A 239835-nucleotide genomic window follows, 5' to 3' on the forward strand; every position below is an offset into this window, starting at 1 on the left:
GCTATTTTCCTTTTCTTTCCCTGCCTAATCACCTATTCCAGAGACAGCCTGAAAGGGCTTTTCTGTTCCTTTTGACCTAGACTTGCAATCTCATCCCAGAACTGCCAGAGGGTAGTGCTGCATGCTGTCTGGTTCTCCTTTCTCGCACTTGAGGCTCAGTGCTCCGCTAGACAGAGAACCGACTAAAGCCCTGCAGCTCTCTGAGCCATTTTATCCTGACAAGCTGTAAGCACAACTCCCAAGTCCTCCCATCCTTTCAAAGCCTGTGAAAACATTTGCAACATGAAAAAATACTAGGGTACCAAAAGAGAAATTGCAAAAATCAAATTCATTTCAAAACAACCATAAAAATCATCTCAAAATGTTATAGCAAAATAAAATTACTACTTAATGTGGAATTTTTAGCTCATTTTAATATATTTGATATAATGGAGGTTAGGACTTCCAAAGATCTTAAACCCATCCTGGGTTCCTTCAATTACACAGCCTTTTTCAGGTATCCTTTTCCCTCCTCTGGTTTCTTGATAGTCTCTTTGGGAAGAAATACAACTGTGTCCTCCCCTCTGGCAGCAAGGACTATGAGGGTATCTGAAGATCTACTCAGCCTAGACCTGGAGGACCCCCAGAGACAGCATGGATTTGTTAGAAGCTCTAAACACATGTGTTCTGTGCCCATGACCATGTCTTTCCTTTCTCGGTCCCTTGCAGCCCTGTGAGATGTTTGGCTTTCTCCCATTTTCCTGACCTTCTGCAGCTCCCTTTCCTGCAAGCCTGAGTCTCTTCCCCTGGTCAGTTGGTCCCTGCGGGAATGGGCTGCAGCCCAGTGCTGGAAGCAGGCTATGGCTGGGCCTCTGGTCAGTCAGCAGGAAGGACCACCTTATCCTGAAATACACCCAGGGGGTTGCTCTGACGGTTTTTCTTTGTTGTGTGAGTACTCCCTGTACCACGCTTAATACTCAGATACATCGGAGGATGTTCCAAAGCAACACAGTAATGAAGCTCCAGCCCTGCCTTGCAGAGGCCACTTCACATTCCGGAGGCGCCAGCAGGGAGATTCCCTTCTCCGACACTGCCATCCCGTCAGGCAGGGCCACCACACCTACTCGTTCAGGCCTCCCGCAGGCCATCCCACCTCATCCTCATTAAAGCCTGTGATGAAAGGAGCAGAGTTGTTTTTCAGACTCACAGTGAGTTATTGATCAACACTGATAATGCAAGAAGCTTGATCTCACCCTGAACTGGCAGAGATTAATTAGCTTGATTCACAAGCATAATCCCAATTAGGCGCAAAGAAGAAAGGAGAGAAAACACAAAGGAACTATTCTTGCCCAAGAACCACCGACCTTCTGTCCAGGGGTGGAGAGGGAGGAGGAGCAGGAAACCAAGGAAGAAATAGGTAAACATGTTCCAGCACCTGAGAGCTTCCTGCCCAGTCCATGCTCAGGGCAACCAGCCCATGAGCACAAATGTGAGGAGGGGTGCCTTCCTGCCAGGATCACCTATGATAATGTGCGTTTATTTTCTCAGCTTTGCTAGCTGCCTAATGGTGCACAGGAAGGCACAATTAAGCAGGAGGTACCTGCTTAATGTAAAGTACCAGCTCTAGGCTTACTCAGCTTCAGGGGTGAGGGTGCCAGCAGTGGAAAACTCCGCTCCATCAGGCTGGGCGAGAAAGGTTGGATGGGGAGTCGGTAATTACCCTGAAACCTCAGTAGAACTAGTGAAAGGAACCATTTTCTGCACCTGGGAAGCGGGAGCTATCTTGTTCTATGTCATTTTCTAGAACTTTCCAGCCAGGATTGACAGCCCAAATGGCTCTTTCCTGGTGTTGGGGAGAGCAACAGTAGGCAGGCGTGACCTATGCTGTAGCAGCCTTGAGATACAACTAACCAACCTAACGACTCTGAGCTTCAGTTTCCTCTCCTGTAAAATGGGGATAATTAATAATCACACTATGAGATCTGAGGAATTCGGAGGTGCATGGCACATAGCAGGCACTTCCTAACCCCATAAGGAAGGCAAGGCAAGGGAGCAGCAAATCAAAAACTGATGACTGGTGCCCTGACCTGGGTGGCTCAGTTGGTTGGACATTGTCCTGCAAAGCGAAGGGTTGCTGGTTCAATTCCCAGTCAGGGCACATGCCTGGGTTGCAGGTTTGGTTTCTGGTCAAGGCACATAGGGGAGATGGCCAATGCATGTTTCTCTTTCATATCAATGCTTCTCTGCCTCTCTCTAAAAGTAAATAAATAAAATAAAAATTTTAAAAAACCTGATGACTGGCACACTAACTTAAAAGGCCTGACAGTGTGTTGGGCACACTCGGACCCCACCATCACTGAGATCGCAGTGGTGTGGGAAGACAGACAAGTAGCAGGAGCAGACAGTGTGACCAGGGAAACACAGTGGACTCCATCACCAAAAGACAAGGGCCCTGGCCAGGGCTGACAGCCACGGAGGGGGTTGCAAAGAAGGCTGCCTGGAAGGGGTGCCACGCCCCTGAGTCTGACCAGGAAATGAGGCAAGAACTCAAGGGTGAGCTAGGTGCTGATGAGCACAGGACGGTTGGTAATGATGAGCTCAGGATGTTAGGGACAAAAGGCAGTCCGCATCACAGTGGGCAGAGCAGGAACAGAGAAAATGCCCTGCCCCTCCCCATCAACCACCCCACACCTGCACCGAAATGTGGCCCCTCAAGTCTTCCTACTCGGTGGGCTGACCTGTGTTTGTATCTTGGTTCAAGCCAACCGACTACAAAAGTGGAGCTGTGGGCCACTTTGGGAAGCTTGAACATTGACTGGACACTTGATGCTATCAAGAAAATAAGTGTCAGCCCTGGCTGGTGTAGTTCAGTGGATTGAGCGGGGGCTGGGAACCAAAGTGTCCCAGGTTCGATTCCCAGCCAGGGTACATGCCTGGGTTGCAGGCCATAGGCCATAACCCCCAGCAACCGCACATTGATGTTTATCTCTCTATCTCCCTCCCTTCCCTCTCTAAAAATAAATAAATAAAATCTAAAAAAAAAAAGAAAAGAAGTGTTTATGCCTTTAGATGTGATACAGTGGTTGTTTTCTCCCAGTCCTCATCTCTTAGGGAGGCACACTGAAGTGTTCACAGAGGGAGTGATAGGAGGTCTGGAATTAGCTCCAGTATAATCCGGTGACGGCCAGTGCGGGTGGAGAGGGTAAGGGGTTTACACGAAACCAGGCAGGGAGTTGATAGTTGTCAGTGCTGGGTGACATGTATATGGGGGTTCATTGTACTCTTTACTGTAGAAGTTGGACATTTTTCGTGATAAAACATTGAAAGAAAGAAGTAGAAAGGCATGCAGGCAGGAAGGAAAGAAGGCAGAGAGGGAAGGAGAGGAAGAAACAGATTATGCTCCATTGTCCCTTGTGAAACCTTCCTCGAGCCCCATGTTGGCAGCAGGAGAGCAGGCTATTTCCTGTGGCCAGAGCACTGAGGGCCCTGAGGAGACGGGGCACATCCAGGGCGTAGCCCCAAGCCCACACCATGGAGACAGCCAGCAGGACAGGCCGTGCACATGACATCAGGTGGTGCAGGTGGGACCAGAAGGGAGGCACTGGAAAGGAGGATGTTGAAAGCCGTCAAGGAGGAGGCAAGGTGAGCCAACCTCCCTTCCTAAGGAAAGGATGGTGGGACCGTCGAGGTTGGTGGTGGGGAGGATGCTCCAGGATCAGAGCAATTTTTTTTCTTTTGAAGGAGAAGGAAAAGCCCCAGCTACCAAGCCAGTGGGATCTGGAGAGACACAGGCCACTCAGGGCAGTCTGTGCTCTGACAACTGAAATGTCTGTTCCCACACCAGCTGGCAGATGGCTCTGTTCTAGGTGCTGGGCCTGGCACCACGGGGACAAAGCTTCACCCGCAGGCCTGCCCTCCCCAGCCCCCAGTCATTGCCTGCCTCCCGTTTCCCTGAGGCTTCTCTGAGGTGCCTGTAGCACTGAGACCCCAACTGCACAGACCAACCATCTCCCAGAGGAAGGGCTACATCCCAGCACAGCCTGCAGGGGCGGGTAACGTGTCCAGATCTGCCCAGGGAGGCTGCTAAGGGGAGGGAGAGTCTGCTAACCAGTTTGGGGAAAAGTGGATTTTGCAACAACCTGGATGATGTTAAGTGCTTGGGGGGCCTGGGAAGACCAAATATTTAATATTTGGAAAAGAGGCTGTCTAAACAAAGTAATTAGGAGGCTCCTTTGTAGTGATATGAAAGAGATGAATTGGGTTTATCCGACATCAAAGGACAAGGAGATACAGTGGGGAGGAGGCCGCTGGGCAGTGTGGTAGGCCTGCAGTGGAGACTGCCGCAGTCTCGGGGGCGGGGAAGGAGTGTTCCCCTAGTGCGTTTTGAGGTAGGCTTTGCAGGAGCCCCAGTAAAACTTCATCCCACTCATTCAACACGCTTCCCAAAACCTAGCTCTCAGATTCAGGTTTAACATCCCCAAAGCCACCCTTTCACAGCGCCACGTACCACCACCCAGGAGAGTGCCAGGGGCCTGCCCTGCACTGTGTGCCACCGGGAAGCGGGTGCTCATGGGCTGCTCCTTCTTGAGGATAAACCAAGGACTTCAGGCAGCAGGCGGGGCAGTCCAGCAAGCTGGGGCTTCGAAGTTGGAGAAGCTGGGTGAGCGTTCTGCTCTGCTTCCACAGACTGGCAACCCTGGGCAAGGCCTTCAGCCTCTCTGAGCTGAGGTCCCCAACCTTCTTGGCACCAGGGACCAGTTTAGTGGAAGACTATTTTTCCACGGACCAGGGCAGTGGTGGGAGGGAGGGGTCTCCAGATGATTCAAGCACATTAAATTCAAGCTCACCTCCTGCTGTGAGACCTGGCTCCTAACAGGACCTGCTGGTACTGGTCCTGGGCCCCAGAGGTTGGGGACCCCTCTCTCTGAGCATGAATGGCCTTGTTTGTAAAATGGAAACAGTAACCCCTAAATGGTGGGGTGTGGTGCAGTGTTAAAGGGAAGTTGGAGAAAAGGAAGCCAGAGGGTCCTTTGGATGGATCATGTTGGGCACAGGAAGAACTGCACCAATCACCCCAGGGCACTTTCCCCAAGACGCCGGCAGAGCTGACTGCAGGGCCCACCGTGCGCTCCGCACCGTCTGTGCCACACTGTCCCCAGGCTGTGCACGTGGGGCAGGCCTGCCAGCCCCAACTGGCCTGCTGGAACATGATGACTTTTGAGGTTCATTAAACTGCAATGCTCTTATATCTCAGCCTTACATTTTGGGGTGTTTTATTTTAAAATATTCTAGCAAAAACAATGTACAGAGTAGATGGAACAAGAATGTCAGAATATTGATGATTCTTGAAATTGGATAAAGATGCACGAACACTTACTGTTTTATTCTCCCCTACACTTGTGTGTTTTGACATTTTTCATAAGGAAAAGTTAAAGTCACAAAAAGAAATTTTAGACTCGTGGCGCTCCAGTTCCCTAGCAGGTGGAGCTGGAGCTGAGTCGATGGGGCTCCCTGCCTTGCCCTCCTTCCAACGTTTGGGGGTACCATGTGCAATGCTGCAAGAGACAGAGAAATGACCAACGCAGCCCAGCAGGAGAGGCCGAGAAATTGCACATGGTCCCCAGGGCACAGACCCAGGGCTCTGGGACCCGAGGAGGGGGGCAGTTAACTCAGATGGCGGGAGGGAGAGCGGGGTGGAGAGGAGAGGGAGGGAGTCAGGGATGTCCAAGCACGTGGCAATCAAACAGATGGGCCGCCGCCGCAGCAGCAAACCTTGGCTGGGGGATGGGGATGGCTCCTGAGTGTCCCTCACTTACAGGCCGGCAGGCCCCGGACCGGACAGCAGGGGCTGCTGAGCACGCTGCTGTCCACAGCTATTCCGGAGTGGGGACATGTTTCCAGCAAACTGGAAGGTCTGAGGAAAAACATGCCCTTATTTGTGCCTGCACCTGGGACAGCTCTCCACCTCTCTTTTGACTGAGAAGCAGGACAGTCTCCCACTCAGTTGACAGCAGGAGAAAGACAATGTACCATCCCAAGCACACGTCTGGGTAAAGGACAGAGTGTCAGTGTGTGAGTGTGTGAGCATGGTGTGTGTGTGCCCATGCGGCGCTAACATTTGAACCTGGGAATGAGGACTGTTACTCCTACTAAAAAGGCTCCATCTCTTGAAGGGCTTATCATCTACAAGAGGAGAAAAACAAGGAAAATGCCTGCAAACAAGGAATGACCTACTTTTGGGAGAACTTACATAAAAGTACCTAAAGCACAACACTCAGTAAACAGCAGGTAAGATTATTTGAAGACACAGCCAAGGAGGGAGTTAAGATCCAAGCCTTTAGAAAGAGGTCTCGATTTGAATCCTGACTTGGCCTTTCCCTGGGGCATAATCTTTTTTTATTTAACTCTTTCTTTTCAACAATTGTAAGTAAATGTACAGCAGAGTTGCAAACATAGTGCAGACGTTTCCCTGAGATCCTTTACCTTGCTTCCTCTAATGTTGATATCCTACATAACCAGGGGACATTAATAAAGCTGAGAAATTAACAGTGGTACATTATTAGTAATTAAGTGACAGACTTTACTCAGGTGTCACTGCTTCCTCCCCCCCCCCCCCCCACAGATGTCCTTTTTCTGTTCCAGGATCTGGTCCATGATACCACATTGCATTTTACTATGTGTTCCATCTGCAACCATCTCTCAGTCTTTCCTTACTTTCACGTGACTTGGACATGCTGACGAGGACTGAGAATGCATTTCATAGAATGTATCTCAATTTGGATTTTCCCGGCTTCTCCTCATAATTAGTCCGGGGTATCGGGTTTGGGGGAAGAACAGCACAGAGGTGAAGCACCCTTATCATCACCACGTGAGGGGTGCAGGCTGTCAGCTGACCGTCACCAGTGACGTGAAGGCAGCATCTGTGGGCTTCTCCACGACACAGTTACCATTTTCCCTTTCCACGCTCCATTCCTGGGAAGCCAGTCACTAACTAAGTCCAGGCCATTTTCTTGAAGGAAGGAGTATTCTCATTTCTATTTGAAATTTTCCTGTAAGGAAGAGTTGTCCCTTTTCCCTTATTCTACTTGATCCTTTTAGATCTCAGTTTCTCATCTGCGAAATGGAGATAATAGCCCCACTGAGCCGAGATGGTTGCTGGAAGGTTTAAATAATAGAGTAGGTGGAAAGCACTTAGCTTTAGCAGAGGCTAAACCCTGTGGTCGGGAGTGACCCAAAGACACCGCACACTGATGCTGGTGGCAGTAACGCCAGGCTGGTTCTGCAGCAGGCAGGGTATTGGTTCCCCCAGATCCATTCTGCGAGGGGCCCTGCAGGCGGGGCTGCTGCTGGCCTCCAGCTGTGCCTGCTGAGAAGTGACTCTGGAGACCGAGTGTCCCAAGTTCCCTGAAGGCACAGCCCTGCAGGCAGAAAGGGAACAAGCAGGTCAGGTCGAGAGAAGCACAGAGGAGCTGGGCTGTGATGTGGTGTGAGGATGAGATTTGGGTGAGAGACGATACAAAGGCCAGTGAGAACCAAACCCCCGAGAAGCCACGCTGGAGACAAGATTGAGCAGAGCCTACCTAACACATAGTGAGTGCTCCACACTTACTCTTTGGTTGAATGGCTCAATGAACAGCTAAACGAAGGACACTGGACTGGGAGTCCACTTATTTGGAACTTGTATTCCAGATTGTTTTGCTAACTTGCTGTGTAACCCTGAGCAAATTACTTCAGTTGTCTGGGCCTCATATTCCTTCTGTGTGAACTGTGAGCATGTTGGGGAGAGACAGGGAGTAAGCAAGTCCAGGCTCTAAAGGCAAGGCACTGACGCCTGCTTCTCCCTCTGTCACCCCACTTGCTGTGACCCAGCCTAGCTGAGGCGCTCCTCTCCAAGCCATCAAAGCACAGGCCGCAACAGAGCTTATCAGAGAGCCGGTGTTGTTAGAAGCTTATCAGCATGTGCAATACGGGCTGTTGCAATACTTGTTCTATCTGGCTTTGCTCTGGGCTTCCTACACATGCTGCCTTTGTTTCTCTTCTTCTCCCCCTGACTGTTCTCACTCCTGTTTGTCCTCACTGCTGAAAGAGCTACACTTGTTTTAACTACAAATAGAATCACTGAGTGGGGTCCTTAGAGTGGGGGTCCTCAGAGGTGGCCTTGCTAGCTTCCTTCTGAAGGGTGGGTCTACCCTTGTCTTTCCTCTGTGCTTATTTTCACACAAAGACAAGTAAGTGATGGAGGGGCTCTGTGGATCACAGCCTCCGGGGGGACGGTCAGGGTGGGTGTTCACCCTCACCAGTCACAACGTGACCGTGTGTGTCACTGGGCTGGGGTAGAGCAGCTCCCTGCGCCCTTCAGAGAGGAAGCGTGGAGTCTGGGGAGGGATGTCTCCAGGCAGGAAGGGCTTTTCAGAGGTGGGGCTGGGTGAGACAGAATGATGAATTATTTTTAACATTTGATTTATTTTTCTACCTGGACCTCTCCTTGCTAGGAGTCTTTCTGGATATGAGCTGCCTCTGCAGACTGCTGCCTTAGCTCATGGTGTATCCAGCCCTGAGTCTTTGAGTCCTCAGGCCTTCCACCACCGCCCCCCCAGCCCCCCAACTCCCCCCTCCCTGCACCCCTGCCACATTCCTTGTCACCCAGGCCCAGAGCTCTGTGCACCTGGCCCAGCTGACCTCTACCGTCCAGCGCTGGGGCACTCCCTGCTGCCTGAAATTGTTGTGACTGTTGGGCAGAGGTTCCGTCTGGGGGTGGCTGGGTTCTCATCCCGTGGACCACAAACTTCATGGCAAGCAATCAATCAACAAGAACTTCTTAGATGTCCCCAGGCCAGCCCTCTGCTGAGTGCTGTGGAGGACACGGTACGATGCAGGCCATGTCTGCTGGGCTACAGTGGCCGGCGCACCCCTGCCTGCCTCCTGCCAGGATGCTCTGCGCCCGTCCCCAGGCCACCTCCCCATGGTTCAGCCGGACCCCAGGCTCTGGGCCACCCTTGCCCCCCTGAAGGGAGATTCCAAGATCCCTGGGCGAGGAGGGCAAGAGAAGGGCAAGCAAGGCAGCTTCTCAGTGCGACCACTGTGGGTCCCACACCTCCCCCTTCCAGTTCTCACTGACTCTGGGGGCCAAGCAACGGCCTCGTCCTGGGCATTGGGCTTTTCCCCGTGGGCCTTACTCTCCCATTTCTCTAAGACCTGAGTCTGGTTTCCATCTTCCACAGGCCAGGGCCCATTCTCCTCAAGCTCGCCGCCTAGCCTGTGAGGCCGCTGGGACCCCGACACCAGGCCCAGGGCTGGCGCACCTGGGAGGCCCGGGAGGCTCAGTGCGCAGGCCGCACCCCCCCCCCCCGCCCCGTGGGAGCCGTGGGAATCTATCAATTTCTTTTAAAATCAGAAGAGAGAAATACACTTTTAGGTTGAAAAGTTTTAATATGCAATATTAACATGTTCATCTTTACACCCACACGGTCATAAAGTATAAGCTTAACGTATTTTCTGGTGGAGAAAAGGGGCCCACCAGGGCTTAACGCGCGCGGCACACGCCCCCCGCCGCGGTCTGAGGGCTGCGGGGCCGAAGGGCAGCCCAGGCGGGTTCCTCGGACCAGCCAGCGGTAGGATTCTCTGTAGAGAGCCACGTGAGTAGTCACGTTTTATTTTCCTTCTTAATAAAAATGTGTAATGTTTACATTGTCAGAGAACAAACAGAACCTTGGCTTGTGTTTCACATGGAAATGGGTCTCGTGTAATTTTGGCTGTTCCTTTGTGTTCCTGGCAGTCGGAGGTTCAGCCCCCTTTGGAACGCAGGGAGGGTGTGTCAGGATGCTGGGGCGGGGAGGGCAGGCACTCCCCTCCGCTGGTCTCTCTGGAATCCCTGCTTTGCCTTCCAGCTGGTCTTCCTCCCTCCCAGATCTGCCCCAGGCAGGCCACCAACAACCCGTTCCACCCCCAGGGGCCCTCCTGCTGTCCTCAGCCCCGGCCTCCTCAAGGGTTCTCTGGCAACTTCTTTATCTACTTTGTTACCTCCCCTGTTTCAGTCCCCTCGGTTGCCGCAACAAAGTACCACAGACCAGGGGACTAAACGGCAGAAATTTATTCTCCACAACCCTGGAGGCTAAAAATCTAAAACCCTGGTGCTGGCAGGCGGGTTTCTCTCTGGCTTGTAGATGGCTGTTTTCTCCCTGTGTTCACACACGGTCTTCCCTCTGTGCGTGCCTGGGTCTAGTCTCTTCTACAAGAATGCCGGTCATTGGTTGGATTAGGGTCCACCCCGAGGACTCATTGTAACTTAACTATCTCATTAAAGACCCTATGTCCACATAAAGTCACATTCTGTGGTTCAGGTATTAGGAATTCAGTATATGAAGAAAGGGTTGAGGGGGGAGGTCAATTCAGTGCATAACACACCACCACCTCCACCTCCAAGCACAGGAATGGTGGCCAGAACTACACAACCTGAGCTTTGAGGGCTGCAGGCCAGGGCACTGGGAACACGGAATGCAGCTGCTGACTAAAGCGCTGCTGCTCAGCGTTGAGGCCTGGAGAGGCCACGGTGCTTAGGGCAGAGCGGGGCGCTCCATGGGTAGGGCCACCTGGCCAGCCCTTAAGAAGACTGCCTCTTGAGGTTTGTAAAATAGTGATCAGCAATGGGAAGGATGCCCTCTGCTCTAAATGTATGAGCATTCTTTTTACTCCAGGCTTACAGTAGAAACCAGCAGTACCCCTTCCCCAGGTCTTCCTAGCCCACATGCCTCCACCTAAACATGCTCTGTCTTTTTAAACCAAAAGTCTGATCCTTGTTCTAATAATTACTCAACCACAATAGCTCCAAACTCATGAATCAAGTTTATGAAGAAGCCCCTGGAGGATTCTTTTTGATAGGAGGATCTTTCACAAACCTAATCTGCACTTACCCGGTCGCTGGGTACCACACTCTCGGAAAGATGCTGACTTCAGAAGGGCCCCTGCATGACACCCCAGTGCGCTCGTCCCACCCACCTGACTGGTGCATACTCAAAGGGGTCAAGTTCATTCAAAGAGCTAAGGAGGAACAAAGTGGGGAAGATTAATCTTTTTTTAAAAGAATTATTCCCTATATTCCAAAGCCAGATGCAAATTTAAAAAACATATTTTTGAAGATAAAATGCTGTTGGGTGTTTTCCAAGCTGGGGCTCTTCTCCCTTCCATGGCCCCAGGTCTCTGCTCTGAGCCCATCAACTCTCCTGCCCGTAAAATAAGAAATAGCGGGTGGATCACTTTTTAATCTTACCCATTTTGGCAGGGCTTCTTTCTGGCCCTCCCTCCACCCTGCCCGCATTCTGCCCTGGGGAAGACGCTACTGCAGCTGTCTCGTCTCCTTCAAAGCGGACCTCTCTGCTTAGGTCTCCAGATGCTGACCGGGTTTCAAAGGAACACCAAATCCAGTCCTGACTGCCACCCAGCCCGGAGCCGCTCGTGCAGAGTAACAATGCCCCACCTCTGAAACCCAGAGTGCACACCTTGCTTGCTGCCTTGCCTTTGCTCACAAAATGAGCCACAGGCTCCTCTACTGCTTGCCCTCTCCCCAAGGAGGAGCCTGGGACAAACCGGAAGCCTTTCTGTGAATCTCTGTAGGACATTCTCAAGAGAGTCTGCATCCGTGTCACTTCCCCTACAGTCTCACTGACGTGCCCCTAATCTCCCCCTTACCTAACCCAATACAATCCAGGCAAACTCACACCCAGAGAGTGGCACTGGCGTAAATTCTAACATTCCACGGGCTCATCCCATGTTCCTCTGCCTGACCCAGGACCTCCGACGCTCCCCATAAATATCTCCCAGCCCTTCCGGGAGCGTCCGGACACTGTCTCAGGTGAGTACGGTAATAGTCCCTGCACCAGAGCTGCTGGGTGCTGTCCCCACTCCACCATGGCCCCTGCGAGGTACTGCCAAGGGCTGACACCCCTTAACAGCAAACCCCTTGAGTAGCCAAAATGCTGCTGGGCCTCCTTGAGTGCCCCAGGCTGGGGCCACACTGTGCTAGGAAAGCTCCCCTCCCAGTTGGTGTCTCGCCCTCTCACCCTGACCCTGGAGCCTCCACTTGTGCTCTGTGCAGAGCACAGAGCCCCTTGGGAAAACCTCACGGGAGCAAGACTCAGTTCCTGGGGCAGGCGGTTGTTCCCAGGCGCTTCACCCAAAACACACTCCTTATTGCTTCCTCCCTCCCTCACACAAAACGGCGAATGGTACAAAGTCCCAGAGGCCAAGCCCAGCCCAAGATTCATTGCATGTAACTGTGCCTGGAACCCAGGGGTACGCTGAGCAGGGCTCCCCCAGCTGCGATTCTGCCTGGAGACCCTTCCCATCTCGTTCCTCGTTCCTGACAAAGAGCCAGGCGCAGTACCTGTGGGCACGGACTGACACGTGGGCAACATCCCAGAGCCTGGCTCTCCAACTAGATGGCCAAGGGCACAGGGCCCACTGTGGATGGCATTTCACTGCCATGCTGACCCAGCCCCTTATCTGAAATGATGTCACTTATATTATTTTAAAACTATCAATGTATTCTTATTTTCAATAATCGGTTCAGTGTTTCACCAACTACTGTCTCACCTAAGTGGGGGGAGGCTCACCACAATAGTAACATGAAATCTGAATTACATCTTTTAAACTAAACAGCTTTATTGCTTCAAGTGAGTGTAGAAGTTAAAGTGAGATAAAGATCCTTTGGGATCTTTAATGAAGACAGGAAAACGGTGTATCATCAGCTTATCAGTTACTACATGGAAATGGAAGGTTTTGCAGTCCTGGAAAAGCCTGCTCATTCTCTACACACTGACATCTGTTTACAACATCATTCGCTCAGCTGACTTCACCCTCATAATTTCCACCAAAGTGACCATCAGCCCTGATTCTGCAAAATATCACATATTTTGAATTGCTGCAGTTAAGTAAATTCTTGATCTATTACTCTGCTTTATTCCAGCCTCTTAAAATGCTTTTTCAAAGAAACCTGCTTGGATCTGTGGAAATAGGCTGTTCTGATATTTTCTTTTTGAAGATAAGTCACGGAAATGTTGGGGTGGTGACTTCATTACCTGCCTGAGTCCCCAGGGCCCGGGCTCCCTACCTGCCCTGTCTGCCTGCAGCTTGAAGGAAAGGCCGCGGTGGAGGCCGGGCTGCTCCGGACGCCGCCGCAGCCCTGAGTGATTAGAGCCCTAACACACCTGTCCGGTGACTGCCGCCTGGCATGTGACCCCTCATCTGGGTCGGATGACGTTCCCAGAGTGTGTCTGACCATATGGGTCACTGGCCAAGGGGAAAAACAGGGACTTGTTTCCCTCATGTATCTCAAGGCTGCTCTCCAGCTCGACCGCGGCCACAGAAGCACGGAACCACCCGGCTTCTTGGCAATTAAATGGTTTTCACACTTCTATTTTTAAAAGCCTTGGAAACGAGTAACCTGGGGGATCAGAGCAGTGGGATGGTTGTCTTTCCAAAGCTGCCCGGTCAGAGGCCCTGTCCTGGCAGGGGTCCCAAAGCAACTGTGAAACCAAAATGCCACGGCAGGGCCGGCTCTGCCAACCTGCTCCTCAGACGATATAAACAGAAACACCCGCACCACCCGGACCCTCGCAATCTGTTCTATGTGATGATGAGGAGTACATTCTGGCCTCGGGTCCCCAGGGGCTCAAGATTATTGTCCACTGCTTTGCGTGGGTACTAAAGCCTTCACGTACCAGATTCTATTGCAGTGCGTCCCGGAAAGCCGGCTCAGAGACGGAGGTCAGCACACAGGGCGCTCTTCAGGGGGAATGCTCGGCATCCACACCTGGGAAGAGAAGGGAAGTGGCGAGAAGGGAGCAGGCGTGGGCAGAGGGAGGAGTGAGCTGTGGTGCAGTCTCAGAGGACCTCTGGGCGCTCTGCAGCTGGGTGACCCCTCTGAGCTGCAAAGGGGCAGAGGGGTCAGGCCTTCTTAGCCCCCAGCCAGTCAGGCATTGGGAGGGGCGGGACACGGGTGAGGGGCTGGCAACTCAGGCCTGAGCAGAGCCCCAGCTGCTGGGGGAGAAAGTGAGACCTCACTGCATCATAGCATTGTGACAGCATTTCTTTTCTGTTTAAAAAAATTTTTATTTATTTTTAGAGAGATTGGAAGGGAGGGAGAAAGAGTGAAAGAGAGACAGCAATATGCAAGAGATACATTAGCTGGTTGCCTCTCACACGACCACAGCTGGGGACCTGGCCTGCAACCCAGGCATGTGCCCTGATGGGGAATCAAACCGGTGACATTTCTGTTCACAAGCCAGCACTCACACCACTGAGCCATACCAGCCAGGGCTCTTTTCTTTTTTAAAAATATTTTATTTATTTATTTTTAGAGATAGGGGAAGGGAAGGAGAAAGAGAGGGAGAGAAACATCAATGTATGGTTGCCTCTCTTGCATCCCCCTCCTGGGGACCTGGCCCGCAACCCAGGCATGTGCCCTGACTGGGAATCAAACCGGTGACCTGTGGTTCTCAGGCCAGCACTCAGTCCACTGAGCCACAGCAGCTAGGGCTCATTTCTTTTCTTTCAGCTGAAAACTTTTAAAACAATTGAGGTGAACTTCACATAACACAAAATCATAAAATTAACCATTACAAAGTATACTAAAAACTTAGTGGCATGTAGTGAATTCACAATATTATGCAACAACCACCTATATCCAACCTCAACATACTTTCATCCCCCCAAAATGAAAACCCCAAAGCTGTTAAACAGTCGCTTCCACTCCCTCTCTTCCCAGCCTCTGGCTTTTTTTTCTCTATGGATTCACCTATTCTAGCACCTCATAAAAATGGAAAAGTGTGTGTAAACTTCTGTGTCAGCCTTATTTCACATAGCTTAACAATTTCGATTCGTCCACACTGGAGCATGTTAGTGGCTGAATAATATTCTGTTGTATAAATGTCCTTAGTTTGGTTTCTGCATCCTCCCCTCGATGGACACTTGAATTGTAGCATGTCGTTTTTTTTAAAGAAGGAGCTTAGGGTCCATGTGGAAGCTCCTGATCATCGAAGATATGACTTCAGCTATTTGGAAGCAGGAAAGCTCTCCAGGCTCACTGTGTGGGTGGGACCTATCCCCAATTTACATCCCACAGGAGGCTCTGCTCAGCTGAAAGTCCAAAACCCCCAGCCTTCCTGGGTCTGACAGTGCTACCACAAGCTTATGCCACCCTCCTGCCACCATACCCCTGCCCGGGGGTCTCAGGCCTGCCTTGCCTTACTCAAGCCACACTACAGCATTCCTGGGGTGCTGCCTCTCTGCCCCGAAGAACAGAGTGGGGTTTGGGGCTTTTTGCCCCAGCCCTTGGCTCAGCGCCCTTTCCTTTCTTTCTTTCTTTTCTTTTTTTTTTTTAAGATTTTATTTATTTGTCCTGGCTGATGTGGCTCAGTGGATTGAGCACTGGCCTGCGAACCTCAAGGCTGGTGGTTCAATTCCTAGTCAGGGCACGTGCCTGGGTTGCAGGCCATGACCCTGGTTGGGAGCATGCAAGAGGCAACCACACATTGATGTTTCTCTCCCTCTCTTTCTCCCTCCCTTCTCCTCTTTCTAAAAATAAATTTTAAAAACCTTTAAAAAACAAGAAGATTTTATAAAAAGATTTTACTTATTTTTAGAGACAGGGGAAGGAGGGAAAAAGGGAAAGAAACATCGATGTGTGGGAGAAACATGAGTCAGTTGCCTCTTGCATGCCCCCACAACTGGGGACCCAGGCATGTGCCCTGACCAGAAATCAAACCCGAAACCTTTTGATTTGCAGGATGACACCCAGCCCACTGAGCCACGCCAGTCAGGGCTCTCTCTCTTCCTCCCTATCTCTCTTTTTTAATTTTGTTCTCATCCAACCATTGATTTGAGATAGAAACACTGATGTGAGAGAGAAACATCGATTGGTTGCCTCCCATATGCATCCCAATGGGGGATCAAACTGCAAGTTAAGTATGTGCCCTGACCAGAAACCAAACCTGTGACATTCCAGTCTACGAGAAGACACTCCAACCAACTGAACCACACTGGCTAGGGCTCAGCCTCCTTTTCTATCTCTCTGGGTTGCTGAGAGAGAGTGTTTCCTGTTTCCCCTCTAAGCCTTGGGCCACCCTCCTTGGCTTGAGGTCGCAGCTACCATCGTGGCAGACATAGAAGCAGTGCCCACGACCTGTCAAGCTCAGCTCGTTAGTAACTCTCTGCAAAGCCCTTCTACGTCTGTTCCCACCCTGTTTCAGGGCTGAGGCGGTATGGCCCTGCTGCAGTTGCCTGGTGCCTGGACGGGGGCAGATGCTGACTGAGCAGCCACATCCCTGCTTCCCCGTCTGGCCCCTCTGGATTCTGTTGCCTAGCTCAAGCCCAACCATTTCTGCTCACCTCTTCCCCCTGCCCCTCCGTCCTTGCTCCCTGTTCTCAGGCACTCAGAGGATCCCCAGCATCCAGCACAGAGCTGCTCAAAATATGTTTGACTAGCCCTGGCCAGGTGGCTCAGCTGGTTGGAGCACTGTCCTGTATATCAAAAGGTTGCAGGTTCAATCCCTGGCCAGGGTACATACAGGACACAACTGATGGATGCTTCTTCCCCCCTCCCTTCCTCTTTCTCTGAAAAATCAATAAACGTATCCTCTGGGACCCCAGGAGCGGGCAAACCCAGCCCCCAGGTGAAGTACCTGGCTGTGTGTGAGGGTCTTTCCTGGGGGAGAGGAAAGTAGGTGGTAGGTGCTCCCCATCCCCCATCTTGGGCTGTGAGAGGGAAGCCTGAGAGGTGGGAATTGGGGCCAGGGAGGCCACACTCCAAACAGCATCATCTTGTCTTTCCACTGAGTCACATTTTTATTTTATTTTAGTTATTTATATTTAGAGAGGGGGAAGGGAAGGAGAAAGAGAGGGAGAGAAACATCAATGTGTGTTTGCCTCTCTCATGCCCCCTACAGGAGACCTGGCCCACAACCCAGGCAGGTGCCCTGACTGGGAATTGAACCAGGGACGTTTTGGTTTGCAGGCCCATGCTCAGTCCACCGAGCTACACCAGCCAGGGCTGAGTCGAATTTTTAATGCAAAGCTAAAGCAAAGGGGGTGTGACTGGTGCAAGGGGAGGGCAGAGAAGGGTCTGGAGTCCTGGACACGGGGAGTAGGGCAGGTGTGGATGGGGCCCCTAGGTGGATGGTGCAGACACAAAGGGCAGCTTAAGGCTCTGAGTCAAATAGGAGAAGGAGGGAAGCAGGAAAGGGGGGAGGGAAGAGAGAGAGAGAGGGAGAGAGAGAGAAGCATCCTGGGACCCAGGAGGCAGGGGAGAGCCCAGGCCCTGACGAAGCACCCCGGTCTCCAGCTGGGTGAGGCCTTCCATTCCCCAGCCTTTTGCCCCTCTGTGCCTTGGGCGTCCAGGGTGGGCCTGGGGGTGGGCAAGGTGTTGATAGTCCCCATGTCAGAAGGGAAAGCTCACCTCGGTCACTTGCCCGACAGGGGTCCTGTAGATGTCCCCAAAGCTATAAGCTGTCAATAAGCACTTGTTTCAGTTCATTCCAGTAGAAGCCCCTGTGAATGGGGAGGAGGTGTGAGCGGCCCGGAGGTGGGAGGTGGGGCACCGCACAGGACAGAGACAGAGTGTTCTTCAAGGAAGCTGGGAGTTTCCAGGCAGTCCCCCCTGTGGTGGGAGCCACGTGCACACTTACTTCCTGGGGGAGGGGGGTACACAGTGGGGTGTCTGGCCTGGTCTCCTCCCAGTGAAATTAGTGTTAGAGGGGGTTTGTCTAATTCCTTTCCCATTCCTTCCAGGAGGGAAGGGGGTGCTTTCCAACACAAGGGAGAAAAGGGAGGGGAAAGGAGGAAGGAGGGGGAAAGAGGTCTCCCCAGAGCAGCTTGGGAAGAGGCCTGGGCCGAAGCCAAGGCAGCCCCTGCTCGAGGACGCCAGATGGCGTGGGCTCTCCTGCCAGCAAACCTCCAAAATGGCCCAACCCTTCTCTGCACTCCCCACATTTCTTCAGAAGGCCATGAGTTTGGCACTTACACTGATACCCCTGCCCTGCTTCCTGTTTCCTTTTCGAAGTTGCCTGGTAGCTTCTACCTCAGCTGAAACCTGAAGATTAGGTCGATTTCCTTGTCTTCCAGACCCATGGAAGCGGGAGTCCTCAGACCCTCAGAAGATGCTCAGAATTGTCACTGCACTTCCTTCTAAAGGTTCTGGGGACATAAAATGGTTGCTATGGAGATTCCTTCCTGTAGAGTAATAGTTTTCAGGAAAAAAATGATTCACAAGTTCTTTCAGGAGGAACCGAGTCAGTCCTTGGGGACGACGTGACGTAACAGGGTTTAAAAGGGGGCGGATGGCTGCCTTTGGTTTGTGTGCTTGTCCCGCTCTGATTTTCGCGCATGCTCGGAGCAGGGAGTGGGGGGCCCAGCTGCTCCTCCGTGCCTCCCTCTGCACACACAGCTTTCGGTGACACCTGGTGCCTCCACTTGCCTCCTTGCAACGTCTGTGGGAAGGTGTTAAAAACAATGTTAGAAATACCCAGCTGGGTTCATGGCCGGCTGAAATCCCCACCCTGAGGGTGCCTCGGGCCTTCAGGCGTTCATTTGCACTATGACTGACAGGCAGAGAGCTTGCCCTTCACTGGCTCTTTGGGGAGAGACTGGCGTTAGCAGTGCAAACTAGAAGCTGAGGTCCACAGAGAGGAGGAGCTGACCCAAGGCCCCACTGTGCGTAAGGCCGGAGTGGGGCACAGAATCCAGGCCACCGAAGCAGCGGTGGCCCCCAGAACAGGAACGAAGAGGAACACTTTTATGAACAAACGTATTCCCCAATAACAGGCACATAAAAGGGGGTTGACTGCTGGGGACAACAGAAAGAAAGAATAATGAGAGGTTAAAATTTGATGGACACCTGATTGAGACGATCCTTCTTTTCTTTCGGAAAGAACACTGTTCTGGGAGTCAGCTGTGTGACCTTGGAGAAGTCACTCTCCCTCTCGGGAACTGAGCATTTGCACCTGTCGAGTGCAGGGGCTGGGCTTGAATGAGCTCTGGTCCCTTTCAGTGCAGACCTGCTCCCATATTGCACTAAAGCTGGAAATGCTAGTGAGGGCCCCTCCAGGCTAAAATTAGTGTTGAAGGGTTCCCTGTGGCCCACAGCACCAAGCACAAGGCTCCGAGTGATGTGGCGGCAGCCCATTTTTCCAGTCTTACCTCCCATGTGCTACTTCCTGTGGACTACGTATTGCTCCACCCACCCTGCCTGCACACCCTCTACCCACAGAGCGTGCCCACTCTCACCCCAGGGCCCTGGCCTCACAGAGTCCGGTTAGTCCTTTGGCTCTTAGCTCAGAGGCTGCTTCCTTCAGGAACCCTTTCTGGAACCTGAGTCTGGGGTCATGATCTTCCCAACCTTCTATCCACCGTCACTGCCTTCGTCTGAATGCATGTTGTAATTAGCTAGTCATTCAATTCCACCAATATGGCTGAGTAGTTAGCATGTGCTGTGACAACGACAAATTCTGACACAGTTCTGCCTTCATAGGGGGAGAAGGAGACACCCATCAAATAATCACGTTCGCGAATGTGAAACTGCAGACTGAGAGGTGTGCATGCAGAAGGAAGAGGAACAACTCCCCGAGAGCTCGTCTGATATCTGGGAAGGAGGAGAGGGTGGGTGGGAAGGGAGCTGTTCCCAGCAGGGGACAGCCTGTGTGTGGCTCTGATGCGGGGAGCGTGAAGGAGGAGAGGGCCGGAGGGAGGCCAGGGCGAGGGGAGGGCTCCCAGAGAAGGAGAGGGTGAGGGGGAGCTGCTGAGTGGGTGTGCAGGGGCTGGCCCTGGGGTGGGGGTTGGGGGGATGTCTTGGTCAGAGGAGCCATCTGGAGAGCCTTTGACAGGTTTTAAGGAGGAGACTGACAGATCAAATTTGTGTTTCAGAACGATTGTGTTGGCTGCTGGGCAGAGAATGGCCTGCAGCCACGGTTTGCAGCCTCAGATGCGTTGCTCTGGAGTCTGAGATGGACCCAGAGCTCGGCTCCACCCCGCCGGAGGCCCGTGTTCAGCTGGTCAGGCGGGGGAAGAACGGCCTGTGGGGGGTCTTTAGGAGATGAGATTGACAGGATTTGGCAACTAGTTCCCAAGGGGTGAAGGAGAAAGAGGTGTCAAGGTTGAGCCCCGAGTTTCTGGCTTGTGCAAGTAGACAGAAGAGGTGGCATGCACGGAGACCGAGAGCGTGGGGCCGACAGGATGTCGGGGGCCAGGGAGCAGATCACAGGGAACAGGACCCTGGGAATGCAGTCCGTGTCCTCCAGTGCTCCGCCTCCGCCTGGCTGGGGAGACTGGGCTTTCCCGGGGGCCTTCCCTGCCCCTTGGAGCTCACCCCCAGAGGCCCGGCCAATGGCCCTACCCCTAGCTGCGTGCCTCAGGTGGAGGTGTGAGGGAGGCCCAGAGGTAGGGTGCACCCAGGCCAGCAGAGACCAGCCCGGGCACCAGACAGCCCAGCATGTGGAAAAGGCAGAACACGGCTAGTTTGGACACAGCCATTTCTGAAGCACAGAGTCACAGCACTACGTGATGGAGACTTTCACCTGTCCCCGAATCAGCGGGCACCTCCGAGCAGGAAAATGAACACTGGGCTCCACAGCCAGCTGCCCTGTAATGGGGCACCCTGGACTGGCCTTCCCGGACAGGGCGGGCAGACAAGCACAGCACTCGGCTCGCTGGGATTCCCTCAGCAGGGATCCCAGAGCCGTCAAAACCTGTCCACCTTACCCGGTGCAGGGCAGAAAGACTCCACTTGGGGTAGTTTTGCTCCCTGAACAATAAACATATCATGAAAGTCCCTCTGCGTGAGTAGATAGAGAATGAGATAAGAATGAGATCTTACTCATTCTTTTTCGTGGTGTGTAATACTCGGTGGCGTGGACTTAACAGAGCACTCCTACACAGCCAAGAGATTTTTCCCCCGTGGTAAAATAGAAATAGATATCTGTTTAATGCTGGAGACAGCAGTGACCTCTTGTTACCCGGCAGGGACCGAAACTACGTGTGTGGTTCAAAAGCCAGGGCCGGCAGCCCTGTGTGTGGGTGCATTGGTGAAGGCAGGGAGGTGGGCTCCGCCGGAGCAGTTTGCTGTCCAGCCAGGGAGATGGCCGGGGACCGGCGTCAGCCAGGGATCCCACGCTGCATGGAGGAGGCCGCGTCCTGGGCCTGCAGCAGGGGAGGCTCAGCAAACACCGGGAGAGGGCCACCCTGGCGCAGAGGGACGGCGTGGAGGTCGGGAACTGCCTGGTGGGCTGTGTGGCCCAGATGTGAAGCTGGTAGGAAAAAATCGGGTTATTCTAAGGATGGGCTCAACAGCTACCTCTCTCGCTCTGAGTTTCCCGCAGAATTTCAACAGGGCCAGGTTATTTCTGGCCTTTAATCTCCCCTCACCCGAGGCCGAGCCACTCCTCCCTCGATTTTTTCACTGCAGAGCCGATGAAAGTCTGAGATTTCAATCAAAAGCTTAAGAAAATAATAATCCTTGGTTGCCCTAATTCTTTCCTAGAAATACCTCACACTGACAGAAATTGTCTTTAAGCCCCTTTTCTCCTCTGTCATGCTTTAAATTTCTTCTTTAATTAAAAAGAATTGTTTACCTGATGTGGGCTCCAAAGTGCTTATTATTTTAACTTATCCTCTTGTTCCTTTTCCCCTCTGGGAGTCAGTGACTCGGTAACGCTGTAACTCTGTCTTGCCCTGTCGTGAGGTATGCATTGTCTCTGTCACCGAGGGAACGTACCGTCAACTTCAGAATCGGCCCATGTCTATCCCCGTGGAATGGAAGCGCTGCCAATCACAAGCAGAGCCTCCAGCTTCAACTGCCCTAACTCGGTCGCTTGTCCCTAGAAGAGATTTTAGAGTCATCTTTTCCTCAGAACAATACTTCATTTTCACTCAACCCTACCAATGTTTGATGACAATATTAGCTGAAAATGAATGACGAATTAAGGTTGGCATTTCAAAGTAGCTGGTTGAACTCACTATGTTATTTAAAAACAAAAAACAAAAACAAAAACCGGGCCCTAGCTGGCATGACTCTGTGGACTGAGTGCGGCCTTTGAACCAAAGGGCCTAGGGCGCATACCTGGGTTGTGGGCCAGGTCCCCAGCAGGGGGCGCAAGAGAGGCAAGCACACATTGATGTTTCTCTCCTTCTCTTTGTCCCTCCCTTCCCCTCTCTAAAAATAAATACATAAAATCTTAAAAAAAAGAAGTCAGCCAAACTGATACATCACTGAAACCCAGCAACTGCTGATTGACAGGACCCCCCACCCCCCACATCCTTTAAGGCAATCAAGTACAGGATCCAGCCTGAGAGTGCATTTGAGACACGCTGTGCGGCGACTTGCATCCTTGCTCAGAGGATTGTGATAGAATTAAGTCTGACTCAACAAATGAGGTCACTGGGAAGAAGTGCTGGCGTTAAATTTACCGTTAATGCCAGGGTCAGTTTATTAAATGGTCATCTGCTTGTGGTTCCAAAAGACCTCTGGGTAAATTCCAGAGGCGCCTGGTCTGAGGATGGCTTGTGCATGAAGTCACCGAATCTGGTCAAGGCAAAGCAAGTTTTGGTGGCCATCTCTCAGTAAACCAGAAGGTATTTCCAGAGACAGGATGCCACTTTGGTATATAAAGCCTTTGAAATCAGTAGAAGGTGATTTTTATTTTTTATTGATCTTACAGAGAAAAAGGGAGAGAGAAACATCAATTTGTTCCACTTATTTATGCATTCATTGATTGATTCCTGTATGTGCTCCTTCTGGGGAATCGAACCTGCAACCCGGGTTTACTGGGACCACGTTCTATCTGGCCAGGGCAAAAGGGGATTTTTTATGTTAAATCTAGGAATGGGATGGCAGGAGGGGGAGGCACTGTGACCCCGGTGCCAGGGGACTCGAGCTCTAGTTCTGCCACAGCTGCTAACTGTGCTTGGAAATTCCAGTCATTGAATGGCTCGTCTTAGAGCCATTGCCCTGTATGGAGAAGTGTAGGAAAGAAAGGAATCTGCCAGCCGCTGGTGGTCAGGCATAAAGGGTCCCTTTCCCCTACTTCACTGAACCCCGTTTCTTCATCTGTCAGGTGGAAACATTAATTATCATATAACCACCCCCATCTCCCCGAAAAGTTAACATGAATAAGACAAGAATATAGATAGGAAATTGCCGTACAAAGACCAAAGTTCTACGTAAGTAGAAAGCACTGGTCGCTATCATTCCTAGATTTTCTTAGAAGCTTTTTGATCATTCCTAGCTGAGTTCCTTTGTTATTCAAACTGTGCCAGTAGTCTCTTCTTTTCCTTCTCAAGCTACCCTCGGGGTCGGCCTGACCTTGATAGTTCTGTCTCTGCCTCAGGCGCCTTGCCTCTGATGCTGGGGAAGCGAGGGCCACAGAGCAACCTCGTGGCTTCCTCCCGACACTGCCCTCCTCACAGTTTCTCAGCTGTGTCTTCCAGAGTCTTCTCACAGAATTCTTGGCTGGGTGACTACTTTCCTTAGATCAAGTCATGTCTCCTGAATTTCCAGAGGCAGCGCAGCACAGAGACATCTTGTGGGTCTTTGGGCCAGGCAAGTCACTTATGAATTATCTGTGGACTTTGCTAAGACCTGGCTTTCTCATCTGCAGAGATAATACATTTGCTCTACTGGGTACCAGTGAGGATGAACTGAAAGAGTGTAAGTGAGGGGCCTGGCATGTTATAGGAGCTGAATAGATATCCTTTTCCTTTTTCCTTCTTTCTCTGTTTCTTCCCTAGTCAGCTGTCTGTGTGGCACTGTCTCCTCTGTCTTCAGTAGGAGCTTCTCTTCTCTGTTGGCAAAAGAAGGGAGCTTGGCCCCTTGTCTGTGCATCTGCCTGAAGCCCTCCCAGAGGCTGCCTCCTCTCCTCCCCCCCGCCCCCAATACTGCCTTCTTGGCACTGTTGCAGATTCTGCACATTCGGAGTTGTGTGGGGAAACATCTGGGCGCATCGTTGAATGTTTCGTGCCGCATCTGGACATGTCACACAGCCACAACCACCCCTGCACGCTGTGAATCATGTCATCTGTGCTGCTGGCTAGCCAAGAGGCGGCTGTGTGGGTCTGTATGTGGTGCTGGGGCGGCCCCAGAGGAAGGAAGAGGGACTCCAAGGGCCTACAGAAGTGAGGAGTCAGGTAGGGTCTGATGAAGTGGGTTTAACTAAAGGCTGCTGAGATGCTTCTCATAAATACCCCACTTCCTGTTGTTTTCACAGGAGATAACACTATGAGGGCTGGTGTCGAATTAAGCAGGGTCTTCTCAAGTCTCTTGAGGTATTCCTTTTGAGTGCAGGGCAGTGGGGGACATGGCAGCCTGTACCACACCTGTTTCATGCCTGTCCCCGTCTCCACACTGCAGGGGAAGCAGGAAGAGAGCCAACAGTCAATTCCGAATGTGCCTGCGTCCTGCATCCCCAGCCCACCCTGGGGCCTGCCTCCCGCCTTCTGCCCCTCTCCACTGTGTCTTCATCCACCTTCATCCACTTTCCTTTTGTCTGTCCCGATGGGTGTCCGCGGGGTCTTGGTCACCCTCGGCATCATCCTCTCGCATGTTCCAAAGTGCGCTCTGTGGAACTCTTGTTACTTAAGAATGCGCCTCAAGAATGGATGCCATGGCTCCTGGCAGGGAACACTACCTGCTCCACCCCCCTCCTGGGGACTCTTAATTCATAGTATCTATTAAGGGCAATGAAAAATCCCATGTAAATGTTTTCACTTTGCTTAGCTAGTTTTCCCAAAAACTATTTGGATCATGGGCCTTTTCCTACGGACTGCCAACAAGCACCTATTAACAGAGCCTGGTGAATCACACTTTGGGAAAAGCTGGCACGAACAGCGTATTTATTATTTGTAGGAATGCTGTGAAGTCAAAATCCACTAATGAGAAATCTGGCATCAAAGGCCTGCGGGAAAATATGTGTGCTTTGCTTTAACAAAAATATGACATTTGTGTAAATCAGAGGTTCCCGCCCCTCTCACCACAAAAGATCCTTTTTAGTTCTTTCCTCAAGGGATTCCATGTTTTGAAAGCTTTTATCTACCCAACAAACTACATTTATTGAATAATAATTTGTTTCTTTGAGTTTTATTCATCAAAGACATATAGCTGCCGATTAGTGCTTCTGATCAGTCAAGATACCACACTGAGCTGAAGGACTCCAGCCCAAAGCAAATAAACTTAATGTTTTATTTAGTCTGGGAACCTCATTGAGGTAAATGTATGATTTTCCTTTGGGCTTTTTGAAATCTTGAAAATAGCTTGCAGAACCCCTTTGCTGCCTTCACAGAGTGCAGGGTCGGGGAGGCCGGGCTCTGGGCAGAAACCCGGAAAGGACACCCGGTTGGGAGGAGGGCAGGGAGGCATGGCGATGGGGCTCCCGCTGGACAGCAGAGACAGGGGAGCTCGGTGGCTTGGACTGAGGTCCAGGTCCTGTGCGCAAATGAGAAGCCCCTGGCCAGATGCATGCTCATGGGCCTCTCCGGGTGGGTGAGAACCTGGGCAAGTGTCTCCCCTCTGGTCCCTAGAAGAGAGCTGAGGAAGAGGACAGGGCCATGGGAAGCCTGGGGGCTCAGCGGGGCTGCCAGGCTCCTCTCCCCAAACCCCCACAATACGGTTTTCACTTATGAGCCACTCGGAGGTGAGCGACCTCAATTCTGCTGCCATCTTGGGTGTCAGTGGAGCCCTTGAAGGCTTCAGGGCCACCCAGGTACCCACCTTCTGTTCTGTGTTTGGCTCACTGCCACCCTGAAGGGCGAACCTCTCCCCGGAAGCTCATGCTGGCTCAGCGGCCCCGCTTCCACCCCTGTGGGAGGCGGCAGGGTACCCCATAGCTCTGCCTCAGACTATGGTGACCACGGGCTCCTTAAAGAGAGCTTCCCTGGCACGTTTGAAGTAGCATTTGGCCTCCTGAGAGCCAGGCCCACCCGGCTTTGCAGAGAGCTGCTGGGGCAGCTGTGGGTGTGGCAGGGTGGCCCATGGCCTGGAGCTAGAGAGGGTCTCCATCACAGGAGAAAGTGCCCTGGCCAGGCCCTGACGGGCCTCCACAGGCTGTGTCCCCCCACCCCCCCGTCCTGTGCCACGGAGGTGCTCTCACGGACCCGGACCCTGGCCCTGCCCAGCGACGGCCTTGGATGTAAATACCCAGACTTGCTCCTCAGCTCTCTTCTGTCATCAGCCAGGACCTAGCATTTTCCCAGGAGATACAATCTGTGTCTGGCAGAAGCCCACTGGCAAACACAAATCTTCTTCAGAACATTTTCCAGGCCCATTTTAGAAACATATCAGGGTGATGCCTTTTACCCATTTCCAAAGACAACCAGCCCGAGGCCTGAACCTTATGAGAACGGAGGACTGGGGTCTTCCCCTCGGAAGAACCAGCCTCCTTTGAGCAGAGAGAAGGATCTGTCCTCGAGACCGTCCCCTGCCCTAAACTGCTGCTGCCCAGTTCTGGGGGCGCAGGCGGGAGGGAGGGCACAGGCCCGGGCCCCAGGGCAGTGCAGCTGTGCAGGGCAAGCCCTTCCACTCCCCCCACCCCGGTCCCCCTGGGCAGGCAGCGGGGAGCCTCCCGTGGCTTCTGGGAGCACTGACAGGAGCCACAGTCCCCCACACCCTTTCACCCATCCCTTCATTCATCTGTTCTCTCCGTGAACATTCACACCTGCTGTGAGTATGGGCACCCTGCTGGGAACTGGGGGTGCAGCGATGGATGGGTGTAATGGGTCCCTGTCTGCATGGCAATGGCTGAACAAGTGAGCGACACGGGTGTCACAGCAGGCTGCAGTTTTCTGTGCGATCTCAGCATTATCACACTTGATTTTCACAATGGCTGTGTGAGCTAGGAGGGAAGGAGGGAGAGAAGGGGAGGAAGAAGGAAAAGAGGAAGGGAGAAAGGACATGGGAAAGGAAAGGAAACCTCTGTGTATCTGGTCAGTGCCCTCTGCTTTCAGCTGCTCCATCTCACTGAATCTTCCCAGCTACCCTGTGGGGTAGGAAGGCTTCTCCATCCTCACTTTTGAAGGAAAGAAAGCCGAAACCAAAGGAAGTGGCCGAGGAGGGCTGGACACAAGATTGGTCTGATTCCAGAATCCTAAACTCTCTCTTGTACAGGCACACTTCCATGGGCACTCCCACGGCCCACATCACACACTCATGCATGCTCAAGTGTGCAAGGTTGCAAGTGTACAAGGTTGGACTGCATACAGGTCTGTGCTCCGGGGGCTCCAGTGATCGCCCCACGTGCTGAACTCTTTCTCTCCTTCATTAATAGATAAGGGCTGAGCACCTGCAATGCATCCTCCTTGCTCCCCGCTGTGCCTGGGTCTATATGCCCCACCCCCACTCTGGCACCCACAGGGGCTCCCTATGGCCTGTTGTTCTGTTCTTTGGCTGACCCTGCACCACAGGGGTCACTCACAACCCTCAGGTCTCCCTGTGCAGAGATTAATTGCCCAAAAACCTTGGCTAAGGCTGCTGGAGGAAATTACTTGTTTATTTTACGCCAAGAGAGAAAATCTGCTTAAATGAAATTTTTTCCTCAAGAAAATGATCCTCCTGCCATTCTCTGAACCATGAAACCAGTGCTAACCTTGGCTTTCTTGTCACTTGGAGAGTGCCCCACTGTCTTAGGCTCAGAGAGACCAAATTAAGTTACTCGGGACAGCCACGCTCACTGACCTGCCCAGACTCAGCCGCTACACGGGTAGCGACTGTGAAATTGTGCACATTTATTTTATTTTTCAAATTAAATTTAATTTTTTTTGCCCTGGCTGGCATAGCTCAGTGGATTGAGCGTGGGCTGTGAACCAAAGCATTGCAGGTTTGATTCCCAGTCAGGGCACATGCCTGGGTTGCAGGCCACGGCCCCCAGCAACCGCACATTGATGTTTCTTTCTCTCTCTCTCCCTTCCTTCCCTCTCTAAAAATAAATAAATAAAATCTTTTAAAAATATGTATTTTATTGATTATGCTAATACAGTTGTCCCATTTTCCCCCCTTCACCCCCCTCCACCCTGTACACCCTCTCCCACCCACTTCCCCCCCCTTTAGTCATGTCCATGTGTCATACTTATAAGTTCTTTAGCTTCTACATTTCCCATATTATTCTTACCCTCCCCCTATCTATTTTCAACCTACAATCTATGCTACTTATTCTCTGTACCTTTTCCCTTTCTCTCCTCCTCCCACTCCCCTGTTGCTAACCCTCCATGTGATCTCCATGTCTGTAGTTCTGTTCCTGTTCTAGTTGTTTGCTTAGTTTCTTTTGGTTTTGCTTTAGGTGTGGTTGTTAATAATTGTGAGTTTGCTGTCCTTTTACTATACATGTTTTTTCTTTATCTTCTTTTCTTAGATAAGTCCCTTTAACATTTCATAAAATAAGGGCTTGGTGATGATGAACTCCTTTAACTTGACCTTATCTGAGAAGCACTTTATATGCCCTTCCATTCTAAATGAAAGCTTTGCTGGATAGAGTAGTCTGGAATATAGGTCCTTGTCTTTCATGACTTGGAATACTTCTTTCCAGCCCCTTCTTGCCTGTAAGGTCTCTTTTGAGAAATCAGTTGACAGTCTGATGGGAACTCCTTTGTAGGTTACTGTCCCCTTATTTCTTGCTGCTTCTAGAATTCTCTCCTTCGTTTTTACCTTGGCTAATGTAATGATGATGTGCCTTGGTGTGTTTCTTCATGGGTCCAACTTCTTTGGGGCTCTCTGAGCTTCCTGGATTTCCTGGAAGTCTATTTTCTTTGCCAGAGTGGGGAAGTTCTCCTTTATTATTTGTTCAAATACGTGCTCAATCTGTTGCTTTTCCTCTTCCCCTTCTGGTACCCCTATAATTCAGATGTGGGAACCTTTGAAGATGTCCTGGAGGTTCCTAAGCTTCTCCTTGTTTTTTTTGAATTCTTATTTCTTCATCCTTTCCTGTTTGGTTGTTTTTTTCTTCCTTCTCGTCCACTCTATTGTTTTGAGTCCCAGTTACCTTCCCATCACTATTGGTTCTCCGTGCATCTTCCTCCATCTCTTTTATGGTAACCTGCATTTTTTCATCTAATTTGCGCCCAAAATCAACCAGTTCTGTGAGCTTCCTGATCACCAGTGTTTTGAAATGTGCATCTGATAGATTGGCTATCTCTTAGTCGCTCAAAAGGATGAGTCCTGGGGCATTGACCTGTTCTTCTGTTTGAGACATGTCTCTTTCTCTCTCTCTCTCTTTTTTTTTTGGTCCAGTCGCTCCTGTTATGGTGAGGTGCGGAGCCTTAGGTGTTCACCGGGCTGGGCACCCCAGTCACTAGATTGTGACGCTGTATGCGGGGGCGGGGGGAACAATGGCAGTAGCTCCGTTCTCCTGGGACCTCAGTCCCTTCTCTGGGATCCTGGGTTGCGCGCTCTGCCCTGGTCCACAATTGCCGCCTCACTGGGTCTGCCAGCTGCTGCCTGTGCACTCAGGGTCCACCCGCTGCGATCTTGTGTGCCCCAGATGCCTTACGCATTCCTGGTTGCCTTTGCGCCCAACTCTCCCTGTTCTCCCCATGCCGCGCCCCGCGCCCGGCTCCTCCTCTCCACCCCTCCTTCCGGTCTGGATGAATGGGTCTATTTCAACTTCTTGGCTGTCCGACTTCCATTCAGATAAATTCTCTATCAGTTCTGGGTGTTATTCTACCTCTAAATTGTTGTTGTTCTAATCTTGGTTGTGTGTGGAGGTACAGTGCGTCCACCTATGCCTCCATCTTGCCGGAAGTCAACTAAATAAATAAATAAAATCTTTAAAAATCATTAAAAAATTTTTAATTTTATTTTTTCAAACAGAGCAGAGTGTGTTCAGAGAACCCTGGCCACCCACCTCATCTGCACTCACTCAGCCAATGTTTCCTGAGGGGTGATTGTGTGCCGGTCACTGCGCTGGTCACTATGCCTGTCACTGTGCTCGTCATTGTGCTGGTCACTGTGCCGGTCACTGTGCCGGGGCCTAAGAGTGGTCCCTGTAGAAGGTGCTTGTTCCAAAAAGGCTTCTGTTGAAGAACTCCTTCACAACTGTTTAAATGATCACTTGTAAAACAGAAAACCATTATTTTGAATCTAATAACCATAGCCTGTCAACCTTGTAAATATCTTCCCATATTGGATCACCTCCCAGAATGCCTGTTGCTTGATCTCAGAGGAGCCCCAGGGTCCGGATTCTTCCATTTGCTCTTTATTAGGCCGATGGGCAGTATCACAATTTGCAAGTGGGACTCAGGAAGGTGAGCTGACTGTCTTCAGATCACATAGCCCCATGATCTAGAGACAGGTGGAGCCCCCCATGCCTGAATCTAGAGGGGTTCCCCACTCTGGCTGCACAGGGAGTCCCTGGGGGAACTTTTAAACTATCAGACTCAAAGTGGCCACCCCAGAGGGTCTGCTGTCAGGGGCAGGGCCTGGGCAAGGGAGGATAAAGCCCTCAGGGGCCGAAGCCATTGAGGACCACTGCCCCAGAGCCCGCAGCACAGGCACACCGGCCCAGGGGCAGAGGAACTGTCTGGTGTTGCCACTAATGCGCTGTGTGATTGGGGCAAATCCCAAAACCTTTCTGTTCTTCAGCTTCCTCACAGGCCAAAAGGGAGATCTCCTTCAGGGTGTCTCTTACACGCAGGATCTGTGAGTTATGAGAGAAGGGAAGATGCCTGAAGCCCTCAGGGAGGGACACCTGGGACAGGGCATGTGGAGAGATGGTACCTGACCCCGGTCTCCCAAACATCCCACAGTAAGGTCCCAGTGAGCCCCAACAATCCCCAGAAGAAAAATGAGCTCTACTTCTGAAACACTGAAAAACTACCAAAGAATGTGAAATCACTTGCAGAATCTGGGAAACAGAAACATAGTTCTGCTTATTCTGCCACACATTCTCACAGTCAGGAAGCGAGAACAGAGAGAAGCTCTGAGAATCACCTCACAGAGGGGATGCCCCAACATCTTGGTCAGACTGGGCCTCTGTCTGTGAAACGCCCCACAGCAGGTCTCCCCTCCTGGGCTGCTGAGCCCACAGGACTGCTGGCCTCTCTCCTTGCTCCAGAACCACCGTAAGCCCAAGGCTGCCCCTGAAGAGGCAGTGGCCTCAGTCCCTTAGGCCCTGCTGGCCCACAGGGATGGTCGTGGATGAGGCACGAGGAACACGTGGACCTGGAAGCCTGCTCCTTCACCACAGCCTCCTCTTGCCGAGGAGAACCCCTGGGACTGTGAGTGGGGAGCACAGGACCTAGTGACCAGGTTCCCTGTGCTGGGCCTCGTCCACACCCCGCCCCCCAACCTGGCTCTTGTGGGGAGGGCCAGGATCCAAAACCCTGTCTCACTTATTACAGTGGAAGGGCTTAGAGAGTCCCAGGCTGGGGGGTGGAGGGGGGAGCCTGGCTTTGAGGAGCAAAGGGCAGCAGGGTCACACACAATGACAGGGTCTGGGCCACAGAGAACGGAAGTCCTCCCCTGTGAAGGAGGAGGCTGAGGCTGGCGCAGGGCCGCCTCCACGTCCCCGTGAGCCTTTAGGGCAGGGGCCACCGCACTTTTCTGGCTGAAATTGGATGGAAGCAGCTTTCCCCTGGAGCGACAGGCAGCCATGTCCACAGTGGAACCCCGAAGGTGGCTGGGCTTTCTCCCTCTGACTCAGTGGCTGTTTTTCCTCAGCATCTGGTCAACAGCCGGCCTGGAGGACGCATGTTCACTGGCCACGTTCCCACTAAACGTGTGGATCTTGGAGCCAGAATTTCTTGGTGTGAAAAAGCACTTCCTGCAGGCAGAGCCTCAGGAAGTGGGTCATAAAACTTCTTTTTTGGGCCCTTTTCCTCTCGTGTGGGGTCTTTGTATTCAAAGTCTGCAAACCAGGAGCCAGCGATGGCCCGGAGAGGGGGGCAAAGGAGCCACAGCAGTGAGCAGTGTCAGGCGGAGTCCTCCCAGCAGGGCCTGCAAGGCAGTGGCTGTAGGTTTGCCCCGTGACGTTCAGGCACGAAAGTTACCGGTTCCCTTTAGCTTTCCAGCTCCATCGACCAGGCTTGGGAGGAAATCTCACCTGTTGTGTCTGAGGGCCTTTTCTGCTCCCCGGGGCCCTTCGGACTGGAGGCAGCCTTGCACTGTTCTGAGAGGCGGCGCTCTGGCCTCAGGTTACCGCGGGCGCTGCTGAAAGGTGCTCTTCAGTCACCTTGGTCCCCGGTGGCAGTGGCAGCACTGTGTCCAGGTGCAGCTTCTGGCCATTCGTGCCCCCTCCCTCTGAGCAACCCTGAGCAGCCCCACACCCTCCCAGGCTCCTCCACCTTTGCTGAGACCATGACCCCTGTGCCCCCCTATCCTGGCACTGTCCACTCCCCCTCTTCCAGCCAGGGCACTGATCCCACACCCCCTTCCCCTCCGAGACCACCCAGCTTACTCCCTCTCCCCACGCCCCATAGGCCTAAGTTGTTAGGCTGTGTGTCTGCAGAGTTGGGGTGCATAGGCTCAGCCCTTCAAACACACAAAGTGGCTTCATTCCCAGGATGCGTGGGCAGAAGGAGGAAAGAAGATGCTTTTCTTTTCCTTTGGGAATCCAGAGCATTAGCCAGCTGACACTTCCACCCAGCCACCCCCACAAACACAGAACAACACAAAACCCGGAAGACCGGGTTTCTGTGTGACTAAATAGTTCGTCTTGTTATGTTAACCACATTTTACAGATGAAGAAACCAAGACTCAGGGGGGTTACTTGGGCTGTCACTTGTCCTGGGTGGAAGTTTACAGAGATGCCGGCCTCATGTTTAACCTCCTCACTTGGGCCGGTGTTGGGCAGAGAGGTGGGCACTGCCCTGGTACTCTGGCCGCAGTGCCCCAAGCAATTACCCCGTAACTGAGACACAACCATAGCACTGCCAAAGGAAGGGTGGGGCGTGACTAAATGACTTTACTTCCAGCCACTGAAGACAGAGCCGGCTAAGCCCTCCTTCAGGGAGTGCGTCCTCATGGCCTGGGCTGCCTCAGATCTCCCCCCTGGACCAGGCACCCTGCTCACAGGTGTACGTGTGTTGTCTCCCATCACCCTCACGAGAATCCTGTTTTTTTTTTCTTTCTCCAGATAAGGAAATGGGTGCTAAGGGTGCTGAGCCCCTTTCCCGAGTCCTATTACTAGTAGGTTGCCAAAGTGGGTTTTTTAACTTGAATCTCCCATTTTTAAGTTGTGTTCTCTCCATAATACATCGGTAGATATAACTGAACAATTTCACTTTTTTTACACAAAAGCAAAGGAGGTGAAGGCTAGTGCTCACTCGTTTCATTTGTGGTGACACACGGGCAGGCAGCAGACAGCAGGGAAAGCAACTAGACCTTGCAGCCTTTCCCCAGGGATTTAGGGGTGGGACAGGAGCACTACAGCGGTTGTTCTATAAATGACCACAAGGTGGCAGCATTGCACAACAGCTGCACCCGCCAAAGTTGCACGAAGCGGGGAAAGTGCGCCCAGGGGAGTGGCCTGCTTTCCAAGTCACTCTAATGAAGAGGCTGTGTCCACGTCCAGCCATTGCTCATGCTCTCCCTGACCAACAGAGATGCTGTGTGAGTAAGAAACTCAGTCAGCTCCTGTTCATTGATTTAGCAGAGATATCCTTTGCACCTAATACATGTTTTAAAATATTTTGACCTTTAGTAGAATCTGCTCTGTCTGGGAAACGTTGTGCTTCTTAGTCTGGAGGTGCTGGAAGCAGGATGAATTTTTCAATGAAGTCGTTCCTTGGGCCTGAGGAGGTGGTGGGGACAGCTGGCCAGGATAGGTGTTGGGTCCCAGTTGCAGGTGTCATAGATCATGCAAGGGCAAGGGTATGGTTTGAACAGCATTCAGGGCTAGGTAGGTGTACAGTCTATCCTTTGTACAACCTACCCTTTGCCTTTGTGTGGGGCCAGGAATTTGGGGAGCTTAGGAGTCGGCCGGCGGGGGGAGAGTGGGTTATTAGTAAGCAGCACCTCTCACACTGTGCCAGGACACTGAGTCCTCACCATTGCTCACGTGTTTCTTGGATTTTGGAAGTCTCTAGGAAAGGGGTGTGGTGGGGCAGGAGCCAGGAGCTCAGGGAAGTCGCCAGCCTGGCTCTGCCCTGCCCTGGAGGGTGTCTGTCACACACTCTGTCAGTGGGGTGAGCTGTCAGGGCCCTGACATGAGGGAGGAGAAGCAGGAAGTCAAAATGGAGGCCGCAGGCAGTAAACTGCAGAGGTGGGTTTTTCCCGCTGGAGGGAAATAATGGGTGGTCAGAGTGACAAGCTCAGGGTTACCTTCTAAGAGCAGGTGAAGCAGAAACTGAGCAGTTACCAGGCTTCATGGCCTGCTTCCCAGAACCTGAGAAGGGCAGAGATAAGGCAAGCGGGGGAAGAGTTGGGGGCCTCCCCCCCATGACCTGGGCACAGACCCTATGAAGGTGCAGGCAGCCTGTCACTCAGCAGAACGAGATTCGGAGGCAAGACAGGGAGTGGCTTCCTTCTGTGGGTCAGGTGGGACCTCAGGCTGCACCTCAGAGTGCCGGGGTGCCTGGTGCCGGCTGCTGGGTGCCAGGTGCTGGGTGCCAGGTGCTGGGTGCTGGGGTGCCTGGTGCCGGGTGCCGAGGCTGCGCTCTGACCTGTTGGGAAGGAACCACCTCAGTGAGGGTGGGCCTGAAGCTCTCCACTGTTCTTTGTCTGCCTTCATTTTCTCTGAAACCTCAGTCTTTCCTACAGTGAAGAGCCAGTAATAGAGAATTTGCTGAAAGGAATGCGGGGTGCTGGACAGAGATTCTAGGCTGTGTCGGAAGAAAATATAAAGTGCTGTGACAAACTTCATGAATTACAGTTTAAGAGATGCTTTTTTCCCTTTTTTTTTTTTTACTAACCTATTGTCTTAGGATGACAGGTATCTGGTTATTTATTTTTTTTATAACTACTGTACAAAATCTATAAAGAATGAACAGGTATTTTTAAATGTCATAAAAAATTAATTGACATGACTAATTTACGTTCATAACAGAATTTGTATTCAAGTACCATTGCTTGAATGGAACTCAGAAAAAAATCTCCCTCTGGCCCTGGCCAGGTAGGTCAGTTGGTTAGAACCTCGTCCGGATCTGCCAGGGCTGTGGGTTCAATCCCCAGTCAGGGCACAGGAAGCAACCAATGAATGCAGAAATAAATGGAACAACAAATCAATGTTTTTCTCTTCCCCCCACCCCAATTCTCTAAAAGCAAAAAGAAAAAAAATTCCTTCTGCACAACTTTACAGGGAAACATAAGATGTCAGAAGCAATTGTTCTTTAGGAAAACAAAAACATTAACAGATAAGACTAAAAACACAACAGGACATCTATGCACTTTAGTAATACTTGTTTTTTATTGCATACTTTGGGTTTAAAGGGCTTTGAATATTTCTGTGTGTTTTGCAAATCACCACCAACAACTAGAAGCCCCTTCAAGCTGTTAAATGTAATTTCCAGTCTGTGGAGAAACAATGCCTTTGCCAGAGTGTTCTGGGCTGAACTGTGTCCTCCTGGAATCTGTGCGTTGAAGTCCCACCCCAGCACCCCCGCATGTGGCTGTGTGTGCAGACAGGCCCTGTAGAGGGGTAATTAAGACAAAGCGAGGTCATGAGTGTGGCCCCTCATCCAATGTGACCGGTGTCCTTATGAAAAGGGGGGATTTGCACACAGACACAGAGAAGACGGCCACCCACAAACCAAAGCTACCACCACCTCGATCTCAGACCTCCCGCCTCCAGGATGTGGGGGGAGAGCTCCCTGCTGTTTAAGCCACCCAGCCTGTGGTCCTTTGCCCTGGCAACCTCCATAGGCGAATACACTGGGGTACACAGGCTGACAAGGAAGAGGCAACAAGAACAGAGGAGGCTAAGATCACTTCTTTCAGCGGCAAATCCCTTTTCCCAGAATCATTTGTATCTGTCTTCTTAAAGTCACCATTTTCACCAAAAGAGAGAATAACACATTTTCAAATTTCAAACATCTTCATTTGTTTCTATGGAACCGTACGTGACCTGAAAGTGGCAGTCATTCTTCTGAGAGAGTCTCCTGTTGTCGCACAAGCAACGGCTTGTGCTGACCAGGGCTGTGCCCAGGCTCAGACCCCAGCTTGAGGAGATGAATGGCTCACCTGGTGCCTCCGCCTCTGCTGAGCTCAGGTGCAGGCCCCGGGGAAACGCTGGCAGGGCGGGCCAGGTGGCGGGGTGACTTCCAGGGCAGTGAGCTTGGCAAGGACCCTGAGCACGGGCTGGGTGGGAGACCTGTGAGGGCAGGGGCCAGTGCCTGGGGGCGTCGGGGAGGCCTGGCCACCGTGCAGGAGGGTCCGGCCCCCCGGGTGCCCCAACCCCAGAACCAGACCAAGAGCCGGTGACCCGGCCCAGGCAGCCACACGAGGCCCCTGCTCTGCTTTGAAGACAAGAGTTATCTACTAACTGTTCTTAAAAGAAATAGTCGATGGACTGAACAGTGTTTTTTCAAAAATTGGCTTTGTGTGGCTGGCCTAGAGTCTCCTAACACACTAAGGAAATTTTCTGAGGGAAACCAATCCAGAATCTCTTGCTCTGGGCGTATTAGGCTGCTAGGCTAAGGAGAAAAATTAATTTTAGAGCGGTATTACTTGGCAGCCAGCATCCTGCTGGCATCGCTGCATACAGGTACCAGAACTTTTTTAACAAATAAAACCGTATTAACTTGAAATCCAACGAACAAAAAGAAAAATTCTCCAACCCCCACTGGACTCTGCATTGACCAGGTTCCGCTTAGCTCAGCACTTTCATTAAACAGCAATAAAAAATGTGTCTCGTCGGCTGGGGACTAGCAGTGGCTTTGAAATAGTCACCATTTTTAATTAACCAACATTGAAATAATAAGGTCTTACTGTAATTTGGTATGATTTAATTAACTCTAACTTTGTATCGAATCTTAAACCTCCCTGCCCTGACCAAGACGGCCCTCAGCAAGCCGCCTGGGTGCTGAGGTCTTCCCACAGACAGGGGCTTCTCGGGAGGCCTGCCTCGCTCTGCCTTTGGGGGCAGCCGCAGCAGAGACCCTGCTCTTGCTCAGCAGCTTATCTTATGGGGAAACCTGAATTCCTTCCTTCCTTCCTTTCTTCCCCCTCCCCTCCCCTCCCCTCCCCTCCCCTCCCCTCCCCTCTTGCCATTACAGCCAAGTGAACATGACTACAAAGCTTGTCACCTTCCTTCCCACTGGGTCCCCTGCTTCGTATCCATCTACAAACTTCCTGGCTCAGAAATGCCTTTAAAAAGACTTATTTTTTCCGGAAACTGCACCAAACCTATGCCATCGTCTTCCTTCTCAAAGCCTCTCCACCTCTGTGGTCACTCCTCCGTGGGCCGGGCCCCCCACACCTGTGCGGAAGGCTGTCTGCCTCTCTCCTCAGCCTGCCTAACTCACTTCCTGTAAATGGCCCTCTCGTTCCTCGCGCCCCTCCCCCTCCCAGTGCCCTTCAGAGGCTGTCCTTGTCCCCCAGCTCTGGGAATTGGCGGAGGGACCTGGAGAGGGGATGAGGAGTTGGAGGGGACAGAGCGGCCCCAGGCAGGCCACTCTGTTCTCACGTCTGCTTTGACCAGAGCAGCCTCGCTTTCCTCTGATTCATGTGTGAAGATTTGGGGTAATATTCGATGTGAAAACAAAAGGTTTCTTTTGCTAAACATAGGTTAAAAAAAACACCGATCTGTACAATAGGATCCTGTTCTTCAGCTTAACGATCATGACCCAGAGCAATGCAAGGAGGGCACCTCTGTGTTTCTCCACACCTTCCTGCAAACCCGCTCACCCCCGGGCCGAGGACACCTGGCCACTGTCTGCCTCTGTGCCTGTCATGGAAGGCCCCCTTCTCCACCTTCCAGTTCTCCGTGGTTGAGGGCCTCGTGCGGATCGCACCCCCTTCTGAGGTGGCCGTGTCCACCCTGCCTTCTCAGGCTGGAAGGCTGCCTCTCATTCTGCTCCTCTCCCCGCCCATAGCTGGGTGGACCGAGGCCTCTGTGGGCCTCCTGTGGCCTGGTGCAGAAACACCTGCCCGCTAAGAAATGTGGAGTTCAGAATGGAGTCTGAGCCATTTAGGAACTGTGGCTGGTGCTGGCGCAGAAGGCCACGTGGAGAGTCAGGAGCCACTTGTCAGTCAAGATTGGGAAGTGAGGGGTACAGAGGATATGGATAAGCTGAGAAGGCTAGTCAGCAGATTTGGGAGAGGAAGAAGAATGGATGGGGGCGGGGGGAGACAGAGACAGAGACAGAGACAGAGAAAAACACTCTGCCCCTGAAGGGGCCCTGGTTCCCTCCTCACCTGGGAGACCCACCAGGGGGACTTACGCAAGTCTCCCCCCTGGATTCCAGTGCCGGGCCCTCTGTTCCTGTCCACAGAAGAACTAGTTCACATCTCCGTGGCTAGACCGTGAGTACCTTGAGGGCAGAGATGGTATCTCACTCACCTTTTATTCCCTGAAGCACACGCCACAGGAGCATGGGAGGGAGGGAGTGTGTGTATGTGAGCCAGAGCTACCTGCCTGCCCTGAAAATGCACGTCTGGGCTTTGCAGCTGCCTGTGGGCAGCCAGCCTGGGTGAGGAGTGACTGGGAGCCCTTGAGCACTTCTCATCCCCTGGCAGGGTTAGCATCAAAAAGACAGCCGTGCAGGTGCTAGTGAGGACGTGGAGAAACAGGGACAGTCGTAGGCTGCTGTGGGAAGGTGAAATCATCAGCCATTGTGGAAAACAGCCTGGAAGTTTCTCAGTTAAACATAGAGTTGCCATGTTTATTCCACTCCTAATTATCTACCCAAGAAAAATGACAACATACGTCCACACAAAAACATGTACCAAAATATGCATAGCACCAGTGTTCATGAGAGCAAAGGTGGAAACAGTGCAGATGCCTGCCAGCTGGTGAACTGAGGGACGAAACTCGGTCTGTCCACGCGACGGTGTTTGAAGTGCTGACATCCTCTACGACACGCACAAGCCTTGGAAACGCTGCGCTCAGTGAGTAAGCCAGTCCCAAAAGACCACAGGTGATTCCATTTATACGAAATGTCCAAAACTGGACAAGTCAGAGAGACAGAAAACATTGGGCTGGCCACAAAGTTTGTTTAGTTCTTTCCATAAGATGGCCCTAGCAGTGCTCAGTTGTCTTCAACTTCAGTCAAAACAATTAGATTGTATTGTGACACCTGTCATATCAGAATGCATCAAAAATAAACTTACCAAAATTGGTGAATGTTTGTGTAGCTATTTTAATATTGATGATGGAAGAAAATGTGCAACATTTTCAGCATATTATGCTTTATAATTTCAAGAAAGGTAAAAATGCAACTGAAATGCAAAAAAGATTTGTGCAATGTGTGGAGACGGTGCTATGACTGAGCAAACATGGGGAAGTGGTTTGGGAAGTTTCATGCTGGAGATTTCTCACTGGACGGTGCTCCACAGTCAGGCACACCCACCGAGGTTGGTCGGGATCGAGTCGAGACATTGAGAACAATCAATGTCATAGCATGTGGGAGATGGCTGACGTCCACATCAATCTCAAAATATCAACATACCCAAATCAACAGAGTTGTTGGTGAATGTGAAAAATGTGTCTCTTATTGCATGGGAAAAAAAACAAACTAACTTTTTGGTCAGCCCAATAGATGAGTGGTTGCCAGGCCCTGGGAGGAGGCAGAATGGGGAGTGACTGCTAACGGGAACGGGGTTTCTGTGGGGGAGGGTGATGAAAATATCTGGGATTAGGTAATGGTGATAGTTGCCTAATGTTGTAGAAATACTAAACCCCACCTGAACTGTATGTACACTTTAAAACAGTGAATTTTATAGTATGTAAATTATATCTCAGTTTTTAAACACACAAAAACACAGCAGCCCTAATGAACTAAATATCTAGGCACTAAGTAGCAACAACAGCGAAGATGGTAAAAAGAGAGGCAGCCAGACACTGTGAGCCTCCTGTTGGAAGAGCACGCAGCCGCCTGCGAAGGAGCCCAGCCAGAACAACAGTGGGTCTGAGTCCCCTCAGCCCGCAGCTCCAGCACCACCCACAGGGAGGGAGAGGAAGACACGCGGTGACCGACACAGTGGGGAGGCGGTCCAGGCGTGGGAGGCTGTACTGGACAGGCAACTCAGCCACTCCAACTCACAACCCCGAAGGGAGGAAAAGGGACCATGGGGGAACTTGCAGATTCTGAGACCAATCAATCGCTTGCTGAAAGTGGACTTTGACTGATTCCAAGTCAAACAACCTGTTCAAAAAATTATGACATTTCACACACTTGGAAATTTGAACACTGGCTGGGTACTTGATAATACTGAAGTGTTATGGTTAATTATTTTCAGACTTTTTCCAGTTTTACTGAGACACAGGTATATAATATTGTGAAAGTTTAAGGTATATGCTACTGATTTTTTAAAATGTTTTATTTATTGATCTTGGGGGAAGGGCAGAGAGAGAAACATTGATTTGTTGTTTGATCTATCCATGCACCATTGATTGATTCCTGTATGCACCCTGACTGGGGCTCAAACCCACAACCTTGGTGCATCGGGAGGACACCAACCACTGACAGCCAGGAGCCAGGGCTACACAGTGTTGATTGGATGCACTTCATTATTGCAATATGATTACCGTGACGTGTTAGCTAACACCCCCATCATGTCACATAATTTTTTGATGAAAACATTTAAGATCTATTCTCTCAGCAACTTACAAATACGTAATATAGTAGTATTAACTATAATCACAATGCTGTTCATTAGATCTCCAGAACGTGCCTTCTAAATGGCAGTTTATTCTCGTTAACCAACATCTGCCCACTTCCCCACCCCACGGGCCCCCGTGACCACTGTTCCACTCTCTGTTTCTATAAGTTTGGCTTCCTATATTCCACATGTAAGTGGGATCACATGGACTTTGTCTTTCTCTGACTGATTTCACTTAGCATAATGCCCTCACAGTCCATCCATCTTTCCCTAAAGGGCAAGGTTCTTAATTTTTTATGGCTGACTAATATTCCACTGTATATGTGTACCATATTGTATCATATCATTACCCACTCATCTATGGAGGGACACTTGGGCTGCTTCCAGATCTTGGCGGTTATAAATAACACTGCAATGAACATGGGGGTGCCGATTTTCTTTGAGACCCTGATTTCATTTCCTCTGGATATACACCAGGAAGTAAAATTGTTCAATCATATGGTAAATCAATTATTAATTTTCTAGATACCTCTGTAATGTTTTCCATAGTGGCTTTAACAATTTGCACTCTTGCCAACAGTGTGCAAGGATTCCCTTTTCTCCACATCCTCTCCAAGTCTTATCTCTTATGGGTTGGTTATTTCTTTTGATAATAGCCATGCCAACAGGTGTGAGGTGATATCTCATTGTGGTTTTCATTTGCATTTCTTTGATGATTAGTGATGTTTTGAGCATCTTTTCATGACCTGTTTGCCATTTCTGTCTTTTCCTTGAAAAAAGGACTGCTCAATTCTTCTAGTTTTTTATTGGATTGTTTGTTTTGTTATTTATTTATATATTTTTGGATTTTATTTATTTATTTTCAGAGAGGGAAGGGAGGGAGGGAAGGGAGGGAGAGAGAGAGAGAGAGAAACATCAGTGTGCGGTTGCCCGGGGTCATGGCCTGCAACCCAGGAATGTACCCTGACTGGGAATCGAACCTGGGACACTTTGGTTCGCAGCCCGCACTCAATCCACTAAGCTACACCAGCCAGGGGATTGTTTGTTTTGTTATTAAGTTGTATGAGTTCTTTATATATTTTGGGTATTTACCCCTTATCAGATTGATGGTTTGCAAATATTTTACCCAATTCCATACATTACCTTTTCATTTTGTTGATAGCTTCTTTTGCTGTGCAGAAGCTTTTTAGTTTTGTGTAGTCCCATTATTGATTTTTGTCTTTGTTGCTTGTGATTTTGGGGTCATATCCAAAAATCATTGCCAAGGCTAATGCCAAGGAACTTTCCCTTATGTTTTCTTCTGAAAGTTTTATGGTTTCAGGTCTTGCATTTAAGTCTTCATAATCCAGTTTGAGTTAACTTTCGTGAGTGGAGTAAGACAGGCAATTTTATTTTTCTGCATGTGATTATTTGTTTTTCCCCAACACCATTTATTGAAGACACTGTCATTTCTTCATTGATTGTTCTTTACTCTCTTCAAATATTAGTTGACCACATATGCATGACTTTATTTCTGGGCTCTTGCTTCTATTCTAGTGGTCTGTGTCTGTTTTTATGTCAGTGCTATACTGTTTTGATTTCTGTTGATTTATAATATAGTTCAAATGAGGAAGTACGAGGCCTCCAGCTTTGTTACTCTTTCTCAGGATTACTGTTGGCTAGTCAGAGTCTTCTGTGGCTTCACATTAATTTTTGGATGCTTTCCTATTTCTGTGAAAAATGCCATTAGTATTTTGACAGGGATTGCATTAAATCTCTTCAGATTTGATAACAGTATTTTTAATCCTCATCCAAGGGCATTTTTCATTGCTTTTAGAGAGAGACGAAGACAGAGAGGAAGGAAGAAAGAAAAACATTGATGTGAGAGAGAAGCATCAGTTGGTTGCCTCCTGTGTGCACCTGGACTGGGGACTGCACGTGCCTGTAACAGGTTTTGAACCTGCAACCCAGGCATGTGCCCTGACCAGGAGAAATTGAACCCATAATGTTTTGGTTACAGGATGACACTGAACCAACTGAGCCACACAGGGCTACTGTTGTGTGTCTTTTTCAATTATTATCATTTTTTATTTTTAAGATTTTATTTATATATTTTTAGAGAGAGGGGAAGGGAGGGAGAAAGAGAGGGGGAGAAACATCAATGTGTGGTTACCTCTCACATGTCCCCAACTGGGTACCTGGCCAAAAACCCAGGCATGTGCCCTGACTGGGAATCAAACTGGTGACCTTTTGTTTCGCAGGCCGGCACTCAATCCACTGAGCTATAGCAGCCAGGATTTTTTTGAGTCCTTGTCTTTTAGAAATACTGAAATATTTACCCCTCCAAAATAATATGATACATGGGATTTATTTCCAGATAATCAGGGGAAGGAAAATGGGTGGCAGTGTTTATAAAATGAGATTGGCTGTAAGTAGATAATTGTTGAAGCCAGGTGACAGGTATACAGAGGTTCCCCGTGTGTTTCGACTTTGAATGTTTGGAGTTGTCCATATTTACTTACTATTTAACAATAAATAGCCCTGACTAGTGCGGCTCCGTGGGTGGGGCATCCTCCTGCAAACCGAAAGGTCACGGGTTTGGTTCCCAGTCAGGGCACACGCCTGGGCTGCAGGCCAGGTCTCAACTGGATGTGTGCAAGACAGCTGATCAGCGTTTCTCTCCTCTCTCTCCCTTCCTTCCCCTCTCTCTATAAATAAATAAATAAAATCTTTTTAAAAAACAGTAAGAAAAGAAGAGTTAAAAGAGAAAAATGAAGGCAAAGTTGTTGTCTGAGGTGGGTGTCAGCCTCACCAGCAAATGGGTGCCCACCAGGCTTGCTTGGGCCAACCTGCTGCCTGCCCCGGGGTGTCTGCACCCTCGTCCCTCTCCGGCTGTCCCAGGGTGCTCTCCAGGGTGGAGCACCCACAGTGGCTGTGCCCTTCTGCAGCTGGCCTCACAGCTGTTTCCAGAGGAAGAAAGTTGGCTCCCGTGGACCAAGGTGGGAGGGGTAGGCAATCACATGTAGCCAGCACTGCTGTGGAACAGTGAGTTTTGAGTCTAAACTATGGCCTGTCGGGAATTGGGGCACTTTAGAGAGCAAAGGGCTGAGGTGTGGCCGCAGGAGGGAGGTAAGAAACCTTCGCTGAGATCTCACTACGGTTTAGGGAAGAGCAAGGTGATTCCTGGGTCAGAGGTTGGGGAAAATCTGATCAAAGGAGTGAACTGAACTGGAGCAGGGTCCCCAGCCTCTGGGCCTTGGACCGGTATGTCTGGGCCTGTTAGGAACCTGGCCCCACAGTGGGGGGGGAGCTTGAATGTAGTGCCCTTGAATCATCCTGAAACCATCTCCCCACCCCTCGTCCATGAAAAAATTGTCTTCCACAAAACCTGGTCCCTGCTACCAAAAAGATTAGGGACTGCTGAACTAGAGAGACAGATAAATTGTTCAAGACATCTTTGATGCACTTTTTAATTAAAATTAAAAAGACCTCCAGGGAAATGGGCTTCTTCCTTGCTCAGAGATGACCACCTTGGAAGTGGCTGGTGCCCCAACGAGAGGTTGCTTGCAGGCTGGCTGTTTTAGAACAAAGAACACATTTCCCACAAAAACAATGTTATATGCAGTGTTGGGATCTTATGTTCACCATTAAATGTTTATTTAGCCAGTTTAAATACTGAGCATTTGCAGCTGAAGTAGTTAAGACAATTTTAATGGTCTGGCAAGTGAGGTAACGCTGGTGTTACCCATCGGTCCAGCTGAGATAAGTGCCTGGCAGCCCTCAGGAATTGTTCGTGGGATTCAGAGGAGGGAGGGTGTCCTTCCACCCAGGAGGCCGGGGAAGCAGTGAGATCTGAGCTGGACTTGGAGTGGGGGATACATTTCATTCAGGGCAGGGACAACCCCTCTGTCCTCCTTCCTCATCTTTGTGGAGAAAAATGCTGAAGTGAGCTTTGGGGCAGTTCCTGAATTAGCCTTGAATCAGGCCCAGTGTGTTATGAAGGAATGTCAGGAGCAAGGCCAAGTTCAAGTGAGACAGACATAAATGTGCTCAGGGTGTGCTGAATTGATAATCATGCCTCCAGGTCTTCGGGATGCCTGCGTTTGACCTTCACTGCCCCACACTCCAGGTTCCAGGCCCTCCCTCCGCTCCTGATCTGACTTCTCACTTCCACTTTTGTCAACACTACAGGATCGGATTGGCTCTTATATTTGTTTTTATTTTTGATGTTCCGAATACAGCCTTCCTCTAGGATCTTTTCCACTCGGCCTATAAATTCTTCCTGAAATTAGCATCCAGAATGCAAGTACCAGATCTATTAGGCAGGTTCAAAATATAGGTCTCTGATGGCTTCCTCATTTCAGGAAGCATTGAATTAATTATTTCCACTCAGGAAAATATTATGGCCGAGCCCATTCCTGCTTCTAGTCCCCAAGTGAACTCCAGGAAGAAGCAAATGAAAAGCAGTCTTAGTGCGTGTAGATCAAAGGAGGAAAGGACCTCATGTTCCCTAAAATGAAGCTTTAATAATGAAAAGAATAAAGGGGATGGGTTTCCTTGACTCCCTCCTTTCCACTCATTTCTCATTTGCTTCTCATATCATGGCTATGGGTATCAGTCACCCATAGCCACGATAACGCTGTGTAACAAAGCTTCCCCCCATTTTGGTAGCTTATAACAATAACCATTTATGATTGCTTTTATGTCTACAGGTTGAACGGGTGGTTCTGGTGATTTGGGCTGGGCTTGGCTGAACTCAGCTGGACTTACTCTGTGGTCAGTTGGCAGGTGAGCTGGCGGCTGGTGGATCTAGCACGGCGCTGGGTAGGCTGAACTGGCTCTGCTTCACAGACTGGCCCGTGCTGTTCTCTCTCCCTCCAGCAGGCTAGTCCTGGCGTATTTTCATGGCCGAGGCAGGGGTCCTAAGAGAAGAACAGGAACAGCCAAGGCGCCCTAGTCTTACAGCACATCGCCACTTCTGCTACATTCTGTTGGCCAAAGTGAATGAACAGGGCGGCTCCCATAGCAAGGATGAGAGAGCGCACTCCACCTCCCAGTGTGAAGGTGCGGGTACAGGGAGGCTGTCAGCTGTGAGCACAAACGCCAGCAATCCATCAGGACTGCCAGTGTGCTTTTCCTTTCATCGTAGACTTTGTGCAACTTCATACCTTAACAAAACTCATTCAGATTCTGCTTCCAAATTCCTAATTCCTAGGGAACTGGGAAAGCAGAGCATGCCAAGTTCCTATAATCCTTACGTGACAAACATTTCCAAAGCACCCACTATGCCAGCCCCCATGCTCACTAGACCCTCAGGAATTATAGCATACTCGGGGAAGGCGACCCCCTCCTGCCCTCCTGGTGCCCCATGCAGCAGCCGGATGGGGCTACTCAGGGGGAGGGGCGGTGGCCACTTAGCTCCTCATCTCGAAAGGTGAGTTAGAGTTTTCCAGAAAGAGAAGAACAGTAGCTCATTCCAGAGATCTTGGAGATGTACAGGGGATTGTGTTTTCAGGAAAGAGAGCTGCTTGCAGGGAAGGGCCTGCCCAAGATGGTGAAGGGCCTCGTCAGCCCTTCAGTGGGGTGTGGACTTTACTGTGAAGATACAGAACCCACTGCCGAGTGTGAGCTGGACTCCTGCTCAGTTTGCCTTTGGGAGAGATCAGTGGGGCAGCAGGGGGTGGAGGGAGTGTTGGAGACAAGGAGACCAGCCGGGAGACTATTTCCATTCCAAATCCACCCTTTCGGGTTGAAGTTTCTATGACTGTCCACCCACCTGCTGAAGTGGAGACTGGAGCATCTGAGCCCTCTTGGCTGCCTGCTCAGAATTCTGCACACCAGTGTGTGCTGGGGTCAGGGCTGGGGAGATTTGCCCTTGTCTGCTCTTGGCTGACTTCATAGCAGGTTAGTTTTTAAACTTCTGGCTCATTCCAGATACTACGCCTCTGGCCCTGGGAGAGAACTTAGCCTCCCTGATCCTGCAGAACATTTCCACTTTCTGGGAAACACACCCTGTGCATGATGAGGTGAGGGAGGCACACACAAATGCTTTCTGTCTCGAACCTCCCTTCTCTGGCCCGGCATTTAGTGTGCAAAGGTTCCATCCTGGGGTAATCACCAGGCATGCTTTTATTTGTCTGATACTTAGTTCAGCCCTCCCAAGCTCTCCAGTTCCCAGCCCTTTTTCCTGCACAGCCATGCTGTCACAGAGCCTCATGGGAAGTGTGGCAGGCAGAATAATAATACCCCAAACATGCCCAGGTCCTGATCCTTGGAACTTATGAAGGTGTTGTCACATGGCAAAGGCAGAATTAAGACTGTTGGCTGTAGGCTCTGGCCAGGTAGCTCATTTGGTTAGAGCATCATCCTGATACACCAAGGTTGAGGGTTCGATCTTTGGTCAGGGCACATGCAAGAATCAACCAATGAATTCATGAATAAGGGGCATGATAAATTGATGTTTCATCTCTCTCTCTCTCTCTCCCTCCTCCTCCCTCTCTCTCTCTCACTTAAAAAAAAAAGACTGTCAACTTGAAAATAGGAAATTATCCTGAATTATCCAGATGGGCTCAATGTAGTCAGCAGGGCCCTTCAGTGGGGAAGAGGGAGGCAGAATAGGAGCTGAGGGGGAGGCACTGTGAGAAGCACCCCACCCAACATTGCTGCTTTCAGGATGGAGAAAGAACCAGGAGCCAGCAACAAGCAGCATGGGCGCCTCTAGAAGCTGGAGAGGGCGAGGAAATAGATTCTCCCCTGGAGCTTCCAGAAACAAGTGCAGCCCCACCAGCACCTTGATTTCAGCCATTGAGACCCAGCCTAGGCTTCTGAACCCTAGACCTGTCAGATAACACATTTGTGTTGTTTTAAGCCACCAAGTTTGTGGTAAGTTGTTACTGCAGCCAGAGAAAACCTATACAGGATGTATGAGTTGACAGTGACTTCCTCGAGGACAGGGGTTTCTGCTCTGTCCCTGTCCCCCAGCACTTGCTGTCCTCCGCCCCGTGCTCAGAAGGTGTTTTCAGGACGGACAGGGCTGACTGGATGGAGTGGGCAGACAGCCTCTCCAGGCCCCACTGGGCTGTGTGACCTTGGGGGAGTCCTTTTACCATCCAGCGACTCAATTTCCATGTCTCTCTTTTTTGAAAAATTATTTTACTGTTGTTCAACTACAGTCATCTGCATTTACCCCCCACCACACCACCCACACCCCAGGGAAACCCACCTCCCTCCCTTGCTTCCACCCCCACCACCTTGGTTTTGTCCATGTGTCCTTTATAGTTGTTCCTGAAAACCCTTCCCCCCACTATCCCCTGACCCTTTCCCTCTGGTTACTGCAAGGCTGTTCTTAATTTCAATGTCTCTGGTTATATTTTGCTGGCTTTTTTGTGTGTGTGTTGATTAGGTTCCTGTGAAAGACTGGTGCAGCCACTGTGGAAAACAGTATGGAATTTCCTCAGAAAACTAAAAATGGAACTTCCTTTTGACCTGGCAGTTCCACTGCTGGGATTATACCCTAAGAATCATGAAACATGCCATGGCTGGCGTAGCTCAGTGGATTGAGCATGGGCTGTGAACCAAGGTGTCGCAGGTTCGATTCCCAGTCAGGGCACATGCCTGGGTTGTAGGCCATGGCCCCCAGCAACCGCACATCGATGTTTCTCTCTCTCTCTCTTTCTCCCTCCCTTCCCTCTCTAAAAACAAACAACAAACAAACAAACAAACAAATAAATCTTTTAAAAAAGAATCCTGAAACACCAATACAAAAGAACCTATGTGCCCCAATGTTCATAGCAGCACACTTTACAATAGCCAAGAGCTGGAAGCAACCTAAGTGCCCAGAAGTAAATGAGTGGATCAAAAACGATGGTACATTTATACAATGGAATACTACACAGCAGAGAGAAGGAGCTCCTACCATTTGCAACAGCATGTATGGAACTGGAGAGCATTATGCTAAGTGAAATTTCCACGTCTCTTAAGTGAGGAAGTCAGGCCTGATGACCTCCAAGGTTTTGGTGACTTTCAAGTTAACTCCCAGATACGTCCCTTAACTTCCTTTCCTCTCCCTATAGCTGCCACTGGATGACTCTGCCCCTGCCAACTGGTCTCACCCACAAAGTCTAACACCATCCTTCTCAAACACCAGGGTCATTAATTAGTCAGCACCTGAGCCTTTTCAACTGTTCTCACCACTCTCTGTGGAGTCCCCTGTGCTTCCTTGTCCCTCATGGGTCCCCCGTCCAAAGGTTCAGTCTGGAGGTCATAGTAGACACAGTCGCTGCCCAGACCCTTCCTCCTCTGACCCCGGAGCCCACCTGCCCATTCTCAGCCAGGGCGTGGGTGGCAAGGCCTCTGGCTTCACAGTGTTGCTTAGGTCAGAGCCTAGGATGTCCCCCTGGCCCCAGTGCTGCTCTCACCAGCACTTTGAGTTCGAATCCTGCATTTCCTCAGCAGGGGCCTCCGAGCTCATCTTCTCACTCAGTGATGGGGGCAGTCACTGAGTCACTGGAGAGACAAAATGCAGCTCCAAGTTCCTCCTGCTGTAGGAGCCGTGTCACAAGCATGGGGGGAGGGGGGGTGTTCGCGGTGACGTCCGCCTTCCTCACCCTCTCACCTCTGTTTTCAGAGACTAGTGTGTGTCTAAGTGCAGACTCAACTTAGAGGAAAGTTTTTATTTAATAAGGAACTGACCCAGATCACACCATGCTGCCTCTAGGCGAAGGGAAGATTTGCCGTACTCACATGGCTAAATTTTTTTTTTAGGTTACAAATGTTCTATTGTAGAGCAGGAGTTCTCTGTGCTGTCCACCCATTAGAATCACTCAGGGAGTGCTTAAAGCTCCAAGCTCAGCTGCACCCCAGGGCCACTGGATCATTGAGTTTCACTCACTTGGTTTAGAAAGTGACTCCATTTTCCAGATGATTGTGATGGATGGCAGGGTTAAGAACCACTGCCTTCGATGAGAGTACTCACTCCTGTCCTTCCCTTTGCTATTTACAAATCAAGTTTTCTTAATAATAGTTATAAAGAGCAACATGGACCCTTGACTGTTATACTAGATGATGCTTTGTCCTGACTGACCCTGAGCCCTCCCTTAGTGCGAAAGGAAAATTTCAAGTAGTCCTGGAGTGTCGGCCATGGACCCTCTGGCCAGCTCAGCAGCTACAATCCTCCAGAAATGTGTGTGGATGACACTCATACGGACTCCTGTAGCTGACTCTCTCCTAGGAGCCCAAAGGGACACACCCGGCACCCGCACTGACCTCTCAGGCCCTGGCCCAGGAAAGCTGCTCTCCTTACACAGTCACCTCTCTGACCCAGCTCCCCAGTTCCTCCCTGACTCCCTCATGCTCCAGCAGCAGCTTTTCAGCCCTGATGCCTCTGTGAGGTGGAATCCTCATCTGCTTCCTTCCTGGGTCCCCGCTAGCCCTGTGGACCACACTTTTGGAGCACATCTTTGGCTAACCCCTGATGCTGCTCTTAAACTTACTGGGTGCTCCCTACTCACTCAGCAAGGGAGACTGGTACCTGCAGCAGTGTGCTGTGGGCAGCTGTGGGCAGCACCAGGACCAGGGCTTTTGGGGGCCTGGTGGTCCCAGGTACCCAAGTCTCATCTGGACCAGCGTCCGCCACATGGGGGCAGGCTTTTGGGAGCAAAAGCTTCTAGGTCACACCTGAACATGGGAACGTACTGGGATCAGTTCAGCCAACAAATGCAACTCATCTGAAGTGACTTATTAACGGCTGTGAGGGCACCTGGGGACATGCAGTGGGACTGCTGCCCAAGATTAAGGAGAAAGGGTCAGGAATCTGGTCTTTGGTGCAATAGGGGACCCCAAAAGGCACTGCGGCACCCAAAGTGGTTCCAGCTACCTGCACCCCCGCTCAGGCCCACGACTGCCATTGACTCAGCAGGCTCCAAATAGCTCCCAGCCTGGACCAGAGACTCAGCCTCATCGCTGTGTCCTCTGAGAGCAAGTCTGAACCGGTTCGGTCCAAGCTCCTCCCCCCTTCTGGGCTGCAGTCGAGTCGCACAGCCGCCTCACAGCCGTGTCTCCTTCCCGAGGAAATGCACAGGTCTAATTGTTCACAACCCGAACAAAGAAAAATGTCCCACTTTCCAAGAAGAGAGAAACGTCCCTCCTCCGAAAGAGCTGCTAACTAGGGTGGCTTGAAATTCACAGACACAGGTTCCCATAGCAACCCACGGGAAATAGCACAGTGTGCCCCAGGTACAAACTGTTTTGGCAAGAGGTTTCAAAAGATTCATTCATATATATATATATAATAAAATCGTAACTTAAGGATATGTTTTTATTGATTCAGAGAGAGAGAGAAAATGAATGCAGGGCCGCGGGGTGGGGGCGGAGAGAGGGAAAGAAACCTGGATGTGGGAGAGAAACATCCATCCTTTGCCTCCTCCACATGCCTGGACAGGAATCGAGCCCGAAACCCAAGTACATGCCCTGATGGAGATTCCAACCCGCAGCCTCTTGGTGTACGGGACGACGCTCCAACCAGCTGAGCCACCCGGGCAGGGCAAGAATCAGATATTTTTAAAAATGTTTTAAACATAGTTTTTAGGCAGACATCAAGTCATGGGGTGAGAAAGCCACTGGCTGGCTCAGTCTGCGACTCCAACGACGCCAACGTGACAGTCAATGGCTGGCCGCAGGACGGTGGTGTAAAGGCAGTGAGACAGCGTCCCAGGGTGAAGAGGGATATCCCAGGCTTAGCACCATATTTGAAAACCTTGGACAGACTTCCACGCACAGTGCTGTTTGGAGGTGCTGCCAGGAACCACGGAGGCCACAGCTGCACGATGATGTCCCGTTGCCCTCCACCAGGGGACCCAGCCTGCCCTCAACCCCTGTGTTCTGCCAGCGCAGTGCCTCCCGGTGAGAAAATCCTCCATCTATCCTCTTTCTTGGGCCCTGCAGGGAATGAGTAAGATTCTCCCCAAGCCCTCTTCCTGGACGACAAGCCGGCTGACCCGCTGGGGTGGATTCCGCAGGGTGCACATGACTCCTCGGAAAACCCAGCTGGAGTGTCATGACTGAGAAAGGAAAAAACAAAATAAGCCAGGTCTAGCTTACGGTGATGGGAAGAAAGGAAGGGCTTGAAAAGTGATGGGGGCATGTTCAAAGATCACAGGAGAGCTTGAAAGAGCTCTCAGCAGCCGAAAGGGGGGAGTTTGAGCAACGAAGTAAAGAACAGTAATAGTGGATCATGACCTGTAGAGAAAAAGGAATGGATTTTCCTATGAAGAAACCAGGTCCCCAAAACTACATATTGCACGAATCCACTTACATGGCCTTCTGGAAAAGGCACCACTGCAGGCACGGAAAACTGGTCACTCAGTGGTCGCCAGAAACGGGGTGCAGGGGAGGCTGATCGCAAAGGGGCAGCAGGAGGGAACCTCCAGAGGCCACGAGACTGTTCCGTTTCATGTCTGTGGTGGTAGATATGTGACTCTATACACTTGTCAAAACCCTTAGAACTACAGAGCCTGAAGAGTGAATTGTACTGTAGGTAAATTAAAAAAAATTAATCAGGATACATATTCCCCAAATAGAACACAAGTTTTGGCAAATGAACCCAATACGGATGAATGACATCACACTGAAGGGGTAGGGAAGAGGAGATCTAACCTAAGTGCCTCTGGGAAATTGGATTTTGACTTGATATACTGCAAGGCTAAAGGCAAAAAGAATGTACACCAATACTGTACTCCTTGTAAAGTTGCTCCTCACGGGGGTCTGGGTTTGCAATTCTGAAACTACTCTGTGTGTGTACTAGGGCTGACCAGTAAGGAAATACATCAGTCGGTTCCTGGCCCTGGGCAGGGAAAGTCCAAGAAAGGCCTGGAGTATCCTGAGGTGCCAGAAAGTGAGGAAGTGCTCAAATACAGGTGGGAACACATTAAAAGAGCCCCCAGTGACCAAAGCTGGAACAATTTGTGTAACAAAATAAATAATAATAGTATTGGACTATAACCCACCAAATAAAATAAATATATGAGTTCATACTCATATAACCAAACAAATAAGTGGGCAAGTAAGAAATGAAGTAATACTCAGGCTCAAATTTTGCCCATTAGTACGTGATTTTATCAGCGGCCAAGTCTTCAGCATGCACTGAAGCTCACAGTTTAGATCCCTATCACTTGGGACACAACCAGAAAACTTTTTTTTTAGTAAATATAAGTCATCTCCTCTCTTCTTTTCTGCCATCCACATGCATACACACACAATCAAAACCACAAACTTTTTTTTGTAGTTTTCTCCCAGTGATCTGGACCCAGAGGCTGTGCATTCTTTTTTAGTTGTGGGAATCTACACACACGAAAGTTACCTTGTGCACTGCCTTTGAGTGCGCACTTCAGAGGCATTAGGTGCACTCATGGTGCTATGTGACCCCTGCCACCATCCATCTCCAGAAAAGTTTCACTAAAATACAGCTTTGGAAACTGTCAATGTTATTAAATACCTCTCATTCAAATAGTAACAGCCAAAGAAAGAAATGTGGACTGGGAAGCATCTGCTCTCAGTCACTACATTCTGGCAGTAACAAGTACCCCCTTTTGAAAAATCTCCTCCCATTTTATCATTCCTTGTGAATCCACAGTAATGTTGCTTTATGAAAACAAAATTTAAAACAGAAAACAGCTACTTTGTCCTCTGCTTGTATAGAACGACCAAAGTTTATAACAAGGTAAGTGTTTCGTAGCCCTCCAAGCTTACTGAGACTCCATTCTTGCTGTTGCGTTTTATCTTTCGGACAGGCGTGAGGAAGACAGATGGTGTGCGGTCCCCAGGGCTCCCTGACCAGAGAATGTTCCGGCCAAACTCAGTTTGTTAGATTATGCTCTTACTTTACATGTTCCTTAGTACCATACTTCTTAGCTGTCTGCATAATATCACATGTAGGTCACCTTCCTTCCCAAGATGCTTTTTACCATTGTTAGATCCATTAAGGAAATTATAATTTTTCTGAGATGTCTGAATTTTACTGCCACCTGGATAGATCTTTTTCTGATGTTAAGTGTGAGTATTAAGCCCCTGAAGCATAAATTGAACTATGGTTATGGGAGTTCTCTTTCATACCTTCCACATTTTCTAAAAATTTAGTAATGCTGTGAAACTATATCTGGCTGTTGTACTACAGTGTGGTGTCCAGAGCTCCATTCTTCTTCTTGGTGCTTAAGAATGTTCTAGAATATTAGAAAGTAGGAATGTACTGCCCAGATTCAAGAGAAAGTGACTATGCAGAATCTCTGGCATGTATGGGCACCCCCCTCCTGGATTTCAGGGGACCCCTGGCAAGTCTAGGGGCAGCTGGCATGGAACTGGCCTTTGCTGTCCCCCTGACTTTTTTCGTTCTGGTCGTGTGTTCCTTTCTCTGTTTTCTGGAGGTCTTCTTCTTCTCATATAGGCCAAGTCTTGCAAGTCCATGTTTGGGTTCATTTTTTCTTTGCACAACCCAAGGAATCACAAGTCATGCCAGAGCCAGCTGCCTTCCCACCACCGAAATGGGTTCTGAACCCGAGCACAAAGATGATGTCTGGTGTGGCCTTACACATTTTGGCTAGTTTTCCCCCAACTTCTCTCTTAGGGATTGTTTCCTTCTCGGGGTGAAGTACGTCAATGACCACCTGTTTCTGCTGAAGTAGCCTGTTGGCCATGAACTCCCCGGTCGGGACTGTCCCAGTGACTGCCTTGTTCATGCGGGCGGCTGGTCTCCAGCAGCCAGGGAGGAGACAAGAGCCCTCACACCTACGCTTCCTCATTCCTGGTTGGCTGCTTTCTTCACACACACACACACACACACACACACACACACACACCCCTTAGTCTCCTTTCCTCTGGTCTAGAATAATATTTTCTGGTCCTCCAGAACAAATCCCGCACTTAAGCCCCACATTTCTGAAACTTTTGGTCTAGGCCTAGAAACCTGCAAGTGCACAGGCCTTTGAAACCACCTCCCTGAGGTGCGTCTCCTGGCTGCCTCCCACCCTGGCACACCCCACCTCGAGGCAGCAGGAAGGGCAGGGCTTTCAAAAGGAGAGGCAGAGCTGCAAAGAGCAGAAAGCGGGCATTTTTGGTTAACATTGGGAAAACATGGCCCTACAGTGATGGGAAGAGGGTGGATTTTCTCTGATAGGATACAGTCATGCTCGGAAAACTGACCTGTAGAACAGTGGTCCCTTTCTAGTCCCAAAGGATACAGTCTCCTTAAAGAAAAGTGCAGTAAGAGAAGTTGCTATGGAGAAACTGAAGGTCTTATGAGAAATGTGTTGTTAGAGTCAGGATCGCAGTCTCAGCCACACATTCGAATCACCTGGGGGAACTTTCAAAACGCCAAAAATGGGATGCCCGGGACCACCTCTAGAGGCCCGGACTTGAGTGGTCTGGAAGGGTGCCGTAGCAAAGCTACATTCTGAAGTTTCCTAGGTCTTCTGCGTAGGGGCGGGAACCCTCAGTACATAAGCAGGGCTGACTCATCCATGAGACCATAGCACGGTGTCCGCACCCACGATACTTTCAGGGGCCTGAAGAAATGTGTCACTTCTTTTAAAAGTAGTGGGAAAAATGAATATTAGGAGGAAGAACATGTTTTACTACATAATAGTAACATATATTTCTTTATACCAATGCATTTTTAAAGTATAAATGTTTTTTAATCCTCACCCAAGGATATGTTTATTGACTTTAGATAGCGAGGATGAGAGAAAGGAGAGAGAGAGAGAGAGAGAGAGAGAGAGAGAGAGAGAGAGAGAAACACCAATGTGAAACGTGAGAGAGAAACATCAGTCGGTTGCCTCTTGCTCGTGTCCTGACAGGGCATCAAACCCACAACCTTTTGGTGCATGGGATGATGGCTCAACCAACTGAGCCACCAGGCCAGGGCATAAAATAGAATTTTTAGTATGTTCTTTTATGGAGGAAGAGACACACAAGACAAAAGTGTCCAGGGCTCATAGAAGTAATAATGCAATAGTAAAAGGACTAGTGTAAGGGTGTGTCTTTGAACACCCCTAAATATAATTTTTCTGTTCACGTTAAGATAGCACCCCTAAATGCATCAGTGATGTCTACATGCTGCATTGGCAATAACGATGCCTACATTCCCTTTATCGAGTCCGTCCATTACAGATGTTTCAGGGTGGTCTCCACCCTGTTTCAATGAGCTACCTGAAGGTTTTGCTGTGTTGCCGGCGATAGCTAAGAGGCGTTTTTGAGTGTCTAGTCTTCTATTTAAACATCATTGCCATGTTTGATTTGGAGCTGCTGATCCAGTCCTTGTGGTTTTGGAGACCGAGGGGGTTGGAGGCCTCAGAGGAAAAGCAGCGTTGACCCCGAGAGAGAAGCCCCCGCCGGTGCGGGGCTCTCTGTCCGGCCTATGACGGCCTCTGGTGCCCAGCTCAGCTCCGGCCTGGCCCCTCCTGTGGGCAGAGCATCCTAAGTCTGAGTCACACACACCTCTGCTGCCCCTTTTCTTTCTTTCCAAACCCATATCCAAAGTTTAAAAGCCATCTCCCGCATGTCGGCACAAACTCTGGCATTCTCATGGTGAGGGGAACGCTTCTGGACATCAGCCGCCGTGTCCTTGGATTTCCTGGAGGGCACTCGGGGCTAGGGTGGGGGCGCTGAGATGAGGGAAGGAAAGCTTGGGCTGAGTCACCCCCACTGCCTTTCGGTTTGCTGCCCTGCATTCCTCCAGGAGCTCTGGTTCTGAGGGGGCAGGAGAGTGTGCCCTGCTCCCCCTTCTTTATTAAGGGTTTGGTCTTGGGCAAGTCGTGTGGCTCTTCTGATCTCCAACTCCTTGGTCTGTAAAATGGAGATAAGAACATCAACCTCCAGGGTCGTTCTGAAATTTAAAATAGTGAATGTGAACTTCCACGAATTGCCCATGAACCCCAAACTGCTGCTGTCGTTGCTGTCACCTTGACCACAGGACTGCTGGCAGAGGGAACCGCCGTGCGAGCAGACCAGCACACGAGCCCTAAGTTTTAGGAAAATAAGTGGTGTCCACTTCTGCGAGATAAACTAATACTTAGGCCTGCCCACCAAATGTGCCAGTGCGCTACTGTGGCTGTGGACACGTCCAAAAAGATGTGTTCTGGGAGGAGCACTCCCTCGTCAGAAGGCTCTGGCCTTGCTGAATGAACACTTAAAAACATTCGATCTGTATTTCGGGTCTCGTCCATTGCCAAGTTGGTCTGAATACAGTCTGAGAGTGTGGCCCTCAAGATGTCTTAGACCATCTATGACTAAATAATTCACCCCAAAATGGTTAATTAATTTGCTACAGAGAAAATACGGGCCATACAGTCAAATTTTTAAACATTTTAATAGAGATTTTGTTTTTAATCTTGGAATTTGAGCTGTCCTGACTTTGGCCAAAGATGATAGCAAAGGCAAGGCTTTCACGTACTGGGGTCATTTCAATGCAACTAGGGACACCTTGGGGATCGTATCTAACACACACAGCTTTGTTGAATTAGTGTTGGTCGGGGGGTTGGGGTGACTGAGGAGACAGGGATGGTACACGTTGTACTGTTTCCCTACAACACTGCCCTCAGCCGACTGCCTGAGCTTTGCCCTTTCTCCTCTCGTTCTTCAGCCTCCAGACAGGCGGGCCAAGCTTCCAGAAGGTCCAGTCCTGCTGGGATCCACTGATCCATACAATGTGCATGAAAGACTTTGACTATGCTGGATCCCCACAAAGTTGCTATTTATTTCCCCCTAATCTTTACATCTGTATTACGAGTTGAAACACCTGTGGAAAAAGTCTGTGCCTTACAGCAAATCCTAGAGGGCAGCATGGAGTCAATCTCAAGCCTTATTTACCTTTTTATTTTTATTCCACACAGAAACTCCACTCCTCTTTCAACATTTTCAACTACATGATTAGGGATGTCCTACCTGTAAAATGGGTAAAAAAATAAAGTGACAGTTTCTTTATCTTCCTGTCTCCCACAGAATAAGAATGTGCTAATGTCCTGGCTGGTGTGGCTCAGTGGACTGAGTGCTGGCCTGCAATGCAGACTGAAAGGTCGCCAGCTCAGTCCCCGGGCAGGGCATGTGCCTAGGTTGCGGGCCATGTCCTTGGTTGGTGGTGTGCAGGAGGCAACTGATTGCTGTTTCTCTCCCTCTCTCTAAAAATAAATAAACCTTAAAAAAATGTGTTAATGGTACACTCAGCTTCATTACCTTCTTCCATACTATACACAAACACATTTGTTTTTACAAAGGCTACTTAGGATCTTTAAATAGTAATTAGGCTCTGCCTCTTCCCCGTGGGGTGAATGGCCCTGGGATCCAGGCCACAGAGAGATTAGGGAACTGGTCTGAGGCCACAGGCAAGTGTGTTAGAATTCAGGCAGGTTGGGCCCTTCCCTGCTCTGGCCACAAGACCTGGGCTCAGAACTTGTTCTCAGTGGCATTTTCTGATGATGCCTGTGTGCACTGACTAACGTGTGTCTGTGTATTCATTTGTCAAATGTTCACTGAACACCGGCTGCATGCTAGTGGCTAGAGAAGCTGCCAGCTGCCACACACTATCGGAGGCAGGGCCTGGAGGAGCCATATGCACTGCAGGAACCTGGGCATTGGACGAGGGGTGGCTGCTGGGACAGCTCCATGCAAACTCAGCAGCACTTAGTGCTGACAGCTTCCCACCTCAAGTGGGCACTTGGACCCTGTGGAGCCCTCTCAGCATGGAAGCTGGGTGGGGGGGAGTGTAACCCCCAGGGTGACCTTGCTGGAGCCTTGGGAAAATACTCCCATCCTGCCCTGTGTGCTGTCAGCCCTGGGGGAGCGTTCAGTGACTTCCCAAGAGGCCCCTTTGCACACAGCAACAATCTCAGTAATACACCCCCATCACGACTGCCTGCTTCCCTGTCTCACTCTTCCTGTTCCCTCTTCTGCTTCTGGGGATCACCAGCTAAATACACCACCTGCCCCCAAGTCCTGTCTCAGGCTCTGCTTTCAGGGCATCCCAGACGAAGGCAGCCTCCTTCAAAGGCCCTGCCCAGCCCCGTATTACTTCCCAAGTCTGCTTCTCCACTTCATCCGAGGAAACCATGTAACTAGTTTTGGCTTCGTTCACCACCTCCTGGTTCCTGTCTTGTGTGTCCGACCACACCCGGGAAGGCTCTTCTGCTCCATCAGTGACCCACGGGCACTGCGTCCTCGGGCTGTGCGCCACAGGAAGTATGCCGCGACGGGGCTTCCCTCCTGTGCCCTTGCCGCGTCCTGCACCCCACAGGGACTTGTATGCCATTTACACCACAGCATTTCTCTGAGTAATTCTGCTTCCTGTACTGCGTGTATTCAAAATCTGGTGGAGAAAAGCGGTGATTTTTCTCTGCTCTTTTGCCTGCACATTTCTCTTTTGGTCAGTTGCTGCACTTGACCAAAAATAAAAAAATAAAATTCTTCCCTACAGGCTCAATAACAGGGGAGCAAAACTTACATTGAATAAAAATAAAGGAAGGATGCATTTCAAAATTTGAGAATCTTTGCCTGGAGGGGGGAGTTTACTTTGTGCTGAGGATGAAGCAACTTGAGCATTTCGATAATAGCAGTATCAAAAGCAATTTCTCTGATAAACTAATCTCCACACTGCTTCTCTCCTTGCCCCCTAAAACCTCCTTATTTTCGTTATCAGCAAAATATCTGCCTGGAAGTGGGGGCAATTGCTGATTAAATGCTTTTTAGACAGTTAACAAATGTTTACCAAGTGAATACTTTCTGCAGCTCCTTGCGTAAGGGTCTATGGAGGGGGAGGTTAGTGGTGTTGGGCCCCACCCTGAGTCCCCCTGTGGACTCTCACATCCCCGCTCCTGAAGTGAGGGCACATCCCTCTCTCTGCGTACCTGGTCCAGCCTTTATTCTCTTTGGCCCTCCTCCCCCTGGATAATGCCCACATCTGTCCCTCCATGTTCCATCCCCCACCCCCCCCCAGGTGCGGGGCCATTTTCACTGAAAAGTGCCGTTATTACCTCACACGCCGCAGAACCTCACACGCCGCAGAACCTTCAGCAGCTCTCATAACCAAGCGTTCCAGCACCTGGGGCTCCAAGCCACAGCCTGGGAACCTCAGCCATGCCTGTAGACTCTCTCCTCCCTCACTGCACACATTTGGTCCTCAAGGCCTCGGGGTCTTTGGAAGTTTCTTACCTCCCCGTCCCTTCCTGCTGCAATCCCCACTCATCAGTTTGCTGGTTCTGGGGCTGTAGGTTCCTGCCACCCCAGGCCTCCAGGGTCGTTTTAAGTGCCCTTTGCAGGAGGATGCAGGTTCCATTCCAACCGTTTTGTGGTGTCCAAGTATTGCTGTTTGGTTAATTTGAGCCCCTTCACTTTGATATTAGATGCTTTTTCTACCATCTGGCCCCACCCCCCTTTCCGGTAAGCACCCCCTGACCCCCTCCCTTTCTGGGAGCTGGACCACTCTCTGAACACTGCTCCCCTTAAATGTCCTCCTGGACCCACCAGCACCTATATCCAGTATTTCCAGGCTAGCTCACCTCCACTTCCTTTAAAGAGACGCCTTTGGCCATTGCTGTCTCCTTTGGATTCTTAAGTAGTGTTCCCCCCATCACTGTTCCTTTAAAAGATTTATTCATTTGTTTGTTATTGAGGTATAATCAACATGTAACAGTTTCAGGTGTACAACATAATGATTCAATATCTGTATATATTATAAAATGATCACCACTGTAAGTCCAGTTAGCATCCAATTACAAAGATCTTTTGTGTCATGTGATGAGAACTTTTCAGTTCTTAGCAACTTTCAAATATGCAACACAATGTTATTAACTATAGCTGCCCTGCCATACATTCCACCCCCACAACTCAGCTACTTCCAAACTGGAAGTTTGTACCTTCTGACCTCCTTCACCCATCCTCACCTCTGGCAGCTGCTAACCTGTTCTCTGTATCTGTGTGCTTTTTTTTGTTTGTTTCTTTTGTAGATTCCACATTAAGTGAGATTATATGGTTTTGGCCTTTCTCTGTCTGATTTATTTCACCTAGCATAATATTCTCAATGTCCATTCATGTTCTAAACAGCAAGATTTCCTTCCTCTTTATGGCTGAACAATATTCCATATATATATATATATATATATACTGTCCGGAAAGTATCCAGCCATGACTATGAAAAATAGAGATAAGAACTGAAGAAGATATAAGATACAAGGAACACTGTACATAGGACAATGACACCTTGGTCCCCTTCAGAGTAGGCACCTTGGGACCTCACACAGTTCTCCCAATCTGGTTCAGCTGCCCCGTCATATTTTCCTGAATCTCATTGACAGTCTGACATTTCTTCCCTTTCAAAGGTGATTTTAGTTTTGGGAAAAGCTAGAAGTTATAGTGCACCAAATGTGGGCAGTAGGGGGGCTGAGTCACCTGGGTGATTTGATGTTTCTCAGAAAAACTCTGCACAGGATGTGATGCATGAGCAGGTACATTGTTGTGATGAAGCTGCCAATCACCAGTTGTCCATAGCTGCAGCCTTTTGAATCATGTGAATTGTTTCTATGGAGGAATATTCAACCTTAGTGCAAAATTTGATGCAGACTCATTGCTCTACTTGCTCAGTTATTTTGAATGTGACGGCCACACAGTACACATGTTCACTCAGCAGTGTCTACTGCCCCCACTGATTAGTACAGTGAAGTTGTCATTGTTCATGCATGTGCACTCCAGTTCACCCTCCTTAGCTGCCAGTTTACATTGATGTCATGAACTGTTGTTATATTAACAATGGTTGGACTTTTTCCAAACAGACTATATATATCTTTATATGTATATAATATCACAGATTTTTTTATCCATGCAGCCACTGATGGACACTTAGGTTGCTTCTATATTTTGGCGATTATAAGTGATGCTGCAGTGAACAGGAAGGTGCACACATATTTTTAGTTAGTGTTTTTTTTCCTTTGAATAAATATCTAGAAGTGTAATTACTGGATCACATGATAGTTCTATTTTTTTTAAATTATTTAATTTTTAGAGAGAGGGGAAGGAGGGAGAAAGAGAGGGAGAGAAACATCCATCTGTTGCCTTTTGCATGCCCCCAACTCTGGGGGTCTGGCCCGCAACCCAGGCATGTGCCCTGACCAGGAATTGAACTAGTGACCTTTTGGTTCACAGGCCTCCACTCAATTCATTGAGCCACACCAGCCAGGGCTGATAGCTTTATTTTTAACTTTTTGAGCAACTTCCATTCTGTTTTTTATAGTGTCTGCACCAATTTACATTCCCACCAACAGTGCGCAAGAGTTCCCTTTTTTCCACATCCTCCCCAGCACTTCTTATTTCGTTCTTTGGGGGAATAGCCATTCTAACACGTGTGAGTTGCTATCTCCCTGTGGTTGTGATTTGCATTTCCCTGATGATTAGTGATGTTGAGCACCTTTTCATGTACTTGTTGGCCATCTGTATGTCTTCTTTGGAAAATGTCCATTCCGGTCCTCTGTCCATTTTAAATTGGTGCATTTGTTTTGGACATTCAGTTGTATGAGTCCTTTATATATTTTATATATTAATTGTTATCAAATATATGATTTGCAAATATCTTCTCCCTTTCATTATTACTGTTTAAAGTAAAATATTGCTATTTTAAATCATTGAATTTTTAAGTGACTACTTCACTTGAAATTTTCAGTCTCAGCAGACACTTATGAAGTACAGGGTGTATGATATTTCCATATGGTTGTTTTTCCAGGCAGTCTTGACAACCTGCTGGTGTCGGTATCCTGCTCCTCATTTCACAGATGATAGGAAAACATTTTTGCTCAAGCTCTAACAGCAGGTCAGCGGTGTCCTGCGGTGTCCATTGGAATGGGCCTAAATTCGACACCAGGACTCTGCTTCCAATCCCGCCCCTACTACCCTCCCCTGTGTGGCCTTGGGTCCTTCAGTCCCTGCCTTCCTAACAGGCACAGACATTTATTACTGTTAGACGGCAAGTGACGACTATAATTTTGTCTCTCTCCACCAGTGTCTGTCTAGACACAATAGGTGTTCAATAAATATTTGTAGATGTAACTGTGGTAGAAGAAAAGTTATGCCATAAATTTCTGACTACTTGGGCAGAAAAAGTCTGCACGTAAGGTAAAGCAAAAACTGGTCTCCGAGTCTGTGGGGGAGGGGGTGCAAAATAGGGAATGCTTCCTTCCTCCAAATAGGAGATGGGGAATTTGGAAAGGCAGGCTTGGAGAAGCAAAACACCCGCTGATGGCGGGGAGGGGTAGGTCGAGGGCATTCCGATCGGGGAAGGGTGAGGACAAAGCGGTGCTGGAGAGGAGTGTGAGGCCTGAGTTGAGGGGAAGAGGTGCTGGCCAGAGGCAAAGAGAGGGCGCCGGCGGGCCAGCCGGAGCAGGGGTAGTGGTGGGGTGCCTGCGGAAGCGTGTCCTGGGGCAGGTGGCGGCGCAAGGGGAAGCGGCTGCCACGGGAGGGCCAGGCGATCGGCAGGATAGGGCGCGGCGGGCTGAGAAGGGCCGTCGAGGCGCCAAGCTGCCCTAGCCCGGGCCGCAAGGCGGACCGCCCGGGCGGGTCTGGTCCCCGCCCGGCCCCCTGCCCCTCGCCCCTCCCCCCCGGGGGCGGGCGGCGGGGGGGGCGTGGCTGGGGCTGGCCGGGGCTGACCGAGCCTCCTGGTGGCGCCGCGGACCCTGCACTCGGCCGGGCTCTGCTGGCTGCGGCGGGAGCGGGACCCGGAGGCGGCGGCGGCGGCAGCGGCGGCGGTAAGTGAGCTAGACGCTGGAGGCGCACCGGGAGTGCGCGCTGACCGGGACCCGCCGGGGGACCGAGATGTCTCCCAGGGCGGCAGGACCTGGAGAAACTCAGGCTCTGCCAGGTGCACCGCGCTCAGCCCGCGCGTCGGCTCTTGGAGCACCGCGCAGCGCCCGCCGCCAGGCGCGCGGGTCCCCCGGGTGGAAGGTGCGCTCCTGGCGCCCGCCCGCGGGAGACGCGCGGAACATATGGTGGGGACTCCGGGGGAGCCCGCAGTGAGATATGAGGAGGGGCTCAGGACCCCCTTCCGTGAAGAGGGATTGGCAGCCTTCGCACCTCTACCTCGACCTTGGGGCCTGAGTGACAGCTAGGAGGGAGCCCCGGTTCCTCTGGGACCCAAATCAGTCCCTGTCCTACCCTTTTTTTACCTAATTTCCCGGCGTGCTCGTCCAGGACATCCCTTAAAAAGAAAGGGCTTGTGGCCGCCCCCCTCTCCCCTGCTTTCCCGATCCACGCAGGTCCACCCTGACCGCCCCCGCCTCACTTAGAGCACATATCCTCGCTTTCCAAGGGACTTTTCCAAGTTGCATCACTGTTTGGCCTGTAGACAGGTACTTGGCTGTCATGTGGGAGTTATTTACACAGGATTTTTAAAAAACTTTGTATATTTACTATGTGTTACTTCCTCACCTCAAGGAAGACGCACCTTTGCAGTGCTGCTCTAAAACGTTGGAAATTCTTTCAGGTTATTGGTTCTCAAACTTGGCTGCACATCTAGTGAGTTTTTTTCAGATTCTGAGGTCTAGGCCCCTCTTGAGATCCTGATTCAGGTGGGCTGGGCTGCGGCCTGGGCCGTGGAGTGGATTGTAAAAAGCCAGGTGATTGTAATGCAGGGCCACTGTTGAGAAGCTCTGCTTTGGGCCGGGCTCCCACAGCCACTTTTTAGACTACCAGAGATGAGTGCTCATACAGAAATCGTCTCCAGGCACTGTTTCTCAACTCCCTGCCCCTCATTTTTCCTTCAGTTGTGCTCAGGGAAAACAGCCCTGACCAGGCTCTCTTGGCTCTGTAATCCACCTGAATAGCCTGATGGTCGGTTCTTTCCAACCTCAGATTGCAGATGGTTCTTTTTTTTCTGAAGTTCCCTTTGTTTCCACCTCTCTGCTTACAGTAAATATTGCCTGGGCACTTTCTGCCAAGGAGGTGGGAGTGTAGGAATTGAAGCCATGAAGTCCTTGCAAGGTCAAGGTTATCATACAGGGGTGTCTTATTCAGAGAAAACCAAATAATAGTTTGACTTGTCCTATTTGGAAAGGATTTCAGATTAAAAGGAGGAAAAATACTTCAGGAATCCGTCAGCCTTTGGAGATCCTCCGCCACAAGTAATGATTTTGCGTAAGTGTGGGGAATTTTCCTTCGAGAGAGAAAGCTGACAAGGTCCATAAGGTTGATGTTGTGTTAATCAATGTGTATTTGTGGTTAAGCTTTATTCCTGACCTGTGGTAAGCCCAGCAGATGTAACGCTGTATACATTTCTTTTTTAAAAGATAGTTTTTTAAAAAAGATTTTATTTATTTATTTTTAAAGGGAGGGGAAGGGTGGGAGAAAGAGGAAGAGAAACCTCAGTGTGTGGTTGCCTCTCTCATGCCCCCTATTGGGGACCTGGCCTGCAAATCAGGCATGTGACTGGGAATCGAACTGGCGACCCTTTGGTTTGTAGCTCATGCTCAGTCCATTGAGCTACACCAGCCCGGGCCCATGTACATTTCTTATTGATAGAATAGTATTTGAGTTCAGGAATTAGTGCTTTCCAGTAGTATGGGACATCTGTAGTGAGACTTTAGCCACTTGTCAAAGGATCTTAAAAAATGATAGGGAAATAGGACTAAGAAAAAATTAAATGTATGCTTATATATTTTATATATGTATACACATACATATATGTACACACTGAACTTGATCATATGTATTTTATTATGAAAGTGTATTTTCAGTGTCAGTGTCATTGTTACAGTCTCCTGGGATCTTGGTTAAGTTACTGCTGTACCTAAGTATGGTGTTTGGATTAGATTCCCACCTGGATGTTGCCACCTGGTACAAACCAGTGGGTTTAGTTTTTTCTTGGGTGCTGGCTCTCTATATTGCATTTTTATTAGTAAGTGGGGTGATATATTTTCAACAGAATGCCCTCCAGAGGGGGAGGAACATTTGTGTTCATTTTTAGCTCCTAACATGAGTCAAAAGAATTCATTTTGAAAAATAAATACTTACGCAGTTTGCCCCATTTAGTTTTTCTCTTTTTTGCACCTTCTAGTACCATGCCCTGCTCCTGTGGCTGTGCCCAGCTGCTGGAAGGGGGCCACTGCAGGACTCCTCTTAGCCATCTTGGCTTGAGAATGGAGGTTATGTGGAGTGCGTGGTCTCACAGGGTGGGCCCCGACCCCAGTCCTCAACCTTAGGGGAACAAGACCATATGGAAAGTGTTTTCCTACTGTTGGATTTTTTTGAACCAGGCCAACGAAATGAAGCCATGTTACAGAATGGCTTATTAACTTAGTAATGCTGTCTCCATTTGGGAGGAAAATGTTCCTTTGAGGATGTGCTTGAACTCTTGGTGTCTGAAAAGTTGTGCCTGAACAGCAGTAGTTACACTGGGAATGTAATAGTACATTTTGGAAAAAAACAAAGGAAGAAAGAAAGAGTGATGTAAATATGGACCTAAAAAGAAAAAGGTGTATTGGACCATTTCTCACTTCAGAGTAGTGAATACCTCTCTAATATTCTAAAGAGATTAGAAGAATGTAAGTGAAGAAAAATAAGAAGAGTTAGTGAGGGGCTTCTTCAGTTAGAGAGAGGGGCGCAGCACTCAGGAGAGTGGTCTTTGATTCGTGTTAAGGATAAACTGTCCTATTGGCTTCCTTTTTTCCCTCCAAGTTGGGACAGTTGATTTGTTGTAACAATGGGGTGAGGGGCAGTTCCAAGATCTTTAATGGCCTCCTTAACTCCCTTCCCTCGCGGAAACCCATTTATTTAAGAGACGATACAGACCTTTGTAAAATACAACTGACGTTGTGCTTTTCCATTTTTTTCCTCCTCTGACCCTGGCACCAAAGGGCATTGAAATGACTGAGAGGTCGGCACCACAGGAGAAAACAAAGTTCAAGGGGATTGAAAATTGAGTAATTTTCCCTGAATGATCAAGTGTTTACTCTATTTTGTCATGTGACATTGCTGTTATCAAGAAACAAGGTATGGCATGAAAACTCTGAAAATTGAAAATGGGGGAAAAAAAGGGATTTGATGAGAATAGCCAAGGTCGACTGGCTTTCACGTAGGGTAAGCTCATTGGAGTTTTCAGTCAAAGGCCCCAGATCAACCCCACCTTTACCTTCTTTCTTCATGCACTGTCATCCATCCCCAAACCACTGTCCCTGCAAGAGAGAGAGAGAGAGAGAGAGAGAGAGAGCGGGAGGGAGAGAGGGCGCTTCATTTAAAATTCAAACCAAGTTTTTGTTGTTTCCTTTCCTTTCCTTTCTTTCTTTTCTTTCTTTCAAATATGTTTATTGCCTTGGCTTGCGTGTCTCAGTGGAGTGAGTGCCAGACTGCAAACCAGAAAAGGTGGCAGGTTGAATTCCCAGTCAGGGCACATGCCTGGATTGCAGGCCAGGTCCCCAGCTGGGGGCATGCGAGAGGCTCCTAATCAATGTATCTCTTGCACAGCTGCTGTTTATGTCCCTCTATTCTTCCCTCACTTCCCCTCTCTAGAAAAAGTAAATAAAAGATAAAATAAAGTATTTAAAATATGTTTATTGATTTGAGAGAGAGAAAGAGAGAGAGAGAGAAACATCAATTTGTTACCTCCCATACACTCCCTGACTGGGACAGAGGATGGAACCCATAACCCAGATATGTGCCCAGATGGGAAATCAAACCCCCAACCTTTTGGTGTTTGGGACGATGCTGCAACCCACTGAGCCAATCTGGCCAGAGCTGTTTCAATTCTTTATTCACTCATTTAGCAAAATTTTATGAAGTCCCCACTCCTGGCAAAGCTCTCTATTCCTCCAGGACTTCTTGGTAAATAGGGGACAGTCCTTGACTTCTAGAGCTTGCAGTCAGGTGGGTACAGTAAGTTGGGAACTCTTAGAATCAAGATGAGCAAAGAGAACTGTGGAGGTAGGCAGCTACTACCTGGTTAGCCTCACCTGGATAGATACCTACTTAATACCGACAATAGTTCTCTATCCTGCTGTGGTCACTTCACACGGTTTTTCCCTTGGGAAAGGGATTTCCAAATAGCTGATTCGCAGGGCTAATAACCCCAGGGTTAGAAGAGTCAAATAAACCATTTGTTTATTGACTGCCTTCTGAGTGCCAGGTAGTATGCTCAGGACCTGTCTTTCGTTCTCTGAATCCGTGTTCCTGAGACGCAGGTGGCAGTGGCTTCACTTTACAGATGAGGAAACTGAGGTCTGAAGAGGAACTGGATCTTGTGGCAGCTCACAGCGCAGACAAAAAGTGACAGGGTTGAGGGTTGAGAGTGCTTGGGTCTGTCAATAAAAAGCTAAATTCTTTCCCCTGCTCCTTGTTCCTCTTAAGTAGAGCTGATTAGGAAATCGAATGTTCAGTGCCTCGTTTTTCTAACAGCACAGTCTCCTGAGGTCTGGGCTGACACTGCTTTCCTCTGCTGGAGGGTGTGCAGTGTTAGACTGAAGATCACTGCGGGCTTGTCACTCCAGGGGAAATTTTATGACATCCTACTTTTCTGGTTTTTTGTTTTTGTTTTTGAATAGAGAGGGTTGAGTAAGCTGTTCAGAAAGACTCTGAATGGATCCCAAATCCTAGGTTGGAGAGCCATTATCTCCATATTTCTTTAACCTCTGCAAACCTCTGAATTTCTGTAGGTAATTGGTTGTTGGGTGAGTGATTAAAAACAAAATTCAGTGTTGAACATTGTGGAGCAAAACCCAGCTGTGCATGTTCAATTCCTATTTATGTGGTACTTGAGACAAAAACAACACTTTGCTGCACAATAATTACCTCAAACTCTTAAAATTACAGGTAGGAAGGGCTTAGAGGCTGAATGGAGCTGTAATTAGGAGAGATGAGTTTAAGACAGGGTTACTGAATGCGTGTTCATTACTACGACGGGCTGCAGTCTACAGAGAAGCATCAGCTCCAGGCAACATTTACATGGAATGCTCAGTGGAAGGTCATCATGGAGTTTGGGACTCAGTGGAAGGTCGTCATGGAATTAGAGTGTCTGGGATAAAAGCACGGGGCGTTAGTCATGAATGAATGTGGACTGTTGCTGCCAGTCTCTTTGTTTATAGGGTGGGATTTATTCCCAGCCACCCAATCACAGGGATCTCTGCTTGCCTTAGGTTGAGTCCATAATGGTACAGTCTGTCACTTTGTAGGTTTTTATTTTAGGCTTATAAAGGTCCTTTATTATTAATAATCTTTCACTGTTGTTTATCTCTTTGCTAGAGGCCAGATGACCAAGATTTTCTAGTTTTGACTTCAGTAATTTTCTTGGTTTTTACGTTTGACTTCCCCTGGCTTTCTATCCTTGTATCTTATAGCGTTTGTAATGGGCACTCTGTATTTCCTTGAAAATTTATAGTCTATTCAGGGCAGAGGACCTACTGTGACCGTGTCTCCTCCCAGGCGTCCTGTGACCCTGTGGCACAGTGGTGTCGGTCCCATTTTCCAGGTGACGAGCCTAGTGAGGTTCGCAGTCCAAACTAAGTGGGAGTTTGGGAATTTCAGCCCAGAGTTTCAGACCCAAAGAGCTGCCCTCTTCTGATTTTATTACAAAGGAAAGAAAAATGACCCAGTTTTCAAAGTCGCAAGACTTTGCATATCCTATGGACTGATTGATATCATTGAACTTCATTGTAGGTGTACTGATAGTTTTTTGGAAAAAAAAATTTGATTCTTTACCATTTTTGCCTACATAATTTTTATTCTCCTTATTAAAAACAGTGACTTACTTGGTATTACACTGCAGCAGCTGAAAAGTTGATTAGCTTCTCTCCTCGCCCTAATCAAATATCAAAAACCTGGAAAGTTTACTGAGAGTGGTGATTACAGCTAAAGCTTTAGGAGTTGGAGAAGAACTGATAGAGAAAGAATGAAAGGAGAGATAACAGAGAGAATAGTTTGCAAAGGGACTGAAGGGTGGAGTTTACTAAACTTAAGATTTCTTTTACTTGTGAGTTTCGGGTTTGGGGCTTGAGAACTTTTGTTCTGGTTGTAGCCCGATCAGCTTAGCTATGTCTGCACTGCCCTGAGTTGCTTGTAAGCTTTTTTGTTGTTGTTTGTTTTTTTGGTGGGGTTAAGGTAGGTGAGAGGAAGTAGAGGAGTGTGTTTGAGGTGGTGGGGGTGGGATTAGAGCTACTGCTTACCTGGGTCTTCCTGCCTGGTCTGCTCATGGCACGGCCACCTGGCACTACAGGTCTGGTCCCAGCAATGAGTCCCACTTTCTGGGTGTGAGGCAATGGGTGGGGTACAAAAGAGGGGGTCACAAATCCTCCAGGGCACTTACCTCCAGCCCTGTCTGAGAGCTTTTAACCTAGCAACGCTATGGGGTACGTATCAACACCTCATGAACCCATTTTACAGGTGAGGGAAACAGGTCATGAGAAATTGGGTGACTTGACAAGGTTGTGCAGCTACCAAGAGGTAGGATCCAGGGTTCAAACTTGTCTGGCCCTGAGCTGTGCCGTTTTTCTTAAAGAATAAATTTTTTTCTTATTGATTTTAAAGAGAGAAAACGGAGGGGCAGGAGAGAGAGAGAGACAGAGAGCAACAGAGAGAGACAGAGAGAGAGACAGACATCCATTTAATATTTATGTATTCACTGGTTGCTTCTTGTATGTGCCCTGACCAAGGATTGAACCCACAACCTTGGGGCACCAGGATGATGCTCTAAACAACTGAGCTACTTGGCCAGGGATGAGCCATGTTGTTAATGACTTAGATGGCCTCTCTAATCCAAGCCCTGATGCCGCATTGTCTCTTCATTAATTCTCTCAATTCACCTACTCATCCATTTCTTCCACAAATTATCGGCTGCTTGTCTGTGCCTTTGTCCCAGCAGTTAGAACACCATCAGATCTGTAAACCTAGAAAGAGGAGAGGTTTCTCCATGGATCTCATATGCCCATGTCTAGAAAAAAATAGGTGTTCAACAAAGTTTTGTGGAAGGAAGGATGGAAGTCAGCTGGCCTTTTGAAACTTGACATCCTTGTATTTCCTCAGTCTCTCTCTGGCAGCCACGGTGATTTCTGAACAGAAACACAGACAAGTGCTAAGAAGGGTGAGAATGTGGGGGGAATATTTCTCAAAAACAGTCAGAGAATTCTTGATAAAAGCATGTTTTCAAAAGTGTATTTCAAGTTCTCATGGCCAGTGTGTTTGTGCTCAAAGCGTTTCTAATGTGAAGGGTGTGCCGACCCCCAGCCTGCAGGTTGTTGTGAGTGAAGGAGCCCTTTCAGACCTCCGGGCTCCATCGGGACTCCTCTTGCCCTCAGAGCCCGCACAGCCTGCAGAGCCCGCAGAGCATGTTTTCTCTGGAGTTAAGGACCAAATATTGCAGGGTTCAAGCACACTGGCCCTCCATTTTTCTAGGCCCAGGTGTGGTTTAATGTTGAAATACTCAAGCTGGTAGAAACTGATAGCTCTCTCTCTTGTTCTCATTCCTTCTTTACGCCGTGAGGTAAGAGTTTTGGGATCTCACCTAGTTGGATTGGAAGCCACATTTGCCCATCACTAGAGTGTAGTGGTTTGGTCAGGTCTCTTCTCCATTTCGGGTTTGTTTCCTCATCTGCACAATGGGGATGTAGTGCTTACCTCACAGAGTTGTTGGGGCTGCATCTCTTTGGTGTAGTATGGAGGCTCACTGGGGACACTTGTCAGTATCTAGAGACATTCTTGACTGTCATGGCCAAGGTGGTGGCGGCCGCTGGCATCTAGTCGGCAGAGGCCAGGAAAGCTGATGACAGGGCCCGGGACAGCCCCACCACAGATAGTCTAGCTCTGAGTGTCAGTAGTGCCCAGGCTGAGAGCTCCCTGTGGTTGTTTTTAACATCTTTCATCCGGTGGAGCTGTCGGCCAGTGACAAAGAGCGCTCCTTTCTTAAGGAGGATGGGGGGGAATGGAATTTAACTTATTTTTTCAAAAAATTTTAAAAAAATTTTATTTTAGAGATGGAGAGGAAGGGGGTTGGGAGAGAGAGTTGTTGTTCCACTTACTTATGCGTAGATTCGTTGGTGCTTGTGTGTGTGTGCCCTGACCTGCGCTGGAACCCACCACCTGGGAGTGGTAGGGCAATGTTCTAGCCCACTGAGCACCGCCACGGCGCCAGAATTTAACTTTCTATTGAAGCATCCAGGTTACCCTACAGGCCCCCCTGCTGTGAGGAAAGAGCTACTTTCCTCTCCACAGAGTGCTCCTTAACTTCATTTGTAACTGCTTGCATCTATTTACATATAAATAATACCTGTAATTTACATCTAAATGACTTATATGCTAAAGAAATCCCCTAACATCTTTGGGTAGTTAAACCTGGCTCTTAAGGCAGACAGCCGACTGGGGCCCTGGAGGAGAAGCCAGGCTCCTGCAGCCGCCTGCGGCCTGAGGCTGGGCACAGGCTGAGAGAAGCTTGCTTCTCTTCTACGTAAAAGGACGTGTAATCACGTCGTCCTCCTATCTTATCACGTTGTTCCCAGGACGAAGTACAATAAAGCTGCATTCATGAAACAAACTCTATACGGGTGAGGGAAGCTCTATGCACATGTGAAAGTATAGTATGATTCCTAAGAGGTGCTTTTTGAATGTGTTTTTTAGAGCAGTCTGTTTGTAAGTGGCCACGCACTAAATGCCACTAAAAAAGGATCAGCCGAAGGATATGTGTTGTGGGCAGAGCGGTGAACTAGGCCCAGAAAACACTTCTGCAGCTGAGCGTGATTTGGAGGCAGTGGGTGTAAGCTGGTCACGACCTGCAGTGCATCCTCTGGCTTTTCCCGTTTTTGTGTGTGACCCTGGAAAAGCTCCTTGACCTCCTTGCGCCTTGGTTTTCTCACCTGTAGAATGAGGCTAACGGTAACAATACCACCTACCGAGGGCAGGTGTGGGGGCAGTGCCAGTGTCCTTGAGAAGTACACGGTGCTCATGGGAAGCTCAGCTTCATCAAGGAGTTGCTGTTAGTAAAATAGCATTCTTCATCAGTGCTGCCTATAGCATGGATACTTCTTACTCAGGTGAGGGAAGGATTGCTTGCTCCTGGCTTAGGAGCTGATAGAAGGTTTTTTTCTGGAGTTCGTGATATCATTTTTTGAAAATAGTGGTTAAAATATACATGCCATAAAGTCGACCAGCTTAACCAGTTTAAGGTGTACAGCTCAGTGGTATCAAATACGTTCACAGCACTGTGCAACCATCACCACTATCTAATTCTAAAACTTTTTCATCCCCCCAAAGGAAACGCTGTACCCAGAAACTGTCATTTCACATTCTTCCTTCTCCCAGACCTTGGCAACCACTAGTCTACTTTCTGTCCCTGTAGAATTGACTGCTCTGGATATTTTATATAAAGTGGACTCGTACAGTACGTGGCCTTTTGTGTCTGGCTTCTTTCACTTAGTATAATGTTTTCCAGATTCATCTCTGTGTTACAGCAAGTATCGGCATCATTCACTTTTACCTGCTGTCTGTGTGCAGCAACCCAGGCCTCGGTTTCGTCTGGCCTGCTCTCCCATGTTATGTCTTGTTTTCAAGTTTTAAAATGTCTCCATTTATTTTTTTTTTGTCCAGCCTCATTGTTTCCACTTTTGCCATCCAGTGACTCTAATGACCCTTGAAATGAATATTGGAATGAAGCTCTCATGCCAGGTTCTCGGTGCTGCTGGGAGTAGGTCTTATGAGGTGTTTTGTTTCTGCTGAAGAGTCAGCAGCAGGATCGCAGGCAGGGGCCCTGGGCTGTGCTTCATTTCCCCGGTACAACATGGCAGGTTTTAAAACAAGTGTCTGGAAAACACCCACCAGGCCCCTTTTATTTCTCTCGGTTTAAAAGCTTTCCACAGTGAGAAGTGGCCCTCAATTAAGTCGTTTAATAAAAACCTCCCTCTGTTTTAAAGCGTTCTTGGGGAGTGTTTACATTCAACGCCACTGCAGGCTCCTAAATGAGGAGCTGTGGAGTGAGTGATCCTTAACCTGTGACTTTAATAAGATCCTTTGCTTTAGATTTCCAGGTGGAGGGCTAGGCCAGATTTGTGGCTTGTCATTGACACAGACAATCTTGCTTCTATCCTTCCCTCCTCCCCCGGCGCCCCCCCCCCCCCTCCCCAGCCACCACAGGTAGAAGATTCAGATTCAGAGAGGCCTAAAGCCATATGTAAAAATGTAAAGCTAGCCGCTTGGAGAGAGACTAGGCTGAAAGAGGTGAAGTGCTCCTCCCAGCGACCCCTCCCCATTCTGACTTTAGTAATCGAGTTGGGGCTACAGTAAGAAGAGATTAAAGCATTCAGGAAAGCACCTTGGGGCTTTAGAGATTCTGGGTCCTTCTGGAGGGCGAGGCCTGAGCTCTCAGCCAGGATTTGGAAATTTCTTGTGCTAAGGAGGCCAAGGGCCCTGCTAGGTGAGGAGGCTCTGCTTTTGCTGTGATTTTGGAGAGGTGAGGAGGCCCCATCAAGAGGAAGCAGGATGTTGGCAGCTCGGTAGGGCTTACTGGAGGACACTTCAGGGTTCACTGTGGAGAAGCAGCGTGTCTTGAAATAAAGGATGCCCCAGCATGGCCTTCCTTCGTGCCGCTTTCCTGGGGATCCTCATTGCGTGGCTGAGGGTGGGAGGCAGGGAAGGAAGCCCAGAGACACTGGCAACCTTGGGATTCAGAGAGGCTGCAGGGCCCGGCTGCTAGAGGGCCCCAGCCCTGGCTCCCTGAAGGGGTAGCAGTTACCCAGGGCACGTCCTCTCATGTTGTGGATTAACGTGTCTAAAGTGGTTAGAACAGTGTCTGCATGAGAAGGTGTGTATGTGTGTCTTATTATTCTGACACTTCACTTTTGTGAATTCCCAGCTAGAATCATTAGAAATGCTCATTGTTTTCAGAGCTGATTCACCTCCATACCCCACAGGCTTGGGAAAGGGTGGTATCACTGGACCCTTAAAAAAATACAACATGCAGTTGGAGAAATCACGCTTGATGAATCTGTTGATCTGTTGATGTTCTCTGAGGGAGAAAATAAATGGAGAAGAAGGGCGAACCAGTGGATATAATTAATTTAAATTTCCAAAACACCTTTGCAAAGACATCATGCCAAAGGTCATCAAATGTTGAGTGTCCCACAATGTTCTGCGTGGAGGCGAGTGTAAGAAGGAATATGGCCCTAACCTATCTTCTGAATTGTCTCAAAAGTTCTTTGTGTTTAAAAAACAACTTCTAGTTCCTAACTGCCTTTTAAGTAAGTAGTACATTTGTAGAAGGAAGTACATTGTAGTATCAATAAATATAAGAGTCAGATCGTTTACATGCTAAGATGCTGAATTTCATTCCTTTGGTGATTGGACCCAGGACAATAAATAAATGAATGAGTGAAATGAATGGAAGCTTTGTCAACACAGACCCCTCTCCTCCAACAGGACTTAGGAAGCTTGTAGCTTTGCTAGAGTAAAAAGACACATGTAGGAGTTATTTGCCTGTGTAATTTTAATTTTGCTCAGCTCCCTGTGGGCCTGGCACGGGGTCTCATGTGAAGGAGTGCTCTCTACCTGTTTCAACAGTGCACGAATTATGACCACTTTAACATGAGCATGACTGTCATTGCATGTCTACTCTGTGCCAAGCAAAGTTTTTTTTGTCTTTGTTTTTGTTTTTTGGTGCCAGGCAAACTTACCTTTATATATGTTCTTATGATCTTTGTTTTAGCCTTTACTGCATAATAATGCTGGGTAAAAAATAATCCCAGAACTCATTGCCTAACAACCACAAACATTGATTTTCCCACTTGCTCATGTGTTGGTTGTGCATGCTTTGGCGTACTTGGGCTGGGCTAGGCTGAACACCATGTTTCTGATTTGCTTCAAGTCTGTTCCCCATGCACTTATTCTGGGGCCCTGGCTGAAGGGGCAGCAGTCACCAAGGGCATGCTCACATCGTGGCAGAGAACATCAGTATAAGAGGGCAAAGCCTCTTAAGGCTTTGGCTTATAACCACTATGCTGTCACTTCTGCAGACATTTCATTGTCCAACAGAAATCACGTGGCCAACCTCAACATCAATGAAGTGGGGAAGTATACTGGGGCCATTCCAGCGGGAGGTATTGTAAAGTGACATGGCAAAGAAGGAGGACATATAACTGCACTATAATGGAGCGAGGCCCTGGGAATGGTGCTTTATTCTACCACAGTGGCAGAGAATGAATGAGAGGAGAGAGGGGAGTGTGGGACAAACCAACCTTTTGGGAGCTTGCAATGCCTAGGCCATCTGGGTGAAGAATCATACACATTTTGCCCAGGGACCAGCTTAGACCTCAGAAGGACTGTAAATTAGCCTGGCACGCCCTGATTCTTGGCTGGCTGAATGTCCCTTCGTGTTCATTCACTGCGATGGGGGTCCTGGGAGTTCCTTTTGTTGGTGGGAGGAGCAGAGTGATGGGCTGGGTTTCTTCTGGTTAGCAGCTGCGACCTGACATGCTGCCCAGTGTGGTGGCAGGACAATGATAGGCAGAGAAAGAAAGAGGACCAAGAGGGCCAAAGTATCCAGGGAGACCAGGGGCTTGGCTTACCCTTTGCTTGGTCACTTCCTAGCATAGGTCTTCAGGAAGTCAATCTAAATCCCACTTTTAATAGTGACAATTTATCATGAGGGTCATCATGTGTCCTGTTCCTGTCTCTATAAGGACCCTTAGTTTTCAGAGCTCTCCTATTATATTTGAAGAAACGGCCTTGGGGAGTTAGGTGACTTCTCTTCAACTACCTGTCTCAGATCCAAACTAGGCCATCCAGTTCCCAGAGCAGGTCTTGTGCTCACACCTTTGAGTCCCAGCCCGGGCAGTCGTAGCTGCAGGCATCACAGTACATCCTGGCCTGTGATGACGGAGCATCTTTTCCTGAAGGAGCCAGGTGAGCCTTGGGCCGCAGCAAGATCCCTCAGGAGGAGCAGAATGGGACTTTTTCCAATGTGTCCTTTTGTTAGTGAAGAGCTGCTAGACTCTGAGGAAGAAAAGGTTCTGCCTATTAAGTGCAAATGCACCAAGAATAGATGGAGACTAAAATCCTCTGAAGCGGAGAGTGTGGGAAGACGGACACTCTCACACATGCTGTGGGTGGGATTATACATCCAGCAGAGTTCTTATTGGAGAGCAGTTTGGCAGTGGGGATAGTTCACCTACAGGTAAATAAAACTCAGTTAAAAGTGATTTAAAATAGTAAGGGCATTTATAATCTCATGTAAACTAGAAGTCCGAAGTTAGGGCAGTTTAGGGGTTAGTTAATGGAAGACCAGATGCATTTCCTTTTAGTCCTCAAGCTTGTCTCATGGTTCCATTGTGGCTGTAGCTTCTCCAACCTGTATCCTCATCCATAGCGATGTCCAGAGGCAGTAAAAGAGGCCCCAGAGAAACCCTTGCTAGGAGTCCTCTGCAGAACTTTCATGCCCTTTAGGCAAAAATGGGTCCCGTACCCATACCTAAACCAGTGACTGGAGTGGGGGAGATCGGCTTCTGTAGCTTGCTTAGATCAATCTTGGGCCTAGATAGGGGCCCAGCCTTCCCTGAAGCACATGGGCCCTGGGAGGAGGGGACAGTCCTGGTGCTTTGCTGGCCAGGGGGAAACTGGCAATGGCAATGGGTAGCCACTGGTGTCAGTCACAGCATTATCTTTCAAAATTAAGACTATACCTAACTCAGCCCTCCCGTAGTCAGGAAGTTATCTTATGAATATACCTGTACAAGTGTGCTGGCACACATACAAAGGTGTTTATTGCAGCATTATAATAGCAAAATACTGGAAATAACCTAAATATGTCCCAACATGGAGTGGTTAAGTATTAAATTGTAATCATATTATGGAATTGGGCAAATATGTAAGTACTAATAAAGAAAAATTTTATTTTTAAGTATATTTTATTGGTTATGCTATTACAGTTGTCCATTTTTTTCTCCTTTTTATTCCCCTCCACCCTGCATGGCCCCTCCCACCAGCATTCCTCTCTCCTTGGATCATGTCCATGGGTTGTACATACAAGTTCTTTGGCTTCTTCGTTTCCTATACGATTCTTAACCTTCCATTGTCTATTTGTACCTACTATTTATGCTTCTTATTCCCTGTACCTTTTCCCCCGTTCTCCCCCAACACTGTCCCCACTGATAACCCTCCATGTGGTCTCCATTTATGTGATTCTGTCCATGTTCTATTTGTTTGCTTAGTTTGTTTTTGTTTTTAGGTTCAGTTATTGATAGTTGAGAGTCTGTTGTCATTTTACTGTTCGTAGTTTTTGATCTTTAATTTCTTAGATAAGTCCTTTTAACATTTCATATAATAAGGGCTTGGTGATGATGAACTCCTTTAACTTGACCTTATCTGGGAAGCACTTTATCTGCCCTCCCATTCTAAAGGATAGCTTTGCTGGATAGAGTCATCTTGGATGTAGGTCCTTGCCTTTCATGACTTGGACTACTTCATTCCAGCTCCTTCTTGCCTGCAAGGTTTCTTTTGAGAAATCAACTGACAGTCTTATGGGCACTCCTTTGTAGGCAACTGTCTCCTTTCTTCTTGCTGCTTTTAAGATACTCTCCTTATCTTTAATCTTAGCTAATGTAATTATAATGTGTCTTGTATGCTTTCTTGGGTCCAACTTCTTTGGGACTCTCTGGGCTTCCTGGACTTCCTGGAAGTGTATTTCTTTTGCCAGATTGGGGAAGTTCTCCTTCGTTGTTTTTTTAAATAAGTTTTCAATTTCTTGCTTTTCTTTGTCTCCTTCTGTCTATGATTTGGATGTTGTAACATTTAAAGTTGTCCTGGAGGTTCCTAAGCCTCTCCTCATTTTTTTTTGAATTCTTGTTTCTTCATTCTGTTCTGGTTGCATGTTTATTTCTTCCTTCTGTTCCAAATTGTTGATTTGAGTCTCAATTTCCTTCCCTTCACTGTTAGTTCCCTGTATATTTCCTTTATTTCACTTTCATAGCCTTCACTTTTCCCACTATTTTGTGACCATATTCAACCATTTCTGTGAGCATCCTGATTACCTTTTGAACTCTGCATCTGATAGGTTGGCTATCTCTTCATCACTTAGTTCTGTTTTTGGAATTTTGATCTGTTCTTTCATTTAGGCCATAGTTCTTTGTCTTGGCACACCTATTACATTGTAAGGGGTGGAGCTTTAGGTGTTCACCAGGGCGGGGCAACCCATGTGGCTGCGTTGTGGTGCTATATGTGGAAGAGGGGTCAGGGAGGGAAAAACGCTGCTTGCTTGGCTCTTGCCCCATTTTCAGGCACTTCCCCAGCTGCCCACAAGCAAATTGGGCCCTTCTGGTGCTGATTCCCAGGTGGGGGTGTTTGTGAATGTTTTAGGACCTTGTGGGTCTCTCCACCAAACTTTCCTGTGAGGCTAAGAGTTTCTCCCACTGCTGTAATCCCCACAGATTTTCACAGCCAGAGGTTTTGAGGCTTTTTAAAAAGTATATTTAATTTATTTTTTATTTTTAGAGAGGGAAAGGGAAGGAGAAAGAGAGGGAGAGAAACATCAACGTGTGGTTACCTTTCATGTGTCCCCTACTGGGGACCTGGCCGGCAGCCAGGCATGTGCCCTGACTGGGAATTGAACCAGTGACCCTTTGCTTCACAGGCCCATGCTCAATCAACTGAGCTACACCAGCCAGGGCTTGAGGCTTTCTTTAACCCCGCTGGAACCCTGGGTTCTGTGGTCTGTCCTGCTCTCCAGTTGTTCCTCCCAGTTCATCTGCATGCAAATGTGGGACCACCCAGTCTGCCAGCTGCTGCCTTGCCCTGCATCCTTCTGCCCTGGCTGCCCATCTCTACCCCTCCTACCAGTCTGGATAAATGTTTCTTCTTTAACTCTTTGGTTGTCAGACTTCCAAACAGTTCAATTTTCTGGCAGATCTGGTTGTTTTTTTGTTTTTAAATTTGTTGTTGTTTTTCTTTTGGTTGTGTGAGGAGGCAAAGTGTATCTACCTGTGCCTCCATCTTGGTGGGAAGTCCTAATAAAGAAAAAATTTTAAAATATACTATAAAGTGCTCTTTCTTCTCTCTCTCTTTATTTTGAGTGCACACCTTTATTACATGAGATAAGATTAGAAAGGGGAGGATTAGCTTGTCTTTCTGGGCCTGGGTTTTCCTTAGATAGAATCCCAGCTCCTTGCCCTCTACCATATAACCACCTGCATGGCTACGCTGCCTGGTCTTAGAGCAACACATGCAAGAAGCTTGCCTGCCGGAACTGCTCCTCTAGAAGACTGCTGATTGTGGCATTCTTTTTGCCCTTCTCATATATCTTCTGAATTTTCTTTGGTCATTTTTTTGTTTAAAATCTCTTCCTCCTCAGGAGCTGCTTGGTCCCCTTCTTGTGGCCCAGGGACAGTGCCTAGTGGGACTCATACCACTGCCAGTACGGGGTGCTGTCAATGAGCACAATGCAGTTTTTACTCAGGGCTTGATGTGGGCCAGTTTGTTGTTGCGTGCATTGTCGACAGCATCAATAATCCTTGTGTCGTGTATACAACACTCTGAGCCCCAGGAGAAGTTGTCCACATCCAGCTTCAAGGCTCGGTACTTCTTGTTGCTTCCTGGCGTGTGGACTGTGTCGCTGCGGCTCAGGCCGGTCTCAGTGTTGGCAGCAGGGCGTTCTGCCTCATATTTTCACATTCTCTTGCCCCTGGTCTTGTGATGCTTGTGCCAGTTGTCCCCAGAAATGCCCATGGCTTGGAGCTGGCTAAAAAGAGGTACTATTAAGTTTTTTTTTAAGCAAAGTACAAAGTATATATTCTGAGACCTCATTTTTATTAAAAAATATCTTACTTCTTGATTGCAAATATAAATTTCTGGAAGATGTCCCAAGAAATGTGGTTGTTTGGGCTGTTGGGATTGGTGATTTGGTTGGGAGGGACGTTTTCTTTCTCACTTTGTGCCCTTTTTGACTGTTAGAATTTTATACAAATCATGGAATGTGTTACTGTTATAGTAAAGCACAAACAATAGGTATTTTCTCAGTGGTGCATGGGCTTAAGGAGAGGAAACCTGGCCCTCTGTGTGCACTATCAGAAGCATGGTTGTGAGGGGTGGGTGTGCCGTTTGGCTGTGTGATATCAGCTGGAAGGGAAGTTGTGGAAGGAAAAAAGTCCAGGAGTGAAATAAGGTCGTGTTTTATCTCCTGTGGTACCCGGCACAGTGTCTTACCCACAGCACAGTCAAATGTACATTTGAAGAGATCCAAAACCTGCTTTATGAAGTGTCAAAACCCAACCAAGCAGCTCAAGTGAGCAAGAAAGTAGATTCTGCTGGTAAAATTCTGCTGGCTTGTTTGTGGATAAAATATGGCTGATGTTTCCTACTTTTTCCTTGAGCTCCCAGAATCTACTTCATGGCTAAGAATCAATGCAGTATGCAACTGTCTATGCATCATCCATCTCATACTGAAGGCTACTGTGCCAAGTTCTGGGTAATAAAGCTGAACAAGGTTTTTACAACTAAGGGTAAGAGCAAAGACAGGAACACCGTATCGTGTTAGCTGTGTTTGTTTTTGTGGCTTCAGTGCAGAGTTATCTGGAAGTCCTAAAGTTTGTTAAGGATGGAATGAGCAGTTATTTCTTTAAGCAGAATAAGGTTCTTTGATACCTGAACTAATCAGAAAATTGCTCTTAATTATGTCGCTCTGATAATAGAGAAAAACCACAGTTAATAGTAGTGAGTAGGGATTTTTTATCTGATTTTTGGCCAGTGGTGGTAGACAAGAATGAATGTGCCTATTGGTGAAATGAAAGAGTTATATGTAGTAGCATTCTCAAGCATAATTCCTTTCCACAGAGAAAAGTAAAGGCAAATGAGTAGTAAAAAAGCCTTTTCATTAGAGAGGGTGGGAGGAAAGGGGAGTAGGGTGCTACCCTCATGTTGTGCTGATATTCTTCGTAATTCCTTTGCTTGAGGGTTCTCTCTTTCTGGGTTTGAGTCTTGTAAATCAAAGAATGTTGTGACTGACATTTCCAATGAGTTGCTTTTAACTTTTATACCCTTGGGTTTTAGCATTTAGTTCTTCTGTAATGGCTACCGGATGCCCACTCTGTTCAGACAATGATGATATCGTTGAGCTATGGTAAGATCATTTCCTTTGGAACAAAATGAAAAGCTTTTTGTGCTCACAATTGGAGGAAAATATAAAATTTTAGTAGGCCCCCTCCACTACAGGTTGAAAAGAGTCCATGTTTGAACACCATCCTCTTTGCAGCTCAGCTGTGCCGTGGAAAGGTTCCAGCAGGTTTTTGAAATATAAAAAGCAAATATGGCTTTTCACTGTGTGTTTTTAAAATGGGTCCTTAGAAATATTTGAAAGAAGAGTAATGGATCATTGTTATGTTCTAGTCTGATTTAAACTATGAGAGAGAGAGAGAGAGAGAGGGAGGAAGAAGGAGACTGGGTTCTCTTGACATGATCCTAGCACACATCCTTCTCTGGTTTAGACAGTCTGTCCTGTGTCTGTAAAGTGTGAGATTACATATTATAATTTTAAACAAATTCTGTATCTACATCATAAAATATGGTAAGAATTAATAATAACACTAATACTGTGTAGCATTCAACAGTACTTGGCACTGTTTTAAGCACTTAATGTCTACTCACTCACTGAGTCCTTACAATAACCCTGTTATTTTCCCAATTTACAGTTGAGGAAACTGAGGCACAGGGAGATTAGGTAACTTGCCCAGGGTGATATAACTAGTCAGTGGTGGGTCTCTGTTCAAGTCAAGGCAGTCTGTCTTTCCTTAGTTGAAAGCAAATTAAAATTTAATTGAAGCAAAAATTTATGAGGCATGAGTCATTTTTAAATGTACAAGTTAATCTTCTAAATTGGAGACTATTCTATCAGTGTATATAGTATGTAATTTTACTGAAGTAATCTCATATAATCTGAATTCCTTGCTTCATGACCAACATGTTAAATTACAGAGCAAGCATATATTTTAAAAATTATTTTAGATGTAGATCTGAAATACATTAAAGGGCAGTAAATTTAGCTAGTCAACATAAAAAACTTTTAACAGAGAGTTTCTTGTCTCCTCTCTTTCCTTAGGGAAGAAAGATGAGCTCTTTCAGTTCCCAAATGACTCCTCAATTTAAAATGAATTATTCCACCAGAATACAATATTCTTTCTCCTCTTTCAGAAAAAGCAGCTGCTGCTGTCAGAAGCTGAAGTCATTTTTCTCTTGGATAGTGTGTGATTAATCCTGATGTGTGATTCCTGCCAGTTTCCTTTCTTTGAAACCTCAGCAGCAACAAAACTAGCTATTCACCTTTGTCCTTGAAATAAGCGCGGTGGTTGGTGTTCTGCACAGACTTCTGACTGCCTAGGTCACAAGCCTGTGCTTCTGGCCTCGAGCTATAGGTAAGATCAGGGACCAGGAGAGATGGTATCAAAGTGATTAAGGGTAAAGCTTAGAGCACTGCCTGGCACCCAGAAGCCCGCTCCCTGCCACCCCACTATTGTTATGTTTTGTGCTTTTGCCTGGTGCTGGGCACTGTGCTCACACTTTACATGCATTGCCTAATTTCATTCTCACCACATTTCCATCAAGTGGGCGATGTTTTTGTTTTTCTCCCCATTTAGAGATGTAGAAATGTAAGCTTAGAGAGGTTAAGACATTTGCCCAAGGCCATCAGCTAAGCTAGTAAGTAGTTACAGCTATTGTGTAAACCCAGTTTTTTTTTTTAATAGAAAGGTGCAGGAATCATAAGTGTACAGAATCAGAAGGTTTTTGTGCTTCCTCCCAGTTATATTGGTCAGCAAAGATAACCCCCATCTTGTTTCTATCACTGCAGGTGAATTTTGACTGTCTTTGAACCTCATTAAAAATAGAATCATATTCATGTAGTGCATACCCTTTTGTGTCTGAATTTCATCCATGGATTTGCATGTAGCAATAACTTGTTCTTCCTCATTGCTAAATATATGCCGCATTTCTCATTGTATATTTCGTTGTATACCTTGATAATTGATTAACTACTGTTGGCGCATTTTTGGGTTGTTTGTAGTTCTTGGCTGGGGTATGTTCTTGCATGTGCATGTAGATTCTTTGGGTGTGTATCTCGGAGCAGAATTGCTGGATCTTCATATGTGTGGATTGGTGGTCATCACTGTGAAATGGTTTTCCGAAGTGGTTGTGCCAGTTTACACTCCCACCTAGCAGTGTGTGAGTTCCCATGGCTCCAGTGACAACATTTGGTACTGCGTGTCATTGTCATTTAGCTGCTCTGGTGAGTGTGTAGTGGAACTATGTTGTACCAAACTCGGTTTGACTCAATTGGTGCTTATTGTAAAACATTTGGAAAGTACAGGAAAGTGGAAGATGAAAATTAGAAACCGTTTTCAGTTCTGTGATTAAGTCATCTGCTACATAATGTTTCAGTCAACGATGGACCACATATACAATGGTGGTCTCATAAGATTATAATCGAGCTGAAAAATTCCTATTACCTAGTGACATTGTGGCTGTGATAAAGCTGTAGTGCAGCGCGTTACTCACTTGTTCATTGTGATGCCGGTGTAAGCAAATCTGCTGCCCAGCCAGTTGTATAAAAGTAGAGCACGTGTACTTATGTGTAGGACATAATAGTTGGTAATGATAGTGACCATGTTACCTTTTGTATTATGTATTTACATATTTATGTATTTACTATATTTGTCGTCATTATTTAGAGTATACTCTTTCTATTTATGTATTTACTATATTTGTTGTCATTATTTAGAGTAGATTCTAGTTATAAAAATGGGTTGGCTGTAAACAATGTTTCATATTATGTCAGCAGCACCCTCATACACAGATCTCATGGTAATTGCATCTCTTGATAGTAGCGTTTCTTGTGCGTTTGATTTAATCTCATGTTGTTTTGCACAGAGAGCGGTACAGGCTTGTAGCCTAGGAGCAACAGGCTGCACCAGATAGTCTAGGTATGCATTGGGTTGTACTATCTAGGTTTAAGTGCACACTATGATGTTCAGACGACGATGAAATCTCCTACTGATGCTTTTTTTGGGAACGTATCCCCATTATGAAGTGGCACGTGACTGTAGAGCTGTTAATATTTGGGTGTATTTGCTTTTTTCCCCATGGCAAGTATGTGTGAACATGCATGCTAAATACAAAATTAGAGTTATTTCATCCAAGATGAAGGGGGGTATTTTAAAGGGGATATTTTGGGTGCCCATATAATGACATAGGAAAACAATGAATGGAATGCCCAGGAATAGTCTTAGTGATATTATGTGTATGCATTGGATGGCTGTTTTCCTATTATATTTGGAGGAAGAAGAAAAGGGGAAAGGAAGCCAGCATTTACTGTGCACCCACCATGCTCCGGGCACTGTGGTGCGTGGTGGTGGCTTGTCCTTGCAGAGTAGACCTCAGCACTGTGTTCAAGTGTAACCTACAGGGCAGCCATGTAATGTACAGCGTGTTGGAAAAGTAAGTCTCTTTCATACCTAGTAACTGAGCATGTTGGAAAACTGGGCTCGTATCATAGTGCGAATTGACTTTAAACTGGGGGCTGTTTGCCCAGTTGCTAACGTACACATACCTCATTGTTTTAACCCACTTGAGCATTAACACACAGGGAATGACACTTTGAATAGAAAATACTTCATTACTTGGTACGTAGGCTTCATATTTTAAACAATTGTCCTGTTTCCTTCAAATGCATTCAGTCCAACTGCCTGTTGTTCAACACTGATTTGAATCTGAGAATTCTAAGTGTAGTCTTTATTTTAATACTTTGCATTATTGGCCGAATCTTCATGTTTCCTCTTTAGAGCAGAGGGTATGGGATTTTTCTTTCGAGGACTGTGGACTCTGGGTAAAGTTTTCTCTTGTGAGTAGATGTTAATTGTGTGTGTGTGTGTGAATTACTTTTAAGAATAATGAATATTCAATCTAATGGCTTTTAAAAATAGAAACCAGAATTCATAAAAACCTTATTCAGTAAATGCAACTTAAGTAAAAACAATAGCTTAATTATAGAACATGTTGGGCAATTAGATATTTCATATTAGTTCATTTTTTTTCTGATTTCTGAAGTTTATTTAAGTAGTAAAATAAATATTTTACTAAAATATTTACTAAACTAAATATTTAGCTTTTAAGTTAAAATTTCAATAGGGACACATTTCCTAGACACTGAATAAAATTTACCATTTTCATTCCTACTGATTTTATTTGTTGTGCGGAGATATCTTCAGAGGCCTTAGCTGCATAAGTCCCCTCGTTCCTCCATGAAGTAGTGGTGGAAATTGCTGGGCTTCTGGTTCTCACGGCTGCTTTTTATGGTTCTTCGTGTCAGCTTCTGTGACCGATACTTCGTTTGCTTCCACAGCAGCTCATGCTTCTGTGTTATTGCATCTACTTCGCTTTGGGTTAGGAATTGTAATTTCCAACTGGGTAGGCCATGGGTAAGAAGAGAAGGAAGAAGGAAGGTGATGTTGAGTTGCGTCATGTGCTGGGTGCTGGGTTCGAAACAGCCTGCTGCCTGAGAAGGAAGCTGTGGGCTCCCAGCATCACTGTTTTACATGTTCAGTGGCCATTTCAGCTTCCATTTATTTTTTCTTTTCTATTATAATAATAACTTGTTTGTAGCCAAACTGAAGCACTAGAGAGATGTGTGATTTCAATCGAGAGCACTGTCTCTCCCAGTTCCTGTTCTTGTCTATCACTCAAGGCCAGAAGCACAGTCTCTTTTACCTGGACAAGAGCCAGTGACTTAAACTCTAGTAAATGAAAGGTAAGTGTTATGTGTGAGCTTAGGGGAACGTTCCAGGGACTTACTTGTGTGGACAACGCACCTCTTTTGCTTCTCCTCTGTCCTCCTTCCCATTGCTTGGAATGTGGATACAATGGCTGGAATCCAGCAGCTGTCTTGGATCATAAGGGAACTGTGAAGATGGAAGCCATGCTGTCAGTAAGTAGAGCCAGAGGAGGAGCCTGGATCGCTGTGGCTGTGGAGCCGTGATCCCAGCCCCAGACTGCTCACCTCCACACTTCTTTCTTGGTGTTTAAGCCAGTCATTTCGTGTTTTCCAACATATGCAGCTGGACTTAACCTAACTGATACCCTTGCTGTGTCTCTCACGCCATCTTGAAGGTGACTTGTACCTAGTAGGTGCTTAGTGAGTGTTTGACAAGTTCAGTGCCCAATGGCATTGAAGTAGGGAGTTTAAAGCTTCAGCTGCTCTGATCTCTGTCCTTCCTGCCTTAGATTAAATTTCTCACAGGGACCTTTTGTTTTTCCTATCACTGCCAGGAAGGTATTTCCCAGTCTTTTGTGCAGGGCTGTAGGGCCACAGGCTCAAATATTTTGACAAGACAAGTGGGCAGTAGGCCTGTGAGATTCCATCTGCATGCATGCATCATTTCAAAGAAGAATCCAAGGGCTGGGCACTTTTTCTGAATCTTCTCAAGGAACTGGTGGTGGTTCGTATGATGTCAGAAAAAGCCACTATGGAATCTTTTGCTTTCATGTGGAGGCTGTACTTTCCATGGCATCTGCCAGCTACTTGATGTCAGGGGAGTCTTTGGAAAGTGACTGTGAAGGAGCCCGGATTGCCAGCTATTGACAGGGGTCTGCCTGCTCAGTGGCAACCTCGGAGGTGGTCTTGGCCGGACCAGCCTGCCCCTGACTCACACTGACCCCTGTGGGCCAGGCTGACACGCCCCTCTGTGAGGCCCAGGGCTACACGCTGGTTTCCTGGAAGCATTTAGGCTAAGATTCTGTCGCTAAGAAGATGTTATTGTTTTTGCAAGTACAGACTAATGGGAGTGTGTTTAAAACTCTTTCTCCCTTCAGAGTAAAGCTCTTTTCAAAGAAATATAGTGTTAAAAAAGAACCACCCCAAATAAAAAGCAAAACCTGGGAGATGAATTAACTCTTTACTGATGCCAAGCAGTTTATTTCAAAATAGGTTTCATTGGCTACAGGGATTTGGATGGGCCACCCCACTGTGCGCCCACTGAAAGCAGGGTCAGTGGTGGACACACACCCCTGTGCGGGAAGAAGTGAATTCCATGGCACACCCCAGTGGCTCACGATTGTTTGCTTCTCCTGGAAATGATTATAGAAATACGCAATCCTTGAAAGGCAACATCTGGCTGGACAGAGGCAAGCTGGCAAGTGCTCAATCTAAATAGATGGAGGTGACGTGCCGAAGTCAAGAAGCAGCCTGAGAAAACGACTGGTGAGATTTAGTGCCATGTCCAGAGAGCCACCCCTGCCCTGTCTGGGGCTCGACTTCTTCCCCAGAGCTGCAGGCCACCCTGGTCTTTGTACGGGACAGACAGACAGCCCAGAGCCCACTGACACACCCCCTCCCCTTCTGATGCTTCATGAAGGAAACGGGACTCCCACAGCACCGGTTGGCAGTTTGTGCCCAGAGCCAAGATGTGTTTGCTGTCCAGAGAGTGTCCTGGGCCAGTGCTCTGTGGTCAGCCTTGACCTGTCATCTGGTTCCAGAGCAATTTGAGGTGTTGATTGAGACTGTTAGAAATGGCTCTGCCCCTTCAGTGCTTTCTCAAGGCAGCTGTGTGCTTGTTCTTACTAACCATGCCCGGGACCCAGGTGCTCCACAGCATTTCCAGGAAAGTCGCTCTGTTCCCGCACCCCTGTGTCCTGCTGAGTTGGGAGCGGCTCAGCTTTGGACCTCTTAAAATCCCAGGGCAAACCCCTTTTTCGCCTCTTCTATTTTGCATCTACCAGCTGGTAACAAAAACAGAACAGCATCTTCATGGATTTATGGCTGTTGAGAATTTTTTTTTTCATAGCATGTGAGACATTTTCAAGTTAAGAATGCAGTTCTAATAAATCCAGTGAACCTGTCATGGATTTTCTGAAACCCAATTTCTATGAAAGGCTATGGTAATAACTTTTTGAAGGAACTTATTGAAAATATAGGCCATTAGAGCAAGTTTTTGCAGAGGATGCATTTTCACATAAAAATACTTTGTGTAGCAGTTCTGTTCAGTTATTTTGCAGCCTCTGGCTGTGGTTTTGCAGAGCCTGCAGCCACACTTTTAAAGGCCTGAGTTTGACTCCACTTTGGTCTCTTTAGCTTTTGAGCAAATTTCTTCATAAGTCAAGAGCCATAGAATAAATTCCTGGAGGAATTCAGGAATCGTATCTCCTTTTGAATAAATAATCATTACCATAACATGGATAAAGTCCTGCTAATCACATTTGGAGGGGTTCAAGATGACCCTTGCTCGCCCAGATTTGAGAGCTTGGTTCAAAGAGCTGACGGTCCTTGGGGCCCTACACCCCCTCAAGTTCCATGTCTGCCACTTGTGTGCTGCGCAACCTTGGACAAGAAGTTCCTTTACCTTTCTGAGCCTCAGCTTCCTCACCTATAAAATTATACTGCCTACCTCAGTGTCTTTTTTATGTGAATCAATAAAGGCACGTTGTAGTGATGCTTTAAAATTTTTTTTTGTCCTCACCTGAGAACATTTTTTTCATTGATTTTAGAGAGAGAGAGGAAGGGAAAGAGGAAGGGAGAGAGAGAAACACTGATGCAAGAGAGAAGCATTGATTGGTTGCCTCCTGTACACACATGGACCAGGGGTCAAAGCTGCAACCTAGGTGTGCACCCTGACTGGGAATCAAACCCTCAACCTTTCAGTTACGGGATGACGCTCCAACCAAGTGAACCACACTGCCAGGGTGTGTTGATGCTTTTTAGACTGTAAAGTGCTTCAGAATATTAGTTATCAAGATGATGGTTCTTTTTTCACTTTCCCCAATCCATCGCTTCCACTGACAGTAGAGACACAGACATTGTTGCTCCCACCGACTCTGGAGTGGATGTTTTCTCTCTCACGTCACGCAGTGTGCCTTGTCCTTCCTGTTCTCTCCCTTGGAGTGGGCCGCCATTCTGTGCTGATCCTGATTTGGGAGCTGTGGTCTTTACTTTTCCTGCTGTCAAGTAAGTGTTTCTCTTTCTAAGATTTTCTGTTCCGACTCTGCCTAGGCTCCTGTTTTCTGTAGCATTCTTTGCTTTGTCATTTGCAATCTTTAGGTCTTTCTTATTTTTTTAAGGGTGTGTAGGGAAGGGAAAGGGGCTGACTCTGCTCTGCTGGCAAAGGGCTGGGAACCCCTGAGAAAGTGATCCATTAATCTGGCTTCTTCTGTGTTCTTTCCACATTCCCCTCTCTTAGCCTGGACTTGGCCCCTACCCCCAGGGTTCTGAGAAAACAGGAAAGGTTTTAGGAGATGTTGACCATTTTTAACCCTTTGGGGCTGCAACTTACATTTAATACAAATGCTGTTTGTTCCTTCATTCGTTCGTTCATTCATTCATTCATTCAATACATTTACCAAGTGCCCATTGTGTGCCAGGCCCTGCATTAACCCTAAGGATATGGCGGTGTCCTAGAGAAGGCATAGCAAAGTGAAAGTCCCACTCATTGTGGCGTGTATTGCAGTGGGGAGACCTAGTGGAGGAGAAGCCCACAAAGGTATGTCAATGGGGGATAAGAGCTTCAGAGGGACATACGCCAAGATAAAGTAAGGTGGATTGTGAAGTATGGTAGGGATGGTAGAGAAACCTACTTTATGGGGATGGTCTTTTCTGTGAGATGATCAACATTAAGTTGAGACCTGAAGGAAAGTTTGGAGTGTGGCTGCCTGGGGGAGCGCATGGGGAAAGGGTGCCCTCAGGTACTAGGCACAAGGGCAGCAGGGCCGTGGCTGTTTTAGGAATTGCAAGGAGGCCTGTGTAGCTGGAGGGGAGTGAGTGAGGGGGTTGTGTTCTAGGAGGAGGAGGTGGGGGTGGGGGCAGAGCATGCTGGATTTTACAGGCCCTCTTAAGGATTTTATTGTGATGGGTGTGGGAACCCAATTAAGCGGTTTGAGAAGGGAGGAGGCTGGCAGCCCAGTTAGGAGCCTAATAGATTAGCCGGGACTTCTTCGGAGTTTGCTCCGTTGTCATTACAAGGGGCCACACACAGTGATGAGGAAGAGCCAGCTGGCCCCAGGGGTGGGGGCAAAAAGTCTGGAGTGAATACCTCAGGAATCGGGACACCTGCCTGGTCCAGAGGGTCCTCATTTTTAAAATGTGTTTGGAAATGTCACTTTAACACACAGGCGCATGGTTATTACACTCACATGAAAATGCTTGGTAAATCCAAAAAAAACCATTAGTATGCATACTGACCTGCAGGCCAGAGTTACTCATCGTACTGGGCTCTGAAAACAAGCTGAAACAAATGTTTTGTCTTGCATTCATTTATTTATCAAAACATGAACTCAGGGCTTACGAAATAGTAACCTAGTACCTACTGTACTGGTCAATGCTAGAATTTATGGCGGTTGTCTTCCTCCTGGTCAGCTCTCAGGCTAGTTTGGGAGGTTGGACAGCTGTACCTGCAGCACGAGTTTCCTTGTTTTCTGTAGAACTGGTAACTGTTGAATCACTGGATCCTCGCTGGCTGAGTCTAGTCATTAGCTCCTGCCCCTGGGAGTGGCCTTCCCAAGTGGCTTTCCATGTACGTGAGGAGTTTCAAGACATTCTGTTACTGCAGTGAGAACTGAGTTTTAGTGTTTGTAGGAGGTCTGGAGTCATTGCTATAACTTTCCTAATGTCTGTGTCTATTCTTTTCTTTCTTTGTTTTTTGGCAAATAGGATAAAAGAAAAGATTCCTCATCTCCTCTTTTTCCTGAATTGCTTCTAGTCTTACTACCCCCAAAATCTTGTAAGAAGTAACTGAAAAATAGGCCTAGATGTCTCATCAGAAAGCTTATTGGAATAACGGGTAATCTTTTTGCCACTGAAAGGAAAAGGTCTCCTTTTGATGATACTGAAATTAAGTTCAGAAAAGGGGTTCTGACATTTTGTTTCCTGTCTGAAAGTATCATTCTGTTTAGTATCATCAAAAACAGGGAGATGAGAGGGTGAGGTGGAAGTTAAGGAAGTCCAGTGACTTGGTGAAACTAAATATCTGTGCCCTGTTGAAACCTTGCAGCAAGGGGATGCTCAGAAAGAAAATAGTCTATTCCAAGAAGTGGGTTCCCAAAATCAACCGGGAACACACCCCGTTTACGTGTTTATCTTGGCAAAGGGAAAAGCGGTTCAGTCTCCCTGGGACACTGAAGATCAGGGCTCGTGAACACGTACATTCGTAAGGTGACATCATGTCCTTTGATGGCGACTTTTGTCCTGCATCCCTCCTCAGAGGTGACTCTTTTTTCAAAAGTGCATTGCCTAGTTGTTCCCTTTGGACTCACAGTGACTATCATGCAGAAATGTGACTTTCAAGCCCCCAAACAAGGTTTGGGCAGTCTTCCCAGAGCTAACCTTCTGGAGACTGCACTTTTGCAGTCTTGGAGTCTTCTTCAGAATTTGAGATTATCTGCTACCGGAACCAGGAGACCTGACTCATCAAAGCTGTCCAGAGACTGCCCTCGGCCTCTCCCACGCAGTCGCTGTTCGTTCATGCTTTCTTTTATTAGCCCAGCTGTGCTCTTGCCGCAGAGCCAGAGCCAGATCCGGGTGTCTCTGCACTCAGGGAGCTTTCAGTTCAGCTCTTCTGGTGTTTCTGCCGCGTGCTGTTCAGCTCTCACCACTTTTCTTTGTTTCCTGCTTTGATGTGGATAATTCCACTAGGTTTTGGCTCAGCTTCTACATGGAGTTTCTTAATATCTTGCCACACCTCCCTGAGAGCCTTCATGCTGTTTTTCTACCTCTTGCCTAGTCCAGAAAGGTTATATATTTTAAACCGTCAGTATCAAGTATTCCTTGGAAAATTCCATCGAGGTTCACATTTTCTGAATTCACTGTCCGCTGCCCTACTAGTGTTCACAGCCTTTTAATATGACATCCCCAGGTTTCCTTTGGGACAGTTTGGGGTTGACTTCCTTCCTCTGCCATGAGGGCAACCAGCCAATGATGGTTTTGAGTTTATATTGGGATCAGCCTGAAGTCATTCTTGAGATTCTCATTCATTGCTGGTCCAAGCAGGTGTCCCTTAGGCAGTGGGTGCCGGGGGGCGGGGGGGTGGGGTGGGGGGGGTGGGGGGGGCCAGAATACCCTCATGGCAGTGCAGGCTGGAGCTGCCTCCTTAGTGAAGAGGCTTGAATCCTCAGGTTCTGTTCTGTATGGAGAGATAGGATATGATCTAGAGAAAACTTTGTTCTTTGGTTGTCCTGTTATCATGTTCCTCCCTAAAGACTTCCTGGTCCTTTTCACCTCTGTGCATCTTATCTTTTGTGTGATTATCTTAATGTTTTTTCTTTGTATGTGAATGGATGATTGTTACCAAGTAAATACGAGGTGGAATCTGACTTTCAGATTTGGAAGAACCTGCCTTTATTTAGGGGCTGACACTGGAATCCCTTCTCAAACCCGCCCCTGAATGGCAGCCCTCCACCCCCACCCCATTTGCATTCCTCCACTGATGGGGAACTCATTACTGTATGAAACAGCCCAGTTTATCTTCAAGCATCTTAACTGTTCGATGGAACTGGAATTTGTGTCCCTGGCACATCTACTCATTGTTTCTTGTTCTAACCTTTGGAGCCACACAGAGCAAGTGTGATCCCCTCTTCACATGACAGCCCTTTTGGTATTTGTATTTGACGACACTTTTTCATGTTCTTAGCCCCGTTTCCCTCTTTCTGAACCAGTGCTCTCTCTTAGCTTCTCGGTCTTGAAACCATCCCGGTTACTCTTTTCTTAAACCGACTCTTGTTGATCAGCCTCCCCCACTCCCCCCCCGCCCCAGAGGGCATCCCCTCAATCACCAGGGAGGGGACCTGAGAGCACCAATCAGCGGGGCTCATTTGGCTAATGTGGCTGCTGGGTGCTGGGCTGGTGGCCCCCTTTCCTTCAGGACCTCCTCTAAGTCCCCCTGAGGCTGTGTGCTCGGGTCAAAAGACACACTTCTGAAATAGTTGGGGGAGTTCTTGATTTTTGGGGGTCTACAGTATGGCTCACTGCCCTGCCCTGCTGAATCTGGATATGTACTTTCCAGAGATCACAGTGGTCTTTGACAAGCACCTCATAGTGAACTTGCCATCCACGGTGATCCCCAAAGCCTAAAAAATAAAAAAGGACAGGGTTTTCTTCTGTGCTCACCCATCCTTCAGTCAAATATTTTGAATTCTTCAGAGCCTTTGGTTCTCTCTATTAAGCTCCATTTTGTTAAACTTGACCCATCAATCCCGTCTGCTGATCTGTCTGGCTCCTTAACGCTCCCACAATATACTGTCTGTTTCCTGGTTCCCGTAGTGTCAGTGGTTCAGGGCACCGGCTTTCCCGTGAGGGAGATGTGGGTGTAAGTCACCCCACTGACTGGTTATGTGGTTTTGGGCAAGGGAAGAGCGAAGTGTCTTGCACAACTGACAGAGCAGATGGGTTGGTGTCTCACGGGACTCACAGGCAGGAGGCAGCAGCCTCAGGAAGTCAGAACAGGCAAGCTGAAAACAACGTCATCTCATCCCTGCTTCTCTCTGAACATTTAAAAATGTTTCCCCTTTTCTTTTGGCTGACTTCCTGCATCGGCTTGTGGGGTAGGAGAATAATGCCCTCCTCCCAACCCCCAAATTGGATGTCCACACCCTAATTCTGCAGCCTGGGAATATGTCACCTTATGTGGCAAAAGGGATGTGTTTAAATCAAGAACCTCGAGATGAGCAGCTTCTCCAGGGTCATCCAGTGTCATCCCAGAGGCAGGAGTTTGAGAGTCAGCACAGGCCATGAGGACAGAAGCCACGTCAGAGGGAGGGTGGCCTACTGCCGGCTGTGAAAATGGAGCCAAGACAGGCAGGCAGCCTTGGAAGGCTGGGGAAGGCCCCTAGAGCCTCCAGGAGGAACCCAGTCTTGTCACCACCTTGATTTTAGCCCAGCGGGACTTCAACCTCCATTACAATAAAAGTCAGCCTGTGTTGGTTTTAGCCACTAAGTTGCAAATGCCTCTTTGCCTTAAAGTCTTCCTCATGTCACACACCCTCATGAGCTCCCAGCCTCCTCTCGTGCCCGAGTTGAGTCGGAGGCCCTGTGGTTTGCTCCTGCCTGCCCACTTCCCTCAGCACCGTCGTCTGCCTCAGGGCCTGGCACAGGCAGGTTCTTGGCAAATCGGTGGAACCAAAGAGCCCAAGTGAAACCTGATGATGCCTTTCAGAAACTCAGCTGTGTGATTGTAGTTTCTCCCCCGCCCCCCAGCCCCTGCCTCCCACCCCCTGCCAGCCCAGCAGCCCTGCCAGCATAGGAAAAAGGCCAGTCCCTCATGGTTTTCCCCGTGAGTGGGCGTACCGCCAGCCTCTTCTCTCCTAAGTGGCCTTTCTGCATGCTTGGAATCACAGCTCTAGAGCCTCTGTGTGGCGAACCCACCTGCTTTTGGAGACTGGAACATAGCCACTTTTAATACTCTCCAAATATAAGAGGTTGAATTAAAAAAAACACTGAAATATGTTTTGATGCCTTCTATTTCTGGAATGTACTACAGTGGAAAAAGTGCTTCTGCCTTTGCAATATCATGTAATCTCCGTGGCGGCCCTATGTGGTTTTCTTGTGAGGATGGGAGTGGCAGCGTCCACGCTCCTTACATGTTGGGCTGGAAGCCCACTGTTCCTTTTCTTGGGTCAGAGTTCAGGGTGGTGACTTGCCTGGCCTCATTTGTGTAGCAAGAAGACCTATCTGTTCCCAGGGCTGTTGGAACCATAGCTCACCACCACTTTCAAGTTGTCAAGAGCATTCTCATTTTCCCTTTAGACCTCTGGATAGCTCCTTGAATTTTGTTTTCCCTTCTCATTAAGACAGCCTCCTCTTGTGACCGCCTCTATCCCTGATCTTATTGTGGCCTCTTTGCTGTCTGGGCCTGTACCCATCTTCCTTCCGGTTTGAATTGGAGACACTCTGGGAAGACCCCCCAGGCCAGCAGCTGCTCTCGGGGGCACCTGCTACCAGGGTGTTCTGGGTGCACACAGAGATGCTCAGTCCCTGCTGGCTGGGTGCTGACCTGGCTGCCATGTCCTCAGCCTTCTTTCTCTTCACGATTCTCTGCAGGTGGTCTCTACACTGCACACCAGATGCGTTCCAATGGTTTATGTTGCAATTAGTTGATTGTTTCAAGCTAGAATGCATCTTCCTGGGGTTTTGGTGTTATAAATGGTGGTTAGGTTCCAGGTTCCCCACTGGCACCTGTTGCAGCTGTTAGGTAGCCAACTCCTGAGTCATGAAGAGAATGGGCTTTGGAGTCAGACAGGCCTTGGTGACTCCTGGCTTTGCCACAGCTCTCTGGGTGACCTTGGTCAAGTAATTCCAACCCCCTAAGCCTCAGTTGCCTGCAAAATGATGATAAGTAAAATCTACCTGGCAGGGTTGCTGAATAATGTGTAAAAAGTGTTTAGCATAGTACTTGGCACTTGGTAAATGCTCAATGAATGGTTGGTATTAGTTATTACTGTACTATTAATTATGTATCTAGTATGTTTAATAGCACCAGACACTTATCATTATTTATACTGCCATTTCTGTGGCTAAGGTGATTCCAAGGTCAAGCTCCGTATTGGTCACTCATTCAAGTGTCTTTTTTCCCTTCTGGTGACCTCAGATTCCTGGGGGTGTGGGGGAGGAGTTTCTTTCCTTCCTTTATTCAGTTCATAAATAATTGCATTATATAAGACATGCTGTGGGGCTCTGGGAGAAAAATGGTGAGAAAACCAGTATAGTCTCTGTTTTCATGGATCTTATAGTCTGGTGGGGAAGACAGACATTAATTAAAAAATCATGGAGATGTGAAAACATAGCTGCTGTGAGGAGCAGTGCTGGGAGATGCTGCCCAGGAGGTATTTGCTGGGCCTCTGGGCTGCATCTGTGTTGTTGGGTGGCGGACACTGTCTGTAGCTGGTGGCTGGGGGCTCGGACAGCACTGGTTCAGATCAGAGTAGAAGTGGTGGTAGCTTGGACTCCAGCAGGTGACAGTCCACGGTGTGGAAGACATGAGAGGCACAAGCATTTATAAGAGAGAAGCAGCTGGGAAGGGCGCTGCTGGGGAGGAAAGGAGACTTCCTGCTTTCCAGCCAGGAAGATGAGTCTCAGGTAGTGCTTATTAAGGAATGTTTTAAGTGGGACTTCAATTTGGCCACTCTTTATACTCAACCCAAATAACACCCCAGTCCCTGCTTCCTGTCACTGTGGCTTCCTGTGACCAAGCAGGGTTAATTAATATCTTTCTCCCTGTAACTACCTCCATCTCATCTCTCATTTTCGCTCCTTCTTTCTTGCTGTCATCTCTTTGTATCGCTCTCCTTTTCTCGTGTTTGATTGCCCCCATTCTGCTCTGCAACTAATTCAGCTCTTCTGTTGTTCATCCAATGGATGTTTCTTTCTTGGAGAAGCATTTTCTGTGACTCTAAGATATAGGAGGAGGGGGACAGAGTGCTGTCTTAAATGAGCAACACTGGCGTATGGGTTTTGTCTAACGTTCCCATTTAAATTGCTCTGATGCTATGTCTTGGGGGAAGGTGTATCTCACGTTTGCCCAGCTCTCTGCTTGTTCCTTCTCCCTTCCATAAGATGCATTTTGCAAGTCTTTTAGTCATTCAGTTCTACACTTTGGCTTGTGGGAAACTGTGCACAGCTCATAAATTATCACCACGTGGATCATATTCACACCTTGTGCAGGACTCAGCTCGGGGACTTGCTGGATGTCTCTTTGGGTACCTGTGATGTGATGCTGTGCGTTCACTGGGTCCAGGAAGATTGTTTGCTCTGTTCTTGGCAGAGGTGTGGTTACAGCTAAGCTAACCAGGATGGTGTGCCCTGTGATCTGTTGAGGGACATGAGTCCAGTATCTCCATTTTGGCTGCCTAACAGAAGTGTAGGATGGGTCAGAAATTGCAACTGTTGGCTCTGTAGTGACCACATTGACTGAAGTAGTGGGTCTGACTGTCTGGAGGCTTCTAAAATAATTTACTTAAAAACCTTTATTTAAGAATAGTTTTGCCCTGGCTGGGTTGCTCAGTTGGTTTGAGTGTCATCACATACACCAAAAGGTTGTAGATTCGATTCCCCGTGGGAGTACATATGGGAGACAACTGATCGATATTTCTCTTTCTCTCTAAAATCAATAAATGTATCCACAAGTGAGGATTTAAAACAAAAAGAATAGTTTTAGATTTATGAGACCGTTGTGAAGAAAGTACAGAGAGTTTCCTTATATCCCCCATCCCTACTTTCCTCTATTATTAACATCATACATTTGGTTTGTCAAAATTAAGGCACAAATGCTGACAAATTATTTTTAGCTAGAGTCCATACTTTACTAAGATTTGCTTAGTTTGTATCTAATGCCCTTTTCCTGTCCCAGGGGTCTCCCTAGGATACCACATTACATTTAGGTGTCGTGTCTTCTTAGGCTTCTCTTGGCCGTGACAGTGTCGGAGACTTTTCTTCTTTTTGATGATTTTGACTCATCAGGTATTTTATGGGATACCCATCTTTTGGAATTTGTCTGATGCCTTTCTCATGATTAAACTGGGTTAGGGGTTTTAGGGTAGAAGATCACAGAGGTAAAGTGCCATTTCCATTACAGTACATACTTATCAGTATGACTTATCCCTATTGATGTTGATCTTGATAAAGTCTGGGCCTGGTCATATTGTCAGGTTTCTTCACTGTAAAGTCATTCTTTTTCCCCCTTTTGATACTGTCGTCTCTGAAAGGAAGTCACTGTATGCAGCCTACCCACGGGGAGTGAGGAGTTACGCTCCCTTCCCTTCCTTTAGGGCACAGTATCTGAATCCGTTATTTGGAATTCTTCTTTATGGGAGATTTTTCTGTTCTCCATTTATGTGTTTATTCAACTATTTGCTTATATCAGTATGCACTCACAGGTATTTATTTTTATACTTTGGGTTCTAATCCAATACTACATTATTTATTTTGTTGCTCAGAGTATTCCAGCTTTGGCCATTGGGAGATCCACGTCTCTATGACATACCTCCAGCACTTCTCTACTTTCTGACACTACACGATGCTCCAGGCTCATCTTGTATATTCCCTGCTCCTGTCCGAGGGTTAGCCATTTCTTCAGGGGGCCTGGTTCCTTTTATCAGAGAGTTTAGTGGTGTTAGGAATCAAGATCTGGGCACTAGGTGTGCTCATTGCTACTGGGGTGTTGTTGCTTCTAAGTCCTATTAGATGACAGGGCAAGGAAAATGTGTATACTGTATACAAACATATTTGTAAATATGCAATCATTTGTATCTATATTAAGCTAAACATGAGCTAAACTGACGTCTCCAACTCACAGCCATTATCACATAGATCATCCTAGCCTTCCTCTTCTTCATGTCTATGACCTCCCACTCCAACAGGCTCCTGCCATCTGTCACGCATTTACTTGTTTAATTCCAGTATACATGGATAGTGGCTTCAGAGTTGTTAACTCATCTGTCTATGGAAAGCATTTCTATCAACTCCAGTAAAATACTTAGGTATAGTTCCTTTTGCTTTTGGTCTTACAGATTGCACTTATTTCCAGAGTTACTTAGATCAATACCTTTGTCCCTCACCCACTTCAGTCATGTTGTTTCATAATTTGTAATACAGTTAGATTCTTTTGGTCTGATAGCTCTTTAAAAGAGGAAAGTGGGAAGGTGAAGACTCAGCCATCAGGGAACTGCGTTAGAAAAAGCTTGTGAACAAGATAAAAAAAATTCATAGACACAGCCAACAGTCTAATGATTATCAGAGGGAAATGGGTGTGGGGGGAAGTAGTACAGGGCATAGCGGGATAAATGGTGATGGAAGGAGACATGACTTGGGGTGCTGAACACACAATAAAATATATAATGATGTATTATAGAATTGTACACCTGAAACCTATATAATTTTATTAACCGATGTCACCCCGACAGATTCAATAAAAAAGAAAAATAATTTTACAGAACTCTAATGGAAAGCCTTCTGACCTATTTTTAATTTTGTCTCACTTGTCGTTTGCACAAAAAAATTGTACCAGAAGAGGCTGATATTTGCCACATGATAAATGAGACCTGTGGCTTCTCTGGATTCCAAGGCCATTAAATTAAATATAAAAGATAAAGATTATTGCACACTTTATCATGAAAATCATAATGTCGAGTGGAACAAGCGTGGTAAGCACAGCCTCTCCCCCCTGCCCCTCCTGTGTCTCCTCTCACCCTAATCGCTGGCCGCATCCCGTCCATGCAGACCTGGAGAAGACTCTTGGGCTTCTTACCTTAAATACTGTTCTAGAGTGGCCTTGCCTGAACAACTGTATTCTCTTTTGTGTATAGATGATTCAAGACCTATTTAGGAGATAAGTTCAAATGATTACAAAGTACCTGCAATGTGTCACTTTAACTTAATTAAAAAGACAACAACTTACTGTTTATATAATCAGCCTAGAAATGGGTAAAATCAGAGTGGAAAAAAGATTAGTGTGTGGGCCAATGACATGTTGCCTCCAGCAAGAAACTGTGTCATGTCAACCAGCCAAACAAAGTATTCAAGCTTTGAAATAATGAGGGGAAACTAATCAGCATAACTTATTATTATTGTTACTACTACTACTACCACTACTAAGAGAACACCATTGAAAGCATTTAAATATTTGAAAACCATCTAAAAGTATGTGTTTGGGAGATTATCATTTGTCAAATACAGTTGTATCAAGGCATAATAAAAATGTGTTTATTATTGACATGAAGAATCAAAATTAAATACCATTTCTCTAAAAACAAACAAAAAAAGCTTATAAACAATTTTCATTTATTGATTTTTAGAGAGAGAGAGAGAGAGAGGAGAAAGGGATAGAAACATCAGTTTGTTTTGCACTTATTTATGTATTCACTGGTTGATTCTTGTATGTGTTCTAACTGGGGATCAGACCCTCAACCTTGTTGTATGGGGATGATGCTTTAACCCATTGGCCTACCTGGCCAAGGCAACAATTCATTTTCTTACATCCACCAAATGTTTGGTGGTTCTGTGCATCTGCATGACAGGATTCTTGTAGCCTTTTCTTCCTCTGCTTCCTTTTGTTCCTACCCTTTTGCTATTGGCTGAATGTTTGTGTCCTCCCCAAATGCCAGTGTTGAAGTCCTAACCCTCCATGCAATGGTATTTGGAGGTGGGGCCTCTGGGAGATACTTAGGGTTAAATGAGGTCAGGAGGATGGTGTTCTCATGATGACATTAGTGGCTTTAGGAGAAAAGGAAGAGAGAGGTTCCTCTCTCCACGCACACACGGCCATGAGAGGACATGGTGAGAAGCCTGCCATCTGAAAGCTAGGGAGAGAGAGCTCTGACCAGGAACTGAACCAGCTAGCACCTTGATCTTGGACTTCCCAGCCTCCAGAATTTTCTGTTGAAAATTTTCTGTTGTTTAAGCCACCCAATCCATGGCGTTTGGTCTGCAGTATGAACAGACTGCTACACCATTATACGTGGAAACAGGATAGGCACCCTGAGCTGTTGAGGAGCCCTTTCTTAAACTAAATTCTCCAATTCTCTTTCTACCTTTCAACAACAAAGGGCCCCCTCTTTCCTCCTAAGCATCTGAGGTAGGAGATGGGTTCAGTAATGTTCTCAGCGGTGCATTTAAGTATTAGAACTCCAGGGTTAGGCCTCTCTCCAGAAATTGTCCGAGGATATCAGATGGGTCCTTTTGGCAAAAACAGATGTTAGGATTGAGGGAATGCTTCTTAGTGGAAAGAGTATAATCACTTACTTGGAGAAAATCATAACCCCTTTCCCTAAACATCCCAAGCCTCTGTGAGAGCAGGAGGGCCTGGCTTTCAAAGCAGAAAGCACGCTGAGAAGGGTGGTAGAGCGCACGCATGGGGGGCTCGGGGCTGGATTAATTGAGTTCCAGCTCTGTAGTGCAGTCAGCTGTACAGCGCCATGCGGTCTTGTGTGGCCTGGGTCCAGTAGCTGGGGCCTGTCCAAGATCGAGAATGTGGAAGCATTCTGTGAACTGTAGTCTCACAGTGTGGTTGTGAGTGATTGTTAAAAGGTGCAAGTTAAAGGAGTTGGCTTTCTTGAGGCAGACTTTTCTCTTAGATACTGATTGTGGGGTTTTAATATTTCTCCTGTCATTGGTTAGTATTTTTAGTTTTCTTAGACAGGCCATTGTGTCTTCTCCCTACAACTATTGCTCACTTCTTATAAGGGGAGAAGTCGTAGGCACTGTCACTGATGTAGGGAAAAAGCCTGACGCTCCAGAGAAATGTGTGGCCCTCAATTTTTTTTTTAAATCTCTAACTTCCAGGGAGGGACTTCCTCTCATTGTCTCCTTTTTGTGTTTCTTCCTTTTCCTTTTCAGTTTTTTCTCCATTCTTTTTTCATGTTTAGAGTTTTGAAAAAATTACTTTTATTGCCCATTTCATTTCACAATGTGGCGCCTGTTTGGTCAGGACTGTCTGCTTCCTGCCTCCTGGGAGCAGTCAGAGAGCACGGGGCTGGTTCGTCTGCTTGGACGCAGAGGGGGCTCCCCCTGGAAGGAGCTGCCCAGGACTACAGATTATGCTTTGTTTTTTGACACAAAATCTTTCTGAATTGATCCCCTCAAAGAAAGCTGAGACATTTGAATACTCTCTAGTTTTGCATTTTTTTCCCTATGTGGTCATCAGTTAACCACTCAAATTAGAGTGTGTGTGTTACTGTTCAACATTAGGCTGATGTCCAGAGGTTAGTTTGGACATTACAGTTCAGAATAGGTTAATATTTAATATACAAGCATTTAGAAGACTACTCAGTGCATAGTACAAGTGCCTAAGAGTTAATTACATTATTATTACTGCAAATTAAAGAATTGCTCCCAGGTTGCATCTTGTGGGATAGGAAGACAAAGATGAGGGACCTCATGTCGGTATTGGGTTAAGTGCAGAAAAGTAAACTGGAACTATTGTTTCGTTACTGGTGCAGGAGAAGTGATGATGAGGGCTCGGGGAATGGGTCCCAGAGCTGAGGTTTGGGTCTAAAAACTAGGGAGCTGGGAAGTGGCTCATCTCATCACAGAAGTCAGGGGTGCGGGGGGGCGGCGATTAGAGGGTCTCTGGAAGGCTTTCTACCCATGGAAGATGATTCTCTGTAGGTTCGCCTCTGCCTGGAGTAGGATGGGATGGGGTGGGGGTGAGCATTAATAGGTCAGGGGTTCTGTAGAGGAGAGGGAAAGGAGTGTGTTATTTCCTTCTAGCTGGATTCTTTCACCAGTGTTTTTGTTTTTCCCAGCATGAAAAAGGTATTTCTGTGTGCTTCTGCAAATGGTCTTAATTAAACACAGGTTGTACCTCTTCCAGCTGCTCTTGGTACACACCCTTAGAGGTTCAGCTGCAGCTCAGGACAATAGGCAAGTGACTACCCGAGGGAGGGGTAAAAACAATATCCCATGAAATTCAGTAAGGTCTGGCTCGGAGTGCTTCGAGCGTGAAAGCCAGCTCTTGCGTTTTCCTCTGCGCCCCCACCCCTGCGAACACATCCCTGGGGAGCGAAAGAAACACAGCGGAGGTGGGATCTGAATTTTCCATGACTGCCTTTATTTTGTGATTTAATTTCCGTGATAACTAACATTCCTTAAAAGAGTTGGTTTTTCCTCCATTCTTTTGTTAGCCACTCAGGTTGTATGTTTGCTCCAGTGACAAAGCTCTTGTCGAGGTCACCGTCGATCTCCATCCTGCCTAACGCAGTGGTTGCTCCCTAGTCTTCATTAGCTTATGAGCAGTGTGTGGCTCATTTGACCACTCCTTCTTTTTTAAAATATAGACTACCAGCTTTTCTTTGTTCTAGGCCATCACCACACCCCCGTGGTTTCCTCCCATCTGGCTGCCCCCTCTCAGTTGTCTGCTGGCTTCTTCTCTTCTTGATTTCTCAGTGTTGGAATGCTAGGGTTTAGACCTTCCTGTGGATCTTGTTTAATGCAGATAAGGAGCCAGTGGGTCTGGGTGGGGCCCAACATTTTGCATTTCTAACAAGCTTCTGGGTGATACTATTACTGCTGGTGCCCAGAGCACACTGTGCAGCAAGGCCCTGGAGCTCTGTCCTTAACATCTCTATCTGCATTACTTCCTCGCTGAGCTCATCCAGGCCCTGGCTTTAAATAACATCGTGACTTTTATTGGTGACTTGCCAGCCAACTTGGGATAAGATCCAGAGTCCTTACTGAGATCCACAGACCTCATGATTTGGTTCCTGCCCACTGCTCTGTCCTCCCCTGTCTTCCCCTCCTCATCTCCCACTTGCTCTGGCAAAGTTGGCTTTTTTGCCGCTTCTCCAACTCGTCTAGCACATTCCTTTCTCAGAAGCTGCAAACTTGCTGTTCTTTCTACCTGGTACATAGCTTGCAAAGATCTCATCATCTCTTTCACATCAGATGTTCCCTTCTCAGAGAGGCCTTCCTTGACCGATCTGTGTCTAAATCAGATCGTCATTACCAGCACCACCTTGTTCTCTCCTTATCCGGCCTTGTTTTCTTTATAGCGGTTGTCACTCTGTGGGCTAGTTGTTGCTTTTCTGTCTCTCCCCGCTAGAATGCAAATTCTGTGGGGGCAGGACTGCCTGTACAGGTAACTGCCATAGAAGGGTGCCTGGAATGGTGGGAGGCTCTTAGTACAAGCTTTTTGTGATTAAAGAAAACAAAATTGGCATACCCCAAAGGAGCTGGATGGCCACTGCTCACTACTGCTTGGTGCCGATGGCACGTTAATGATGGTTTGAGTTTCAGGTTATGGTACAACATTTTAATTTTCATGAACTCTTGGAAAAGAACTGACCTGGATTGGACACAGAAGTGTGAAGATCCAACATTTTATGGCAGACTGCATGAATGAAGGTATCGTAGTTGTTTGAATAAAAAGGGTAGCAGAAGATTTCACAAGGTGATGGGGTGCGATGAGATTAGGAGGGCTTGCCCGGGTTAGGCAGGGGTCTTCCTGTCCACACCACGCGTGGTGATTTCTGTCAGCAAAATTAACATCCTGTATAAGGAATTCGTGTTGTGCATTTGATTGGTGTGTCTTTTGTAATTGTATTCGTGTGTAATATGCAGATTTGTTTTGGCTTTATGGTATCATAAAAACTATAGTAGCTTTATATTTGCACATTAAGTGAACACTAAAGGTCTTTGAGAATTTTTTTCTTTAAAGGCATCTGTAAATTATACAAGCTTGTGAAAAGCTGCAGTAGCAGTTACTCAATACTGGAGATGCAGCTGAGGACAGGGACTCCTAGGACCAGGTCTTCTCAAAGGGCTCATGGAAAGCTTTTTTTAACAAAATAAAGAAAATATGGCTCTGAGTGGGCTATTCAAGTTTAGCATGCTTTTAAGAAAGTAAAATTTTAAAATGTCTGTATTCATTTGAATATAAAAGAATATATGACAAACTCTAAAAGGCTGAACTAAATAATACTTTTGTTTGTTCACACAACTGGAACTTTGTTTCCGATTACCGACTTAATTTCTGATGATTGAAAAACATCGTGAATTGTGGAAGTTCTTACTGTAGATATCTGTGTAAAATAAAGTAAAGATATTTAAATAAAAAATAAAGATAATGGTGTTGGCGGCCTTTACCCATCGGTGCCAGGGCCTGGGGGAGAGGAAGGCAGGCAGGCAGAAGCTTCCGGTCTAACATTGGCCTCAGGCCTTTCTGCCCCTGGGCTCCCAGAGACCAGAGAGGACGGGGTTCTGCACTTGGGAAATTGGACCCAGGAGGGAGACAAGTTCTTGCTTTGAAAGTAGATGTGAATGGCTGTCCTACACACATTTCATTTGAATATATGTGTTTGTTTATATCCTGTTCACTTCTGTCTTAGTCCCTTTAGGCTGGTCTAACAAAAGACCGCAGACTGGGTGGCTTATAAACAACAAAAGTTTATTTCTCACAGTTCCGGAAGCTGAAAGTTCAAGGTCAAGGCACCAGCATGTGGCGTTCTGGTGAGGCCCTCTTCCGGGTTTGTAGCAGTGCCTTTTCACCTTGACCTCACAAGGTAGATGAGAACAGGGATCTCTGTGGGGTCTCTATCATAAGAGCACTAATCCTATTCACGAGGGCTGCACGCTCATGACCTAACCATCTCCCAAAGGCTCCATCTCCTACCAGCAGCATCTTTGGGGACTCAGATTTTAACACAGGAATTTGTGGGGTGTGGGACTCAAGCATTCAAACCATAGCAACTTCCAAATATGACTAGATTCTCATACTCATGAGCCCAACCATGTGGAAGTATGAAACCAGGAGGACTGGGGCAGAAGACAGGGACAGCTGTGGAGGTGGGGCTGGGGTGGCAGTGCTTTAGGAAAGGAGAGAGGGACCTACAGGAATCAGAAATGCTTGGATTATCTGAAAGTACGGTCCTTTCTTCAGCTACCTGAGTACCTGGCCAGAACAGGTGTAGCATGTGTGATGTGACTTTGGGGTCTGGGATTGTGTCCCCCTTCCCCTCCTGTCCACCCAGCAGAATTCTGGGGAGGAAGATTGAACTGGGAAACAGAGTCCCGGGTGTCAGTGAACTTTGGGGGTAACAACTATCCTGAACATCACACGTGCACTTACACACGTGGGAATGTGCAGGGTTTCTATTTTAGGTTGTTTATTTAGATTTTAGTTTTTAATATTTTGGGTGACTCCACAGTGCTGTCTTCTACTTGTTTTTGACAGTTGCGCTGTATGATTTCATTAGGTTTCTGGGGAGAGTTCCAGGTGCCTGTCATTTACAGCGAAGTCTTTCTGGATGCCATACAAAGAGCTGAGACATTTGTGGGAGTTGGTTGGTTGTGAGTTGATGCCTGTCGGGGGTGGGAAGGCTGCAAACTAGCCACAGACCCTGCCAGGGAGGCTCTGGATTTGGCTGAGTTTGCTTGTGATGCTCACTCCCTCAGTCTTTTCCCTGATAAGGACAAAGACAGACAGGTTTCCCAGGCTTGATTGTGCCTTCAGTGACTAAGGAGAGATGCTTTGCAGAAGACAAAACATATTCCAGAGGAGGGTTTTTAGCTTTGGAGTTCACTTTGCAGAAATCCTCTTTGAGGAGGTGCCGGGAATGTGCAGCTGGCATTGCTGGAATTCCACAGTGTCTCTTTACTCCCCTAGGAGTGGTGACCCGGGGCCTGTTTTCTACTTGGGGAGCACACATCTTGTGAACTTGGGGCGGGAGGTGGGGAGACAAGCCACAGTGACGTTGGTGATGAGGCTCTGGTGTGTTAAACAGTGACACATATTCCAGCCGGCATTGTGGGCACTCTGCTGAAGGATGGGCAAAGACGATTTGTTACGAAAACTCTTGCCTTTTTAAAAAAAAAAAACCCTCATATTTCAATGCATGGCTCTCTCAGACCTGTTTGTGCTGAGTAGGGAATGCTTTGTTGAGTTACAGCTGTTCAGATCGTTGAGACTTCAAGGGGAGAGACCAAAAAGACCCCTCACGTTGCCATTCCTCTGATGTCACTCTGACTTTTTAAAAATTGTTCAGATTTTAGAAGGGGATTCAGAGAGCTATATGCCTGGTATATAGTTATTAGTTCATTCATTCATTTATTCATTCAGCACCTGCTATGTGGAGGACACCTGTGGGTATCAGGACACGGCAAAGAGGAAGGCTTCCCTGAGGAGTGACACTTCGGCTGAGACCTGACAGACCAGAGTTTGCCTCGCCGGCCTGCCAGGGCAGTGGGACACAGTGACGTGTTTTGGTCCCCAGCCCTCCCAGTGCCAGGATAGCTGTACCAGCTCCTGTGGGAGGCAGCATGGTCCTTGCTCAAGAAAGAACTCAGGTCTTGGGGACAGAAGGTCTGCCTCTGGCTCCTGGTGCTGCCCGTGCACCTAGTAGGAGACCTTGGGGAAGCCGAGCTGGGAGTTCACACATCTCTAAAGGGGAATGCACAGAAACCCTCATGCAGGGAGGCTGTACTGTGGGGGGACGAGGTACCTGTCTGACTGAGAATCAGTTGAAAAAGCTTAAAATGTGGTTGTTGAGGCAAACCTGGAGCACCTGTGCTGTGCTGCGTGGAGCCGACGGTGTGCTGGACTAGCTGAGCCTGGGAGAGAGCAGGGTTTTCACAGCCGAAGGGAGACAGTTTTTTTTTTTTTTTTTTACTGGCGGAGAAAAGTTGAAAGCAGGGGTCGACAGAAACTTCTCTTGCCAGTAACCTGTAAAATGTTCCCTTCCTCTTGGTGGCCTGAGAGAATTGTATACTGTCAACAGTGTGACTGTGAGCAGATGGCACACCCTGAGTTGGAAGAGTGTTTCAGTGTTCAGAGTTGACTGTAGTGTAATGAACGGCAAGACTGAGAAATCTGAGGTGACCACCGCTGGGTTTTAGGGGGTAATTTATTTCTTGGCCATTTTGGCTTCAGCTTGGGTGGGTTTGGGTGAGTACCATGATGCATGTCAATGATGGCAAACAGATTTTATTCTGTGTCTACACCAATTGATCAGCAGTGACTGCAAGGGTGAGGTATGGAGGAGGATTCTGATGCTAGATTTTGGCTTAGGGAGGAAATGCAGTGATAAAATAAGCTTGTATTGATATGTTTTGGGCTTAGGCTCCATATAGGAAACTGTGGCACAAATGTCATGAATCCGTTCCCTCTGGTTAAGACATTTTTCTGGGTTCCTGGGGACATGAAGACATTCATGTATTTGATCAACAACTGTTATTAAATTTCCACTCTGCCCACAGCACTGTACTTTAGACTCTTAGCCCTCTGGTTTCTTGATTAATTAACAAGCTATTTCAGGACACTGGTGGTTAATGCTGTTTGGTTAACCAGTGGGGCTTTTAGCCTCTGTCTCAGAAGTGTGTGAAGACATTTTATGATCAAAGTCAGCTTTCTTGTGGCCATAAATGCCAATTGAGTTTTTCATTATTTCCTGCTTTGTACTTAACAGACAATATGTCATTTGGTTTTCCTAAGCACTGTTTGAGGTCATCATTCATAACCTGACTTTTGAGATAGGAAAACAGTTAAAGAACTGGCCCGACTGGAGCAGAGTTAAATGATAGACGTGTGTATTGCCCCTGCACCTGGCTGTTGTGCCCCATTACTTGTCTCCAGAATTGCAGACTTCTACACCTCAGCTCTGCATTGGTGGGAGAACCTTCGGAAATCATCTCATGGTCAAGAGGGTGAAAAAGGATGAATGACATTTCCTAAACATTGTATGGACCTGAGTTCTATATTTTTTCAGATACCATGTAGAATATAAAATATCAATGACTGGATTTTAAAGTTAAAGTTGGGAATAGAATAACACCTTAAATTAAGTGGTGATACACATTCTAACCAGATAAAGAAAGAGGAGTGGGCTCATACCAGCAAAAGTGGAACAGACACTGATGTGGCAGGAAACCGCTGATGGGGATGGGAGGGGATGCTCTTCCAGGGGCGAGGTGGGGATCCCAGGAAAGCCGGCTTGGCGGCTGTGCTCTGATCTGAGTGTGGTCAGGTTAGCCTGGTGATCCCGATCTTCACGCCCCTAGCGGATTCCCCATGGTTTCTAACCCTAGTGTACAAGGAGATTTCCCACAGGCTTTTCTCTTCTCTTTGCCACCCCCCCTCCTTTTTTTTTTTTTACGAGTTGGGTTGGGGGAAAGCTGTAGAACTCAGTATTTTATTTTTTTCCCCCAAATAGAAAAGTTTTGATTGTCATATCCATGTAAAGAGATTCAAACCATATAGAACTGTGTAAAATAAACAGCAACTTGGCCGTTGTTTTCAAACCTCAAAGTTGATTTTCAAAATAATTTTTCCATGGAGTTCTGGAGGCTTGACTGTGTGTGAAGACATTTCCTTTGAAATATTAAAGGTTTGGTCACTTTCCTATGTTTGAACTATAGAAATGATAGGTAGGGAGGGAGATAGGTAGTTAGGAAGAAAGAGGAAGGAAGGAAGGAAAAGTAAAAAGAAAAGAAAAGAAAAGAAAAGAAAAGAAAAGAAAGGAAGGAAATATGGCTTCATTTAGATAAGTTGCCTCTTTCCGTCATGTTTGGGAATACATTAAAAAACTAGTATGCATTTTGCTAACCTTGGGTTCCTGCACTCTGATTTTTCACTTTTATTTAGCTGATATTCTTTTTTAAATTAAATTTATTGGGGTGCCATTGGTTAATAAGACCAGATAAGTTCAAGTCACAATTCTATAATACACCACCTGTGTATTGCATTGTGTGCCCAACCACCCAAATTTTAGTTTCCTCCCATCACTCAATATTTGAGTAGCTGAGGTTCTAATGTGGGTATTCCCACACAAACTTCAGGTCTTTCTGCAAGTCTTACAAGCAAGTCCTTTAGGAGTGAATATCTCATTAACTCTTTAGAGGTGTTATCTTGTGTGTATCATCCCACCTGCAGTGACTTTTTGTATTGTGGCTCCTTTCTTATTTCCTGCAATTAAGCTCAAGACTGCACGGAGGTTCATTAGCTCCCCATTTCTGCTTCAGACGCTCTTTTATTTATTTATTTAAAAATGATTTTATTTATTGATTTTCAGAGAGAGAGGGGCAGGGAGGGAGAAAAACATAAGTGTGCAAGAGAAATATCAGTTGGTTGGCTCTTGCATGCCCCCAACCGGGGACCCGGCCTGCAACCCAGGCATGTGCCCTGACTGGGATCAAACCGCAACCTTTGGGTTCACAGGTTGACACTTAATCCACTGAGCTACACCAGCCAGGGCTAGATGCTCTTTTAAATGAGGTTTGTGATAAACTAGAAGTATTCATTCCAAGCCAGCATGAATGGAGTCCCTCCCCTGTGCCAGGTGCCACGCTGGTGTTTGAGCCAGCCTGGCCTGGGTGGTGGGGACTGTTGTTTTCAGGAGGGAGAGCAAGCAAGCAAGGGAGGAAGGTTCCAATTGCCTGGGGGCATTTCCTAGTAGCCACAGGGGCCTTTGGAATTGCTGGTGAATATGCTTCCAGGTCTTGGAGATGCCACTGGGAATTAAAGTGGGTATGTAGCCCAGCATTGTGACTAATCTCCATGCTCAGCTGATCACATGTGATGGCCCAGAGAGAGGAACTCTCTCTATCTGGCGTATGTCCATAGTTCTTCCAAGTGCTAAGCTCTTTGTTCTAACCCACAAACACACTCATTGATCTCACTAACTAAAGCAATTATCATCATTTAGTGGTCTTTTCCAAAAGCATTATTTCCACTCCAAGAGACCCCTTTTATTTGCCAAGTGCCACAGTGTTAACATCCTGGCAATTGCTCAGCATGCACTGCCAAGTTATGTAAGCCCTCAGTTGGGCTTAGTCCCTGGCTGAGCAAGTGTGTCTGTGGAGCACGTAAAATCGTGAGGTGACCCCGTGTCTGAAAAATGGAGAACATCTGTCCTTAAATTCATTCATTAACTCAGTGTTTACACTGTGATTGGGAAGGAAATCCACGTTTCCAGTGCCCAGCTGAGAAATGTCACGCTGTGAAAATGTTGGATGAAGATTTCTTGTCAAGGAAATGTAAATTGTGGACATTTCATGAAATTCAAATATGCGGATTAATTTGCTAACAGGGAGCTAAGATTGCAATAAACCAAACGGGTCTTATTCAAAGATTGAAATGTAATTAGTGTTGACTGTAGTAGCAGCAACTCATGAAAAGGACTATAGAACCCTAGAAAAGAATTTTATTAATAAATAGTAGAAGAAATATTTTCATAGAAAAGTCAGAGCCAGCAGAAGAAGAGATTATTGGTGAGCAAAATGACCTCATTTAGTAAATATCATTTTTAAAAAATCACAGTGGATAAACTTGTTCGTACAGAAGCTCTTCTGTTAAAAAAGTTTTAAAAATAAACTTTAATGAATACAAACACTTCTGCAGAATAAAATATGCCTATGTAGCTTGGAAACAAGGGATTGGGGACATACCCAGTCCCCCTGGTTTGGGCCTGAAGCATTGCTTCATCAGTTTAAGGCACGTTAGCTGTTCTCATCCTCGTATTGAAGCATTTCACAAATATTATTAGCCTCAACAAGCTAGGTGATAGAGCTCTCCTTTTCAAAATCCCACTCAAAAGACAGTAAAAGAGTAAAAATTAAACCTACAAAGACAAAGAATGGCAATGGAGACTTAGCAGAAGAGAGCTCCAAAGCAAATGGAGGAGTGATAATTGAATTAGCAGAGTGATAGATACCTCAACCTAAAAGTGCTGCCAGTGTAGAAATGAAGTGATTTGCCTGCAGAACTGCTGATAGGCTCAGATGGGAGGCCCCAGTGACTGTGGAAGGCAGGGCGAGGGGCCAGCATCTAGTGAGTTAGGGCCATGAGAACTAGAACAAGGCTTCCTCTGCACCCTGGATATGTGGGTACCCACCTCCCCACCCCAGAGCAGACTGGAGGCCTATTATCTGGAAAAACTGAACTGGAATAATGTTGGGAGGGGTTGTGGGGGACTGAAAACAGGGGGCTGAATGAGAGCTGGGACCTCCATACTTGTCCCCTGCCCTGTTCCATTATGCCAGCAGCCAGGCCTGTGTAGCCCCCTGCTTTTCTTGACAAATAGAACAGCTCTAGAAAAAAAAAATGCCCCCAGATACTGAAATATATGGGTCCCTCAGTGGAAAGAACGCTTGGCACCTTTTTTCCTACATTACTTGAAGCTCACCGGTGAATAACATTTCCACACATAAAGAGCCTCCAATCTGCTTTTGGTACTTTGCTCTTAAATAGGATTAGGCAGCTAAGGAACTGAGTCATGTTAGGGAAGCCTCACCATGAAGGGCATGGACCAAAACAAAACAGAAAAGAGAACCTTGCAGAAAATAGAGATGGTGCAAGTAGCAGAGAAAATGTATTTTTTGGAAAAAGTTATGGTAATATTTGCAGAAAGTAAGAAACTATTTCATTTCTAAAATGGGAATAGCACTTATGAAAGAGGATAGAGAACAAGAAGGAGATAGTGGAAATAACAAATTAAATACTTAAAAAAACAAACTGTCGAGAATATATTTCTCCAAAAGTAGAACAAAAAAATAAAAAATGGAGTTGAGAAGTAGATGAGAAAGAAAGGCCAAAAATTGAAATTCAGTCTAAGAGATTTAACATTACTAATATAGTAGATGCAAAAAACAAAAACAAAATAAAATGGTTCTCTGAACATTATCATAGAAATGATATAAGAACATTTCATAGAACTCAAGACATGAGTTTTCAGATTGAAGGAATATATTAAGTGCCCATGTGTCATAAAATTGTTTAATTTTATAAAACCCACACTTGGGTACATCATTGTGAAATTTCAGAACATCAGGGGCAAATAAAATGTCCTGAAGCTTTCAGAGTAAAGTAATCAGGGCACACACAGAGGAAAGGCTATTAAAATGGCACTGGAGTTTTTTACAGCATTCCTGGAAGCTAAAAGATAATGCACTAATACTTTTAAAGATCTCAGGGAAAATTATTTCTAACCTAGATTCTAAATTCAGTTAGGTTATCAATCAAAAATAAACATAGATTAGAGACTTTTTTTTCAGACTACAAGGACTCAAAAATGTACTCCTTTGGAACTTTTCTTAAATATCAGGTGGAAGTATGCTCCATCAGACCAGTAGGGTAAAGTCAGAAAAAGGAAGACACAAAACTGGGAAACAATTCAGAAGAAGAGGAGGAGAACAAGCTGACCAGGGCGGGATGGTAGAGGGTTGCAGAAGGGTCACCAGGGGACAAGATTACCAAATTATCTGCTGCTTTGATCATCTGGAAATTAACACCAGTAAGTAACAGTGGTGATGCAGCAGATAAAAGGATTTAAGGATAGTTACATAGAAAACAACACAAGTCAAAATAGCAATCAATTATTAACCCTAGAAAAGTTAAAGTTTTATAAGAAACAATAGGTGACCAGAGTCTACAGTTTGGCTCTTTGGTGAACAATATGTAGTCATGATAATATAAAACAATTGGCCCTTGATTTTATTATTGGGAAGCTAGCAGAATGAGAAATTCACATGTATGCTGTGTCGTTTACCATATATAAAACTAGTAAATTAAGAAATAAGCATATTACCTAGCAACATGGAGGTAAATACTAGAAGAAACAGCTATTATTTGAAATCGGTTTCCTCTACGAAATGTGATTGGGATGAAGGGAGGGAAGGTGGAGAGTACAGGTTGGCATTATATTTTGTTTTACTTTGATTAAAAATGTTAGTATAACTGATGAAAATGGAAATGGGCAATGAAATGACTGGAACCTGTGAAATAATGATGAATTTTGCAGATGAATGTACCTCTCCAAGTGGTTTCTGTCTGTAAAATAGGTGATGACGTCTAACGTGTTTTACATCTAAAAGGCTAGTCACCAAGCAAAACTGACAGCATCATGTCAGTAGTAGGAGACAAATGTCTCCTTGGGTCTTCAGGGAGACAAAATTAGTAAGGGTGCGCCATAGCTGAATCAAGTAATTGGAAGGTTGTTCTAATGGATGCATTTTGAATGTCATGCCTTAAAAAAGGGACTACAACCAGCACTCATTGGACATTGACAAAAATAACCCATGTGTTTGCCCACAAAGGGAACTTTAATACATTTAAAAAGGGAGAAGTAATAGACTTCTTTTTCTGACTATAATGCAAGTAGAAATGTACAACATGTAGAAATAGAGACCCTCCAAACCAAAACAACACAATAACAAACATGTTGGATATGGAAAACTTTCTCAAAAACAACTCTTGTGTCAAAGAAGAAATCAAAACCACAATCCATCTAGAAAGTAGTAATAGAAACATTCCTGTGGTGGAAAGCTGCCTTCTCAATGTTTGTTCTCTTCTCTCTTTTTACTAACAGAACGGTGATTTTGTTGAGCATGGCACCGACCAGCTAAAAGCCCTATTTCACAGCCCTCCTTTCAGTCAGTGGGGCTGAGCAGTGGCCATATGATTAACTTCTCACCAATAAGATGCAAGGGATGATCAGTGGGCAGGGCTTCCAAGAAAGCTCCTTAAAAGAGGTTGACTCAGCTGTCTAATAAGTCTTTGGCATATGTGATTCTGGATCAGCCATCTTATAATCATAAGGTATCTAACAGGCACTAAAGGTAGGTGAGTGGAAAGATAAAAAGAGGCGTTCCTCAAAAATAGCCTGGAATCCATTCATTCCAGTCTGGACTTCCTACCTCTGGAGGGAAAAACACTTCTCTCTCCTATATTTTTTATCCTTACTCAAGGACATTTTTTCATTGCTTTTGAGAGAGAGGAAAAAGGAGAGAGGGAGAGAGAGAGAGAGAAACCAATGGGAGAGAGAAACATTGATTGGTTGCCTCCCATACACACCCCAAGGAGGAACTGAATTGCAGTCTAGGTATGTGCCCTGATTGGGGATTGAACCTGCAACCTTTTGGTTTATGGGATGACATTCCAATCACCTGAGCCACACTAACTAGGGCAAAAATCCTAACTCTTTTGAGTCTCTTTGTTAATAGGAACCAACAAAATTCCTAACCAACACAGTCACATATCGCAATTTGTGGAATATAATTAAAAATGAAAATAAACAAATGAAGCATGCAAATAAAGAAATTGGAAACAAAAACAACAAAATAAAGGAAGGCAGAAAGAAATAACAATGCTTAAACTAGGCCCTGGCTGATGTAGCTCAGTGGGTTGAGTGCGGGCTACGAACCAAAGCATGGCAGGTTCAATTCCTAGTCAGGGCACATGCCTAGGTTGTGGGCTAGCTCCCCAGTGGGGGCCACATGAGAGGCAACCACACATTGTTGTTTCTCTCTCTCTCTTTCTCCCTCCCTTACCATATGTAAAAATAAATAAAATATTTTTAAAAATAATGTTCAAACTAGAACTCAGTAAATTAGAATATGAAAAAAAAAAAATAAAGAAAGGATAAATCTGACCTGGCCGGCGTGGCTCGGTTGGTTGGGTGTTGTCCTATGAAGTAAAGCATTGCCAGTTCATTTCCCAGTCAGGGCACGGGCCTGGGTTGCGGGCCTGGTCCCAGGTTGTGGTGTGTGGGAGAGGCAACCGATCAATGTTTTTCTCCCATTTCGATGTTTCTCACTCTTTCTTTCTCCCTGCTTTCCCCTCTCTCTAAATAAATAAAACAAAATCTAAAAAAAAAAAAAGAAGAAGAAGAAAAGAAAGGATAAATCTAAGAGCTAGTTCTTTAGGGGGAACAACAATTTAAAAAACATAGACATATATTTTACCTGTGAAATCAAGAAGTTGGTGAAGAAAACACAAACAGAACTAGGTCATGAGAAATAGACACAGAGATGAAGTGTTTACACTTTGCAAAACTATGTAAATCAATTTGAGAATGTGGATCAAATAGATGGTTTTCTTGGAAAATATGCTATCAGATTGATTTCAGTATAGAAAGAAACTCAAAACGTCTGCTAGCAGTGAAAGAAATGAGACAGCTGTGATCTGTGACTAGTTCTTACTGCTCTTACTGCTCTTACTGCTGTTTGAGCTTTCTGGTGCGATGAAAGTGAATTTCTGGTGAGAGAACTGCCAAGCGTGGCACGGGCTGATGATCTGTGTGCGGTCCTGACAAGCCTGGCCACACACCAGAAGGGTAAAGGCAGTGATTCTTGGCGTTAGGACCCATCACAAAATAAAGAGCTTTGAGCCTTCAGTTTTACATAACGTATTTAAGATCAATATGTTATTTGATCTTTTTTAGTAAGAAAATGTGATTGAAAATTGTTTTTAGTCATTATCACTCACTGTCGGTCTCACAAACAACTGCTTCCTTTAAGTAAAAATATTTTGAACAGTATATCCAAACAAATAGTGATGAAGATTGCAAAGCAGTATGATGCATAAAAAAGATTGAGAGGGTTGTTTTGATAGAAAAACTAATGGTATAGGAAGAAAGAAAAGTGGTGAGCGTCAAAACACCATAGCTCTTAGTTGACTTCATGGAAAACTACTCTTTCTCAAATGCTGGTAACTGGAATTTCCCTATTGGTTAAACATAAATAGCATAAAGTATGTGGAAAACAGTTAAGGATAAAAATGAAGCAAACAGAACAGCCCATCAGCTAGAAACAGAATCATGAGGTTATGCCAAGGGCTTCAGATCATTATACCAGTCATCTACCCTTGGGCCAGGGTTCAGGCCTGGTGTTGATAAACACCATGGTCTCTGAGCCCAGGAGCATCCAGAAAGGCCTGCTTGGACAAGCATTTGGTTCTGAAGTTTCCTTGCTGCTTAAAGTGTTTTGTTTTCTTTGAACTTTGGCATTTCCGCACATAATCTTCATTTAAACAGATGTGATTCTAACTTAATGTCCTCTTTTTGTCCCATCTCTCCCCGGTAGTGGGAACGGTGAAGCATGGAGCTGTATTTTGGTGAATATCAGCACGTGCAGCAGGAATACGGTGTCCATCTGAGACTCGCAAGTGACGAAACCAAAAAATCCAGGAATTCCCAGCCCTCTAAGGCCGGCTCCTATGGTGTCAGTATTCGGGTACAGGGAATCGATGGCCACCCCTACATAGTCCTGAATAATACAGAGCGCTGTGTGCCAGGTACATCTTTTTCTGAAAATGGGCCCTCATTTCCATCTCCAGTGATTAATAACCTGCCTGTGCATCCCAGCAATGGGGCTGGGCTAGAGGAGCACAATGCAGAAGAGTTGCAGCTTCCAGAAAACCCGTATGCCCAACCCACCTCAGTAAGGGCCCTGAAACAGCCCTCTCTCTTTGAGGGCAAGAATGGGGTTGTAGAGTGCAAAGAGGGGCCCATGAAGCCATCCCACGTACTGAACTTTCAGAGGCACCCAGAGCTTTTGCAACCCTATGACCCCGAGAAGAATGAGTTGAATGTACAAAATCACCAACCGCCTGAGAGTAATTGGCCAAAATCCTTAACAGACGAAGGTATCAACAATAAGAAGAGTTGGACTTGCTTTCCCAAACATAGCAGTTCCCAGCCTACCAGCCCTCCTTTGGGAGACCCGGCCAAATCCAACGTGACAGCCATTCGTTTATGCAGCTCGGTGGTCATAGATGACCCCAAGAAGCAGACCTCAGTGTGTGTGAATGTGCAGAGCTGCACCAAGGAGGGGCTGGCAGAGGAGGCCCTTTCCGCTAGTGGGAGGCCCCTACCTGCCCATGGCCCAGATGCCCACTCTGAAAACAAGAAAACCAGGCCAGATGTGCTTCCCTTCCGGCGACAAGATTCAGCCGGTGCCATCCTGGATGGAGCTCGGTCTCGGTCTCGGAGATCCTCCTCGTCGTCGACAACGCCCACGTCGGCCAACTCCTTGTACAGATTTTTGCTTGATGATCAAGAATGTGCCATCCATGCTGACAATGTGAATCGTCACGAAAACAGAAGGTATATCCCCTTCTTGCCCGGGACTGGGCGAGATATTGATACGGGATCAATTCCTGGTGTGGATCAATTAATTGAAAAATTTGACCAAAAACCTGGCCTGCAGAGAAGGGGAAGGTCTGGGAGGCGAAACAGAATCCATCCAGATGACAGAAAGAGGTCCAGAAGCGTGGATAGTGCCTTTCCTTTTGGTCTCCAAGGGAACTCGGAGTACCTAAATGAATTTAGCAGGAACTTGGGCAAGTCCAGCGAACACCTCCTGCGCCCCTCACAGGTGTGGCAGCGGCCGCCAGCCCAGGAGCACCGTGGGAAACAGAGCATGGGCCGTGCTTCCACCAAGCTTCAGGGAGCCCACCCCAGACCTCCCCAGCAGAGCAAAGAGGGGAAAGTTCTAGAAAGCAAAGGTGGTCAGGAAAGTACGACCGTCGCACATGCATCCTCCCTCCCAGCACAGAATAAGAAGGAGGAGGAAATCAAAACGGCCACTGCCACACTGATGTTACAGAATCGGGGGCTAGCAACTTCACCTGACTCTGGTGCCAAGAAGATTTCTGTGAAGACATTTACTCCCACCTCAAATACTCAGGTAATGCTCTTGTGAGGTTCCCAACCTCCCCTCCCCTCCCCCTCTTCTAAATGCTGCAGTCTCATGCTGCAGGAAGCTATAGAAATACCTATCCTCCATCTGGAATATGTGGTTGCACATCCGATTTTTTACCAGAGTGTTTCCTACAGATATGTTCTGCTGCCAATTGTATGGTTTTCTAAGATAATTCAAGTACAACTAGATTTCCACTGGGGGCTTGTCTGTAAAGGAACTTGTCAAACACTATAGAGAAGTTTGACTTTTCTGTTTGTATAGGTGTGAAGTCAGGAAGTACATGGAGTTTGTTTCTATGCAGAGGTCAGGGCTTAGGTTTGTGTATGAATTTTCCTCATGAGGAACTTGAGTGGCTGGGTTAATTCCTGGCCTGAGAAATTAGGTTAACCCTAATTTAAGGTTAACTCTAAAGTGATGGAATTTATTTAAGTGGTATATTTAGTGTCTTGGTAGACACAATAAAAAATTAATGATAATGATAAAAATGATAATAAGGTTATAAGTGTCAGGCACTGTTTGTTGTGTATTATAGGATGGCACCAACCCTGCGAAGGTAGGTCCTATTAACCTCCATTTACAAGTGAGAAAATTGGGGTGAGGAAAAGTTAAGTAACTTGCCCAAGGATACCAAGCTACTTACTCACTAAGTGGTGGAGCCAGTTGGAGGATCCTTACCTCAGGAATCATTTTTGGGAAGTAGGAATGAGTCTGGAAGCTTCTGCTTCAGGGTTTTGCCTTCTTCCTGGAAACACCATCTAATAACAGACACTCTGTTCCAGGCCACACCAGATCTGTTAAAGGGCCAGCAAGAGCTCACTCAACAAACCAACGAGGAGACGGCCAAGCAGATACTTTACAATTACCTCAAAGAAGGGTTAGTACATTGCCCTGAAGGAGCAAAATACTGTCATTTCTTGTGGGGCTGTTAATTTCCTCTCCTGAGACCTTGTGTTTTGCCCTCCCTTGGGGCCCTCTGTGAGCTGTTTGAGGGTTAAGATTCGATGGCTGGAGTTTTCACAGAAACATTTAAATCTTGGGTGGTGGGGAGGGAAGGGCAGGGGAGGGGAGTGTAAGGAAGGACGCCATACTTTAAAAATTATAAATATATTTTTTACATGACTGAACTGAATTTGTCACTGAAACCAAATTCAAAGATAGAAGAATGTCTGTTATTCAGGTGTGGATTGATTTGCTGTCACCTTCCTGGTGCCTTCCGCCGTGCGCACCATAGCACTCTGTCGTCCCTTATGAGAAGTTAGCAGTAAAAACACCTCCTTTCCTCCCCAGAGTTAACATTGGCCAGGAGCCCCTGCTTCCATTATTTTTAAAGCATGTATGAGTCATTTAAAAGCAGCGCTTTCCACGTACTTATCTTGGAGGTTGAGTTTGCATAATCTGGTTTTCAGTCCTTACTTAGATAATAATTGTGCTGGAATTCTAGGTCAGGAATCTGAAGTTTCTGTTTCAGTTCTCTCATCAGATGTGATTAAAAAGAAAAAAAGCTTTACAACCTGACATGACTGAAAGTCACATGGCAAATACTCATTGGTTATCAAAACACTTCATATTTTTGTATTGAGCCTTACAATTATTTGTCAGTGATATAGAGCTGACAAAATAGTCAGGTTCAAAATATAAGATACGGCTCCTTTTGAGAAAAAGAAGGAACCAGAGAGATTCTTCTGTTCTTCTAGCCAAGAACTAGTTATTAGTATCTCTCTGTGAAGGGCTTTACTTAAGGTTAAGGCAGGAAAACTTTTGATTTTTAAAATTCTCTAAATTCTTTTATATTTTGGTTCATGATTTGAGAGACTGGTGAGACAGACTTTAGTGGAGGCACTTATTGAAAGAAACGTATTTAAAAAAATTTCCCCCTAATTGTCAGGTATGTGTGATAGAAGGTGTGGTTGAAGTTAATAAGGCTTTAGCCAATCATTCACTACCTGTCAAAGTCTAGACAAAGGGCTGCTGTGTTGACAGTCTTAGCTTGGGGGATTTATTTTCTTAGACACAGGCTAAACAGGTTAAGATCACTGCAGATCGCTCTTAAGTGTAAGGTTGAAAAGTAAGAATGTACGCATGTGTGAGACACACAGAGGAGAAATCCCTTGTTGCAATGGATATAATTAATTTGAATCAAAAACAAGTTATTAAATTTTCCCTGAATGTTTCCTCCAAGCTTATTTAGAATGTTGTTGTGTCTCTTTCACATGTTTGAAAGTGGAACCCCTGTCTCAAACTGAGTAGTAGTATGAGACAATATATGGGATGAAAAAATACACTATCCATTCTGCTCTCCACTGATTTTGTAATTTTTTGTAAAAAAAAAAATCATGCCTCAGCAATTTGTCTTCTATGAGGGCTTGTTTGTGGGTCATGGCACATAAATTATTAGATCTTATTTATTTATTTTTAGAGAGAGGGGAAGGGACGGAGAAAGAGAGGGAGAGAAACATTGATACACAAGAGAAACACTAATCAGCTGCCTCTTGCACACCCCCGACGGGGTACCTGACCTATGACCTAGGCATGTTCCCTGACCAGGAACTGAACCAGCAACCTTTCAGTTTGTGGGTTGACACCCGACCCGCTGAGCCACACCAGTCAGGCTCTTTTGCCTCTTTTTCAGAAGCACCGATAATGATGATGCTACTAAAAGGAAAGTCAACCTGGTCTTTGAGAAAATTCAGACTTTAAAGTCTCGAGCAGCAAGCACACAAGGAAATAATCAAGTAAGTTGAAGTTTTGTATCTTGCAGAGGGCATTCCTTCAACATGGAACGTGGCAAACAAACTGCTGTGTCTTCGGCCTGTGTAGCTGGTTATACCACCAAGTGGGAAGCTTCCCGAGTAGTGAGCAGTGCCTGAGATGGAAGATCAGGTTTTAAATGTTATAAATTTGTGCTGTGTCTTTTTTTTAGAAAGGTTTTAAAATAATTTTATTTAAAAACATAATAGAATGAAACAGATTTAGAAAGAGAAAATAAAAATAGAAAGAATGAAGCAAAGTAATGAATTTGTCTAGTATTATTATAGGCAAATTCAGAAGGTAAGTGAATGGGCTTGGACCCAAGGGCTGGAACTTCAGGGAATAAGAAATAAGAGAATAAAATCAAGAGATTAAGAAATAGAGACAGATGAAGCCAACCAGCATTGGTGGAAGGGACAGGAAAGAGTAGAATAGTGCCAGTTTAAAAAAAACAACTGCCTGTTTAATTGATTGCACCAAATACTTGGGACTTGGAGATTTTTTGTTGTTGTTAAAAAAGGATTCCTCTCATAGTCAATGAACATCTACTATATGTTAGACACACCTTGTGCCCTGAAAGGAAGATGCATTTAAGGGAGATGACTAAATACTTGTTCCTCATTTCTACACTGCCTTGAACTGGGGCCCATTTCTTGCTTGTGCGTCATTACTTTCTCCTCTTAGGAGTGCCAGGGGAATACTGAGCAGGAAAGATACCCAGAGGCAGGAAATAGGAGGTTTGTCTATAGCTTCTTTTCAACTGTGGGAGAATGTATAGGGGACACTTTTAGACATCGACTGCCTTCTTTTCTCTACTGCTCAGTATTCCCCTAGCACTCAGCTGCCTGTGACTGCTGCTCTGGCATCAAATAGAACTCTAGTGGCATCAAATCAAACTATATATATATATATTTTAATGTGTATATTTATGTGTATATATGTGTGTACATATACATATAAACATACATACATACAGGGGTGGATAAAAGTAGGTTTATAGTTGTTTGTATGGAAAATACAACAATTATGCCCTGGCTGGTGTGGCTCAGTGGATCGAGTGCCAGCCTGCAAACCAAAGGGTCGCTGGTTTGATTCCCAGTCAGGGAACATGCCTGGGTTGCGGGCCAGGTCCCCAGGAGGGGGTGTGTGAGAGGCAATCACACATTGATGTTTCTCTCCCACTTTTTCTCCCTCCCTTCCCTTCTGTCTAAAAATAAATAAATCAAATCTTTAGAAAAAGGAAAATACAATTATTAATAAATAATAATATAAGAATAAACTGTGCCACATACAACTATAAACTTACCTTTGCCCACCGCTGTGTATCATAGTTATTGATACATATATTAACTATTGCCAGTGGGGAATCTTTAGATTATACACTTTGCTGTAGGAGTTCTACATAGTTCTTAAAATTAGTTAAGAATTTTTTTTTTTTGCTAAAACTCTTAAATCCAAATTACTACTCTGATTCTTGCTTTTCATTATCTGCATATTCTTAGTGAGAACACATTCTTTGTTTGTTTGTTTGCTTGTTTTTTACATCTTTTGATTTTGATTGTGGGTTACAGACTAGGGGTATCCAGCCCAAGCTGGGGAAGTCAGGTTAGCCCTTCTGGAGTCAGTGACATTCTCTGGGAGAAGGGAATGCAGGGTTGTAGGTGGAGGGAATGGCACAAATAAAATGTAAAGGGGCATGTGCTAGCCATACGTAGGGAATGGAGGAAATTTTGTGTAGCGGGGGCAGAGAGTATGTGGGACAAAGCACCAGGTAGGAAGGACCTCAGAAGTCGCATCAGAAGTTTCCATTTCAGGTTGAAGGTGATGGGCTACATTGATGAACTTTTTTTTTAAGATTTTATTTATTTATTTTTAGGGAGGAGGGGAGGGAGAGAGGGAAAGAAACATCAATGTGTGGTTGCCTCTCATGCACCACCTACTGGGGACCTCGCCTGCAACCTGTGCCCTGACTGGGAATTGAACCAGTGACCCTTTGGTTCTCAGACCGGTGCTCAGTCCACTGAGGTACACCAGCTGGGGCCCATGGATGGACTTTAAACAGGAATGGATAGCGTCATATTCATTAAAATTCATCCCTTTTGTGGGTTTTTGAGAGAGGTAAGACTAGGAGAAGGGAGACCATTTAAGAAGCACTGCTGAATCAAGGGAGCGATGATGAGGAAACGAACTAAGGCTCTTAGATCTCTGGTTCCGATCACAGGGTAGTGACTGTCCCATTGCCCATATTTTTCTACTCCCATTGTCTCCCTCTTATTTTCTGAATCTGATTATTTGCTGGCAGGCTTTGGAGTTTGGTCTTTTGGGTGTCAGTTAAGTGATTCCCTGAGAGAGAATGTAAGAACCCTCTCCCATGTGGACTGAGACCACATTGGAAAACAGCAAAGCAGGCAGAGTTTTTGTTTGGGAAAGAGCAGTGTGTAAGTTCCTCATGGGATGCATTTAGATTTCTAAAATGGATTGTTCTTATTTTATCTGAGAGAATGGGAAGTCCAGTGTTTTTGTTGACTGTGTAGTGGGGGTGGGGGGGTTCTGGATAACTTCACAGGAGGAGATGAGGAAATGCCGCATTCCAAGTTCATCACGTACAGCTCACTCCTGGGTTCAGGCGCATGAGGGCTAAGTCACTGCCTTTTCTAGTTTGTATTCCTGCTTTTATTCCCCCTTCCCTATTTGTAGTTTTCTAACCACCGTATTGTAGGATTTTAGCCAAATCCTTTTGAGAACATCATCCTATTATTACATCCATGGATGTAATTTTTTAATTTTTTTGTTGTTTAATTATAGTTGTCTCCATTTTCCCCCTTACTCTCCCCCCCTCCCTCCCATATTCAATCCTTCCCCCCCCCCATTGTTCTTGTCCATGGATCCTCTATACATATTCCTTGACTTGACCTTTCCCCTTCAGAAGAAAGCCAATTTAGCCAAATATATTTATTTACTATTTGCATATAGGCATATGCAGAGAATGAGGGATAAAAATCTTGTTGGTGGTTATGGAGCAGTAATTCCCAATCTAGTGAAAATTCCCTAATTGACTTTTATACAAAGGGCCTTGGGAACACAGAGACATGGGCTTTGGGTATTACTTTATGCAGTAGAGGAATTTTCACAAATATTTATTTTGATCTTTTTACATTGTTTTATTGGGGTATAACTTACAGTAAATTCACAAATCTTACCTGCATAGTTTGTTGATCTTTTTTGGGTCTGTGTCTATGCAAACACCACGCAGGTCGAGATGCAGGCCACTTCCACCACTCCCGAAGGTTTCCTCACTCCCCTTGTCTGTTGGGGTCTGCACTGGAACTGAGTCTTAAGATTTTTTGTGTTACTGCTCTGATTATATTTTGAGGGAAAGAATTAAAATGAAGTGCCTTGAACATTTAAATTAGTGTATCTTTGCAATTAATTGTAGGCTTCTAATTCTTCATCTGAAGTGAAAGATCTGTTGGAACAGAAAAACAAGTTGACTATCGAAGTGGCTGAACTTCAGAAACAGCTTCAACTAGAAGTCAAGGTATCTGATTTTTCCTTTTCTCCCCCCGTCTTGATTGATAAAGAGTATTTTAAGTGCCTTGGGATGCTCAAGTGAATTGAACGGCAATGTTTTCCCCTGAAAGAAACGTTCCTCTCATCACTAAAGTAAATTACTATACATGGGCTCTTACTGTCCAAATAACTTTTTTTTAAAGTAACCAAAGCATATAGAGACTGTTTGCTTTGACAGAGTGAAAGAAAACACTTTTTGATCAGACAGGCCAATAGGAAACTGAATGCATACAAAATATCAGAACTAAGTAATCAAAATAGAATGAGGTTCAGCTGTGGTTGAGTTTCTCTTTTAGAAGTATTACAACACATTTAATATTGAATATTCTTTCTAGTTATAAACTCTTACACCTTAATTATGTAGTTCAATTTGTAATTAATAATGCAATTAATAATTAAAAATATAAGTGCAAAGACATGGAGCCCATCAGAGTTTGGAAATAGGCTTCTGTGGGATGACATTAATGTATAGCGGCAGTACTTTAAAATCACATGTATTCCTACTAGAATCAACAGAACCTCAAAGAAGAGAGAGAAAGAATGAAAGCAAACTTAGAGGCGCTCCAGAGCCAGCATGACAAGAAGGCGGAAGAGAACTCCGTGCTGCAGCGGCGCCTAGAAGAAAGTGAAGGGGAGCTCCGGAAAAACCTGGAGGAGTAAGTTCTGGGCCTAGAGCCTGTGTCCTTCCGATGCAGGCAGAGCTTTTTAGTCCATTTAGTACTACCTGGTCTTCCAAATATCTGAAGCGGCTGCTGACTCTTCCTATTCTCCTTGGTAAGCAGAAAGGTTATAATTTTAAAATTCTTTGTACACCTTAAAGGATGTCTTGTAAGCTTTCAGCCCTTCATGTAGACCTCATAGTGCATAAGAGAGAAGTAAGGGACACTGAGTGGCGATATCTGAGGAGTGGGATTTCAAGGAGCCTGAGCCCAGCCTCCGCAAAGCCCGTGTCACGAGACCACCATAATCTCCCGGTTTGTGAATTTTATCCTGGATGGCGTTGGTCTCTGCGACCTGTGCTTATGCTTCTATTGAGTCTGCAGAGATGGAAAGTCAAGCCCAAGGTGGCTCTGTCATTGTTGCATTAAAATCTGTACAAAAAAAAAAAAAAAGATCTGAAGCTGAGGTCTGAAAAGGTAACGTGCTATGAGGCCCAGTGGACATGATGGGACATTTAAGTGAAGGTTCAAGCAGGAGTGAGCTCTGGAGGGAAATTCAAGAAAAATGGCATGTTATATTTATAATAAAAGCATTTAATGCTGTGGCTATTTTGTTGGTGTGGTTTTTGCTTTTAAAACATTCTTAGAAGTTAATTTTAGAAAAGAGGTTGGTAAGAACAAAATCAGTAAATTTAGGGTGTAGCAAAGGCTTTATAAAATAAAAAGGTAGAATTAGTTGTGAATTTGATTTAGAGCAGAGGTTAGCAAACTGTTGTCAGATAGCAAATACTTTATGGTTTATGGGCCCATATGGTCTTTGTTGGAATCACTTAATTCTGCCATTGTATTGTTCAAGTGACCGCAAGCAATACATAAATGAATGAGCATGGCTGTATTCCAATAAAACTTTATTTACAAAAGTAGTCAGTAGGCCAGACTGGCCCATAAGCCATAATTTACTGACTTCTGATCTCTAGTACTAGGGCAGGGCGGGGGGGAAGCAGAGAATGGGAAATAGAGAATGGGGTATCCTTGGGGCTTTAGATGTCTCTGTTTGAGCATCTGAAGGTCTGAAGTCAGACTGAGTGAGAATAGCAGAGCCCAGGACAGTGTGCCTGATGGACTCCTTTCCTGTCAGGCTGTTCCAGGTGAAGATGGAACGGGAACAGCACCAGACTGAGATCAGAGATCTCCAGGACCAGCTCTCAGAAATGCACGATGAACTGGACAGTGCTAAACGATCCGAGGACAGAGAGAAGGGGGCTCTCATTGAGGTAAGAAACTGTGGTGTCGGGGGACTAGACAGGCGCATCTGCCTGAGGATGAGCTGGTGGAGGTGGGGTGGGGACTGAGAGCTCTGAGCCACCCTCTGTTCGGTGCCCCAGCTCCACCTGTGCCTGTGGTTAGATTCTGTAAGAGCATCGTCTATGATAGTTTTTAAATGTTATCCTAAGACTTTCAACCATATAGAAAGGTAGAAAGCGTCCTTCATTAACTTCCATAGAGCCCCAACCCAGATACAACAGTTGTCAACATTTTGTGATATTAACACACTTATTCATCTCTCCATCCATTCTTCTGTTTTTTCATGCATCCATTTATTTCTCTTTGCTTAACTGTTTCAAAACAAATTACAGATAACATGCCTTACTCCTAAATTCATAAGCATACATCTTTGAAAAATTGGGGAATTTTCTTACAACTACAATACTATCATCACATTTGAAAATTTTAATAATTCCTGTACATGTATAAAATATAACAAGAATTCTAATACCTGGGCTCTTATTCAGAATTTTCCAGTTGTCCCCAAGTATGTTTTATGGTTGTGCTCCCCCTACCTCCCAGCCGGGATCCAATCAACAGTCTCACATTGCGCTCACTCTTGTCTGAGTTTTCACTTATCTCGGTGCAGCCCTCTCCCCCATTCCCCACTCTCTGCTCTCTTTCCTCAACCCATCGATCTTCTGAAGAGACTGATTATTTCCTCATGGCGTTCATCCCTTGTGTTTTAGTAAATTTGTATTTAGATCTCTACACCAATAGATTTAGGTTAAACTTTGGGCAAAAATACTTTGTAAGTGATGCTATTTATGGAAAATCATTGAAAAGACATTAATGTCCATATAGCACTTATCACAGTTTAAATTTTTGTTTGTTTAATGCCCCACAACTGTAAGCTCCAGGAGGGCAGGGTTGCTTGTGATTGGCTTGGTATTTTATCCCCAGCAGCCATCCCAGTGCTTGGGGCATATAGCACTGAGTAAATATTTGGTGGGTGGGTGGCTGGACGGATGCATTATGGCTAAGTGAATGAATGAATGAATTTATTTGCTATGTACATAGGCCGCCCATCAAGCCTTTGCCTATATTAGTATGTCTCCTATTAAATATTTACTCTTATCAATCTGTGAGTCAATAGATAAGGTTAATTCGTTCTTCTGCTTAGCATTTGTTAGTTATTATGGGGTTTTACAAAGACAATTATTATTTTTTCCCTGAATTAGGTTACCATCCTGTTGAGTTGTTAGATACATGCATATAAAATGATTAGAGAGCAAGAACAGGTTTTGAACATCTACACTTTTTTGTTGGAAATGAATCTAACTGAGGGTCATAAGAACACAGAAGTTTTATCTCTGTGCCCTTTTAGATGGTTTGATATTTGCTCTAATATTATCATCACCTATATTTTTGGCATGGTTTTGAAATTTATTTTCTTAATAAACATCAGTTTATAGGACTAGCCTGAAAAATTAGTGATACACAATTTAGAACAAAGCAAAAAAAATCAAATGAGAGGTACCTTGTTGGTATTCAGCGTTTACTTTCTATTGCTTTCCTCCTGCGTGCTCGAGTCTTTTCTTTGTCCCTTTCTTGGGGTTAAAAGCTGCTGGCTCCTAAGTCCCTAAAGTTCCTCGTTCAGTTTCTGCTGTCACTTGTTTTCTCACCCCCTTTCTTGTTTAGTATTGAAGTAATTCCCCAGGAAGGATTTAGTTCCTGCCTTTTAGAACTTAGCCTCTCTCTTCCCCACGACTTGGCAATGTGGTCACACTGCACAGGAGGTGGGAATTTGTTTTTTTGTTTTCTTTTGTTTTTTACGTGGCTAGTAGAGGGGAATCATTTCTCTTCTCCACACAGGACCATCTATCTCTCTGTCTCTGTTTAGACCGTTTTTCCTGAGAAGGCATTTGGCCTGTTTCTTACCACCTGGTATTTCCCTCTTTATCCAAGGATTTGTTAAAAACCACCACATTCATGGTGTTATGCTGCTTCTCATGGCTCTGCCTTCTTCTCAGAGCTCAGAATTACAAAGTATATTAGAATGCAGCTCTGAGAATGTGTGTATTTATCACTGAAATACTATTAAAACCACAAAATAAAATTTTAAAATGAGGGGTGGATGGGTAGAAAAACATTTATTTTCCTAACAGCTTAACAATGATTGTTTGTAAAGATTTTATTTATTTATTTTTAGACAGTGGGTATGGGAGGAAGAGAGGAAGAGGAACATCAGTGTGTGGTTGCCTCTTGCTCGCCCCCCCCACTGGGGACCTGGCCAGCAACACAGGCATGCACCCTGACTGGGAATCAAATTGGCAACCCTTTGGTTCGCAGGCCGGCACTCAGTCCACTGAGTAACACCAGCCAGGGCAACAACTATGTTTGTTTCTCCATTTTCTGTTTGCCTCCATACCCTTTGAGGGGCTTCATCTCCCTGTCCATAATGTAGGGACAAGTACAATGTTCCTACAGTTTTGATCTCTGTTTTTAAAAGTTAATGTCAGATACATTTTCCTTATTATACCTTACAGTCTTCATTTCATTTTTTAAGGATAAATAAACCACAGTATAGTGAATCATCCTCCTATATTTAAATTTTTTTTTAATTATAAAAAAATATGGTGAGCATTTTTTACATGTATCCTTGTCCTTCTTTAGAAAGATATCCTAAGGATAATTTCCCAGAAATGATATCACTGAACAGTTTATAGCTTAATAAAAATGTAGCTTCACAAATAAATTTAAATAGAAAGTGAGGCTTTGACATATTGTATGATTCCTTGTGTGGACACTTCATTGATTTGAAAAGGGAAAGATGTTATCTTAGCTATTGGGAAGTCCCTTAAGTTGCTGAATTTTCCCAATAACTGAAACCTATAATTGATATTTGCCCTTTTGTCTGATATCCTCAATCCTTTTAAATTCTTTATTTTAGCATGTTTGACCTTGCCCTATTTTTATATCTATCTTTTTGTTCTCCTAGCCAGCTAATTCAATAACATATCATGTTACATCTTCCCCTACTTCATGCCAAGCAGCAGAGCAAATGAAGAAATAAATTTCAATATCTAAATTATTTTTAAAATGCCATCATTTTAAGAAAAGGGAATATTTCTGCAATGAGCCATATGCTTATTTGCCTCTTTAAACACAATATACTATGCATATATCAATGAACATAATTTAGTTAATTAAATAGTTTCTTGACACATTTGTAGTGGAAATTGGGGTGAGGATTTGGGCCTCAGGTGTGGTGATGTGTTTTCAGGCAGAGGCCAATAATGAGAGAACAGGAAAGGAAAACAGAGCACATCTTTTCTTAAAAATGTTCCTGATGCTGCTGGCTTTCTGGTGGTCTCTTTCCTGTAATGGACACTACATACACCATCCACTGCTGCCCTTTTTTCTACAGGATGAGCTAAGGCACAGTTAGCTTCTCTATGCCAAAGTGGGGTTCTCTCCCTCTGGAAAATTATCCACACTGTTTAAATCAGTTTTCCTTTGACTTGTCAGTGACATTTAGAACATGATCTGTGGTTTCTCTATCACTCATACAATAAACTCCATCTCCTCGTCTCTTTCAATGTATTCTTCATATCTTAATAAGAAGTGGCTGGGGAATCTGATAACAGATTGCAGTTGTGGCCAGGTTTTGCATGGTGTTTGACTTAGAAGACTCTTAAACACAATGAACATTAAACACATTGTGCTTTTGAATGTTTGAAAATAGCTGAGGGCCCTGTGTTTTGCGAGATGCCCAATGCACCAGATTTTTCATAAAATTTCTTCTAATGGTACTTCATATTTTGTGAAATGACATTGGGCCCCTAAATGGAACCAGTAAACAGAGAGAACACAGTAGTTTGAAAAAAAGGAAGAAAGGAAATAAGGAAGAAAGAGCAGAAAATAATCCTGTTTTCTCTGGATAAGCCATGCAATCGGTCAACAGTAGGATGACTGTTTTTTATCCTTAAACAACTGATGGTTCTAAATTTTTGTTTTTAACTCAATTTACAAAAATGATTATAGAACAAATTTTCAGCTACTTCTTTGTCCAAAAATGTGTTTTCCTCCATCCTGGGGGAAACGGAGAAGCATGAAACATCTGTCCTGAGTGCCGCGGCAGCGGAGTTTTCTCATTACTGGCCGTCGCCTTTGCTGGGGGCCTGCGGCGCCGGCAGCTGGCCCCACTCCAGCAGCCTTGTGGTGTTTTAGCTCTGACTTGGCCAACCTGCAAGTCCTTTAAGTATCAGTAAAATATGATGGTTATGAAACTATTGGTCTGGGGATAGACTGTCCTCAGAAATGATATTAATGAACATTTTATAGGATTTTTAATTTTAAAAAAGTAAAAAAAATCACATTTTTCACCAGCCATGTTACACTTTTTAGGCCATCCTTCTGGGAAAAAAATCACGTAATTCTTTGTCAGCTACAGTTTTGATATAAAACCCTTTACTTACCCTTTAATTGAGCATGGGCCAGAGAGAGGGACCCTTTAGAACCTCTGGGAAGCATTTATGCAGAAGCGGGTTTAGATCAGTATTTTTCTCCTGTGACATGGAACACCCGTGAATAGGTGGCATGTGCAATAAAGTGTTCTGTGGGCGAGTACGCTGCTGCTCTGGACATCTGGTGTGCATCTCTTAGTGCGCATGTTGTCAGGACTGCCCCTGGCTACCTGCTGGGCCCAGAGAGAACGTCCTTTGTCTCTCAACTTTCCTTCCTCCTTGTCTTTGTAGGTTCTGGTCCTGTTTCTTTGCTTTAGTTTGGAAATGTGTAGCACAAGTCTTATTTTGTAGGAAGTACCACACACAGTTAACTTTTATAGTCTCTCGCACCTGCACGCGCACATCCATACACACTGGGTCTTCCTCTCCTGGCCGCTTTCATGTGTGCGACTGGCCTAGGTTTTGACAGCGCTGATTCTGAATGGCCAGCATTTTCCCTTGTTTTCTTTGATTGGAGTCTGTAGAGAGGCACGTTCCTTTCTAATGGGTGTTGTCTTCTATTTTGAAGTTTATATATTACCTCTCCCATCTTTGGCTTGGTATAATTATCAGTAAAGCCACTGAAGTGCGGGAGTGACATTTTTGAAATCCCTTGTGCTTTTTGGGCTGTACCCTGGAAAATTTCAAGTGCTACTAAGTGATACGGTGAGGTGTAATTTGATTGGATTTGTGCAATACAGTCCACTTAAGCAACAGCCCCAGCCACAGATAGCAGTGTGCTGGTGTAGAGTGGTCCATAAAACTGAGGTTCTTAATGTGCACTGGCAGCAGTACACAAAAGGCAACTTAAAACACAGATATATCCTGGAAAAGATAAGTGTGGGAAGAGGAACTACCTTATCGTCAAAACAATTGAGAAACGTGTGAGAATCAGAGCAGGAAACAGGGGTTAGATTCTCAAGGGCTGTGGTGCAGAGGCTGGCAGGAGGCTCCAGGAAGACCTGACAGAGGAGCCAATAGCAACAGTGGCAGGGGAGTCTCTGCCACCCATGAAGGAGGGCTGTGCAGTGGCAGCAGCAGGACTTGCCCTTTGATAAATGTCAGGACATGTGTATTTTCATAAGATTGCTTGTGTTCTGTGTTACGTGCTTTGGAAGAGCCAGAGCTGCCTCAGCTACCGGGATGAATCTCTTGCTGTTTCATCTGAGCTTATCAATGCCCATAGCTAGATTCCTGAAGGACTAGTCCTGGTCTGTGCAGTGCAACTCTACCCTGGGACTGCAGAGGTTCCCCTGGTTCAATGGATGTGCATGTTCTAAAGAAAAGGAAAGATATTCTGTTGGCAGTTGTACTGAACTCAATGATACTATTTTTACCCCTTCATCAATGACCCTTCTTGAATGGGAAGTAGCTTTACTCTGAGGCCTCAGGTCCCCAAGTAGCAACCATTCCTCCGATTCCCCAGGAATCTCTACATTCCTGATGTACTTACTTACTGTACATGCTAATTTATTTATATCCAGAACAGCCACATTCCCAGTATCATTGATCCATACCTCAAAAATATGGTAAATCAGATTTATGCCCTTCATTCAAGGAGCTGATAGTCTAGCAGGGGTGATAAGAAAATAAATATATGGACTGCAAAGTTAAAGTGTCAAGTGCTGTGATAAGTACAGCTAAAGTGAGATGGGTGTTCAGGGAGGGGATTCAAGGAAGACTTCTTTGAGAAGGTCACATTACTCTTCAGAGATTGTTTGAAAGGCAGTGAGAGGAAGAAGGGCACTTCAGAGGAAGCCAGGTGGCTAGTGCTGTAGAGGCCACAGGTGAGAGGCTGGATACAGGGAGCAGTTGGGTGGCAATGGCGCACCACCTGGCGCGTAACACAGAACACAAGCAATCACCTGGGCAGAAGGTGATTAGGGCCTCAACCAGGGAAGTGAGGGAAACAATCGAAGATGTTACATACAGAACCAGCTCTTTGGTTGTGAGGGTCAAGGATGAGATTGGTCGGATTGCTGCCAGGCTTCTGAGCAGGTGGCGGCTTCACAAGAACAGTGAACAAAGGAAGCAGAAGGGAAGGAACATGAGGAAAAATGTAGACCTAATGAATCTGAAGTGCCCGTGGGACATCAGGATGGATGTGCCTAGCAGGTCATCGGAAGGGCAGGTCTGAATTCAGGTTAAGAATTGAAGGCAAAAGTTTGGGAGTTATTTACATAGAATTAATAGCTGGAGAAAAATAGATGAGCTTGCCAAAAAAAGAATAAGGAATGCAAAGGTGCATTCTTGAGGATCATCTTAGCATTTTTGGAAGAGGGAGAGAAAAGCCAGAAAAGATTGTCACAGGAGAAAAAAAATGGCCTGAGGGAAGAAAACAGGAGAGTGTGGTGTCTTTGAACTGCAAGGCAAAAGGAAGTTTAAGGAGACAGGCGGGAGGATCAGAGGGGTCAAGAAAAGCGAGGACTGAGAAGGGGCCGTTGGATATGGTGGTTAAGAGGTCACTGTGACCTTGGAGGGGGCACTCTTAGTAGCCTAGGAATAAAAGCCATAGAGCAAGAGATGAATAATAGAAACTGAGTAACAGTAGGTGGTCAAGAAGTCGAGGCAGTGAACAGAAATTATACTTTTAAAAAGTTTGGTGGGAAAGTCTTGTTTTTCTTTTTCCTGACTTAGAGGATTCTTGTGCCCTGAGAGAAAAGATGTAGATGCCCAGAAACAGAAAAGAACAAAGTGACAGAAAAGAAGGTAACGGATAGGGTAGGGCTTGGAGCAGGCTGGCCAGGGGCAGCTCCCTGTGAAGTGGCTTTGTGCTGGGGGGAAGGCCTGAGTATGGAGAACTGGGGTGAGTGGGGGGCTGAGGCAGCCATGCCCAAGTCCTGGTCAAGCAGGGAGGGAAGGGAAGAGAGGGGGGTTCTGAGCTCGAGGGGAGCTGAGCATGTCTGGGGTGAAGATGGCAACGCAGAGGAATGCCTGCTGAGCTTCTGGCAGGACACACGTGGGTTTAGGTGATGCTGTTTGTAGTGGAACTTGTTGCCCTAGTTTTGTGACTTTCTTCATGAACTCTGAGTGGCTGAGGAGAAAACGTGAGTATTTTGCCCTGCTCAGATTGGGGGGAGAGGGGGGTCAGTCCCAGGACTGGGATCGTGGATTAAGGGTTCCAGCGGGATGTGAAGTAAGCAAGGTCAGCAAGTCAGCATGACCCCGTGAAGCAACAACACATAATGACCCCATTAGCAAGGGCCACAGACCATGGCCCAGAAAGGAAGTGGGATGGAAAAAACAGACATCCCCTGAAAGCAATGAAAATTAAATCAGTTTCCCTTTTCTCCCTCAAATTTCAGGAAAGCTGAGCTAGTTAAATCAGGGGGAATGATGGCCTGTGAGGAGTGAAAGGGGAGAGGAAGGGATGGTCCCGTCCATGTGAGGAAGGAGACAGTGCAGGCGGGGGTGGGCGGATGGCTGCTCCCCTGAGTGGCCTGACTGGAGGGGAGAAGCGGGGGCGCTTGACAGAGATGGTTCACCTCCTGGCTTCACCTCCTGGTCTTCACCTCCTGGCTCACATCTCTTCTCTTCAGGAACTCTTACAGGCAAAGCAGGACCTTCAAGATCTGCTTATCGCCAAAGAGGAGCAGGAAGACCTCTTGAGGAAGCGGGAGCGGGAGCTCACTGCCCTGAAGGGAGCCCTGAAAGAAGAGGTTTCCAGTCACGACCAGGAGATGGAGAAGCTGAAGGAGCAGTACGACGCCGAGCTGCTGGCCCTGAGGGAGAGCGTGGAAGAGGCGACCAAGGTGAGTCCCTGCCCCGGACCCCAGGCCAGCCCACAGTGAGTGTCGGAAGGGGCAAGGGGATGTGGCTCGGGAACAGCCACCAGGGCCAGCCGTGCCCTGCAGCACTGCCAGCTGTCTTCTGTTTCATCACATCGCAGAAGCAGAACTCGTTCACAGAAAATAACTTCAACTGTGCTGCTGTTGACCGTGTTGAGTCTAAAAACTTAAACGTTATTTAGGACAATGTTTAAATGCTGTTGCACCAGGTGAGATTTAGAGGCCCTCGCATGAACTCGAGAAGCTCTGTAGCCCCTTGCAGAGCAGAGACCTGTACCCCTCCAGATGTGCCTAAAGGTCAGCGGCCCACGACCTTGTGTGGTTTTGCTGAGGGCACAGGACTGCAGACGGGACCCAGATTTCTGGAATCCTTCACCCCTACCCTGGCCTGTTCCTTCTGACTTGTGAAACCTTTTGTTAGATGTTTCAGGTTCTTTTCTCAACGACGTTACAAGAGGGTTAATTGGTTGAATTGCCCAAACCCTTGCAAGATGATTTTTCTCTTAATTGAATTCTTGGCTCCTACAAATAGATTCTCCTAAATTATGTTGAAGTGTTTTAGTGTGGGCCTCATGGGGGCTGTTGAAGAGGAGAAAAGGCAATATTTTGAGGGGGAAATGCTTTGAAATATCATGCCATCTTTAGGGAAAGAGAGGAATTGCACAGTACGATGCACAGAGTGAGTGCATGCAATGTATAGGCCAAAGATGACGAAGAAAGAACTCCTGAGATGGTTTGTTTATTCTGTGAGGATTACAGTGACAGCTCAGAGGTCGCAGGTCCTCCCTTCACTAAGCTCCATAGTGGTTCACTGGTTTCAATTATGGCCCGGTAATTACAAATGACAAGAAGTGAATGATGGATTTGTTTTTTATAACAATAAAAAGTCTGGGAAATAGTCTGTTTGGGGCTATGGTAACTGAGGAAGTTAAAAAGAAAAGGCTGCTTGTTGATTTGCCTATCTTAGATTCTTTTGAGATAGGGTTTAGTTTGAGGGAGAAAAGCACAACTGATTGAATTTTCATTGCTTTCTGGGGATGTCTGTTTTTTCACTTCATTTTGCCTGTGTGCGGTAGCCTGGTGCCCTTGCTAGTGGCCTTTCTGTGCTGTTGCTTCATGGGGGACGTGCCAATGTGCTTGCTACTGAGTAAAACGACGCTCCGCTGAGCGCATCATGTCTGTATCATCTTCAGACATTGCATCAAAGCTTGAGTTAACGTGGTGTATTCGTCGAAGGGGAGGTAGCCAAGGACGGTGTTCAGGCATGGTTACAGCAGTTTCACCGTAAGGAAGATTAAACTGACACCACACATGGGTCGCTCCTAGATACTGTAAACGGGAAAGGGAAACGTGGTAGGTGAAAGAGGATATCTTTCTTGTATGCAGTAGAGATAATCTGTAGAGACTTAGGCTATTGCGTTTTGACCTTTTTGAGGGTCAGAGTTGTGCGTTAGTTCACGGCATTTGTATTATGTCAGTTGAAGGGGGTAACTGTGTTGACTCACATCGGTCTGTGAAAGAAACAGCAGGTGAGCTAGCCAAGGTGTACATTACTGGCAGAGAATGTGGGGTTTCTGAGCACGAGGAAGCGAACACAGAGGGGTTCACCTTGGCATCCAGTGCCTGTCAGCTAGGCTCTTTGCCCCAGGTCACATTCTGCACTGCTGTCAGCGTCTTTCCCTGAAGAAACAAATCTGGTCATGTCAGCGTCTGCTTTAGTAACTGCCTTGGCTCCCCATCGCCCTAGACTTAAGTTCAAAACCGTGAGCATGGCAGGCAGCAGAAGTCCCTTTTCTTTCTAACCTCATCTCTAGAAAACTCCATTTTCTTTTAGTCCTCTCACATCTTCACCCATATGGAATGATTTCCTTCCACTTTTCTGCCTGAACAACTTTTACTCATCCTCCAAGATCCTTCCTAATGCCCTCTTCTCTGAAGGTATCCCAGATGCCTCCACTCCTTTTGGTGGAATCAATCGCATCTTCCTTGTGGTTTCTGTTGCACCCTGGTTGTTCCTCTACCAGGAATGATTAGGTTAAATCACACCATGTTGCAATTTATCATTTTGTCTGCTGACTCCATGAGACTCTGAGCTTCTTAAGCACAAGGCCATTTTTATCACTTTTTTTTTCTTAGGCTGAGATCGGCAGACTCAAGTACCTCAGGGCCCAGACAGGGACATAAGTGAGTTAAGCTCTGGGAGTGTTGTTGGGGTGACAGTAGGGCATGGTGGGGACTGTGGCAAGCTGGAAAGTGTATTCTTTGCTGTAGGGTCTGTTGCTTTTCTGCTACAGCTCAGAGTTTCCCATTTTGGGCCCATGTTGTTTGATCTCTGAATTTTTCAAGAGAAGCCAGGTAGCTGGATGTTGATGTGAGACCTCCTAACTTTTAAGCAGTGCTTCAAGTTAAAAAAAGAAAAAAAAAGAAGAATCACGTAAAAAAAAAAGAACCAAACACAACCCATTTGTAGGTCGACAGGTGTGATCCTTGTTGCTTTAGCTTAACACAGTACCTGGCATACAGTCGCATCTGTGCGATGTCTGATGAGGGAGAGTAAGTGGAGGATGAGTTCCCCTCTTAACTGGGTTCTCAGGCTGGTTGTGTGCTTACCATTGGATTTTCTCCGGCGATGATGTGAGAGGCCTTTTAGGAAATCTGCCATTACACTGGGAATTTCTGTGCCTTGCATTTGAGTTTACATGTAGTTTTTTAAAAAAGAAGATTATGAATGTGTTTTTATACCTTAGCTTTTGCTTCTGAAGGTTGTTGCTGAACGTATGTGCCAGAGCATATTTAATGGAAAAATTATGTTAATTTAGTGAACAGATGGTGTCTTTTTGCTACATTATTTACATGTGGGTACTATATAATAGAACTTTTTAGGAGTATATTTTTTTAAAATATAATATTTTAAAATAATATCAATATAAGTATATTGATTATGCTATTACAGTTATCCCATTTTTCTCCCTTTGCCCCCTTCTTCCTGGTACCCCCATTCTCTCCAGCAATTCCCTCTCCCCTTAGTTCATGCCCATGGGTGGTACCTATGAGTTCTTTGGCTTCTCCACTTCCTATACCATTCCCAACACCCCCTTTCTATTCTGTACCCACCAGCAATGCTTCTTATTCCCTGTACCTTTTCCTCCATTCTCTCCCCACCCCTACCTGCTGATAACCCTCCATGTGATCTTCATCTCTATGACTCTTTTCCTGTTCTAGTTGCTTGCCCAGTTTGTTTTTGTTTTTTTAGATTCTATTCTTGATAGTTGTGAGCTGTCATTTTATTGTTTATAGCTTTGATCTTCTTCTTTTTCTTAGATAAGTCCCTTCAACATTTCGTACAACAAAGGCTTGATGATGATGAACTCCTTTGCCTGGGAAGCACTTTATCTGTCCGTCAGTTCTAAATGATAGGTTTGCTGGATAGCGTTATCTTGGATGCATGTCCTTGCTTTTCATCTCTTTGTGTACTTTTTCCCAGTCCCTTCTTGCCTGCGATGTTTATTTTGAGAAACCAGCTGATAGTTTTATGGGCACTCATTTTTTGATTACTCTCTTCTTTTCTTTGTGCAGGGGCCATGCTAATCTTCTCTGTATCGTTCCAATTTTAGTATATGTGCTGCCAAAGTGACACGACTCTCTTCTTTTCTTTTGTTGCTTTTAAGGTTCTCTTTATCTTTAACCTTTGGCATTCTAATTATGATGTGTCTTTTGGTGTGGCCCTCTTTGGATCCAACTTTTTGGAGCTCTATGAGCTTCCTGGACTTGTATGTCTATTTCATTCACCATATTGGGGAAATTTTCTTTCATTTAATAATAATAGTAATAATTTTTCAATTTCTTGCTCTTCCTCTTCTTCTGGCACCCCTATGATTTGGATGTTGGTATGTTTAAAGTTGTCTCAGAGGCTCCTAAGCCTCTCCTCATTTTTTGAATTCTTGTTTCTTCTTTCTGTTAGAGTTGACTGTTTATTTCTTTCTTTTGCTCCAAATTGTTGATTTGAGTCTTGGCATTCTTCCCTTTACTGTTGGTTCCCTGTATAGTTTACTTTAGTTCACTTTGTATAACCTTCACTTCTTTAATTTTGCATCTGTACTCAGTCACTTCTCTGAGCATCCTGATCACCAGTGTTTTGAACTCTGCATCTGATAGGTTGGCTATCTCTGTGTCACTTAGTTCTTTTTCTGGAGTTTTGGTCTGTTCTTTAATTCGGGCCATGTTTCTTTGTCTCCTCAATCTCTTAGGCTCCCTGTGTTTCTGTGTATTAGGTAGAGCTGCTTTGGCTCCCCATGTTGATGCACTTGCTACGTTGTAAGGGGTGGAGTCTCAGGTATTTGCTAGGGCTGTGCAACTTGCTTAGCTGCTTTGTGCCACTGTCTCTTGGCGGAGGAGGCAGAGACGGAACAGTGTTACTTGCTTGGCCCTCACTCCAGTTCCAGTCACTTCCTCTGCTTCCTGTAAGCATCTGACATCCTTCTAGCTGCTTCCCTGGTTGGTGCTGATTCCCAGAGTGGGTGGGTTTGTGTATGTTCTAGGACCCTTGGGCTCTTTAAATGGACTCTCCTGACAGACTGTCAGCTTCTTCCACTGTGCCAGCCTCCACTGGTTTTTATAGCCAGAGATTATGAGGCTTTGTTTTCCCGGCTGCTCAGTCTGTCATGGGGCTGGGATCACTTGCTTCCCAGTTGTCCCTCCTGGTTTTTATCAGCCGTATGTGCATGTGGAACTGAACTGCCTATTCTGACGTTGTAGCTGCCTCTTGCCACTGCCTGGCCATGCCACATCCTCCCCACTCCTCCTACCTGCCTAGATGAACATTTCTTCTTTAAATCCTTCACTGTTGGACTTCCATAATGTTTGATTTTCTGAAAGTTCTAGTTTTTTGTTTTTAGGTTGGTTGTTATCTTTCTTATGGTTGTGTGAGGAGGTGAAGCGAGTTTACCTATGTTTCCATCTTGGCTGGAAGTCTGTATAATAGAATTTTATGATTATTATTTTCACTACTTGGAAGAGAGTGAATTAAATATACTTTTTAACTTTTATTTTTTAATTAATAAAAAATATTTTTATTTTTATTTATTTATTTTTAATTTATTTTTAGAAAGAGGGGAAGAGATGAGAAAGAGAGGGAGAAACATCAGTGTGTGGTTGCCTCTTGAGCACCTCCTACTGGGGACCTGGCCTGCAACCCAGGCATGTGCCCTGACTGGGAATTGAACTGGCAACCCTTTGGTTCATAGGCCCAGCACTCAATCCACTGAGCCACACCAGCCAGGGCTATTTTTTTATTGTATTTTTTCCATTGCCATTTAGCCCTCTTATGTCCCCCGCCCCCCGCCCCCTCCCCCTTTCCAGTAAAGAGCGTTTCTTAAATCTGCACTAGCCTTTACCCTTTTACATCCCTGGGGGAAGGACCCACCCACTCACCACTGTTACTAAAAGCTGACATTGCATTACAAAGTTTATTTCCTTGGTAAGTCTTAGGAGGCAGCCCAACCTTCTGTCATCAGTTTTTCTAATTTTTGCCACTGCCCCAGGGCCAAAAAATCTTAAAGTGCTGTTTTATTGTCGTCAGATAACAAAAACATTTCAGCCTGGCCTGAGTTTGAGCACTAAATGTTTTAAATTGCTAGAACATTTGGTGAAAACCATCAAAGTCTATTAAGGACATTTTACAGGTATTCCAAACAGATACTCTGTAAAAGTGGTTCTTGTAGACCCAAGTAGCCTCACCTCTTTAAGAACAGACTGATTGCTCACCAGGGAATTCATGAATGCTTATGAGGGTTCCTCCTGCTGCAGAATGAACAGGGCCTCTCCCGCAGCGCTGGGCGGGGTGGTTGGGGCTACTTCCCTGCCCTTCCCACATAGGAATGGATGGATCTTCATGGGCTGTTGGGAAGGGGAGTCTAGCTATCAAACATTCTTTGAAAGAACTGTGAAGAACTTTGACACCTTACTCCATCACATACATTTTTTCTGTGTTACATCCTTTTATAATTTTTCCGGTTTTAAGAGGGGAATGTCCTCTTTCTGCTTGGGGTTGTGGCCATGGCAGGAACCCACGTGCAGAAGTAGACAGTCAGTGTGGATGTGAATGACCACAGTCGGGGGTATAATGAAGTCTGTCCGTAGCTGTTACGTGTCTTTTTCATGTCTGCCCCTTCCAGTCTCCAACTCTTGTGCCAAAGACAAGCGCAGGCTGTTTAGTGTTTTCAGATTTCTCCAAGTCGACTGAGTTCAAATTCTAGCTCCTGCAAGAACTTCCCCGGTTCCCTCTCAGGCCTTAACATTGCTGGACCTAGAATTGCTGACAATTTTGTTCTTGTTTTTTTCTTTTTTATCGTACTAAGGACTGTTATAATTTTTGCAATAGGCATCCCCAATGTGCTTGGCACTTAATAGGTGTTCAGAAAACATTTGTGGATTAGAGGAATGAATAGAGAAAAAGGGAGAGGCCCTTCGAGTCCTGACAACCCCAAGACCAGGCATTATACTCTTTTGGAGTCTGATTTATGAATTAAAATATTGGCTCATGAAAATGCACAAATCTTGTCTATTGGGAGCATTATCATAATGTTAACGTTGATCTTGAAGGACTATTTTTGCATCCAAAAGCTGCAAGTGTTTCGAGGATGGTTAAAAAGAGTCACTTTAAATTTGTGTTGGGCAATATGACTTCTGGACCATTAGACACTTTTAGAATGCACAGCATATAGCAGTTAAGCAACAAATATCTCTTCAGTGAATGGATTCTGGGGTAGAGGAGGGAGGATGAAGATGTGTTCATCAGCATTCACCAATTTACTTACTGAATAGTTGCCAAGTGCTGAGTTATGTAAGGGTTATAAAGATAAATCAGATAAATCTCCTTTCCAGAAGATGGAGTTGGAGATCAGTAACACTCCAGCTGATTACAGAGTAGGACAGGGCAAATGCCCCAAGAGCAGTGGAGATGAAGGGCTACAGGAGATGGCTGTAGTCTGGATGGGGCTGGGGGCTATCGGGAAGGTTTCATGGACGGGCAGTGTTTAGGTCGGGCTGTGAATGGTGAGTGGTATTTGGACCAATGAGCATGGAGGCTGAAGATATTTTAGGTAAGGGAGATGTATGTCTGGGCTGGAGCCTTGTGGACCAGTAGCAGTTAAGGTGGTTCCAGATTCAAAGAGACTTTGAAGAGGCAGGGCCTAGATCCAAAGAGTAGACGGTGTTTGGATCACAGTTAAGCCAGCTGTATATAAAAAGAAAGGCATATTTGAAGTCATTGGGGGCATCTAAATACTGTCTCTATATTAATTGATATAAAGCAATAATATAAAAAAATTAAGGGTAATAATATTGTTATTGTTTAAAGTATCTTTATCTTTTAAATAAACTTACTGAGGTATTCAGGGGCAAAATGATAGGCTGTCTGGAATTTGCTTTGAAATGACCCACTTGGGGGAGGAAGTGAGTGGGGGCAGGGCTGAAGCAAGATTAGCCATGGGTTGAAAAGTGTTAAAGCTGGGTGATGGATAAGTAAGAATTAACTATACTATTCCCTCTACTTTTGCTAATGTCTGAATTTTTATATAATAAAAAATTATTGTTTTTAAGAGATTTTATTTATATTTAGAGAGAGGGGAAGGAAAGGAGAAAGAGAGGGAGAGAAACATCAATGTGTGGTTGCCTCTTGTGTGCCCCCCTGTTGGGGACCTGGCCCACAACCCAGGCATGTGCCCCGAGTGGGAATCGAACTAATGAACCTTTGGTTCACAGGCCCTCGCTCAATCCACTGAGCCATACAAGCCAGGGCAAAAAACCCCAAAACAAAACGTTATTTTTTAAAAGAACAACCCAGAAAGATTTAAGATAGAAAGGGTGAAGTGGAGTGAGATTGTGAAGACTGTTTGAATATCACATAGTAAGTACTGTGGCAGATGAGTGGTTTTTAACTGGTAAGAAAGCAGTTGATATTTTTTTTATTAGGGACCTGGTAGGGACATGACCTTGTAGTGGTCTGACCTGAAGGTAGGAGAGGTTAGAAGTTAGGAGAATGATTGGAAGGAATGAGGAGGAATGAGAGCAGGTAGGGTCTAAGGAAAGGCAGTATCTCCAGGGGAGAGACCCTGCAGGGGGCGCGATGACTGGGGTGAGGGAGAGAGCAGAGACCAAGCTGAGCCCAAGGTGCTGCCTCTGGGAGCCTGGGAGGAGGCCTTGCTGGGAACGGATGGCTCCAGCGGGCCCCTGGGGGCTGGAGGTTAGTGAGGGGCAGGGCGGCCCAGGTATTGGGCGGGGTGGTGAGCTAGTCCATGAGGGTCGGGGGACACTGCTGGGGGGACTTCGATGGGACAGAGAGAAGAAGACAGGGGCTTAGGACGGGAGGAAAAAGAGGAGGATACAGACCTGGAGACCTGAGGAGAAGCAGATGAGTGAGTCCTCGCAGGAAGGCTTCAACCGCAGCCTGTTTGTACGTTACACGTTTATACACGGAGCCTCTGTACTGTTACCCGGTTTTGCTTCTCGTGGTGTAAATTATTTCTAACATCACACCCACGTTTTATATTCTGTAATCCTTACAGAAATCTCATTCAAATTTAGTCATGTTGAAACTTCTTTGTCCCTCCAGAATGACCCAGGTTATGGCTGTATGTTTGTGTTTCACCCAACACTTTGGAAATGTCACTTCATCTTATAAAAATGAGTGTGTCTTGGGTGCTCCTGTCCCACATCACTTCTGGGTTTTCCTTTCCCTCTTCCCTGCCAGTCCGTGAATGGCGTTTTTCCAAAGCGTAAGGTCAGGGAATCAAACCGCTGCTAATCCCAGGGTCAGTGGAATTGCCTCCCCGAGACAGGGCAAATTCAGTGTAAAATCTCATCTCTGCCTTCTCTGAGGCAGCCAGGTCAGCTAGGGAAACTGAAAAATTCCTTACTTCCCCAGCTTTTTAGCTTCAGATAACCAGCTCACTCTGAACGGCCCTGCTGGGAGGGAGAAGCAGCGGGGGTTGTGGTCGGGCCGGCACGGGAAAACACTGCATTCTGCAGACACAGGCCTGCCTGCGGTGGTAAAGATTTTTCTATTAAAAAATGAAAAATGGGAAAGATTCAAGGTTGAAAAAGGTCTCCTTTCTTTTATTTTTCTCTCTTGTTCCCTTCTGCCCCCAAAATGACTGCTTTAATAAGAGCAGCTTTTAATATGTCTTTCAATAACTGTATCACCCTTCTGCATTCTGTATTGATTTAAAGTATCTAAGAGGACTGGTGCAATGTCCTTGGATGTTCCTTTTGAACCCTGCCTCCAAGTCCTAGATATGCCGCTTCTGGCGGTGACTCTCATCCCAGGCAGGGTCCTGATCAGCCGCTTAGTGGGCTGGGGTGAGCATACACAGGACCTCTGTCCCTGCACTTCTCTGCTGGTGTTTCAGCTGTGCCGTAGAAGAGAATAAGAGTCCCAGACATGCCTGTTCACTTTTCATCAGGTGTTTGAGTGTGGTCTCTAGCTGTGAAGCTTGGTTAGTCTTGTGGGGAGAAAGACATGCAAATATTATGCTGATAAAGCTATAGGCCCTGCTGCTGAGGCAGGAGCAGAGAAAGAGATCAGTCAGGAAGTGCTTACTGCTTAAGATGGCAACCTTCAGGAAGGGAAGAGCACATCAGTTCTGTAACGGGACACCCTGAGTGCCTTTCCCTGCAGCAAAATACTTAAGAGTTAGAAATGAGAAAGCTACTTCCTTTTCCCAGGACCTCTTCAGAGTTTCTAGATGTAGCTAACCTTGAACCTGCTGTCTTCGTATGCAACTATTTTTTAGTAAACTAAGAGTTAATACTTAGAACTGTTACAAAATTTAAGTAGTCTAAAGGCAAGACAAAGAATGTTGGCCTGGGGGACCAGTTAAAATAGATTTCATTTATTTAAAAAAAATCAGTTGGGTTCCAGTTCCAGTTAAGATTTCTGGAGGGTAGGACCTCGTAAAATGAAGTATTTACGAGGAAGCTTTGCGCCCTTCCCGGTTAGGAGGGCGGCATTAAAGGAACGCTCCTTGGGGTCTGCACTCATGAAGCTGGGGAGTAGGGTTAGCTGCTGCTGTTCTGTGGAGGGCACCTCAGCACAGGAGGAAGAGCTGATGAGAGTTGCTTTGGGAAGGTTCCTCACCCAGGGATAGGCAGGTGGGACATTTGACAGTTTTTGGTGACAGTGCTTTCAAGCCTCCTGTGCACGGTTAAGTAGGAGGACATTTTCCCGCAGTTCCAGTGGGAGGGCGGTGGAAATAGGGCTTTCCAGGACACGCAGAGTGCTCAGAGGATCCAGAAGGTCACAGCTGATTAACACGTGGAGTGAAGAGAAAGTCTGGAAACTGAACTGAGTGGAGAAGGAAATAAAAATCCTTGTCCTGGCCTCAGGAAGAGCCACAGAACAGCCTAGTCTGGAAGTCACGCTGGCTGGAGGAGGGAGGGGCGTGCCTGACCATCCCCCCTGTAATGAGGAATGGCGGGGACGAGGCTTAAATAACTCGGGAGATTTGATGTGCACTAGTCACTGTCAACTCCTAGCCATTAGGAGTGGATTCTTGAGGCAGTTTTTGGAATCCCCATCTATAACTAGTTTACTCATAGTCATTAATTAACAAAGCAAATATCTATTGAGCATTTCACTCTTGCCAGACACTGTGCTGGGTTATTGGAATAAAAGACCAAGGGGGTAGGACAGACATGTTTCAGTGAATCACACGTATAAATTGTCATTCAGTTGTGATAAGTGCTTTGAAATGAGAGGGAGGGGAAGCTTCCTTGAGGAAAAGGAGGATGGAGATCTGAAGGATGAATAGGAAATTACCAGATTTAAACAAAATCTCACAGAATGTTCCAGGCAGAAGGAGCAGCATATGCAAAGGGCCTGTGGCAGGAAGGAGCGTGGTGTATTCACGACGTTGCATGGAGCCCAGTGAGGCTGTGGTATGAGGTGACGTACAGAGGGAAGGAGGGGCCAGCTCATGCAGGCCTGCTTGTGCATCTGAAGGATTTTGTTCTCTTTCCTAGGAGTGATGGAAGCCATGAAAGACTTTTAAACAGAGAGAGAGAGAGAAAGAGAGAGAGAGAGAGAGAGGTGGGGGGTGGGGGGGAAGGGGGTGTGTGTGCATGCGACATGAGCCCATTCCTTCTGGGGGAAAGAGTCTGCTCTGGTCTTTACAATAAGAGGGAATGCCCTGGGATGGTTCATTCATGTTGCCATTTACAATGGAGACACAAGCTCTCTGAGGTCTTTCCAGCAATCCAGTTCCCTTTTTAAAGGGTTATTACCTGCCCCTCTCTGCTGAAGGGCAGAAAGGGAAGAGAGAGTCGTGGAAGCCCCATTTTGTTTGTGAGGTTTTGCTCTTTGCAGAGGGCTGGCTGCTTGCATTTGTAAATTGTGTCTGAGCCAGTGGACGAGGGTGGGCAGGGGTCCTGGCTGAAGGGAAAAGCTTGGTGTATTGGTGGTGAGGTCTACAGGAGGAAGGTTTTCAGTTGTTTCTTGTTTAATAAGGCTGTTATGTCTCAGTGTCTCAGTGCTGGAAAGACCTTTAAAATGTGTAGAAGTTGAAAGAATAACCTAGTGGGGGGTGCTTGCCTGTCTCCCCAAATGGAATATATGTTCTGAGATCTCCATGGACACCACCCAGAGTCGAAGAGTGGGAGTAAGGCAGGAGCAATGGCCGATCCCTGGGGCCAGCAGCCAGATGCATTCCCAGGTGTGGATATGGTCAGCCCACAGAACTGGGCAGTGTAGTGAGAGGGGCTGTTTTAAATAGCGAAGGACAGTCATAGTTACTACAGTATTGCAAATAGTTGAATTCTTAACACCTGAAAGGAAAACTGCTTTAATTCTGTCATCAGACATTCTACTCAATCTGTGTTATATTTTCTCTGATCCTCTGAACTCCCCTGATGAATATTTTTCTAAAGACTTGCCAAGGTCATTAAGTAGATTTCTACTCGGTGGGAAATTTAAAGTAGTCTACTGGATTACTTTAAGCAGACAATGGAACACGTCATAAGCTCCAAACCCATTAGATAAGAAGCAGCGTGGAAACAGAAGTATCTACAATGTCAGAGCAAAATCAGGACAGCAGGCACTTATGGGAGCCGGCCTCTGGGATGGCCCTGCCACCTGCTCCCTGGTGCTTTCGCCCCTTGAAGTTCCTTCTGTGTTGAATAGGACTGATCCACGTGACCAACAGGAAATGGAGTGTGACTTCCAAGTCTGGGTCAGGAAAGACACATGGCTTCCTCCTTGCTGTGCAGAAATGTGTGTGCCCTGTCCCCCATGCTTGCCACCTCTGGGCCCTTGCTGTGGGGTCCCTCCAGTCCGGAATCCGGTGTGGTGCCGCAGACAGGTAGCAGCCTGTTTCCATGGCTTACTGGCAGGGAGATCCTTTTCAGGGGCGCGGGGGTGCTGTATGTTATTTTATTTTGTGGAGTAATATCACATATGACTTTTGAAAAATTCAATTCTGTGCATCAATCACCAAAATACTCTGATTCTCTCACCTCCTTCCAATGCCAGCAACCCCCTACGCGTTCTTCAGAAGATAATCTGTGTCAGGGGTTCTCAGCTGGGAGTGGTTCTGCCCACTCACCCTGCAGACATCTGGCAATGTGTGGAGACACTTTGCATTGCCACAACTGGAGGTGAGGGGTGGCATCCAGTGGGTGGAGGCCAAGGATGCTGCTAAACATCTTATAGTGCACAGGACGTTCCCCCAGCACCTCCCCCCCACTCGGTGTTGCTGCTGTGAAACTGGGACCTGTGTATACAAGTGTGTGTATATATTTGTGTGTGTGCATATGTCTATATATGTGTGTGTGTTTACATTCCTTTTCTTTTACACAAATGACTGCTGTCTGACCTGAAGCATAGATGGTGAGCGACAGACTGAATGTTTTTGGCAAACCACATCTGTGATTCCAGAATACTCTTTTCTCAGTTGGGAAAATGATACCAACAACACCTTTCTCCCAGGGCTGTGCATGTTCTAGCCTCATCCTGTGTCCTCCTCCTGGACGTTTCCCTGTGCCCCCTGCAGTCCCTCTGCCTTCTTTCCTGTTTATCTGCTCATATTAACTATTATTTCAATATCTCTAATGTCCTTCACCACTCCCTATGCCTCAGTCTCCACCAATTAAAATCCTGCCTATGCTGCCCTGACCTGCGAGGCTCAGGTGGCTGGGTGTTATCCCGCAAGGTGAGAGGTCACCGGTTCGATTCCTGGTTGGGACATTTGCCTGGGTCGTGAGTTTGTCCCAGTTTGGGCACATGTGAGAGGCAACCGATCGGTGTTCCTGTCTGTCACATTGATGACTCTCTCCTCCTCTTTCTCCCTCCCTTCCTCTCTGTCTAAAAATAAATAAATAAATTAAATCTTTAAAAAAATCCTTCTTGTCCTTCAGGGCTGAGCTCAGATGCCCTTTTCTTCGTGTGGTCCAGCAGCTGCTGTCCTTTCTCCTTAGACCCTCAGAGCCTTCTGCCCCTCCCACAGCAGTTATTGTGTTTCGCCCTGCCTATAGTGCTTGTGTACTCACTCACTCACTTAGCACATGATGCGTTGTGCAGAAATACAGAGGGGTCTCTGCTCTCCCACTGCCTAGTCCTGAGACAGGCAGGAACGTTGACGCTGCTGACCGGAATGCTGCGTGACTGGTGTCCAGGCTCAGAGAGGCTTTTATATAGCATGTACAGCAAAATGCAAAAAGGGCTGCCTTTGCTCCATGTAGGTGGTCCGGGAAAAGTCCTAAGAGGGGATTAGGCTTGGACTGAGTCTTGGGAGCAGTGAGAGTTAGTGAGGTGACCTAGGAGCAGGGAAGGACATTCTAGATGGAGGGAAGTTCATAAGCTGGAACATGGGACATTTTGTGTTGTTCTCGTTGGATACTTTAGGGGTAGCCTTTTTCCTTGTTCATTTTTGTATTCTTCATAGTCTTACCCTGGGCAGTTAATAGAGTTGTGTGTTCATGTCCTTATTCATTCAACAAATATTTTTGAGAGCCTTCTGTTTTTGAGGTACTGAAGATACACATAGGTTTAGGTACATTGTTGGTGGCAGATGGATTACGATGGAAACCGTTGGAGTAGAAGGTGGCTTCTGCAAGGATCAGAGGTGGTTTAGTGAGGTCTGAGCCACAGATTAAGTCATGCGTTCATGGTGAGCACACGTTAGGAGTCTGGAAATGTGTGTGAGAACAAGTCAGAGGCAGATGTGATGGAAAACCCCTCCTGCCCCAGCGGCCACTGGGGAACGGAACTCGTCTGCCCCAGCGGTATTAGGGTGGTTTCAGAGAGACAAGCTGAAGGGCAAGGCGCTTGCTCAGCAGGCTGAGTACTGCAGTTTTCACGGTGATGAACACAGTACAGTTTTGTCAGCGGCGGAGAGGAGTTGGGTGGGAGATGCCTGTTCCTTTTCTAGGAAATTCCGAAGCCATGGGTAGGCCTCATCTTTGGGGATTCGCAGACGAAGGGGAGAGTATGGCCAAGTGCGCATATTTCTCCTTTTAACACTTCCCTTCTTTTTCCTTCTTTTTGTTTTATTTGTTAAATTTCTGCACATGTTCCTCAAGTGTGTGGTCCAGAGAGAAGAAATACTGGCTGTGTCTAGATTTAGGAAACTCTGAGTCCACTTACAGTTAGAAAAAAGGTCTGGATGTGCTTCAAAGACTTTCTGGAGTCACAATGGGGAGGTGGCACTGGAGATGGGCCTGAACGTCTTCGAGCAGACGTGGCGTAGGGGGGCTGCAAACTTTGTCTTTCCCACCCCTGGACTGTCCGAGAGCCTTGAAGATGCCTGCTCTGCACCATAAGTGTTGGCTGAGTGACAGCACAGGACAGGCTTAGATGCCAGTTTCATTGGAAAACATTGAGTTCTTCATGGCTTTGGAGCTAGAGCCAAGGCATTAAGGAGCTCTGGAAAATAGGCAGTGGGGGTTGTCCTGTAGCCTCCATCTGGAGGGGCCTTTAGAGCCAGTTGGGTTTATAAATATGACTCTGAACTTGAATCCGGCACAGGCCAAGACCACAGAGTTCTCTCTGCCTGGTCAGGCATTCGTCTTCTGTGCCTCTGAGTTCGTGACCTTGTGTGAGAAGATTCTCACTGCTTCTTCAGTACTTGGTTTCTGAGATCTCGGGATGCCAGACACCTAACCTGCCTGCTGGGCTTCCTTGTACTCTTTCTGTTTTGGACAGTGTCCCTTGTAGGTCCAACCCACTACCATTTCCTTTGTCTGTCTTAGTGACCCTGCAAGGCAGAAGCAAGCGCTTGTGCTGCGTTCTGTGAACTTCCCGCTGCTGACCTGGGGAGAGAAGGTGGTTGGCAGGAGGTGAACTCTGTGGCTGATTTGGGCCCAGCAGAGAACCAGGGTTAATAATTTATTACACCTCTGTGCAGTCACTGATGTTGACCTTGACAAACCTCTGGTAGAAATTAGTCAAGCCTGGCCTGGCATTTAACAGGATAATACAGTGCAAAAATAACTTGTTGAGAGGTTAATCCTGTCTCCAAGTTTACAGTAGACTTTTGTATACCTTTGATGCTACTTGCACCCAGCAGTAGAGAACCATAGTGTTCACGAAAGCGATGTCATGCAAGGTTGGGAATTGGAGAACAAAAGTCATATTGATGGGGGAGCCCTGTAGGGGAGGCAGTAGCACAGCAGTTGGTCTGGTGGGTATGGCGGGTGATGATGGGGCCTCCTCCCCACCCTTTTTAATTTTAAATCCGTAGCCCTTTTTCTTGAGCAGTTCTGCATCTTTTACCTCTGGCAAGAGAAGGTTAAGCTGATTAAACTTTCCCATAAAGTCAACAACACTGCTGCTTTGAAGGCACTTTAATTGGAGGAGCCCACTCACTACAGAGTTTGTTCTTTCTTTTCCCCTGAAATGAAAACAACCCCAGGCAATGGAGAAAGCCAGACTGGAGTTCTAGTTAACTGTTGGATAAGCGTAGACTGCCAGCAAAGGTGAGCCAAAGGTAGATGCTTACTTATTAGGGAGAATCTAGATGACTATGTGTTAGGAACTATTGCTCCCTGAAGTTGGAATGCAGATTTGCCCCTGTGAACAGCTGCGAAGCACTGGAGAAGTTTAGCTGCTCCTCTCCTTCCCTCAGCCCTCTAGGAAGGCACCATGACTGGGTTAAAGATGGTTCTAGCATACAGATTTTGGGTTCCTGGTTATTGCTTTTTCCAGTACACTGGCCGTCACTTTAGTCTAGCCAACAAATACATGCTCTGTAAATACACAAGTGCTTTTGGGAATGGCGGCTGGCTCAAGGTGGGAGTATATGGAGGATGGGGCCATAACACAAAGCAAACCAGAAAAAAGAAGTGCAGGAGCTTGAAGGGAGAGGGCTGGGGACTGGAACCGGTTCTCAGACACCTCAAAAATCAGCATTCGAAACAGGCAGGAGGGACAATAGCAGTTGGAATGTGGTGGACACGGTGAGGCGCAGTGGAGGCAGGAGGAGAAAAGATGAGCGTGGAAGGGGCATGGATGGAAGTGGGGAAGCTGGAAGCACCAAAGGACAGAGGAGTTGGGAGTTTGAGCCAAAGTCTAGAGGGGAGAGGGAGGAAAGGGGGCCCTGAGAGTCACAAGAGGGGACAGCAGAGATGGAGGATGAACCGTGAGCTGAGTTGTGCCAGACGCGATATCTGCTTCAGAGGGTATCGACACACAGTTATCCTAGATAAACTGCAGCCAATGTTGGTTTTATTGTAATATGAGAACTATATAATTACTAAATAAATGACTTTTAAAATAAAGTGTGAAAAACTAAAAGAGGATAAATGAACCTTTTATTACCTGAGATGGGCATTCATTCTGCCTCCTGTTTCTGGGGATTGTCTGTCAATAGCATTGAGCATGATATGAAAATATGCATTGAATTTAATGCCTTAAAAAGAGTTACAAGTGCCACTTACTTGCCTGTGGGAAACAGGACCATAGCTCAGTAAGACTCTTTTTGTCCTTGGGTAAGCGTTGGGAGAGATACCATTGGAAAGACATCAAAAGAATAATTTAAGAGACTCAGGGCCCATCCTTGAGAATGAAACTAATATTCATTAAAGATGCATGGTCTAGCAGAGAATTTATATAAATTGTGAAGGGGAGATGGACACGCTCCTGCTTCCCAGGGCTGTGCACTCTGAGGGTCGGGGCCTCGTTGCTCCGACCGGCGGGCGCGGGGCCGTCCCCTTCCTCTCGAGACCCACTCTCTCCGAGTGTCTCTGGGGGTTTTCTGTTATTTCCTCCAGATCATTCCTTGATAAACAATATCTGATCATCAGATAAGCCGATATAGCATGTTATTAGTTCTAAAATAATTATTTTTGGTAGATTCCTTGGGATTTTCTTCATAGTCAACTATGTCATCTGCAAGTTGGGATAGTTTTATTTTTTCTTTTTTGATCTGTATGTCTTTATATTCTCGATCCTGTCTTATTATGCCAGCCAAAAGTTCCAGTACTTTGTTGAGTAAGAATGGTGAGAATGGACATCTTTGCCTTATTCCTGATCTTAGGCAGAAAGCATTCAGTCTTTTACCATTAAATACAATGTTAGTTGTAGACCTTTTGTTGGTGCTCTTTATTGAGTTGAAGATGTTCCCTTCTAATTATAGTTTTCCGGGAGGGTTTGTTTTTTTTAAACAGGTGTTGAATTTTATCAAGTGATTTTTCTGCATCTATTGATATACTCACGTGATTTTTTCTTCTGAATTTCAAACATTGAACGAGCAGCCTCTTGCATTCATGAAATAAACTCCCCTTGCTCATAGTATATAATTCTTTTTATATATTGCTGAATTCTACTTATTAATATTTTGTTAAGAATTTTTATGCCTACCTTTATGAGGGATATTGGTCTCTCTTTTTGGTAATATGTTTGGTAATATTGACCTCATTACGTAAATTGAGAAATATTTCTTCCTTCTATTTCCTGGAAGGCAGTGTGTAGGATTGATATTTATTCTTTAAACAGTTAGTAGGATTCTCCAGTGAAACTGTATAGGCCTGGAAATTTCATTTTGTAAGCTTTAAAATTGTGAATTCAATTGCCTTAATAGTTAGGAGACTTTTCAAACTGTCTCCTTCTCGGTGGGTGAGCTGTGGGAGTCTGTGTTTTTGGAAGAGCTGGCCTATGCCGTTGAGTTGTGTGCAGCTGAGTTGTCTGCATCATTCCCTTGTGCTCCGGGTGCCTGCAGGGTCTGCAGGGTGTTCCTGTGTCACTCCCCATAGCGATCATCGGCATTTTATATTTTCTTTTCCTTCAGTTCTGCCAGAGTTTTGTCAGTCTTATTGATCTTTTAAAATGATCAGCTTCTGAAAAATTTTTAAAAATCTAAAAATTTTTAAAATCAGCTTTTTGTTTCATTGATTTTTTTTCTGTTGTTCCTATGTTTTCAGTTTCATTGATTTCTACTGTGATCTTTATTATTTCCTTCCTTCTGCTTCCTTTGCGTGTATAAGGCTCTTCCTTTTCCAGGTTACTGAGGTGGCAGCTTAGATTAATGAATTCAGGCTTTTGCTGCTCTTTTCTAATGTAAATAGTGCTATAAATTTCCCTCAGCACTACTTAGCCATGTCTCACAAATTTTGATATGTTGTATTGTAGTTTTTATTCAGGCCAATGTATGCTTTTTTATTTTCCTTCAGGATTTTTGATGCATGGATTATTTAGAAGCGTGTTGTTTAATTTTTTAAATTTTGGAGATTTTTCTTTTATGTGTTTCTAGTTTGTTTCTATTGTGGTCAGAGAGTATGTTCTTATTATTTCAATTATTTTAGATTTCTTGAGGTTCCTTCTATGGCTGAGGGTTTGCTTTATCTTGGTATATATTCAGCGGGTTTTTGAAAAGGATGTATATTTTACTAGAAAAGCATATTTAAAATAGCAAATACAATTCAATCTCAGAGATAAAAAGAAATGATTTTCCCCTGTGGGCAGCAGAAAGATTGTTACTAGTCATTTAACCACTCTCAGCATTAGTTATATCATCTACGAAATGAGAATTCATCCTTTTTAGTGCTTTACAAATCCAACTCTGTTTACATGCTATAAGTAAGTGGTTGACGATGTGTGAAGTATGATATTATTAGCTGTTGAGAGTTTTTTTCCCATTCAAATTGTAATTTTGTGAAATTTTTCTGTTTTAACTATAAGACAGGAAACATATTTTGGACCATACTTTTGACATATTTTTCCTCTCTCAACATACATTTAGAACATCTTTTTAGGAGACTATGTCTAGAACATTTCTGTATTCTTTACTGGCAGCAGCACAGCCCACCGGACAATGATTTAACAGGGTTCAACTACCTGCTCTCTCTTCTGGTGCCTCAGCCTCACTGAGCTCTTCTAATGGCCTAGCATTCTCCTTCCAGAAAAAGAAAGAGCTGGCCAAGGCAAGTGGGCAAACCAGGCTAGAGTAGGGGCTGAGTTAGGACACTGGAATCAAAAGTGAGCGCGAGTCAGGCCCAGGGCCCATGCTCCTTAGACAAGCCTGGGTGGTGACATCGAATCAGCTGCCTCCTGATGCTCCAGGGCAGGGGTAGGTTCAACTGTGCTGGAACTTCATCTCCTGCGGACCTGGCTGAGGAATTTGGCCCAAGTCAAGCTTCACCACCCTTCTGGAATTAAGTTACCTACCTGTCAGAAAAATGTGAACCAAACTTTAGGGTCCCATGACTCTGTTTCTGCCTGTGGAAATAAGAACAACATCGTTGCAAAGTGTTAAAGGAAAAGTAGTGGAGGGAAAGGAAGAGGGTGGTGAGTAAACTATCAGTGAAGAAGAGAGAAAACATAGGGTTGGAAAGCAAGACAGACATTGTGCTCTTCTGGAAGAAGTGAACAATTCTTATCATAAGTCTGGCTGATTCTCCCTCTCAGGGAAGTCTGTCCACTCCTCTCCTCACGTCTGCCATCTAAGACTTTAAATGAGTTGGCTGCTCACAGCTATGGTTCAATTGAACGTGTAAGAACAGGTTGTCAAGAGCGACCTTCAGATATTTACACCAAGTGACTGCGTGAGTATTAGAGGTATTGAGAAATCCAGAGGAGGTCCAGGTCTTGGTAGAGTATTGAGTGGGCTGTGGACTTACGATTTTTTCAATATTGAGTCTGTGTTGAGTTTGAAAGGCTTTTGGGATATCCGGGGAGAGGCGTTTGGCCCAACATGAAGGCTGGGCTACAGCAACCAATTTTGGTTGGCTGCAGTGGGCACTTACCTAAGGAACAGGCTATTAGGAATCTGCCCTAGTTTTGTAGCACTCCCCTTGGAGGATGTGTTCTAGGACTCCGTGCTGATGGCACAGCAATTATAGGTCTGGCCCTACGAGCCCAACTTGAAAAACTGTGAAGGTAACACTCTTCTTTGACTCTGTTTTTTCTGCCCCACTTCAACTGCTGGCTGGTAGAGGCCCAGGTTTTAGTGAAGGACAGCTTTGTAGTGGATGAGCAGACCTAGAAACCTTTCTACCAGCGCAATCATACTAAACTCTAATTGCATAGCAATTAGAAAACACTAAATCAAAATGTATTGTATGTGTGTATTTTGTGGTTGAGTATTTGCAAATTCATGTTCAGGGTGAGATCAGGATGGCTTCTTCCTGGGGGATGCATTTCTCTAAGATGGTGAGAGGGTTTCAAAGGACAAAGTTTTCTTCTTGAGTTTATTTAGCTTCTTAGTTTATTTTGCCTCAAGTGGACATTACTTATTTTCAGGTGACCAAAGCCAAAAAAGAATGTTATTGAACAGGAGAGTTGGTTTATTGTTGTTTTTCTGGACAAAAATGACACTTACTGGGAACATTTGGCCAGGACTGGAATACTGGGTTAGAATACACTCTGCCCGCTGACACACAAGTGTTTCTAGGAATTTTACAGGGTTGGTTTTCTGATATCGGTAATAGTATGTGTCATTGGTTTTTACCAAATAAATCTATATTCTCAGATTTTCTTTTTGTTCACTTTATTTTATATTTTTTAAAGGCATTTTTAAGGTATCTCTGTGGGGCTTGATGATTAGAGCTGTGTTTAGTTCCTAGTTTTGTAGACGTTGTTGTTACTGAGAATCTTGCCTTTACTGGCTTCTTTATTTCTCTTGACAAGCAGGTGTGGAGTTAGAAGCCATGCATTCTGCCTGGATGAAACGGATTTGGGCACAGGTGCCCAAATGGATGCTGCCGGGTATGCTCTGCAGGGAAAAAAAGTCTTTAAGATAGTCTTTCTTGAAAAGAGTCTCCAATATGCTACAGTCCCTGAATATAGTTTCAGAGCATATGAAGTGTGCACGTTTCTGTGTGGACAGATATTTTTGTTTATTTAGGGTATGAACCTAGGTGTAGACTGTCTGGTCAGATGGTAACTATAATGAATTGTATGAAAAATTGCCAAACTGAATTTCAAAGTGGCTGCACCATTTTACATTCCCACCAGCAATGCATGAGGGTTCCAATATTTTCACATTCTCCCCAATACTTGGTATTATCTTTTTAATGATAGCCATCCTACTGGGTATGAAATGGTATTTCATGGTGTTTTGATTTGCATTTCCCTGATGGCTAATGATAGTAAGCATCTCTTCATGTGCTTTTGGCTCTTTATATATCTTTAATGGAAAGTGTCTGTTCAGATCCTCTGCCCTTTTAAAAAACTGAGTTCTTTCTGTTATTGAGTTATAATAGTTCTTCATGTATATTCTCGATACCAGTCTCTTAGCCATTTAATTTGTAAAGATTTTCTTCTGTTCTGTGGATTGTCTTTTTATTTTCTTGATGCTCTTCTGGGAAACACAAACATTTTAAATTTTTTTGATGACCAGTTATATGCAGGGTCTGGCAGATGTAACACCTGCTTCAGTGTGGTTGGTAGGGTAATAATATTGGTATAATGATTTATATTTTTAATTTGAACATTTCACCTAAAATGTCATATGGTGTGCTTGAGTGTGATGTTATGTTACCAAATTATATGCTTATGATTTTATAATAAAATGTTTTGTAATTAAAAGGGGGTGTTATTTGTGCCAAACCCGGTATATATTTTTATTTGTGTCATGTCCAAGAAACCATTGCTTAAACCAAGGTCATGGTAATTTACTCTTCTTCTAAGAGTGTAAATTTTAGCTCTTACATTTAAGTCTAAGATGCATTCTGAGTGCATTTTTGAGGATGGTGTGAGGTTGGGGTCCATCGTTTTTCTTTTGCTTGTGGACGTCAGTTGTCCCAGCGCCATTTGTTGAGACTATTCTTCCCCCACTGAACGACCTTCGTGCTGTTCTGTCCCTGTTAATGGGCACTTCCCAGGCCCCTTGCCATCCATGCTATTCCCCAGACCTCAGGTTTGGTGGTGAGGCCTGGACAGTAGGAAATTAGAACATTTTTCTAAAAAAACTGTTTAGACTAGAGGGCCCTGAAATACTGCTCCCCGCTGAGTTCAGATTAGGGTTACTGCCATCTCAGGTGGGTGAGAGATTCTGAGGAAAATTCGACTGGGTTTAGTATAAAGAGTGCCATCTTCCTGGAATATCTGAAGGTAGCATACGCACATTTTTTTAAACCCAATTCTGCATGCAGTTTTATTGAGGTCACTTGGTCACTTGGAGAGATTTAGTGATGGACGTAATTTCTTCATTGTAGACTGGGCGTTCACACATGGGCAACCATAGCAACCTGGACAAGAGAAAAAAAGGAAATGAGCTTGAGCCATAGAAAGCAGGAGTTCCTATAATGGCTTTATTATTAAAAAGCTGTGTGACCTCAGTACAACGCTTCAACCTCACTCTCAGTTTTCTCCTCTGTCATGGCATTGGATTAACAACCCCGGTGGTCCTCTGACCTTAAAGCTCTTTGATGCTGGTGTAGGTGAAGGTGTTGTCAACATGTTCAGGCTTGACTGCTTAGAAACCATGTTACAAAAACCAGCTTGGTAGTGCCAGGAAGTAAGGAGGAGACCCTCAAAAGAAACATGCACATGCACATACACACACTGATGCATGTATGGCAGACTGACGCAGGAGCCAGCAGAAAGGGCTTCCCAGGGGCTAAATCTGGAACAATAAAAGTAGCATTGGATTATAACCCAAAATATAAAATAAATATCCATGGATGCAACAAATTACTGAAGAAAGAAAGAGAAAGAGAGAAAAAGAGAGAAAAAGAAAGAAAGAAAGAAAGAAAAAGAAAGAAATTCTTCCTTACAGAAAAATTTCAAATAATTTGTATAGGTGGTTTGCTTTCAAGGAGGTAAAGCTTAACTCCCCACTCCTTAAGTGTGGGCTGCACATAGTGACTTAATTCTATAGTATATAGTTTGGAAAGAGGGAATAAAGAGTAACTTTTTCCTTTTTTGTCAGTGGAGAAATCTGAGAAACACTACCTCAGCCAGGTTACCAAGGTCAGTATCAACAGCGGTTAATCACATTGACAGCATATATCCTTGATAGAATGTGATGAGAATTACACTTTACCTCTAGGCTTCCTTCCCAACACTTATGACCCCAGTCTATTTGTGAGAAAAACATCATATAAGTCCCAGTTGAGGGGAATTCTACAAAATACTTGACCAATATTCTTCAAGCTATCAAGGTCATCAAACCAAGGGAAGTCTGAGGAACTGTCACTGCCAAAAGGAGACTGAGTAGATGAGGTGACCCCCAAAAACCAGATTATCTTCTAGAAGGTGGGCCCCTTGTAGTATAGGCTTCCCCTGCTAGGTGTGTTCTAAAAGCCCATCTGTATCAGTGTACCAGCTGGTGTTGTTGTGAGAGGCTGCATTCGGCTTCAGTGAATTTGTTTTGAAGACTCTTTCAACACACTTGCCCATTTCATGATGGATGATTTATGAATGCACCTGCCCACACCACACTGACTATTTACTACTTTTCAACCAAAAATAGGCATGATTCCCATGCCTCACTCTCCCTATTCACCCAATCTCACCCCAAGCCACTTTTTTTGTTGTTGTTGTTGCCATGGATGAAAAAAGTCTTCAGAGGGAACTGTTTTGCTGATGTGGAAGAGGTGAAACAAAAAACAGCAGAAGCACTAAAAGGCATCAAAACCAATAAGTTTAAAAACTGTTTTGAGCAGTGGAGAAAACATCTTAATTAGGTGTGTTGCATTCAATGGAGAGTACTTGGAAGGTGACTGAAGTTTAAACATGTACGAATAAATACATACATTTTTATAAATAAATTCCTTTTTTTTATTTGTCCCACTCATTCAGTGTTGTACCTTAGATGGGATCCTAGAGCAGAAAAGGGGCGTTAGGTAAAAACTAAGGAAAGCTACATGAAGTATGGACTTTTACAAATAGTAAAAGTATTGGTATTGATTCATTAATTATGTCAAACGTACCACACTAATGTAAGATGAAATAATAGAGGAAATTGAGTGTGGGGTCTATGAGGATTTTGTATTAGTTTAGTAATGTTTTCATAATCTATAACTGTTCTAAAAACATATTTATTTTTTATTTTTTTTAAAAGATTTTATTTATTTATTTTTAGAGAGGGAAGGGAGGGAGATAGAGAGAGAGAGAGAAACATCAATGTGCGGTTGCTGGGGGGTCATGGCCTGCAACCCAGGCATGTACCCTGACTGGGAATCGAACCTGCGACACTTTGGTTCGCAGCCCGAGCTCAATCCACTGAGCTATGCCAGCCAGGGTTAAAAACATATTTTATTAAAAAAATTTAAAAATCCTGGCTGGCGTAGCTCAGTAGATTGCAGGCCATGGGTTGCAGGCCATGGGTTGCAGGCCATGACCCCCAGCAACTGCACATTGATGTTTCTCTCTCTCTCTCTCTCTCTCTCTCTTTCTCTCTCTCTTTCCTCTCTAAAAAATAAATAAATAAAATCTTTAAAAAAAATTTAAAACCTTGTGTGGTAAAACCTTCTAACACCCAATTTAGCACCTCTTCTGCCAAGCCATCCCTGAACAACCCACTGCAATGGCCCCACACCACCACTGCACACCGCCTGCACCTGTTCCATCACTTGCATGCAGCACTGCAGTTAATTTACTCTAGTCTGCCCTACGGCACCCTCAGCTCCTCGCTCATCTTTATGCACAGCCTCTAGCACATACTCACATGTTTGTGGGCTGATATAATAAAGGAATGAGCACAAGAACAAATATTTCATGAATGTACTGCACGTATGACCTTTTGCTATCTTGGTTCCTGTCCTCAGAGGTGAGTAATGGGATAATGATGCCGTGATGCAGTAAGAGAAAGAAATGCCTGCTCTGTCTGCCTTAGAGGCCAGCATAAGGTTCTCAATGAGACAATGGCAGTAAAAGTGCTCTCACAGTGTGTTCATCCCAAGTGGGATTCAAATGGTCCTGGTGGGACCAAATTCCCCAGTCCCCACCCCAGCGGTATTTCTAGTTAGAGACTTTATTTCTTTACTGAAGACTGTTACTCTTTGAAATCCTCCTGTGTGCTGACTAATCTGGAGGAGCCTACTTTATCATCTGAAGACGCTGATATCTCAGTCTTTGATAAAGGCAGCTTCTGGGAGGCCTGGCAGTGAAACAGGCAGCTCTTAATGGAGAGGTTAGAGGATTTGACCCTCTCAGTAGCCCCAGAAGATGAGGCTCAAAAGAGGAGGTGGGCCTAACTTGATTGACTTCTTCAAAGATGTCCCACACATTTCAGAATTCCGGTATAATCCTACCTAATAGCACAGTGCAGAGACCAAGGGCTGTCAGGGTCTCGTTTGAAAGGGAAATTTCTGGGAGCAATAGATTTGCAACTTTGTTTATACCCTGACAATTTTTATAGGGTGAATCTGAGACTACTCACAAAAGCCCCTACGGTAAAGTAAAAATATATACACATATTTATAAAGATCATGGAAAATAGAAGTCCCAGTAGTCAACACTGGGAGTAGTGGGGACCACATAGAGCTCACCCATGTTGTGCAAAGACCCTGCAGGCAAGTTAGGAACGTAGCCCCGAGGCTCCTGGCAGTCAAAGGGAAAAAGGAAATGTGATCAACCTCATGCTTTTTCCTGTCTGTGAGAAAACCAGAAAAGCTTCTCTTCGTATGTAATTTTAAAAGTGACATGTGAAATGATATGAAATCACTAGAAAATAATTTCAAATTTCTTACCTAGCCTAGGGGGACAGGGACTCCGTGAGCAGAGAAGTTGATGCTGAGACCCAGACCTCCCACTGTCCGTGTACGTGCCACAGGCTCGCCACTCACTGAGAGGGACAAGTCATTGCTTGGAGTCTTGACCAGCCTCTTGGCCGTGGCCATTTTGGCTCCGAATTTTATTCCCTTATTGAGAATTATAGGTGTATAGCTGTTCTTTAGCCTTGGTGGGAAAAGGGGACTGGCGAGGCAGTCGTGTAAGGGTACGTGAGTATTTATGGTTCTGAGACCTGCTTTGATGGCAGGGAAAAACAAGGGGAGGAAAGCAAGTGTATGAGACCAGCACCCATGGTTTCAATAATGAGTTCATGATTTCAAATTTACCGTGAAGTCAATGATGGTCGAGTCCAGTCCCATTGGTCTCCTTGTTCTTTTTTTGAACATAATAAAAGTTCAAGTAAGAGCTGAAGCAAGAGATGATTCTTAGAAGTCAACAGAAATTCACTTAGAATCATTCAAACCATGTCGTCTCGATCCCTATGCCGCTGCTCTACCCACAGTACTCAGAAGCATCATAAGCAGTGATCTCTCAGAGGGAGATGCAAGAACATTGACTGGGGATATCAGCCTGAATGTCACTAATTATATATATATATATCTACCACCCTGGCTGGTGGTTCAGCTGGTCGGAGCACCATCCTGTACACCAGTAGGTTGCGGGTTCCTGGGGCACGTACGGGAGGCAACCGAGCAATGTTTCTCTCTCACATTGATGTTTCTTTCTCTCTCTCTCTCCCTTCTTCTCTCTCTAAAATAATTAAACATATCCTCAGGTGAGGATTAAAATCAGTCAACCTCGCAAGGCAAGGAAATGTAGGCTCCAACGACCATCGTTTTTATATCCTTTGCTCTTGCCATTTAAAAGTTTTCCATTTGTAGTCTTATTCAGTGACTTAGTGTTTTAAAGACGTAGCCATCATACGAACATTTGTAACTGGATAGTGTGTGAGTGAGAAGGAGGGGCTGAGAAGGACCTGTGTTCTGAAATGGAGGCCAAAAGGCTTTATTTATGATGGAAATACAAACGATTCTCTTTCTTTACCCGAGGTCCCTGCTGTGGTTCTGTTGAAATTCAGAGTGTGCAAGAGCCCACTTCTGCCTCCGCCCTTCTCTTGGTCCTCCCTCCCACCCCCGCACCTGGGTTTAGCATCTGACACCCTTCCCTTGTGAGTGGCTTATAATAAATTACTCATATACGATTAGGCCTTTAAAAATAGAAATAGAAAATTAAAAAGCATTAAGAAGGATGGATTTAGTTTTGGGGACGGACCCAATCCTATGAACTTTCTGTTCTTTCTGTTTGGGGTTAAAGGGTCCTGATTCTTCATTTTAGACTAATTGCAAAGTGGTGAAAATTATATTTGCCATCCCAGAACAACTGGATTATATCTTTCTCCGTTCCTTCCTGAACCCCAGCCACTTGTGATGGTGCACGGCGTTCAGCTGGCATCCCATCCAGCTGATTTTGGCCAAGGGTGTTCCCTGGAAACTCGAGTGTCTAGGCATGAGCTCAGACACTGGCACATTTGCTCTCCTCTAAATAGCCCCATGTGCTTCTTGTAAAAAACTGACTGTAAAGCCAGAAAGTAGCTCCTCTTCTCCTCTGGATGCAATGGCTCTCTTTTTGCTTTTCTCTTAGGGATTTACCACCCGTTGTTTTTGTCACCTGTTGTTCATGTCACAGGAGCTGTAGAGATAGATGGTTGTCATCACTGCCAAACTCTTTGAAGGCAGGGTCTTATTTTATTTTCTTTGTTACATCCTTCTGGGGGCTTTGTAGATTAGAGGATCAGTTCATGCAACTTGGTCATACTCTGTGGGTCCTGAAACCAAGAACCTTTCCTATGGGTTTTACAGGAAATTTTCCCTGCAAAGTCTCTGAAATAGCTTGCACATGTAACTCAGAAACTGGCTGTCAGCAACTCATTCGAGTTGTATCATCAGTACTCTCCTTGCTTTCTCAGTCAGCTCATTAGCCACCAGGTCTGCCTAGTGTTGGTCTCATTACCAGCTGCCTCGTGGATTGTAAGATGCAGGGATGGTGAAACCTGCCAGTTCTCATACCTTGAGAATACTTTGACCTGTCTTGATAGGAGGCCTCCCTTCCATGTCAAGAAGTCCTCATGTCTATTGCCTGTTGGTGTCTTTAAAACCAAACTTACTCTAAAACCTGTGATGACTCTCAGAAATAGCCTCCTTTGCCCTTCTGACCTAGGAACACCACTAAAGAGAGAAAGAAAGGCTGATGATAAATATCAGCCTTAGGGACTGTCTGTCTGTCTGTCTGCCTGGGAGAAGGCAGAGTTGTGGCCACCCTACTATTTTTGGGTTCTGTATAATAAAGCATTGATGGACAGTTTGGGGAGGTGCTTACAAACACAGAAAGTAAACAGGTCCACATTGTCTTCATGTGATTTGGATGATAACCAGCATTATTTATTTCCCTAAAATGGATTGGCTTTTTAAAAAATCCTCACCCAAGGATATGTCTATTGATTTTAGGGAGAGAGGAAGGAAGGAGGAGAGAGAAAGAGAGATCAGTTGCCTCCCTTACATGCCCCGACCAGGGGGGATCAAACCGGCAGCCCTGTGCCTGGCGCATGGGACAGCGCTCCAACCAGCCGAGCCGCCTGGTCAGGGCTGGGCTGACTTTAATGAAGCATGTGCCGCGGTGCCACTGCAGCTTCAGTTAGAGCCATGTGAAGGGTGAGGGAGTTAGAAAGGCATCTATTTTCGTATGAAAGCATAACTTTGGAAGCATATAAAGTGACTAATTGACAAGAAAAACGAAAGCATGTTTCTAAAGGGCCAAGAATGTCTTAGCAATCCAGATAAATGTTGCTTGTAAAAGCAAAACTGATAACCAGGAATGACTTTGGAATGGAGCCTCAAGAACTCTGGGGAATGGAGATAAGATAAATGAGTGAAAGACAAGAGGGGAAGTGTGTTTTCAGGGAAAACATTCACAGAGTTGTTCTAAAGTGTAATTGGATGTGCTCACAAAGGCAACTGATACGTTCAAAAATGAAAATAAAACCCAAACTGCCTTGTTTCCTTCCCTGTTGAAAACCAAAATTGACTATTTCCAAGACAGTCATGCTAATTGTCAACAGAATTGTCTGCTGGACAGAATGAGCGCTGTGCACAACCTGGTATTTGGGTGGAGGGCAGCTTTCCACTCCTTACCAAGTCTGCTTTTTTTTTTTTTATCCTCACCTTGAAGATATTGTTTTTTCATTGCTTTAGAGAGAGAGAGGAAGGGAGAGAGAGAAACATCAACGTGAGAGAGAGAGAGACATTGATTGGTTCCCTCCCATATGCTCCCAGACCAGGGATTATATGTGCCTGGAGCGGGGATGGAACCTGCAGCCTAGGTGTGTGCCCTGTCCAGAAACCGAACCCTCAACCTTTTGGTTATGGGACGATGCTCCAACCAACTGAGCCACACCAGCCAGGGCTCAAATCTGCTTTGCAAGGGAATTATCGAGGCCCTCGAGAAAGAGGTCGGGGGCTTATGCTTCGGTTGGAGAGACCGAAGTTGAATCCTGGCCAATTGATTTGGAGCACATCAGTTAACCAGTCTGAGTCCCAGTTTCCCCTTCAGTAAGTGAGTGTAGCAGCAGAGCTGCATAGCCGTGGTGAGGGTGAAACAAGGCTGTGGGCAACACAGTCTCCACCACACTGCAGCTGCGCCAGATGGATGCTCTTAGGCCGGGGAGGAGAGAAGAGTGAGGGCCGGGCCTGAAGACACTCTGCAGGGGAGTGGGCTGCCTTTTCGAGTTGCATATCAGTAATCAGAACAGAGCAGCAGATACCCCAGACCCCACATCTTCTTGAGTTGGGTGGCGTGAGGGTAGCAATGGAAATACGTCAGGGAGTGATAGTCCCAGTGACTACAGGGCTCTGTGGGTGCCCTGTGCATTTGGTGACTTCTGAGAAAGGGCATGGTTATCCAACAGGAAAGAAAAGTCTTGGGCAAGAGGGCCTCTTTGTTTGCTCCTGAGTGTGTGCACCTTGTCTGCTCTGGCAGGCGGAACTGGCTGTTTGTTTTGTGGGACAAAGAACAGGCCTGGTTAGATCGGGGTGAAGCGGGGTGGGAAGGGGCAGGGGTGGTTCCTGCCAGGATTCCTCTAGGTTAAAACAAACTCTAGGAGCAGCACCTGGCCTGCGTCTCCCTGTTGCAGATGGGAATAAAATAAAGACACACACACACACACACACACACACACACGCTTAAACTTTGATCTAGTGAAGTCAAAGCCCACAGAAGAGGGTCCTGAGTGACCTGACCCTTTTCACCTTGGCTTCTTACTTGGCATCAACGGGAGTACTACTGGGGCTCACTGCTAACTGGAGCGGGATTAAAGAGAGGCCTCTAGTTTCCAGAAATGGGACCAGTTCCACAGGGGTGGAGGGGTTAGGGTGGGCCAGGCACAGGGGCAGACCCTGAAGAGTCTGCAAATAGTGGCTTCAGTGTCAAGGCCATGGCGAACGGAGCATGTGTGCTGTGCAGCAAAGATGTGGGCTGGCACACGTGCACACAGGCATGCGGCGCTCAGGGTCCCTGCACCCGCCCATAGGTGGAGGTGTTCACTTCTCACATTACTGGACACGTCTGTGTTCCCCATGCCCTTGACTTGATGCCAGAGAGAGGAGTGGAAACACATTCCCTGTTCCCCTGAGGACTGCAGATGGGGTTGGTCTAGATGTAAAGCAGAATCAACCAGAAGGCGACCAGCCCTTTCAAGCTTTCAGACCCTGACGTATGCTTTCTTCTTATCTGCACTGCCTCTCCCTTCCCGCCTCTTCTTGGCTCAGCTTTACCCCTCAGCTCCCCCAGGTCGCGTTAAGGCTCCACTTAGCTCCTCTCTGTTATGGAATATGTTGTAGTATGCTTTCTTTGTCCGTACTTCAGATGGATTGGTTCAACAAATGTTGAGTATTTTCTTTGGGCCAGGTACTGTATTAAACCTAGTGAGCAAAAAAGACACATGCTTCCTGTCCTCAGAAAGCTTGCAGTCTGGCGGGGAAGCACATAGGGAAAGATCACATATAAGCAAACACTAATTGCAACTGCGACGAGGCCCATGGAAGAGTGGGGCTAGACTTGACCCAGTCTGGGGTGTCGGGGACCGTTTCCTGGAGGAGGCGATGATTGGGCTGAGCAGAAGCTAAAGGTGTAGAGAGTCAGAGGAAGAGTTTCCCAGGCAGATGTGCAAAGGCCCTGGGGTGGGAGGGAACATGGTACAGGAGGGAACGTAAACACAAAAGGCCAGAGGAAGGATGGGGTGAGTGACAGGAGGAGCGTGCTGTGTGATCAGGCTGGTGAGGTAGGTAGACTGCATGAGCCCTGTGAACTAAGTTAAGAAGGTTTGTTGCTTGTTTTGCCTTTATCCGTAAGAACGCAGGAAAACCATTGGAACATTTAAGCAGGGGGTGACCTGATCTGATCTGAGATTCAGATACTCTGTCCTGCCCCAGCGTCGGGGGAGCGGATCGGAAAAAGCAGACCTGCAGGAGGCTCTCGCTGTTGCCCAGGAAGGAAGTGATGGCAGCTTGGGCTGGTGTGGGGTCCGAGGAGATGGAGAAAGGAGGGAAGGCTGAGACAAACTTGTGAACTCTTGGGATAAATTGAAATGGCTTTTCTGATCACAGAACTTCTCAGAGCCTTTAATATGTGGGTTCTGAGTCTCCAAGAAAGGGCTCAACTAAGAATTTCTCAGAAATATATAACCACAAAACTTTTTTTCCCCCAGAGAATCCTCCACAGTACTTTTCTGTTATAGAATACTTTGGGGGAATGGTGGCACTGCATAATTCCTTCTGGGGGGTACCTTCCACAGAGAGTTCTGGGTGCTGTGCAAGGGCCTGTACCTGGGAGTGACCCAGACACTCAGCATAGAGAGGAATTCCTTTGATGGTGCCTGAAGACTCGGCAACATCAGACTGACTAGGCACATGGGTCAGTTTAGAGAGGTTTCGGAGGCCAGGCCGTGAGGCATTTGGGTTCAGTTTGTTCTATGTCAGAGCCATTCTGGACTCTGAGCAGAGCTGTCTTTCTGGTGAAAGTGCCTTTTTGGTAAGATCATTCTGGAAGATAGATTGTAAATGAGTTGAGTGGTGAGGCATGTATCAGCATCTAGTGTCCTGGCTTTCTGTAGGTGAATAGATGAAAACCTGGGCTTGGGTCAGGGAGTCGGAATGGAAAAGTGCATCTTTCGGGTTGAGAAGGAAATGTAAGATATTTTCCTTCACGCCCTTTCCCCTTGGCGGGTGGCCGCTATCGGCAGCAGAAGACTAACAGACAGCTCCCTCTGTGTTTTTCTGGGGGCAGGTGAGCGCAGGACGCCCTGGGGGCCCGCGGGCTCCCAGACAGTGCTGGGAGAGAGGATGCGCATTCAGAATGGCGTTGCCCTTGTCAGGGAGCAGGAGTGGTGTTACTTAGGTTCATAGATAATGCGAACGAGGGAGTGAAATTTAAGTCCATCAAGTTCCTGCCACGGCTGAAATTCCACTGTGTGCCTCTGAACAAGTTGTTTTTTCGCTCCGGGCCCTGGTTCCCTCATCTGGAAAGCGAGTGGGTAGAACAGATGTCAGGCTCCCCCTCAGCTGAAAATTCTAGCCCTATCTCAGGGAACTAAAAACTCACGAATTAGCCCAGTCATTCATCCAGTTAAGCAAAACCCTGTGCCTCTCTGAGAACCATAATTTTGTGAAAATTTGGATTGGGAATGGGACCTTTGTAAAAAAATGTGAGGAGTGTACAATTCACACATTCTTTTGAGACATAGACATGTAGCCTGAGGCAGAGATGCAGCAAAGTAAGGCAGATTTCAGTCCTGACAGACTTCTTAGTAATGCCAAGGTTAACAGCACCCTAATAAGGGAATCTGCTAATTGGGGGACTCAATTTAGGAAAGGAAGGTGATAAAATTAATTTTTATGTGGGGCGTCTGGAAGTTGAAAGAATTTTCTCATAGAGACATTGTTATAAATTGGGGTTAGGTTCTCAGGTTAGCTAACAAAAGTTGATCTAGCACCTGACAGCAGAGATAATGTGTATCGACTGTAAAAAAATAATATAAGCAAGAATGTACAATGTGGCAGTGTGCATGTTCGGTGACTGTCGTCAGATACGTTAATATATACTTAGACACTTGATAACACATAGAGAGCCCTGGCCAGGTGGCTTAGTTGGTTGGAGTGTTGTCCCGCACACCCACGGTGGTTGAGGGTTTGATCCTCTCTGTCAGGGCACATACTCCGGTTGCCGATTCGATCCCTGGCCGGGGTGCATACGGGAGGCAACTGATCCCTGTTTCTCTCTCTCTCTCTCTCTCTCTCTCTCTCTCTCTCTCTCTCTCTCCCCCCCCCTCTCTCTTTCCCCCTCTCTCCCCCTCTCTCTCTCTCTCTTTCCCCCTCTCTCCCCCTCTCTCCCCCTCTCTCCCCCCTCTCTCCCCCCTCTCTCCCCCTCTCTCCCCCTCTCTCCCCCTCTCTCCCTCTCTCTCTAAAATCCATGATAATAAAAAAAAATACATAGCAAACTGATTCACTAACCTGAATTGCAAGTGCCTGAGTGCCAGGCCCCAGGCTGGGCCCATGGTGAGGTGCAGGCCCGGCCTGTGAAGCGCTCAGTCTAGTTCTCTGCCTGTCAGGTTCTCAGGTCAGGCCTCCTGGGGCTGCATCCAGGCTCCTCTGCCTGCCAGCCTTGAGACCTGAAGCAAGCGACTTACCCTCTTGGAGCCTCCATTTCCTCACTTACAAGAAAAGGATATACCAGTTCCTCCCTGAGGGAGTAACTTAAGAGTTAAGTGAGATGCCCTTGGAAGTCAGCACCATGTCCGGATCAAGCTCTCTGTAGCTGTTGTTATGCCTGCCTGGCTTAGAGACTTGTCCTTGGGATATGACCAGCAGCTCACCTGGGCCAGCAGTGAATTGGGCCCCTGGTTCAGTTCCCCAGGTGTAGACCCGGAATGAGATGGGTGGGGTTGGAGCTCATTGGCCACAGAGGGAGAGAAGTGTGGGAGAGAAAGCAGGCTAAGGGAAGAAAATGTTGTCTCCTTCCCCCCAGAAGAGTTAAGGAATAACTTACCAGCAAAGAGAATGGCTTTGGGGTAATGAGCTGAGATCCCAAGAGCTATCTGAGAAATGCATGCCAGTCAGAGGGGTGTCAGAGGTACCAGATGGGGAGGGAGAGGAAAGGTACTGGCAGCTGAAGGAGGGAGAGGAGCAAGAGGAGCCCCCGGCAGTGATGCCCTGCCTGTCACCACCGGTCCCCGAAGTGTTGCTCACAGTGGGGGGGGGGGGGGGGCGGTTGTGGGAAGGGTCTGAGCAGGGTTGTCCAACCTTTTGGTGTCTCTGGGCCACACTGGAAGAAGAAGAGTTGTCTTGGGCCACACATTAAATACATAAACACTAACGAAAGCTGATGAGCCAAAAAAAAAGGTTTTAAGTAAATTTACGATTTTGTTTTGGGCCACATTCCTAGCCATCCCGAGCCACAGGTGGCCCACGGGTCGCAGGTTGGTCACCCCCGAATGCTTGTCTGTGTGTCCCAAGGTGGCGGAAGCTTTCTTTGGCTTGTGGACTTGTTCAAGCACCAGGTTTCGTCTTTGGTGTCCATGCAGACATGTATCTGTCAGGGATCTATTTTATTTACTGGGAGACTTTGTCTGGGGAGCCTGGAGTGGTGGGTAATCAGGAAGACAGCAGACCAGACTCCTCAGAAAGTATTGTTTTGTTTCAGGGCCCCACGCTGTGAGGGAGTTCTTGGGACTAGTCCTGGTAGGTGACGAAGGACCTTTGAAAGTTTAGCCTAAAGAAGAAAAGCCCGAAGATGATGGTGTGAGGGAGGTCTCAAGGCTTCGAGTGTTAAAGAGGCTGTTCTTTGAAGCAGCACCGTACTGTGCTTGCTTGGTTGGTCCCAGTGAGGTGCAGGAATGCAGATAACAACAGCTCAGCATGAAAGAGACATTTCCATGCCTGAGAGCTGTCAGCAAATGGACAGGCATGTCTGGAGCCGTAGTGCGTTTCCAGATCCTGGGAGCTGAGGCTGGATGGCTGCTTATCTGCCAAAGATATGGTGGGGGTGGGGATGGAGGGATACTGGAAATCCAGATTCGGGTTTAAACCAGAGAAATTTAACCTGAGAAATTTGGTGTCCCAAGTAGCACTGGCATTCTACCACTTTATGAGGGATGGGATATGAATGAATGAGTGAATGAATGAATGAATGAATGGGTGGCTATCCATGTGTGTTTGAGCATATCTGGAGAAGTGGAAATTTTTGGTAGGCCTGAGAGAGGAGGTAACATTCATCTGCTATCTGGGTACCAGATTCTTGATCATGGGGGTGGACGTGATCTTAGAGGCCTTTGGACCATTGCGCACCTGATTCTGTCCTTAGGCCACAATTATTTACATTTTAGTTGTGAACATGGTTAACCCTTGTGGACTTCAAACTCCTCAAGAATGGCACTGTCTTGTTCAGTTTGTGTCATTATTGAGTGTAGACAATCGACGTTGACTGTGCAAGTTCTTACTTGTATTCCTGTTTCCCCTGACATTTGATGGCTGTGGAAATGTGGCTCAGAGAGGCTGTGACTTTCTCAGGACAAACAGCTAGTGAGGGGCTGCCCTGGGACTGGGGTGCCCACTCCCTCCTGCTTCCAGCATCCCTCCCAGTAGGCCACACCGGACATTTTTTGAGCAGCTGGGATGTTTCTGTGCCACTGATAACCTTTTACTGAGCTACCATGTAAGGACACACGATTCAGGATGCCCTTGGTGTTTGCTTGGCCAGGGTCTGGAGGCAAATAGCGGGTTTTCCCAGATACGAGGTCTGTGACTCCACAGAGCCTCACTGAAGTGTTGTAACTGTCAGAGCTGGGCCTGGGCAGGGCCGCCAGGCCTTTGGAACCCTCAGTGGCAGGTCAGTAGGGGCTTTCGTGAGGGACCTCCCTGACTCCTGCAGAGATGGACTCCCCAAGGATGGGCCAGATCTCTGTAAATAATTATCAAGGAGGCTTCTCAAACTCAAGGGTCGCCTGGGCTGGTGTGGCTCTCTCAGGCGTCAGGTTGGTGTGTGGGATCCCCCAGGTCAGAACCCCTGACAGAGGCAGCGCTGTGGTCCAGTATGTGGGGTGGGGTGTAGGCCTCCTGTCAGCTGAGGCCTGCAGGGCCATCTGGAGCCCGGGGCGGAGGACTGGGCCCTCCATGGGCACTGGCCCCTAGTGTTCCAGGTCTGCTTGGGGCAGGCTGGACAAAGGGCTTAAAGTAGAGGGGGTTGTGAGGAGTCCTCGAGTACTGGACAGCTGCCTCCTGTGCCTGGCCTGATGCTCGTGCTCTGAGCCCTTGAGACCACGCTGGGAGGAGACTGAGCACCGCGCCCCCCGCTTTGCAGCGAGGAAGCAGAGGTTCCTGTTCCACAGCTCGAGAACGACCAAAACAGAGCAGAGATCATGCTGAGGGACGCTGTAATCACTGCCATTTCCTTAGTGCACATGGTGCACCTGGCCACGCGCTACAGACACACGTTACCTTTAATCCCCACCACGTCCCCGAAATTGCCATTTCAGGACATTGCAGCTCAGTAAAGGGCCATTGAGTGGTTCAGAGTCACGTGGCTAGTAGGTGGCAAAGTCAATATTTTAACCCAAGTCTGTGTGACTCTGGAAGCCATACTCTTTCCTTGTCACGACCCTACTGGCTCTTCGGGCTGCAGCTTGTGCCCTGCCCTCAGTGCTCTAAGTGGGCTGGGCTGACCCTGCAAGTAGGTCTTTTCTGATGCAGTGGGCCAGGTCTCACTGCAATGACAAGCAGCCCAGCTCTCAGCAGCTTGAGTAAGGAAAGCTGCTTTCACGCTCATGTGACGTTTCTCCCGTGGGTCATGGCGGTGTGTGGGTGGAGGTTGTTTTGCCCATCAGAATCACCGGGGACCCTGTGTTCCCTGATCGCTGTGGCAGGGCAGGGGCACGAGGTGAATCACTGTCTGGCTCTTAGAGCTCAGACCTGCATGTGACACCTGTTACTCGCACTCAGATTTCACTGGCCAAAGCCAGTCATGCGGCCACACACGACTTCAGGGGGCAGGCAGGTAGGATCATACATGTGGCTGGAGGGGAGAATGACCGAAAGGTCTGGTGAGCAGCACTAGTGACTGTCATGGTGACTTACGGGGACCTCTATGGCAGGTGCCCAAGTGGCTTTTCAAAAAACTGATGGGCCCTGCTGGGGCAGGTCTTTGATTAGATGGGTGTTTACTGCCCCACCCCCCTGCCCCCCATCTCTCCCAGAAATTCTGAGGGGGAGGGTGGCATTTCGTTCTCCCTTCATTCAGAAACAGAGGCACTGGGTGAGAGCGCTGCCAGCAGCCACAGCCGGGAAACAAATGGTCCAAAAAGTCACCCTACCTCCTTCAAGCCTCTGTTTAGGAGGAAATCTGTGATTTATGTTCTGCAGCTTCTGGGTGGTGCACGCTAATTCCTTCCTGGACACTGTTTGCTTAGTGACTAGTGTTTTGACATTTGGCACTATTGTCTTTCATTTTTCTTGATCCATGCAGTGAATGGATCTGTACACCACCACTTTTTTAAGGGAACCGAATCACAATTCAGAGTAACTGTTACTTGGATAAAACCTCAGAGGGTGCTGGTGACTGTACCTGGATTAGGACATTTCTATTGCTGGCCCTGCTCCCTGTGCTCAGCAGTTAGAGCTGGCCACTGACCCCAGTGAGCTGGCCTGCAAGGAGGAAGCCGGACACCGTGGTCTTTGCCGGAACCTGGTCTGCTCAGCTCTGTCTGAAGGAACAGCCAACATCTTTGAAAGAGGAAATAAATAAAGGTTACTCTTACATGTCTTGACTCTGAAGGCTGTGGGAACCAGCTTCAAAGTGGGTGAGAGTATCTGCCCAGCCTGCTGCTCCCAACCACGTGATGTCGGGTCCACTTTTTTCCCTCCAGTTCTTGTGGCCATGGAGGTAGGAAGACAAAGGAAAGAGTGATGATTTTCTGCATGGAAATTTGTTCTAGTTTGGAGGTGTGAAGGGGCATCAGAATGAGAGGGACCGATTGCTTAAAATAATAATAAAGGCAAAGCCTAATTGAAAGTTTTTGATCTAAGCATTGTCATTAAAATTTTTTTAATGGCATGATTTCTGTAGCTTAGGGCTGATTCCCCCGCCCCCCATCATTTATGGAAATATGGGAGAAACAAAAGGGGGAAAGTTGAAGGATCTGCTTTCATAAATAACAAGGTTTCTGGGAAGGGAACAGTGTAGAACTGCGGGCCCCATTAGGACCCACTGGCTTCCAGACTGAGCCTTCAGTTTATCTTGGAGGCCACCCCCCACCCTCTCCAGCAGGCGGGGCTCTGGAGAACTTGCCTGTGTGTATTCCTTCTGCAGAAATCCTGCTCAACCCGTTGGACGTGTGTGTTGGCAGCGAGCTGATTTTAACCGTTTGTAAAGCCATCTGGTCTGTCAGTCACAAAGTGACTCTAACCGGGTGTCTCACCCCTGCTTTTTTCCTGCCACCACTCCCCCAGATTTTCCTAGTGACGCAGAGCTCTGGACACATGGTACTGCCTGGGTGGAGTCCCTTCCGCCAGCCAGCAGCTGCTTGAAGGGCTAACTGCTCCATGGGGGGATGTTGGATTCTATAAACAGAACTTTTACTTGCTGGTCACAAGATTAGCTTGTACCGTGGCCATTGTGGGGAAGGGAGTGGTATCTTATATAACATGAGGCTCTTTTTATCTGCTGGAAATTTCGAGGACCCGGGGAAACTGGGGAAAACTTTGTAAGAATTTTTTGAGGAGTGGGGTAAAATAAATAAATAAATGAATAAATAAATAAATAAATAAATAAATAAAGGCAGTAACATAATTAAAAGTATATAATCCAGGGCTCTGTTTCAGAAACATTGGTGAAATGCTGTTTTTATGATACAATTGCATATTCATTTTTCCCCCTTTAAATCGGTGTGTGTGGACACAGCTAAAGCCCCCAGTTGGCAGTCCCCTCTCTGGCTGACTGTGGGAAGCTTTCCCCGAGGACGCGGCCCCACTCAGAAGGACCTGGAAGCACGGGGCAGAGATCACGGGGAGTCGGAGAGCGGAGTGCAAGTCCCAGGTGTGCAGCTTTCGGCCCCCTGACCTTGATGGGCAGCTGTCGTGGGTGGAGTTGCTCACTGTGCGGCTGAGGCGGCGCTGCACACTTGCAGCGTGCCGTGCCGTCGTCGGTCCAGCAGAGCAAGGGGAGCACCAAGGCTTAGTGAGAAACAAGTAGGGCTAGTCTGAGTCGGCTGACTACAAGGCCTCAACTCTTTTTTTCCTTTTTTTTATTGAGGTAACATTTACGTAACATAAAATTCACTATTTTCACCATGTCAAAATGTACAATTTAGTGGTTTGTTTAATTTGCAGTGTTGGGCAACTGTTACCACTGCCCCAGGTTTGAAAAATGTCCATCGCCCTCAAATGAAACTACTTCCATTTGAATTGCCCTCTTCCCCCTCCCCCGGCAACTGCTAGCCTTTTTTCTTTCTCTATAGATCTGCCTTTTGTGGACATTTCATGGCTTCATAGCGCTGGAATCACACCATATGTCAAGGCCTGAACTGTTGAGCATGTTTCCTCTTGGGAAAACCACTTGACCTAGTTGAGTGCAGAGTATTTTTATCATAGGTATTTTTTTATCTCCACCATGGTTATTTCTGTAGGTTTATTGCACGACTTAAATGAGCACCTATATCAAATACCTTCTGTGAGCAAGCGTGAGGTATTTTATTAGCATAACTTTTGTCTTGGACCTGTGTCCGAATTACAGGCCACGGCGCTGACAGCAAATCTTGTTGGCTTTTAACTATTTAAAGGCAAGTATACCAACTTATCTCATGAAGAGATTGTGAAGGAAATCAATGATATTTTTAACCTATGTGATCACTGAGTTACAGGTATGATTAAAAGGGAATACCTTTTAGGTGATTTTATAAGCAGAAAGATCACCACTAGGACAATGAAAAAAAATCAGAATGTAAACAAAATCTTCGTTAAGCATGATACATTTATACTTGGGGAGTGATGGCAAGTTAGCACCACGGAGAGGAGAAGGAGCGAAGAACTCTTTGCTCTGCCCTGTGGCGGGAGGCTGCCTGTCTGCAGATACGGCCTCGAGCTCTAGGTGCTGTGGCAGGGACCCTGGTAAGCACGCTCTGAGTTTAGCTGACAGCATTTGAAGATGAAATTGAAGCATCCTGTTTCAGGGGTAAAACTTCTTAGTTTAATTCCACGATTGCCTAATGCTGCCCAGTTTCTCCAAGTTCATTCTGGGAGCCCAGCTGTAGAGCTGGCAGAGACGTGGAAATTAGCTAGACTGACCACTTCAAGTCACCGAGGAGGAAACGGAAGGCAGATGGAGGATGAATGACTGGCCCGAAGTGGTCATGCAGTAAGTCATTAGCAGGGTCTGGTCCGGAATCCACATCGTCGGACACAGGGACATGAATATTAACCTCCGCTCTTCTTGGCTTTGGAAGCAGCTGTTCCTTGAAGATGCTTGGGGCGTTGGTGATGAGTACCCTCTCTGTCTTTGCCATGTTTACTCCCATCTCTTTCTTCCATGCACTGCTCTCTTGCCAAAAACAAACAGACATGAACACAAACAAACAAAAATAAAAAGGGCTTATCCAATTGTATAATCAATGCAGTTTGAACTGTGAATATGTTAGAGAGGAATGGCGTTGGCATTTGGGAAATATAGCGAGGGAATTTTCGGAAACTCTGATGTTGTCCTCAGAATAGGGTTTTGGAAATGGGGTTTTCCAATGGCTCAATACCTCCCTACTTCACCAAACAGTAGTAGGCAGAGTCAAAAGGGAGGAAGAAAAATCCAGTGCTGTACATTAGTGTAGTGATTTCATCTTTTTAAGGCTTTTATATATCACTTTTCTTTTTGGATTTTTCTGACCCATTTAGAGCAAGTATTACCTGTTACACTTTCTTTAAGGATGTGAATTGAGCTCAGAGGGGTCAGTCAAGGGCTTGCAGAGGTTGCAGTATGAGTTGGCTGCGCAGCCGGCAGGAGCACCTGACACCCAAACCCTGGCACTGGAATCGCGCCAAAGGGCATAAAGGACTTGACAGCTGGGCTGTGAGCTGGAACCCCCGCAGGGTGGCCCTGGTGGCCCTGAGGTCAGAGCAGCCTGTCCTCAGCCCAGACCTCACTGCTCAAAGTGGGAGCCACACACCACCTGGGAGCTTGTTAGAAATACAGAGTCCGGGCCCTGCTCCATCCTTCCCGGGTCAGGATGAGCGCTGATTTAATGAGATCCCCAGGAGAGTCCTGTGCCCATTAACATGCAAGAAGCCCTGGCTTAGAGGTGGAGTGCAGTGAAATTCGCAAGTGACTAGGGGACAGAGATGAAAAGAGCCGCTTATGACTAAAATAGATGTCGTTTCTGTTCCAAAATAGTTTCCTGTTGCTCAGGTGAGGGGGAATCGAAGACACCGCCCAGGGGAACTGGTTCTTCACACGTTCAGAGTGAGAAAGGGACTCATTATATTTGTGAGCCAGGCCCTCACTGTTGTAAATGAAAGTGGATGGTGAAAGGGGGTCACCTCCCAGCAGATGACCTGACCTCAGGGTGCCCGTCAGCCGAGATCCTGCAGCCTCAACTCGGTGGAGTGTGGGGTGGCACTGACGTGGAACCGACAAGCCCACATTCCGGTCCCTGGACTCCGGGCCTCCACGCCTCAGCTGTTTTCACTCATTCAGCAAAACAGGCAGACGGAAGAGAAACAAAAGCCGGCAGTGCCAGAGGCTGTGTTAATTAGCCAGGCCTGCGGTGTCTGTGTGTTGGGTCTGCACTGGGACAAGCCAGGAGGGCCCCGTCTTGTCTATCAGGAGCAAGCCTGTCTGAGGTGTCAGGTCTGTGCTCCTGCAAGGAAAGCTCTCAGTGTCTTTGGACCAGGAAAACACTCAGATGCGGCCGCCTGTGATGCTATTGGGCAGTTTTCTACTTGTCATGGATAAAAGTTTGCCTTGGCGCCAAGGGACGCTGTGACCATTTCTGAATGTGGGGGTTAACTCGTGAACATGTGCCAGCTCGTCAGCAGGTCATTATTTGCAGTGAATGGTGGTACTTGGCAAAGACCGGACCTGTGTGGGTGAGATACAGTCGAATATTCCTCCCCCAGCCCCCTTTTAAATCAGTAATTGGGGCATATGGTTGAAAGTCAACTGTTTGAGACGTAGTGGAACTTCAGCAATTCAGCATGTTGAAACACGCAGTCCGTTGTTTTGGAAGGCTTCTTAGTTGCCATCAGTTTGCCAGGCCATCCTCGACTGGGAAACGGGGCTAAATTTTTAATGAGATAGCCAACCGAGAAACCTGACTTGCCCTGGAAATAGGAAGGGGGTCATCTCCTTTGTGTGGTGCAGTTGCCCTGGAGAGACCGGAGATCTGGATGCTGTCTTTCGAGAAGCCTAGGCCTGATATTTAGCTGGTGGAGATGTGCACTTCGCTCACGGAAGCCAAGCTCGAGGCTCTAGAACCCAGGGGGTGAGCCGTGCAAAGTCCCTTCCTGCCCTTCTGGAAACACGTGTGCGTTTCCTCGGCCTGGTAGTCACAACAAGGGCCACTGTAAGAGCTGTCACCTCATTTAACTAGCTATTTCCAATAGTTTACAAGTGAGGCAACGTCATCCCCCCTTTGCAAATGAGGAAACTAAGGCTCAAGGCCAGGCCGAATGAAAGGCCCCAGAAAGAGGCACCGCCTGAATTAGAGACTGCTTCTTCTTCTACCCTGTTAGGTATGCATTTTTAGAATTAAAACTGAGAACTCCACTCCTGAGGTGACTTATGTCTGTGTTTCTTGGGCTGGGGACGTGGGCACATGTGCTGGGTGGGCGGTGGGTGGGGGAGTGCTTGGCACAGCCTCAGGGTAGAAGTGGCACATTTTCCTGGAACACCCATGACATAGTATCGTAACATAAAAAGAGACATGGAGTAGAATGACAAATGTGAGGGCGCCGAACGCACAATGTACATGCATTCGGGATGGAAAAACCCGAGTCTTGAAAGCAGTGCTCCGCAGCCCCTTGCATGTCTCTCAGCACCCCACACCGGCCTCCTCTGCCTTCGGGCGGCTTGGGTGGAAACTTTGCAGAGGCACTCACGCAAGTGCACGTCCTGGGCCTCCTGGGCCGTTTCCACTCTCCCGCTATATGTGGTGAGAAGGAATTTCTTAACTTTGTGAACCAGCGTGGGAGAGTTGGCGCCACGCTGTGTTTGCACAGCTGCTCCAGCGCTCCGGCTCTGTTCTCTGTCAGGGCCCAGAGGTATCTGGATGTGCCGGGGAGGGGTTTCTGGAGGCTGGAGGGGTTAGAACTGGGCGGGCAGCTGGTTGTCTTCCAAGTGCCTGCGGCCATGGATAATCCGTGTTTTGAAACAAAAAATATATTTAAAAATTGTGTTTACCTGTTGAATTTCCATCATTTAAAATTCAAAAGTTATAAGAGGTTTGCAATGGAATACTTGCCTCTGCTTCTTTCTGTAGCCCTGACCCCTCCCTGACCGCCAGCCAGTCAGTGTTACCAGTTCCTTGTGTAGCCGAGTACATACATGTTTATTCCCCCCCACCTCCTTTTTATACAAACAGAAATAAGCCATGTGTAATATTCTGCTCCTTGCATTTTTCTCACTTTCTTATTCCTTTTTTAATTGAGTGGATATAACTTATTTAACAAGTGCATGATTAATTGGCATGCAGTTTTTTCAACCTTTTGCTATGGTAGTGCTGCAATTAATAACTTGTGTTTATGTCACTTTATACACGTGTAGTATACGTGCTGGCGGGGACGTTGCCGAGTCAAAGAGAATGTACATTATCAGCTTGATTGACACCAAATGGCCCTCTGGGAGCTCAGAGCAGTGTCCAGCCCCAGCTAGTAGTAGATGGGGCGACCTGTCTCTGTGCCTCCCACACACTGTGCTGTCCAGCCTGGGGACCTTGACTGTCTGATTGGTGCAGAAGTGATTTCAGTGCGATCTTAGGGGATGGTTTGATCTTGAAAAACAACAGAACGTAACACACGTGCTACTGTTGCCTTTGCGGTGATGGCCTAGTGTGGTGTTTTCAACCTCCTGGAGTGGCAGAGGAACTGAAATTGATTTTTGTTACCTACTTATTACTGAACTAGTTAAAATATTAAAAAGCAAATTGATGTAATCTTTTTAAAAAATAAGTACCACATAGGTGATATGACCTGCTGAATGAATCGTTAGAAACTGTGTGCCCTTTGCTTTTATTTATGATGGAATATCCTCGCTAATCTTGTTATGGCGTACAGGACTTACGATCACAGAATCACTGAAGTGTAGCACCAGCAACTTAAGTGAGGTCAGCAGTATTTGTCCCCTGCGACCTGTCTGAGTAGGTCTTTACCAGCCCTGGTCTTGGTGGAGTTCTGCTGCGTTTGCCACATTCACCAGATACAAATGTCAGCATTTGGAAAAGGTGAAGCATAGATCAAAGTTCTAAGTTGGAGGGCTTTTGGAGATCCACTTGACCAATTCCCCCCCCCCCCACTTTTTAAACATCAATGTGTGGTTGCCTCTCATGTGCCCCCACTTGGGGCCTAGCCTGCAACCCAGGCATGTGCCCTGACTGGGAATCAAACCGGCGACCCTATGGTTCATAGGCCAACACTCAATCCACTGAGCCATACTCAGGGCTCAACCAATTTTCTTTTCACTGGGAAGTCATGCAGAAGAACTTGCATATGGAGCTTGCCTTGAACAAAGGGATACAGTGTTTAGGTTTTTAGATTCCAGGACTGCTGCAGGCGAATCAGGTATGGTTTCAGGCACAGGAGGTGTGTCCTATGGGCTTTATAGACAATAGTGGACTGGGCTGGGTGTATGTGGCAGGGTCAGGACAAGGAAGGATTACATCAGTTTGCTTTTCAATATTCTGGTTTGTCGACAGAGGATTAAGTTAATTTATTTGTCAACATAATGTGGTCTACCACACAATGAAAACACCAAGAAAAACATATTACGAGTAGTCAAAACAGGACCGAGTATCTCAGCGCACACAAGCTCCCCTGGAGTCGTGCCCGCTCACCCTGCGAGACGGGAAGCTGGGACTGGAACAGACCCCTGTCGGTCATGGCCGACTGAGCGATCCGCCTGCCTGGTCAGCCCTCCTGGAGCTCACCATGTGCCCCCACAGCTTTGAAACAGAAAATACCGAGTTCTAAACATCAAAACACAGTGCAAACTCCTTTATCTAGCAGGTGGGGGTGCCAGTTAGGCCCCAGTCTGGTTAAACCAGATCTGGTTTTGTATCCTTGTTCTTCCTGAGATTTCTGACGAACCAGAAAGCGGGGACCACGCGGGTAAGTGCTCTTCGCTCTACCAGCTGACTTGGAAATCTCTAGTCTCCCTTCCTCTCCCTAGTGCTGGGCAGCCCTCGGACCCCCGGAGCTAACGTGTCCCCTCTCCCCTTTGTCTCAACTTCACTTCCCGGTTTCTTCTTTTTCCCTCGTTTTAAAAATTAGCTGTTTAAAATGCAGATTCAGCTATTTAGAATGCACGATCCCGTGGTTTTACTGTGTCCACAGAGCTGTGCAACCATCACTACAATATTTTCATCACCCCGGAAGGAAACCCTGTACCCCAGCTGTCATCTCCCAAACCTCCCGTCCCCCTCCGCCCTAGGCCACCACTCATCTGCTTTCTGTTTCTTGATGTGCCTATTCCAGACATTTCACACAAATGTCACCTTTTGTGAATGGCTTTTCGCCCTTGTAGCACAGTGTCTTCAAGCTGTACTCATGTTGTGGTATATATATCAGCACTTGGTTCCTTTTTAGGCCTCCCAAATATTCCATTGCATGGACAGACCACATTTCGTTTACCCATTCACCAGTTGATGGACGTTTGGGTGGTTTCCAGTTTGAGCTGTCATGAGCAAAGCTGCTGTGAAGTTTTTGGGTGGCCATATGTTCTCATTTTTTTCAGTATATACTTAGGAGTAGAATTGCTGTGTCATATGGTAACGCTGTTTAACCTTTTGAGGAATTGCCAAACTGTTTTCGAAAGTGGTCGCACCATTGTACTTTCCCATCAGCAATGCATGGGGGCCCGATTTTTCCACATTCTCATCAACACTTGTTATTATCTGTCTTTTTTATTAAAGCCATCCCAGTGGGTGTGAAGTAGCATCTTCATATGGTTTTGATTTGCATTTCCCTAGTAAATAATGATATTGAGCATTTTTCATGTGTTTATTAGACTTTCATATATCTTCTTTGGGAAGTCTTCTTTCTACTCATATCCTTTGCCCAATTTTTAATTGGGTCATTTATCTTTTTACTATTGAATTAAGAATTCTTTATATATTCTAGGTATGGGTCTTTTTGCAGATATATGATTTATAAATATTTTCTCTCATTCTGTGTGCATTATCTTTTCACTGTATTGAAGGTATCATTTACAACACAAAACTTATTTTAATTTTGATAAATTCTAATACAGCTATAATTTCTTTTGTTGCTTGTGCTTTGGGTATTGTGTCTAAGACACCCTTGCCTAACCCAAGGTCACAAATATTTACTCCTATGTTTTCAGGGTTTTAGAGTTTTAGTTTTTACATTTAGATCTGTGGTCCATGTCGAGTTAGTTTTTGCCTGTGGATATATGTATCCATTTGTCCCAGCAGCACTTGTCGATGACTGTTTGTCCCCATTGAATTGTTGGAGCGTCCTTGTTCAAAGTAAAGTGAAGGGAGGATTTATTTTTGGACTTCTAATTCTATTCCCTTGACCTATATGTGTATCCTCATGCCGGTACCGCACCATCTCGACAACTGTGGCTTTGCAGTGTCTTATCTTCTGATGGAAAAGTTAGGGCAGGAATGGGCAATCTGGACTTTTTTTTTCCCTGGTCTGACCAGAGATTGGGTTCTTCAGATTCCTCTTCAGGCTTTCGGCCACCCTTGATTTCTCCTCATTCATCGTGTTAGTTTAAGTAGGAGATGATATGCAAACTGTCCTGAGACATCCAGTGCTGGGCCGGGCCCTGAGTGTTCTCCTCGCCACATCTGCTCACTGCGTTCAGATTCCAGTAGCGTGGCTCTGGGCTTCCCCAGATGTATAGAATTAAACAGTCAGGTTGTGAAAAGATGTACTGGTTTCTGAAACTCTCTAATTGGTTAAGTTCAGGGTAATACACCTTACTGTACTGTTAAAGGATTTAAAGATCTTTCTGAACGGCTGTGTAAGCAAGCAAGCAAGCAAGTGGTCTGGCAGAGAGCTCTCCCAGGTGGGCTGCAGCATAGCCTTTGAGGCCAGACCTTGCCCTCCCTGGGCCTTCCTCTCCTGGCGGGCACCCGCATCGCTGCTCTGAGAGCATCCATTGGCAGTGTCGTGGTGGTGGAGAAATGGAAGGCGAGCGATCTGCCGGAGAGGTGGAGTTCTGGACAAGGCCGCTTATCATCACTCCACGTTACTGAGCTAAAACGTAAAACGTCCATGTGATATCTGAAATTAGCAACAACCATCCTATAATCATTGCCATTCCTTTCTGTTAGGAATTGTGTGCAGCACAAGCTCATTTGCAGATGATAGTGCCTAGAGCTTACACTAGGTGTATCATAATTTAAGCAAATTTTAATTTCCTGATTTGTGTTGGACATTAAAGAAAATCTCTAGACAGAAACTGTCCTTCATCAAGAGCTTCCCCTCAGGGGCCCTGCACGCAGTGAGGGGCCAGGGACGTGAACTCTCCAGAAGGCGGTGGTGACGGGGTACAGAGCAGGTTGAGGATTCAGTCTGCCCGAATACATTTCTTCACAGTGAATCTGGACAAGCTCCTTAATCTCTCCAAGTCTTAGTTTCTTTGCCTTTAAAATGGTGTTAAGCATAGTATCCACCTCCCAGCATTGTTTACAGGTTGGAATCTTGTGTGAGCCCTTAGTGTTTGCCTGAGCATCTTCTAGCTCACACTCCAGGGCCCTTCTGGCTGCTGTGGCTTCCTTTCCTTCCTTCCTTGCACGCACAAGGGCCTCCTCTAGATGTCAAGGACTTAGCCCAGGCAAGGGTCGACAGGCTTTTCCCGTAAAGAGACAGATTAGTAAATATGTTAGTCTTTGTGACATTGCAAGCCTCGTGGTCTCGGCCACAACCCTCACTCTGCTGTTGTAACATGAAAGCCACAGACCGGTGCCCATGAACGGGTGTGGCGGCATTCCAATAACACTGTGTTTTTCACAGCAGGCGGCAGGTTCGACTTAGCCTGCTGGCAGTGGTGTGCCGACCCCTGGCCTAGCACGGTGCCCAGCACGTCGTGGGCTTTTAATAAATGTCAGCCATCCTCAGAGCTGGGAACTGCCCCTTGACACTGGTTTCCTTGTTTTTAACAGAATGTCGAGGTCCTGGCCAGTCGGAGCACCTCTTCCGAGCAAACCCAGCTGGGGGCTGAGGTGCAGGTGAAGGCTCTGGAGGCAGAGAACGAGAAGCTGCGCAGAAGCCTTGCAGGGCTGGAGCAGAGTGTTGCTCGGCTCCAGAGGCAGGTTGCTGACCTTAAAGACGACGAGGCCAAGGCGAAGGAAGCCCTCAGGAAGTACGAGGTGAGGCTCCTGGGCCCCACACCTGGCCGGGGCAGCTGTCATCCTTCTTTCCTGTGTGAGCGGTTTAGAGGCAGGGAGAGATTTATTGTCATAATTTAGTAGGAAAGGTCAAGGCACTTGTGACTCTGTCTTCTCTGCACACCATTCCTTTTGTTTCTCTACAAGTGGTCTGAATGGGAGCTGAGCTTCTAACGAGGCCTGGGAACAGGGCTGATGAGGTCAAGGGTGGGCAATGCATGAGAAGGCACGGGAATCCCTACTCCCACAGGCATCAGACACACACTCTTCTTTGGACACTGAGCAGAGGCCTCTGCAGTCCTGAAAAGGCCATGAACAGCATCCTCAGGTCCGTGTTCTCTCACGACCAGTCATTCTTTGTTAACACACAGTTGATGGGTTTTAAAGTCCTCTGGTTTGCCAGGTTTCTAGAGGTGCGATGCTGTGTGCCAGAGACAGGTGCTGACGGCAGCTGGCGGGAAAAGAGGGGACGGAGGAAATGCAAAGAGGGATGTGTTCTGCCGGAGGTTATCCGTCAGGATCACCCGGGAGCCTTTTCCAAAACTCTGCGTGCCTGAGTCTATTCAGTACCTGCTCCAGGGGCGAGGCTGGACATTTGTGTTTTCAAAAAACCATCCCAGGCGACGCCGATGTTCACATCATGGCTGACTACAGAAGTGCAGACAGGCACAGACATCCAGGAACACGGCTGTTGTGCGCCTTCTTGGGCCCGTGGCACTGCTGGCTGTGTCAGTGGACGTGTCTGTCACTCCTCTCAGCCCCCTGCCCAGCTTCACGGCCACAGCTCACAGCGGAGCGCACACTGACCCCAGGTTTCCTTGTAGGCGGAGGCTCGGCAATTAGAGGAGGCCCTCGTGCGTGCGAGAAAGGAAGAAAAAGAAGCCACAGCAGCCAGAAGGACCCTGGAGAGCGAGCTAGAAGATGCTCAGGTAAACGCTGAGGGCTGTTGTCTGTATCCCTCACATAGGAATCCCAAGAGCAAAATAGGAGGGACACGCACAGATTGCCATTTGTCCTCACGTGCCAGCTTGCTCCTTCATAATGGTAACCACTCTGACCCCAAAGTAGCCATCTAAGCCAGTGTTCCTTAACAGGAGGACATTTGTAGTATCTGGAGACATTTTTGGTTGTCACAGTTGGAGAGATACTCCTGGCACCCAGTGGGTAAAGGCCAGGATGCTTCTAAACAGTCTACCGTACGAAGCACGGGACAGCTTGGCAGCAGCGAATTATCTGGCCCGAGTGTCAGTTATACAGAGGTTGAAAACTCCTGGTCTAGACATGGAAGAGCTTGACAGCTTTCCAAAGATAAAATATGAATTGTGTTCGAAGGCTGGCAGGATCGGTCCCCAAGGCAGTGTGGAGTCGGCTGTCTGGCAGAAGCCAGTTTTCATTCTCCTCTGGGCAGACGGACTCCAGAGAGTGAGTCCTTGAAGATGGCTTTAAAAGGAGCCGGAGGAAGTTGCTTCCTTGGAACTAGACAGCTATCTCTCTTCAAAATCAGTAGATTCTTAGAAAATTAGATTTTCCCATTTGAAGGCTAGGAAATATGATTGAAGTACATTCTTAAAAAAAAAAGTCTGCACTGAAGTTCAGGTTGACTTTGCACAGTGGCCTCCATGTGATCCAGGTGCATCCTTCCTTCGACCTGCTCTCAGGTTTTAAAGAACTAGCACCAAGCATCCCTCGGGTGAGGTTCTGAGAGGGTGAAAGCCAGTGTGTTTGAGCAGTCATCTGACAGCAGGTTGTTCAAGTTTTCCTTCAGGAACGTGAGGGCAGGAGGGGGAGGAGCACGTGGAAAGTGGTGCGCACTGACCGCAGTCCAGATCTGGATTCGTGAAGGCCCCATGGCAGCCTTCCTGTCCGTGTGCAGCTGTATCTCTCCAGAGTAGTGGTGAGGAGCCTGTGTGCACTAGCATTCACTCGGGTCCCCATAACTCAGGGGCCCTCACCCGCTCCCCCACCCCATCAGCTGTCTCTGCCTTCTTTCTGGCTTTGGACGGAGACCTGGTTTTTGTATACAGTAAAGCCCTGTTTTTTCCTGAGTTTGATGTCTGAGTATCCTTGCTTTAGATTTCTTGCTTTCTCTCCCTCTCCACCCTCTCTCTCTCCCTCCCTCTCTTCTTCCCACCCTCCCATCCATCCATCCATCCATCCATCCATTCATCTATCCATCCATTTATCCTATCCATGAAGTCTTTGTTACAAACTCCTGTTCAGTTGATTTTGAGTGGATGGCAGTTTCACTGTGCTGCTGCGTAAGGTCTGTGATGACTACAGCCCAGCCGTCAACAAGTGGGATTTAAGTCCAAGCTAGTTGTGGACACCGAGGGAGAAGAAACATTTGTATTCTACAGCAACAAAAATCTGCACCTTCCTGTCACGTGTGCACAGGGGGCAGCTGTCACCGGCCCTCAGTCTTCATCGTCCTTTGGTCGAACCAGAAAGTTTCACACACAAGGAAGTAGTTCACCGGCTGTGAACCAGGCTCACAGTTAATTCAGGGGAGAGAACAGGTGATGGCCTCGAGGCCCAAAGGTCTCAGTGTAACCCCTGCCCACCCCCACCTCTGGATCTCTGCCCCTGCCTTGGACATTACCCTCACGTGCAACTTTTGTTCGAGCCTGTTTTCCCGGGGTGTTGAGATGGCGAGAGTGCTCTGTGTGCCGTGCAGCCATTTTAACACAATCAGTAGGAATTTTCAAAGGACATCCGAATGATCTGGTCCCAAAAATTTCTGTGAGAAGTGTACCATCACCCTAAATTACTTCATTTTCTCCAAAATCTGGAAGCAGATAGGAAGCTCCTTCAGTTTGATGCCTCTGTGTGCCTGTCCCCCTCCCCAAAGCTGGCTCCTGAAAGGGTCTTGACCCTGAGAGGAAGAGAGAAGAATGCTTGCTCCCCCCACACATGCGTGTTACATTTCAAAACCTTTTTGCCCTCGCAATCTGCTGCATCCTCCTGTATGATACATATATTTCTCTACAGGAGCTGGATACCATGTGAACTTAGGTCTGACTTATAATGACTCACTCAGAAAGTGGCAGAGGGTCCTAAAGATGTCATTTTTGACTTGCTGGACTCCTGCCCCATGGTCTGGGATCGTGCTGCTCTGTAGAGCGACTTGAGAGCTTCATTCAAGGTGGAAATGTCTATGATTCCCTTGAGAATGGCCTCTGCAGATGGGGGAGTGAAGAAGCCTTTTCTGGTGTAGCCAGTTTTTCCCTCAGAGAGGGTTAAGGGTTTATACTCTGCATACCTTCAGCTCCCTGCACTGGACTTCAGAATTAAAAAATGCCAGTGCTTCCATGGTTATTGTGTGGCAAGGGTCTGGGAAGACCAGCTTCCTTCTGATTAGCCTCTCATTCCTTAAGCCCTTGGGTTCACCTGCCACTTGGTTATTATTAATATGAACAAATCAGGGTATTACTAAGTCATGTAGTAAAAGGCTCTGCCTTCATTGACAGATAATGGTCCCCAAGCTCAAGGGCACTTACTTATACATCTGCCAACTTTGTGTTTTGGATTTTCCACATTGATAAATTTCCCCAAGTTTTGATTCCAGTATGAGTCAATGGGCTTGTATTTCTGGTCTTGGAAATACAGTCACTGTAGCTATAGAGCACTTCATGCCTAACTCCTAAATGCAAAATTGCCAACTTTGCTTATTTTCACGTGAATCTGGGACATGTTTTCTCAGCAGTGATATATTAGAACATATTTCTTGAATAATCAAAGAGGAAGAATATTGTGCTGAACAACATTTCTGAACTTTAGAGCACATTAGAATTACTGGGGTAACTTTCAAGTGCAAGTTTGTGGGCCCCACTCCAAGAAAAAATGGTGGATTCCATAAGAAATGGCTAGAATCTACACTTTATGGAGTACTCCCTGCTTGCTTGGTGATTCTGATATAAGAAGTATTGAGACCACTTTAGGGGATAGATATTAATTTTCAACCGGGGAGTTTTTATCGTATGCCTAACAATGAGTCTGGGCTGCAAGACTTGCCCATACAGAAAATCTATGCCTTGCCTTGAGAGATCTTACTACCCTGCAACAGAGACAGTCATGCAAGAAATATTTTAAAAATAATTTAGCCCAAACTGTTCTTCCAGGAAAATATGTGTGTGTGTGTTGAGGGGTGGGGGGGGGGTTGCTGGCCAGGCCCCAGCTGGAGTGGGTGCATCTTGGTCTCCAGGCACAGGAGAGCAGAGCTGGGTGGCAGCCCTACCCGAGCCAAGGGTGCAGTCGAAATGCACACACCACATGGAGGCTGCGTGGAGCTGGGGCTGCTTGTCTGCTGGCCTGGAGCCCCTGGGGTTGGGACTCAGGAGGAAGAAAAAGACAGGCTGGGGCAGGGGTCGGGTTGGGTCCTGAAGGCTCTTGCATTTGTTTTTCAAGAACTTACATTTTGAGATGCATGTGTCTGAGGGTTTTCTCCCACACAATAGAACCATACATCACTTACCTTAGCCTGTGTACATCCCTTTGCCCCCAGTACTGCTTATTCAGCCACAGACAAATCCCAGGCATTGACCCTCTCTCTGGGGTGTGCCCAGCTGTGCTGTGGTGGGAAGGACTCCTGCCAGTTGTCCCACACTGAACTTCTGATTACCTCTCTTTAGCACCTTTTCTTCACCCAACCACTTTTGTTGACTTTGGTTCCCCACAGCCATTAACTCGAGCAGCAGCTCAGCTGGCTTGGCTGGATTTTGCATGCTGTCAGAGCCAGAGGGGCAACAAAGGCCTCCACAGGTGGTACTTTGGCCCCAGGTCAGGTGGTTGGCTGGAGCTGTTCACAGGCCCTGCAAACCAGGAGTGCCTGAAGTGATTTGGGAGTGTTTTCAAGATGCCTGAGTTATTGCATGTGTGACAGAAACTTGTAGGTTGTTAAGCACTGTAAACATCAAAACTGTTCTCCGCATGCAGTCCCTGCAGCAGGGCACAGACTGAGCAGGTCTGAAGCAGTGTCTGCACTGACCTGCATTCAGCCCTCAGCCCCTCACAGCACTGTCCAGGTGACCAGCCCGCATCTGGGTCCTGCTGCCCCTTTTCTGAGCTGTGCCGCTTCTCGACATCTCAGCACCCAGCCATTTAAAGAAGCTACTGTAACCATCTTTAAGATATTTGAGGATCTTGTTAGAAAATTGCATGTTTTTTACATAAAGGGCTTCGTTCTGTGCGAAGGTGTGAGATGAGAGCTCCAGAGAAGCCAAGGGAAATTATCACCCCAGAGATGGTTGCATTTCATAGTAACTACTAGCATTTGGTGCTGATTCACTCAATAACCATTCATAGGCACTTTTTCTGACTGGAGTCTCTTCCATTTAACACCTCTGCTCATCAAGTTCATCAGCCTGTGGACTGCCAAGTTCTTTTTCTTCTGCGTGTGAGTCCAACCCACGCATTCTCCCTGTGTCCAAGTGGACTCTTGGCCTGTGGACAGCGTGCTCTGTCTTTATAAGTTAATTTTTAGTTGTGTTTTTTAATCCTCATCCAATGATATATTTACTGATTTTTTTTAGAGATAGATGAAGGAAGAGAGAGAAAGAAAGAGAGAGGGTGTCAGGGGAGAGAGACAGAGACATGAATTTGTTGCCTCTCATACGCACCCCAACCAGGAATCAAACCCATAATCTAGGTACGTGCCCTGACCAGGATCGAACCTGCAACCTTTTGGTGTGTGGGACAACGGAGCCACCCAGCCAGGGCCATTTTTGGCTGTTTCTACTGTAGTGATTATCCGCACAGCAGAGCGAATTCAAGAACATCAGGTACAGTGCTATATGTCACAGGATGTAAAGCTGCTGTGTAGGTTTAGGTTAGTCTCCTGTGTAACTTCACCTTGGTTTTCAAGCATGAGCAACCAGTGTTTTGGACACTAGCTGAATTGCCACCCCCAGCAGCCTCAGCTGTTTTGCAGCCTCTGGCTGCCTCTATATGTTTGTAGCTAAGTTAGCTTGGTCCCTGAATTTCAGAAGCAGCAATGTCCTTGTGTCTCTGTGATGGCTTTATTTTGATACTTTTCCTTACCGCCAATGTGACAGGTCTGATTGCTTTGTGGTGCAGTTATGAGACTCCCTCTGCCACTTGTTCTTGTAGCTGACCTGGTGGGTAGATGACAAGCACTATCCTTTCCCTGCCATCTGCAGAGAAATCTGAGTCGGGCCACCCAGGAGCAGAAGCAGTTGTCTGAGAAGCTAAAAGATGAGACCGAGCAGAGGGAGCAGTTAAGGAGACTGAAGAATGAAATGGAGAATGAGCGGTGGCACCTAGACAAGACCATTGAGAAACTGCAGAAGGAGGTGAGGCAGCAGGATGAGGTGAGAGAGTGGGTGCGGGGGGGGGGGGGAGGCGGCAGTGTGGGGAGGAGAGGGTGTGGGCACACCCCAGTGTTGGGACCCAGCCCCCTCTGAGGGCCTGATGAAAGCTAAGGAAACCTGCAGTTAGCTGTAAGCACAAATATGTCAGGGACCTGCAGATATCCTAAAACAGCTCTGAGGACTCATGGGGAATCCCAGGTACAGAGAAATTGTTCTAGAATATGCCAGTACCCTTTGGATTCTGGGCCTAATGTCTGTTTCCCAGTTAGGAGTGACTAAACCTCCATAGCCCATGACGAGGCCCTTTGCAAAATTTTGGGGAGGGTGTAGAAGAATGAAGAGGAGGCATGATCTGTGTTTGGGTGGGACCCAAACCTAGCTCCCCAGTTCCAGATGGAGCATTACAGGGTGGGCTCACACCCGAGTCACTTCTTCCAGATGGCTGACATTGTCGAGGTGTCCCGCATATCAACGCTGGAGCTCCAGAACCAGCTGGATGAATACAAGGAGAAAAATCGCAGGGAGCTTGCAGAAATGCAAAGGCAGTTGAAGGAGAAGACCCTAGAGGCAGAGAAGGCCCGTCTGACTGCGGCAAAAATGCAGGAGGAGGTAATGCCTGGCCAGACCAGTTCCTGCTTTCCCCTTTATTCGGAGAATCCTTCCAGGCTGTGAAACTTCTAGGAGAGACTTGGGGTAGACTCTAAAGACAACATTTGTGCTTGATTCCTCAGTCTTAACCCTCTGGGTGGTTACACAGGGCAAATGACATCCTAACACACAATGAACCCCTAGCCTTTGAGGTGAAATTGGTAAAACTGTAACTTGACCATATTTTTCATTAAGCCAAGACTTTCTACCTAAAAAGTTTAACTACCATTTATGGAGCACCAGTGGTGTTCCCAGCTGTGTCCAAATCATCGAACAGGGATTATAGTAACTGTGGTGGGGTTCCCCCCCCCATTTGTTTAGAAAATACGGACTTTTATTGGAGTGGGAATGGTAGACAAGTTTCAGAACAATGATGGAGACAAAAAGAAATCTTCAGGAATTTAAGAGTATTGAAATTATTAAAACATAGAGCAAAGTAGCCCAAATTTTAGCTCCCTTCAGTCTTCACTTCTGAAGAACTGAGAGTAAATAAAGGGAATGGTTTTGATTATTTTAATGGAAAACTGAAGGCTCTAAAATGCAAATACATGAGCGCTGATTTCTAGCTATGCTTCTTGCCAGCTGGTTGACCTTGAGCACATTACCCCAATTTTCTGAGCATCTGTTTCTGCCTCTTTAAAAATATACAAAATAATAATGATTTAATAATTGAATGAGAGAACATGTGGACCTGTGTAGCAGAGGGTCTGTGTATCCTGGATACTAATGTTGTTGTTATTATTTTTTTATTCTAAGTCTTAATTTTTTTCATAAGCAGTGCCAAGATCACTAAGATTCCACAGGAAAACAAGTTTTTCTTTAAAAAACAAACTTTTAATATCTTTGATGATCAAAGAAAAGTCACCCATGAGTCAGTGTCAAAAGTGTGTGGAAGAACAATGGATGTTTATCACAGACTTCAAGAACACTTCTGAAAGGATCCCAGTAACAGACCCCCTCTTGCGTAGGGTCATGTGATACAGGAATGCAAGTAAAAACTGAAATGAGCTTATTGACATCACCGTTCTCTTTGGCATTAAACACACATTTTCATTTCTCCGGCAGATGGGCAGGGGGTGCAGATATTTGCCAGGATCCCAACAAACACCTGGGGTGTGGTGTTGATCTTAGAAAATCATGGTGCCAGAGTGACCCCTGCAGACAGTTCCTGTTGCTTTTTCTCTGATGCTTATTCTGCTAGAATCTTCAGATTGGAAGGAACCTTCATGATCTTAGTTAGATAAGGAAACTGAGATCCAGAGAGGTTAGTTAAGGCCAGATGGAGGCCGGCGATGTCTATAAAGAAGCACTAACTCCAAAATAGATTTTCTGAGTGGTAAAGCCCTGCGGGACACTGTTTCCATTTGAATGGTACTAGTGGACACCTCATCATTCTACAAGGAAATGGCAGATACCCCCCTGGACCAAGCCGCTGAAGTCATGGGATTGTGTAAGACAAAATCAAATTAACAAGTCAGGATCACTCAGGACCCTTGAAAAACACAAGGTCAACTCAGTTCACTGCACCCCCCCCCCCCCCATCCTAAGCAAAAAAAATAAAAAGAGCTGCAGTCCCCCCTAAGGGCTGTCACACTCTCCTTTTTTGCTTTCAGGGAAATAGACATTTTACCTGTTTTGTCTTTGGTGTGGAGCTAGGAAAGTTCTGATGTAGATAATCTTTAGAGAATTTAAGACTTGGAAGTTATTGTTGTTCAGTTAATCTTCTAAATATCATTTAGCAAAGGGCAGTTTTAACTACATAAAGGCAGCACAAGAAGCTTCAAAAGTTGTTTGTTGACTTGTGGTTCCAGACAGCTGTGCTGCTGTGCACACCTTGCCCCAGCCCTTGAGAGATGTCCCGGGACTCCGGGGCACCGCGGGAAGGCAGGGATGTGTGGGCGGTGGGGCCGAGGGCCATGCGGGACATCGGGGAGGGTGCCAACAAGGAAATGCAGGCTATCTTTTTACCAGTCAGTCTTTCTGACTCTCAAACCTGTGTTCTTTTCTGGTATGACTTCATCTGATTCTCATAACAGCTCTATAAATTAGGTTTTAAAATTATCCCAGGATAGCAAATTAAGAAACTGAGAGATGGGGGAGATTTCGAGTGTTCTGAGGTGCAGTGCACCCTTTCTGTATCCAGTGCCTGCGCCATCGTCCTTTCTTCATGGGCTGATGTTCCCTCAGTGCTTCCACTCACAGTTTCATTTCCTAGTCGTCTTTGCACTCGGTTGCCACCCAGACCAGACTAGGGTTTTATCGGGAGACGTCTCCTTCCGGGCTATGCTGTTTTCATAGGAATGTCAGCTGATGCCATTCCGTTAGCCACCAAGAAAGGAACACATTTCTCAAAGTTTTCCCACTGGTCTTCCTAAGCCAGTCTAACCTGTTGAGTCCCTCTGCACCCCTAAGACCATCTTTGGGGCTTTCCCAACTTTTCTGTGAAAATCACTCTCAAGCGATGGTCATAGAGTTTGACACTTAACTCTCACATACTCCCTGAAGGAAATAGCCTGGTGTAGTCTGTTCCTAAGACTGTGCTTGCAGCCTTCTCCTGGAGCCTAGGAAGTTGAGAACAAACAGACAGCCTTGGACTTCACCAAATCTGTCCACACAGATGTTTCAGGAGAACCCAGTGTGTGCAGCGGTGGCGGAGCACAGGAGGGACCATCCCTAGTGCATCAAGCTCTTTAGTTTGATGCAGCCTTCAAAGCTGTTAGTTCAGTGCCACCTCGTGGATGAAAAGAGCACTGTCGGTTATGACCGTTGATGACATGATTTTCTTCTAGGGAGCAGTGGTTTTCACCTAATGGGCATGTTTATATTATTAGATTTCATGCCTGCAGGTTGCTTTGGGGTCATTAACTTGGTTTTTATTTTCCCTAACTTTAAATGCCTGTTGAGGTGATGCTGGTCCAGGTGGGCAATTAGTCAGTTATACCCTGGGAAACACTTACCTAGTTCAGTGGCTTTCAGTGTTTCCGATCATGACCTAAGGTAAGAAGTACCTCTTGCACTGTAGCTCAGTGATACATACATTCCTACAATTAGATGGGTGCATTATTTCCTTATACTCTGAGTATTTTTTAAAAATCTTCACCCAAAGACATATTTATTGGTTCCAGAGAGAGACCACAGTGATCGGTTGTGTCCCATATGAGCCCTGATCAGGGGTTGAACCCACAGCCTTTCAGTTTATGGGATGATGCCTCAACCAACTGAGCCACACTGGCCAGGGCCTAAGTATTTTTTTTTAGATTTATAACCCAATGGGTTGCCTCCTATAGCTGGAAACCCCCCTCTTTTATAAATGAGTAAACTGAAGCCCTGAGGGCAGTGGCACTTTCTCAGGTCCTCTGATCTCCAGTGGCAAGGGTCTCCTCGAGCTCTGCCTGCACACTGTCCATCAAGGTCAATGTGTTCCCAATGTGTCCAGCTAAGCACTCCAACCCCTTCTTGTTCTAGATGCGCCTGATGGAGGAAGAGCTGCGGGACTACCAGAGAGCTCAGGATGAGGCACTCACGAAGAGGCAGCTTCTGGAGCAGACGCTGAAGGACCTGGAGTACGAGCTGGAGGCCAAGAGTCACCTCAAAGATGACCGCAGCCGACTGGTCAAGCAGATGGAGGTGTGTGGGTCATATGGGCAGCCCCAGGGCCTGGGGAGAGTGAGTGGGGACACAAGGGAAGCAAGCTTTCTGCTCAGACCTCAGCCTCTGGGGACCCTTCAATTAGGAAGGTCATGTTTTGATTTGGGGGAACTGGTAGTTCAGAGATTCCTAGGACACCCATGCTGGAGGAGTGATGGAAGTAATTTAGCGGGTGTCCTCATTGCCTTGAAGAGGAAACAAAACACAAACCCAAAGAAGTTAGGTGTGCTTACCTAAGAGCACATCGATAGTTCATGTTCTATGTGCTGCTTTGGGCCATGCATTTGACTCTGAAGGAGACAAGACTGCTGCAGATCGGGACGGGCTGAGCTGTGCCCGTGTCCAAACTGCCAACGCCTAGGGATACATGGCACTCGTTTGCCCTGCCACATGCTCCGTTGCTATTTGCTGATTTTGACCCATTTTCCCCTACAGATGGCCCAGCTTTGCCAAAGCTAGCAGCAGACTGGCTCAATTCACTTTGGATATACAGTGTAAACATGGTCCATGAGAATATCTCAGAAGGTGCTCGATGGAGCCACCAGCTGGGGGTGATTTGTTCACAAGATGAAAAAAACACAACACGTTAGAAAAGTGAAGCATGTAATAGAATCTAAGCATGAACAGCCCACCGAGAATGACAGGAAGAGCCTGAACATCAATCCCCTTGAACTTATGGAAAAGAATAATGTTCAAGAATAAAACCAACCCTGAACCAAAAAACCCTTGATTCTCTCACCACCCCCAACACACCCCACATCCCAGTGGAATTTAGAGACGGAGAAAGAGGCCCGAAAATCAGCCTCGGACCTATGCGAGAAGTTAAAATTGTCAAGGTTTCGATAAAGGGCAGACAGTGCTCAAGGCCAGGAAGACATAGCTTAAATTTAAAACAATGGAATTCCTGATTCAACTTTGCAAATAAAAATAACGTTTAAAACCTCCAGGGGACTTAGTAGCATTCTCTAGGGAGTGATGTCTCAGCTGTTAAAGATTTCATTGGATGGGCGCTTTTTAGAGGTTATTAGGGTAAGCCGGTTACAGTTTTCTAGGGTTGCTGTATTTTTTGCTAATGTGCTGGCTCTGATCTTGTTAGGGGAGGTCATTTTAAGGCAAGTTAAATTCAACCCATTTAACTAGGAAGTAATTATTCTAGGACCCAAACAATTTGGTTCAAAGCAAGCTTAAGCCTTGCTAGGCAGTGGCGCAGGAGCCTCTGGGGTGATGACCCGTGGCCTGGCCCCTGAGTGCGCTGGCTGGGTTGTGGGCAGCACACATTGTAGGCAGGAAGAGAGCCCTGTGAAGAGGTGCTTTAGCTGAACATTGGCTTGTCAGGTCATCTCCTTCTAGAATATTCTGACTAATAAGAACATTTCCTTTTGCCAACTCCCGGTGTGGAAGCAGTGGCATAACTAACTTTCATTTGCCCCTCTGCAACATTTTAGATAGTTCTTCACTAATTACAAAATGAGCGGCTCTCCAGGCCCCACCCCTGTGCAGCTCACTGCTGGGGCATCTCCTCCCCTAAGAGGCAGCTGGCACAACTGTCTTGCTGTGACTCATATCTTGCCTGCTCCTTTACTCGCATTTAAATTAATTCTCAGGACTCAAGAGCTCTCTCAGCCATGAGCGTTTTCTGTAAACTGAGAAACTCGGGTGGCTGTCTTATGTCAGTGTGGCACCTGTGGGTCTGTGGTTTCTGACTGAGTGAAGCTGGCCTCGGATGAGTTGGGGAGCACTGAACAAACAGGAGACAGGAGACCTGGTGCAGGACCCAGCTGTCTGTCCTGCTCTGGACTTGGGCTTGCGGCTACTGGGGGAGAGCTTTCAGGTCCCCTATAGCTTCAGTCAGTAACAGGGAAGGCATTCACATACATTTAGGCATTCACGTGAGTTCTGTGACTTTTCTTTTTGGCACTTACAGAGGCGTCCACAGCTTGTCAGTCAATGGTGATGATGGCAGAGACAATATTTATGTGCAGATGCCTCAGACTCCTGTTTAAAAAACTCACAATGCTGATTGCTTTTGTGTGTGTGTGGCTCTGAGTTAACCCAGACATGTGACAGATTGGCTGGTGACAGTACAAACACATGCACAGAACCCACATCCCACAGTCCCAGGTGCGGTGGTTTATGTTAGAAGCCTCTTTTGATTCATACACAAAGCTACTTTGCAGCTCTTTTCTCCTAATGCTCAATGATGTTACATTAGGAGCCAGCAAGAAAGGGAGAAATTATGCTTCTTCTGTGGTGGTTGGTTTAACAGAATGGGCCGATACTGCATCTGTGTTATTCTGATGTGGGTTTGGGACTGTACAGAGCTGAGTGAGGTTCCTTAGAAGAAAGAGGCAGTTGCAACAGACTGTTAGAGACCTGACTCATGCAGGGCTCTTGGAAACCCTGAGCAGGAAGAAGGCAAAATATTGTCCCGAGCTTGGAGCTTTTAGAGAAATGTACCTTGGTGATATCTCATTTCCCTCATGTAACTTAGATACCTTAGGCTAAGATAGATCTTAGTAGTTTTTGGTTCGTTCATAAGGGGGAAAAAAGAAAGAAGCATGCTAAACTATTCTCAGTGCTTATGTTAGGGTTTGGGGTAATGTTTTTCTCCTTTAATGTATTTCCTAAATACATAATTACATTTTACATTATGAAAGCAATAAAACACTGTTTTAGAGGCATCTGCTTTGGACAGTATGAGAAATAGACACAGCCCTTCCCAAACTGAAATGACGCTCTGCTCTGATGTGCCCTTGGGGTTTCGCTCCACAGGAAAGGCCTCCCTCCAAACCCAGGCTGGTGTAAGTGACCCAGGCCATGTTGTGTCTTGTTTCTTAGGACAAGGTGTCTCAAATGGAGATTGAACTGGAGGAAGAAAGAAATAACTCGGATTTGCTATCTGAGAGGATCACTCGGAGCAGGGAACAGGTACTGTACAGAGTGGGACGGTAAGTGGATTGTCCTGCCAGAAAGAGGAGATTCGAGAGGTTAAACCTGCAGCTAGAGGAGGGAAGAGACTCCATGCCTTACGGAGGTGATGGAAGATTGCCAAGTCCTCACCATAGCAAGCCTACAGGAGGGAGATGCAGTATGTCATGTAAGCCGTCAAGTGGAAGTTTCCTGAGTGGTTATGGATAACAATCTGTTAGCCATAATAGGCAAAGCTCTTTTAAACCTGAGTTTCTAGGAATCATTAGTTCAGCAAACAACTGTGTGAAATTTGGTATCTAGCACTACATTAGTGCAATGGACAGTAAATGGTACGATGCAGTCTTTTACTCTAAGGACCTCACACGCTAATTAGCACGTAGACCTATGAGGCACTCACAGGACAGTAACAGTACCTTCCAAGTGAATGCCTTTTGCGGTTTTGAGAGGAGTTTCACTCACATTTGATTCTTGTGGCAACACTGGGGGGCAGCTGGCAACAGTTCACCCTGCACTCATACTGTAGACAATGGAACTAATTTTCCAAACTAGACTTAGTATAATTGCAAGGTTTTTAGATTTTTTCCATTTTTAATTAAGGAAAAGTGCAGAGTGGTTAAGTCATATCCTAGAGATAGAGTATCATGTCACTAGAAACCAGTGGCCGTGAGCCCACCGCATGCCCGAACCACCTGGGAGATAACACAGGCAAACATTATGGGGCGAGGACTCAGAACACTCAGTGGCGGTTCTGAAGAGAACTTACATTCACCAGTCTCAGCCTTCGTTTACATGCTACCTCAGGCACCTGTAGTAACTTCCGATGGGAGGTACTATGTTTTGCCATGTATAACACACACTTTTTTTTTGCCAGAATTTGTGAGGGGAAAATAAGGATGTGCATTGTACATGGGTAGTACTAATTCTGTCTCTATATTACATGTTTTTAATTCTTTTATTTACGCTTATGTGTTAAAAGTGTGACTAGAAAACAGTAACAGTATTTGAATGCAAAATAATACCCTGGAATATGATAATTGATTTTGTTTCTAAATATAAATAAATAAAAAATTGAATTAAAAAATTAAAACAAAAGATTTTTTCCTGAAATTTTGGGTCAAAGACGTGGACGTGCATTGTACACAGAGTGCATCACACATGGCAAAATACGGTACCTTTGATGACAGCTTAGTTGAGTGTCTTGCTCCTGAAAATGGTGCCAGAGAAACTGGACATAGACATTTAGAAACCTCTTCTCTTGATTTGCTTTGGGCACTTTTTTCTTTTTAAATATATATATTTTTGTTGTTCAATTACAGCTACTGCCTTTCCCCCCCATTACTCTCCCTTGCCCTACCCACCCCCCACCTTCCACATTCAATTCACTGCCCCGTCATCGGTGTCCATTGGTCCTTTATTCATGTTCCTTGGCCCTTCCCCTTCTTTCCCTCGTTATTTCCCTCCCGGCCCCCCTCCCCCGTCACTGTTAGTTTGTTCTATATTTCCATGTCTCTGGTTTTATTTTGCTTGCTTGTTTGTTTTGTTGATTAGGTTCCACTTATAGATGAGATCATATGGTATTTGTCTTTCACCACCTGCCTTATTTCACTGAGCATAATGCTCTCCAGTTCCATCCATGCTGTCACAAAGGGTAGGAGCTCCTTCTTTCTGCGGTGTAGTATTCCCTTGTGTAAATGTACCATAGTTTTTGGACCCACTCATTCACTGATGGTCAGTTAGACTGTTTCCAGTACTTGGCTATTGTAAATATGCAGCACTTTCTTAATTAAACAATGCAAATAAAACCTAAAGGTCTTGGGTGATGCTGAGTAATATTTAGGAAATTATGTGTATAAGGGATTGACATTAAAAAAACCTGAAATACAAATTAATTTGGGCAAGATCTTCCCTATCAAAAGAGGCACTTTGCTCTGGCCACTCTTACACTTTTTCACATCACCACCTTCCCCCCATCTCAGGGTGACCAAAAACTGGAGGTTCCAGTGCTCAGGGACAGTGGCATCTGAGATGGTAACCTCTATGCAGAGTGGAAGGAGAATCATGGGCTTCTTTTGCATCTGCCATTGTTTGCCTGTTGACCGACGGGTTCTTTGCAAACTGGTGAGATAGTCGTGCTGCTTTGCCCCTGAGGGTGAAACAAGTTCCAACAGGAGTCCCCATCCACCCTCTCTGCTGAGCTCGGTTAGGTCAACATGTTCCAGTGCTGGGCCAATAGTGTTCCTCCAGAGGGTGGCCATCCATCCAGCCAGAGCTGCAAAAGTTTAGAGAATGACCTTTATGGAGACCTGAAGTCCAGGTGGAGAGTCCAGCTGTGACCTTGGAGCCCTATTCTAGGTTCTTACAAAAGCCTGCATATTCTAAGTTCTCTCACTGGTATAAAAGCTGTTTTGTTATCCAGCCTGGCTAAGGAGCCACATTACCACAGGGCATTTTGGGATCTGCTAAGCATTTATAATGAGAGAAGAAGTGGCCATAAATTTGTTTTGCTAATGCTTCTTGTGACTTATGCAAAGAGGGGGTGGTGGGAAAGAATCAATAACCAGGCAGTTAAAACAGACTTCCAGTCCCATGTTTCACACCCCCAAAAAGCCACAAATTGACCCAGGAGGTGGTTGCCTCCCTTGGTTCAGCTGATGGCCTCACACTGAGAAATTGATCTCTTGTTACCCCCAAGTTGCTGGCGTCCTGGGGAATAGAACTGTTCCCCGTGATGTGGTCATGGTTGAAGATATTTTCACTGAGCCAAGAACTTGAAGTAAGCCCAGGGAGGAAGTTACAGGAACTAACTTGCAAAACTGGAAAGAGCACGGGGCTGCAAGTCGGTATTTGTCAAGGAGATTTCTGAAGGTTTTTCTGAACTCTAACATTGAAAGGCTGTGAGAAGATTTTGTAAAACCCAAAGTGTCTGAGTCACCCTTTAGTTCCCCTGTTTTCTCCTTGCATCTGAGTTCTGTGCCTGAAAAGATGAGTTTCACTAAGTTTCTAGCCTTTTTACCCTAATAGCTCTCCTTCCTCTTCCATTTTCTCTCTTCTCACTGCTCTCTCTGAGGTCGGGAGGGTAAAGGAAGCCCAGTATCTGTTGTAAGTGGAGAGATGGAGCATCTTGTTCAAACTTATGCAGGAATTGCTAAAACAACAACAAGACCAAACCCCTGAGATGCGGTGATGCCGCCTGACTGAGGGCTCAGGGCCCCTCCTCTGGCTCGTGGCCCCGGGTCTGTGAGGACAGATAGAAATGGAGTGACCAAACACCTGCCTCAAAGAAAGCGTTTCATTCTTATTCAAAGTCAAAGTCAATGTGAGACTTATGTCCTACTCCTTAACATAAAGACTCTGAGGAGAGGGCCCTGGGTGTAGACAGCTGGGCCCTGAGTTTGAAGCTGCTTGAGTCCACTTAGGTTAACTCTTAGGGCCGTGTGCCTGCGGCCTTCCTGCCAGAATCAGAGAAAAGGGAAACTTCCAAGCCTAAGGCCCCTTCTCTGCTCCCTCAAATGCTGACCTATGACCTTAACAGGACATGTTTCCTATGGAGCAGGAAGTGCTGCCCATCTGTTATTTCCAGCCTGATTTCTGTCATCGGCCCTGGCTGCTCAGCAAACTGCCACTGGGCACTGAGAAGGGAAGATGTTGGGAATTTTATTTTTTGACTCTTGGTTTCTTTACATTTAAAAGTAAAAGTTCATGGTTCTACTTAAATTCTACATTCTCACAAGCTCTTCTTCCTGAATCTTTACTTTCCCCAAACACCCATCCTTTTTCCTAGTCTTAGTGATTGGGCTCCCATGAAAAAGCTAGAAAAAAAGGCTTTCCAACACTGTTGGCAAATGGCCAGCCTCTTTCACAAAATCTTAGATCCAGCAAAGACCTCTGTGCTTGTCTAGCCAGACCTCTTGTGCAGTGGGGGAGAGGCCGGAGGCCCCCCGACACCACGGTCTGTCTGGCCAGGTCCCACAGCCAGTTAGTTGCAGAGCCGGCTGGGGTCTCCGGATGGACGCCCAAGCCAGTGTTTTATCTACCAGGGCCTAAAAGTGTGACAGGCACCTGCTGTGTGCCGACCACTGCAGCAAAGCTGTGAAGTGGTCAAAAGTGGGGCCTGTCCTTGAGGTTCTGGGGTTTGTTGGAAGAGATGGAGCATGCCTGAAAAAGGGCAAGTAACAAGAAAAAGCAGCAGATACTAAATGCCAAGTGAAGGACTTGGGTGTCTAATGAGGGAAAGACCCTCATAACTGTGGAAGAGTTCTGAGAGGAAGGTGGACTTGGTGCTCGCTTTGAAGAAAGGGTAAGATTTAGACAAACGAAGAGGAGTGGGAATTGAATCCCAGAAAGAACGAATGGTGGGAACCAGGTCTGGGAGGCATGACATGTACGGTGTTTTGAGCGGCAATGAGCAGACTGCTGTGGCCTGATCAGGGTTCTGGCGTCATTTGGGGAGTAATAGGAGGCCGGGTGAGAGTTTTGAATGGACTCTATCCTGGCAGTGCTGGGGAGCCACAGGTTATTGAACAGAACAGGGAGGCGTACACGGTGGTCTGCACGGTGAATGAAGCCGGGGTGGGGTGAGCTCAGGAGAAGGGGAGGCCTGGGGGAAGCCTCAGCTGGGCTGTTGTTCCCAGGCACAGACGACAGGAAAGGCAGTGTGCGATCAAACATTCTGCCCCTTTCACATCTTTTTTCTCTTAATCGTGTGTACATCTGATGCTCAGTAGATGCTGGCCACATTGTTTGTGAATTCCCAGCCTTTCTAAGGCCATTGTTTCCCGTGTGTGCTCAGGATATTCTTGTTCACACTGATGGATTCAGGGAATCCTAATTGAGAGACACGTTTTTCAAACTTTTGGATGCTTGGGTTTTGTTTTCAAATCTGACTAGTATGAAGAAGAAGGGATGGGTGTGGATTTGATGAAATGATTTCTTTTATAAAAGTGAGGAGGATTTGTTTTTTCATCCAAATATAGTTTTGCCTTATATGGGGGGTTTCTGATGGACTTCAAGTTGAAGGAGAAATCAGTTAAACAAATGTATTTTTCTGGCTTTTGGTATGTTTAAATCTAGAGAATCCTTTTTTCTCTTCTCCCTCCAAAACCATGTATCTACCTCACTGAGAATTCCCTAGGTGCTGGGTGCTGTGTCCATGCCTTGGATACATTTTCAAAGGCTTGAGAGGCTAAGTGACTGCCTAGGGTCACAGCTTATAAGAGGTGGAGTCACAATTTGACTCCAAAGCTTACTGCCTCCCACCTGTTCCCATCATCCCAGCAACAGATTGTAAGATTAACCCTCCCCACACCCCCAGTACATTTGGGGTCCTTATTCCCAAGTTAAAATTAATGCCATGGTGTCTCTTTGATATAGGTGAGGTATTATGTTCACCTGACCCTTTCCTCTTTCCTCGTGAGTCCAGAATTCAGATGGCAAAAGAAAGGCCCTGCTTGGTGTATTTTAAATGTGTTCGATGCTCTAGCTGCTTGGGCACTGCTGTGTCATTGCTGGTGGCTGAGTGCACACCCTTAACCGCAGAGCTGGGCCTAAGTGGAGGGGCGTTCGCTTGGCTGTGGAGGGAGGGGTGACCCAGCCCAGAAGAAAGACAATTCATCCAGCCCAGGCAGCTGGCAGCCAGGATGAGTACACCAACTTGAGAGCTTCAGATTGCCTCATGATCTTTCCGGGTCTGATTGAGGCTGCTCAGTTGCCTTGACAACTGTAGGATAAAGCCCAGTGGGTCAAGTCTCAGGGCTTCTGCAGTCACTTTAAGGAACTGCTCCCCAGTGGGGGCTCACACCTGCTCCTCAGTCTGCACCAGGGGGACGCACCCACCAGGATACGGGACTGGGAAATAGGGCTCCATGTAGTCAGTGAGTGAAAGATCAAAGTGGAATTCCCCCTCCCTTCCTTCCTTCCTTCCTTCCTTCCTATTCCTGAGACTAGGAGCAGTTTTTAAAAATGCCTCCCATTATATCAACTGTTCAAAAACCCAATGTGTACAATTGGTTAATAATAATTTTCCTTTCTTGTGACTGAGTATCATTTTTAATACCAGCTATGAGTGTAGGCTCACCAGTCCTTTTATAGCTGAATGGTAAACACAGGAGATAGGGTTGAATATTGTTATTAGCGATCATAAATATCCCTGGCTTTTCATTAACCCAGATGGCAGCTGCTCCTAATCCTGAGAGCTGGCTTGAGTCACGGGTACCTCTGACACAAAACCCTCTGGAATCTGATCCTGTTATTTCTGATCAGAATGCTCGGATTTAGCATTCTTTCAGTCCAGCTATGATAAACTATTGCCTTCAGCTCCCGTTCTGTTTTTAATTCTACTGGAAAGTCTTTATTTGGTCTGTTTAATATAGCTGAAGGATAAACAGCATGTAAAGCACTAAGCTTATATAAAGAAATGTGTTCCCAGTCTCAGCTTTGCTTCCCTCTTCCAAAGGAGGAAGCTGGTGAAGCCAGAGGCTGCTTTTTTTTTTCTTGCTAGTGTGGGCTCCAGATATGAAGGATCTGATCTGGAATATTCCCAACTCACTGGGACATTCCTAGGGACCACTGTGTCGAGCACAGCTAAAACACTTCCGGCTTATGGTGAAGTCCATCCTTGGGAACATTATCCATAGCAAGATGTGATGTTCTTTGTACGAGGCTCCACATGGCAGATTTATTTTAGCATTTGGTGTCAGGCTGTCCTTTATGAAGAGCTGAAGGAAGCCTATCATGTTTGCCAAAAACCTTGGTTTCCAAAAGGCTCAAGAAAAATGGATGGCCTGGTCCCAGCCACTGGTAGGTTTTATGGTTACACATGTGTTTCTTCCTGTCCTACACCCTGATGTATTTTATGCTTCCATTTTAATAGCCAGCTTTGAGGAGATGAGGTGGGGTAGACATATTTATTGTTTGTTTTGTGTTTTGCCTCCGAGACTCACTCTTTGCTGGGGCCTCTCCAGGGAGGTTTTGAACCTGCAGAGACCTCCTCCATGCTGCTTCCTGAACGCTCCTCTGCCTGGGAGACCCGTTTCCTGGCGGGATCCAGATTTTTCAGTTAAGGCCATTGAGGGAGCAAGACTTGGCCAGTGGCTGCTTCTTTTAGTCACAGGGTTTGTCCTGACTCCTGGCCTGGGCCCCAGGCTGAATGATTGCCGGGCGACCCTCGAATCCCTCCACTGCAGACACGTCTTCCTCTTGGGCTCTGAAGTCCTTGCCAGAGCTCCCCCTCTTTGTAGGATCTGCCCTTCCTGAGAGCCCTGGCCCTGCAGGTTTGCTGAGGGGGAGAAAAGGAACACAGGATTTTCAGCCAGAAAGCCTGGATTAGAATCCCAGAACTGCTCCCCCCCATTTCTGAACCTTCTACCTGGAAAGTGGGGGTCATCACATCTGCCTCTCCTCACTGGAAAGTGGGGGTGAGTACAGGGAGGGTTAAAGTGGGTCCCGTGCGGACACTCGCAGCCACTCAGTGCCTGTCGCCAGGGGCTCTTGGTTCTTGGTACTTCCCTCCTCGGTCCTCAGGCTGGGGCGCAGCTGCAGAAACCCTCTAGCCCCCCTTAAAGCAGATGCTGTACAGCTGCAACGAGCCCCTTGCCTCTGCTCAGCCAGCCTTTTATTGTCCTTCGGTGTTTTGTGGCCTCACATCCCACAGCAACTAAATTTCCGAATTTCTCTCTACAAGCCTCCAGTTCTTCCTTATCCCTTCACTTTTGGGAAGATAATCTCCCCTTCTTTTCTTCCCTCCTCCCTCCCATGCCGCTGAGCTCCAGGAGCCTGCCTCCCCCTCAGCCCTGAGCTATGCTCTCTGTCGCAGGCTCAGAGAAAGAGGCTCTCTCCGACTTTCATGCTGACCCCAGGGCAGGGCCTGGATCCTGTCCCTCCCCCACTGGACGGTCAGTGTTCCTGTCACACTCCCTTCTCATCACAGTCCATCATCTGTAATGTCTCCCTCCTCCGTGAGTCTCACCCTCGCCTGCTAACAGTGCAGGGCATCTCTCCGGCTAACCCCTCTGTGACCTCGACAGCCCTCTGGTTATACTGTCATCGTGTCGCTACTGGAATTCTGGAGGAGAGGTGTCTCTCTACCGCTTCATGCCCACCACCTTCCCAGGCTCTGCAGTCTGGTTCCCTCTGTGCTGAGCCTTTCAGAGGGAGCTTCTCATCCAGCCCAGGGGCCTTCCCCCGCCCCCTTCTGCCTGACCTCCCTCAGCCCCGCTCCTTCTCGGGTTTCGGGGCAGGTCAGTGTTCTGGTTTTCCCCATGTCTCCTCAGGCTGGGTGGAGTGTCGAGGGCTCCCCAGGGCATGGTTCTGGATCCCCTTCACTATTCATGCATTTCTCCTGGATGAGTCATCTGTCCTGTGGCTTCATCTGGCCTCACCAATTCTGCAGCCTTTCCCGGACCTTAGGGATTGATGGGGAGAGTATCAGTACCTACTTCATTGCCTGGTGGATTAAATGGGTAACACTATAAAACTGCTCAAGACTTACTTTAGTAAGTGCAGTATAAGGGTCCGTTCTTGCCACCTGTGTGCGGCCTTTTGTGACCACTCCCCGTCTGCCTCCCCACCTGATCTCTTAACCTGTCTCCTTACTCTACACATGACAATTCATTCTTTTCAATTCTTCCAGGGCCCCCCTCCTGTGTCTTACCTCTGCCCTTTCCCATTGGTTGGCCTGGTTTGGAAAGTTGCAGTTCCTTTCCTGCCCCTTTCTCTACCCTGCCTGATGCCGACCTCTCAGTTAGGTCCCAGCCTGGGGACCCTTTCCCTAGAGAATTTCCCGGGCCTTCTAAGTCTGGGCAGTGACCCCTGCTGTGCACCCGGCCCCAGCATACTGCTTTTTCCCATTGCAATAACACTGGCTAGGTCTTGAGGCTGTTTGAAGGGTGAGTACTCTGTCAGTCTTTTTGCCAGTGTCCTAGGGCTGGTGTTATCGTCCGAACAGATGGTCGAACCCACCTCATCCTTCTGGACCACCCCGGCGCCAGCACTCGAGCCTGTGCATTCACAAATGCACTCAATGCTCACACTCAATGGAGTGGGTCTTTTCTGGGGACGCTCCTAAATGTGTGGAGAACCCAAGGATGGAGGCAGGGGCCTAGGGCTTCCTCAGAGGGAGGTACCTAGCACCCCAAAAGGTGGGGGATTTGCCAAAATGTGCTTTCACTGTGTCATAGGTCAGCTCCAAGGGCCCTTATACTGTCTCCCGGAGCTGAGATGACCAAGGTCACACACAAGTGAACGCAGAGCCAGGAAGGGAAGCTGGGCCACTGCTGCCTGTCTGTGTAATTACTTCCCGTTGCAGTGGGAGTTTCACTGTGTCCTCAGTGGAGTTCTGGCCTGTGCCCAGATGTGAACAGAACACTTTCCCCCGGGAGGCACGTCATGGTCCTGTGGCCCAGCCGTGCTGATGCCTTCCATGTGTGGTGTCATCGGCTGGGTCACAGCCACGCTCCAAGAGGGGCTGTGAGCCTGCATTTGTTACTCGTGGACTTTGTGCCCTTGCAGCAGTTACAGGAATTCCCCCGGCACCTTCTCTGCCACACGTGATTCCGAGGACTCTGGGGCCAGGAGCAGCGGGGACAGCCGCAGGTGGAGATGTCCGTGCTCTGCCCACTGACCCTTTGCACGGCCGGCATTTTTTCCCTGCTGTACACAAGCCCGAAGGAGACTGGCTGCCTCCCTGAGTCTCGGGTTTTTGTGGCAGCTGTGTTTGAACCCCAGGTCTCTCTGAAGCCTTCCCACTGAGTTGATCAGGAGAGAGCAGGTGACCCCACGGGCAGTGAGTGGCGGTTGTGAGCATGAGTGCCCTGGGCCACGGCATCCTCTGCTGTGCAGTTCGGAATGCACATGCCCTAGAAGCCTGCCCAGCAGAAATGCAACGCTGTGAACATTATTATATGATTTTTGGGATCACATGGGTGCCCCCTCACCTGTGGGGGGAGACACCACTGTGGTGTCTGAGGCCTCCAGGTCCAGGCCCTGCCCGTCGCCAGTCTCACTCCTTCCCCTCCCTGCCACCCACTCTGGCCCAGCCACACTGTGCTGCTTGTCACTCAGTGCGCACACATGGCCGGGTCAGGGATAGATGGAAGCACGTGCCAGCCTGGCCCGGCCTGGTGGCGTCTCCTCTTACTATTTCCGGGGCCCCCAGGCCTTTTTCTCCAGGTGGGGACAGGGTGAGCTTGTCTTAGACTCCTCGGGAGCCTGTACAGGTGGTGAAAGCCCAAGTCGAGGCCAGACTGTTATAAATGCTCCTTAGGCATCAGGGACTCTCCTGTGTGGACATCTCTTACCCAGGCTGGACCCAAACCTTAAGAAAGAAGGGACAGTTTTATTTTCCTGGCTCACCTCTTAGTTCTCCTGGCTCCTCTGCACAGTCCTGGGAACAAGGTCTGGGGCCTTTGCCTCTGATGCTCATTTCATTGTGGCTGAAAGCCCACTGGGGATGGGGCACAGCGATGCTCAATTTTCAGGCAGGCGACTGGATTTCTTTTTGGATGCTGCTCAGTGGGGCTCATTTCTTATTAGTACAGAAGAAATCCTCGGTAATGTTGAGCCCGTGCCAGGTCACCAGGCGCTGCCCAGGGTTCTTGCCGACTCCTGTTTCTGGCATAAGAAGGGTGAGCTCTAGCAGCATTTGAGACATGCGAACTGTGGAAGGCTTTCTGGAGTTGGAACTTGTAGTGCAGTGGTCACGGGTGCAGGGGAATGCAAGCTGTGCCTGCTGCTAGTTGCATAGATTTCAGACAAGCTGGGCGATGGACTTGTCTGCGTTCACCTGGCACTTGCCCAGCTTTAGCACCAAAGGTCCTGGGCAAGTTGGGAGGTTCGTCACCGTACAACTTCACTGGCTTCTCTAAGCTCTAGCGTCCCCAGCAGGGACAGTGTCACCTGCCTCTTGGGGTTGTTGTGGACGTAATAGGATAGTGCGTGTGGAGTGCTAAGCAGGTGTGTCAGTTTTTAGAGCTGCTGGAACAAAGCACCGCAGACTGGTGGCCCAGAACAACGGGAGTGCGTGCATTGTCTCAGTTCTGGAGGTAAGGTCTGAAGTCGAAAAGCCAGTTGGCCGTCCTCCCTCTGGACCTGCAGGAGAGGTCTTGCTTGCTTCTCCCTCATTTCTGGTGGTTGTCTGGCCATCTCTGGCATGCCTTGACCCATAGGTGCCTCACTGCCATCCTTCGTCTTCACGTGGTGTTCTTCCTGTGTCCGGGTCTTCACACAGCTGCTGTCTTCCATCTGTGCGAGTCTGTCTGTGCATCCACATCTCCCCTCTTTGCAAGGACACCAGTTATCAGGGCTCACCTCATTTTCACTTGACCACCTCTGTAAAGACCCTGTTCCAGAGAAGGTCACATCTGAGGCACTGGTTGGGAGTGCAGTTAGGACTTTAATATATCTTTTGGGTGGACACAGTCCTACTCAGCAGCAGGGTTAGCTGTGACTACTATTGTCACTTGTATCACTGTCTTTGCCATCACTGAGAAACCAAGAATATCTAAGAAACAGCTCCTGCACCCAAGAAGAGAAATGGCAGGAGGCCCGGTCACGAGCAGGAGCTGGCCTGGTTGTTGAAATTCCGTATCTGAAGCCATTTCAGCACAAAGGGTCTCAGAAGAACCCCTCTCTGACCCCCCACTTTTGCTCTCTTTGGTGTAGATGGAGCAGATGAGAAATGAGCTACTTCAGGAAAGAGCTGTGAGGCAAGACCTGGAGTGTGACAAGATCTCCCTGGAGAGACAGGTGAGGGCACCTGGCCCCGAGAGGCTTGGACTGGAGCCCCCAGTGGCACCTGCTTTGTGCAGTACCCCAAACTCTGGGCCGTACCTTGCCCGAGAGAGGTGTTTCTGAGACCATTTCTGGAGAGGGTTTTCTCAGTAATGGTAAATATGCTTGGAAGTTTCCAGTGGCGGGGAGGAGGAGGTGGAATTGCAAGTGTTCTTAGATCCCAAAAAGGGCCACATTCTGATGTTAGAGAATGATAAAGACCCAGTGTTGTCAAACACGGGAGTCACTAACAAAGCTTGCCAGACTCGTTCTTTCTTTTACGTGCCATTCACTGAACACAATATGTGGTTGTGGTGAAGGGGCCTATTTCTCCTACCAGTAGGTTTAAGAAAGGCCAAGGTCACTTATCTGACACCCAGGAGTCCTAGGCCATGGCAAAGATTTCACTCAGGCTTGTAAGGGAATGTGACAGAATCCCTTCTTTTGGGCTATGAGGACAGGGGTGCTTCCCCAGGTCCCTCTGGGTCACCCATTCTGGTGTGAAAAGCGGGCTTAGCGAAGTCACTGACCATCTGTGGGCTCCACCTGTAGTCCGCTCTGCAGACAGAGTGGAGGACACACAGCCCCTCACAGTCTTCCCATCTGATTCCAGAACAAGGACTTAAAGAGCCGGATCATCCACCTGGAAGGTTCCTACCGGTCCAGCAAGGAGGGGCTGGTGGTGCAGCTGGAGACCAGGATCGCAGAGCTGGAGGACCGTCTAGAGAGCGAGGAGAGGTGAGCCCGGCGCGGCTGCGGTGTGGAGGCCTGGCGGGCAGGGACTGCCGCATCACAGAGTGCTTTCACGTTTGTGCCTCTTCCCATCCTCAGAAGCCTTCCCGTGAGGAAGGCAGAGCACGTGCAGCCTTGTTGTTATTATTTCCACTTGACAGGTGAGAAAACTGAGACCCATCCAAGTACTTGAGGAAGGCAGCCTGGCTGAATATTTGTGTAGCTGGACGAAAACTTAGGCCTCCTACTCTTAGTCCATAGCTTTTTCACTGTCCTTGCTGCTTCTTTCCCTGTCCCCTCAGTAGGATGGGCTGCTTCATAAATGACAAGTTTGAGCCAGATTAGAGGCGAGGGTGCTGACTGTGCCCTGAGGGCAAAGTGTATCCACTCTGCTTGGCAGAGGCCAAGTGGCCAGGAGGCAGGTCTCCCACAGTGGGTGGGAGGGACATGGGATCAGTGACCACACACCTTTCCAGCAGCACGACTCTTTGCAGTTAGCTTCCAAATTGCAGCCTGAGGACTAGCACCAGGTTGAACTTGACCAGCCTCAGTTCCTGCCTGTGGCCACTCTCCTTTGAGGAGGGGTGTGGGTGTGCATATGTGTGGGTATGACATTTCACACGATCTGTTATTTGTGGGACTCCTGGGGGCGGGGCTGGAGCAGCCTAGCGTGGCCGCCTGGCAGGGACCTTCTGTCTCTCAAAGTAAAGCTCAGGACAGGGAGAACTCAGGACACGTCTAGTCCCACCTCAGCCCCTCCCTGGCTCTGAAACCTCGGGCAAGTCACTCCCCTTCTTAGAGCCCCTGTGTCCTCATCTGTCCGATGACCAGCCCTTTCCTCCTACAGTCACGTGTCTCTCTGACCCTCGGCTTTGGGTGGACCGGGCAGCCCTGGCCGGGGCTTGCCCTCCTGCATGGTCTGGGCAAGGCCTGCTGTGGGGCTGGGATCAGAGAGCCTTCAGTTCTGCTTTCCCCGCCCTTCCAGGGACCGGGCCAGCCTACAGCTCAGCAACCGACGCCTGGAGCGGAAGGTGAAGGAGCTAGTGATGCAGGTGGATGACGAGCACCTGTCGCTGACTGATCAGAAGGACCAGGTGAGGGACCCTCTGCAAATTCATTTCTGACGAGGCTATATCCCTCAGGCTGGGAGACAAGAGGGAGGTGAGGCCTCTGTGGGAGTGGGGGCAGTGATGGAGTTGTGGACTGATGCCTGTCTTTCACTCCACCCAGTTACATCATAGAAGGGAGCCTCTCTAGGCTGCGTTAGTGAGGATTTTAGCAAACTTCAAACCCTGAACTCAACTTGTGAAAAGCAGATTCCTTTGCCGCAGAGGCTTATTTCCACCTTCCCATGAAACTGGCTGCCCCCCTGTGCATGTCTTGGTGGCCTGGGGAGAAGGTGGCTGGCCCGCTGGCTTGTCCACGCTGGGGCCCCTCTCCATCACAGCCGGGCTGGCGACCAGCACTAACCCACTCTCTCTCCCAACGCAGCTGAGCCTGCGCTTGAAAGCAATGAAGCGACAGGTAGAAGAGGCCGAGGAGGAGATCGACAGACTAGAAAGCTCTAAGAAGAAGCTGCAGAGGGAGCTGGAGGAGCAGATGGATGTGAACGAACAGCTGCAGGGTCAGCTCAGTGCCATGAAGAAGAACTTAAGGTGGGCAAGCACCGTGACCCCGTGGGCACTGTCCCTCCGGCATTCGAGGGGAGCATAGTGCTTTTAGGGCACCCTCACTTCTGCTCCTTCAAGCCAGTGTCTTGTTGTCGCCTTTTGGGGTCATCCCATCCTAGAGATGAGAGCCGCTCACTCCATGTTCAGTCACCCCATGTGCTCGTAGGGTCTCACATGTGTCACCCTCATACCAGTGTCCCGACACCAGCCAACAGATATTATCCCTGTTGTCCATAAAGGGACACTGAGGCTCAGAGCAGGTAACACTAGCCCCTACCACTGTGGAGGGGGCAGCTCCTCTCTCAGCCCTTACTATGCCTACTACGTGACTTCAGGAGATATAAAATACAGTTTTGGTCTGTATCCTCATGGGGACTAGGATATCCTGGGTTTCAGGAGAGAATGGCCATGGTCTTAAGGGGGTCGGGTGTGGAGGTTGCTCTCCCTGCCCCAGGTCGCTGCCTTGGGCATTGGAGTGAGGGAGCGGGTTGGGTTCGTGCTCCTCCATGGAGTTGAGCCTTTCTTGGAGGCTGACTGTGCTGGTAGTTCTCTTATAAACGGACAAAAGACTCTCCAGCCCCTTGAGGATTTTATAAACACGGCCCATCCATCAAGAACCCAGCCCCAGGGCTGACATTAGGGTGCAACATTTAAGGGAGCACCAAAAATCTCAGCAATCAAGGTAAATAATGTTAAGTACAATATTTTAAAAAGTTAATGCAAAAAAGTCCCCATTGGATAAGATATCAAAAATTTCAATTAAGATGGGGTCAATAACAGCACCCTGTTGAGCCATATTGGAGCTTGAAGCTAAATGAAAAGTGAGCACTGACCTTGTCCCAGCCCTGCCCAACCCGCCCTGCCAACACGGGCTTGCGTGCTGAGGGGCGGGCGTTTCCCCTCCGCTGCTCAAAGGGCTGGCAGGTGCAGACCCTTTAGGTTTGCATGCTTCCCTGCCACTCGGTGGGGTGGAGAGGCAAATACCCGAGACCCTTCCTTCACCTCCAGATCAGAGAGACACCCCAGTCCAGGGCCAGGAATCATGACCGTGTTTCCGCAGGCAGAAGAAGCTGCCCAGTAAAGTGCTGGACGACATGGACGACGATGACGACCTCAGCACCGACGGGGGCAGCCTCTATGAGGCGCCGCTGAGCTACACCTTCCCCAGGGATGCCACCAGCCAGATCTGAGTCCACCTCCGATGCCGTGGAGGTAGCCCACCACTCCTCCCAGGGACCTCCGGCCTCCCACAGCAAGAGGCAGGAAAAGCAGTGTCTGTCTGGAGCTGAGACCCATCGCCACCTCTTCACATAACCAGCCGACTTACTCCTCCACGCTCCATTCCTCCTCGGATCTCGGAGTGGCAGTGTGGCTCTCGTATCTTAGACAGGGAGCTGTTGCTGTGTAAATGCTGAGATGCCTGAGGCTGAGCAGTGGCCGCCCATTGGGGTGCTTGGGAAAACATGGTTTAGCAAGGTGACGTCCTCTGCACAGCTGTCTGCCAGACCATTTGCGCTGCTGCTCCTACCCCTCTGCCATCCCCCCACCAGGAGGAAGGGTCCAAAATGCTAGTTTTATTTAATAGCCACTGTGCATGGTGGGAAATGATGTACAGGCTGTATATGTTTTAGAGCAGACCTTCTCCTGACTGCTGCTGTTTCATTCGGAATGCTACAGAGGCTTCCTAGGGTGGCGTGCTTGTCAAGGTTACATATCTTTATTGAGTATTATTTTTTTAAATATGAAGCTACTAGATTTTAAGTATTCAAGAGCAGAGGCAAGACAGAGAAGGCAGAATAAAGACCACTTTGGACACAGAGTTGGAAAAAAGGGTTGTTGTGGTGACAAGGGACAGTTAACCCTGAGAAGAGAAACACAGGTGGTCTTGGTGAACAACTTGCTGATGGAAGGAGAGAGAAGCAGAGGGTCGCTTGTATCTGTGGCCTCAGTTATGAATTTTATTTAGAACATTGTTATGATTTCTGAACCATGCTGAGACCAACTCCCAATCACCAGCTGCCATTTCTTTTACACACGGGCTTGGGAGGCTTAGAAGTAAGGTTTTTGACAAATGATGTGGCCCTCCTGTCCCTCCTGTTCTTATTGGTCCTGTCCTCCCTCTTCCTACAACAGGCCTCTGACTTGGGCTCTCCTGGTCCTTGAATGGAGTGACTGCTGGGGGCAGAGTAGGAGGATATGGGGACAAGGCTCATGGACTTAGGGGTGAAGAAGAAGCAGGTATCCAGTGAGGTCATGGAGAAAAGGAGAAGAGATAAGCAGGTGTGTGTGGGTTTGGGTGGGAAGGAAGAGAAGGAAAAAGTTCTTGAAAGCTGGGGAGATGTGTGTACAGGAGATAGATGGAGCAGGATCTCAGGTTTGTGTCAGGAAAGGGAGGAAGGCAACAAATCAGATGGAGGTGTGTCTGTGCAAACTGGGAGGCTCCTGCCAACTGCCTGGGACAGAGGGACATCAGCCAGCACCAGGCACGAGGTGACTGGGAGTGGTGAGGACTGGGCAAGGCCGCGTGGCAGGGACAGAATCACAGGGAGCGTGGCATTGGGAGAATGCCCGGTATACCAGCACTCCCTCCCGGCCTTCCTGGTGTCTCCTCCCTCTGTGACAGTCCCCAGGTACATCCAGAGGCCAGGTCCAATCACAGCTGGGCTTTCATAGGTCAGGGCCAGGGAGAGAACCCTGTGAGCTGTGCACTTGTTGGGGCAGAGGAGACAACGTTGGTCTGCTTCAGCGGTGTACCCAAGCTCCCCAGTAGATGAGAGTCCTGTGGACCTGAGAACTCCATGACAATTGCTGTGGGGGAGCAGGGACTCTCTGTGCCCTACCTACCCCACATCCCTGAGCCCGTGAAACAGGATTCAGAGCGATCAGCCTGGTTTAAGGGCAGGTGTGACCCCCCCACAGGTGAGGCCTCTGGAGGCCTCTGGAGGACATGGTCTGAGGCACTGGGAATGTAATGTGAGTAAAAAGAATCAAAATCACACTGCTCCTGGAGTGAATTCAGGGGAAGGGAATGATAGACAACAGTCATGCAAACAGACACAGATTGAGTCCCCACCCAACCCTGGATGCCCCTGACCCCTTGGGGCTGCAAGAAGCCTGCAGTTGGTTGCCCGGCTTGCTCACTGGAACTCCTACCATGACCCTCACTGTGGTCATGCTTCCCCTGCTGCTTCCGCTATCGTTAGACATTTGCTGAGAAGCCTGCCTAGGGATGCCACAGCCCACTCGTGACGGAGGCTGGGAGATGAGAAGGCTCTGAGGCCCAAGAGCTTTGGGAGTGATGTCTGTCTTGGTTTGAAAGAAAGCCCCAGCCCCTTGTTTTGGCCCGTTCCTCCGGGTACCCCTGGCTGGCTGCAAGGAGCAAAGATGCCCATGGAAAGAGAACAGATCACCAGTCAGAAGCCTGGCGTCCTTACCCTAAATAATGGGCCATTTTAAATGTTAAATGTGCCATTCTTCACAGTATTGGAGCTGACAGCGAGCTGGATGCACACAGTGTAGCTTTGGGGTGGGAAGAGAACTGGATTGGGCATTGAACAAGGTATTTTCAAGTCCAGGTTTATCTTATCCCAGTGACCTTGATGGGGCATGTGCCCTCAGAGTCACAGAGTGCCCAGAATAAGTGAGGACCAGGGCCCAAGGTTCTTTCCAGCTCTGACATGCTCTCATTCTTTGATTTTATTATATATATCTTTTTTTTTTTTTGGTTTATTGCTTTAAGAACTAACCCCACTGAAGAATATTTTCTTTAGCTAGCTTAAAAAGAAAAAATATTTTATTTAATAAATATGTGGCCAAATGCAATGCTGAGGAGACAATCATCATCTATCTTTATAATTTTTTTCTGCTCCTGGGAGTCATTTGACAAGCCGGTAGGCTTGTCCTGTTGGGTGTCTGCATTCGGGTCTGGTCTGATTGCTTTGGTTTGTCATGGGGAAGAGACGTTCCTGTATAGCTACCTCCATGTAAGTGAACTGGATTGAGCAAGATTGCCTTTCAATAAATGGTGTCACCCGACGGGATCTCAGCCCTCCCATTATTTTGACTTCCTTGTTTTCTCCAGAGCTTAGCTCTGTGTCTGCCAAGAAATAGCCAAAGTGAATGGCTGGAAGCTGCTCAAGGAAGTGAAATCTGGTGGCAGGCCAGGCCTGAGACCGGTTTCTGAACCAGAAGGGTAGGGAGGGCTCAGGGGTGAACATGAGAATAAACAGGCAGCCCCTGAATATTCCTCATTCCTAAACCAAAATGGGTTCCCTTATCATCATGTAATCTCTCTTTATTGACAGTAGGTATCATGGTCTCCATTTTATAGGAAATGGAAGTTCTCCACAGAAAGGACCTTGGGGTCAGCCAATGGGAGTAGGTGGAGGTGGGGCATTTCTCAGCTGTCATTCCCTGCTTTGTGCAGTGTTCCAGGCTGTGGCTTCTGTTTGTGGGCTCCCTGGTGCTGCAGCCATGGGCTTGGGTGACCACACCTCTTCCTCGTGCCTCCAGGTCTCGAGGTGGGCGTGGTTTCCAGCTGCTGTTCCTCTGGGGCCCTCAGCAGCTCTGGCAGGTTCTTGCAGCTCTGCCTGCCCTGCAGGGCAGCTCTTCATCCACCACCTGGGCCACCGCAGGAACTCTCACCCAGTGCCCTGCCCACTGTGCCCTCGCCCTCGATGCCCCCAGTCACGTGAGCATCCTCACAGCCCACAGTCCTACAGCCCTTGATTTTCCTTATTCTGACCAGAGCATCTCAAGTAGAAAAGATTTTCTAATTGTAGTAAGTCCTCCAAGCCTGTGCATAAATCATTTGCTTTGCTTAGAAGTCAGGTTTATTGAGGTATCATTTTATCCTATGGAGTAAAAGGTGCCCTTTTTGGTGTTATTTACTTTTGTAGCTGTATTTAGGCCTCTTTCCTTGGCCCCTCTGCCAGGGTGCTTGTGGGAATGAGTCCTGAGAAGCCACCTCTTCCTCAGGCCTGATGGAGGCATGTCACCCAGGAGCCCAGAATCAAAGGGAAAATCTTCCAGGCCCACAGCTCCTTCCTCCACATTTTTGGCATTCTTTCTTTGAACTTGAGGATAGTTACAGTGATCCTGTCTTTGTTGGAGACAGTCATTAGCCGGAAAGTTTTGTGTTCTAAGTTTTCAAACGATAGGGAAAAATGACGCAACAGCAAGTTCCCATCAGGGGCTTAACAGCCCCATACCCAGAAATTCCAGGCTTTGCAGAGACATCAGCAGCGACTGGGTCCTGCTCTCAGACCTGCCGAGTACCCAGCGCTGAAAGTCACAGCAGACACTCACATGCTTGACCTGAGACCCAGCTTGTCTTCATCAGCAAAGCAAGATTTCAGTGTGTGCCCCACGCTGGGTTTATTAAAGCTGGAAAATGCTCAGTGCAGTTTCAGAACACATTCAGCAACAGTGCCTATTCTGTGGGGGGACATTTATTTGCAAGTTTCCCAGAGTGCGGAATCTCACTCGGTCTCACAACAGATTGTCAACAACTCCTTCGTGACGCCAGAGGTTTTCTGGGTAAACAGAACTAAGCAGTTTTATGAGAAAGGCAGGAACTGACAGGGAGTCCGAGGCTTGGGGAAGTAGGATAATTTGCTGTAGGTCACACCAGGAGCACACAGCCAGCCCGTGGGCAGACCTGCCAACTGCGGGCCAGGTGCTGCGGGAGACAGAAGGGTGAGACCACAGTCTAGGACCTTCAGAAGCTTCCAGTGTAATTGTAAGAGTGGAGATTACTGAGCTAAGTGGAAATGAGATATTAATACTAAGTCCTTCATATACTTACGGCTTACCAAATTTGTCTGTCCATGTGCTTGGCTAGCTCACACTACGTATAGTCAATACCACATTTTCTCTGAGACTACATACAATGCGATAGCTAACACATGTCAAATTTACCTGCCATGTGTCAGGCATTGTTTTAAACCCTTTACATGCGTGGACTCATGTGGTCTTTACAACCACCCCCTGAGCAGGTACTGTGGTGAGAAGTGAGCTGCCCAGGCGGAGGGGTTATTGCCCTGCCCGAGGGCACATGGCAGGAGGTGGGAGAGCCAGGATGGGCGTCTGGGTCTGGTTCTGGGGTCCACACTCTGGACCAGGAAGCTCTGCTGCCTCTCACCCACAGTCACTGCCTGGGAGCACAAAGGTCTCACTAGATCTTGTATTAGGGACTCCTGAGCCATCTTGATCCTCCTTTCAGATCTCCCCTTCAATTGTGGGGTGCTAGCCAACTGACAGCATGCTGCCTGCCTCCACTCTGAGCTCTGCATGCAAAGGCAGCTGGAAATCAGTTAACCTTCAGAGCCACACACCCGATGGATGCGGCTATCACAGATTTTTAACCTTGCTGTCTGTGGTGCCATTGGCTGCTGTGACCTCGGATCTCTCATTTTGCCTTCGATGCTCCTCTGGTGCTGTGCCAGCCTGACGTGTCCGGGCCTGAGCTGGGTGTGCTGGCTGCCCTGGGAGGTCACCGGGCCTCCCCGCTGTCTCACTGTGTGGAAGGTGGCCTTTGGGCAACATCAGCAGGTCCCTGAGTTGGGTGGAATGTTCACCTTTCCAATCCCCAGACTGCTTTGTGATGAGAACCTTCTGGAACAGAATATGGCAATAATAACCTTTACTGTGTAGTTAGTACACCTTTCATATTAGTCTTATGTTTAAAACTGCACCAGTGACCTGAAATGAGCAGATTGTCCTTGTGAAATCTGTTGGCTGAGGTCACAAGTAACACCTCTTACCCCAGAGCAGCTCAGAATATTGGGTGATGGGCTGGAGGCTAAGAACCCTGGGTTTGGCAGCAGAGTTTGCTAGGCTGGAGGAGTGTTCCCAGTGGAAGTGGGCTCTGGATCCCTGCGAGTGAGCAGGGTCCCTGTGTACAGGAAGGGAGAAAGTCTCTGGGACACAGCCAGCTTCAGGACTTAGAGGCCTGTGCAGAAGCTCCTCTTGTGGGAAAAAGACCTGTCTGCCTCAACTGGTCCCAAAAGGAGTGGGGCTCCTGCTGTGGAAGCTGGCCTTCGGCCTCCTTGACTTGGTGTGTGAGCTGGGGGTGGGGAATATGTGTACAGGTTGGGGAGGTGATAGGCACCTGCCTCCCCATCCACCCAACATGAAGGGTATCCCCTTCCGAACCCCACACAGGGACCCTACAAAGACAAACCAATGTTGCCCTGGGGATGGATCCACTGATCTTTGGGAGCAATGGGAATGATTCTTGTTTTTCTTTTTTCTTTTTTAAACATCAATGTGTGGTTGCCTCTTGTGTGCCCCGCACTGGCAACCTGGCCGGCAACCCAGGCATGTGCCCTGACTGGGAATTGAACTGGCGACCCTTTGGTTCTCAGGCCAGCACTCAATCCACTGAGCTACACCATCCAGGGCTGATTCTTTTTGAACATCTAAAATCCCATCCCAGGGTAGAAACTGCAACTGGGCAAAGTCCTGTGGATGAGGAATTTTTATACTCTGATTTCATCTGCGTCCCATGTGGTGGGTGCTGGCAGGCAACGTGCACAGAGACAAATAACTTCTCCACAGTCAACAATTAGTAAAGAATGGGGCTGGGGGTAAAGCCTGGTCTACTGCTCTTACCGACCCCAAGATTCCCTGTACCTCGGCCATTCTCCCTTGCTGCCCCCTCAAATACTCACTGCTGACCACCCCACCTGAGGACATTAGGCACAAAAGCTAAGTGGTTTGTCTGAGGTCACAGCTCCTGGCCTCGAGATCGGAAGTCTGCTTTTGGAGTGCGAAGCCTGCATGAAAGGAAGGCAGACAGCCTTCCCACTCCCGCCTGCAAGCCCCCTCCTCAGTCTGTCTAACCTCGTTCCAACCTCCCCTGGCCCTTCCGGTCCTTCCAAGACAGGCTTGTTTTCCAGGAAAGGACTTGGAGATTAAGATTAAGCAGGTATCTCTGCTTAAATGCCCTCCTGCCTTTCAAAGGCCCGGCCTTCTAAGCCTGCCAGTCTGGCCCCTTGGTTTACTCGGTTTCACCCCTGGGCTGGGGCTGCCTGGCCTTTCATCGGGCGCCAGTGGTCCCTGGCCTATCACTGGGCACGAATATGGGGGCTCTTCTGAGATAGGTGCAGGGTTCCCTGCAGAGCCAGGTAAGGGAAATGAGATCTGAAAAAGGTGGCGACAAACTCCTCCTGGGGCTCCTGGCTGCTCCAAAAGGAGACAGTCCCTGTCTCTGCCCATTCTCCTGGGAGACATCTGGCATTTAGATAATGAAGAACTAGAAAACAGAGCTGGCCTCCACTCAGCCTGCCTGTAGCCTCCTGGTCTGGCCAGCTGTCATCCACCGCTGGCCCTCCCGCGTAGTGTTTATTCTGATCCACACATGGCTTCCTAAACATGCTTCGTTTTCCGAAATGAATAACTGATTCTACTGCCTCCTCCCCGTCATGGCAATTTAAAGAATTTTGTCTGTGATTCATTGTTGCTGGATTCTAAAAGCAAGTACAAACACGCTTGTGGGCTTACTGAGATCACGTGGCCTTCCCAGGCCCTGTGGAAAGGTGAGGTGAGCCCAGGATGAGTGGGTTAGCCAACCGCTGTGACAGTCAGAGGTGCAGGCCGGAAGCACCGCACTCCCCCGGCTGACCGTCACATTGGGGCTGGCTCTCTGAGGACTCTCAGTATGTCCAGATTTGGCTTTCCAGATGTTAGGAAGCCAGCTGTAGAGTTAGTCTGTACTTTGCTACTAACATCAGCAACAAAGACAATAGGGAACACTTTCTTGGCTGGTGTGACTCTGGATTGAGCACCAGCCTGTAAACCAAAGGGTCACTGGTTCGAATCCCAGTCAGGGCTCATGTCCAGGTTGGGAGCCAGGTCCCCGGCTGGGGGGGATGGTATGCAAGAGGCAATCGGTCAATGCATCTCTCACACATTGACTTTTCTCTCCCTTTCTTCCTTCCTTCCCATCTCTCTAAAAATAAATAAATAAAATCTTAAAAAAAAAAGACAAGAGGGAGCACCACTTGTCTGGGCTCTGGGTCTGTGAGAATTGCCAGTGAAGGGCTTTTGGTTTGTTCTGTTGAGGAATTTGTGTTTCCACCCCCAAGAATGAATAATGATTAACATTTGGTCATATCTGCTTCACATTTTAAAATAAAGACATAAAACATTAGGGATGAAGTGAAAGATTCTCCCTTTATCCATCATTCCCTGCCTTATTTTTAAACATCAAATAGGGCAACTGAATTACCAGAATTCGGAAGCTCAGGCCTCCAACCTGATGCAGCCATCAGGGTCATCTCAGTGCATTTCCTTCCAGCGTTCTTCCCCATGCAATTGTTAGAGAACTACAATCACAGCAGCCATGTACTTTTATGTACGCTTGTTGTCAGTCAGAATAAGCATGTTTCCTGATATTAGATGAACTTTATTACATTTAAAAATGCTGCATAACATCCCATTGAGTGAATTCCATCAGTTAATTACCATTCTTATATTACTGGATATCTAGAATTCTAAATATTGACTTCCTACAGTGAATACTTTTACATCTGTATTTTTTCCATATTTCAAATTATTTGTTTTGACTAGATGACTAGAAATGGAATTACTGGGTTATCAACTGAAAAAAAAAGTTGTCTCTATAAATGTTGCCCAGTTCCTTTTCTGAAGGGTTTACCAACATGCACAGATACCAACAATATAAAAATATGGCATTTCCTCCAGATTCCCCCTCTAATGAGCCTTTCTTCCTGAATAATAGACTAACCTCTTTCATCAGTTTAACCTCTCTTTGTATTGTTACTGGGGTTTATTTTATTTGATGTCCTTTTATGACTTGTCTATTTTCTAAAGTTTTATCTGTAAGCCTAATGTGTTTTTGAAGTATCAATAAAATTAAAAAATGCAAATAGCAGTATAACAGAGCGCAACAGTGAAAAATAACTCCTTTGTCCTTGACCCAGTGTCTCCAGTCTCTTCCCAGGCTCAGCCACTCTTTCTGGTTTCTTTTCTTCCTTCCAAGTTCACTTCTCGGTGTTTCATCCAGGCCCCAGAATTTGTTTCATCCAGGCCACTGAACACTTTCACAGGAAAGTAAAGGAAAGCCACTTGAGGGGATTTATAAAAGATGGTGAGGTGAGTGTGGGCCTTGGGAACACCCCTCCCCCATGTCAACTCCTCCTTGGCCGCCTCCCCCGCCCCCACCTGCCCTGGGACCTGCCCGGTACCGCTCATCAGAAGGACCACATCTAGGACTGGGACTCATGCATGGGTCAAGGAGGTGGTCCTGAAGGAAAGCTGGTCACAAAGTGTTGACTTTTTCCCCGGGACTGTCGTGTCAAACACATGAGGGAGCTCAAGTTAAAAGGCCAGGGTCTGCCTGAGGAGGCCTCGGCCCGAAGGGATCCAGGCCCCCACATCCTCCATGTGCTCAAGTCCCAGCCTCAGACTGCCCGGTGGGTTGTCCTCTCTCATTTGCCCACGCAGGCACTACTATTTCTTGCTCCCTGTTTTGATGACCATCTCCTGATTTTTACACATTTGGGTGGATCCCAAAATGGGTTCCTGAACTTGGGTGGATCCTGAATTCTTTCCTCTCTAACTTCCCACTGACTTTCAGGTTCTCTGTCTAGGGCACCCTCTACCCCAGCTTCAGGGTCAGGCCCGGTGGGTCTCTTTTCCCCAGAAGCTCTACATGGTCAAAGCCATAAATTTAGGGATATTTCTCAGCAAAGGCAGCCAGGATGGGGACCACTGGGGCAAGTGGCCGGGAAGGGGGGATGGGTTGGTATAGGTCCACCATCTTTTTGAGATGGCAACAGAAGATTTGGACCAAAAGTTCAGGGTCAATGAGAGGCAGGCTTCCCAACCAGATGTTAGTGGTGGCTGCAAAGTTTTCTCAGGGCTTCTGGGCTCTCAGGTGGGCTCCTGAAAGAACTAAGAGGTTGCTGGGATGGAAGGCTTCATGGGGCTATGTGCAGTGGTGGCCAGAAGGGGGCGCTGGTGGCCACTTCTGGCCCTGCTGTAGCAGGGAGATTCTTGGGCGCTGGGTATCCAGGGCCCCGGCCATCAGTGGTGGAGTCCCAAAGAGGACTTTGGACAATACCAATCTTTGTCTTCCCAACCTGGCCTAGGGGGCTCCTAAGTTATCCTTACGTTGCCATGTTTGTATTGCACTGACTTTAATTACAATATTCACTGTGAGCTGCTCTTTTGTGAAAGACCCAAAGTTATTCACTTACACCTTTCAAAGAACATTTGCTGTGCACCAGCTTGGCAGCGGCCTACATTGAAAAGAGTAGGACTCGATTCCTGGACTCAAAAGGATAAGAAATGTCCATTGAGAACTGAAAGACAAGGGGCAGAGTCTAAAGCTCCAAAAGAGAGATGGCGATGAACTGTGACTTTGGTTTTTGATGGAAAAGACTGTTCTTGGCTGGTGCAATCAGGGGAGAGTTCATGGAGGAAAGGGTGTTTGAGGGGGCCTTTAAAGTGAGTGCAAGGTTTCAGAACTTTATACTTTGAAATTTTAACCTTACTAACGGGTGCGTCTTTGGCTGGTGGAAAGAACACAGTGAGGACATGGACGCGCTGGATTTAGAGAACCAGCCAGCTGCGTGAGAGTTTAGGAATAGTTGGAAGTGAGGCTGGAAAACAGGTTTAAGACTATATTTTTGGAAGATCTTGACTATCATTCCCAGAAAAAAGAAAGCACTGGAGATTCTGGAGAAACAAACAAACAAACAAACAAACAAAACAACAACAAAGAAACAGAGGAGTTGAGTTGTGTGCCTTATTGTCGTTTTTGAGAAAATGAATATTTTTTAAAAAATGGCTAGTGAAATTACTTATTATAAAAGGCGAGATCCTTGATAACCAATATGGAAAAACAGCTTCTCCCAAATGAGAATTCTCTAATTATCCATTTTAAACATCTCAGGGTGCAAATCGCTATTTAGTCTAGGCTGGAGATTTTAAAATTATACACCAGAATCACCTGGGAGCCTTGTTACAATGTAGACTGCTGGCCTCACTTCCAGAATTTCCATAAGAGCCAAAAATCTGATGCTGCTGCTGCTGCTGGTCTGGGGACCATATGGAGAACCTCTGAATCAAACTTTCCACCTGACCTTCCTCAGTAGATCCACTGGGTGGCAGCAGAGAGTACCACAGCGACCACACTGGTCAACCCTGGCTTGCTCAGGCAGAGGCGGTGGAGGGCTGTTTCTCTGAGCCTTCCATGAAGGTCTTTGCTACCAAATGACCTTTTAAACCAACCACAACAGCAAGTTCTCCAACATGCAAGAATGCATTGGAGAAGGGAGTGCTTGGTGACTTAGATCTTTTTCCTTCTCCTGGATGTCTCGACTCCCAGCTCTACAACAAACACCCTTTGCTAGGCCCTCAGAACCCTCCTCATTTAGAAGCAGAGTGTATTTGATAACTTTCAAGGTCACTTCAGATGAGATTGCTGAGTGTAATGTGAACTACAGCTTGGAGAGGGAACTGATTCATCCAGAACAGACAGGTTAGGCTGGGCTGTGGGGTCCTCCTGAGATTCCCCAACCATACCTCAGAGTGCACTGCCCACTGCGTCTCAGCAGAGACCAACGCTGACCAAGACATAGGGCTGGAATTAACACGGTGTCATCCTGAGTGAGATGGCATCTTACTCCACCCCCCACCCACCCACCGTCAGGTGTCTGCAATGCCTGTGCCTTCATACAAGCAAGGGTTGTTCCTGTCAGCAGCTCCCATGGCCTTTGGGTTGACATTGACCTTTCAGGAACCAACACAGAGCTCTAACAAGGAGGTGACACATGGTGCCTATTGGTTGTTGCATGACGAACATCATCCCTGCATGGGATCTGAATGCTTAATCCACCAGTAGCCAAAATGGCACCCATGCTTCAAGACTTAGTGCCAATATGAACCTGTATGAAACCTTCCCTGATCCTTCAAATCTAAATTGCTCCCTTCTCTGGGCTCACAACGCTTTGTTCTGTTGCAGCCCTACCAGGCTGTGGTTAGTTGATTATAGTTGTTTTTCTCTGTACCATTAGGTGGCGAGCTCCTCCAGGGCAAAGACTGCTGTCTAATTACTCATCTTTGCAGGCAGTACCACGTATGTGTTGATGGAATTGAGATAACTTTGGTTTGTCTCACATTTTGATACACGATCAGGGCTATATTTACCTAAACTTTATGATTTAGTAAACTGAAAGCATATTTTCTCTGGGCCTCTCTCCTCCTAGACTGAATAAATTTAATGATTGTACTTTTACCTCATAGGGCAACCCTCCACCCAGGGAAGAATACTAAGTCTAGTAAGTCTAGAGGCTTCTAAGTTAATCTGTGAATCACTGAAAATGAACCCACCCTGTTCTGGTCAAAAGGTGGCGAATGGAGTTGACTTCAATCAACAAAGGACAGAGGGTCAGACATGCCTTCTACTAATGACTCCTTATTTCCCCTGTTAATATTTTACTCTGCTTTTTTTATTCTATTCTGTTTACAATGTTTATTCTGTTTTGTTATATGCTTGAGATCGGGTACTTGCTATTTTATCCTAGTTAATTTATTTAATATTGATAGCATTGTTCTGATCATTTAAAGAACGTTTCTAATGTTTTTAAACATTTTTGAGCATTCTAAACATTTTTAAAAATCAGTATACGTTATTCTATAATGTGTAGGAAATACACTTTACTTGAAATAGTGTCCCAAATTGGAATTGTGCCAAATGCTTTCTTTGTGTGTTCAAATGGAAAAATTTTTCACTTAGTTTATGTTCATTGTTCAAAAATACAGATAGGTAGAGAGTAATAATAACAATGTGAATGAGAAGGGAAAGGACAAGAAGGAAGAGTGGAAAGAGGAAAGTTGCCCTTAGTTTTACTCTCTAGAAATAAATGTTTTATATGTGTTGTCTTGGCTTTTTTTCTCTCTGTGTATGTTTATTTTATAAAATTTGTGATCATACTGTTTGTGCTATTACATAACCTGCTTTTCAAATTATTATGATTTTTTCCATGTATAAAAACATATTTCCTCTATGCAGTTTTAATAGAGGCACTGTTCCACGGAATGATAATGATAGTTAACATCCTTTTGTCCAGAGTATCCATGCTGTATTCCTGCCTTTCAGTCACTTAATAGCTGTCTTGGTGATCAGAGTGGTTGAGAGAGAGAGATAGAGAGCATTTACATTCACATAAGTTTATTACAGTATATTATTATAATTATTCTATTTCATGATTAATTATTGTTAATCTCTTACTGTGCCTAATTTGTCAGTTAAACTTTACTGTAGGTATGTATAAGAAAAATGTTATATTGTTTGGTACTATCGGTTTCAGGCACCCACTGGAGGTCTTGGAATGTAACCCCTGCAGGAAAGGGGGGCCTACTGTGTAGAGATAAATAAGAGAAGAAATAGCTAAAAAGAGTTCAAAGCAGTTATGTCTAGAGAGTGGCAATTAGGGTGTAGAGGATGGAGAAGGAAAATGCTCACTTTTATTATAAATCTTGTGGAACCATCGGACTTTTAAACTCATGCACATGTATAACTGTGATTTCTTTTTAATAAAGTGAATAGCTAGTAGTTAAAGAATCAGTATTTGAATCTGATTCTGTCTGAAGCCAAACCTTTTTCTATTGTTTCAATCTTGCCTCTCAAAATAAATTCTTAATATTTATTTGCTGTTAGACTCTAATTTTCTTTAAAATCTGCTTTATGTAAATGACCCAACAATCTCCACCTCCACGAGGGTGTGGTCCGTGCTCTTTTTGCTGACTGCCATCTCCCAGAGCCCACAGCCCCCTGGGATATCTAGGCTCTAACAACATGCTTGCTCAGCATTAGGTCCATTTTCCAAATCTGCAAGTGTGCTGGTTTCAATTTTGTTTTATCTTCTCCCACAGACATGTTTCCATTGATTTCTTGAGAGAGAGGAAGGGAAGGAGTAAGGGAGGGAGAGAAAGATATAGAGAAACATTGATGTGAGAAACATCGATCCTCACATCAGGTGCCTCCAGTACACACCCCAACAGGGGTCCAAACTCACAACCCAGGCTTGTACCCTGACCGGGAATCAAGAACTTGCAACCTTGTGGTACACAGACTGACACTCCAACCAACTGAGGCCAACAGCCAAAGCTGGTTTCAATTCCCGAATGTCCATATCCCTCTTAATGACTATCTCCATCCTTCACACAGACATGAGTGTCACAGCAAATACATACACAGAAGCAAGTTGGAATTGCAGCATCCGCTAGAGAATTCAGAATCTGAAGGATGGGGGTTGCCCTGTTGTTTCCCCACCCCGCCCCCCACAAAAGATGCCATTGCTAGGCTGCCCCTGCCTGCACCATGGGGCTGCAGTTTGGATGACAGGAGCAATGGCTGGCTGGGGTTCCTTGGGGAGGTCATGCTGCTGGAGCCAAGCCTGATCCAGAATTCAATGTGATTAGATGTTGTCTTGTACTTTGAATGACTGATCTAAGGATACTTCTTTTCTGTCCTTCCTCCCTATCTTTCTCCACGTGTCCTGTCCTTTCCCTGAATGAACATGTGGTAAGTACTTACTATAGTACTTACTAGGCACTGGAAAGGAGGTGGGTGGGAGAAACTAGAGGGGGAAAAAGATGATTAATGCTGTCCTTGCCACCAAGGAGCTCACAACCAAGTAAAGGAGTCGGACCTGCAGCCAACTTCCCAGTTAGAGCAAGGCGGAAGGAAGTAAGAGCTAAACATGGGACTTGTGAAGGGGGCGGGAGTGCAGAGCAAGGAGTGCAGCGTACCAACCGGGACCAGGCAGCCTTGGTGGGCAGCTTGGGGCCTGCAGGAGAGACAGGGCTCCGGGTGTGAGGTGGACAGCACGGAGGCACTCAGGGACCTCAAGTCCTACATGCTAGTGCAGAGGAGACAGCAGGAGCGTGGAGCCCTGCGCTTTCTGCAGACAAGCCAGAGAGGATTGCATGGCCTTCTCTGCCCTTCTCCACCCTTCTCCCTGAAAAGGGCTTGGGAGGAGATTTTACAAAATCCCCAGGAACAGTGAGGGCATGTGGGGAGAATCTGGAGGACGCTACTTCTGTCTAGAGAGGAACCAGAGCAAAGGCTGCAGGTTCCCGGAGCCTGTGGCTCCTGCCAAACAGGGATGTGCTCCGAGGCCTCTGGGTGAAGCTGGGCTGTCAGCCACAGGCACCTGAGACCCACTGGGATTACTGTGAGTGACAAGGAGAACTTGTTTGAGGGTTGAAGGGATGTCTCACAGAGCCCAAGGGCGAGGAACTTGACCCAGGGACTGGGACACCCTAGGGAGCCTGGAAAATTCTTTCTGTCCATTGCTTCTTTGCTTCCCTTTGCCTGTACTCATGCTGTCTGACAAAGTAGAAAATAGCCACTGAGTTTGCACTTGAATGGAGCACCTAGACAGACACTGGGGGAGGGATGAGATAAACCCAACACAAAGAGCCAAGTTCTACAAAGTTGAAGGGGAGGCCCAGTGGAAAGCACATGCTCTTTGTGGGGCTCTGAGGGTTCTTCTGGTGAATGGGGCTCAGGCCCTTGGGTGTGGCTTCCCTGAGGGGCTTCGTCTTGTGCTGGCATGTCCCTGCAGCCCTCAGGCTGCATCAATAGGCAGCCACCCCCTGGATGGGCGGTGGACTGGGTGCTCTTTCAGAGTATCCTCAGAGAAGTCGTTTACCTGTGTCCCGACACAAACATAGGACTTGTGCAGTAGCAGGGATGGCACTGACTTGGAGCCTGAGGAAAGTGTCCCAATCTGGCTCTTCCTTTTATTAACTGAGCTCCTGGACCTTTGAAATATAGTCAGTCCAAGTGGAAATGTGCTGTGAGTAAAAAATACACGCTGGATTTTGAAGACTTAATACCACCTCCACATATAAAATATCTTTATGATTTTACTATTATCAAGGTAACATTAATATTAATGTTGAACTGGTCATATTTTGGATATTTAGGTTTAAATACAAATATTATTAAAATTAATTTCATCTGTTTCTTTTTGCTTTTTAAAATGTGGCTCTTAGAAAAATTTAAAATTACAAACATGGCTCTCGTTTTGTTTTGATTGGACATCACCAATCTAGACTCTAGACCTAAAGTATTCATCACCTTTATTGAAAAGAAAAAAATTACACAGACTTGGCACTATTCTAGAAAGTTGGGGAGAGGTGTTAATGCAATCTCAATTTCTCAGCTTCCATTTAGTGAATTATTTTATCTGCACAATGTCCTCTAGGGTCCCAAACCCTGGCCCAGCCCACAGCTGCCCCAACCATCTCTCACAAGCCAGCCCGAACTGTGGGGGACAAGAGAAGGACAATGCTCCTGACATGAGACTTGTGTACCCGCAGGGGACCTGCAGGCTGTCCCACTGCTCTGAAAAGCATGACAGAAAGATTCCACAGCTTTCCGAGTACTGCTGCTTTGGCGATGAGATGAGGGTTTCTTGACTTGGGGCTTCTAGCAACCCAGCCAGGCAAGGTGGGTGGTCTCGGCTGATCAGAAGCTCTAATTTACAATTGTAAATCTATCTGATTAATGAAAATGTTGAAGACAATTTAACTACTCACCAAGATGCAATTGGTGACAAATAGTTTGGGAACCGCTGATGGAAGTAGTTGTACTCTTCAGGGTTCTGGTTCTTGCCTGTTTTGTCCTCACATTTGGTTGGTGACAGAGTTCTGCTTAACTTTACCCAAGAAAATGTCCTTGCTCTGTTCTTTCATTCCCCCTGCCTGTACCCACTTTGTGTGACAAACAAAGTAGAAAACAGGCACTGCATTTGCACCTGAATGGAGCACCTAGACACACACCCAGGAGGTAAAGTCATAGCACTTTGAGGTCTGGAGACTTCAGTTTTTTCCCCATCTGGGATGGGGAGCTACTGCCATCACTGCCAAAGCTCCGTTACTAATCCCATGTGCTTTGTTCAGCCCCACTCACTTCACACCTTGGAATGTACTGGGCTTTAAACAATCCCACTTCTAAGAACCAAGAGTCATGACCACAGATTTCTTAGTTCATGCTGCGGCTCTTCATGCCACCGTCATACCCACAGAACCAGTTCTTCACTCTCACTGAGACCACATGTGTCTGGGCCCTCCTGGTGTGCTCCCGTCCCACTCTCCTTGACCTCCCCAGGTCTCCAGCCCCCTCCCGGAGGGAAGGAAGCATTGACCAGGAATTAAGGTCATGTGCTCAGGGGCAGGCTGCCTGGGCTCTGTCCTCACACCTTCCTTATAGCCTATAAGAACGTGGGCAAGTTACCTGATCAGAACTCAATTTCCATAACTGTAAACTGGGGTTGATGAGAGTACCTGCCTCATGGGGAAGGGTGTGATATGTACTATATAATGTTTATGCATCCATGATAAGATAACGGGGTAGAGCTTTCTACAGTGCCTAGTTCATAGACACGCTTATCAACAGTTAGCTGTCATTAGTCATTACTGGTTCTGCCTTTTCACCTGCCCACGAGGGCTGCTCAGGGAAAGCCCAAGAATCAGACTGCTTGTCTCTGCTGCAGCATCACCACGCTCCCCCACGGACCTCCCCCGGCCTGCCCATCAGTGCATGTGTGTGTGTATAAAAGTTTTATTTGCTCAAATGTGCGTGTCTCTGTGTGTGTATTTGGTAACAGCTTTATTAAAATACAGTTCACATGCCACACAATTCACCAGTTTAAGGTGTACAAATCTGTAGTTTTTAGTATATTCATAGAGTGGCACAACCATCAGCACAATCAATCTAAGAGCATTTTCGTGACTTTCAAAAACAGCCCGACCCCCTTTGCAGTCAGTCTCCGTTTCTCTCCGAGCTCACCTCGCCCCGGGCAGCCACAGATCTACTTTTCCTTCTCTCTTTAGATCTGCCTATTCTGGACATTTCATGTAAATGAGACCATAGGGTTTGTGGCCTCTCATGACTGCTTTTTTCACATAACATATTTCCAAGGTTCATCCAAGGTTCAAAGAGCATGTATTAGCACTTTATTCCTTTTTATGATAAAATAATATTCCATTGTATTAATATAGCACATTTTTTGTTTATTGATTTATCAGTTGGTGAACATTTGGGTTGTCTCCACTTTGTCTTCTGTGAATGTCACCACGAGCACTGTGTACCGATTTGCAAATGCCTACACGTTTTCATTTCTCTTGAGCATCCGACTAGGAGTGGAGTTGTTGGATCCTATGTGAAGTCTGTGTTTAACCTTTTGAGGAACTGCCAAACTATTTTTCCAAGTTGATTCACTCTTTTGCATTCCCACCAGCAGAGGAGGAGGGTTCCGATTTCTCCATACCCTTGCCAACACAGTATTATATGTCTTTTTGATTATAGCCATTCTAGTATATGTGAAGTGGTATATCATTATGGCTTTGCTTTGCATTTCCCTGATGGCTGATGATGTTGAGTAGCCTGGCAACCATTGCATCTATCACTTGTTTCTTATCTCTTGGACTCCCATTGTGGGTATTGCAAACATTTCCCACACTTCACGGGGTCCCAGTTCCTCTCACCCGTGGAGATGCCCATCTCTTCTGCTTCTCTGAAACATCTCCATGTACTCACTCATCCTTCAACAAATATTTATTGGGCCTCATTTGAGTAGTAGGAGCTAATGGCTGGAGACACACAACTGAATGCACTGTGTCCTTTGCCTTCAGCTCCCATTAGTTCATAGTGTCCAGGCACCATTTGCAGTCTGCAACATAGCCTCGTAGCACTGCTCTGTGTGCTGAGCTTCAGTGGCACTTTAAAATTTGGGATGAAATTTAGTGATGAAAGTCATGGCAACTGAGGTTCTGTGCATATTTGAGTGTTAGGCTAGACCAACCACTCTCCTCCCTGCTTCACATTTCCTGCTACCTTCTTAGGCTCCAAATGAGTAATTCTTTCATGCAACCTTATCCCTGTTCTTCGCTGCCCCTGCTATACTACAGGCTTCTCCAGAGGAGGGCATGATTCTCACGTTCCCTTCCATTTCCCACAGCCCAAAGAGAATACTTGGAACATTAAAAATACTCAATGCAATGCCTTGCAATGTACTTGATACATTTACCATTGAGTAAATGAATAGAGGAAATAAATGAATGAAGGTGTGTAGTTCTGCTAAGTGGTGTGATTTTTTTTTTTAGTTCTAATTGGCTGAACTGGGGCTCTATTCTGATCCTTATTTCAAACTTGGCTGAATGATATTCCAGTCCCACTGAACCAAGGAGGATTTATTTTAGTTAAATGTTTATAGTGAATAGTGCTGTCCTATGGAGTTTTAACTCCTGGCATGTTTGCATTTGTTTGTAGCCTGTAGGGTTTTAAGTGCAATGAAATAAAATGACCTAACACAAAATAAAATACCCACCACCCAATGTAAGCATGTGGAACAGAGTCACATCAGAGGAGGCTGCATTGAAATCCGCAGGGAAACCTGGAGTTAAAAGTATCCAGTCATGGTGCATCTTCCGCTTCCACCCTCAGAGAGGCAGGACAAAGGTTTCTCTTCCCCCAGGACCGGAAAACGTTCCCTCCTGAATGGGTTTGTTGAGGGAGGGGGTGGAGAGGGCAGAAGTGGGCTTCCAGTGGGGTATCCGGCTGGCCCCAGCGAGACAGGATGCAGGGGAGCCTGGCACCCCAGCCCCCTCTACTCAGGCCATTTCCTTTTTTCAGAGGTATATGCGGTGGCCCGTGTGATGCAACAGGGATGCAACAGCGATACGTGCATTGTCCCGAGATCTAAACTGGGCAGGGAGGAAACGCCTGGCATTTATGATTATCTGTCTGCTTATTCCCTGAAAAGGTTATCTGGGGAAGATAATGAGCACAGTGATAAAAGGCTGAGACATTGAAGACTCCTGAAGCAGGTCTCACAGCCAGGCGAAGCTTACCCAGGTCTTCAGCTCAACTTCCTTCCCTCGATTTTGGGGTCCTCCCAGCTGTCATACTCTGTTTGCCACGTCCCCCGCCTCTGGCATAATTTCCCTGCACCCCTCTACATGGCTCAGGGCCACAACACGCCTTCTCATGGCCACAGCTACCCCGGCTTCCTCTTCCCTGACTCCTTCTCCCCTCCCAGACCTGAGACGGCAGGATCCGATCTTCGCTAACTGGTCGGGGAGAAGAGACTACAGGAGACAGTCCCCTCTGCTCCTCTTCTTTTAGTAAGTACTTTCCCTGCGCACGGGTTTTACTTGTATCACTCATTGAATCCTAACAACCTAAAAGGCAGTGACGATGGCCATTTTTCCCATTTTACAGGTTGAGAACTGAGGCTCTGGAAAGGAATTAACTACCTCATAATGAGAACCCCTGGGATCTGAACTCCATGTGAGGCAGAGACCTCACTCTTATTCAGCACAATCTATTTCCTTCCTGCTACTTATGGGCACCAAGCGACTGTCTGGAACAACAGGGATGCATCAGGCAGCCCCACCCTTGAGGAGTTCCTCATTACACAAACAGTGATGACACGCTGGCAGAAGCACAGCACCAGCAGGGATGGGGGGAAGTGGGGGAGTAAGGGACAGTGTTGAGGATGGAGCTTCAGGGAGAGGTGGAAGCTGCTGGCTCCCTGGAAGTGTGCAATTTAGGCCTCCTGCCCAGGAGAAGCTGGGCACAAAGGCCCAGGCTCCTTGCCTCAGTTAAGCACAGCTCTGAAGGGCCACCCCAACTCTAGAGTACCCCGTAGGGCCGGCCGGGGCCTCAGCGTGACCTCATCTCAGGCCAGCCTGCCTCTATTAGTCCCGCTTCCCTCTCAGCAGGACCCCTCTGCACACAAGCCGACCTCAGCTGTATGTCCCAAGGGGCCCAACACACACAGAAGCATGGAGTGAAGGTACATAGCATGTTCCAGAAAGTGAAAATAGTCTAGGGCTGCCAGGCTGTGGTATGTGGTGGGCGTAGAGCAGACTGTGAACATGCAATGAAGGACCTGAATTCAGCTTTCTCTAGCATGTCACCTGCACCCCTGCCTGGTGCCACAGAGGCCTGACACATCGTCAGAGTAAAATGCTTACCATTTAGGGGAATGGCAGTCCATGACCTGAGTAAATAACAACCAAGAAATGTTTGGGAATCATTTTTGTTGACTGGTGCTTTTAGAATGTCAAAGCTAAAAAGCAGCCTTAGGCACATCCAGTCCAAAGGCCCTCATTTATCACGTGGAAATGTGAAGCCCCAGAGAGGTTACAATGTATACAGTGTCAGAGCCACATAGGATCCCAGTTTCCTGGCCCCCAGTTCACTGGCCTTTCCACCACTGCTCTGCAGGCCTATTCATGATTCCTGGTAAGAACATAAACGTGAGCCCTCGAAGGTTCACTCCTCATGGCGCTCTGACAACGACTCATCCATACAGTGCAAATGCTCTGGAAGAAGACTTGCCACCCATCCAGCCTCCCCAGGGGCTCTGGCAATTCTCCACAAGGCTCCACAAAGTGAGTGCATTGCTGGTGCCAGGCATGTTCAGGCTCAGTGTGTTCTAGAACCTTCTGTACTCCCCCAACTCCCTATCAGATCAAATCCAGCTGGTTTTCCTCCAACCACAGTCAAGAGGGATGTGGAAGCCACAGAAATCACAATGATGGCTGCTCTACTTACTGGCACACCTGTTCAGTGTTTAGTGTGGGCTCTTGCCGTGGGGTCTGACTTCTTTTCACCACACTCCCTGAGTGAGCCGGGCCCATCCCTTCTCTAGGGACAGTGTTATCAGGTATGCTGACCTTCAGCCAGGGCACTTGTGATGACTGATGACAGTCATTAGGTGCAGTACATAAGCCTCTGATGAATGGATGACTCTATACCCATCGCTGTGTTGGAGAGAGCAGTGCTCCATCTTGGCTGTCATGTCTAAAATTGAGACTTTGTCCTTTGATCTGGCTTCAAGGCTTGACAATGATTAACCCACATAATCAGACTCCATGTGAACTTCTCTTTCCAGGTTAGGCATGTTCCAGAAACCCTCCTTGGAGCTGTGTCTCCCCAGCTTGGATCTGCTCTTTTCTAGCTTCCTGTGAGCTCTACACATTAGTTATTCCACAGGCTGGGGAGGGTCCTTCAGTCGTTAAAGTTGGAGAAGCATAGTTATTGATCTTTGGAAGATGCTCCATCTACTTTAGGACAATAAAGCCTATCTTAAACCTGCCTACTCTTGTTTAGCTTAGGTTTTGCCAGCTTTATTTGACTACAGAAGCCTTTTTTGTGCGTGGAACATATTTCAGTCTTAAAGGGACACAACCTCACCTCTTTCTGAGCCCAGTTGCTCCCCTCTGTCCTGGTTCTTACAACTGGGCTTTCGGTCTATATCACTCTAGTGGGGTCATTGTTCTGTGTCTCCCCAGTGTCTCTTCTGCACACTGGGGTCTGGCTTTGTTCCTGTAGCTTTGTTCCCTGCTTCTTGATTCTGCTTCACCTGGGACTGATGGGGTTTCCTGGACACGGGACTTCTGGTGCTAAAGCTGAGAAAATCCCAGGCAAACCGGGACATGTTGGTCATCTATCTTGAGCCTTGCTTTGTGCCTGAAGTTCCTCAGCTCCCTGGCAGCCACTCTGGTGCTTCCCAGGCCTCTCCTGGGATTCCCTGTCGCTAGGCTCAGCCCACCTAGCGCAGCTATTTCACCTTTAACTTCCTGCTTCTGATTAATGGGCTGGGCTGTGACCACAAGCTGATTAAATGCCCACCCCTGTCCTCGCCTTTCAACCAATTCAACCTCCTTATCACCCCCCCTCCTCTGACCCCCAGGCTGACAGGCATGAGGGGAGCTGAGTGTCTCTCAAGTGGGTTCATAGTGATGGGACCTCAGCTGAGAGGGAGCTGATGGGCAGGGTCTGGCCCGACACGTTTGTGTAGAAGGCAGAGAGATACCACAGCTCCTGGGAACAGAAGCTGAGCTTCCCAGCTCCTCCCCTCACCTTTGTCCTGTCATCACAGTAAACAGGGTTTGGGAGATTGGCACCTGGGACCAATGACTGCATGCAGCATCTCTGGGCCACACAGGTGTCTGACTGATGAGTGAGCAGTCTCTGATGTCAAGAGGCCCCCTCACAATTGTGGAGGGTGACAGCGCGGGATCAAATGAGTGCAATGTAGTGTTAGGATGTGTCAGAGCACAGCTGGTACAGTGATTAATCTGTCCCTGTTTTAACTGCTGTGAATATTCTTCTTTATTCTCTGGTCCTTGCTCAAGTCTTTCTATTCCCTCGTTCCAGGGCCTTTTTTGTAGGTCCAAATCAGGAGTTCCTTTTATTCATTAAAGCCCTAACTTATTGAGAGACTGTTGACATTTATTCTCAAAAGGAAGAGGGTGAGGGGACGTGTTGCCTGGGGGAGGCAGAAACAGCCATATCAGGGAGGTCTGGACCAGAGCTAGATGTGTTTCCAAGTCTGGTGGGCAGTGGGGCCAACACCACACCTGTCCAAAGGTGCTGGCGCCTCGGATGAACCGATTTGAGCTGCTGTTGCCCTGGGGGCTATGGCAAAGGACCACTCACTCATTCCTTCAAGAACGAGCTACTGGATGTCTATTCTGTACCAGGCACTCTCACAGACCCTGAGATTAGAGGACTGAACAAAACAGATGACCACTCCTGCCCTTGTAGATCTTGGGTCTTAGTTAGAGTTGATGAACACAGACTAAATGCACAAGACTTGGGCTTTTTCTGAGGAGCTGTGAAGCCATTGGCAGGGCCTATGCAGAGGAGTGGGTTTAGAAGGACCATGGTAGCCTCTCTATTGTGATTGGACTCCGGAGGGGCAGGGGTAGGGGCAGGGTGACCAGTTAGGAGGCTGTTTCTAGGATCTGAGGAAGAGGTAAAGATGGCTTAAACTTGGTGATAGAAAGTGCTTAAATTTGAGACATGTTTTGAAAGTGAAGCCAGATAAGGAAAATGTAGGGTATGAGATTAAAGGGAAGACTCAAGAATAACTCCAGGGTTTTGGCCTGAACTACTAGAATGGAGTACCTGCCCATTAGCTTAACCGGGGAAGGCTGTGGCAGAAATTGGGCAGGGGAGGTCATGGGGGGAAGGGGCATCTTGCATGGAAATATCAGAGCACTCATGTCCCTGATTCCAGGTGGGGCCACATCAGCCTGTATGGTTGTGTGTGGATTAGAAATGACATCCCTTCCTCTGGAGGATGTAGCCTCATGCTGGGGGCACAGCTTGACAAGGGGAACACATTAGCTCTTCCAGCTGGAAGCCCTGATGCTGAGAACAACCCTCACAACCACATAGAAAGGTCTGCATGACATGACCGTCCGCATACCAGAAAGACCCCTGCAGGCAGAATGGGGCCAGATGGACACTTGGGACAGAACAAACTGAACTTAGAGAAATAATTGTCCATATCCCTAGGTCATGTTTAATAGGAAACTTTATACTTGCCTCAGCAGCTATAAAGGAAACCTGTTTGCATGAGTTCATAAGAGGTATGAAGGTAGAAAAACAATGTTAGGGACTATTGGTCTTCATAGGATTAAAAAAATGAATGCTGTTTTGTTTTGAATTTATATGATCCTCATCCATTACATGATAAGAGCAGATAAGTTCTTATTATTCTTTTAATAAAGCAATCAAATATAGGAAAAGAATGGCTTTTATTCTTTTCCAAATGTTGTATTAGTATAGAACACAATATGTTTGCTTTGAAGAAGCTGTTCCAGATCTGAAGAAGTGTTCCCTCTTCTTTTACACTCAGCATTATCCCCAAATGACCAGGTAATTCATGGTTTTCTGTAGAAGGTTCCTTGCAACATACTATAGTCATACAGTTTACACATTCATTCAAACTTTACAATGACCCTAAGAGGTGGGCCTATTATCTCCCATTTTACAGATGAGAAGATTAAGGGTTGGAGAGTGGAAATGACTTTCCCAGGACCCTTCAGTTAATATGTGGAAGAACCTGAAAGTAAACTCAAGTTAGTGGGGCTCCAAAGCCCCTGAGGTCTATTAAGCAGTGTTCCTCAGACTGACTCCTCTGGTGGGAAACCTAGCATTCTACAATCCCAGGGCCACAGATTCTGGAATTTGTACATAACAAATGTATATACTCTATGCTCTCTCCTCCATCTACACCTGAGGTCTCTCTAGTAGTCTGTGATGAGATGTCTTCGCCAGTGGTCCCGGACCTTGGTCATAGTGCAAACGCTGGATGATGGCATAAGAAAAAAATGGGGAAGCCTACTAGAATGTAGATATTTGAGTGTTATCCCACGTCCACTAGATGAGAATGTCTGTGGGTCAGGGCCCAGAAATGTATTGTTAGCAAGTCCCCAGGTGGCTTTGGTGTGGAGTTGGGCTTGGGGCCCACTGACAGAGCCACAGTCCAGTAATGGGGAATGCCTTGCCTCCCTCTGGTGTCCACCCTGCCCATCATTTATTTTCATCCTTCTCAATTTTCTTTCTTTATTCCCTCTCCTTGGTTAGTTCTGGCTATCAAAGTATTCCCTAGATTGCATTGAATTCCATCTCCCTGTAGTTTTTACCTACTGGGCCCCATTCTACATTTTGGGTTATATAGAACAAGTCTAACCACTCTGCCCCAGAGACAGTCCTTCATGAATTAAAGTCACCTAACACATTCCCAAGTCTGCTATAAAGACAATATTCCCAGTTCTGTCACCTACATCTTCCATTATTTAGTGTAAAGTTCTTGTATCATCTGTGCCATGTTCTTCTGTACACGGGCCATGTACCATCTGTGGCCCATGTCTTTTTAAACTGGGACATCCAGAACCGAAGGCCACATTCCAGGCATGGTGAGACCCACACCATATAGTAGGGATCTCTTTCTGGTTCCAGACCCTGCCTTCCTCTAAATGCCATTTGAATTGGGCCACTGAATGGTGGGCTTCTATGATACTACTAAGCTGGGTCCCCTGTACCCTCTGCTGGTGTCATCATTGAGTTTGGATCCAAGGTTAAGACCTTAGCTTTATTCCTGCTAGATTCCATCTTGTCAGATTCTGCTCCTTGCTCCAGATTCTTAATATTTTTGGACCCTGCTTAATATTTTTGGACTCCATCAGTAGACTGAGTGTTCCTTTGATTCTTTCAGACTGTCGGTCTTCATACTGTTTTATGCCAGACTCTCTGGGATATACTGTGGCTTATGGTCATTCTTGTCCCAGAGATCTTTACTCTGAAAATAAATATTATATGACACTTGGTGTCTGTGTACATATCCAGATTTTATAGCGACATAATATAGAGATGTAGTGGACACACCTGGTGCCCACCCAAAGCTTCTCAGTCTCTTCTATCAGCTCTGTGTGTCTGTTTCCCAACTCTTATGTGATTTGATGCTAATAGTCTGTGCCTGTGACCTTCAGAGGGTTTTCCGCGGACAGAGAGGTTCCTTGCCCCTCTGGAGTGCCACCAGTGCCTGGGAGTGGTGCGCCTCCCCAGCCCCCCAACCCCATACCAGGGATCCACTGATTAGTGTGGAAGTACAAACACACAGCTCTTTTGTCTGGAGGTTGGGCTAACTGAGGCGCAACTTATACCCTAAAACTGCCAATGGGACCAGGCTGGACCTGCAACTTGGCCTGTGTTCACTTCTTCCCCTTCCTGCATCTCCACTCCCTTCCTGGTTTCTCCTGGGAGTACCTTCTCAACAACCCCCTGCACATGAAGTTTTGACTCAGAGTCTGCCTCTGGGAGAAGCTGACATAAGATTGTAGTCATAGCATGAAAAGATACATCAGACATTCTATGTGAATAAACATATATAAATATTTTAATACTTAAAAAAAAACACCAAAAAATCCCCTTTATAAATTGGCTCTTCTATTTTTGGTATAAATTCAAATATATAAGGGGGGGGGCAACCCCCCCGAATTTATTTATAAAAATTTATGTATTTATTCTTACATGTTTAAACCTCAGTCATCTTCAAAATACTCTCCATTTGATGTAATATGCCTATTGAGATATTTTTTCCCACTACTCAAAACAGTTTTTGAACTTGTCAATTTTGATGTCTTTTGGTGCTTCTGCCATTTTTTTGTTTCACCTCTTCCAAAACATTTCCCTTTGAAGAATTTTTTTAGCCAGGGAAACAGAAAAAAGTCACTTGTGATGATATTGGGTGAATAGGGAGGGTGGAGCATGGGGGTTGTGCCATTTTTTGTCAAAAACTGTTGAACACTCAGCACAGTGTGGGCAGGTGCACTCATAAATCACCCATCC

At 46.9% G+C, this 239835-nt stretch overlaps 1 protein-coding gene and 1 pseudogene across 4 annotated transcripts; one reads left to right on the plus strand and one right to left on the minus strand.

Moving 5' to 3' along the window:
• The first annotated feature begins 63309 nt into the window (after positions 1–63309).
• CGNL1 (cingulin like 1) lies at positions 63310–215674 on the plus strand. Of its 4 annotated transcripts, XM_045822906.1 has the most exons (20): positions 63379–63441; positions 66544–66679; positions 116940–118544; positions 119339–119433; positions 121189–121291; positions 124744–124845; positions 125385–125533; positions 126675–126810; positions 134850–135062; positions 183692–183898; positions 184741–184845; positions 190072–190224; positions 190681–190851; positions 194356–194517; positions 197377–197466; positions 209125–209208; positions 209846–209970; positions 210950–211058; positions 211456–211619; positions 212695–215674. In XM_045822906.1, exons 3-20 carry the CDS (start codon positions 116955–116957, stop codon positions 212822–212824), a joined length of 3888 nt encoding a protein of 1295 aa, XP_045678862.1. In that variant the 5' UTR covers positions 63379–63441; positions 66544–66679; positions 116940–116954; the 3' UTR covers positions 212825–215674. The 4 variants fall into 4 exon arrangements, with proteins under 4 accessions (XP_045678861.1, XP_045678864.1, XP_045678862.1 ...); XM_045822905.1 differs by lacking the exon at positions 66544–66679 and having other exon boundaries at positions 63310–63441; XM_045822908.1 differs by lacking the exon at positions 66544–66679 and having other exon boundaries at positions 63310–63441; positions 121192–121291.
• On the minus strand, positions 138638–138735 carry LOC123808992 (annotated as a pseudogene).
• Positions 215675–239835: the final 24161 nt, after the last annotated feature.

The sequence above is a fragment of the Phyllostomus hastatus genome, unplaced genomic scaffold (genome assembly GCF_019186645.2).
Source record: "Phyllostomus hastatus isolate PE091 unplaced genomic scaffold, TTU_PhHast_1.1 phas_scaffold_501, whole genome shotgun sequence".
Classification (NCBI taxonomy): Eukaryota; Metazoa; Chordata; class Mammalia; order Chiroptera; family Phyllostomidae; genus Phyllostomus; species Phyllostomus hastatus.

Bases quoted from the DNA above. Each gene is read 5' to 3' on its own strand.
- CGNL1 (XM_045822905.1), top strand. From the start codon at position 116,955: ATGGAGCTGTATTTTGGTGAATATCAGCACGTGCAGCAGGAATACGGT. The intron at 190,225-190,680 runs GTGAGGCAGCAG...CACTTCTTCCAG, and splicing joins TTGAGAAACTGCAGAAGGAG to ATGGCTGACATTGTCGAGGT. The intron at 211,059-211,455 runs GTGAGGGACCCT...CTCCCAACGCAG, and splicing joins TGACTGATCAGAAGGACCAG to CTGAGCCTGCGCTTGAAAGC.